General features: G+C 38.4%; 4 protein-coding genes and 1 long non-coding RNA gene across 14 annotated transcripts; 3 read left to right on the top strand and 2 right to left on the bottom strand.

Annotated features, from left to right (window-relative positions):
- Positions 1-80,092: 80,092 nt before the first annotated feature.
- On the bottom strand, positions 80,093-83,072 carry LOC117596904 (uncharacterized). 3 transcript variants are annotated; one of them, XR_008301427.1, is made up of 3 exons: positions 82,935-83,072; positions 81,685-82,565; positions 80,093-81,378 (listed from the first exon to the last, which is right to left on the bottom strand). It is a non-coding gene; the product is annotated as an uncharacterized LOC117596904 (long non-coding RNA). The 3 variants fall into 3 exon arrangements; XR_008301428.1 differs by having other exon boundaries at positions 80,093-81,874; positions 82,321-82,565; XR_008301429.1 differs by having other exon boundaries at positions 80,093-81,874; positions 82,427-82,565.
- htt (huntingtin) lies at positions 82,837-133,141 on the top strand. 6 transcript variants are annotated; one of them, XM_053232558.1, is made up of 67 exons: positions 82,837-83,261; positions 89,182-89,265; positions 90,746-90,866; positions 91,040-91,099; positions 91,552-91,631; positions 91,911-92,049; positions 94,119-94,260; positions 94,399-94,577; positions 94,744-94,948; positions 96,232-96,276; positions 96,733-96,810; positions 97,540-98,033; positions 98,680-98,803; positions 99,069-99,187; positions 99,615-99,726; positions 99,899-100,036; positions 100,613-100,771; positions 101,468-101,565; positions 101,691-101,830; positions 102,008-102,071; positions 102,342-102,442; positions 103,273-103,419; positions 103,604-103,724; positions 103,867-104,012; positions 104,472-104,629; positions 105,403-105,605; positions 105,799-105,925; positions 106,532-106,656; positions 106,800-106,910; positions 108,320-108,397; positions 108,501-108,724; positions 108,820-108,898; positions 110,114-110,275; positions 111,087-111,142; positions 111,397-111,545; positions 111,694-111,830; positions 111,962-112,078; positions 112,180-112,302; positions 113,168-113,418; positions 113,512-113,654; positions 113,783-113,993; positions 114,172-114,313; positions 115,368-115,547; positions 115,758-115,934; positions 116,961-117,037; positions 117,184-117,322; positions 118,009-118,131; positions 118,329-118,545; positions 119,195-119,340; positions 120,261-120,438; positions 120,541-120,636; positions 120,820-121,004; positions 121,574-121,700; positions 121,803-121,906; positions 122,005-122,159; positions 123,222-123,361; positions 123,452-123,534; positions 123,633-123,763; positions 124,488-124,620; positions 125,425-125,580; positions 125,880-126,070; positions 126,650-126,764; positions 127,982-128,195; positions 128,557-128,662; positions 128,809-128,971; positions 129,436-129,596; positions 130,685-133,141. In XM_053232558.1, the coding sequence occupies exons 1-67, from the start codon at positions 83,161-83,163 to the stop codon at positions 130,896-130,898; spliced, it is 9,504 nt and encodes a 3,167-aa protein (XP_053088533.1). In that variant the 5' UTR covers positions 82,837-83,160; the 3' UTR covers positions 130,899-133,141. The 6 variants fall into 6 exon arrangements, with proteins under 6 accessions (XP_053088533.1, XP_053088532.1, XP_053088534.1 ...); XM_053232557.1 differs by having other exon boundaries at positions 127,982-128,213; XM_026933693.3 differs by having other exon boundaries at positions 82,840-83,261; positions 97,540-97,907.
- Positions 133,142-136,228: 3,087 nt separating this feature from the next.
- On the top strand, positions 136,229-211,863 carry rgs12b (regulator of G protein signaling 12b). Of its 2 annotated transcripts, XM_053232844.1 has the most exons (18): positions 136,240-136,478; positions 137,499-138,704; positions 139,212-140,078; positions 152,746-152,856; positions 188,223-188,244; positions 197,606-197,775; positions 198,165-198,257; positions 198,522-198,665; positions 200,620-200,799; positions 202,510-202,654; positions 202,822-202,916; positions 204,099-204,293; positions 204,631-204,704; positions 204,915-205,041; positions 206,767-206,866; positions 207,693-207,760; positions 208,908-209,004; positions 209,278-211,863. In XM_053232844.1, exons 2-18 carry the CDS (start codon positions 137,655-137,657, stop codon positions 209,829-209,831), a joined length of 4,092 nt encoding a protein of 1,363 aa, XP_053088819.1. In that variant the 5' UTR covers positions 136,240-136,478; positions 137,499-137,654; the 3' UTR covers positions 209,832-211,863. The 2 variants fall into 2 exon arrangements, with proteins under 2 accessions (XP_026800795.1, XP_053088819.1); XM_026944994.3 differs by lacking the exon at positions 208,908-209,004 and having other exon boundaries at positions 136,229-136,478; positions 209,278-209,485.
- Positions 211,864-229,659: 17,796 nt separating this feature from the next.
- On the top strand, positions 229,660-269,654 carry dok7b (docking protein 7b). 2 transcript variants are annotated; one of them, XM_026945007.3, is made up of 13 exons: positions 229,664-229,886; positions 229,991-230,036; positions 234,603-234,824; positions 238,682-238,882; positions 252,165-252,284; positions 260,921-261,028; positions 261,898-262,703; positions 264,612-264,663; positions 264,757-264,833; positions 265,531-265,600; positions 265,690-265,758; positions 267,514-267,681; positions 269,051-269,654. In XM_026945007.3, the coding sequence occupies exons 1-13, from the start codon at positions 229,833-229,835 to the stop codon at positions 269,185-269,187; spliced, it is 2,130 nt and encodes a 709-aa protein (XP_026800808.3). In that variant the 5' UTR covers positions 229,664-229,832; the 3' UTR covers positions 269,188-269,654. The 2 variants fall into 2 exon arrangements, with proteins under 2 accessions (XP_053088820.1, XP_026800808.3); XM_053232845.1 differs by lacking the exon at positions 234,603-234,824 and having other exon boundaries at positions 229,660-229,886.
- A 2,772-nt stretch (positions 269,655-272,426) lies between these two features.
- On the bottom strand, positions 272,427-283,084 carry lrpap1 (low density lipoprotein receptor-related protein associated protein 1). Its single transcript, XM_026945018.3, has 8 exons — positions 282,788-283,084; positions 280,599-280,743; positions 279,381-279,511; positions 279,131-279,251; positions 276,309-276,464; positions 276,073-276,155; positions 273,198-273,374; positions 272,427-272,931 (listed from the first exon to the last, which is right to left on the bottom strand). Exons 1-8 carry the CDS (start codon positions 282,947-282,949, stop codon positions 272,863-272,865), a joined length of 1,044 nt encoding a protein of 347 aa, XP_026800819.1. The 5' UTR covers positions 282,950-283,084; the 3' UTR covers positions 272,427-272,862.
- Positions 283,085-288,358: the final 5,274 nt, after the last annotated feature.

Raw genomic sequence — 288,358 nt, 5'->3', positions numbered from 1 at the left:
TGAGATATAAAGGTATAAAATACAGGATTGCAGCAGCTGCAGCAGTTTGGTTCATGTCACTTGGATACGCTCTGTTCCAGCTCACCACAAAGGCTTTCCCTGATCCTTTTATCAACTCTCTGTTCATCATAACATTGGCTGTGATTTCATTCTGCTGTGTGTCTGTGTTGCGTGCTCTGAAACACCCAGGGCCAGGAGATGCACATACCAGAAATCAGACAGGTAGAGATGTAGGGAACCAACAGAAGAGAAACGCCTTTAATACTATATTTTCAGCATTGCTTCTAATGCTGTTCTCCTACATTCCTCAGGCATTACTTACCATTTTTACTGGTACTGGAGTAGATATGTTATTGTTTGCATGTAATATTGTTCCTTTTATTAATTCTTTCTATGTTTTTGGTGTGATTATTACACCACTGCTGAAACTGTACAAGGAAAGTCATCAGAAATGTGTAAAGTATCAAAAGTAAATTAAAGTGACTGGATGATCTCTGGGAATCTTCAACTTTCTACAGGTTTGGCTGATCATGCTCGTTACATATATAAAAAAAATCTAAAATACATACATATATATATATATATATATATATATATATATATATATATATATATATATATATATATATATATATTAGATTTTTTTTATTGGAGTTACATTAAAATGAAACATGCTTTTAAAATTAAACATGCATTGTTAAACATACTTAGGACCATTTCTTGCTTCGTTCATTGTGTGATCTTGTGGTTGTGTTATGCTTTTCACCATACAGGGTAACGTTCATGCTACAGTAACATTTTAGTAGCCAACCAAAATAACTGATTCGCTGTAAGTTTTTAACGAAGATACCTACTGTTGTACGCTATCATCCACCATAATATTTCTTTTCTCCACTGATGATGGTTTATTATTAGTCTCATATAGTCTTTACAACATATATTGTGTTTTCTATATGTATTATTATATTATTATTATATTAGTATATTTATGCTCACAATTCAAAATGCTGCATATTTTCATTTACAGCTTTTTTAAATATAAAAACATTTCAATATATAATTGTCCAGAGTTTCAACAGATTGTATTGGTGTATAGGTGTCATTTTTGTCATTAACAAGTGTTTATTTTTCCACTGTATTTTTCAGTTGTATGTAGTGTGAAAAATGGTGGCTTTTGTAATATTTTAAAATTTAATGAGCATGTAATCATGCTGTGGTTTTGCAGATGTTTCTCTTATTCATGAACGTGAACTAGGTCTAGAATGGTATTACCTACATTTTTATAGATTTGCTGATAAAGTGTGTTATATAGGTTTCAAAGATTGAAATAAAAAAGTTGTTACCTTCAGTTTGTTTGCACAGAATGCTTGGTTTTCTCAATTACTTTCATGTCTGATTGTTACAAAGAAGAAGAAGAAGAAGAAGAAGAAGAAGAAGAAGAAGAAGAAGGAGAAGTAGAAGAAGAACTTATTGTCTTGTACTGTGTCCTGACATTTTGCTTCCTCGTTGGTACTCCAGCTAATTCATGGTGTCTCTGGTTCTATTTTTGCATTAAGCAGAAAGTTAAATAAACTTGTGTTTCTTCAGAATCACATTATTATAGAGCTCATCTTCTGCTTAGAATGTGCTGGTGAAATAGTAAATTTGTTTGTTTTTAAAAATAACAAGTACTATTAAGTGATTAATTTTTTTCTGTGTCTGGCCCAGAGTGGAAGGCCTCTGATACAAACCTGCATTTGTATTGAACAATACTTGGCAGTACTTCATCCTGTGACATTCTTGAGATATAAAGGTGTAAAATACAGGATTGCAGCAGCTGCAGCAGTTTGGTTCATGTCACTTGGATACGCTCTGTTCCAGCTCACCACAATGACTTTCCCTGATCCTTTTAACAACTCTCTCCTACATTCCTCAGGCATTACTTATCACTGTTACTGGTTATAATAATTTTAAATAATTTTTAATGTAATATAATATAATATAATAATTATTATATTATTAATAAAAATATAATATAATAATAATAATAATTTTTCAATTTTATATATTGTGAAAACAGAGATGAAAAATTATTGCTTTTGTACTATTTTAAACATATAATGAACAGGTTTATGTTGTGGTTTTGCAATGGTTTCTCTTATTCCTATAGCTGAATTAGGTTAAGAAGGTTTTTGCCATGGTTAATAGATTTAATGATAAAATTTCTAATAAAAAATGACTTAATATTTGGTTTGCTTGCATAAAAGTATCTTTCAGGAACAACAGCTAGAGAGACAAGACTTGATTGTCTTTTTATTTGTCTTTTGATTGTACTTTCAGACAAAAATAGATTGGCTGTGATTCAGTAACATAATATCATTGGTTAATATAATGAAAATGAAAATATATTCGCTTACATAATGCAAATGGAAAACAACCCAGCAAACGTTCAGAAAATGGTAAAAGTGCTTAAGATAAAAAAAATGATAATAAAAAATAAAAAAGTTTTTAAAAAAGACAGTGTGCATATTCATAATAAAACAATTTTGTATTACCATCACTAGTCACAGTTAAATCATTCAGCCAGTATATTATCTCACAAAGCAAGTCAAAAGCATTGTACATGAAGGATTTGCTACTAAAGGGTTTAGTGTTATCAACTGATTCATTAAAACAGGAAAAACTTTGAAAGGGAATAGGACATAGATTAATGTTCATTATGCACATTTCATTTATACCACTGTACATTCCGTACATACAGTATTTTGCATTTGAACTCCTAATTAATTCCAATGGTTATATAATGTAATTGAACATGTCTGCTACATCTTTTCATTTATAAATGTTAACTTCAATATAATAAACCAAGATTATGGACAATGTGTACACCAGTACATTTTTAACATTTTTCTAAATGTGAATGTAAAAAACTTCCCAACTTAATACCTACTTTAAATGAAATATGCCAGCATAGAATCCAATCAGTCAAATAAAATGAAAAGGGGAATAACTATAAATAAACGTGACTGAACTTGCTTAGTGATTAATTTATTCAATTTCCATTTAAGGTATCTCAAAACACATGTCAAAAACATTTGAATGATTATTAATTCTAATATGTGTTTTAATATGATGGGACAGGGCTGTTCAACAAAAAAGACATGTTTTCATTTGGAAAGATAATTTGAATTGCAAACAAGGTCCAATCTCATTGCTTTACAATCTCGCTGCCTCACAGAAAACTCTTAGAACTCTTACATCAGTCCACAGGTAAAACTTTTTAAAATTTCTTCAACCAGGTAGAAGCGTTCAGTAGGTCATTGATCTCTGTGTAGTAAATGCAAGATGATGAAAATAGCAGGAAGTAAAAAAGTTACCTTACAGACTTTTTTTTATTTTTCTCATTTTTATGTCTTGGTATATTCACTGACTTTTCGAAATCTTCTATCCGGATAAACTGTATAGCAAACAATTACAAAACACATCTGCATTACTTATGCATTTCCTTTCGTATATATTATATGAGCGCCTGATCTCTAATCTTTATTTTGTAAAACTTCTCACGTTCTTTGTTTTCTCTTTGCAGTACAGAATTAATACAGAATGACTAATACACCTGAGGAGTTCATCAATTCCACTCTAATTCTTCCAACTCCATTTAGTTTTACTGTGTGTCTAAAAGGAATTCATTCTGGATTTATTTTCACATGCTGTGTCATGACATTTTGCTTTCTCCTTGGTACTCCTGCGAATTCATGGTGTCTCTGGTTCTACTTTTGCATTGAGCGGAAAGTCAAGCAAACCCATGTGTTTCTCCTGAATCACATTATTATAGAACTCATCTTATGCTTACATTGTGCTGCTGAAATGCTAGATTTTTTTATTTTAAGAAATGACACATTCTTTATAGTGATTTATTTTGTTCTGTGTCTGTCCTGGAGTGGAAGGCCTCTGATACAAACCTGCATTTGTATTGAACAATACTTGGCAGTACTTCATCCTGTGACATTCTTGAGATATAAAGGTATAAAATACAGGATTGCAGCAGCTGCAGCAGTTTGGTTCATGTCACTTGGATACGCTCTGTTCCAGCTCACCACAAAGGCTTTCCCTGATCCTTTTAGCAACTCTCTGTTCATCATAACATTGGCTGTGATTTCATTCTGCTGTGTGTCTGTGTTGCGTGCTCTGAAACACCCAGGGCCAGGAGATGCACATACCAGAAATCAGACAGGTAGAGATGTAGGGAACCAACAGAAGAGAAACGCCTTTAATACTATATTTTCAGCATTGCTTCTAATGCTGTTCTCCTACATTCCTCAGGCATTACTTACCATTTTTACTGGTACTGGAGTAGATATGTTATTGTTTGCATGTAATATTGTTCCTTTTATTAATTCTTTCTATGTTTTTGGTGTGATTATTACACCACTGCTGAAACTGTACAGGAAAGTCATCAGAAATGTGTAAAGTATCAAAAGTAAATTAAAGTGACTGGATGATCTCTGGGAATCTTCAACTTTCTACAGGTTTGGCTGATCATGCTCGTTACATATATAAAAAAAATCTAAAATACATATATATATATATATATATATATATTAGATTTTTTTTATTGGAGTTACATTAAAATGAAACATGCTTTTAAAATTAAACATGCATTGTTAAACATACTTAGGACCATTTCTTGCTTCGTTCATTGTGTGATCTTGTGGTTGTGTTATGCTTTTCACCATACAGGGTAACGTTCATGCTACAGTAACATTTTAGTAGCCAACCAAAATAACTGATTCGCTGTAAGTTTTTAACGAAGATACCTACTGTTGTACGCTATCATCCACCATAATATTTCTTTTCTCCACTGATGATGGTTTATTATTAGTCTCATATAGTCTTTACAACATATATTGTGTTTTCTATATGTATTATTATATTATTATTATATTAGTATATTTATGCTCACAATTCAAAATGCTGCATATTTTCATTTACAGCTTTTTTAAATATAAAAACATTTCAATATATAATTGTCCAGAGTTTCAACAGATTGTATTGGTGTATAGGTGTCATTTTTGTCATTAACAAGTGTTTATTTTTCCACTGTATTTTTCAGTTGTATGTAGTGTGAAAAATGGTGGCTTTTGTAATATTTTAAAATTTAATGAGCATGTAATCATGCTGTGGTTTTGCAGATGTTTCTCTTATTCATGAACGTGAACTAGGTCTAGAATGTTATTACCTATATCTTTATAGATTTGCTGATAAAGTGTGTTATATAGGTTTCAAAGATTGAAATAAAAAAGTTGTTACCTTCAGTTTGTTTGCACAGAATACTTGGTTTTCTCAATTACTTTCATGTCTGATTGTTACAAAGAAGAAGAAGAAGAAGAAGAAGAAGGAGAAGTAGAAGAAGAACTTATTGTCTTGTACTGTGTCCTGACATTTTGCTTCCTTGTTGGTACTCCAGTTAATTCATGGTGTCTCTGGTTCTATTTTTGCATTAAGCAGAAAGTTAAATAAACTTGTGTTTCTTATGAATCACATTATTATAGAGCTCATCTTCTGCTTAGAATGTGCTGGTGAAATAGTAAATTTGTTTGTTTTTAAAAATAACAAGTACTATTAAGTGATTAATTTTTTTCTGTGTCTGGCCCAGAGTGGAAGGCCTCTGCTACAAACCTGCATTTGTATTGAACAATACTTGGCAGTACTTCATCCTGTGACATTCTTGAGATATAAAGGTATAAAATACAGGATTGCTGCAGTTGTAGCAGTTTGGTTCATGTCACTTGGATACCCTATGTATCATATCAACACAATGACTTTCCCTGATCCTTTTAGCAACTCTCTCCTACATTCCTCAGGCATTACTTATCATTGTTATGGTTATAATAATTTTAAATAATTTTTAATATAATATAATATAATATAATATAATATAATATAATATAATATAATATAATATAATAATTATTATATTATTAATAAAAAATATAATATAATAATAATAATAATTTTTTATATGTTCTGAAAACAAAGATGAAAAATTATTGCTTTTGTACTATTTTAAACATATAATCAACAGGTTTATGTTGTGGTTTTGCAATGGTTTCTCTTATTCCTATAGCTGAATTAGGTTAAGAAGGTTTTTGCCATGGTTAATAGATTTAATGATAAAATTTCTAATAAAAAATAACTTAATATTTGGTTTGCTTGCATAAAAGTATCTTTCAGGAACAACAGCTAGAGAGACAAGACTTGATTGTCTTTTTATTTGTCTTTTGATTGTACTTTCAGACAAAAATAGATTGGCTGTGATTCAGTAACATAATATCATTGGTTAATATAATGAAAATGAAAATATATTCGCTTACATAATGCAAATGGCAAACAACCCAGCAAACGTTCAGAAAATGGCAAAAGTCCTTAAGATGAAAAAAATCATAATAAAAAATAAAAAAGTTTTTAAAAAAGACAGTGTGCATATTCATAATAAAACAATTTTGTATTACCATCACTAGTGACAGTTAAATCATTCAGCCAGTATATTATCTCACAAAGCAAGTCTTTTAATAGCTACAGAAAAGCATTGTACATGAAGGATTTGCTACTAAAGTGTTATCAACTGATTCATTAAAACAGGAAATACTTTGAAAGGGAATAGGACATAGATTGATGTTCATTATGCACATTTCATTTATACTACTGTACATTCCGTACATACAGTATTTCTACGCTATCCTATTTTGCATTTGAACTCCTAATTAATTCCAATGGTTATATAATGTAATTGAACATCTTTACATCTTTTCATTATAAATGTTAACTTCAATATAATAAACCAAGATTATGGACAATGTGTACACCAGTACATTTTTAACATTTTTCTAAATGTGAATGTAAAAAACTTCCCAACTTAATACCTACTTTAAATGAAATATGCCAGCATAGAATCCAATCAGTCAAATAAAATGAAAAGGGGAATAACTATAAATAAACATGACTAAACTTGCTTAGTGATTAATTTATTCAATTTCCATTTAAGGTATCTCAAAACACATGTCAAAAACATTTGAATGATTATTAATTCTAATATGTGTTTTAATATGATGGGACAGGGCTGTTCAACACAAAAGACATGTTTTCATTTGGAAAGATAATTTGAATTTCAAACAAGGTCCAATCTCATTGCTTTACAGTCTCGCTGCCTCACAGAAAACTCTTAGAACTCTTACATCAGTCCACAGGTAAAACTTTTTAAAACTTCTTCAACCAGGTAGAAGCGTTCAGTAGGTCATTGATCTCTGTGTAGTAAATGCAAGATGATGAAAATAGCAGGAAGTAAAAAAGTAACCTTACAGACTCTTTTTTATTTTTCTCATTTTTACATCTTGGTATGTTCACTCACTTTTAGAAATCTTCTATCCGGATAAACTGTATAGCAAACAAATACAAAACACATCTGCATTACTTATGCATTTCCTTTTGTATATAGTATGAGAGCCTGATCTCTAATCTTTATTTTGTAAAACTTCTCACATTCTTTTGTTTTCTCTTTGCAGTACAGAATTAATACAGAATGACTAATACACCTGAGGAGTTCATCAATTCCACTCTAATTCTTTCAACTCCATTTAGTTTTACTGTGTGTCTAAAAGGAATTCATTCTGGATTTATTTTCTCCTACTGTGTCATGACATTTTGCTTTCTCCTTGGTACTCCAGCCAATTCATGGTGTCTCTGGTTCTATTTTTGCATTGAGCGGAAAGTCAAACAAACCCATGTGTTTCTCCTGAATCACATTATAATAGAACTCATCTTATGCTTACATTGTGCTGCTGAAATGCTAAATTTTTTTATTTTAAGAAATGACACATTCTTTATAGTGATTTATTTTGTTCTGTGTCTGTCCTGGAGTGGAAGGCCTCTGATACAAACCTGCATTTGTATTGAACAATACTTGGCAGTACTTCATCCTGTGACATTCTTGAGATATAAAGGTATGAAATACAGTATTGCATGCAGCTGTAGCAGTTTGGTTCATGTCACTTGGATACGCTCTGTTCCAGCTCACCACAAAGGCTTTCCCTGATCCTTTTATCAACTCTCTGTTCATCTTAACATTGGCTGTGATTTCATTCTGCTGTGTGTCTGTGTTGCGTGCTCTGAAACACCCAGGGCCAGGAGATGCACATACCAGAAATCAGACAGGTAGAGATGTAGGGAACCAACAGAAGAAAAACGCCTTTAATACTATATTTTCAGCATTGCTTCTAATCCTGTTCTCCTACATTCCTCAGGGATTACTTATCGTTTTTATTAGTTATAATAAAGATTAGACATTGCTTGTATGTAATATTGCTCCTTTTATAGCTTCTTTTAATGTCTTTGGTGTGATGGTTACACCATTCCTGAAAATGTATAAGGAGGGTCACTTAAAATGTGTAAAGTATCAGAAGGAAATGAAAGAGAATTCTTGAGTGGAATCTGTGGGATTCACAATCATTTTACAGAACGTTTTGGAAAAATCAGTAGTAATACAAATGATGCACCAGCACAAGATATAACAAGGCTACCACAAGGAAAGAGACCTCATGTATGGAATCTGTCTAAAACATTTCTTAATGATGATGCAGTACTAAATTTATATTTTTATGCTCACAATACATTTGCATTTGAGTTTTTGAACTAATTTCATTTGATATATTTTGGTTTGAAATCGAATAACACCAACATAAAGTATGTTATAAATATATCTACATGTACGGGCATAACTTGTATAGCAAGTGGTCATTTTTCCTTTATGTTTTTCAATTGTATATGCTGTGAAAACACATGAAAAATTGTTGCGTTTGTAGTATTTTAAATATATAATGAACAGGTTTATTCTGTGGTTTTGCTATTGTTTCTCTTATTCCTGTCCTGGAACTAGGTTAAGTAAGTTTTTCCCATGTTTAATAGATTTACTAATGAAATTTCAAATAAAAAATGTCTAATGCTTGGTTTGCTTGCATGAAAGTCTCTTTTAGGATCCAGAGCTAGAGACACAAGACTTAATTGTCTTTTTATTTGTCTTTTGATGAAAATGAAAACATATTCGCTTACATAATGCAAATTGCAAACAACCCAGCAAATATTCAGAAAATGGTAGAAGTGCTTAAGATTAAAAAGAAAAAAAGACAGTGTGCATATTCATAATGAAACAATTTTGTATTACCATCACTGGTGACAGTTAAATCATTCAGCCAGTATTTTATTTCACAAAGCAAGTCTTTTAATAGCTACAGAAAAGCATTGTACATGAAGGATTTGCTACTAAATAGCTTAGTGTTATCAACTGATTTATTAAACAGGAAATATTCTGAAAGGGAATAGGACATAGATTAATGTTCATTATGCACATTTCATTTATACCACTGTACACTCCATATATACAGTATATCAATATTTATTTCATATATGTGGTGATTAATTTTCCATAACAGCAGTTATGACAGTAGTACCAACTATAATTCAAATCACAGCTTTATATAAATGCACTTTTTAAAATACATAATTGTTTCTGTACTAACAATGAAATAAGCTAACATAGAATCCAATCAGTCGAATAAAATGAAAAGGGGAATAACTTTAAATAAACATGACTGAACTTGCATAGTGATTAATTTATTCAATGTCCATTTAAGATATTTCAAAACACGTCAAAAACATTTGAATGATTATTAATTCTAATATGTGTTTTAATATGATGGGTCAGGGCTGTTCAACAAAAGTCATGTTTTCATTTGGAAAGATAATTTGAATTGCAAACAAGGTCCAATGTCATTGCTTTGCAATCTCGCTGTTGCACAGAAAACTCTTAGAACTCTTACATCAGCCCACAGGTAAAATTTTTTAAAACTTCTTCAACCAGGTAGAAGCGTTCAGTATGTCAATGATCTCTGTGTAGTAGATGCAAGATGATGAAAATAGCAGGAAGTAAAAAAGTAACCTTACAGACTCTTTTTTATTTTTCTCATTTTTACATCTTGCTATATTCAATGACTTTTAGGAATCTTCTCTGAAACACCCAGGGACAGCAGTTACACATACCAGAAATCAGACAGGTAGAGATGTAGGGAACAAATAGAAGAGAAACGCTTTTAATACTATATTTTCAGCATTGCTTCTAATCCTGTTCTCCTACATTCCTCAGGCATTATTTAACATTGTTTGAATGTAATATTGCTCCCTTTATGACTTCTTTTAATGTCTTTGGTCTGATGGTTATGCCATTCTGAAAATGTATAAGGAGGGTTATTTAAAATTTCTAAAGCATCAGAAGGAAATGAAAGAGAATTCTTGAGTGGAATCTGTGAGATTTACAATCATTTTACACAACCTTTTGGAAAAATCAGGAGTCATACAAATGATGCACCAGCACAAGAGCAAACAAGGCTACATTTAATAGATTTATTGATAAAATTAAAAAATGGTGTAATGCTTAGTTTACTTGCATAAAAGTAAAAGTCACTTTTAGGAACAACAGCTACAGAGACCAGTGCCTGAAACACAGCTGGAGAGACAAGATTTGATTATCTTTTTATTTTTCATTTGATAGTATAATGAAAATGAAAATGTATTCAATTACATAATGCAAATTGCAAAATTGTGGAATGTATGATATCAATGCAATTGAGCTGCATTCATTTGAAGTTAATGAGACCTATTAAGTGGAATGTCTGGGATTCATTAACAAAGTCTGTTGTAAAATCCACTAGTAAAGCAAATGACAGACAGGCACAAGAAACATCAGAGCCACAAAAAAAGTTGAATATTTGGAAATGACAATGTTGATTTGTTTTTATGATTACTCAACTACTATGGAGCAGTTCTATCATTGATCTGTAGTTAGTAAATGCAAGATTATCAAAATAGCAGGAAGTAAAAAGTAACCTTACAGACTCATTTTTAAGCAACTATCATCATATCATAAGCCCTAATCTTTATTTTGTTGGACTTCACACCTTCTTCTGTTTTCTCTTTACAGAATGACTAATTTATCTGAAGAATTGATCATTTCCACTATAATTCCACCACCTTTTTCCCCCTCATTTTACTTCATTTTATTTCCCTCACTATACTCACTGACACTTAATAATCTTCTATACTCATAAACTGTATAGCAAACAAATTCAAAACACATTTGCATTACTTATGCATATCTTTTTATGAGATCCTGATCCCTAATCTTTATTTTGTAAAACTTCACACATTCTTTTGTTTTCTCTTTGCAGTACAGGATTAATACAGAATGACTAATACACCTGAGGAGTTCATCAATTCCACTCTAATTCCTCTAACTCCATTTAGTTTTACTGTGTGTCTAAAAGGAATTCATTCTGGATTTATTTTCTCATGCTGTGTCATGACATTTTGCTTTCTCCTTGGTACTCCAGCCAATTCATGGTGTCTCTGGTTCTATTTTTGCATTGAGCGGAAAGTCAAACAAACCCATGTGTTTCTTCTGAATCACATTATTATAGAACTCATCTTATGCTTAAATTGTGCTGCTGAAATGCTAAATGTATTTATTTTAAGAAATAGCACATTCTTCATAGTGATTTATTTTGTTCTGTGTCTGTCCTGGAGTGGAAGGCCTCTGATACAAACCTGCATTTGTATTGAACAATACTTGGCAGTACTTCATCCTGTGACATTCTTGAGATATAAAGGTATAAAATACAGGATTGCAGCAGCTGCAGCAGTTTGGTTCATGTCACTTGGATACGCTCTGTTCCAGCTCACCACAATGACTTTCCCTGATCCTTTTATCAACTCTCTGTTCATCATAACATTGGCTGTGATTTCATTCTGCTGTGTGTCTGTGTTGCGTGCTCTGAAACACCCAGGGCCAGGAGATGCACATACCAGAAATCAGACAGGTAGAGATGTAGGGAACCAACAGAAGAGAAACGCCTTTAATACTATATTTTCAGCATTGCTTCTAATGCTGTTCTCCTACATTCCTCAGGCATTACTTACCATTTTTACTGGTACTGGAGTAGATATGTTATTGTTTGCATGTAATATTGTTCCTTTTATGTCTTCTTTCAATATTTTTGGTGTGATTATTACACCACTGCTGAAACTGTACAAGGAAAGTTATCAGAAATGTGTAAAGTATCAAAAGTAAATTAAAGTGACTGCATGATCTCTGAGAATCTTCAACTTTCTACAGGTTTGGCTGATCATGCTGGTTATACTTTTTTAGATTTTTTTATTCCAGTCACATTAAAATGAAACTTGCTTTTAAAATTAAACATGCATTGTTAAACATACTTAGGACCATTTCTTGCTTCGTTCATTGTGTGATCTTGTGGTTGTGTTATGCTTTTCACCATACAGGGTAACTTTCATGCTCCAGTAACATTTTAGTAGCCAAGCAAAATAACTGATTCACTGTTAAGTTGTTAACGAAGATACTTACTGTTGTACGCTATCATTCACCATAATATTTCTTTTCTCCACTGATGATGGTTTATTATTAGTCTCATATAGTCTTTACAACATATATTGTGTTTTTTATATATGTATTATTATATTATTATTATATTAGTATATTTATGCTCACAATTCAAAATGCTGCATATTTTCATTTACAGCTTTTTTAAATATAAAAACATTTCAATATATAATTGTCCAGAGTTTCAACAGATTGTATTGGTGTATAGGTGTCATTTTTGTCATTAACAAGTGTTTATTTTTCCACTGTATTTTTCAGTTGTATGTAGTGTGAAAAATGGTGGCTTTTGTAATATTTTAAAATTTAATGAGCATGTAATCATGCTGTGGTTTTGCAGATGTTTCTCTTATTCATGAACGTGAACTAGGTCTAGAATGGTATTACCTACATTTTTATAGATTTGCTGATAAAGTGTGTTATATAGGTTTCAAAGATTGAAATAAAAAAGTTGTTACCTTCAGTTTGTTTGCACAGAATGCTTGGTTTTCTCAATTACTTTCATGTCTGATTGTTACAAAGAAGAAGAAGAAGAAGAAGAAGAAGAAGAAGAAGGAGAAGTAGAAGAAGAACTTATTGTCTTGTACTGTGTCCTGACATTTTGCTTCCTCGTTGGTACTCCAGCTAATTCATGGTGTCTCTGGTTCTATTTTTGCATTAAGCAGAAAGTTAAATAAACTTGTGTTTCTTATGAATCACATTATTATAGAGCTCATCTTCTGCTTAGAATGTGCTGGTGAAATAGTAAATTTGTTTGTTTTTAAAAATAACAAGTACTATTAAGTGATTAATTTTTTTCTGTGTCTGGCCCAGAGTGGAAGGCCTCTGATACAAACCTGCATTTGTATTGAACAATACTTGGCAGTACTTCATCCTGTGACATTCTTGAGATATAAAGGTGTAAAATACAGGATTGCAGCAGCTGCAGCAGTTTGGTTCATGTCACTTGGATACGCTCTGTTCCAGCTCACCACAATGACTTTCCCTGATCCTTTTAACAACTCTCTCCTACATTCCTCAGGCATTACTTATCACTGTTACTGGTTATAATAATTTTAAATAATTTTTAATGTAATATAATATAATATAATAATTATTATATTATTAATAAAAATATAATATAATAATAATAATAATTTTTCAATTTTATATATTGTGAAAACAGAGATGAAAAATTATTGCTTTTCTACTATTTTAAACATATAATGAACAGGTTTATGTTGTGGTTTTGCAATGGTTTCTCTTATTCCTATAGCTGAATTAGGTTAAGAAGGTTTTTGCCATGGTTAATAGATTTAATGATAAAATTTCTAATAAAAAATGACTTAATATTTGGTTTGCTTGCATAAAAGTATCTTTCAGGAACAACAGCTAGAGAGACAAGACTTGATTGTCTTTTTATTTGTCTTTTGATTGTACTTTCAGACAAAAATAGATTGGCTGTGATTCAGTAACATAATATCATTGGTTAATATAATGAAAATGAAAATATATTCGCTTACATAATGCAAATGGAAAACAACCCAGCAAACGTTCAGAAAATGGTAAAAGTGCTTAAGATAAAAAAAATGATAATAAAAAATAAAAAAGTTTTTAAAAAAGACAGTGTGCATATTCATAATAAAACAATTTTGTATTACCATCACTAGTCACAGTTAAATCATTCAGCCAGTATATTATCTCACAAAGCAAGTCAAAAGCATTGTACATGAAGGATTTGCTACTAAAGGGTTTAGTGTTATCAACTGATTCATTAAAACAGGAAATACTTTGAAAGGGAATAGGACATAGATTAATGTTCATTATGCACATTTCATTTATACCACTGTACATTCCGTACATACAGTATTTTGCATTTGAACTCCTAATTAATTCCAATGGTTATATAATGTAATTGAACATGTCTGCTACATCTTTTCATTTATAAATGTTAACTTCAATATAATAAACCAAGATTATGGACAATGTGTACACCAGTACATTTTTAACATTTTTCTAAATGTGAATGTAAAAAACTTCCCAACTTAATACCTACTTTAAATGAAATATGCCAGCATAGAATCCAATCAGTCAAATAAAATGAAAAGGGGAATAACTATAAATAAACGTGACTGAACTTGCTTAGTGATTAATTTATTCAATTTCCATTTAAGGTATCTCAAAACACATGTCAAAAACATTTGAATGATTATTAATTCTAATATGTGTTTTAATATGATGGGACAGGGCTGTTCAACACAAAAGACATGTTTTCATTTGGAAAGATAATTTGAATTGCAAACAAGGTCCAATCTCATTGCTTTACAATCTCGCTGCCTCACAGAAAACTCTTAGAACTCTTACATCAGTCCACAGGTAAAACTTTTTAAAATTTCTTCAACCAGGTAGAAGCGTTCAGTAGGTCATTGATCTCTGTGTAGTAAATGCAAGATGATGAAAATAGCAGGAAGTAAAAAAGTTACCTTACAGACTTTTTTTTATTTTTCTCATTTTTATGTCTTGGTATATTCACTGACTTTTCGAAATCTTCTATCCGGATAAACTGTATAGCAAACAATTACAAAACACATCTGCATTACTTATGCATTTCCTTTCGTATATATTATATGAGCGCCTGATCTCTAATCTTTATTTTGTAAAACTTCTCACGTTCTTTGTTTTCTCTTTGCAGTACAGAATTAATACAGAATGACTAATACACCTGAGGAGTTCATCAATTCCACTCTAATTCTTCCAACTCCATTTAGTTTTACTGTGTGTCTAAACGGAATTCATTCTGGATTTATTTTCACATGCTGTGTCATGACATTTTGCTTTCTCCTTGGTACTCCTGCGAATTCATGGTGTCTCTGGTTCTACTTTTGCATTGAGCGGAAAGTCAAGCAAACCCATGTGTTTCTCCTGAATCACATTATAATAGAACTCATCTTATGCTTACATTGTGCTGCTGAAATGCTAGATTTTTTTATTTTAAGAAATGACACATTCTTCATAGTGATTTATTTTGTTCTGTGTCTGTCCTGGAGTGGAAGGCCTCTGATACAAACCTGCATTTGTATTGAACAATACTTGGCAGTACTTCATCCTGTGACATTCTTGAGATATAAAGGTATAAAATACAGGATTGCAGCAGCTGCAGCAGTTTGGTTCATGTCACTTGGATACGCTCTGTTCCAGCTCACCACAAAGGCTTTCCCTGATCCTTTTAGCAACTCTCTGTTCATCATAACATTGGCTGTGATTTCATTCTGCTGTGTGTCTGTGTTGCGTGCTCTGAAACACCCAGGGCCAGGAGATGCAGGTACCAGAAATCAGACAGGTAGAGATGTAGGGAACCAACAGAAGAGAAACGCCTTTAATACTATATTTTCAGCATTGCTTCTAATGCTGTTCTCCTACTTTCCTCAGGCATTACTTACCATTTTTACTGGTACTGGAGTAGATATGTTATTGTTTGCATGTAATATTGTTCCTTTTATGAATTCTTTCTATGTTTTTGGTGTGATTATTACACCACTGCTGAAACTGTACAAGGAAAGTCATCAGAAATGTGTAAAGTATCAAAAGTAAATTAAAGTGACTGGATGATCTCTGACAATCTTCAACTTTCTACAGGTTTGGCTGATCATGCTCGTTATATATATATAAAAAAAATCTAAAATACATATATATATATATATATATATGTATATATTAGATTTTTTTTATTGGAGTTACATTAAAATGAAACATGCTTTTAAAATTAAACATGCATTGTTAAACATACTTAGGACCATTTCTTGCTTCGTTCATTGTGTGATCTTGTGGTTGTGTTATGCTTTTCACCATACAGGGTAACTTTCATGCTCCAGTAACATTTTGGTAGCCAAGCAAAATAACTGATTCACTGTTAAGTTGTTAACGAAGATACTTACTGTTGTACGCTATCATTCACCATAATATTTCTTTTCTCCACTGATGATGGTTTATTATTAGTCTCATATAGTCTTTACAACATATATTGTGTTTTTTATATATGTATTATTATATTATTATTATATTAGTATATTTATGCTCACAATTCAAAATGCTGCATATTTTCATTTACAGCTTTTTTAAATCTAAAAACATTTCAATATATAATTGTCCAGAGTTTCAACAGATTGTATTGGTGTATAGGTGTCATTTTTGTCATTAACAAGTGTTTATTTTTCCACTGTATTTTTCAGTTGTATGTAGTGTGAAAAATGGTGGCTTTTGTAATATTTTAAAATTTAATGAGCATTTTCAAAGATTGAAATAAAAAAGTTGTTACCTTCAGTTTGTTTGCACAGAATGCTTGGTTTTCTCAATTACTTTCATGTCTGATTGTTACAAAGAAGAAGAAGAAGAAGAAGAAGAAGAAGGAGGAGAAGCAGAAGAATAACTTATTTTCTCGTACTGTGTCCTGACATTTTGCCTCCTCGTTGGTACTCCAGTTAATTCATGGTGTCTCTGGTTCTATTTTTGCATTAAGCAGAAAGTTAAATAAACTTGTGTTTCTTATGAATCACATTATTATAGAGCTCATCTTCTGCTTAGAATGTGCTGGTGAAATAGTAAATTTGTTTGTTTTTAAAAATAACAAGTACTATTAAGTGATTAATTTTTTTCTGTGTCTGGCCCAGAGTGGAAGGCCTCTGATACAAACCTGCATTTGTATTGAACAATACTTGGCAGTACTTCATCCTGTGACATTCTTGAGATATAAAGGTATAAAATACAGGATTGCTGCAGTTGTAGCAGTTTGGTTCATGTCGCTTGGATACCCTATGTATCATATCAACACAATGACTTTCCCTGATCCTTTTAGCAACTCTCTCCTACATTCCTCAGGCATTACTTATCATTGTTATGGTTATAATAATTTTAAATAATTTTTAATATAATATAATATAATATAATATAATATAATATAATATAATATAATATAATATAATAATTATTATATTATTAATAAAAAATATAATATAATAATAATAATAATTTTTTATATGTTCTGAAAACAAAGATGAAAAATTATTGCTTTTGTACTATTTTAAACATATAATCAACAGGTTTATGTTGTGGTTTTGCAATGGTTTCTCTTATTCCTATAGCTGAATTAGGTTAAGAAGGTTTTTGCCATGGTTAATAGATTTAATGATAAAATTTCTAATAAAAAATAACTTAATATTTGGTTTGCTTGCATAAAAGTATCTTTCAGGAACAACAGCTAGAGAGACAAGACTTGATTGTCTTTTTATTTGTCTTTTGATTGTACTTTCAGACAAAAATAGATTGGCTGTGATTCAGTAACATAATATCATTGGTTAATATAATGAAAATGAAAATATATTCGCTTACATAATGCAAATGGAAAACAACCCAGCAAACGTTCAGAAAATGGTAAAAGTGCTTAAGATAAAAAAAATGATAATAAAAAATAAAAAAGTTTTTAAAAAAGACAGTGTGCATATTCATAATAAAACAATTTTGTATTACCATCACTAGTGACAGTTAAATCATTCAGCCAGTATTTTATCTCACAAAGCAAGTCTTTTAATAGCTACAGAAAAGCATTGTACATGAAGGATTTGCTACTAAAGGGTTTAGTGTTATCAACTGATTCATTAAAACAGGAAATACTTTGAAAGGGAATAGGACATAGATTAATGTTCATTATGCACATTTCATTTATACCACTGTACATTCCGTACATACAGTATTTCTACGCTATCCTATTTTGCATTTGAACTCCTAATTAATTCCAATGGTTGTATAATGTAATGGAACATCTTTACATCTTTTCATTATAAATGCTAACTTCAATATAATAAACCAAGATTATGGACAATGTGTACATCAGTACATTTTTAACATTTTTCTAAATGTGAATGTAAAAAACTTCCCAACTTAATACCTACTTTAAATGAAATAAGAGCATAGGATAACAGCATAGAATCCAATCAGTGAAATAAAATGAAAAGGGGAATAACTTTAAATAAACATGACTGAACTTGCTTAGTGATTAATTTATTCAATTTCCATTTAAGGTATCTCAAAACACATGTCAAAAACATTTGAATGATTATTAATTCTAATATGTGTTTTAATATGATGGGACAGGGCTGTTCAACACAAAAGACATGTTTTCATTTGGAAAGATAATTTGAATTTCAAACAAGGTCCAATCTCATTGCTTTACAGTCTTGCTGTTGCACAGAAAACTCTTAGAACTCTTACATCAGTCCACAGGTAAAACTTTTTAAAACTTCTTCAACCAGGTAGAAGCGTTCAGTATGTCATTGATCTCTGTGTAGTAAATGCAAGATGATGAAAATAGCAGGAAGTAAAAAAGTAACCTTACAGACTCTTTTTTATTTTTCTCATTTTTACATCTTGGTATGTTCACTCACTTTTAGAAATCTTCTATCCGGATAAACTGTATAGCAAACAAATACAAAACACATCTGCATTACTTATGCATTTCCTTTCGTATATAGTATGAGAGCCTGATCTCTAATCTTTATTTTGTAAAACTTCTCACGTTCTTTGTTTTCTCTTTGCAGTACAGAATTAATACAGAATGACTAATACACATGGAGAGTGCATCAATTCCACTCTAATTCCTCCAACTCCATTCAGTTTTACTGTGTGTCTAAACGGAATTCATTCTGGATTTATTTTCTTTTGCTGTGTCATGACATTTTGCTTTTTCCTTGGTACTCCTGCCAATTCATGGTGTCTCTGGTTCTATTTTTGCATTGAGCGGAAAGTCAAACAAACCCATGTGTTTCTCCTGAATCACATTATAATAGAACTCATCTTATGCTTACATTGTGCTGCTGAAATGCTAAATTTTTTTATTTTAAGAAGTAACACATTCTTTATAGTGATTTATTTTTTTCGGTGTCTTGCCTGGAGTGGAAGGCCTCTGATACAAACCTGCATTTGTATTGAACAATACTTGGCAGTACTTCATCCTGTGACATTCTTGAGATATAAAGGTGTAAAATACAGGATTGCAGCAGCTGCAGCAGTTTGGTTCATGTCACTTGGATACGCTCTGTTCCAGCTCACCACAATGACTTTCCCTGATCCTTTTAACAACTCTCTGTTCATCATAACATTGGCTGTGATTTCATTCTGCTGTGTGTCTGTGTTGCGTGCTCTGAAACACCCAGGGCCAGGAGATGCAGGTACCAGAAATCAGACAGGTAGAGATGTAGGGAACCAACAGAAGAGAAACGCCTTTAATACTATATTTTCATCATTGCTTCTAATGCTGTTCTCCTACATTCCTCATGCATTACTTATCATTTTTACTGGTACTGGAGTAGATATGTTATTGTTTGCATGTAATATTGTTCCTTTTATGAATTCTTTCAATGTTTTTGGTGTGATTATTACACCACTGCTGAAACTGTACAAGGAAAGTCATCAGAAATGTATAAAGTATCAAAAGTAAATTAAAGTGACTGGATGATCTCTGACAATCTTCAACTTTCTACAGGTTTGGCTGATCATGCTGATTACAATTTTTTTTTTTTTTATAGATTTTTTTTTATTGCAGGTACAGTAAAGTCAAACATGCTTTTAAAATTAACCATGCTTTGTTAAACATGCATAAGACCATTTTTTGCTTCGTTCATGAGCAGCACAACATGTTTCCAAAACTATCAAAGATGTTACTGGATGTTTAATTTTTTTTTTATAGACTATATATGATTAATAATGTTCTTTTTCTTTCTTTTTTCTTACTTTGTGTTAGCTAGTTAGAGCAGTATGCCATGTGTTATCTTGTGTGATCTTATATGTACTGTGAAAAATTTATTTAAAAAAATAACATGAATAAATAAATAAATAAAATTATATATATAATTATTTATATATATATATATATATATATATATATATATATATATATATATATATATATATATATTTATTTTTTTTTTTTCCCCCTAAACATTTAATAATGATGTAATCATGCTGTGGTTTTGCAGATGTTTCTCTTATTCATGAACCTGAACTAGGTCTACAATGGTATTACCTACATTTGTATAGATTTGCTGATAAAGTGTGTTATATAGGTTTCAAAGATTGAAATAAAAAAGTTGCTACCTTCACTTTGCTTGCACAGATTTCTTGGTTGTCTCAATTACTTTCATGTCTGATTGTTACAAAGAAGAAGAAGAAGAAGAAGGAGAAGAAGAAGAAATTATTGTCTCATACTGTTAAAAGTGCTTAAGATAAAAAAAAAATGTACACATTCATAATAAAACAATTTTGTATTACCATCACTAGTGACAGTTAAATCATTCAGCCAGTATTTTATCTCAGCAAGCAAGTCTTTCAATAGCTACAGAAAAGCATTGTACGTGAAGGATTTGCTACTAAATAGCTTAGTGTTATCAACTGATTTATTAAAACAGGAAATATTTTGAAAGGGAATAGGACATAGATTAATGTTTATTATGCACATTTCATTTATACCACATTCCATATATACAGTATATCAATATTTATTCCATATATATAAGTGTTGAATTATTTTCTATAACAGCAGTTATGATAGTAGTACCAGCTATAATTCAAATCACAGCTTTATATCAATGCACTTTTTTCATACATAACTGTTTCTATAGTAACAGCTCAAACACAGGGACTTATATGGGGGATGTTCCACATAATCTAAGACTAAAAATAAATGGAATAACATGGGTTGTTATTTAAGAAAGAAAAATCTTTAATCATTTGTATGGTGTAGCTTTCTCTAAGGAGACATTAATTTAATATTTATAGTATCAGTAGCAAGTTTCAGCACTTTCTAACAGGCAGCATGTTTTCTGTCATGGGAAAGTCTTCAGGTCAGAGTAGTTTTCTGCCAGACCTTTGCTGCAAGTCAGCATACATTTATGTGATGCCCTTGGATGTGGCATGTATGAGATCAATCCAATTGAGCTGCATTCAATTGAAATTAAAGAGACCCATTTAGTGGAATGTCTGGGACTCATTTAACAAAATTTGTTGTAAAATGCACTAGTAAAGCAAATTATAGACAGGTATAAGAAACATCAGGGCCACAAAAAAGATGAATATTTTGGGGATGACATTGTTAAATTTGTTTTTATGATTACTCCACTACTGTAGACCAATTCTATGCTATCCTATTTTGTATTTGAACTCCTAATTAATTCCAATGGTTATATAATGTAATTGAACATCTTTACATCTTTTCATTTATAAATGTTAACTTCAATATAATAAACCAAGATTATGGACAATGTGTACACCAGTACATTTTTAACATTTTTCTAAATGTGAATGTAAAAAACTTCCCAACTTAATACCTACTTTAAATGAAATATGCCAGCATAGAATCCAATCAGTCAAATAAAATGAAAAGGGGAATAACTATAAATAAACATGATTGAAATCAACACAAAAGTCATTTTTTCATTTGGAAAGATAATTTGAATTGCAAATAAGGTCCAATCTCATTGCTTTACAATCTCCCTGTTGCACAGAAAACTCTTAGAACTCTTACATCAGTCCACAGGTAAAACTTTTTAAAACTTCTTCAACCAGGTATAAGTGTTCAGTATGTCGTTGATTTCTGTGAAGTAGATGCAAGATGATCAAAATAGCAGGAAGTAAAAAAAGTAACCTTACAGACTCTTTTTTACGTTTCTGTCATCATCTCATTAGCCCTTATCTTTATTTTGTAAGACTTCACACCTTCTTTTGTTTTCTCTTTACAGAATGACTAATACACCTGAGGAGTTCATCAATTCCACTCTAATTCCTCCAACTCCATTCAGTTTTACTGAGTGTCTAAAAGGAATTCATTCTGGATTTATTTTCTCCTACTGTGTCATGACATTTTGCTTTCTCCTTGGTATTCCGGCCAATTCATGGTGTCTCTGGTTCTACTTTTGCATTAAGCGGAAAGTCAAACAAACCCATGTGTTTCTTCTGAATCACATTATAATAGAACTCATCTTATGCTTAGAGTGTGCTGCTGAAATGCTAAATTTATTCATTTTAAAAAATAACACATTCTTCATAGTGATTTATTTTGTTCTGTGTCTGTCCTGGAGTGGAAGGCCTCTGATACAAACCTGCATTTGTATTGAACAATACTTGGCAGTACTTCATCCTGTGACATTCTTGAGATATAAAGGTATAAAATACAGGATTGCAGCAACTGTAGCAGTTTGGTTCATGTCACTTGGATACACTCTGTTCCAGCTCACTGCAATGACTTTCCCTGATCCTTTTATCAACTCTCTGTTCATCATGACATTGGCTGTGATTTCATTCTGCTGTGTGTCTGTGTTGCGTGCTCTGAAACACCCAGGGCCAGGAGATGCACATACCAGACATCAGACAGGCAGAGATGTAGGGAACCAACAGAAGAGAAACGCCTTTAATACTATATTTTCATCATTGCTTCTAATCCTGTTCTCCTACATTCCTCAGGCATTATTTAACATTTATACTTGTTTTAAATTAGATCAGATATTGTTTGAATGTAATATTGCTCCCTTTATGACTTCTTTTAATGTCTTTGGTGTGATGGTTACGCCATTCCTGAAAATGTATAAGGAGGGTTATTTAAAATTTCTAAAGTATCAGAAGGAAATGAAAGAGAATTCTTGAGTGGAATATGTGAGATTCACAATCATTTTACACAACTTTTTGGAAAAATCGGGAGTCATACAAATGATGCACCAGCACAAGAGCAAACGAGGCTACATTTAATAGATTTAGAGATAAAATTTCAAATAAAAAATGGTGTAATGCTTAGTTTACTTGCATAAAAGTAAAAAATCTCTTTTAAGAACCACAGCTAGAGACAAGACTTAATTGTCTTTTTATTTTTTTATTTTTTTATTTATTTTTTATTTTTTTGTACTTTCATACAAAAATAGATTGGCTATGATTCACTAACATAATATCACTTGATCATATAATGAAAATGAAAACATATTCACTTAAATAATGCAAATTGCAAACAACCTTGGATGTGGCCTGTATGAGACCAATGCAATTGAGCTGCATTAAATTGAAATCAAAGACACCTATTTAGTGGAATGTCTGGGACTTATTTAACAAAACTTGTTGTAAAATGCACTAGTAAAGCAAATGACAGACAGGTACAAGAAACATCAGGGCCACAAAAAAAAGATGAATATTTTGGTTATGACAATGTTGATTTTGTTTTTATGATTACTCAACTACTGTAGACCAATTCTATGCTATCCTATTTTGTATTTGAACTCCTAATTAATTCCAATGGTTATGTAATGTAATTGAACATGTCTGCTACATCTTTTCAATGTAAATGTTAACTTCAATATAATAAACCAAGATTATGGACAATGTGTACTCCAGTACATTTTTAAGATCTAAATGTGAATGTAAAAAACTTCCCAACTTAATACCTACTTTAAATGAAATAAGAGCATAGGATAACAGCATAGAATCCAATCAGTGAAATAAAATGAAAAGGGGAATAACTTTAAATAAAAGTGATTGAACTTGCTTAGTGATTAATTTAGTCAATTTCCATTTAAGGTATGTCAAAACACATGTCAAAAACATTTGAATAGATTATTAATTCTACTATGTGTTTTAATGTGACAGGTCAGGGCTGTTCAACACAAAAGTCATGTTTCATTTGGGAAGATAATTTGAATTTCAAACAAGGTCCAATCTTATTGCTTTGCAATCTCGCTGTTGCACAGAAAACTCTTAGAACTCTTACATCAGCCCACAGGTAAAACTTTTTAAAACTTCTTCAACCAGGTATCAGTGTTCAGTATGTCATTGATCTCTAGGTATTACATGCAAGATGATCAAAATAGCAGGAAGTAAAAAGTAACCTTACAGACTCTTTTTTACGCTTCTGTCATCATCTCATTAGCCCTAATGTTTATTTTGCAAGACTTCACACCTTCTTTTGTTTTCTCTTTACAGAATGTCTAATTTATCTGAAGAGTTCGTCAATTCCACTCTAATTCCTCCAACTCCACTTAGTTTTAATGAGTGTCTAAACGGAATTCATTCTGGATTTATTTTCTTCTGCTGTGTCATGACATTTTGCTTCCTCCTTGGTACTCCAGCCAATTCATGGTGTCTCTGGTTCTATTTTTGCATTGAGCAGAAAGTCAAACAAACCCATGTGTTTCTTCTGAACCACATTATAATAGAACTCATCTTATGCTTAGTGTGTGCTGCACAAATACTAAATTTATTTATTTTAAGAAATAGCACATTCTTCATAGTGATTTATTTTGTTCTGTCTCTGTCCTGGAGTGGAAGGCCTCTGATACAAACCTGCATTTGTATTGAACAATACTTGGCAGTACTTCATCCTGTGACATTCTTGAGATATAAAGGTATAAAATACAGGATTGCAGCAGTTGTAGCAGTTTGGTTCATGTCACTTGGATACACTTTGTTCCAGCTCACCACAATGGCTTTCCCTGATCCTTTTATCAACTCTCTGTTCATCATAACATTGGCTGTGATTTCATTCTGCTGTGTGTCTGTGTTGTGTGCTCTGAAACACCCAGGGCCAGGAGATGCACGTACCAGAAATCAGACAGGTAGAGATGTAGGGAACCAACAGAAGAGAAACGCCTTTAATACTATATTTTCAGCATTGATTCTAATCCTGTTCTCCTACATTCCTCAGGCATTACTTACCATTTTTACTGGTACAGGAGTAGATATGTTATTGTTTGCATGTAATATTGTTCCTTTTATGACTTCTTTCAATTTTTTTGGTGTGATTATTACACCACTGCTGAAACTGTACAAAGAAAGTAATCAGAAATGTGTAAAGTATCAAAAGAAAATTAAAGTGACTGGATGATCTCTGAGAATCTTCAACTTTCTACAGGTTTGGCTGATCATGCTGATTATTTATTTATTTATTTATTTTTTTTTTAGATTTTTTTATTGCAGTTACATTAAAATGAAACATGCTTTTAAAATTAAACATGCATTGTTAAACATGCTTAAGACCATTTCTTGCTTCATTCATGAGCAGTACAACATGTTTCCAAAAGATGTTACTGGATGTTTAATTTTTTTTATAGATTACATATGATTAATAATGTTCTTTCTTTCTTTTTTCTTACTTTGTGTTAACTAGGTAGAGCAGGATGCCATGTGTTATCTTGTGTGATCTTGTGGTTGTGTTATGCTTTTCACCATACAGCGTAACTTTCATGCTACAATAGCATTTTGGTAGCCAAGCAAAATAACTGATTCGCTGTTAAGTTGTTATAAAGATACCTACTGTTGTATGTTATCATCCACCATAACATTTCTTTTCTCAACTGATGATGGTTTAGTATTACTCTCATATAGTCTTTACAACATATATTCTATTTTTTTTATGTATTATTATATAGTATATTTACGCTAGCAAATCAAAATTCTGGATATTTTCATTTACAGCTTTTTTGTACCATGAATCTAAAAACATTTCAATATATAGTTATCCAGAGTTTCAACAAGATCATATGGAGGGATGGGTGTCATTTTTGTCATTAACAAGTGTTTATTTTTTTCCACTGTATTTTTCAGTTGTATGTACCATGAAAAATTTATTTAAAAATAAATAAATAAATAAATAAATAAGTAAATAATAAAAAATCTATATTTTAAATATTTAATAAGCATGAATTCATGCTGTGGTTTTGCAGATGTTTCTCTTAATCATGAACCTGAACTAGGTCTAGAATGGTATTAAGTACATTTTTTATAGATTTGCTGGTAAAGTGTGCTATGTAGGTTTCAAAGATTCACATAAAAAAGGTGTTATCTTCAGTTTGCTTGCATAGATTTTTTGGTCGTCTCAATTACTTTCATGTCTGATGGTTACATAAAAAGAAGAAAAAGAAGAAGAAGAAGAAGAAGAAGAAGAAGAAGAAGAACTTATTGTCTCATATTGTTAAAAGATTAAAAAAATGTACACATTCATAATAAAACAATTTTGTATTACCATCACTAGTGACAGTAAAATCATTCAGCCAGTATTTTATCTCAGCAAGCAAGTCTTTTATTAGCTACAGAAAAGCATTGTGAAGGAATTGCTACTAAAGGGCTTAGTGTTATCAACTGATTTATTAAAACAAGAAATACTTTGAAAGGGAATAGGGCATAGATTAATGTTCATTATGCACATTTCATTTATACCACATTCCATATATGCAGTATATCAATATTTACTCCATATATACATTTATGAGCATGAACCACAGGAGAGAAAGGTAAGGTGCACAAATGACTTTGCAGGAAGGGTACGTGGGGTAAATGGGGTGCCGGGTAGTAGCGCAGGAAAGGTTGCAGTGCAGCGGCGGGACACAAGGGGCTTTGCGGATGCCAGGCACACAGGTTGGAACTGCTGAGGGTGCTGGGAGAGTCATTCTGCTTGTTGTCTGCAAGATGCAGAGAGAAGAGCATAAGTAGCCCTCATTGGTTGCCAGCCATGCCTGATTACTCTGCCCCCGGCAGCCACTCGCTCCCGTACTCTCCACAACATGGGTGGTGCTGAAGTGGCCCTGTCCTTTCAGCACCACAGCGGCAGTAGAGTGAGAAGCGCTTGCTGGTTTATGTGCGCGGGCTGCCGGCCCATCGTCACAGTACCCCTCCTCAGCTCAGAGCCTCCTGCCAGTGCATGTCAACCCCAGAGTGCATACCGGCGAGACAGACCGTCAGCATTCCCATGCTGAGCTCCCACCCAATGTTGCACCTTGAAGTCAAAGTCCTCTAGAGAGAGGAACCACTGTGTCAACCAGGCATTGGAATCCTTAGCCCTGGCCATCGACTGCAGGGGGGCATGGTCAGTGACAAGGGTGAAGGGTCGGCCAGGCAGGTAGTACTGTACCCACTTGATGGCCAGGGCCTATCTCTCTACATCGGCATACTTTCTTTCAGCGGGGGTCAGCTTCCGACTGACATAGAGGACTGGGTACTCCTCCCTTTTGAAGGTCTGTGATAGCACAGCCCTGTCTCGAACGCGTCTGTGTGCACGGTGAAGGGAAGGTTGAAGTCAGGGTTTTAAAGGATGGGAGAGCAGGTCAGCGCCTGCTTCAGGGTCTCGAAGACCTCTTCAGCTTCCCGACTCCAGTGCACCTGGACCTGCTGGTCTTTCTTTGTGAGGTCTGAGAGGGGAGAGACAATCAAGGAGAAATTGGGCACAAAACGTCTGCAATACCCGGCCAACTCCAAGTAGGCACATACCTGTTTCTGCCTGCTCAGTCGCTGGTAGTCTCTGATGGCTTCCACCTTCTTCTCTTGTGGCATCATGAGCTGATGTGATATCCCAGGTACTGTGCCTCTGTGAGCCCCAGGTGATTTTTTTTGGGTTTGGCAGTCAGCCTGGAGTCCCAGAGCTCTCCTAGGACCTCCCTAAGATGGTGGTCGGACCACATGGATGGATTATGACATCATTGATGTAAGCGATGGCATACAAGCAATGGGGCCGCAGGACGATGTCCATAAGTCACTGGAATGTCACGGGGGCCCTGTGCAGGCCAAAGGTGAGGACCTGGTACTGCCAGTGGCTGCCAGAGGTGGAGAACACGGTCTTTGGCTTGGCCCCTGCCAGTACCCTTTTGTGAGGTCCAATATGGAGGTGAACCAGGCCCTCCCCAGCTGCTCCAACAGGTCGTCGACCCTAGGGAGGGGGTAGCTGTCAAAGTCCGAAACCTGGTAGAGACACCGGAAGTTGTTGCACAGCCGGATGCTTCCATCAGGCTTGGGTACCACGATGATGGGGCTGGACCAGGGGCTGTTGAACTCTTCAATGAAGCTATCATGATTTTGACTTCCTCCTCCAAACTCTAGCCGGCCGGCTCTCCTGTCCATCCTGCTCTCCAATCTCTGCTCCCTTGACAATAAATTGGATTACATTCGACTCCAGCAAATTATGCGGCGTGAGTTTAGAGACTGATGCATCTTTGTTTTCATGAAGACGTGGCTCAGCAACAGAGTTCCGAATGCCGCCATTCAGCTAGAGGGGCTAGCCTAGTTTCGTGCCGACAGAAACACAGCTCTGTGCGGTAAGGCTCACGGCAGCGCCTTGTGTGTTTACATCAACACGGAATGGTGCAAGAACTCGGTGCTAGTTTCTAGTTACTGCTCACTGCTGGTGGAGTTTGTGACTGTTAGATGCAGACCATTTTATTTACCACGGGAATTCACCACTGTCTTTATAATCGGTGTGTGCATTCCTCCCAGTGCTAATGCTAAAGACGTGCTCTGTGAATTGTATGGGGCTATTAGAGAGCTGCAGAATTCACACCCTGATGGACTGTTTATTGTTGCTGGAGATTTCAACCATGCAAACCTCAAGTCAGTGCTCCCTAAATTCCATCAGCAGTTGTGGACTTTGTGGACGCGACATCACCACAACACTGAGCACTGGGGCCCCACAGTCGAGTCCCCACAGACGAGTCAGCATACAGAGAGGAGGTACAGTGGCTAACGGACTGGTGCAGAGCCAACAACCTGTCTCTAAATGTGAACAAAACTAAAGAGATGGTTGTTGACTTCAGAAGAGTACAGAATGACCACTCTCCGCTGAACATCGGAGGCTCCTCATCTTCAGGAGCACCAAATTTCTTGGTGTTCACCTGGCGGAGAACCTCTCCTGGTCGCTCAACACCAGTTCCATAACTAAGAAAGCCCAGCAGCGCCTGTACTTTCTGAGAAGACTGAGGAAAGCACATCTCCCAGCCCCCATCCTCACCATGTTCTACAGAGGGACTATCGAGAGCATCCTGTGCAGCTGCATCAGTGCCTGGTTTGGGAATTGCACCGTCTCGGATTGCAAGACCCTTCAGCGGATAGTGAGGACAGCTGAGAAGATCATCGGGGTCTCTCTTCCCTCCGTCACAGACATTTACACCTCACGCTGCATCTGCAAAGCCACCAGCATTGTGGATGACCTCACACACCCCTCTCACACACTCTTCACCCTCCTGTCATCTGGTAAATGGTACCGAAGCACTCGAGCCCTCACGGCCAGACTGTGCAATAGTTTCTTCCCCCATGCCATCAGACTCCTCAATACTCAAAAACTGGACTGAAGGAACACACACACATACATATATACACACTCAACTGAGCATCCTCCATCCTCTTTGCAATATTTTTGCAAGTTGTTGCACATTACATTATGCTGCTACAATACTTATTATACTGTACATAGGTTGCTACTCTTATGTTTACACTATTTCAGCTACTTGTATTGTATTCTTGTACTCTTTGCACTATTGTCACTAGGTTCACTTTTAAACAGAACTGTGTACTGGTCGGCACTGCACTGGGACTTACTGTGCCCACTGTCTGTCCCAGTAGTCATTGTACTGTCTTGTGCTGTCTGCATATGTTTGCACTTGTGCACTTTATGTATAAATTATGTAGTCCCTTGTAGTTCTGTGTTGTTCTGTGTTTGTCTTATGTAGCACCTTGGAAAAATGTTGTTTCGTTTCACTATGTACTAACTGGCTATATATGGTTTAAATGACAATAAACTCCACTTGACTTGACCTGACTTGCTCCTGCATTTATTGCACATAGTCGATTAGGGAGTGGTGAGTGGAGGGCTGCTCTTCCGAGACCTCCCGGGCCACGTCCAGCAGTCCCCTAAGTCGCCGTCCCAAGAGGAGCTCAAAGGGGGTGAAGCCAGTGGACACCTGAGGAGTCTCCTGGATGGCGAAGAGGACGTCGGGGAGGAGAAGGTCCCAGTTCCTCCCCTCTTCATCTACCACCCTCTGAAGCACCATTTTCAAGATTTGGTTGAAATGCTCCACCAGCTCATCTGTCTGAGGGTGGTAGACAGACGTCCTCAGGTGCATCACCTGCAACAGCTGACACAGATCCCCCATCCGTGAGGATGTCCTTGGGGATTCCAACCCAGCTGAAGAGGAGGAGGAGCTCTTGGGCGATTTTCCAAGAGGTGGCCTTCCGAAGTGGCACTGCCTCAGGGTATCAGGTGGCGTAGTCCATTATGACCAGGATGTACTTGTGCCCCTGGGCAGACTTCAGCAGCGGCCCCACGAGATCCATGCCTATCCACTTGAATGGGACACCTCTAATGGGGAGAGGGATTAAAGGAGCAGGAGCAGACTGATGCGGGCCATTCTGTTGGGACTGGGGTCACTGCTGGCAGAACAACTCTAATTCTGCATCTATTCCCAGCCAGTGGAAATGGTCCCGCAGCTTTTCCAAAGTGTTGCGGACCCCAGGTGACCGCCCAGAGGATGGGTGTCTCCCTTGCTCTGGGCCAGGCAGGCCCGCTGGACCCTCAGCCGCATGGTCTTCGGTCTTCTCTACTGCCGCCCTTTGGAAGTTTGGGTGGCGGGGAAGCCCAGCCAGTCTTGCCCGAGGAGCAGGGGTACTGGGAGTTCTGGGATGAGACCCATGAGGAGGGGCCATGCCCCAGCCTGGATCTGCATGTGGACCCTAGCAGCTGGTACCTCCTGGACACCCCCTTGCATGCTCATGACCACCAGGGTCCCCGTTTCTGTCGGTGGGGTGGTGAGAAGCAAAGGGCGGGCGAGGGCGATCGTGCTTCTGGAGTCCAATAGGGCAGAGACTGGCTGGCCGTTGACCCTGATCTGCATCATGGGCAAGTGGGGTGTGGGCGCATTATGAAGGGTGCAGCAGACCAGCCAAGGCTTGTCCAATCTGGAGGTGGTGACGGCGGGGTCTGGCTCGGTAGGCATGGACTCATCAGGGGGGTGTCCCATAACTGGGGAGGTTGATGGGCCTCCTCTCCCCGCTGCCTGGTGGGTCTGGGAGCCGGGGAAACGGTGGCCTCGGGATGTCGGCCGTTCACCACTAGGGCACATACCAGAGCCTCCAGCATCTCTCAGGGGTTGTAAGTGTGAATTTAAAAAAACTTCCCAACTTAATACATACTTTAAATGAAATATGCCAGCATAGAATCCAGTCAGTCAAATAAAATGAAAAGGGGAATAACTTTAAATAAACATGATTGAACTTGCTTAGTGATTAATTTATTCAATTTCCATTTAAGGTATGTCAAAACACAAGTCAAAAACATTTGAATAGATTATTAATTCTACTATGTGTTTTAATGTGACAGGTCAGGGCTGTTCAACACAAAAGTCATGTTTTCATTTGGGAAGATAATTTGAATTTCAAACAAGGTCCAATCTCATTGCTTTGCAATCTCGCTGTTGCACAGAAAACTCTTAGAACTCTTACATCAACCCACAGGTAAAACTTTTTAAAAAATTTTAAACAAGGTATCAGTGTTCAGTATGTCATTGATCTCTAGGTATTACATGCAAGATGATCAAAATGGCAGGAAGTAAAAAGTAACCTTACAGACTCTTTTTTAAGTTTCTGTCATCATCTTATTAGCCCTAATGTTTCTTTTGTAAGACTTTTTTTTTGTAACACCTTCTTTTGTTTTCTCTTTACAGAATGATGAATTTATGTGAAGAGTTCATCAATTCCACTCTAATTCCTCCAACTCCATTTAGTTTTACTGTGTGACTAAAAGGAATTCATTCTGGATTTATTTTCTTCTGCTGGGCATTACATTTTACTTCCTCCTTGGTACTCCAGCCAATTCATGGTGTCTGTGGTTCTACTTTTGCATTGATGATCAAAATGGCAGGAAGTAAAAAGTAACCTTACGGACTCTTTTTTACGTTTCTGTCATCATCTCATTAGCCCTAATGTTTATTTTGTAAGACTTCACACCTTCTTTTGTTTTCTCTTAACAGAATGATTAATTTATCTGAAGAGTTCGTCAATTCCACTCTAATTCCTCCAACTCCACTTAGTTTTAATGAGTGTCTAAACGGAATTCATTCTGGATTTATTTTCTCATGCTGTTTCATGACATTTTGCTTCCTCCTTGGTATTCCAGCCAATTCATGGTGTCTCTGGTTCTACTTTTGCATTGAGCGGAAAGTCAAACAAACCCACGTGTTTCTTCTGAACCACATTATAATAGAACTCATCTTATGCTTAGTGTGTGCTGCACAAATACTAAATTTATTTATTTTAAGAAATAACACATTTTCTACAGTGATTTATTTTGTTCTGTCTCTGTCCTGGAGTGGAAGGCCTCTGATACAAACCTGCATTTGTATTGAACAATACTTGGCAGTACTTCATCCTGTGACATTCTTGAGATATAAAGGTATAAAATACAGGATTGCAGCAGTTGTAGCAGTTTGGTTCATGTCACTTGGATACACTCTGTTCCAGCTCACTGCAATGACCTTCCCTGATCCTTTTATCAACTCTCTGTTCATCATAACATTGGCTGTGATTTCATTCTGCTGTGTGTCTGTGTTGCATGCTCTGAAACACCCAGGGCCAGGAGATGCACATACCAGACATCAGACAGGTAGAGATGTAGGAAACCAACAGAAGAGAAACGCTTTTAATACTATATTTTCAGCATTGCTTCTAATCCTGTTCTCCTACATTCCTCAGGGATTACTTACCATTTTTACTGGTACAGGAGTAGATATGTTATTGTTTGCATGTAATATTGTTCCTTTTATGACTTCTTTCAATGTTTTTGGTGTGATTATTACACCACTGCTGAAACTGTACAAGGAAAGTCATCAGAAATGTATAAATTATCAAAAGTAAATTAAAGTAAAGCATGAACTCTGAGAATCTTCAACTTTCTACAGGTTTGGCTGATCATGCTTTTTTTTAGATTTTTTTATTCCAGTTACATTAAAAATAAACATGCTTTTAAAATTAAAGATGCATTGTTAAATATGCTTATGACCAATCCTTGCTTCGTTCATGAGTAACACAGCATGTTTCTAAAACTATCAAAACTATTTAAAAGATTACACCTGATTAATAATGTTCATCTTCTTTTTTTTCTTACTTTGTGTTAACTAGGTAGAGCAGGATGCCATGTGTTATCTTGTGTCATCTTGTGGTTGTGTTATGCTTTCAACCATACAGGGTAACTTTCATGTTACAGTAACATTTTGGTAGCCAAGCAACATAACTGATTCGCTGTTAAGTTGTTAACAAAGATACCTACTGTTGTAAGCTATCATCCACCATAATATTTATTTTCTCAATAGATGATGTTTTAATATTAGTCTCATATAGTCTTTACCATATATATTGTATTTTTATACAGTATGTATTATTATATAGTATATTTATGCTCACAATACAAAATGTTGCATATTTGCATTCACGGCTTTTTTGTACCATGAATCTAAAAACATTTCAATATATAATTGTCCAGAGTTTCAACAGATTGTATGGGTGTCCTTTTTAACATATGTTTATTTTTCCGTTGTATTTTTCACTTGTATGTGCTGTGAAAAAAATGATGGCTTTTGTACTATTTTAACCATTTAATGAGCATGAATTCATGCTGTGGTTTTGCAAATGTCTCTCGTATTCATGAACCTGAACTAGGTCTAGAATGGTATTACCTACATTTTTATAGATTTGCTGATAAAGTGTGTTATATAGGTTTCAAAGATTTAAATAAAAAAGGTGGTACTTTCAGTTTGCTTGCATAGAATGCTTGGTTGTTTCAATTACTTTCAAGTTTGATGGTTATAAAAGAAGAAGAAGAAGAAGAACTTTGATTGGCTGCTATTGAAACCTAATGGAAATGGCAAACAACCTTGCAATTTCCAGAAAATGGTAAAGGTGCTTAAGGGAACAAACAATGTGCATCTTCCTAATCAAAGAATTTTGAGCCATCATCACTATGGACAGTGAATTGAAGCATTTTTCTCAAAATCTTTTGATAACCAGAAAAAAAAACTTTAAGTACTTTTTCTACTTGAAGTACTTGTTACTATAGATATTAGTGTTATCAACAGATTCTGAAAAAAAAAATGAAATATGTTGAAAAGGAATAGGAAGTAGCTTAATGTTCATGATGCCTATTCCATTTACACCACTGTAGATTTCATATACTATACAGCATATTGATGTTCATTCCTATATATATATATACATATATATATATATATATATATATATATATATATACACTGATCAGCCATAACATTATGACCACTGACAGGTGAAGTGAATAATATTGATTATCTTGTTACAATAGCACCTGTCAAGGGTTGAGATATATTAGGCAGCAAGTGACCAGTCAGTTCTCGAAATTGATGTGTTGAAAACATGAAAAATGGGCAAGCGTACAGATTAGAGAGACTTTGACAACGGCCAAATTGTGATGGCTACATGACTGGGTCAGAGTATCTTTAAAATGGCAGGTCTTGTGGGATGTTCCCGGTATGCAGTGGATAGTACCTACCAAAAGTGGTCCAAGGAAGGACAACCGGTGAACTAGCGACAGGGTCATGGGCGCCCAAGGCTCACTGATGCATGTGGGGAGTGAAGGCTAGTCCGTCTGGTCTGATCCCACAGAAGAGCTATTGTAGCACAAATTTGCTGAAAAGTTAAAGCTGGCTGTGATAGAAAGGTGTCAGAACACACAGTGTATCGCAGCTTGCTGCGTATGGGGCTGTGTAGCCACAGACCTGTCAGAGTGCCCATGCTGACCTCTGTCCACTGCCAAAAGTGCCTACAATGGACAGGTGAGCATCAGAACTGGACCACAGAGCAATGGAAGAAGGTGGCCTGGTCTGATAAATCACATTTTCTTTTACATCATATGGAAGGCCGGGTGCGTGTGCATTGTTTACCTGGGGAATAGATGGCACCAGCATGCACTATGGGAAGAACGCAAGCTGTCAGAGGCAGTGTGATGCTCTGGGCAATGTTCTGCTGGGAAACTTTCGGTCCTAGCATTCATGTGAATGCTATATTGACACATACCACCTACCTAAACATTGTTGCAGACCAGGTACACCCCTTCATGGCAACGGTATACCCTAATGGAAGTGACCTCTTTCGGCAGGATAATGCACCCTGCCACACTGTAAAAATTGTTCAGGAATGGTTCGAGGAACATGACAAAGAGTTCAAGGTGTTGACTTGGCCTCCAAATTCCCCAGATCTCAATCCAGTCAAACATCTGTGGGGTGTGCTGGCCATCAAGTCCAATCCATGAAGGCCCCACCTCACAACTTACAGGACTTAAAGGATCTGCTGTTAATGTCTTTGTGCCAGATACCACAGCACACCTTCAGGGATCTAGTGGAGTCCATGCCTTGACAGATCAGGGCTGTTTTGGCAGCAAAAGGGGGACCAACACAATATTAGGCAGGTGGTCATAATGTTATGGCTGATCGGTGTATATGTACACATATACATATATACACACACACAGGTGTTGTTTAATTTTCTATAACAGAGCAGAACACAGACACAGGAAGCAGATTAAACAGGTTGAAGAGGTGGGATAGTATGGGAATGGACCATTTGTGTCAGTCAAGGTCAGGATTTGAACTCTGGTCAGCAGTATGAGAGGCAAATGCTCAGTTGAAGCACCATGGGGAAGGGGAAATACGCAGGAGCTCTGGCCCGGACCATGACAGTACTCCACTCTCAACGGGAGCCTCCACGGGACCTACCAGGCTTGTCCGGATTAGCCCATTGGAACTCACAGATGAAAGATGGGTCCAGGATAAAGGATCGGGGTACCCAGGTCCGCTCCTCCAGTCCGTACACTCCCAGTCCACCAGATATTGCATCCCCCGTCCCCTACTGCGCACATCCAGCAGCCTCCTGACGGTGTAGTCTGGGTGATAGTCCACAACCTGGGTGGGTGGAGGGGGGTCAGAAGGAGGGCTCAGCGGGCTGACATGGACAGGTTTTAGTTGGGAGACATGGAGGGACGGGTGGATATATAAGGATCTGGGGAGCTTGAGCTTGATGACAGAGGGATTGATAATGCTCTCAATGGTGAATGAGCCTAAGTACTGGGTGGAGAGTTTCTTGGTATCCGTCCTAAGTGGGATGTCCTTGGCTGAAAGCCACATCCTTTGACCTGGCTGATAGTTAGGTGCTGCAACCCAATGACGGTCAGCCAGGTAACGGTTGCAATCAGTGGAGCGGAGCAGGGTGGAACGGGCCTCTCTCCATACCTTGCGTCAACGGCAAAGGTGGGCTTTCACAGATTACTTACCATTTTTACTGGTACTGGAGTAGATATGTTATTGTTTGAATGCAATATTTTCCTCTTTATCACTTCTTAACAAATGTTTTTGGTGAGATTATTACACCATTGCAGAAAATAGACAAGGAAGGTAATTTTAAGTGTCGAAACTATTAAAATGGAAATTAAAGTGACTGCATGAGTGGAATCTGCCGGAGATATTAATGTGCTGTTGTTGTTGTTGTTATTGTTGTTGTTGTTTATTTGCATTTGTAGCTTTTTCATTACGAATCTAAAATTTTTGATATATTCATTCATTCTTTTGTTTATCTTCATTAAGTGATTTATCCTGGTCAGAGTGGTTATGGATCCGGAGGCCATCTCAGGAACACTGGAAATGCACCCTGTAAAAATTGCAAAAATAGCTTGTATGTTAGCATTCAAATTATCATTTAGTGCATGGGTTATTAATTTTATCTTTTCATTGTGATGAATTATGCCCACAATTCAGGAGGGAATTAGCGAATATATTCACTTTGAAATATTTGAATAGGTGATATATAGAAAATGCACCTGTTCAACACAAATGCACCTGTTCAACACTATTTAAATAGCACACATGAGCTGATTTCATTGCATGAAGTCTTGCTGTTCTTGCGGCAGTCCACAGGTAAAACATTTTAAAAACTTCTTTACTAATTTTAAGTATATGGGCTATAAATTGTGAATAGGTAGTGTTAGAGAAATACTTCATGCATTTAATTTAATCTGTCACTGATAGCTGTGTAATGTATGCAACATCACCATACACATAAATGTAGGAAGATGATTCACTTTTCAAAGATTGTTTCCTTTTATACTTTCTGATATCTGCTGATTTTAGGAAAAATTTCTGCATACACAGTATATTGCACAAAACATTTTTGAATGTAGCATTTTACTGCATGTTCCTTGGCTGCAGTCTCTTTCAGCTCACCAGAATCACTTTCCCTGACCGTGAGGTCTGTGTTCATATCATAACATTGGCTGTGATTTCATTCTGCTGTGCAACACCCAGGGCCAGGAAGTTACAGTCACCTCATGGAAGAAATCTGTCTGTGAAGAAATCTATATATTTTGGGTTGATCATGTTAATTTTGCTGTTTGTTTGTTTGTTTGTTTGTTTTTAAAACAATTAAATTAAGAGGTAAACATAGAACCTATAAGACAGCACATTTTACTTGTTCATGGATAGTTCATGAACAACGGAGCATGTTTCAAAATCTGTATCAGTGGCATTGTTACTGAATTTTCACACTGTTTTTAAAAGATTACACATGATTAATAAAACTCTTCATTGTTCATCTTTGTGCTAGCAAGAAGCTCAATGCCATGTGTTATCTTGTGTTATGTGTTCTCATCCATACATACTGGCAAAAATATAACACCAGGGTAACTTTCATGGTACAGTAGCATTTTAGAAGCCAAGGGAATAATTGTTTTACTGTTAATAATTTAGCAAATATGAAGATACATACTGTTATTTGCTATAATGCTCCAGAAGATACTTTTCTCAATTGATGATACAGTATTAAAATTTATACTTTTGTAATTTTTGCTCGCATCACAAAATATTGCATTTTATTTTTGATACATCTGCAGTTGAGTCATTTTGTATAATGAATCTAAATACATTTGCTTTACTATATCTTAGTAAGAAATTCTGATGAACTGGAATAACATCAACATAAACAATATTAAATATGTATGTGTGTAATATATATATATATATATATATATATTTTTATATATATATATATATATATTTTTATATATATATATATATATATATATATATATATATATATATATATATAGCAAGTGGTCACTTTTCCATTATATTTTTTAATTATATACTGTATACTATGAACACATATTTTGCTTTTGTACTATTTTAAACATTTAATGAGCTGGTTTATGCTGTGGTTTTTCAGATGTTCCTCTTAGAATGATTTTTGCTGCTTTCTTTTGTCTTATTAACTTCAAGAGAGAGAGAAAAAAGAAGATGCTGATGAGGGAATGACTGTTTATAGCTCCTATAACATAAGTGATATCAGGAACTAACTTGTGAATGGATGTTCTACATCACTAAATGTAACTATAATCTGCGGTATAAGAGGAATAAAGCACTTTGTTATTCGATTAAATTAGAAAATAATAAACTTTGAGGTGGTAACTGCCATCCCATTGTGTATTCCTGCCAAACAGGAAGTAAAGTTTGAACAGTTTCTATACAGACAGACAACCAATTAAAGGAAAAACAGGTGGCTCTGTTATGCTGTAGGAACATGTATTGTACTGGCATGATTTGTCCCCTTAGAGCACATGTGTCAAACTCAAAACCTGCAGGCCAAACACATCCCGCTGTCTTGTTTCATTCAGCCTGCTCATGCAAAAAATAGTAGTATCCTGTACTAAACTTTTTCTCACTATCCACAGCAGACCTGTAGTGTGTACAGCATGTACAATGTGTTTGGGCTTACATCTCACTGTGCTGACACCCCGGTCAAAATGGACACCTACTGTATCTGCTGTGCTTGATGCAAGTCTGACCTGGATCTAAAAAAAAAAAAAAAAAAAAAAAAAAGGATTCAGAAATGTGTTGTGTGTTGGCCTTTAGTCTGACTCAATGATTAAATTCAAATCCTAAAATGTATCACCTAGTGTACAGACCTTCAAATACAGTTGTATGCAAAAGTTTGGGCATCTCTGGCCAAATTACATATTTTGTTGATTTTTGAAGTGAAAAGAAGTACACAACCTCTGCAACAAGCACTTAAAAAATTCTGGAAATGTTACTGCACAGTTACTTTATATTTGATGAATTTAAAAAAATAGAAAAAAAAGGAATTGTGGAATCTGCAAAAGTTTGGACACCCTACAAAGTCAGTATTTAGGAACATCCCCTTTGGTAGATATCACAAATTGCAAATGCTTTTTGTAGCCAGCCAAGAGACTTTCTTATTTGCTTAATTATATTTTTTCTCACTATTCTTTGCAAAATGCTTGTAGAACAGGGCACAGTAGAACAGGACACTACCATTCCTTTGTCAGCTAAACCTTCTTGCATATGGGGGTTTTGTTTTGCCTTGCTGACAGCATATGAACAGTTTTATCTGAGAGTTTTCTTGTTCTTCCAAACTTTGCCTTGATTTCCCCTCGAACTGTCATTTTAATGGGAGGTTTCTGACAGTGGAAATTGTGCGCTGGAAGCACTTTGATATCTTTTTTATAGACTTCCTATGTTTTGTAGGCATCAATTAGGTTCATTTTCAGAGCCTCAGTCAGCTGCTTAGAGGAGCTCATGGTTGAGTGTTAGCACAAGGTTTGAAGAGTCAGAGAATTTATTACACTCTAGATTTGTTATATCCTAACAAGTTAATTAATTTCTAAGACTTTACAAGTGGAAACCTGTCCAAACTTTTGCACATGCCACAATTACTATTTTTTTCTATTTTTTAAATGCATCAAATATAAAGTAATTGTGCATTAATATTTGCATAAAATTATGTTTATTAGTTGTTTTTTTTAAGCAGCTGTGTTTCCTACTTTTGAATTTAAAAATCTAAAAAATATGTCATTTGGCAAGGGGCGCGAGTTTGCATACAGCTGTTTGTCAGAAAAAGAACATTTAATGGAATGTAATACATAAGAAAATTAATAGTGTTTCATTATGGCCCTTCAAAGGCTCACAAAATTCTGTGACCCTGGCAGAGTTTGAGTTTGATACCCCTGTCTTAGAGAAGCAACACTGCAAATCAAACTTTTCCTGACTGTTCATTCTTATCCTATAATGAAACATTTCTATCCTGATGGGAGTGTTCTCTTACAGGATGACTCCACCCCAACCATAGTGCATGACAGCTCACTGAATGGTTTGATGAGAATGAAAAATGATGCAAGCCATGACAGTCATATGACAGAATTGACAGTCACCAGATCTCAACCCAATTTAGCAGCATATGCTTAAGAATATAAGGAGCTTCTTGCATGGAGAAGTGGACCACGATTTGCTATGAGAATTTTCCAACATTATGTGACATATGAAGTGTGCCTTTTCAACACAAAAGTAGTCTTTAAATAGGGCTTTAAAAGAGCACTATTTGAATGGCAAATGTGATCTGATTTAATTTCTTTGAAATCTTGCTATTTTGCAGGACGTTTTGCATCAGTCCACAGGTAAAACTTTTTTAAAATTTCTTTTAAGCATACATGTTGCAAAATGTGAATAACTAGGGTTATAAAAATACATTGTGTGTTTTTTTATTCTGCACTAATAGATATGTATAATGTACATGAAATAACATATACAGATGTAGGAAGCTGGTTTTATTTCTTTTCTTTCTGTATCTGCTGACCTTTTGGAACCACTGATACAAATATATGACACAGAAAACATTTTTATACCTTTTGGGTTCCTGTTATTTTGTGTTATTTAGGTTCTTATTTGTATTTTGCATATGAATGCTTAATTTTAGTTTCTGTAAGAAAAACCTTATCCCAAAGCCTTTTCATGTACTAATTTTGTAAGTTTTCACACATTTCCTTGTTTTCCCTTTGCAGAACAGAGTTAATACAGAATGGCTAACACATCTGAAGAGTTTGTAAATTCCACTCTAGATTTTTTATCTTCAGAGACATTTGAGGACTGTTTAAAGGGAAACCATTTTGGATTCATTTTCTACTACTTGATCATGGCACTTTGCTTCTTACTTGGTACTCCAGCCCATTTATGGTGTCTCTGGTTCAATTTTTGTACTGAACAGAAAATCAAAGAAACTCAGGTATTTCTTCTGAATCACACAATTATGGAGCTCATCTACTGTCTGGAGTGTGGTATAGAAACACTGAACATGTTTATTTTCAAAAATGACATATTGTGGTATGTGATATATTTCTTATTTGGCCTGTCCTGGACTGGAAGACCACTGTTACAAACCTGCATTTGTATTGAACAATACTTGGCCGTCCTTCATCCAGTAACATTCTTGAGATATAAGGGTATAAAGTACAGACTTGCAGCAGCTATAGCAGCTTGGCTGATGGCCTTTGCATATGGTGTATATGAGATCAAAGCAATGACTTTCCCTGACTGTATTTATACTTTTGTGTTCATCATAGCACTGGCTGTGATTTCATTCTGCTGTGTGTCTGTGTTGTGTGCTCTGAAACACCCAGGGCCAGGAGATACACATATCACGAAGCAGACTGGTAGAGATGTAGGGAACCAACAGAAGAGAAATGCCTTTAATACTATATTTTCAGCATTGCTTCTAATTCTGTTCACCTACCTTCCTCAGGCATTACTTATCATTTTTACTGGTACTAGAGTAGATCAGTTATTGTTTGAATGTAATATTGTTCCTTTTCTTGCTTCTTTAAATGTTTTTGGTGTGATTATTCCACCATTGCTGAAACTGTACAAGGAAGGTCATTTTAAAATGTCTAAACTATTAAATAGACATTAAAAACTGCATGAGTGGAATCTGCTAGAGAACTGAACATTCTGCAAAGAGATGTGTTTGGGGTGATCAGCTTGGTTTTTATTGTTTGATTATCCAATTAATTTTGACCAGTTCAGATGCTAAAAAAAAAGTAAATAAATTGTTTAATTAAATTATAATAAGATATACAAATGCAGTTAGGACCAGTAACACATCACAAAGGAGCATCCGAATACCTGAAACTGTCAAGAGAAAATGGAATGATATTAATGTGCTGCTGCTGCTGTTGTTGTTATTGTTGTTTTCTAATCTAGGAGATGTAGGGACCCAAAAGAAAAGCAATGTCTTTATCATGATCTTTTCAGCATTGCTTGTAATCCTGTTACTCTACCTTCCTCAGGCATTACCGTTTAAAAATAATTTTTACTGTGATAAAAAATGGGTCATTTCTGCAGTGCAATATTGTTCCCTTTATGACCACTTTATGAATGTAATGTTTATCACTGAAATTATACAGGTAGGATAATCTAAAATGCTAAAATAATTAATAGAAAACTTAAATGGTTGTATAGTGGTGTTAGAGCAGCCAGTTAAACTGTTACGTCTTTTAACTGTATATATTTAATGCATTACCTGCAAACCTATGTATATTTTTCCAAAAATTATAGTTAATTATACAGACAGAAAGTATCTATATAAGCAGAAAAACATCAACATATGCTAAAACAAAATCTGTCGAATATTTTTCAGTTTTCAAAATAAAGCATTTTCTTTATTGACTTGTACTACAGTGTGTAGTTAATCTGGAATTATCATTTACGATCATTACAAACTTTCAAGACACCTCAGCATGCCCAGAATTACATTCCTCACTCTACAAAGAACTACTCTGAGTGGCTCTGGAGGACCCGAAAGTTCAGAAAAAAAAAAGAAAATTTAAAAAAAGATAAGGTCACATAGGATGAAAGTAGCTAAGTAATAAAAGAGGAGCAGTGGTAAATAAAAGTAGCCACTGGACATATGAATATGCACATAATAAGCCACCTGCAGAATCATGAAGATTTATACGTACGTGATAAGAGGTTGTGTTGGGCTAACCTTAATTAGTCATGTTTGAAAGTATTTCTTTTTCCCTTTTCTTTTCTTTGTTTGTTATTTGCTATCATCAACCATAATGTTGCTTTTCTCAACTGATTGTCATACTAATCTCATACAGTCTTTCCAAAATATAATTTTTTCATGCTTACAGTACATAATACTGCATGTATTTGCGGTTTTGAAAACAAACAAACAAAAAAACTATATAATGTTCATGTAGGTTTGAGTTCATAATATCACTTATTGCATGGGTTATTCATTTTATCTACTCATTGTGATGAAAGGTGCCAACAGTTCAGGAGGAAATTAGTGAATATATATTTGAATAGGTGATATATAGAAGGTGCACCTGTTCAACACAAAAGCAGTCTGTAGAACAACATGATTTGAATAGCACACATAAGCTGATTTCATTGCATGAAGTCTTGCTGTCATGCAGCAACTACTGGAAGTCTTCATATGTTCACAGGTAAAATGTTTTAAAACTTCTTTACTAATTTTAAGTATATGTTCTGTAAAATGTGAATAGGTAGTGTTAGAGAAATACTTCATGCATTTCATTTAACCTGTCACTGATAGCTGTGTAATGTATGCAACATCACCATACACATAGATGTAGGAAGATGATTCACTTTTCAAAGATTGTTTCCTTTTATACTTTCTGATATCTGCTGATGAAAATGTTCTACACATACACTATATTGCACAAAAACTTTTTTTTTTTTTTAAATTCATTTTAGGTTCTTACCGTAATTGTATTTTACATATGCATATTTTATTTTCATTTCTGTTAGAAAACCTTTTCACGTACTAATTTTGTAAGTTTTCAGACATTTTCCCTATACTGCACACAGTTAATACAGAATGGCTAACACATCTGAACAGTTCATAAATTCCACTCTACATTTTTTTTTTTAAATCTCAACGAACGTTTGGGAACTGTTTAAATGGAAATCATTTTCGATTTATTTTTGGCTGCTTGATCATGGCACTACTCCAGCCCAAGTACTGTGGTGTCTCTGGTTCTATTTTTGAATTAAATGGAAAATCAAACAAGTTGCAGTTGTTTTGTACATGTACAAGTAAAGTGATCAGAAATGTCTACAGTATCAAAACAGTATCAAAATTATTTCCAGTTCCAGTTGAATGTGAGACTTGAATGTTCTGCAAAGAGATTTGAGGGTGATCTCATTGGTTTAAAAGTTTGATTATCCAATTAACCTTAACCAGTCTTGTTGGAAAATATTAAGTGTTACACATACTGAGGTAGGACCAATAACAAAGCATTCAATTACCTACACCTATCAGGAGGAAATGGAGAGGTATGTTTTGCTGTTGAAAAATTAATTTAATGATTCAGTTTGTGTTGTGCTCTAGAATGTTTTTTCTGCGTTTCTTGTGTCTTATTAACTTCAAGAAAGAGAAAAAAGAAGAGGCTGATGAGGGAATGACTGTTTATAGCACCTGTATCATAAATGATATGGGGAATTATGTTCTATATCACTAAATGTAACTATAAACTGATTTTTAAAAAGTATGAATATTGCTGTGGTATAAGAGGAATAAAACACCTTGTGACACAATGTTATTAGAAAATAATCAACTTTGAGGTGGTAACTGCCACTCCATTGTAATATTGGAACAGTTTCTGTATAGACAGATGACCAATTAAAGGAAAAGCAGGTGGCTCTGTTATGCTGTAAGAATTTCTATTTTACTGGCATGGTTTAGGTCCACTTGTCCCCTTAGAGCACTCAAGACCTGCAGGCCAAACACAGCCTGCTGTCTCATTTCATTCAGCCTGCTGAGACATGCAAAAATAATGCTGACTCAGCTGGTAGCATCCTACAATATACATTTTCTCATTATCCACAGCAGACCTGTAGTGTGTACAATGTGTACGGGCTTACACCTTACTGTGCTGACGCTCTGGTTAAAATGGACACCTACTGTATTTGCTGTGTTTGATGTAAGTCTGACCTGGGTGTAAAAAAAAATTCAGAAATGAGTTGGGTATTGGCCTTTAGTCTGACTCAGTGATTACATCCAAATCCTACAACGTATCATCCCATTTACAGACCTTCAAATACAGTTGTGTGCGAAAAACAGGGCATCTCTGGCCAAATTACATTTTTGTCAGGACCAGAGTGGGATTTGAACCCAGGATCTCTGGGTACAGGTCAAATGCTCTACTGATGGAGCTAAAGACAGATGAGAGGGCCCAAAACCAGAGGCTAGTATAGGAGTAGGTTGAATGGTTTAATAGGGGAAGAGCAAAAATGACAAGGAATGTCAGCAGGGTGACTAGTAGCAAAAGGCAAAAATCCAAAAGGAAAAAAAGGGAAAAAACAGGCAAGCAAAAACTCAAACAATGCAACACTCAGAAGACATCAAAAAATAAAACACAAAAGCTAGGGCAAAAATTCCAACAAAATACAAAAACAGGGCAAAGATCCAAGGCAGGATTTTATCAGTCACAGTCCATAAAAAAACTAGCAAGGTAGTCAAACATGACAAAAAGCAGAAGAGCAGGGCAGAGACTTACACAAGGCTAAAACCAAGGCAAAGACTCTAACAGGAAAATGACACACAGCTGAAACACATTAACTAGTCTGGAGCTCTAATAGAAAGTCCTCAGGATCGCCATCAGGTGGCCAAAAGGCAGAATACAATTTGTTGATTTTTGAAGTGAGAAGGAGTACACAACCTCTGCAGCAAACAATTAAAAAATTCTGGAAATTTTACTGCACAGTTTTGATCAATTTTTTTTTTTTTTAAAATAGAAAAAAATAGTAATTGCAGTATCTGCAAACCTTTGGACACCCTACTAAGTCGGTATTAAGTTTTGGTAGATATCACAGCTTGTAAATGCTTTTTGTAGCCAGACTTTCTTTTTTTGTTTAATTATTTTTTCTCTCACTATTCTTTACAAAATGCTTGTAGAATAGGGCATAGTAAAACAGTACACTAACACTCTGTCAGCTAAGCCTTCCTGAGGGTTTTGATTTGCCTTTCTGACTGTCACAGCAGATAAGCCGAAGCGGTTGCAATTGCCAGGAGAGTATTTTATTAAACAGTTCACAGATAAGCAAATCCAAATTGACAGGCAGAATCATAGCCAATAAATAGGGAAAGGATCAGGTGATGTGCAAAAAGTACAATAAGGGCAAAACCAAAGGATAGAAACGTGAATGAAAACAAGATCAAAAAACAGAACAGCAATATACAAGAAATGTACAGGTGTGTGTGATTAGAAGTCAGGTGAGTATGAAAGTGCCAAAGTTCCTGTGTGTTGGGAAGTGTAGCCTTTGTCGGCCATATTAGTAGGGTGAGGTGTGTCCTGCAAAACTGAGTTCTCTATGGATCCAGCAGTGTTCTTCTGGACCAAACGCTTCTCATTCAAGGAGATACTCAAGTTTACCTCTTCTACAGTGGGAATTGAGTATGGATTTTACCCGGTAAGCTTGTTGACCTTCAATCTCAAGCAGTCCTGGGAGGGTTGTTGAGGGAATGTTGGTAGCCAGAGGTCCTTACACGATTGGTTTCAGACGCGAAACACGGAAGGAAGGGGCAATGTGGCAATGTTGGGGTAAGTTAAAGTTTATGGGTGACTTCATTGACTTGTTCCAAAATCTTGTAGGGTCCAATGTATCTGGAAACTGAGCACACACTGAAATGGTGTTAATTGTGTATCTGTGTGTCTTAGAGAGTTCTGTGCATATTCTGCCCATGCAAGGAATTGGGCCCAATCTCCTTGATTTTCTGCACAGAATGTTCAAAGAAAGTGACCTATTTCCTGGTTAGTCCTCTCCACTTGTCCGTTGCTCTCTGGATGATAACTGACGTCAGGCTTACGGTTACCCCCAACTTTTCCATTACTTTTCCATTACTTGTGATTTGAATTGCATGCCTCTATCACTGTCCTCCAGGATACCAAAGTATAGAAACAATTTAATTCAATTAAATTTTATTTGTATAGCACTTTTAACAATAGACATTATCACAAAGCAGCTTTAGAGAAATAAATACATTCAAATTCAATCAAAATAAATTGTAAATGTGTGAATTTATCCCTAATAAGCAAGCCAGAGGCAATGGTGGCAAGGAAAAACTCCCTGATAGGATATGAGGAAGAAACCTTGAGAGGAACCAGACTCAAAAGGGAACCAATCCTCATCTGGGTGCAATGGATAGTGCAATTATAAATAAATCCCTTCTATAACTGTGTACTACATGGACAAATAGTGCAATTTTGCAACCAGTAAATTCATCAGTTTTCACGTGAAGTCTGGTTTTTTGAACCTATCCAGTGTCCACTGATGGAGACCTGAGTGCAAATCTGCTCGTGGTAGCCTCAGCCCCAAAGCCACCACAACACATCTCCCCATATGAGATCCCCAAGCCATCTCCTTGGCCCCCAAGCAACACAATCCCCTGCAATCCCAATGATCTTCAGGCTGTCCACGTGGGGCCACCCCCAGCAGCAGCGAGCGATCTCCAACTGATGAGAACTCATACCAGAAGTAGGGCATCAGGATGGATCAGGCAGGTCTGGAGAGCAGAAGGGGTCAGGATCACTGGTATCTCAGGAGTAGCATGTGTAGTTTGACAGAAAGAGAGAGAGAGAGAGAGATTGTTAGGTAAGCTTTTGTTCCGTAATGGTTAAGGACAAGTTACTTTGCATGCAGATTGCAAGCAGGGACTCCGGCAAGACTAGCTGTGACAGCATAACTAAAAGGGAGAGCCAGAAGGTAACACAGACATGAGGGACATACAGCAGCCAGCAACTCCACCATCAACAAACTTGAGTGAACACGTGAGAGTGGGGTGGTGACAGCATCCAAACATCCCAGTTCACCACAACACTCTATGCCTGTGAACCCTCCAGATCTGCTCCTTTACCTAAGAAAAAACAAAGGGCTTGACTAAAAAAGTATGTTTTCAGCCCAGACTTAAACAGTGAGACTGTGTCTGAGCCCCAAACACTAATTGGAAGGCTGTTCCATAACTGTGGGGCTTTGAAAGAGAAAGCTCTACCCCTGCTGTATTCGAGGTACCAACAAATAGCCTGCACCATTTGATCAAAGTAGGCATGGTGGACAGTAAAAAAAACAAAAGTTTGCTCAGGTACTGAGGCGTGAGACCATTCAGTAATTTTTAGGTCAATAGTTGTATTTTATAATCAATACGAAATTTGATTGGGAGCCAATGCAGTGTCAATAAGATGGGGTGATGTGATCATATCTTCTGGTTCTAGAAAGGACTCTCACTGCTGCATTCTGGACTAACTGGAGCTTGTTTATGCACCTACTGGAACATCCAGACAGCAATGCTTTACAATACTCCAACCTAGAGGTAAAAAAGCATGAACAAATTTTTCTGCATTGTGTATGACATTATATTTTTTATTTTAGCAATATTTCTGAGACGAAAGAAGGCTATCCTAGTAATATTATCTACATGAGCTTCAAATGAAAGATTGGAGTCAATAATCACACCAAAGTCTTTTACTTCTGCACATGATTATTTTTTTAAGTGGCTGTGGGTGCATGTTTTGAATTTAAAAAACCAATAAAACATGTAGTTTGCTAAAGATTTTGCATACAACCGTATGTAAAAAAAAAAAAAAAAAAAAAAAACGAACATTTAATGGAGTGTAATGTAAAAATACATTAAAAAATGAATAGTGTTTCATTATGGCCCTTCAAAGGCTCACAAAATTCTGTGACCCTGGCAGAGTTTGGGTTTGATACCCCTGTCTTAGAGAAGCATCACTGCAAATCAAACTTTTCCTGACTGTTCATTCTTATCCTATAATGAAACATTTCTATCCTGATGGGAGTGTTCTCTTACAGGATGACTCCACCCCATCCATAGGGCATGACAGCTCACTGAATGGTTTGATGAGAATGAAAAATGATGCAAGCCATGACAGTCATATGACAGAATTGAAAGTCACCAGATCTCGACCCAATTTAGCAGCATATGCTTAAGAATATAAGGAGCTTAAAATCTTGGCATGGAGAAGTGGACCACGATTTGCTATGAGAATTTTCCAACATTATGTGACATATGAAGTGTGCCTTTTCAACACAAAAGTAGTCTTTAAATAGGGCTTTAAAAGAGCACTATTTGAATGGCAAATGTGATCTGATTTAATTTCTTTGAAATCTTGCTATTTTGCAGGACGTTTTGCATCAGTCCACAGGTAAAACTTTTTTAAAATTTCTTTTAAGTATACATGTTTCAAAATGTGAATAACTAGGGTTATAAAAATACATTGTGTGTTTTTTTATTCTGCACTAATAGATATGTATAATGTACATGAAATAACATATACAGATGTAGGAAGCTGGTTTTATTTCTTTTCTTTCTGTATCTGCTGACCTTTTGGAACCACTGATACAAATATATGACACAGAAAACATTTTTATACCTTTTGGGTTCCTGTTATTTTGTGTTGTTTAGGTTCTTATTTGTATTTTGCATATGAATGCTTAATTTTAGTTTCTGTAAGAAAAACCTTATCCCAAAGCCTTTTCATGTACTAATTTTGTAAGTTTTCACACATTTCCTTGTTTTCCCTTTGCAGAACAGAGTTAATACAGAATGGCTAACACATCTGAAGAGTTTGTAAATTCCACTCTAGATTTTTTATCTTCAGAGACATTTGAGGACTGTTTAAAGGGAAACCATTTTGGATTCATTTTCTGCTACTTGATCATGGCACTTTGCTTCTTACTTGGTACTCCAGCCCATTTATGGTGTCTCTGGTTCAATTTTTGTACTGAACAGAAAATCAAAGAAACTCAGGTATTTCTTCTGAATCACACAATTATGGAGCTCATCTACTGTCTGGAGTGTGGTATAGAAACACTGAACATGTTTATTTTCAAAAATGACATATTGTGGTATGTGTTGTATTTCTTATTTGGCCTGTCCTGGACTGGAAGACCACTGTTACAAACCTGCATTTGTATTGAACAATACTTGGCAGTGCTTCATCCAGTAACATTCTTGAGATATAAGGGTATAAAGTACAGACTTGCAGCAGCTGTAGCAGCTTGGCTGATGGCCTTTGCATATGGTGTATATGAGATCAAAGCAATGATTTTCCCTGACTGTATTTATACTTTTGTATTCATCATAGCACTTGCTGTGATTTCATTCTGCTGTGTGTCTGTGTTGTGTGCTCTGAAACACCCAGGGCCAGGAGATACACATATCACGAAGCAGACTGGTAGAGATGTAGGGAACCAACAGAAGAGAAATGCCTTTAATACTATATTTTCAGCATTGCTTCTAATTCTGTTCACCTACCTTCCTCAGGCATTACTTATCATTTTTAGTGGTACTGGAGTAGATGTGCTATTGTTTGAATGTAATATTGTTCCTTTTATTACTTCTTTAAATATTTTTGGTGTGATTATTACACCATTGCTGAAACTGTACAAGGAAGGTCGTCAGAAGTGTCTAAAGGAAATTAAAGTAACACCATGAGTGGAATTGTGAGATCCACTTGAATGTGAGGCTTGAATGTTCTACAGAGAGATGTAGGTTTGAATGTTCTACAAAGAGATGTAGGTTTGAGGGAGATCATGTTGGTTTCAATGTTTGATTATCTAATTAACATCGACCAGTCCTGTTGGAAAACATGCTAAAGTGTTAAACATACTCAGTTACGTCCAATAAAGCAGCAGAACAGAGCATTCAAATACCTACACCTGTCTCAGGGGGAAATGGAGAGATTCCAATGTGTTGTTGTTGTTGTTGTTGTTGTTGTTGTTGTTGTTTTCTTTCCTTATCTTGCAAAACTACCTGGGCTATTGCTTCGATGTAATATTGTTTACTTCATAATCTCCTTAACAGTTTATATCCTTAACAGTTGAAATAATCAAAAGGAAATTCAACACCTCTCACAATCAGAATCAGAAGTGGAACTTGAAATATAAATTGTAGCATCCTGTTCTGTTTTAAGTGAGCTATATAATACGTGGTTGTACACTGCTGTTAGAGCAGCCTGTTAACTGCTTACAAATGTTTAATGCAATACCTGAAAACCTGTATGTTCCAAAAAAAGTGTAGATAATTATCAGAATTATATAATTAATAATTCAGAAAGTTTCTCTATTTTTAGTAAAACATCAATATGTGCAAAAATAAAATCAGAATAAAACATTTTGTTTACTGACTGTGTACTACAGTGTGTTTATCTGGAATAGACATTTATTGTATGATCCTTTTAAACTCCTAAGGCCCTTTGGCATGTCCATACTCAAATTCCTCCCTCTAAAACTATACATCTTTCCTGTTAGTTTTATTGTGGCTACTTCATAAAAGTCTAGTAATTACTAGTAATTACAATATAATAATATCTGAATAATAAGAGGACATTGGTGGAGACAGCATACACTGCAATAACAGACACATTAATTTAAAAACCACCAGCTGCCACTGTTGTGTATGTATGACAAAGCATACAGTTTGAAGCCTTTGCTAGTATTCTTACATATCCTATGAACCTCACTGATATCATATTTCCAGGAGTTCTTGCAGATACTGACTGTAAAAGATTGCTCTTGTGAGTGTAGTGAAAGATTGTGAAATATAGTAGTCATACTAAGAAGAATGCAGAAGTATTTGTGCACACAGGCTTCCAGTAGCAGTTGTTGCAGTTCCCATTTTTAACCACTAGGTGGAACAACAACTCTATGGAAGCTAAGTGGGGCAGTGTGCGCTCTGCCCCACGATTGTGCAAAAATCTAGAAAGGTGAGAAAGTCAATGGATCATTGGTATATTTCTGTCAAATAGCAACAATTTTTTAAAAAAAACTTACAAGAGTTAATTACTTTTCCAACCTGCCCATTTGAATGAGATACAACTGTGTCGATTTATGTATCTACCATCTAAGGCCTTGTAAAATGTTTGCCCATACCTCACAGGAGTATTGACTCCTGTTTCATGTTCATGCCCTTGTCAATTCCTCCATTAATCTTTAGTAAGCACTTTATCCTGGAACACTAGGGAGAATTCATCCTGGATTGGACGCCAGTCCATTGCAGGGTACTAGCACACACATATTCATATGCTTGTTCATACCTAGTGGCAAATTATCATCGCCAAATCCACCTATCGGCATGTTTTTGGGAAGTGAAGGGAGACCTGGAGAATATGGCGGGATGAAATTCGAACACAGGGAGAACATGTGAAACTGAGAGTAACCAGAGCTCAGGAACGAACTGGGGACCCTGGAGCTGTGAGGCGGCAACACTACCCCATGCATAAATCCTTAATGGTTTGAATCATGTGTTTGCAAAGCTTTGCATGTTGATGGTTATTGAGTCTACTGGTTATTTCTGGTGATCTTATTTTCACTATGTTCTGTATCTAGTGATTTATGTTTTGATTTATTATAAAAACAATGTTGTACAATTTTTATCTTTTTTCATGCCCAAGTACCTTTTAACAAAAGCTAATAGGTTGTTGAAACACTATAGGCTTTGCATAATGATGATTTCACTGATGGTTAGGGACATATTGTTTTTGTTAACTGTTGGGTTAGACACGTGTAATGGTCTGCCATCACCAAATAATAATTTGCTTTTGAGCCTTTCATGTGCTCAGTATGAGGAGCATCAAGTTCACAATAAAAACATTGAACAACATTATTTGTTAAGCAAATGTGATCCACCTTTATTGCTTCCAAATTATCCGTATTTTACAGAAACACTCAGATCTCTGCAGCACATAAATATTGCCACAGGTAAGACAGCATTCTTTTAAAAATACGTTTATTATACCACAGCATTGTTGAATTCTTGACTATGATTGGTCAGAAGGTGTGGATTCATTTTCTTTAACAGCAGATCTAACGGTAGTGCTGACTGACAGAGTAATTACAGGTTTATATTAATGCACTTGGTTATTTCTACAGTAACACAGGGGCCTGTACAGTGGAAGGTCAGTATAAACAGATTTTAAAAACGTGTAACTGTTCTGCACAGATCTGGTGAAGTATCTGTGAGGAGACATTTATTTAGCATTTTTGAAAGGAGTCTCCAGTGTCAGTGCTTTGTAACAGTCACAGGTAAAAGCTGTAACTTTAAGCTGTCTGAAATGGAAAAGCCTTCAGGTAGTAAGACAAGCCATATTCTTTGGCTTATTAACCTCAGAAAAGATAGAAAAAGATGGAGGAACAATTGTTTATAGCTGTTATGAAATATTGATAACTGGAACTAATTTGTTTCATGAACGTTATATGTAACTATAAATGGATCAACCATATGACTTGTCATTTTTTTAATATCTTAAAAAATTGTTAGCAAATTGCTGTGGAATAATATGAATAAAATTGATTGTAAAGTATGCGAACATAGCAATATACACTCACTGTCCACTTTATTAGGAACACCAGTACACCTGCTCCTTTATCCAAACAACCAATTATTTAGCAGTCGCATGATGCATAAAATCATACAGGTCAAGAGCTTCAGCTAATGGGGAAAAACTTTGATGTAAGTGACTTTGACTTTGACCTTTGTGATGTGGTACAATGGGAGATACACAGCAGTAATGTGCAGCTGACAAATCCGCAGCAGTTATGTGCTGCGATCATGTCAACATGAACCAAAAGCTAAAAGGAATGTAAAGGCATATATTGTTTTTTTTGTTGTTTTTTTTAAAGGAGAGAGCCTTTAAAATTTTTTTCTTGTATGACTTACTTTCTGCTTTGTTGTCTCTGCAGGGGAGGAATGATACAGGACGGCCAACACATCTGAAGAAATCATAAATTCCACTTTGGTGACTCCATTTGGATTTAATGCATGTTGAACCAGATTATGGACTTATTTCCTCCTACTTTATCATGTCAGTTTGTATCCTTGTGGGAACACCAGCTCATTTGTGTTGTCTCTGGTTGTATCTTAGTTTTGATGGCAAAAGCAAACAAACTCAAGTTTTCCTTCTGAATCACACTATAATGGAGCTTCTTTCCTGCACAGAATGTGCTACTGAAATACTGAATGAGTTTATATTCAAAAATAACAATTTGTTACTAGTGACCGGCTTCATTTTTGGTCTGTCCTGGACTGGAAGGCCGCTGATACAAACCTGCATTTGTATTGAACAATACTTTGCAGTGCTTCATCCAGTAACATTCTTGAAATATAAAGGCATAAATTATAGAATTGCAGCAGTTGCTGCAGCTTGGTTAATGGCTTTAGGATACGGTCTGTATGAGGTCTATTTCCTGACATTCACTCATCCTATTTTCAACTATTCATCGTGGCATTGGCTGTGATTTCATTCTGCTGTGTGTCTTTGTTGTGTGCTCTGAAACACCCAGGGCCAGGAGGTACACATATCACAACATGGACAGGTAGAGATGTCAGGAACCTACAGAAGAAGAATGCCTTTAATATGATCTTTTCAGTTTTGCTTATAAACCTGGCAACCTATGTTCCTCAGGGATTCCTTAGCATTTTTACTGTGGTACAAATACACTGGGTGTTACTTTATCGTAATGTGGCACCCTTCGTGACTTCCTTCAGCATGCTTAGTTTGATTATTACACCACTGCTGAAAATGTACAAGGAGGGCTATCTGGAAAAAAAAAACTAAAAAAGGGAAATTAAGAAAAAAAACGAATAGACCACATGAGGGAAAACTGTAGGATTCATAAACTATTCAGTGATGGGGTGAATTGACTATACTGGCTAGACCAACAAAACAGTCTGCAAGATTGTAACAAGAACTGATCATCTTTTTTTCTAATTAAACAGAGTAATTAGGCAAGTTCCAAAAAAGACAAAAAAAAATAAGAATGGAAAAATATATAACTCTAACTATAATAATAACACTAAAAAAACTAAGTAATTAACTAAGCAACTAACAAAACAGTAAAACTGCAGGGCTGTAAGAAGATGCAATTAAAACCGCAGGGCTGTAAGAAGATGCAAAAAAACTATTCACAAAGGGCTTGACTAAAAAAGTTTTCAGCCCAGACTTAAACAGTGAGACTGTGTCTGAGCCCCAAACACTAATTGGAAGGCTGTTCCATAACTGTGGCGCTTTGTAAGAGAAAGCTCTACCCCCAGCTGTATTCGAGGTACCAACAAATAGCCTGCACCATTTGATCAAAGTAGGCATGGTGGACAGTAAAAAAAAACAAAAGTTCGCTCAGGTACTGAGGCGTGAGACCATTCAGTAATTTTTAGGTCAATAGTAGTATTTTATAATCAATATGAAATTTGATTGGGAGCCAATGCAGTGTCAATAAGATGGGGTGATGTGATCATATCTTCTGGTTCTAGAAAGGACTCTCACTGCTGCATTCTGGACTAACTGGAGCTTGTTTATGCACCTACTGGAACATCCAGACAGCAATGCTTTACAATACTCCAACCTAGAGGTAAAAAAGCATGAACAAATTTTTCTGCATTGTGTATGACATTATATTTTTTATCTTAACAATATTTCTGAGATGAAAGAAGGCTATCCTAGTAATATTATCTACATGAGCTTCAAATGAAAGACTGGAGTCAATAATCACACCAAAGTCTTTTACTTCTGCACATGATCAAACAAAAAGGTCATCCAGAGTTATTATGTAATCAGAAAGCTTACTTCTAGCTGCATATAGTCCTAGTACAAGTACTTCTGTCTTTTCAGAATTAAGTAAAAGAAAGTTAATAAGCTTCCAGTGTCTAACGTCCTCTACACATTCCTCAACTTTATTAAGCTGGTGTCTGTCACCTGGCTTTGATGAAACAAACAACTGTGTGTCATCAGCATAACAGTGGATGCTAATACCATGCTTATGAATAATTTTGCCCAGAGGTAGCATATATAAAGAAAAGAGTAGTGGGCCTAAAACAGAACCTTGCAGAACACCAAACTTTACCTTAGTATGCATTAGAGAAGTCACCGTTTACATCTACAAACTGATAACAATCAGTCAACTAAGACCTGAGCCAGGAGAAGGCCGTTCCATTAATGCCTACTACATTTTCTAGTCTATCAAGGAGAATAGCATGATCAATGTATCAAAAGCTGCACTAAGGTCAATCAACACAAGCAAGGAGACACAACCCTGATCAGAAGCTAGTAGTAGGTCAGTTACCACTTTAACCAGCAATGTCACTGTGCTATGATGAGGCCTATATTGTAACGCGGCAGGTGCCTTCTCAGGCAGATCCGCGGCCACCTTCACGGGCTTTTATAGCGCGGCGATCTCAACAAGGTAATCAGCGTAAACGTGCAGCACCTGGCCGCGCCTCTATATAAGCCCTCTGATTGTCTCACTCTGCGTGCGGACATAGATCTGTGCCAGGTAACAGAGCAGCGCCACGCTACTCTGATTGGTGATTTTGACATGTAAAAAGAAAAAGAAGTGAGAAGAGAAATAAAATTTAAAAATATTTATGTTTAGAAAGAAAAGGAAAGGGAGAGAAATTTATTGAGGGAAAGAAAGAAAAGGGAGCTCAGGATTAAAGAGGAAGTAGCACAAAACTAACGAGGAGGACAGACTGAGAGTCCTCACTCCCAGATAGAGGTTCTGCCATCTTAAGTTAGAGATTTTGTCTCATTTGGTGCCTTTAAGTTCGGCCAGAAGGAGGGCCAGTTTTAACTTGTGTTTTTCCGCCGCGCTGCGGCGCTTTGAGTTCAGCCGTTAGGTTTGAGCTTCCCGATCCAGTATCACAAGCACTGCAACACTCATACATTCCATTCAATAAAATCAGCTCAGTAGGTAACATCACTGCTTGCGGTTCACAACCTCTCCGGTTCGTATCCCGCCTTAGGCAGCTGCATTTTAGGCGGAGTCTTTTGATCCGTCTCCGCACTTGGCTCCTCTCAAACCATATATATTGTCCTCTCGGGCAAGCAGGGCCTGCGTGACATTTATTGAACAGCTTAAGAACAGCTAAAAGAATTACATTTCCCTGCATCTCCTGCATAGGGCTGGGGAGCGGGCTTATTGCCTAGCCCCATAACAGTATGTCCGCACCAACACCGGAACCAGCGGATTTAGGACGGATAGCGGAGATTGTGGCCGGTCAGGCCACAGCTCTGGGGAAGCATGAGCAAGCTCTGGCGGCAATGTTTTCAGAGATTCGGGGTGTGTCTGAGCGGGTTGCACAGATTCAGTCCATGTTGCAGCCCCAACCCACTTCCCCAGTGGATACAGATCAAGGATCGACCCGTGGGTTGACCGCCCTAATCCCAGCCCATGACTCAGTCTCCCTCTACCCCTGCTGAGACAAGGTTGCCCGCTCCCCAGCCCTATGCAGGAGATGCAGGGAAATGTAATTCTTTTATAATGCAGTGCTCACTGGTGTTCGAAATGCAGCCCTCCCAGTTCCCATCTGAAAGGGCGAAGATCGCCTTTATGATTTCTCTCTTAACTGGAAGAGTGCTAGCATGGGCCACAGCAGTATGGCAGAATAGATTAGCTGACCACCCCACTCTGGATTCATTTGTGTCAGCACTAAGGAGCACCTTTGACCATCCACTCACGGGGGGAGGCATGACATCATCCCTTCTGCGGCTCCGTCAAGGTAGCTGCTCAGTGGCTGATTATGCCGTGGAGTTCAGGACTCTCGCGGCGAGCTCAGGTTGGAATACCCAAGCTCTCCTAGCGGTATATGTGCAAGGCCTCTCTGAGGAGTTAAAGGATGAACTGGCTACTCGTGACCCTCCTAATGATCTAGAAGCATTATATGAATTGTCAATCAGAATCGATAACCGCCTGCGTGAACGACGCAGGGAACGCCGTTCAGCCACAGGGAACATGCTGGCTAACGAGTATAGACAGGCTTCCATAGGCCTCTCCCGTGGGCCCGAGTCTGACGACTCTTCGGTAGAGCCTATGCAATTGGGCGCCACTGGCTTGCCTCCTCACGAGAGGGAGGCTCGTAGAAGTGAGAATAGGTGTTTGTATTGTGGGCAGATGGGTCACTGGCGTTCACGTTGTCCCCGTCTGATGCCAAAAGGCCAGGGCCATCCCAGGAAGAGGGACCTGTGATGGCCCCAGACACTGTTCCTCACCCGTCTGGCCTCTTCATTCCCGTCGTCATTGATTGGGGAGAAGGCAAAGAAACCAGTCTGCAGGCCTTCGTTGACTCGGGGGCGGCTGGCAATTTCATGGACGAGACTCTAGTCAAGAGACTAGGGCTCCCAGTAGACCCACTTCCCCATCCCATACCCGTCTTCGCACTTGACGGGCGGCCATTAGGCTCGGGACCCATAACCACCCAAACGCCACTGGTCACTCTACAGTTAGGCCACCACACAGAACGACTGACCTTCTATGTGACTCAGGTACCTGAGTTGCTCCTAGTGCTCGGGTTCCCTTGGCTTCAAGCACATAACCCCCGCATTGACTGGTCTACCAGGTCCATTTCTCTTTGGGGCTCTAGGTGTTCCCAGAGCTGCCTCAAAGGAGCACACACTCTACCTCCAACTATTGTGGAACCAGTCGATTTATCCCACGTGCCCCAAGATTATTGGGACCTCCAGGAGGTCTTCTCCAAACAAAAGGCCCAGACACTGCCGCCCCATAGGTCCTTTGATTGTGCGATCAACCTACTCCCAGGAGCTGCTCCACCTAGGGGCAGGTTATTCTCCTTGTCACCCCCAGAACACCAAGCCATGGAGGACTATATTAAAGAAGCCCTGTCCTTGGGGTTTATCCGCCCATCCACCTCCCCAGCGGGGGGCGGGATTCTTTTTTGTCAAGAAAAAAGAAGGGGATCTGCGGCCTTGCATTGATTACCGCGGCCTTAATGCCGTGACGCAGAAGGATAGGTACCCACTGCCTTTGATGAATTCTGCATTTGAGCGCCTGCAGAAGGCGAAAATTTTCTCAAAATTGGATCTACGAAGCGCCTACAATCTGATCCGCATCAGGGCAGGGGATGAGTGGAAGACCGCGTTCATCACGCCGTCTGGGCACTATGAGTATTTGGTGATGCCCTTTGGCCTGATGAACGCCCCCGCGGTCTTCCAGCGGTTCATTAATGCACGGCGCTCTGTCAGGAGCCGGAGCCGGGTGGAGGTCCCCCAGGAAAACTGTATGTACCCTTGACCATACGGCCTCAGGCCCTGTCTTGGGGTCATACATCTCCCTTTGCAGGGCACCCTGGGGTCACCAGAACCCTGGAGTTTTTGCGCCGACGCTTCTGGTGGCCAATATGGAGAAGGACGTCCGGGCCTATGTGGCTGCCTGTCAGGTCTGTGCGCAGAACAAGGAGCCACATACTCGCCCATCTGCTTTGCTTCATCCCCTCCCCATACCCTCTCGCCCATGGTCCCACCTTTCACTGGACTTCATTACAGGTCTGCCATTGTCCCAGGGGATGGCAGTTATACTGGTCATCATGGATCGGTTCTCAAAGGCCTGTAAATTCATTCCCTTACCCAGAGTCCCTTCAGCCAAGGAGACGGCCAAGCTCCTACTGCAACACGTGGTCCGGGTCCATGGCTTTCCGACTGACTTGGTCTCCGACCGGGGACCACAGTTTACCAGCCGATTCTGGAAAGCCTTCTGCCGTCTCTTGGGGGCTACAGTTAGTTTATCCTCAGGTTTCCATCCTGAGTCCAATGGCCAAACCGAGAGAGTCAACCAAGATTTGGAGCGCTCCCTCAGGTGCCTGGCCTCCTCCAATCCTTCATCCTGGGCGGAGCACCTCGTGTGGGTGGAGTATGCCCACAACACTCTCTGGCACTCCTCACTAGGTATGTCACCGTTTGAGTGCCAGTTTGGCTATCCACCACCCTTGTTTGCAGAGCAGGAACAGGAGGTGGGGGTTCCCGCAGCGGAACACATGGTGCGCCAGTGCCGCAGAATCTGGCAGAAAGCCAAATTATCCCTGCAAGTTGCTGCCCAGAGAAGTACCCATGCTGCCAATCGGAAAAGGCGTCTGGGCCCAACCTTTCGTCCAGGACAGCGGGTGTGGCTGGCGACCAAAGACCTTCCATTGCGGCTAGAGTCCAAGAAATTGGCCCCACGGTATATTGGGCCTTTTAAGGTCCTTAGGAGAATCAATCCGGTGGCATACCGCCTAGCACTCCCCCGCACTATGAGAATCAACCCTACCTTCCATGTCTCACGTCTAAAACCGTTCCTGTGCAGCCCCCTGGTGACTTCCACCCACCCATCCCCAACTCCTCCTCGTATTATTGATGGGGCTCCAGCCTTTACTGTGAGGCGTATCCTGGACTCACGCCGCCATCGGGGGGGCACTCAGTACTTGGTGGACTGGGAGGGTTACGGTCCAGAGGAACGCTCCTGGGTCCCAGCTCGGCACATCCTGGACCCGGCGCTCATCAGGGAATTCCGCAGGAACCAGGCAGCTGGTATGGGAACGTCAGGAGCCGTTCCTAGAGGGGGGGGGTAATGTAACGCGGCAGGTGCCTTCTCAGGCAGATCCGCGGCCACCTTCACAGGCTTTTATAGCGCGGCGATCTCAACAAGGTAATCAGCGTAAACGTGCAGCACCTGGCCGCGCCTCTATATAAGCCCTCTGATTGTCTCACTCTGCGTGCGGACATAGATCTGTGCCAGGTAACAGAGCAGCGCCACGCTACTCTGATTGGTGATTTTGACATGTAAAAAGAAAAAGAAGTGAAGAAGAGAAATAAAATTAAAAAATATTTATGTTTAGAAAGAAAAGGAAAGGGAGAGAAATTTATTGAGGGAAAGAAAGAAAAGGGAGCTCAGGATTAAAGAGGAAGTAGCACAAAACTAACGAGGAGGACAGACTGAGAGTCCTCACTCCCAGATAGAGATTCTGCCATCTTAAGTTAGAGATTTTGTCTCATTTGGTGCCTTTAAGTTCGGCCAGAAGGAGGGCCAGTTTTAAGTTGTGTTTTTCCGCCGCGCTGCGGCGCTTTAAGTTCAGCCGTTAGGTTTGAGCTTCCCGATCCAGTATCACAAGCACTGCAACACTCATCTATTCCATTCAATAAAATCAGCTCAGTGGGTAACATCACTGCTTGCGGTTCACAACCTCTCCGGTTTGTATCCCGCCTTAGGCAGCTGCATTTTAGGCGGAGTCTTTTGATCCGTCTCCGCACTTGGCTCCTCTCAAGCCATATATATTGTCCTCTCGGGCAAGCAGGACCTGCGCGACATTTGAACAGCTTATCGCCTAGCCCCATAACATATATCCTGACTGATACATTTCATAAATATTACACCCATGTAGGTATGAGCATAACTGCTGTGCTACAACCTTTTCTAGGATCTTGGAGATAAGAACTGGAAGGTTTGATATTGGCCTATAGTTGGACAATTGACAGGTGTTGAGGTCAGGTTTTTTAATCAGGGATTTGATAACTGCTAGTTTAAAAGATTTAGGTACATAGCCAGTGCTAAGTGAAGAATTGATTATTTTTAGAAGAGGTTCAATTGCTTCTGGAATTAAATCTGAAGGCAGAATGACCCACAAACAAGCAGCAACTGAAGATGGCTGCAGTAAAGACCTGGCAAATCATCTCAAGGGAGGAAACTCAGCATTTGGTGATGTCCATGGGGTCCAGACTTCAGGTAGTCATTGACTGCAAAGGATTTACCTCCAAGTAATAAAAATGATCCTAATATTTATGATTATATTAGTTTGTCCCATTGATTTGAGCCTGTGAAAATGGAGGAACTCTGTAAAAAATGGCTGTAATTCCTAAACGGTTAATGCAATATTTTTGTTAAACCCCTTGAATTAAAGCTGAAAGTCTACGCTTCAGTCACATCTTGACTGCTTCATTTCAAATCCACTGTGGTGGTGTACAGAGGCAAAATTACCAAAACTGTGTCACTATCCCAATATTTATGGACCTGACTGTATAAGACACAGAAAACATTTTTATACCTTTTGGGTTCCTGTTGTTTTGTGTTGTTTAGGTTCTTATTTGTATTTTGCATATAAATTCTTAATTTTAGCTTCTGTAAGAAAACCTTATCCCAAAGCCTTTTCATGTACTAATTTTGTAAGTTTTCACACATTTCCTTGTTTTCCCTTTGCAGAACAGAGTTAATACAGAATGGCTAACACATCTGAAGAGTTTGTAAATTCCACTCTAGATTTTTTATCTTCAGAGACATTTGAGGACTGTTTAAAGGGAAATCATTTTGGATTCATTTTCTGCTACTTGATCATGGCACTTTGCTTCTTACTTGGTACTCCAGCCCATTTATGGTGTCTCTGGTTCAATTTTTGTACTGAACAGAAAATCAAAGAAACTCAGGTGTTTCTTCTGAATCACACAATTATGGAGCTCATCTACTGTCTGGAGTGTGGTATAGAAACACTGAACATGTTTATTTTCAAAAATGACATATTGTGGTATGTGATGTATTTCTTATTTGGCCTGTCCTGGACTGGAAGACCACTGTTACAAACCTGCATTTGTATTGAACAATACTTGGCCGTCCTTCATCCAGTAACATTCTTGAGATATAAGGGTATAAATTACAGACTTGCAGCAGCTGTAGCAGCTTGGCTGATGGCCTTTGCATATGGTGTATATGAGATCAAAGCAATGACTTTCCCTGACTGTATTTATACTTTTGTATTCAGCATAGCACTTGCTGTGATTTCATTCTGCTGTGTGTCTGTGTTGTGTGCTCTGAAACACCCAGGGCGAGGAGATACACATATCACGAAGCAGACTGGTAGAGATGTAGGGAACCAACAGAAGAGAAATGCCTTTAATACTATATTTTCAGCATTGCTTCTAATTCTGTTCACCTACCTTCCTCAGGCATTACTTATCATTTTTAGTGGTACTGGAGTAGATATGCTATTGTTTGAATGTAATATTGTTCCTTTTATTACTTCTTTAAATATTTTTGGTGTGATTATTACACCATTGCTGAAACTGTACAAGGAAGGTCGTCAGAAGTGTCTAAAGGAAATTAAAGTAACACCATGAGTGGAATTGTGAGATCCACTTGAATGTGAGGCTTGAATGTTCTACAAAGAGATGTAGGTTTGAGGGAGATCATGTTGGTTTCAATGTTTGATTATCTAATTAACATCGACCAGTCCTGTTGGAAAACATGCTAAAGTGTTAAACATACTCAGTTACGACCAATAAAGCAGCAGAACAGAGCATTCAAATACCTACACCTGTCTCAGGGGGAAATGGAGAGGTTCCAATGTGTTGTTGTTGTTGTTGTTGTTGTTTTCTTTCCTTATCTTGCAAAAATACCTGGGCTATTGCTTCGATGTAATATTGTTTACTTCATAATCTCCTTAACAGTTTATATCCTTAACAGTTGAAATAATCAAAAGGAAATTCAACACCTCTCACAATCAGAATCAGGAGTGGAATCTGTTAACTTGAAATATAAATTGTAGCATCCTGTTCTGTTTTAAGTGAGCTATATAATATGTGGTTGTACACTGGTGTTAGAGCAGCCTGTTAACTGCTTACAAATGTTTAATGCAATACCTGAAAACCTGTATGTTCCAAAAAAGTGTAGATAATTATCAGAATTATATAATTAATAATTCAGAAAGTTTCTCTATTTTTAGTAAAACATCAATATGTGCAAAAATAAAATCAGAATAAAACATTTTGTTTACTGACTGTGTACTACAGTGTGTTTATCTGGAATAGACATTTATTGTATGATCCTTTTAAACTCCTAAGACCCTTTGGCATGTCCATACTCAAATTCCTCCCTCTAAAACTATACATCTTTCCTGTTAGTTTTATTGTGGCTACTTCATAAAAGTCTAGTAATTACTAGTAATTACAATATAATAATATCTGAATAATAAGAGGACATTGGTGGAGACAGCATACACTGCAATAACAGACACATTAATTTAAAAACCACCAGCTGCCACTGTTGTGTATGTATGACAAAGCATACAGTTTGAAGCCTTTGCTAGTATTCTTACATATCCTATGAACCTCACTGATATCATATTTCCAGGAGTTCTTGCAGATACTGACTGTAAAAGATCGCTCTTGTGAGTGTAGTGAAAGATTGTGAAATATAGTAGTCATACTAAGAAGAATGCAGAAGTATTTGTGCACACGGGCTTCCAGTAGCAGTTGTTGCAGTTCCCATTTTTAACCACTAGGTGGAATAACAACTCTATGGAAGCTAAGTGGGGCAGTGTGCGCTCTGCCCCACGATTGTGCAAAAATCTAGAAAGGTGAGAAAGTCAATGGATCATTGGTATATTTCTGTCAAATAGCAACAATTTTTTTAAAAAAACTTACAAGAGTTAATTACTTTTCCAACCTGCCCATTTGAATGAGATACAACTGTGTCGATTTATGTATCTACCATCTAAGGCCTTGTAAAATGTTTGCCCATACCTCACAGGAGTATTGACTCCTGTTTCATGTTCATGCCCTTGTCAATTCCTCCATTAATCTTTAGTAAGCGCTTTATCCTGGAACACTAGGGAGAATTCATCCTGGATTGGACGCCAGTCCATTGCAGGGTACTAGCACACACATATTCATATGCTTGTTCATACCTAGTGGCAAATTATCATTGCCAAATCCACCTATCGGCATGTTTTTGGGAAGTGAAGGGAGACCTGGAGAATATGGCGGGATGAAATTCGAACACAGGGAGAACATGTGAAACCGAGAGTAACCAGAGCTCAGGAACGAACTGGGGACCCTGGAGCTGTGAGGCGGCAACACTACCCCATGCATAAATCCTTAATGGTTTGAATCATGTGTTTGCAAAGCTTTGCATGTTGATGGTTATTGAGTTTATTGGTTATTTCTGGTGATCTTATTTTCACTATGTTCTGTATCTAGTGATTTATGTTTTGTTTTATTATAAAAACAATGTTGCACAATTTTTATCTTTTTTCATGCCCAAGTACCTTTTAACAAAAGCTAATAGGTTGTTGAAACACTATAGGCTTTGCATAATGATGATTTCACTGATGGTTAGGGACATATTGTTTTTGTTAACTGTTGGGTTAGACACGTGTAATGGTCTGCCATCACCAAATAATAATTTGCTTTTGAGCCTTTCATGTGCTCAGTATGTTCACAATAAAAACATTGAACAACATTATTTGTTAAGCAAATGTGATCCACCTTTATTGCTTCCAAATTATCCGTATTTTACAGAAACACTCAGATCTCTGCAGCACATAAATATTGCCACAGGTAAGACAGCATTCTTTTAAAAATACGTTTATTATACCACAGCATTGTTGAATTCTTGACTATGATTGGTCAGAAGGTGTGGATTCATTTTCTTTAACAGCAGCTCTAACGGTAGTGCTGACTGACAGAGTAATTACAGGTTTATATTAATGCACTTGGTTATTTCTACAGTAACACAGGGGCCTGTACAGTGGAAGGTCAGTATAAACAGATTTTAAAAACGTGTAACTGTTCTGCACAGATCTGGTGAAGTATCTGTGAGGAGACATTTATTTAGCATTTTTGAATGGAGTCTTCAGTGCTTTGTAACAGTCACAGGTAAAAGCCTTAACTTTAAGCTGTCTGAAATGGAAAAGTCTTCAGGTAGTAAGACAAGCCATATTCTTTGGCTTATTAACCTCAGAAAAGATAGAAAAAGATGGAGGAACAATTGTTTATAGCTGTTATGAAATATTGATAACTGGAACTAACTTGTTTCATGAACGTTATATGTAACTATAAATGGATCAACCGTATGACTTGTCATTTTTTTAATATCTTAAAAAATTGTTAGCAAATTGCTGTGGAATAATATGAATAAAATTGATTTGTAAAGTATGCAAACATAGCAATATACACTCACTGTCCACTTTATTAGGAACACCAGTACACCTGCTCCTTTATCCAAACAACCAATTATTTAGCAGTCGCATGATGCATAAAATCATACAGGTCAAGAGCTTCAGCTAATGGGGAAAAACTTTGATGTAAGTGACTTTGACTTTGACCTTTGTGATGTGGTACAATGGGAGATACACAGCAGTAATGTGCAGCTGACAAATCCGCAGCAGTTATGTGCTGCGATCATGTCAACATGAACCAAAAGCTAAAAGGAATGTAAAGGCATATATTGTTTTTTTTTGTTTTTTTTTTTAAAGGAGAGAGCCTTTAAAATTTTTTTCTTGTATGACTTACTTTCTGCTTTGTTGTCTCTGCAGGGGAGGAATGATACAGGACGGCCAACACATCTGAAGAAATCATAAATTCCACTTTGGTGACTCCATTTGGATTTAATGCATGTTGAACCAGATTATGGACTTATTTCCTCCTACTTTATCATGTCAGTTTGTATCCTTGTGGGAACACCAGCTCATTTGTGTTGTCTCTGGTTGTATCTTAGTTTTGATGGCAAAAGCAAACAAACTCAAGTTTTCCTTCTGAATCACACTATAATGGAGCTTCTTTCCTGCACAGAATGTGCTACTGAAATACTGAATGAGTTTATATTCAAAAATAACAATTTGTTACTAGTGACCGGCTTCATTTTTGGTCTGTCCTGGACTGGAAGGCCGCTGATACAAACCTGCATTTGTATTGAACAATACTTTGCAGTGCTTCATCCAGTAACATTCTTGAAATATAAAGGCATAAATTATAGAATTGCAGCAGTTGCTGCAGCTTGGTTAATGGCTTTAGGATACGGTCTGTATGAGGTCTATTTCCTGACATTCACTCATCCTATTTTCAACTATTCATCGTGGCATTGGCTGTGATTTCATTCTGCTGTGCATCTGTGTTGTGTGCTCTGAAACATTCAGGAGGTACACATATCACAACATGGACAGGTAGAGATGTCAGGAACCTACAGAAGAAGAATGCCTTTAATATGATCTTTTCAGTTTTGCTTATAAACCTGGCAACCTATGTTCCTCAGGGATTCCTTAGCATTTTTACTGTGGTACAAATACACTGGGTGTTACTTTATCGTAATGTGGCTCCCTTCATGACTTCCTTCAGCATGCTTAGTTTGATTATTACACCACTGCTGAAAATGTACAAGGAGGGCTATCTGGAAAAAAAACCTAAACCTGGGAAATTAAGAAAAAAATGAATAGACCACATGAGGGAAAACGAATTCATAAACTATTCATTGATGGGGTGAATTGACTATACTGGCTAGATCAACAAAACAGTCTGCAAGATTGTAACAAGAACTGATCATCTTTTTTTCTAATTAAACAGAGTAATTAGGCAAGTTCCAAAAAAGACAAAAAAAAAATAAGAATGGAAAAATATATAACTCTAACTGTAATAATAACACTAAAAAACTACGTAATTAACTAAGCAACTAACAAAACAGTAAAACCGCAGGGCTGTAAGAAGATGCAATTAAAACCGCAGGGCTGTAAGAAGATGCAAAAAAACTATTCACAAAGGGCTTGACTAAAAAAGTTTTCAGCCCAGACTTAAACAGTGAGACTGTGTCTGAGCCCCAAACACTAATTGGAAGGCTGTTCCATAACTGTGGCGCTTTGTAAGAGAAAGCTCTACCCCCAGCTGTATTCGAGGTACCAACAAATAGCCTGCACCATTTGATCAAAGTAGGCATGGTGGACAGTAAAAAAACAAAAGTTCACTCAGGTACTGAGGCGTGAGACCATTCAGTAATTTTTAGGTCAATAGTAGTATTTTATAATCAATATGAAATTTGATTGGGAGCCAATGCAGTGTCAATAAGATGGGGTGATGTGATCATATCTTCTGGTTCTAGAAAGGACTCTCACTGCTGCATTCTGGACTAACTGGAGCTTGTTTATGCACCTACTGGAACATCCAGACAGCAATGCTTTACAATACTCCAACCTAGAGGTAAAAAAGCATGAACAAATTTTTCTGCATTGTGTATGACATTATATTTTTTATCTTAACAATATTTCTGAGATGAAAGAAGGCTATCCTAGTAATATTATCTACATGAGCTTCAAATGAAAGACTGGAGTCAATAATCACACCAAAGTCTTTTACTTCTGCACATGATGAAACAGAAAGGTCATCCAGAGTTATTATGTAATCAGAAAGCTTACTTCTAGCTGCATATAGTCCTAGTACAAGTACTTCTGTCTTTTCAGAATTAAGTAAAAGAAAGTTAATAAGCTTCCAGTGTCTAACGTCCTCTACACTTTCCTCAACTTTATTAAGCTGGTGTCTGTCACCTGGCTTTGAAGAAACATACAACCGTGTGTCATCAGCATAACAGTGGATGCTAATACCATGCTTATGAATAATTTTGCCCAGAGGTAGCATATATAAAGAAAAGAGTAGTGGGCCTAAAATAGAACCTTGCAGAACACCAAACTTTACCTTAGTATGCATAGAGAAGTCACCGTTTACATCTACAAACTGATAACAATCAGTCAACTAAGACCTGAGCCAGGAGAAGGCCGTTACATTAATGCCAACTACATTTTCTAGTCTATCAAGGAGAATAGCATGATTAATGTATCAAAAGCTGCACTAAGGTCAAGCAACACAAGCAAGGAGACATAACCCTGATCAGAAGCTAGTAGTAGGTCAATTACCACTTTAACCAGCAATGTCACTGTGCTATGATGAGGCCTAAATCCTGACTGATACATTTCATAAATATTACACCCATGTAGGTATGAGCATAACTGCTGTGCTACAACCTTTTCTAGGATCTTGGAGATAAGACCTGGAAGGTTTGATATTGGCCTATAGTTGGACAATTGACAGGTGTTGAGGTCAGGTTTTTTAATCAGGGATTTGATAACTGCTAGTTTAAAAGATTTAGGTACATAGCCAGTGCTAAGTGAAGAATTGATTATTTTTAGAAGAGGTTCAATTGCTTCTGGAATTATCTGCTTGAAGAAACAGGTAGGTAAAGGATCTAGTATTCAAGTTGAAGATTTTGATGAGGAAATTAGTGAAATTAGTTTCTCAAAGGGGAGTAAAACATTCTAATCGTTGATCTGATATCATTACATTATTATATACATGGTTAGTTATAAAACTATCTGGTTTTAATTTAATAGTCTGATTTTTTTGGCTGATATTTTCAATTTTACCATTAAAAAAAATTCATGAAGTCATCACTGCTATATAATGATTGTGTGCAGGTTTCTATTGTGGTCTTATTCCTAATTAATTTTGCTACAGTATTAAATAAGCATCTAGGACTATTTTTGTTATCTTCAATTAGGGTGGAGAGATACATTGATCTAGCAGCACTAAGAGATTTTCTATGGCTCAGAAGGCTCTCCTTCCACGCTGTTTGAAATACCACCAATTTAGTTTGATGCAATTTACGTTCTAATTTTCGAGTGATCTGTTTTAAGGTGTGTGTGTGTTATTAACTTGTACCAGAATGATGGGAAGAGAAAAGTATGGAGAAGGAAAGGAAGGGCTCATGATCCAAAGCATACCACATCATCCTTCAAACATGTGGAGGCAGTGTTATGGCATGGGCATGTTTGGCTGCCAATGGAACTGGGTCACTGGGGTTTATTGATAATGTGACTGTTGATAGAAGTAGCAGGATGAATTCTGAAGTGTACAGAGCTATACTTTCTGCTCAGATTCAGTCAAATGCTGAAAAACTGATAGGACAGCGCTTCACAGTACAGATGGATAACAACCCGAAACACACTGTGAAAGCAGCCCAAGAGCTTGGAAATTAAATGTTCTTAAATGGCCAAGTCAGTCACCTGACCTCAACCCAACTGAGCTGCTTTTCACTTACTGAAGACAAATCTGAAGGCAGAATGACCCACAAACAAGCAGCAACTGAAGATGGCTGCAGTAAAGACCTGGCAAATCATCTCAAGGGAGGAAACTCAGCATTTGGTGATGTCCATGGGGTCCAGACTTCAGGTAGTCATTGACTGCAAAGGATTTACCTCCAAGTAATAAAAATGATCCTAATATTTATGATTATATTAGTTTGTCCCATTGATTTGAGCCTGTGAAAATGGAGGAACTCTGTAAAAAATGGCTGTAATTCCTAAACGGTTAATGCAATATTTTTGTTAAACCCCTTGAATTAAAGCTGAAAGTCTACGCTTCAGTCACATCTTGACTGCTTCATTTCAAATCCACTGTGGTGGTGTACAGAGGCAAAATTACCAAAACTGTGTCACTATCCCAATATTTATGGACCTGACTGTATAAGACACAGAAAACATTTTTATACCTTTTGGGTTCCTGTTGTTTTGTGTTGTTTAGGTTCTTATTTGTATTTTGCATATGAATTCTTAATTTTAGCTTCTGTAAGAAAACCTTATCCCAAAGCCTTTTCATGTACTAATTTTGTAAGTTTTCACACATTTCCTTGTTTTCCCTTTGCAGAACAGAGTTAATACAGAATGGCTAACACATCTGAAGAGTTTGTAAATTCCACTCTAGATTTTTTATCTTCAGAGACATTTGAGGACTGTTTAAAGGGAAATCATTTTGGATTCATTTTCTGCTACTTGATCATGGCACTTTGCTTCTTACTTGGTACTCCAGCCCATTTATGGTGTCTCTGGTTCAATTTTTGTACTGAACAGAAAATCAAAGAAACTCAGGTGTTTCTTCTGAATCACACAATTATGGAGCTCATCTACTGTCTGGAGTGTGGTATAGAAACACTGAACATGTTTATTTTCAAAAATGACATATTGTGGTATGTGATGTATTTCTTATTTGGCCTGTCCTGGACTGGAAGACCACTGTTACAAACCTGCATTTGTATTGAACAATACTTGGCCGTCCTTCATCCAGTAACATTCTTGAGATATAAGGGTATAAATTACAGACTTGCAGCAGCTGTAGCAGCTTGGCTGATGGCCTTTGCATATGGTGTATATGAGATCAAAGCAATGACTTTCCCTGACTGTATTTATACTTTTGTATTCAGCATAGCACTTGCTGTGATTTCATTCTGCTGTGTGTCTGTGTTGTGTGCTCTGAAACACCCAGGGCGAGGAGATACACATATCACGAAGCAGACTGGTAGAGATGTAGGGAACCAACAGAAGAGAAATGCCTTTAATACTATATTTTCAGCATTGCTTCTAATTCTGTTCACCTACCTTCCTCAGGCATTACTTATCATTTTTAGTGGTACTGGAGTAGATATGCTATTGTTTGAATGTAATATTGTTCCTTTTATTACTTCTTTAAATATTTTTGGTGTGATTATTACACCATTGCTGAAACTGTACAAGGAAGGTCGTCAGAAGTGTCTAAAGGAAATTAAAGTAACACCATGAGTGGAATTGTGAGATCCACTTGAATGTGAGGCTTGAATGTTCTACAAAGAGATGTAGGTTTGAGGGAGATCATGTTGGTTTCAATGTTTGATTATCTAATTAACATCGACCAGTCCTGTTGGAAAACATGCTAAAGTGTTAAACATACTCAGTTACGTCCAATAAAGCAGCAGAACAGAGCATTCAAATACCTACACCTGTCTCAGGGGGAAATGGAGAGGTTCCAATGTGTTGTTGTTGTTGTTGTTGTTGTTTTCTTTCCTTATCTTGCAAAAATACCTGGGCTATTGCTTCGATGTAATATTGTTTACTTCATAATCTCCTTAACAGTTTATATCCTTAACAGTTGAAATAATCAAAAGGAAATTCAACACCTCTCACAATCAGAATCAGAAGTGGAATCTGTTAACTTGAAATATAAATTGCAGCATCCTGTTCTGTTTTAAGTGAGCTATATAATACGTGGTTGTACACTGGTGTTAGAGCAGCCTGTTAACTGCTTACAAATGTTTAATGCAATACCTGAAAACCTGTATGTTCCAAAAAAGTGTAGATAATTATCAGAATTATATAATTAATAATTCAGAAAGTTTCTCTATTTTTAGTGAAACATCAATATGTGCAAAAATAAAATCAGAATAAAACATTTTGTTTACTGACTGTGTACTACAGTGTGTTTATCTGGAATAGACATTTATTGTATGATCCTTTTAAACTCCTAAGACCCTTTGGCATGTCCATACTCAAATTCCTCCCTCTAAAACTATACATCTTTCCTGTTAGTTTTATTGTGGCTACTTCATAAAAGTCTAGTAATTACTAGTAATTACAATATAATAATATCTGAATAATAAGAGGACATTGGTGGAGACAGCAATAACAGACACATTAATTTAAAAACCACCAGCTGCCACTCAGGAGTATTCACTCCTGTTTCATGTTCATGCCCTTGTCAATTCCTCCATTAATCTTTAGTAAGCACTTTATCCTGGAACACTAGGGAGAATTCATCCTGGATTGGACGCCAGTCCTTTGCAGGGTAATAGCACACACATATTCATATGCTTGTTCATACCTAGTGGCAATTTATCATTGCCAAATCCACCTATCGGCATGTTTTTGGGAAGTGAAGGGAGACCTGGAGAATATGGCGGGATGAAATTCGAACACAGGGAGAACATGTGAAACTGAGAGTAACCAGAGCTCAGGAACGAACTGGGGACCCTGGAGCTGTGAGGCGGCAACACTACCCCATGCTCCAGTTGTTAAGCCATGCATAAATCCTTAATGGTTTGAATCATGTGTTTGCAAAGCTTTGCATGTTGATGGTTATTGAGTTTATTGGTTATTTCTGGTGATCTTATTTTCACTATGTTCTGTATCTAGTGATTTATGTTTTGTTTTATTATAAAAACAATGTTGCACAATTTTTATCTTTTTTCATGCCCAAGTACCTTTTAACAAAAGCTAATAGGTTGTTGAAACACTATAGGCTTTGCATCATGATGATTTCACTGATGGTTAGGGACATATTGTTTTTGTTAACTGTTGGGTTAGACACGTGTAATGTTCTGCCATCACCAAATAATAATTTGCTTTTGAGCCTTTCATGTGCTCAGTATGTTCACAATAAAAACAATGAACAACATTATTTGTTAAGCAAATGTGATCCACCTTTATTGCTTCCAAATTATCCGTATTTTACAGAAACACTCAGATCTCTGCAGCACATAAATATTGCCTCAGGTAAGACAGCATTCTTTTAAAAATACGTTTATTATACCACAGCATTGTTGAATTCTTGACTATGATTGGTCAGAAGGTGTGGATTCATTTTCTTTAACAGCAGCTCTAACGGTAGTGCTGACTGACAGAGTAATTACAGGTTTATATTAATGCACTTGGTTATTTCTACAGTAACACAGGGGCCTGTACAGTGGAAGGTCAGTATAAACAGATTTTAAAAACGTATAACTGTTCTGCACAGATCTGTTGAAGTATCTGTGAGGAGACATTTATTTAGCATTTTTGAAAGGAGTCTCCAGTGTCAGTGCTTTGTAGCAGTCACAGGTAAAAGCTGTAACTTTAAGCTGTCTGAAATGGAAAAGCCTTCAGGTAGTAAGACAAGCCATATTCTTTGGCTTATTAACCTCAGAAAAGATAGAAAAAGATGGAGGAACAATTGTTTATAGCTGTTATGAAATATTGATAACTGGAACTAATTTGTTTCATGAACGTTATATGTAACTATAAATGGATCAACCATATGACTTGTCATTTTTTTAATATCTTAAAAAATTGTTATCTTAAAAAATTGCTGTGGAATAATATGAATAAAATTGATTGTAAAGTATGCAAACATAGCAATATACACTCACTGTCCACTTTATTAGAAACACCAGTACACCTGCTCCTTTATCCAAACAACCAATTATTTAGCAGTCGCATGATGCATAAAATCATACAGGTCAAGAGCTTCAGCTAATGGGGAAAAACTTTGATGTAAGTGACTTTGACTTTGACCTTTGTGATGTGGTACAATGGGAGATACACAGCAGTAATGTGCAGCTGACAAATCCGCAGCAGTTATGTGCTGCGATCATGTCAACATGAACCAAAAGCTAAAAGGAATGTAAAGGCATATATTGTTTTTTTTTTGTTGTTTTTTTTTAAAGGAGAGAGCCTTTAAAATTTTTTTCTTGTATGACTTACTTTCTGCTTTGTTGTCTCTGCAGGGGAGGAATGATACAGGACGGCCAACACATCTGAAGAAATCATAAATTCCACTTTGGTGACTCCATTTGGATTTAATGCATGTTGAACCAGATTATGGACTTATTTCCTCCTACTTTATCATGTCAGTTTGTATCCTTGTGGGAACACCAGCTCATTTGTGTTGTCTCTGGTTGTATCTTAGTTTTGATGGCAAAAGCAAACAAACTCAAGTTTTCCTTCTGAATCACACTATAATGGAGCTTCTTTCCTGCACAGAATGTGCTACTGAAATACTGAATGAGTTTATATTCAAAAATAACAATTTGTTACTAGTGACCGGCTTCATTTTTGGTCTGTCCTGGACTGGAAGGCCGCTGATACAAACCTGCATTTGTATTGAACAATACTTTGCAGTGCTTCATCCAGTAACATTCTTGAAATATAAAGGCATAAATTATAGAATTGCAGCAGTTGCTGCAGCTTGGTTAATGGCTTTAGGATACGGTCTGTATGAGGTCTATTTCCTGACATTCACTCATCCTATTTTCAACTATTCATCGTGGCATTGGCTGTGATTTCATTCTGCTGTGTGTCTGTGTTGTGTGCTCTGAAACACCCAGGGCCAGGAGGTACACATATCACAACATGGACAGGTAGAGATGTCAGGAACCTACAGAAGAAGAATGCCTTTAATATGACCTGGCGACCTATGTTCCTCAGGGATTCCTTAGCATTTTTACTGTGGTACAAATACACTGGGTGTTACTTTATTGTAATGTGGCTCCCTTCATGACTTCCTTCAGCATGCTTAGTTTGATTATTACACCACTGCTGAAAATGTACAAGGAGGGCTATCTGGAAAAAAAAACCTAAACCAGGGAAATTAAGAAAAAACTGAATAGACCACATGAGGGAAAACTGTAGGATTCATAAACTATTCAGTGATGGGGTGAATTGACTATACTGGCTAGACCAACAAAACAGTCTGCAAGATTGTAACAAGAACTGATCATCTTTTTTTCTAATTAAACAGAATAATTAGGCAATTTCCAAAAAAGACAAAAAAAAATAAATAAATAAGAATGGACATAATATATAACTCTAACTATAATAATAACACTAAAAAAAACTAAGTCATTAACTAAGCAACTAACAAAACAGTAAAACCGCAGGGCTGTAAGAAGATGCAATTTTGAAGATGCATTTGTAGTGGTAGTCTTTACTCTTTTGATTATTTAATTAAATGTAGAGCATTTTTGAAGACTATTCCTATTATATTTTAGGCTCAGCAGTCTAGGATCTCCAATGAGAGACAAAAATGAGTGCATGGGGTGTGTGCTTAATTGAGGAAGCAGCCCGTTCAAGGGGCTGGGTTTGCCTGTTCATGGGTGTGTGCTCATTTAAAAGGCAGGCTGTTTAATCAAGCAAGGACTCTGGCTTCATGCCAGGGGTGCATGCTTAATTAGGAGGCAGCTCGCTGAAGGACGCAGCCCATTTAAGGGAGCCGGGGAGTCACAGCAGGTAGGGTCGCTGCCTCACAGCTCCATGGTCCTGATTCGGTCCTAATCTTGGATTACTGTCTGTGCTGAGGTTCAGTGCATGTTCTCCCCTTGTGTGTTTGGGTTTTCCTCTAGGTTCCTCTGACCTCCCAAAAACATGCCAGGTGTATTGGCTGTGATAAATGTGTGTGTGCATGGTGTCCTGCAACGGGTTGTGTATTTGAAAGAAATCTGTAAGACTCATAAACATTATTCAAAACCACTGATGAATAGAATGGATTACACAGAATAGTCCAGATGAACAATTTGCAAAGTGTAATGAGGGCTGATTATCTTACAATTCAAACAACTCGAAACAGAAGATAAAGATGTCGAAGTGGAGAATGACAATAATAATGCAAATTAACAAAAGGCTACAATAAGATGTGATTTTGCCATTTCTTTAGTCTTTTGATTATTAAACTAGTAAGACAGCAAAAAAGATAAGACAATCTCTATTATGTTTTAGGAAGCAAATTGGCTCAGCAGATTGTTTTCTCCCATGGGTTGCACTGGCTTTAACTAGTAGAATTTATATAATTCATATAAATGGTCATATAATAGAAATAAATGCCTACTGACCTGTTAATCTGGAGAGATTGTCTTTTAAGAGCTCTTTAAGCGTATTAGACTACTTCCTGCTCATTCCAATTGTAAATTCACTGCAATGCTGACAAATCTCCTGAATGTGTGTTGGACAAAATTTTGTTAATTGTTTTTAAATATTTAAATGTAAAAGTCATGAAAGTAACTTTAAAATATTTAAGAAGAAATGCTATGATTTTGTAAGGGTTTATCAGCATAAACCATACTGGCCATAATGTCAAATCATAATCTCAGACTCCACCATCATTTTCCTTATTTATTAATGTAATCTTTGGCATATCTGTATGATCAAACTCACGTCTGGTCAGCTGCTTCGTATTCTGGTAATGCCTTTATCTTAGTAGAATAAGTGTTTGCTGTTAAACAGGATTGTTTGGTTGTGCATGCCAGTATAATGTTATACCAGCAGGCTATTCGATGTTAGTTTATGTTGACCATCGGCATGAGTCCAGTGGGTTTTGTTCCGTTTTCTGGCTAACCAACAAGCATTTTATTTGTTATTTAAGCGTGTTTCAAACAGTCTTATAAAAGAAATTCTTAAACTGTCTATATGTGTATTCCAAATGTATTTCATTTATACAATGTTCTTAATCAATAAAATGTTCTTAACATTTTATTCCATTCTTCATTTATTGTCTTATTGCCTTCATTGCATTTTGTATCTTGTGTTAGTTAGCTGTGTAAACGTTTCCTGTAGTTAAGATGATCATTTTTTTGGTTGTAGCTATGTTACTGCAATTGTGTGCATGTAAAATGTAACCACCGAGTAAACTTGAGGAAAAATAAACTTCACCAGAGTTTACAATAAAGTTCTATTCTGTTATTTTCTATTGTTAAATTGAGACCAATATGTAATCTTACCCATGAACATATATTTTTATAAGTATCTATTTTAGATAAAATGTGCAAAATATATACAGGCATAACTCTAACTAAAAAAATCCCAATACTTAAGTTTAATTTGTGTGTGCATGGTGCCCTGCAGTGGACTGGCATCCCACCTGTATTCCCTCCTTGTGCCCTGTATTCCTGGGACACGGTCTGGATCTACTACGACCCTGAACAGGATGCAGTGGTTACTGTAGATGATTGAATGAAAGAGTCAATCATCTACAGTACCAAAACACACAAATAAAAACAGCAACTCAACATTAAAAAAGAACCCAAAATGACATAACTAAAAACTAGGAAAAAACATAAAGTAAAGATTTTACAAAATGAGGAGTTGGATTAAACCAAAGAGTAAGAAACCAAACAGAGTACAGGGCACAAGAACTTTACACTCACTTCTGAAGATAACTTAACAGCAACTAAACAAGATAACATTACCAGAATGATATGGCTAAACAACATGTACTAAACCTAATAACACTGTCTCTTTTGCACCTCACACTTAATGCTACTTGAAGTTTTGCTGCATTTCATTGACTTTGTACTTGTACTTTGTTCAGTGACAATAAAGTTGAAACTAATCAAATCGAATCTAATAACATTGAGAATAAGAATGACATTAACAAGGAAGAAACATAAATGAAGACATTTGTCAATTTAATTTAATCATGGGCATTACATTAACAAGACACTGACAAGTTATAAACAATTCCAAGAGCTTTTCTGGTTATTCCTTATGACAAGCTTTAGTTTGAAGCATACTGCATGAATGGTAAAGGGAGTGCACAAAAGGGAAGCTTACCCCCTATCAAACCAAGTCGATACTCTGGCATTGCTCGATGAGAACTGTTTATTCGGTGCAATGCATTTAACATCTGGATTTTACAATATTAAAGAGGATAGCTACAAATACACTGCCTGTACCAAGCCACTAGGCCTCTTGAATGTAACCTGGTGAATCAAAGGCTCTAGTCCAACCACATTTTGAAGAATATTTATGTCCATATTTGGGGAACAAAACTACATCTTCTGTTTGCAAGGAGTAATATAAAACTTGCCCCCAAGAAATGCCACTTTCCCAAGCATACTGCAAAATTCCTGGACATGTCTCATGTAGGCATCTAGACAACAATAAGTAGAATGGAAATCTCTGATCTAATGAGGAGGTTAGGAAGACATATGAAGTAAAGAACACACAGTCATTTCTCAGGATGGTGAATTATTTTTTGTATTTCAAGCAGGACAAAAGCACAAACAGGGGACAAAAACTAAAGGATTTAGTTTGTGTAGTTCCTCAAACTTGTGAAAGAGGACTGGAGACAGTTTTTAATTCATTGGGTTTGATACAGGTCAGTAATCAACAATAAACAATGCAATAACAAAAAATTACAACGAAGTGTCCATTAATACTGAATCAGTGTGTGCAAATTTAGCAGATTATTTGAAAATGTTGCAATTGTACAAATGGACTGAAACCAGTAGCAGCAGGAGTGATTGCTGTAGATGTGTAGCATTAGTGACTATGCATCAATACCATCAGAAGTAAGAAGTCTTTGCAAACATTAAGGCAGTCCAGATGGAAGTAACCAGGGCTTTGCAGCACTCTCTGCAAGCATCTATGCGTTGAGTTTTCTGATGACAGAAAACTTAGTTTCGAGACTCTGTATCTTTTGCCAGAAAAAGGGGCAGAAATATGAGCTGTGCTGGGTGGGAAGGGTCAGAGGACATTTTTAAAGATCTTTTTTGATGTAAATCTCGATTGTTAATTGTTAAGTGGTGTTAAGTGGTGTTGGCAGACCCTGATTTCAGAGATTACCTGAGGCACTGAGAAGATATGTAGTATAAAAAAAGAATCTTTTACAATCTGTGGTACACTTTCACTTAAGGCAGATGCAATGCCACACACAAGCAGGTTAAGGAGTACATTGTGGTGTTGGTACAGTAAATGCCATCAGCAAAACACCACAGCAAAATAGATATGTAGATATCTGTATTTGGGCTCAAATTAGGCAAAAAATTATGCTCTAGAGTTTTTTTTTTTTGTTGTTTTTTTTTTTGCTTCTATTCTGAATCCACTTACACTATAAGCCCATTTCAGTTAGGATCAACCTAACCTGGATTGCTGAAATTTAATCAGCTGTTAGACTTGACATGTCATGTTGAGTTTATTCATTCATGCATTGATTCATTCATTCATCTTCAGTAGCTACTTTTTCCTGGTCAAGGTGAGGTGGGGTGATATGGCAACGCTATCCTCTGTACCCACACTTCAATCAAGTGAAGTTCATTAATTCATGAGAAATACAGTATGTCCTGTTTTATTTCCTTGTTAAGAAATGTATAACTATACATAATGTTTACTGTACTGAAGGTATTATGCATATTGTCGCACAGATTAGGATGCCACCTATTGGACAAACACAGTAGCATGCCTACAACACATCATTCAAATAAGAAAAATAAATCATCAAATACGCTGTTTTTTTTTTTTTTTTTCAAATTTGAACCTGTGCTCAGTTTGTGGAACATGAATTATTCCTATTCACAACAAAAACAGTGGTCATGTTCAAACAACAGTTTTTGAATAGCAAATGTGCTTCATATTTATAACTTTGACTGCTCGATATTGCACACAATCTTTCAGAAGTCTGGCAGAACTCATACATTGTTCCACAGGTAAAGATGCATTTTAAATTCTGAAAAATATTAATTACATATTATTCTTTATGCTACTGTTTAATGAATAATATACCGTAGTTAACCTAAAATAAATATAAAATGTTTTTAAAAAATGAGTAATCTTGAACATTACACTTATCCCTTGTGGAAAAACTATGCATATGCTTTTACACAATACTACAGTGCCTTGGAGAATTATTGGCACCTTTCATGAAAATGAGCCAAAATTAATATATAAATGAATGCAATGAGTGATATTTTGAACTTAAACAAAACATGCAAAACATGATTTTGTATACCATTAATTATTTCTATTTTTGGATGAATAATGCTTGGACAGTGTATTGTGCATGTGTACTGCGTTCTTGTTCCCGATGGTGTCAAATTTGGCTTAGATGTGCCAAGGCTATTTGTAAATCATCCATCTCCTTATGTATAGATTCGAGTATGTCTAGTTTGCTGTTGATGGACTGAGGCAAACTCAGATCAAGGTGCAAAAAGATCATCCATATATCTGTCTGTCTGTAGCAGAATCTTCTTCCTGTTTTTGGGGTGATTAGTTCCATTTTCTAGATCGCAATTTTTGCATTTGTTGGCCATTATATCTTTCACAAATCAGTTTTATCCACAAAATTCTCAGGTTCCTCCACTTTAAAACCTCTTCTCAGAGATTCATCCTTTTTCTTTAGTCAAATGTTTTAGCAGCAGAATTCGGGCATGTTAAGTCCTTTCAATTATTGTGGTGTTTAAGAACTCATGTTGCATAACAAAAAGAAATGTTTATTTTATGCAATATTTTATGAAGTTTGCCTTAAAAAAATGAAAAATTCATATTTTTAAAGACTTTGAGCCATTTCCTGTCTCATTATTCACACTGACTCTGCATATGCAAACATTAGCTGTGCGGATATATTTGCTTTTTCCATGTCCTCATACATTCCCTTACTGTCTCTCTCTGCAGAACAGAAATAACACAGGATGGAAAACACATCTGAAGAGTTCATCAATTTCACTTCAGCTTTGTCTCCACTGGGTACAAGTGATTGTTTAAATGACAATATGTTTGAAATTATATTGTGCTACTCTGTTATGCTACTCTGCTTCATTGTGGGAACACCAGCCCATTTGTGGTGTCTCTGGTCCTATCATCACTTTGACTGGAAAAGCAAACAAAGTGTAATTTTCCTTCTGAATCACACAATAATGGAGCTTCTCTTCTGCATGGAATGTGCTCTTGAAATACTGTATGTGTTTTGCTTCAAGAATGACAAATTGTTAGTTGCAGTCACTTTTATTTTTGGCCTGTGCTGGACTGGAAGACCGCTGATACAAACCTGCATTTGTATTGAACAATACTTGGCAGTGCTTCATCCAGTAACATTCTTGAGATATAAGGATATAAAGTACCGGATTGCAGCAGTTGTACCAGCTTGGTTGGCAGCCTTTGGATATGGCCTGCATGAAACCATGGAACTGATATTCCCAGAGCCTGTTATAAATGTTGTCCTCTTTACAGCATTGGCTGTGATTTCATTCTGCTGTGTGTCTGTGTTGTGTGCTCTGAAACACCCAGGGCCAGGAGATATGCGTATGACCAAGCAGAGAGGTAGAGATTTAGGCAACCTACAAAAGAAGAATGCCTTCAATATGATCGCTTCAGCCTTGCTTATAGTCTTGTTGACTTACCTCCCTTACCTAATAGTTAGTATATGTGCTGCAGCACAAATAGATAAAAAAATGCTTTATTGTAATATCCTTCCCTTTCTGAGCTCTTTTACTGTTTATGGTGTGATGATTTCACCTGTGCTGAAAATGTACAAGGAAGGCCATTTAAAATGCTTTAAATTAAGGGCAATCAAAGATACCTCATGAGGTGGAGTTAATAAAGCAATAAGCATTAAAATAATAGCTGATTTTGATTGATTTTACTTTGAACACAGAGATGAGTGGAAGGGTTGTACGTCAGGCAGTGTAGAGCTCACAGCTCTAGGGTCCCTGGTTTGATCCTGAGCTGGCGTTGCTGTCTGAGTGAAATTTCTTTGCAGGTCCTCTCTGTGTTTGCATGGCTTTCCTCTGGTTTCTGTAGTTCCTCCGGGTTCTCTGGATAGACTCTGTGACCCTGCCCAGGACAAAAGCGGTTACTGAAGATTGAGGAATGAATAATAATGTCTATTTATGTACTAAATTAAAATTTGTACAGCAAAGTAAAAAGTACTTTACATACAAATAGCATTAACTACTGTGTAAGCTATGCTGTGCTGTAACCCATTACACACATGCTTTCTCTCTCTCTCTCTCTCTCTCTCTCTCTCTCAGGCTCTGTATTGATTTTTGGTTGCTGTTGTGCATGTTGCGGTTTTAAGGCTGCTCTTGAATGTTTACTCTTGTTTTATTTTACCGAAAGATACACTATATGGCCAAAAGTTTGTGCATACCTGAACATCACACCCACATGTAGGCCTTCCTTAAACTGTTGCCATAAAGTTAGAATCACACAGTTATATAGAATGTCTTTGTATGCTGTTGCATTAAAATTTCCCTTCACTGGAATAAAGAGACCCAAACCTGTTCCAGCATAACAACGCCCCTGTGCACAAAGGGAGGTCCATGAAAACATGGATTGCCAAGGTTGGAGTGGAAGAACTCGAGTGTCCTGCATGCAGCCCCTGACCTGAACACTTTTAGGATGATCTGGAACACCGACTGCACTCCAGACCTCCGCGACCAACATCAGTGCAGACCTCACTGATGCTCCTGCGGCTGAATGAACACAAGTCCCCACAGCCATGCTCCAAAATCTAGTGGAAAGCCTTCACAGAAGAGTGGAGATTATTATAACAATAAATTATAATAAATGTGGAATGAGATGTTCAAAAAGCACATACGAGTGTTACAACATTTAGTCATTTAGTTAATTATACGTTCATGGAAATTATTATAAATCATGAAAAGTAAATGTAATATTTATTTATTCAGCTTTCCACTAGCTTGCTTTATAATAAAAGCCTCTTTGTTTTGTTCCTGCATTTATTTACTTTTTTTTTTTTTTTTTTTTTGACCTGTCCGCCTGGGGACTTTTATTTTGATGAGTGTTTAGTAACCCGGAAGTTGCTGCTACATTGTTTCTCGCCTGATACTGGTTCAAAAATGGCAGATGTCAGAACCCGATGGAGTATCACCTGCGTCCCGTTCATTTTCTCCGGATTTTTGGTGATTTCCTGAAGTGCGTGGAGTTTAAATCGGAAAGTCACGTTAACCTTTGTCGTGTTATCCCTTATTATTTGCGGTATTTCACATTGGCCGCGCGCGACTTGTTGCTAAGCAAACTGGCTAATCCGAAATTTGTAAACATTGGCTAGCTAGCGATTCATTCCCCGGGCTAGCTAAGCTAACGGTTTAAAAAAAATGGCCACTATGGAAAAATTAATGAAAGCCTTCGAGTCACTCAAATCATTCCAGCAACAACAGCAAGGCCCGCTGTCTGCAGAGGAGCTTGTCCAGAAACAGTAAGTAAAGATGTGACATTTTCACCAAGCATAATGTTTGTATTGGTAGCTAGGTAGCTAAAGTTAAGTGCTGACAGCGCTAGCTTATCTTAGCCGTTAACGTTTTCACGTGACCTATTTCTGGTCGAGCGGTTTCTAATCCTGATCCTGAGCTAATGTTAACATGAACATTCCACCTGCACTGATCTCACACACACACACACACACACACACACACACACACACACACACACACGAGCGGTTAACCTGATGAAGCGCTTATTTAACACCGTTATGTGATATAAAGTGTACTTAAAGGTGCAATAGTCAATATTTTTCATTTCGTACTAATATAAATAATGTGGAAAATAATGTATAAAAGATAAATAATAATAGTTTAAGCTATTGTCTCAGGACAAGTGTATTACGTGGATGAAAAAACCCCAGTTTGGAAACCTGACTTCCGGTCCGGAATTGTTTGTTTGTTTTTGGAATGGCCTCCTGTCAGTCATTTTAAAGACACGCCCCCAACACCCCGTCACATCCTCATACATCATTCTAAACATGCAGCTTCTCCTCATAGAGTTGTAACTTTGGCTTTAAAGCATTTTGTTTTTATTGCAGAACAAGAACACTCACACACACACACATACATACAGAGGATTTACAAAACAAACGTACCCGCTGTTCCAATCCTAATAATGCCAAAAAAAATACAAAAATGAACCAAATATCATTTAATGTATTAATAACTTATAAAGAGGAAAGATTTCAAGTATTCTATACAATTGTTTTGCTTTTTGATTTCTTACATCTTTTAGAGTCTCAGTATCTTGCATCAGTTCAGATTTATATTGCAGGATGTTAAGATTTAAAGCACTTGAATGTCCGAGGGCACTGGAAAGCGGTGTCATAACAGTTCTTGATAAGGGTAACTAGCATGCTAACTTTAGTTTAGCCACAAACCATAAGTTTTGGGGGGGGTGGAGCTTTGTGGAAATAGGAGCAAGCTCAATGAGGTAAAAAAAAAAAATTAAAATCTTATTCAACTCCACCCATTTAACTGAGACTGATTTTTCACAAATCTTACCTAATGCACCTTTAATTAAGGTACTGTAAATGCTTAAGCTCAATCCAGTTTTATTTGTTCAGCATTTTAACAGTAAACATTGTTCTAAAGCAACTCTACTGAAATCCGGATGGACAGTACTGTGCAAAAGTCGACGAAGAAATGCTGTAAATATGTGAATATGTGAATGCTGTATGTATCGGCTGCTCCTGTTACGGGTCGCCACAGCGGGTCATTGGTCCGTATATTTGATTTGGCACAGTTTTTATGCTGAATGCCCTTCCTGATGCAACCCTCCCTAATTTTTATCCGGGCTTGGGACCAGCACTGAGAGTGCACTGTCATGTTCAACCCCAGTGGCTGGGGTCGGTTCCCTGGCTGGGAATCGAACCCAGACCGCGCCAAGACCTAACCACTAATCCTCCAGGAATATGAACTCTAAAGACGCCTTCAGAAATAATGAAATTAAACATTTCTACATAGAACAATACTCTAAAGAAAAAAAGAAAAAAAGCAGTAATAAAGTAAACAAAGTTCATATTTGGTGTGACATAGTAGCCTCAGGTACAATCTGTGAAGTTTTATAAAGAAATTCGCTGTACGTTTTGCTGAGCATCGTGTAGAATCTGCCACAGTTCTTCTGGAGGTTTTGACTGTCACACTTGCAGGTAAAACCCAACAGACTTCATTGTGTTTCGTTTTCTGAAAAGTGGTCTGTTATGAAATATGTTACTTTCTTTACTGACATACCAACATGTTCCTGCAACATTTAATTTTTAGTTGGAAAAGTAATGTTCAGAAATATAAAAAGTTGTTGTTCTGACTCAATAATACAGAAATTATACAATAAACTGTAGCTGTGGATCCCTAATGAGCAAGTCGGAGGTGACGGTGGCGAGGAAACACTCTTTGAGAGGAACATTTAGAGAAACTCCAGACTCAGAAGGGAGAACTGTTCTGGGTGACGCCGGAAAATGGGATTATTAATCAATGTCGTTGTAATTAGTGGTGTTACAGTGTGAAATTTTTATGTTTGTTAACCTAATCTAAAAATATCACAGTTTCACATTATTGCAGTATTAATCGACTATTTAGAAACACAGTGCAAATGATCTTGAGTACTTTGTCCAAATATTTCTTTGCACATCCTTGCATATATAACAAAAAGCAAAATGATTGCTCAAATCCCCTAATTTATCCTTATTTCTTAAAGATATTTTTTGAGAATGATTTTTCCACGTAATCTCTTATCAGCATTTGTCATGTTATAATCTGAAAGGGAGAGTGTCTGAAAGACGAGGTGACTCGCTGAGCCAAAAACAAAACATAAAAATCTAACTAGCCTAGCAGTGTTCAGCGCTCCTTAGTCAAAAATAGTTTATTTTGTGTAGTCGTGGTCAGCAGTGCTGTGTTTTTCTGAGCATTTTCTAGCTGTCGTATATGATAAGGTGCTGAACATGCTAGGAGTGACAGCAGAACAGCAATATCTCGTACAGTGTTGCTTTCTGACTGCATACAGTGTTTACAATGTTTACAGTTTATTATTCTTCTTATTTGCTTAGAGTACATTAATAATTTAGAGTACTGTATGTGCAGTATCTCATACTATGTCACTTTCTGACTGCATACAGTGTTTACAGTTTATTATTATTTTCACTTGCGTAGATCACATTAATAATTTTGCATGGTCTTTTGTCTGTGCTCAGTGTTTACAGGTTGCTACTTTTGTATTACCGTTATCATTTTGAGCTGTGTCTGGGTAGGAGTGTGCTGTAGCACAAGAATTTCACTGTATATAGATGCAGAAAGCACTCTTTATGCGCATAACAGTAAACCTGAAACTTGAACCAGTAGCGGATGAAATGGTTAAAAAAAATTTGGCAGAGAATTGGAGGTTGCTGTTGTACGATTTAGGGCGAGGAGTCCAGAAGGAGGGGGCTGTGAAAATTTTGTAGAATCTCAGCCAGACACAAAGTGGATGAGAACCGCTGGAGTAAGGAGTTTGATTGTGTGTGATGAACAGGTAAAGGGCAATAGACGGAAATGTAAGTAAAATTTATTGATATAGCGCTATTCTAGACAGTAGTCACATAGTACTTCGCAATATATATGAGAGTAAATGTATTTTAATCATCATTGGTGAGGTAACTGGCTGATAATACACTCTGTCTTACTGAGAAACCGTGACACTATAACAACCCTAGTTTTCATGTACAGAACAGTATGTTTAGTACAGTGTGTATATTATAGTACAGTATAGTTAATGCTCCAGCTTGCATCTGCACTACTAAATAGCCAGATGTTGTAGGTAAAATTTCCTGTGCAGGAACTAATGCTGCATTCGACTTACCTCGGAAATGGGAAGTCAGAGTCGGAGTTCGGAATAACGTCATTTTTGAGCTATAAAGTGAGAAGAGAAACAGGGAAGACTCCATGTCTTTTGTTATCAACAATCTACCCTGCTAACTATGATGAGTGTTGTATATTTTCCTCCTCAAACAGTGATCTGTGTAGTCAGTGTTATAGATTTAACAAGTGAATATCTGTGTGTTGATTGATCTAAAGCAAATACTTGTATATAGACTATAACTCATTTAAAGGGAAGAAGAGCTGCTTTGTTTACTGTTCATGCTGTGAGAAGCCACGTCACTTGCTGAACTCGGGGTTGAGGAGACCATCCCGTGTAGGAAGTCCTACCTTTCCTAATCGGAGGTCAGAAATTACAAGTCGAATGCAACATAATAGCTCTACCTGGTCACTTCAGCCACAGAGTTTTACAAATAATACAGCTTGACCTTGAACTTATTAGTAGTACATTGTAAATTCCAAAAACATACATTATATGTATGGAATTCACTGTTTTGAAGGAGTGTTGCAAACGATTTTCATTGTCACAGTATTGACACTTGTAACTCAAGGTGCGCTGATCTGATATTCGGGCTGAAATACTGGACTGGCTTCAGATTTGATTTATTTGCTGATTATCATGTGAGCACTGGTGATGTCTACTGGCACGCCACTTGTCTTAAAGCCTGTCGCAGCATGACCTGTTAGATTTTGCATTACTCTGCGTAAAAAGTTTGCAGAACGCCAACATGGAAAGGCGGGAGAGGTGTATCCTCAGAGGAATGGATCTGGAGCATCAAAAACAAAAAAATTAAACATAAAGTCTTAGTAACTGTCACTTTGATTAGATCTCTGAGTCTGTTTTTTTTTTTTTTTTTTTTTTTTTTAAACATGACATGCACGTCTTAGACTTATGTGATGTGTGAATCTTTGCTCAAGGAAGTACATGTGCATGATTTCTGTTTTCTTATAGCAAGCTTTACGATGATTTCAGCTTGTGATAAGGAGTGTTTACTGAGGTACTATTTTGGCACCCTGGACTGATTTTTTTTTTTTAACTGATGAACTGTAATCAGTGAGCAGTCTCTGTTGTTTCAGAGTATGTCTATGTAGCAATTTACTGATAAATGCACATTTGCTAGTACATGTCTGTAGACCTTACATACGTAATAAACGCTTAATAGTGTATTAGGCGATATCACAAAAATAATTTACATGTAAGGAATGTAACACATGACTGATCGTGCTGCTATGTGAAACTAATCCATGTGCAAGTGTGGTAAGTGTGTGTATAACAGCATGGTCTGAAGTGTGTGACTCTGCTTATACCACAGTGATTTGTCAAAGATTACAATGTTTAAATATGTGTGTTGCATTTTAACGGTTTATAGTTAGATTAATGTTGTCAGGTGTCTGAGAGACATCTTAAGAAGTTGTTACAAGTTAATTCCTGTTCTCACTTATCTTATAGCTGTGATAAACAGTCATTTCTTCACCACTCTCTATCTCTCTCTCTCTCTCTTTCCTTCCTTTAAAAAAAAAATGCAGCTTGTCATTTTACTGAAAAACTGGAAAGCATAAACCCCTCTGTCCTGAAAACTTTCCTGAGAAACTCTGATTTTTACAAAGAGCTTACAACCGAGAGTCCTTCCATAAATGTTAAATAAATGTCTCCTAAAAAATATCACCACATCAGAGATTTGTTAAACAGCACATTTTTTCCCCCTGTTTGTTACTAGTCTATAGTCTTAAACTATAAAAACTATAACATATTAGACCAAACACATTAATATAAACCTGAAGTTCTAATCAGCTGAATCTACTGTTCGTGCTGTTATACAAAAATAATGCACACCTTCTGACCAATCAGATTCAAGAAATCACCCTCACTGTGGTATAAGACCAAGTAAGAAGAACAAGTATACATCAACACATCAAGAAACCTCATAAGCCCTATCTGGATAGGATCAGTGTCTCTAATAACATTTTCACACATCTCCTCTATCATCTTCTTAAATTAACACAAGACAAATGTCTTTCTGCAGAGTTATTTTCCCTTCGAACCTGGATGTTTGCAAAGCATCACACTTCATGTATAGTTTTTACAGCATTATCAGTTTGAATAAAGAGAACATTTGATCATTTTCAATGTTTTGTCTACCTTTGGATTATTAAGAAACTGAGGTTGATATGACTGCTCATTATTTTATTAATATAAACTACATGATATTGAGAAGTACATGAATATAAAGTGGTTTTATATCTGTAACTATCATTATAGTAGGATCTTTAATTAGCTCGCTTTATCAGGCTTTTCAACAGACTGTTAAGTCTAATGTGCAGAGTTACAAACGTCAGTCAGACATTATAGTGCGCCTCAAATCTTCACTGACTTTAAGGGCCATTGAATAGTAATGTGTAACTTATATAATGTATAAAATGATGTACAGGCTATTTTCTCATTTTTTTTTTCAAATTGTTGATTTTATACAGTACTGTATAAAAGCTTTTCATTTTTCTCTCCAGGAAAAAAGATCTCGCGACAACCAAAAAGGACCGAGTGACTCATTGTTTGACGATATGTGAGAACATTGTAGCACAGTCTCTGAGGTAGGAGGCAATCTCACAGCCAATTCATTTTAGTTTTTATAAGATTTGGTCAGGTTTCATGAGTCATCCTCAAAAAAAAAAAAAAAAATCATGTCCTATTCATGAGTACTCAACAAATATACATGTACACAAGTACCCAAATGTAACTGCTGCACAAAATGCCATTCTGCCATCCTGAGTATCCCAACAAGACTGAATAATCTTAACCCATAGATTAGTTCATTACTGAGGACGTGTTTATGCTGTGTACAGTGAGGAGAACTGAACAGAGCATGTTAGTCCTCGTGTCATTAATACTCAAGGAGGAAAGAACCTCGTCAGTCACCTGATTGGAAATGAACATTTTAGGATATTAATACATGAACGACTGATTTATACCGGGTCTCAGATTAACACGGATCAAAATGCCACGCTGGTTAAAGGGCAGCTCAGCAGACATTAATATCCTCAGGATGATGACAGACGGTCAGGTGCTGTGTGAAGATTCAGAAGCGTACCAATTCACAACACGCTTAGCAGCTCCGGCTGTGCTTTGGTTACTAAGGAAACCACTTTTTCCACTTTATACTTGAAAACAAACCTTGGGAGGGTTTTAAGGTGTAGATTTGTGGGTTTCTTTCCTTATTGTTCCAATGTGCTAGTTACAGTACGTTACAGTAATCATGTCACCTGGACTGTGCTCGTTTCTGTATAGAAGTCAACAGTCTTGTTCTATCATCCTGATTCTTTTACAATATGATTTAGATTATTCAACCAGCTGCATGCATTTAAAAACAAAAACAAAAAAAAAAAAAAACACTTCAAATGTAAAATGACAGACAGGCAACATGGTGGTGTAGCAGAGGCCAGGGTTCAACCTTAAGCACCGGTTACTGACTGCATGGAGTTTTGCATGTACTTCCTGTGGCCATGTGGCTTTCCTTTGGGTTCTCTGGTTTCCTCCCACCTCTCAGAAACATGCTACTGGTGATTGGCTACTCTGAATTGCCCCAGGTGTGAATGAATGTGAGTGTGTACAGCATTGTGCTCTGTGTTCCAGGAAAGGTGCAGTGACACACACACACACACACACACCACGACCCCGAACAAGATAGTTAATGTAGAGAAATAAATAAACTGAATGAATTAGCGGCATTGGCTGAAAAATAATTAAACCTTGAGGACAGCATTTTTTTCCAACAAGAATGTCATTTAAAACTTAACAATTTAAAGCTCTGAATCCAGATTGTTACATTGTAAAAGCAACTCACCCTTTTTATATGTTCAATAATAAAGTCATTAATTAATGATTGTTATCTTTTTGGGGAATGTTGTGTGGAATGAGTGTACTTATTGTTGTTATTATTATCTTTTTTTTTTTTGTCCAATGTACAAGACCAAGTCAAATTCCTGTATGTACATCATACTGGCTATTAAAGAGATTCTGATTTTGATCTGATTCTGATAATGTCTCTTTCATGCACTACGGCTCTGGCACCAGGACGTCCCCAGAGTTCCAGAAACTTCTAGGAATTGCCATGGAAATGTTCCTGCTGTGCAGCGATGACAAAGAGTCCGACGTCAGGATGGTTGCAGACGAGTGCCTGAACAAAATCATTAAAGTGAGTTCTTCCATGCTTCTTATTCCTGAAGTCTGTGCTTGGTTATCTTTTTTCTTTAAAGGAGAAGTCTTGAAATGTATTTAATTATTGGATTTTTTTTTTTTTTTGAAAACCTGTTGACGTGAAATAATGCAGAATGAAATTTTATTTGTTTCTCTCCGTTCTCTCTCTAGGCGTTGATGGATTCCAACTTGCCTCGATTGCAGCTTGAGCTTTATAAGGAGATTAAAAAGGTGCAGTAGACGTGTTTAGTTTTTCCTCAGTAAAACGCATTCCATGTTCAACGTTCATCATAGTCATGAAAAATGTGCGTGTACAACATTGTTATAATGAGATGGTATACATTTGGTATGGTTTGTTTTGTTCGCTGATTATATTTTAAAAGAAGTATTTGTAGAACCTTTGGCTGCCTGTCAGGTGACTTGAACATGAACATGACCCAGTTCCTCCTACGAAGCTGCTTATGCTTTGTGGTTTGCATTTAAAGGCTCAGCACAGTCATTTCCAGGGAGAACGAAAACAGCTGTCAAATGAAGAAACCGAGCAGATCCAATGCATATTAATATTTTGAATTCTAAGCTATCTTTAACGTTGTTTGATGATTGTAGGTCTGGAAATACATTTAAATGTTCCAAACTGCACCTTTAAATAACTCGAGTGTTCTCTATACATCTTATTTTTTCAGAATGGTGCCTCTCGGAGCCTGCGGGCAGCGCTGTGGAGGTTTGCTGAGCTCGCTCATCTCGTGCGTCCGCAGAAATGCAGGTACGATAAGCAGGCTGCACTCACATTTTAAGCACCTACATTAAATTGGCCACAGCTTGCTGTAATAATTGTATGTCTCCCAGATGTAACTGTCTCGTTACATATTCAGAATTGCTAATTCATAGTCACATTCTTTTTTTTTTTCAGAATTACATTTGTTTGTGTATAAAAGTTTTAGCATGAATTTAATCCCAGTAGTAGAGTTTGTAATTTGATTTATATGACATTAAACAACAGTTTATTTGTACATAACTGGCGCTTTCTCCCCACGTGTCTCAGGCCGTACCTCGTGAACCTGCTGCCCTGCCTGACACGGATCACTAAGCGACAGGAGGAGACGGTGCAGGAGACTCTGGCTTCCTCCATCCCCAAAATAATGGCAGCCCTTGGGAACTTTGCCAACGACACTGAAATCAAGGTACAATAAGAAACTCCAGTGAAGAACAAAATGATTTATATTAATGTTATTGTTATTCATTTCAGAGCTTTGCTTTGCATAGTGAATGAAACAAGGACAGTATGCGCTTTCATCCTGAAACCTACCTTCACAGCTCAGGAATCGGGAGTTTTCATTTATAGTATCATACAGTATTGCATTCAATATTCTTTCTTTTTTAAAAGGAAATCTGAAGCTCTTTGATTTTTTTTTTTTTTTCTAATTTCCTGAGCAAGTCCAGTCTCACAGTGGAGCTTCAGATTAATTGCTGAAATGATCATCAGACCTTTTAGCATGCACTGAAGTGTGGAATAGACATGTGACCTTGTTTATGTCATGTGACTGTAATACAGGGGATCAGCTGGGGATCTAACATGTTTTTCTGCTTCAGTGTTGTTGGTGTCTTTCCTGCTCAGATTCCAGGCATGAGAGCATGAGGATGACCTCATATTCTAAATGTGGAGAGTGACTCATTCAGATTGGCTTCAATTATCCATGATCTCTCTCTCCCTCCCTCCCTCCTACCACCCTCCTCCCACTGACTCTCACTTGCTCTGTCTTACTCATTCACCCACTTTCCCTTACATTTTCCCTCTGGAGTGAAATGGAGGTTGTTTTTTCTTTAAACTGGCATTATTTTCAGTGTCTTTGTTCAGATGTTCAGTGTCTTTGTGGTTAATGAGATTGTCACACTGAAAACATAGTAGTCTTCTCACCTTTTAATTGAAATAAAAATATTTTAAAAAACAATATCTTATCTTATCTTATCTTACAATCTTATAAAATTAGTCACATTTATTGAAATCCGCCAAAATGTAAATGAAGCAGAGTTTCAATTGTATCTAATTGTTTAAGAGCTCATAAGTGGTCATTCATGACTTTATGTTACACTATGAGGTGGCATGGAGGCTTATTCCCTTAGTTAATCATCAACGTGGGAAAGATTAGAGAAATGAAAAGAGACAAAGGTGTATTGGTCTTCATAAATCAGGCAGTGGCTGTAAAATTAGTGGCCTGAAAATGCTCATAATCACTGTCAGGAAAATAAATTAAGAAGTTTAAAACATCTGGAGCTTGTATGAACCTGCCTGGGGGAGGACGCAAGTGCGTTTAGCCTCCACACACAGTATGAGCCGTTTCTTTGATTTAAACACTAGCATAAGCTCCTGGAGTTTTCCTGGTGGTGGAGGTGGAGGATCTATGAGGTTGTGCTGGTGTTTTTCCTCCTTGTTAGGATGTATAACATCATGGTCTCGATTAGCTGCCAAAAAACTACAGCTGGGACATGGTTGGATCTTCTAGCAGTGATCCAAATGATATGTCCAAATCCACATAAATAAAATTCACTGACCACAGAATCAAGCTGTTGACGTTGATGTTCTACTGACTGAAACCCCAGTGAAAACCTGTAGGTGAGCTAAAGAGGAGTCCACAAGAGAGAACCCAGGACCATGGAGGCCCTCTTTCTTGCTCTGTATTCTCCAGTCTGATCAAGCATTATTAAGCATACTCTGTACTATTACACTGGCAAAGGGAGGAGGCACAAAGTACTAAATGCACTGCTACCAGTAATTGTGAATATCTAATTTTGGTTTTTATTTTCTTAGAATAAATTTCCATCAATTAAAGGATAGGTTTCTCTCATATTTTTGGTGAGACTAAGCTAACTAACCACAATGACGCTTTTCCACCCACAATCTTTTTTTTTTTTTTTTTTTTTTCTTTCCCCCAAACCTCTGTTTACCAATGATTAGCTGATGGTTTATATATATATATATATATATATATATATGTGTGTGTGTGTGTGTGTACATATGTACATTGAATATCTCGTGTGTGTGTATATATGAGATATTCAATGTCTTTTACTTATATTATAGACACTGATTTAAACAGCAGGATGTATGCTTGCTTGGTTTGCAGTTAGTGAGGAAATGAGGCAAAAATGTTTTTTTTTTTTTGAAGAATACTTAGTAAGTGGTGCAGGCCATTTCTTTTGGAGATTGAACAATTGTGTTTTTGTGTGTGTTTGTGTGTGTTTGTGTGTGTAGGTGCTTCTAAAAGCCTTTGTGGCAAATCTGAAGTCCAGCTCTCCCACTATTCGGCGCACAGCAGCCAGTTCAGCTGTCAGCGTTTGTCAGCACTCGCGCAGAACCAACTACTTCTACACTTGGCTCCTTAACGTGCTGCTAGGTGTGAAGCACACGCACACACGCACACACACACACACACTACTCCAACACTCATGCATACATCTCAGGGCTTTCATTTTCTCTTTTCTCTTTCTCTCTTTACACATTCTCTCCACATATGTTTTCTGTTCTTTCCTAGGTCTGGTGGTGCCGGTGGATGAGGAACACTCAAGCCACCTGATTCTGGGTGTGTTATTAACCCTGCGCTACCTGATGCCCCTGCTGCAGCAGCAGGATGCGAGCACCAGTCTGAAAGGCAGCTTCGGTGTCATGCGGAAAGAAGCGGACGTGTCCCCCACACCTGAACAGCTCATCCAGGTGCGATCGCTTTGTAGAATGTGTCTTTGTGTGTGTGTGTGTGTGTGTGTGTGTGTGTGTGTGTTAATCTTTTAGAGAATGTATATCGACAGGCTGTGATTTTTGTTTTTTTTTGATGTACGAATCCTCAGTCTTTATATTAATCAAGGTGTGTGTCTCCAATCAGGTGTATGAGCTGACACTACACTACACACAGCACCGTGATCATAACGTGGTAACTGCATCTCTGGAGCTTCTGCAGCAGCTGTTTCGTACTCCATCTCCTGAGCTCCTGAACACACTCATAATTCCTGGCAAAATCACACACACCCGTGTCTTCAGAGAGGAGATGGAGAGCCGTGCCCGCAGTGGGAGCATTGTTGAGTTCATTGGTACTTTGTTGTGTTATTTATGCAATTTATGTGTGCCTTTGTGATATAGCATCTTTAAATAGGATCTTTATTACATTATGAGCTTTCAGTTTTTAAATAACATTAAGGACAGGCATCATAAGATCTATTTAATCTTATCCTTATTCAGTGAATTAGCTTAAGCTATGTGATAAGTAACATTTTACCAGTCCGGGCCCTAAAGCAGCAGTCTGAAAAGAGTAATCACATTTGATATCAGGATTTTGCCTAGGTCTGTTTAATTCAACTTTGACCCTGCATGGACTTGGGTTGTGTTTGTGTAACCAGTAGGGAACGAGACTCCACTTCTGAGTCTTTAATTTCATAAAACTATTCGAAGGAAACTTACTAAAAATAGCAGCAAAACACAATGAAGTTGATTGCTTTCCTATAACATCATGTCCTGAAATGTTTTATTCCTCTTATACCACAGCAGTTTGCCAATTTTTTATTTATGAAAGACACACATTGTACTTTTATTCTGTTAATTTTTGCATACAATATTGTCTAGCATGCGCAAAATAAGTATGTTCCTGTATAGCAGTTATAAACAGTCATTCCCTTTTTTTTTCTTTCTCTTGAAGTGAGTAAGACAGAAAGAATGCAGCTTGTCATGTTACTGAAAAAGCCGAAAAAGCCCCCATCTTGAAGACTTTACTATGTCGGAAAGGTTAATGTTACAGATTTACCACAGACACTGGAGACTCCTTCCATAGTTGCTCACACAAAATATCAAAAATCACACGTTTTAAAATCTGTTGTTTAAATATGAGTCCCTGTGTAAGTTGTTACTCTGGAAATAATAATGCATTAGAATGAACCCATTTGAGCAGACACTATTGTCAGAGCTGTCATTATAGACAATTAATCCACAGCTTCTGACTAATCAGACTTGAGAACTCAGCAGCACTGTGGCATAAATGGAATTGCAAAAATTTCACAAACAAATCCCACAAAGTGAAACTCTGTTGTGAGACCTGTTTAACACAAAGCTCTTAACATCTCTAACAGTGTTTCTTTACTTTCATATACTGTATGTACCTCATAACTTGCATGTGACTGTTGAATAAGTATTTCTATTATTCCACTTAATGTCCTACTGGAAAACTCATCATGAAATCATTCTGTGAAATAATCACTCATCTGATTTCAGTTACTTCTCCTCTGCTTTGTCTGTTGACCTAATCTCTAACTATCTAAACTCCATTTCCCTTGGTTTCTGGGGCTTTTTGCTGCTCTCGCTACTTCCTGTTGCATGCGTGCAGCTGGTGGATCTACATCCAGTCCACTCGTCCTCAGGAAGCAGAAAGGTGATGTCCTGCCTGACCTTTTAACCTTTCTATCACTCATCCTTTTGATTCCATCACCATATTAAGAGAAACATGCAGAAATAGAGCTGCAGGATTTATTTATTTATTTATTCATTCATTCATCATGCTGCATTATTGCTTGTAGTGCAAAAATGAATATTGGCATATTGATTTACCTTTGTAAAAAATGTGTGTCAGTCTAAAGTTATAACTTTTTGCATTGTTGTGTACCAAAGTAGTTACAGCTGATAGTTGACTAGCTACGGCATGTTATATTTAGTGAAGTAGGTGCTATTTTTTGACCTTGCTTCAGCAGCTTATCAGACATTGAGGGACATTTTTATGTTGGAACATGTCATTCTGTTGTAATCATTTAGGTCATTTAAAACTGCATAATGTGCACTACAGTTCATACCTTTATGAGGTCATTTCACCAACATGCTGTAACTGTTTCAGGTAAACTCCTGTCAGGGGAAGAGGAGGGTCTGGAGGATGATCCTGAGAAGGCAGAGGTCACGACAGGCTCCTTTACAGGTAGGACTTAAGACCTTGAAGTTCATTATGTCCATTCAATAAATAACATAAGGAATAAAACACTTGGGGCATGCTGTTATAGGAAAATAATCAATGAAGGGGTGATGTGATTATTTGTTTTCCTATAACACCACATCCTGAAGTGTTTTACTCCTCTTAAACTAAAGCAATTGACCAACAATGAAGACATGTCATGCTTTTAACCATTTATGGTTCCAATTAATGTTGTGGAACAGCCACAAAACAAGCTAGTTCCTGTTATCACTTACGTTATAGGAGCTATAAACAGTTGTCCCCTCACTTGCCTCTCTTTTTTTTTCTCTCTTAAGTTAATGAGACAAAAAACACAGCATTTCATGTAACTAAGAAACTGCAAAGTGCAAAGTCCTTTGTCCTATAGACTTCCCCATATTGCACAACTTGCTGACAGAGTGTTACCAACCCCTGACACTGGAGACTCCCTCTGTACATGTTAATGTCTGTTTATTATTAGGTGTGGATTGTCTGTGATACAAGTTCCTGTGAATGAGTTGTTGCTATAGAAACGATAACTGGTGCATTAGTATAAACCTGTGATTTGAATAACAGCTGTAATAGAAAATTGTTCAAAATGTTCATTCATCAATTATTATTTTTAATAATATTAAAAATAGTAAAAATTGTAATAATAAAATTTTCATTTTATTATTAAAATCGCATTATTTTTATTTATATGTTGAACTCCTGCAGCCTCAGTGGGAGGGGAAAGCTCCAGCGATGCCCCCTCCTCATCAGGTGTGTCATCCCTCAGCCAGGCCGACATAATTACAGAGCAGCCGCGCTCTTCCCAGCATGCCCTGCAGCCAGGCGACTCTGTAGACCTGAGCGCATCATCAGAACAAGGGGGCGGACCTGATACACCCGACGAGGAAGACGAAGACATGCTGAGTCGCAGCTCGAGCAGTGCTGCCAGGGCCGTGGGCGCCACCACTGACTTGCTCTCCGAGACCAATCCTTCTTCAGTGGGGGCGGGGTCATCGTCACCTCCTAGCGACAGCTCCCAGACGACCACAGAGGGGCCGGATTCGGCCGTGACACCTTCGGACTGCGCTGAGCTCGTAAGATACACTTCCTTCCACTCCGACAGCGAGGCCTCTTCATCCTACACAGCCTCCTCTTCCATATCTTCTTCTTCTTCCTCTTCTTCCTCTTCTGCCGTCTCCTTCGCTAGCAGTAGTGACAAGGTCAGCAGGTGGCAGAATGAGGGTTATGTTTTAATCTTCCCATCCTCCTGTTTGAGCTCATCTGCGTTTTTTTTTTTAATAAAGCTTTCTTCCCCATGCACGCACATATTGCACAGAAAGCACAGAAAATCAGTCAAGTGCATTTTATTCTTTTAATGAGTTTTCACTTTCTCCCAAAAGAAGGGTTCATAAATAACCCTCTATACTTTTAATTCTGATATTCAGTAAGAAGCATGATGGTGAGATCTCCTTTGGATATTTGGATTCTAGCATCAGGAATGCATGTTTGTGCATTTTTGAGGTTCATCTGTTTGACTTAGCACTAACTGCAATTACATCTCTGCAACTATTTTTCCCAATAAAAAACAGAGGATATACATTGATTTTGTTTACAAAGTGTACAGTTTTTGGCTGAATATCTACATTGAATCCATTAGTGCTTTGGTCTTTCATAGCAACTTGTGAAGTGGACTATCCTGATCTTGTGCTTATGTAAGAAACAGTAATGCATGTCTGTCTGTTTTTGTGTTATTTTTTTTTATGCCTGTGTTTGTGGCCATGTCTGTCTGTGAATGTTGATGTGTTCTTAGTTCTTCACGATCTTTATCGGTTTGCTGGGTGTGTGTGTGTGTGTGTGTGTATGTAGGTATTGGATGGTAGTGAGAGTCAGTACTCAGGGATGCAGATAGGCACTCTACAGGATGAGGAAGAGGAGGGAGTGGCTCCTGCACCTGATGAAGCTCCAGAGTCTTTTGCTCACTCTGTGCTGGGTACGGCCCGCATTCAGGCAATACACACACGCAGAGACGCCAAGAATCATGGACACATTGTTGCATTTCTGAACCTTCCTATGGCCCGTTAGCACCACTATACATGACCTTACAAACGATTTTTAATACAGTTTTTATCTAGCAAAATCTTTATCTACTACCCACCATGTAGTGAATTCACTGCAAAACTTCACTACAAGCTACATACACTGTCTTGCTCTCTTTTAAATAGTTAAATGTGTGGTTGTCCATATTTGTTTGCCAGCACTGAGTAAGCCTCACCTACTGGAGGGTAAAGGCCACAACAGACAAGCTTCTGATAGCAGCGTGGATCGCTTTATACCAAAGGATGAGGTTCTGGAGCCAGTGGACCTCGATAACAAGGTTAAAACACACACACAGTGCAATGTTAGATTATAAATACAAACACACATAATATTTAGCCTGTTCAAAAAGTAACGAGTGACCGCAAGAATGCTTTAATTATGTGAGGTGTCTCCCTAAACATCACCTAAACAGGCTTTCAGTGCATGCAGGGCTTGTTTATTTGTGGTATGAAAGAGTTTAGTAATCCATGTCACTGCCCACTTACTATACTTCAGGAATGAAATAGTTGAAAGCTTCATGTGCTTTAAAAAAAAAATACAGACTTTTGTCTCTTCCCATATGTCCTTCATTTAAAATTTTACTCTCTAGTGAACTTTTTTTTTTTTTTTATCTACACTGCTACCTTTTCTTTATTTTCACAAAAGAACACACTAATGCTGAAAATGCATTTTAAATTTTTATGTATTTTGCCTGTGTGTCGTAGCTGTCTAGGATTAAAGGGGACATCGGACACTACACTGATCCGGCAGAGGCGCCTCTGGTGCACTGTGTGCGGCTGCTGTCAGCCTCCTTCCTGCTCACTGGCCAAAGAAATGGTAAGAACTGGAAGAACATCACTCATTCATTGTGCCTAGAAAGTGCTGTGAAACATGAAAAGAAATTCAGGGTTAAATATGTGCAAATTAAATTTTGGTCAGCAAGTGTATAGCGGTTTTAGAAATGAGCCTGTGACATTTTATTTTGACAGTTTGTGCATGTGATTCGCAGGGCTGGTTCCTGATAAAGAGGTCCGTGTGAGCGTGAAGGCTTTAGCTGTCAGTTGCGTAGGAGCTGCAGCAGCTCTTCTCCCTGAAACGTTTTTTAACAGACTCTACCTGGAGCCCCTGGATGGACAGCAGACAGATGGTAAGACGCTGGAATATGTTTGGAATAAAATTATATTAAAAAGAAAATGCTGAAAAATTAATATGCTGTTTATTGTCGTATATTGCAACTGGAATTACATACCAGTGTCCATTGTTCTACATATGATACTTCTACATGTAGATTACATTTACGTTACGTGTTATGTAACATAGCGTAGCTTTTTACCGGTTATTTTGATTGTAACTGAGTGCTTTGTTGGAGCTCTGCACTCACAAATTTCATTCTCATTTTATTTCTTGTGTAGTCTGACATGACAGTAAACCCAAATGAATGATTTTTAACACATTGATATAGCGAAATCTGTAGTCTAACCATATGGACTTCACTACCCCGTAATGCAGATTGTCACATTGTTAAAATGCTGCACAATCTGGGCCTACAATAACAATTAGCCTACAAAGGTTTCTTTCTTTTCCCTGCCAGGAGCACGTAGCTCCACAACAGATTGACTCACTGTTCAGTTGTCTTGAATGATTTTCAGCATGTCAAGCTAAATTTGCTCTCATTGTGGTGACAAAATGAACTCTAATGTGTGCTGGGGTGTTTGTTTAACAGAGCAGCAGTACATCAGTGACATCCTGCGGTACATTGAGCACGGGGATCCTCAGATTAGGGGAGCTACAGCCATACTGTGTGGAGCTTTGATCCAAGCCATCCTGCTCAAGACTCGCTTCAGCACGGAGTCGTGGCTCGCACGCCTCCACAGCACCACTGGTGAGAATCACAGAAAAACTATGTGCAAAGCTTCAAAAAGATAAAAAATAGAAAAGAAATTCCGTACTAGTTAGGAGAAGCTACACAGGTTAAAGGAAAACTCCACCCTGAAACACATTGAATGTGTTTATGCTGAAATATTTGTAGTGTGTTTAGTGTTAATTTGTTGGTTGGTATTGTATTTTCGTTGTTCTTGTGAGATGACGACGTCAACTTTTGCATCAATTGTTTTTAACAATTGCAAACCAAGGGATAATGGTCATGTTTCGTTGTTAGTGCCTAAAAAAAGAGCAAGAGCTTCATTTTGTTTACTCATTTTTTTCAGCAAAGTCATGGACACAATTAACGATCACATGTTAATTATGAAGATTAATATGCAAGTTGCTCAGGGTGGGTTTTTCCCATTTCCTTTTGTGTGAGATTTATTAAATATAAAGTGTGAACAGCCTTTGTTGTTCAATGCAGAGTAGTGCAGCGGTGTTGCTTCTAAATGATTGAGTTAAGAACTTAATTTTATACAGAGTTTAAACTAGTGATTTTCAGTTAATGTTCTTGGCCCTGATGTATTAATTACAAAATATTTACAACTTTTTTTTTTTATTGTATTCTCTGTTTTGGCTCAAACAATTAAGTACAACTTTAGTCATCACTTTATCTCTGACTCTCATGCATTCTTTTTTTTTCTCTGTGTCTCAGGAAACAAAGTGTCTCTGGAAGACATTGTACCGTTACTACAGCGCAGTCTGAAGGATGAGTCCTCAGTGACGTGTAAGATGGCCTGTTCGGCTGTGAGGGTGAGAACATGTATTACATGTACATGCCATGCCAGTGTAGCCAATCAGCTACACGTGGGTATAAAAATACTAAATAGTTTTCTCTAGACTCAGGTGTGTGTATGAATGTGTGTTTCTCGTTTCAGCACTGTATCATGGCTCTGTGCAGCAGCTGTCTCAGTGAGCTGGGTCTGCAGCTCCTCATTGACCTCTTAACCCTGAGGGATTGCTCTTATTGGCTGGTCCGTAATGAGCTGCTAGAAACCCTGGCAGAAGTGGACTTTCGGTAAGACGAGTCTGAGGGTAACTCGGCTTTCAGACTCAGATTTGTCGTACTGCACTTAATACTGATATTAAAATACTGTTAGGTTTTTATTCTTTTATAAATGTGTTGCTTTAACATTACATCACTACAATGTTAAAGCAGTGCTAAAGACTCTAACATGGCTACTCTCGATTGCAGGTTAGTGTGCTTCCTAGAGAGGAAAACTGAGAAGTTGCACAGAGGAGAGCATCACTACACTGGGGTAAGGCTACACAGACCTCACTCTTACTGGTAATGGTACATTTTTTTCATGACCTTGCCCAATCAGGTAAACAAGTCTGTCTAATGCAGCAGTGTCAGTCTCATGCTGTACTGTCACTCCCCATGCTGTACGATCACTCAGACTGCATTGCTACTTTTTTTGAAATTTTCTAGTACACTGTTGTAAACGTGCAGTAAGCAAATTATTTGATTTCTCTTTTGCACAGAGTCCCAGTTTAATATATGTTTCTGTGTGTTCTCTATCTGTCAGTTGTTGCGTCTGCAGGACAGAGTATTAAAGGATGTTGTGCTTTACCTTCTTGGTGATGATGATCCACGTGTACGACATGTTGCGGCTTCTATTGTTAGCAGGTAAACAGCCATAACGCTATGTTCACGCAAACAAACAATAAAGGGACAGGGACAGGGCAGTGACCATTCATATGATAAGTACATTCACAACACAGAGCTGCGATTTTAGTGTCACGGCAAGCTATAGGCAACAACTGAATTGATTGCTTCTTAATTCTGTGCAAATTAGGTGTAGCAATACGTAACAAATCCGAACCAGTGGCTCGAATGATTCCTCTGAGCAATCATAAGGCATGTGTAGTTTTTTTTTTCCCCTTCAGTTTCCTACTGACAAACCTCGTTCCAGTCTGTAAATAGTTCCTATTTACTGTTTGACATGCAAAAAATGAAAAAAAAAATTAAAACCGTGCTTTTGTCTTATTCTGTCATGTACGAGCTCTCCTGAGTTAGTTTCTTAGTGCCTCTGGTGAAGATATATAACTAGTACAGTTAACTTACTTTTCTAATCTGCCGGCGAAGTGACAACAGTGGCAGTTGGTACACGCCCACAAAAGACAAACTACAGGTGACACAGGCGACTTGTCACTTGCTTGGGTGAATGTGCTTGCTTACTGAAAGTACCAGGCATTTACCGACAAGGAACTCCTTTCTGAGGTGGTGTTGACTTTAACGGCGCACAGTATTTATGATCCTGGTACATGACAAAAAGAAGCCAAGCCGTTGTTTGCTGTCTCTGGCTGGCTGTGCTACCTGATTTCACACAGAGGGAGAATGCAGTCTTTTATCAGTGGAATGCCAACAGTCTTTGTACTCTGTGAACATCTTTATTCTTTTCTCACTTTACAGTTTATGCCTGTTGAAATTAAAACCCTGTGTGTGCCTCTTTCCAGGCTGGTGTCTAGGTTGTTCTACGATTGTGACCAGGCTCAGGCAGATCCAGTGGTGGCCATTGCACGTGATCAGAGCAGTGTCTACTTGCAGCTTCTAATGCATGAGACCCAGCCACCATCTCAGTTTACTGTCAGCACCATCACACGGTAAAAACACTATTGACGCTATGACATATGACATCACTGTATAACATCTCAAGGTAATATATTACGAGATACACTGTAACATTGCATACAGTGTAATGATCAATTGCATAATAAGTTAAACCTGATAGTATTTCTGGTATTTTTTCCTCCAAATGACTAGTGCAACACATGTGTTTTCTAATAGGACATATCGAGGATACAGTCTGTCACCGGGTGTGTCTGATGTTACAGTGGAGAACAACCTTTCTCGAGTCATCACTGCCATCTCTCACGCGCTTACCTCCTCCACCTCTAGAGCTCTGACTGTAAGTTTGAGAAGGCTGAGATTTGAGTGCAGTTTTCTCTGTAGCAATACAAATTGAGTCCATTGATGATTTCTTCAAATATACATGAAACTCAGGGCATAAATTTATCCTAATTACGTTTTCTATTCTCTGTTCTCTTCAGTTTGGCTGCTGTGAGGCACTATGTCTGCTATCCTTCAATTTCCCAGTGTGCACCTGGAGCACAGGATGGCACTGCGGCTTTGTCAACTCCCCTGTGTTCCACTATGGGCGTTCCAGCCAGTACCGCAGCCAAGCACGCTCCTACAGGTGAGCACAGAGTATTTCCTAGACAGTAAGTCGCTCCACAGTATAAGATGCATCACGCATAAATTCCACAGTATAAGATGCATCACTCATAAATCACTCTTAGAGGGGAAAAAAAATGTAATATACTTGCTCTAACAATATCATTGTCATGACAGCGTCTGTAGGACTTAAGAGAGATGCATAACAAGTAAACATTTATATAAAAATTTAACACTATATAACTATACTAAACATATATAAATGTTAATGTTACAGTTTTACTGTGAATGTTTCAGTAAAGATTGTTGTGGAAAGCATTTTAACTAATGTAGTACAACTTAATGTTGCAGTGCCTGCTAGATGGCAAAACAGTGCCTAAAAGTCTGGGAAACAAATGCACATCATGCTTATTTTACACTGTATCTTGTTAACCCTTATTAGTCAAAGTCTTAAGCTGTATAATCTGTGCTCTCTCTCTAGTCTGTCTCAGAGCCAGGGCGGCAGCAGTGAAGACAGCCGCAGGTCGCTGATTGTCGGTGTGGCCAGCATGGTACTGTCCCTGCTCTCCTCCGCCTGGTTCCCTCTGGACCTCTCTGCTCATCAGGATGCCTTGATGCTGGCTGGAAACCTGCTTGCTGGTACACACCTGCCTTACACTGTCACAATCATGAAATTTTGGTTTGACCGAAAATAATCAATTGCCATTTCTGTTAATTTAATGCTGCCATTTTAGCATGAGCACAAAAATACACTTTTAGCACTTTTAGAAATTTTAGCAATGTGATTAGGGCCCTGTAAGAGGAACTGAGAGAACAAATTATTTTCTAGATTGGCAGAGCATACAAAAGGATCCCTCATTTTACAATGTATTTTATATATATATTTAAAGATACAGTGTAGAATGTGCTTCATTTATTTTAAAAATAAAATAAATTACATTATCGTGTCAAGAGGTCCTGAGCTTGTGAGTCATCCTGACAGTTCTATTATTTTAATGTGTTAGGGGTGTCAGGTAGGAATTGGCAGGGAATTTGTACACCTACTTCATACACCAGCTCAGATATGCCAACCACCCTCATGCCTCAAGTTTAGGCATGAAAGAAATCCAGCTACACAGTGACAGGCCCACAGCCAATCAGGGCAGAGAGTGAGAGAATGGAAGTGTAAGCAAAGAGGAGTGAGAGATTGAAAGAGTCTGGTGTTATACTATAAGAGGACAAAAAGCATACAGGACTGATGGAAATTGTAAAATCTTACATCCTGTTGTTTAAATTTGAATCAGTTGGTACCTAAAAGGACCAGATAAGGTACCATAAAGGACATAAGTACCATATTCTTCAAGGTTTGTTCTTGTGGGTTTGATATTTGTTGCCTTACCTGTCTGTGTCCTGCTTCCATTCTGAAACTCAAGCTGCTGCACCAAAGTGCATGAAAAGCCCATGGGGTGGTGAGGAAGAGTCCAGCTCTGCGCCCTCCAAACAAGAAGAGGCGTGGCCTGCTCTGAGTGACCGTTCCCTAGTTGCTATGGCAGAGCAGTTGTTTTCACACTTGCTAAAGGTCCTCAACATCTGTGCACATGTGCTAGATGACACTTCCCCAGGCCCAGCTGTGAAGGTAATACAATATTAAGATGCTTCTGAGCAGAACAACACTGCAGTGGTTTTAAAAACAAGAAATGCTTTGTATATATGTATGTATTTGTATTTGTGATGATATTTTGGCATGTTATAAATCACTGTATGAAACTATTTGTGCTTTGAGATCTTCAGTAAACCATTAATTTTTATTTATTTATCTTTTTAAACAGGCTACGTTGCCATCACTGACCAACACTCCATCTCTGAGTCCAATCAGGCGAAAGGGCAAAGAGAAGGACACGACTGAGCCCAGCACCACTCCCATGAGCCCAAAGAAAGGAGGAGAGACCAATGCAGGTAAGATGAGACGACACATGACACTTCTCATTTCTAAACAAGTATTTACGTCAGTCCGGATGCATTTTCATTGCTAGTTGTGGTCGGCAGTTCCTTTAAGTAGTTGTCAAAAGTTGAATATGAAAGCCCCCTTAAGTGACCACCTTTCTCCACTGCAATTTTATGCCATTGACTTTTAAGCTTGAATTAACTGCCAAAGTTCAACAAATTAACTTCTTAGCCTAAAGGAAGAGGGCTTGGCATCTTATAGTCCATGACTGAGAAATTTTCTTATTAGTCATAAACTTGATAAGGGTGAATAACAAGAGTAAGAGTAAGATATTCCTTTATTTGTCCCGCAGTGGGGAAATTGCATACAGCATGTATGCAGTCCAAACAGCATGTTCACTGAGCCTCTTTCAGTGGTACAGTTCTTGAATATGTTGACTTGAACTTGTTGGTCTGTTTAAAAAAAAAAAAAAAAAAAAGCTGTCTGCTTAATTACCAATATTCCTAAGTCCCAAGTAATTAAAAAAAAAAGTAAAATATCAAAGATGTTAGGAGAGGCCTGTTTTGCATTTTACTGTTGAGATCTTAATTCTTGGAACATTCTCTGTTTTTAAACAGGCAGACCAGCGGACAGCACAGGCACAGCCCCTGCAAGCAAATCCACCTCTGTGGGCAGCTTTTATCACCTGCCTCCTTATCTGAAGCTTTACGACGTGCTCAAGGCCACTCATGCCAACTACAAAGTGAGACAGCTTAGTGTCTGACGTCTGGTTATTTCATCTGAAGGTTGTATGACCTCAGAAGGACGTCTGTGCATTATAAACAAATAAATGAAAAATCTTGTAATGGGTAGTTTGTCATGTCTGACTTTGTGGGTGTTTTCAAGGTAACACTCGACCTCCACAGCACCAGTGAGAAATTTGGCAGCTTCCTGCGGTCTGCGCTCGATGTTCTGTCCCAGCTGTTGGAGCTGGCCACACTGCACGACATTGGCAAAGTATGACTGAATGTGTGACGTTTATGTAATTACTTTGCTTGTTGGAATATGCCAGCACTTTTCAAAATAATCTCTAACCTCAACCTCATCTGCGTCTGCAGACAAGAATTTTGACGCATTTCCCTGTAAAGGGAAAAGAACGTAAAATTAATTTGCTCAAAACTCACTTAAATAATGAAAGTCTGGGGTAGTTGTTGATCTCTGTCAATAACTGTTTAAATTACAATGAAGGATGAAACAGATGAGAGAAACTTTCTTACTAAAGCTGTTCATGAGTTTATTCAGCTTGTTGTTACTATAACAATACAGTGAAATATAATTCAGGGTACTTATGCCTTCCCTAAGCTTCTGTGCAAATTATCCGAAAACTGGTGTACATGGTGCCAGATAACTACAAAGCCCTTCCTCAAAAAGTCAGAAAGGACTAATTTTACAAACACCTAAACTGGTGTTTCACATAAATGATTATTTACTTCCCCAACAATTGCCCTTAGACTTCCATTCTTTATTCAGTCTAGGAAACTGCACATATATTACAGATGTGACAGATGGAGATTAGGCTGAAGAGAAGAACTGCTGGAATATTCTTTTAGCACTGGTTATTATTTAATACTGGAATCTGATTAGCCAAAAGGTGATGATTAATTTATAAATCATAACAGCAGCTCTGACAATAGTACCAGTTGCAAGGCAAATCACAGTTTTATATTAATATGCTCATTCTAATAAGTTATTGTTTCTATAGTAACTACTAATTCACAGAGATGTGTATGTTGGACATACCATGTAGTCTAATTCTAATAACAAACATTAAAACTTGTTATTTAATGAAGAAAACATAATTATTGATATATTGAAGCTTTCTAAGAGGAGATTTCCTTTTCTCTATGAGGAGATTTTTATTTAAACATAAACGGAAGGAGTCTCCATTGTCAGTGCTTTGTACGCCATAGATAATGCTGTTCCTTTAAGTTTTTTGGAAAGTCTGGACCGAGGGATATTGCGTTTTGCAGGTTCTCGATAACATGACCAGCCACATCTATCTGTCTTATTAATTTCTAGAGAGCGCCTGTATATAGCTGTTATTACATACTACGAGCTAACTTGTTTCATGGGCGTTCCAAAACATTAAATGTAACTATAAATAGATAAAATGTGTCATGTCATTCTATAATAAATGTAAGTTGTAATTGTTTGCAAATTGCTGTGGTAAAAGAGGAATAGAACACTTTATGACGTGCTGATATTTAAGGGTGGTACCAGAAACTCTGGTTCATACCAACCTGTCGTTGATTATTTTCTTGTAACATCACGTCACGTGTTTTATTCCTTATTTGTTTCTGTGTATATTGTAATGTGTTTATATGGATAAAGAGAATGAGAGTCCATCCTCTGTGTTTTGCATTCAGTGCGTGGAGGAAATCCTGGGTTATCTAAAGTCCTGTTTCTCACGGGAACCCACTCTAGCCACAGTGTGTGTCCAACAGGTGTGTCACATGCTCACACCTTCACACTCACACATGCACATCTCTAACTGTAACATGAGAAAGCACTGCAATATTCTACTGAGCCTTACTGTTTCTCTCTCAGCTGCTTAAGACCCTGTTTGGGACTAACCTAGCCTCTCAGTACGACGGGACCTCCTCGCACCCGTGCCGCTCCCAGGGGAAGGCCCTCCGTCTGGGCTCGTCCAGCCTGCGACCAGGCCTCTATCATTATTGCTTCATGGCACCGTATACACACTTCACCCAGGCTCTTGCAGACGCCAGTTTAAGGAACATGGTGCAGGCTGAACATGAGCAAGATGCATCAGGGTGAGTAAAGGCACCTGAGTAAAGACACATGTAAGGATTCCCATGCTTTCGTAGAACTTTATGTAAGAGATAGTGTTGTATGTGCACTCCTGCAGGTGGTTTGATGTAATGCAGAAAGTGTCCAATCAGCTGAGGTCAAGCATCACTAATGTGACACGTCATCGAGGAGACAAGGTAAAGAAGCTCAGAGATTGTAAGATTTTCTTATTTCTCAGCCTCCTGTGCTCAAGGCTGTTTAATTTTATGAGATTTTTTAGTTAGTCCATGAGATGATCTCATAGGTAATAATGATAAGTGTTTAGATTAACACAATAATCTCAAATTTTGTAACATATATAACAGCTTTTTTAAAATTGGAATTAAAATGCATCTTTATAGTGACTTTATACATCTTTAGACAATACAAATTATATTACTGACAACAACTTTAGAAATATTTACATTAGGGCTGCACAATATATTGAAATTAATGTAAATGTAAATATGCATATCGCAAGAGCTTGATGATTGAATGATTTTAATACTTCAAAAAGTTACGAAAAGTCAGAGTTTTAGAGCGATGCAGATAGCAGAGAATGCTCTCTTTTCTGCAGAAGAGCATGAAAAATGTATGCTGGTTATGTCATAAATGTAATATTTATCATGCCTCATATCGCATTATTTCGTGCCTCATAGTTATTGCATATTGCATTTTTCTTCAATATCCTGCAGCCCTAATTTACATGAATTTCTTAGTTTTTGGTATTTCCCCTTCTTGCTTTAATAACAGTGTGCCCTCAAGCTGGCATGGGCCTCCATGTGTTTGCGATCCATTTTTAGATCAAATCCATGGGAGAATCATCTGAAAGTATGCTTTAATAGAAGAGATTAGGCATGAGGAAAATCTGACCTTCTGTACAAAGCAGTTAACATGGTCAATATCACAAATATGCTAGCATTTACATGGGGACCTAGAAATGGTACAGAATCTTGAATATTAAATATTCAAAGTTTTTTAAACTGGCACTAAGATTGCCTAGTGAAAATTAGAACGTTTTGGTGAAATACATTTTTAGTTTTTAAAGTCAAGGTGTCAGAAAATGTTGTAGGCAGGAAGAAACAGTTTTGTTCAAAACCAGTAGGCTTCAGCCACAGCGACATCCAAGGGGTTTTCCCTAACCATACCCCAAAACACACACACACACACACACACACACACACACACACACACACAAAGTTAAATTCTACATTATAATTGCCTTTTATAGTCTACTGGTGCTCATATTTGTATTTGTTTGATTAACTGGGTTTATTTGATTAATGGATTGGGCTGTTAGATGTCAGTATATATTTCTATCCATAAAATGTTTTGATGCATGGCTGACTTATTGCATCATGTGTGTGTTTCAGAATGCTATCCACAACCACATCCGTCTGTTTGAGCCTCTGGTGATCAAAGCGCTGAAGCAGTACACCACCAGCACCTGTGTGGCCCTGCAGAGGCAAGTGCTGGACCTGCTCGCTCAGCTAGTACAGCTCCGAGTCAACTACTGCCTGCTCGATTCTGACCAGGTAAGTCACACAGCTTCATCCAAAGTACTGAAACGTATTAAAAGTACTTAACCCTGAATCAGATCAAAGGTCCAGGTCCACTAGTGCCTGCTAATAAAATTGTTAGGCACATTTTTCCACTTATCCCAAATATATTTGATCAAAGTAAGTAACTTATAAATTTGACAGTGTAACCTACATTTGAAACTAAATTATGTGTAATGTAATGTAAAGTTTTATGTAGACATGCAATTTATACATTGCCCAAATTGGTATCTATATGCTTACTTTAGGACTTTCTAGAGCAGTACAAAAAAACAGAACAAAACAAATGTCAGGTACCAAACATGTCTTGGCTGATCAAGATGAAAATTGTGCAAATGATTGTGAAATGTTTTATTGATAAAACATTAGGATCTTTCTTAGTTGTTCTGAGTAACAGTAAGAGACAAAACAGCTGCGTTTATGATTTGAGTTTGTATTGCTTTTCAGCAATCCCTGCCTTGCAGACCATGTTTTTGTGCTGTGTGGCTCCAATGAGGCTGAGCTTTAGCCAAATAATAACATTAGTCTCCAGTGCAGCACTAAAAAAAAAAGCAAACATCAAGTGCCAAACATAAGGGCAATTGGGGTAAGAAGGAAATTGTGCAAGTTTTTATTTTTGGCTGAACTGTTTCGTCAAATCCAGGCTTGTGCAACAGACAGCCTGTAACTACTGAATCTGAGAGTGTAAATTAATTAAAATCATCCCCATTTGTAACAACAAAGCTATGATGCTTAAAAGTAGATTTCGCCCAAATTTTGTTAACATGTACTGCATTGTGTGTTTCAGGTGTTCATTGGTTTTGTGCTGAAGCAGTTTGAATACATTGAGGTGGGGCAGTTCAGGTAAGCTGTAGTGGCTGAATAAATGCACACCTACATTTAGGAATATTAACAGTGCTATGTACTTCTTATACCTATGTAAGCTTCAACTAAAACAAGGTTACTGCTTTTTTTTTTTTTTTTTGGAAATATTTCCCTGGTGTACAAGCACCCTGTTGATGAAGATGGTTGTATCTTCTTACTTACCAAGATCCTCTGGTCTATTATTAATGCGTGCCTCATTACCTTGTCTCTTCATTTCTCTCTCACTGTCACAGGGATTCCGAGGCAATCATTCCCAATATTTTCTTCTTTCTGGTGCTGCTGTCCTATGAGCGTTATCACTCCAAACAGATTATCAGCATTCCAAAGATTATTCAGCTGTGTGATGGCATCATGGCTAGCGGCAGAAAAGCGGTCACCCACGGTGCGTGATACCTCCCCTGGAACAAACCACTTGCCAAAATGTCTTATTGTATCATTGATGAAATGAATGCAGAATGTTTTATTGATAAAACCTTGAAAGAGTTGCTGTGAGTTGTTTTGAACTTTACTGTGTTTGCATTGCTTCTCAGCAATCCCGGCCCTGCAGCCCATAGTGCATGATCTTTTTGTGCTGCGAGGCTCCAATAAGGCTGATGCAGGCAAAGAGCTGGAGACTCAGAAAGAGGTGGTGGTGTCCATGCTGCTACGCCTTATACAGCATCACCAGGTAGCACTGCACTCTAGAGTGTCTGCATTATTCACTGCTGTGATGCGCTGAACTGTGTTTTAATGAAGGCATTGTGTGTGTGTGTGTGTGTGTGTGTGTGTGTGTGTGTGTGTGTGTGTGTGTGTGTGTAGGTGTTAGAGATGTTTATCCTGGTCCTGCAGCAGTGTCATAAGGAGAATGAAGATAAATGGAAGAGGCTGTCACGGCAGATTGCTGACATAATCCTGCCCATGATTGGTAAACAGCAGGTAAGACATTGTTGCTTAGCAGTATAACTGTCCATTAATGATTTATTAGTGACACATCTGTAAAGAGTATATGTGTGCATGTGTTTATGTGCATATTACAGATGCACCTGGATTCTCCTGAAGCTTTGGGAGTGCTGAACACACTCTTTGAGACGGTGGCACCATCTTCATTGAGACCAGTAGACATGCTGCTGAAGAGCATGTTCGTCACACCTTCTACAATGGTCAGAGTGCTCAGTTACACATAACCACGTTAACCAACAGCCTGTCATCACTTTTCATCATCGTGACTGTTTTCATTTTCGTATTTATGTTACCCACTTTTATTTAATTTCACTTGCAAATAGATAGATAAATAATCGTGTTGTGTGCAGAGAGATAGATACATACATACATATATACCTATGTACATAAATATGCATGCAGACATAAACAGAAACATAGACAGACGGAAGGATAGATAGACAGACTGACAGACACACAGACTGACTGAATGTTTTACACATAGACGCTAACAAACAAAAGTGCATATATACAGAATATGTGATTTAAGCTAATTTAATTAATTAATTAGCAAATAATTGAGAAATCAGGTAGTTATAATGAAATAGAATTTTATAATTTGTGTAAACGTGTAAACCAAGCAAAAAATGCTGTATCAATGAAATTTAAAAGGATTACATTGTTTTCTATACACCTTAATGCCGAATTTGTGACACATAATTAGAATTCTAATATTTATATCTATTAGAATACTATTTTATTGAAATAAATACATACAAATTCTGTAGCTTTAGCTCTATTGTTTGTGTTGTTATCATTTGTATATCTACTGCTTTGCTAATCATCTGCTTTATTGTCCAATTACGTCTTCTGTACAAATATATAATTTGTCCCAAATTAAATCATTTGTCAGGCATCAAGTGTTCTATCAAATATCTATTGTATATCATATCTTTATATGTTACGTCTATCGTATGTCATCTGTAGATTTTATGCCTGAATTCATTGTTATGTTTTGGCATTTCTTGCTTGTCATTACCTGAGTTCTGTCTGTATCCATGATGTTCTTTTGTTCTTTTGCTGTAGGTGTCAGTTGGCACGGTGCAGTTGTGGGTGTCTGGGATTCTGGCCATCTTGCGCGTGTTGATCTCCCAGTCAACAGAGGACATCATTCTGTGTCGCATTCAGGAGCTGTCTCTGTCTCCGTACCTTCTGTCATGTTCCGCCATCTGCCATCTTCACAACAACGATTCTTCTTCTCCAACTGCCCCGCCCACCTCTGATGTAGAGACCAGTGGAGAGCCACAGCGCTTTCTGCCTGAAGAGACATTCGCCAGGTGAGACTGCTTTTTTTAAGAAAACTTTTTTTGGAGAATGTTTGGAAAAACTCCTCTGATTTTCCTTCATCTCTCCCCGCCTCGCTCTCTCAGATTTCTTCTGCAGTTGGTAGGTGTGTTGTTGGATGAAATCTCCAGGAAGCAGGTGAAAGTGGATATGACTGAGCAGCAACACACATTCTACTGCCAGCAGTTGGGCACGCTCCTCATGTGTCTCATCCACATCTTCAAATCGGGTATATAACGAGCTCGTATCTTATTCACATTTTTCAGTTTCCTGTTTCATATTTGATTTATTCTGTATTGCAAGGCAAGATTTGTCCTGCAATCTTCGCTTGCATCACGTTGTACATGCTGTGTTCAGGAATGTTCCGGCGCATCACGGCTGCAGGCAGCCGGCTGCTCAAGGTGGAGGGGGCTGAGGCGGGAAATTTCTACACCCTGGAAGGGCTTAATGGCCTGGTGGTGCAGCTCATCACCACACACCCCTCCCTGGTGCTTCTCTGGTGCCAGGTGCTTCTCATCATCAACTACACTAACTACACCTGGTGGTCCGAAGTGCACCAAACCCCCAGGTATGCTGATCTTTCAAATACGGTTTAAATACAGATTAATTGGGTTATAGGTTTTTTCTAATATTAAGATCCAAATGATGCTACAAAAATTGAGCAAATCTATCTGTGTAATCATGTCATAAGTCCTTGAGTTTTTCTAAATCTAAATTTCAATTTCTAAATCCTTTTTTGTCTCTAGGAGACACAGTTTATCCAGCACTAAGTTGCTGAGCCCTCACTCGTCTGGAGAGGATGAGGAGCAGCGGCCTGAGGGAAAACAGGCCATGTGTAACAGAGAAATTGTTCGCCGAGGAGCGCTTATTCTCTTCTGTGACTATGTGGTGAGCCTTATTTGACTGAGTTTTACAGCTTGAGGCAGTTTAAGGGTCCTTCCTCATCAAGTTAGTGCTTTGTTGTGTCCGAAATCAAAAATGTAGGGCTGGAAACATACTCATAAAATTAATTCATTCACTGATCAGAAATACGGTAGCACAAAAGCTAAATAAAACCTAAATAAAACATCACCCAAGCACAGGGGACACGGAGCTGGTACTAAATAAATAGTAATAATTAGTTTATAGCATTTGTCATCCAGTGTTTATTTTCTCTTTTTGTCTGTTGTTCCAAATATCCATAACAGATCACATTACTGGGGTCCCCCGGGTCTGTTGTTTGGCTCAGTGTAGCAGCTCACGTCTACAAAAAAAAAAATGTTACAGAGTGTTACAGAGTGCGATTGCTGTTTTCTCACCTGTATAAACAAACCGCACAGATGGAGAAAACACACCAGGGTTCAATACAAATGGACAAAGAACTGAATATGCCTAAAAACCCTAAAGTTACCCAAAATTTATTTTGGAGGTTTTAAGAAAAAAAAAGCATAGAAGCGTCTACCAGTCTGAAGCTTCCCCAAACTTGCATTCCCATCTTCCTTTCCTCTCATAAACTGGTGTAATTTTTAACTGTCATATAATCTGCATTATTTTCTATGACACAATAACGCTTATTAGTTGTCTTTGTATGTTATATTACTTAAATTTAGTTTTTTAAATGAGTTTTCCAGCTTTTTTTTCTTTTTTTCTGTTTCTTAAAAGAATTCTGCAAAAATCACTGTAATGACAATTTTAACACATTGACCAGTCCGCACACTAAAAATCATTTAAGGGAAACTCATTTTATCATAACCAACATGGGTTAATTCAGACAAAGTAGTATCTAGCAGCTTGAGTTGTACAGTTTCTAACTTTAAAATATAGTGTAATGTAACTTTCTCTCTTCTTCAGTCTTTCTCCGAGGTTTTCTTTCACACTCAATTCCTCTACATTCTTATTGCTAATCGTCTCACTTACACTCTACTGCTCTTACTCATAAATTCTCTCTCCCGGTGTATCCCAGTGTCAGAACCTGCATGATTCGGAACATCTGACATGGCTGACGGTGAACCATGTGAGGGATTTGATCAGTCTGTCGCATGAACCGCCCGTGCAGGACTTCATCAGTGCAGTGCATCGCAATTCTGCAGCCAGCGGCCTCTTCATTCAGGCCATCCAGTCCCGCTGTGACAATCTCTCTACTGTACGTCACACAAACACACACCCCACAGCCAGTGACTTCTTTATTTAGGTTGTCCAATCTTTATCCATTAAGTGTTGCAGTGAGACATCAGTGTGGTAGTGAGACTTTCCAGTGTTTTTTGCTGTGCTCAAAACACATCCAGTAATGAGCTCTCTCTCTCTCTCTCTCTCTCTCGTGCACTCTTTATCTACTTCCTCTGTTTCTGTATAGCCGGTGATGCTGAAGAAGACTCTGCAGTGTCTGGAGGGAATTCACCTCAGCCAGTCCGGAGCTCTGCTCATGCTATATGTGGACAAGTTGTTGAACACACCCTTCCGTGTGCTGGCCCGCATGGTGGACACACTTGCCTGCAGACGTGTGGAAATGCTGCTTGCTGAGACTTTACAGGTTACATACACAAACACACACACACACACACACACACACACCTGACATTATATACAGCAGTTTAAATGATACTTTTATACTCTGGAACATGGAAGCAAATGCCATGGGAGAAAGTTCATAAATATTTGATAGTGTATATTTTTCTAAATGTGTGTTTATGTTGAGCTGTACAGCAAAAAGCAAAGAACTTGATTTATTTTGTCTATAATATTTATATATTGTCTATAGGCTATATTCTTGAAGGCAAAAGAAGTCCAAATCTGATTTATCCTCATATGTGATGCAGGTTTATCTTTTTCTCTGAGTGTGAACAGCAAAATTCACATTGAATCTGACATTTTTAAAATTTGGGCTACTTTCATATGTGATACTGAAATCCAGTACAGATCAGGTATGTGGCAAGACAACCTCAATCTGAACAGGCTTTGTCCTAATTTTGGCTAAAGCGTTTTGTCAAATCACACAGTATTTATGTCCGTTGACTTGAGTCATTGCTCCATTGTTACCATAGCAATGAGCTACACACTCTGACTAGATTTTACAGACTGCTTTTCAGTACAGTAGACTTGTTTCAGATATTAAATTCTCAGATGATGTGATCTCCTGTCAAGAACTATTACTGCACTGTTACCCTCTACTTAAAGACAGTGATGCAGCAGCGCTTTAATCCTTTAGTATGTTCAACTCTCTCACCGCCTCATCTCTATACTCTGCCTCAAACAAAGTGAAGTTTTTCTTAATGCCACTGTTTAACATAATTCTGTTGTGTGGATCGGCAATGTTAACAATAATTACATGAATTACAGATAAAAGAAACAAGCTGATATTGATCTCTTCTCGGAATTGAGCATGTAGACTTGCAGTCTGACCGAAGCTATAGAAAATGCTGTTATATTTCCTGTACTAAATGGAAAAATGCCACTTATCAATGGGAATAATGGGATTATAAGCTCTTACAGAAGAACCATGACTTACGTTTGTTTGTATGAAAACCTTCTCTCTGCCTTCTCTCTTTTTCCTCTGTAGAATAGCATAGCTCAGTTGCCAGTGGAGGAGCTGGACAGGATCCAGCAGTACCTCCAGACCAGCGGCCTTGCTCAGAGGTAATTCTACGTTTTGTGATTTCCTGTGGTGTTTGCTCATGTCCCCATGCACTTAATTATTCATTTACTGTAGTGTGAGACTCATGTAGATGGAAGTGAAGACTCTGCTGTTGATTAAAAACTGTTTTTTGCTTTCCTCTTCACAGGCATCAGAGGTTCTATTCCCTGTTGGACAGGTTTAGAGCCACCGTTGCAGAGGAAACCACAAGCCCCTCCCCTCCCATTACATCACACCCGCTGGACGGGAATCCACCCCCTGCCCCAGAGAGTGTCACGGCCAGTAAGGTGAGATTCATCACAGGGTTCATAACATTGACCTGGTTGTTTTATTGTCTTTTTGTGTATTTTTATACCACAGCACTGTTGAATTCTCAAATCTGATTGGTCAGAAGGTGTTTATTCATTTTCTATAACAGCAGCTCAGACAGGCCATAATTCAAATTACAGGTTTATGATAATGCACTCGTTCTAATACATTATCGTTTCTGTAGCAACAACATGGTCACAGGGACTTGTATGTTGGACACTCTACGTAAACTAAAAATAAATGGATCTAACAAAAATGTGTTAGTTAACAAAGACGTATAATTGTTAACATGGTGAAGCTTTCTCTTCACGTTTATTTAACATTCATGGAAGGAGTTTGCAGTATCAGAGCTGTAACAGTCAGTAGGTTTCCACCATGAGAGAGTCTTCAGGACAGAGGACTTTGTGTGTTCCAATTTCTCCATAAGAGCAGTTTATATCTGTTATAACGTAAGTGAAAACAGGAACAAATTTCCCTCATGGATGTTCCACATCATTAGATATAACATTGAACGATATGGGATGAGCGTGTGTGTTTTTATATTCACATTTATGCTGGTCCCAAGTGTTTTATTCCTTGCATAACACATACAGTACATAATTTTGTGTGTGTGTGTGTGTGTGTGTGTGTGTGTGTGTGTGCTTGTATGGCTTGTGTGTTACAGGATTGGTATGTTGCTCTGGTGAAATCCCAGTGCTGTGTGAGAGGTGAAGGATCTCTATATGAGACAACTGACCTGCTAACCAAACTACCCCAGTCTGACTTAACCGCCATCATGTCCTGCAAGGTACTCATCATAAACCTGTATAAGGAATACGTTGACGCTCATGTTTGACGTTTCCTGTACAGAAACATGCAAAAAGCAACTTAGCAGCTTTTGTATTGCCTTCTTTGTTAGCAGTACATTTCAGGGTACTATCGTATCTCTGGTACTAATTTGGTACCTCACTCTCTTCAGCCCTTCTGTTTGTGTCTCTGTCTCAGGATTTTAATCTGTGCCTGCTGGCTCCATGTTTGAGTGTTGGCCTGCAGAGGCTGTGCAGAGATCAGGGAGCGGTTCTTTTTGAGACCACACTCCAGGTGATTTTTGAGCAGTTGGCAAGCATCACAGCACTGCTCCCCTCCCCTCATCAGCCATTCCTCCTCTCTTCACAACCCAACACGGACTCTTCTTACTGGAACGCACTTAGCGGTGTATATGGTGAGTGATCCAGCTTGTAAATGGCCCTGTTTATACGCGGTGTTAACAGACGAGATTTATAGATGCTCAGACCTGGTATTTTCATGGGTTTAAAATGTGTCTCCACTGACTACTTGTGATCTGGTTTTTTGACTAGGTGCCAGTTCTATGGCCCACGATCTTCAGTTTAGCTGTAGCATTTATGATTTTTAACCTCTTCCTACGGTGATACAGGAGACACCTGAAACCTACGCTTTTCTGCTTTCTCAGCTAAAGCAGCGGTCATGCCAAATGCAGATAAAATTTGCTCGGTGGAAAATCCAGTTCATTGAAGGTCACATATGGGCCCTGAAAGAGGCGTGCGCTTCTCACACGTGTTTTTCATATTGTGACGACTTTAGCTAGGTGAACTTTGACTAATGAATTTATGAGCCATGAACCTATTGCTGCTTTGTCTTTCAATTTATTTATCCATATATGGATAAATAATTTGAGATAAGATTTTTTTGTGGTAAAATTGTGTTTTTAATCTGCGTGTGCTAGGATTTTCTTGTCAGCCTCTGTTGCCAGAAGAAGAGTAGTGTTTATTATTTATTATTTACAAAATATTTAATTATTTTGTTACATTTTATTTCTATTAAAAATGTATGTCTATGCCTATACATTGCAGGTGAGGTGGGCTTTTACCAGAAAGTGATGAGTGTGTGTAGTGCACTGAGTCGGTACCTTCTGTCTCTGCCCAAACTACCCTCGGCTCTACAGATCCCTCCAGCCACCGAGCACCTGATCACTTCCTTCACCACCCTGGTCATAGAGGTATATACACACACACACACACACACACACACACACACACTCACACACACAATTTGCATTAGAGTGTCCAATGAATGGCCTGCTACAATTATTAATTATATATCAAATTAAATCAATGTTGGCCCACACTGAAAGTTAAAAGCAAGTTGTTTCTGGTTTAATCAGTGCATGTCACTAAAGCATAAATCACAATCTAAAAACAGATCACCTAGAGCTAGGCAATATAACAATATAGTATCGATATCATCATAAATTATGTGACAAGACACTATTCTGTGATCTTGCTGGTATCGTGATTTCTTGACATTTTAAAACTATAACAATTAAACACTATAAAAGCATCTGATTTAGATGTTAATATTTTCTTAATATATATTAATGAATTGAATTGTTAAAAATTATCATTTTTTAAATTCCTCCCTCCTTTTCATTGTTGATTTATTTTTGTAGACACAGTTTTTTAAAGGTTTATGTTTTTTAATTGCAGCACTACAATTTTCCTGGCTACAGTTTGTATTGTATTGTAGAAATGTCTTGTGACATTTTTGACATATTGCCCACCTCCGCATCAACTCTTGATCACCTCTTTACCCTCTTCACTCTATTAATGATGTTAATTTTGTAGGTGCAGTAATGTTAGCATTAAAAACTGCACCTATCTTTGGATGTAGACTTACATTCCTCACTCTTTTAACTACATGCATTTGTTTTCTAGTAGATACTCAGTTCTTCATAGTAGTTATTATGTTCTAAGGTTGATAACCAAATAAAAAGAAAGTCTAATGGTGATAATTATTTGCCTACAATTATGTATTTTTTGTTATTACTCGTAGTCTGTGGTTGGTGATCCATTCTTTTTCTCTACCTGACCCCCAGTAAGAAAATCTGGAGATCCTGACACTCTCTCTTTCTGTCTGTAGCTGGTGACATGGCGTTTGCTACAGGACCAGTTACCTCTCAGTGTAGATGTGCAGATGAGTGTGTCCTGCCTGTGTTTGGCCCTGCAGCAACCGTCAGTGTGGACAGACTTTGCCTCTCGAACCTACCTCACTCACACCTGCTCCATTATCCACTGCATCCACCTGATAATCTACGCAGGTATGTGTGAGTAGAAGGGTGGCAAACTTCAAACATGTACATAACTAGTTATATAGGATGTATGAAGCTGAAGGGTTTGCTTTGGGTGTGTATTTCATGCAGTCACAGTTGGTCCAGGTGATCAACTGGTAAGGCCTGAGAGAAAGACACACGCTGACCGAGACTCTGAGGAGGACCAGGTGGATTCAGCAAAAGGCAGTGAGTTTTACATATACACACACGCACACGCACACACATGCTAACAGAGCTCACTTTGTAGCAGGCACTAGGGATGGGCCCAAGTAATTACAAGTGAATAATCATAGCTTACATGTTTATTTATTTACTTTTTTGTGCATATATTGAGACCAAATCATTATTGTATTATAATCATTATTTCAGACCTCTGTGAGCAGCAGTGTTGCGAGATCATGGCTGAGCTAGTAGAAAGCCTGCAGAGTGTTTTGGCTCTTGGCCACCACAGAAACAGCAATATCCCAGCATTCCTTACTCCTACCCTTAGGAATGTCATCATCAGTCTGGCCAGGCTGCCTCTTGTCAACAGCTACACACGCATCCCACCACTGGTGAGTGAAATACAGTATAGCATATAGTATAAATATAGTATAGCATATAGCCACATTTTTATATCACTTTATCACTATCGTTGTATCAATATCGTTCCAAATTTTCTTTCAAATATCTTTCAAAGATTTGTTTTCAAAAATGCAAACTATTTTGTAAACCTGGAACTGAAATGGGATTATGTATCATGAATCTACACAAAACAGATGATACATTTGGAGTGGGGGGAAAATCAATAGTTACAAATAAAAAAATCATAGAAAAAAAATCAAGGTTGTAATTCCAGAAATTACTGACACTCATTGATGTGTAACCCCTAAAATGGGTGCCATCAGAAGCCACCTACTTCATAAAGCCAAAGATGCTATCAGAACAAATCTGTGTATTCTCAGGGTGATGAGCAGTTTTGGGTTTCTGACAATCATCAAAATATAAGCCAGCCTTAAAGGGCCTGGGTTGCCTACTTTCCTGTCTCGCATTCTTGTTTCTCCTTTATGCATACTGAATATATCTCCCACCACTTATGTGTAGTATGTTAGTAATCAGATGTGAGCCTTTGTGTGTGTCATAGGTCTGGAAGCTGGGCTGGTCCCCCAGACGTGGTGGGGAGTTTGGCACAGCACTGCCTGAGATTCCTGTCGAGTTCCTGCAAGAGAAAGACGTCTTCAGAGAATTCCTCTACCGCATTAATGTTCTCGGTACAAAAGAGACAGATATGTTTGTGGTCTGATTACATGCTTATGATATCAAAAGCTTGTTTCATGTGATGATCGGTGTGTTTTGGTGTGTGTCTGATACAGGCTGGAGCAGTAGGACCCAGTTTGAGGAGACTTGGGCCACTCTGTTAGGGGTGCTGGTCACCCAACCAATCACGATCGATCAAGAGGAGGAGACTCAGCAAGAGGTGACAGCATCGAGCGTACACTGAACTATTTGCTATTTCACTTGATTCCATCGTGATCCAGCTGACCCTAATACTGAAAAATGTATTATGTGTATTAGGAGGATTTGGAGCGGACGCAGATAAATGTGTTGGCAGTGCAGGCCATCACCTCCCTGGTGCTGAGCGCCATGACTCTGCCTACAGCCGGGAACCCTGCAGTCAGCTGCCTGGAACAGCAGCCGCGCAACAAGAGCCTCAAAGCATTAGACACCAGGTGCATTTCCTTTTACAATAGGGCCTTTCGCACCACGGGAACCTTTTCATAGTACCTGAACTAATTGTGGAACTATCCACTTTTTGGCGTTTTCGCATCTCCAGAACTGCGTGCGATTTTAGTACCGGACTGTCTTTTTCGAGAACCAAATTAGCAACTGGTACTATCCGTGACATAAGTAGACGTTGATTGGCCAAACGCGTACGAAAACGCCCTCACCTGCCATGATTTAAAACGCCGTGTAAAAATAGTGCAAAATCGCCCAGTACTTTAGTACTGTAAATTTAGTTCTGGAACTAAAGCGGTGCGAAAGGCCCTAATGATTGAGGTTAAACTTCTAAACTAGTGAACAGAAGATCAGATCCCAGGACTGCAAGAGTGAAATTGTTAGGGCTTTATCATTGCTCTTAAGACTTACTTATTCAGTTATTCACTTGTGTTATGTGCTGGCTTTACTGTAAATGACTTTTGAAACCCAGAAACCTAACTGACTAGGCTAAAGAGTTGTAGCTAATTAAGTAGTTAGCTAGTTAAGTGCATTAATATGGACTAAAGGAAACAGACCTAAAAGATGTTATTCAAGTCTGCCTTGCCTGTTTGTTTAAGTGATAGATAACTGTGCAAGCAGAAGCCTTACATGACAGTTTTGCCACATACCTGTGTGTTACTTATTCAGAAAAGGATCCATACACACTGTTTAATCCATCTAATAAAAACAATGCCTCAGCTGATTTGTGTAGTGCAGTAGGTGGTGGGGTTTGGAAATGTGCTCTGGAGTTACAGCCACTGGGGAGCACTTTTAAATTTAAACATAGGATTTAAAAATAATAATAATAATAATAATAATAAAAAACTAAAAGCCCAGACACAAAAGCTGCTTACCCCTGTGCTGGTGATTCATCCATCTCTCACATTAAAAGAAGACAAGGGCAATTTCTGTGGAAAAGGGAACAGTAATTAGAAAATTTAATTAGCAGTAATTAGATAAAACTTCAACGATGTCATCAGAGGCCTGAAGTCACCAGTAAATGAGCTGTGAGATTTTTTTTTTTTTTTCCTCAGGTTTGGGCGTAAGCTGAGTGCAATCAGAGGAGTAGTGGAGAGAGAGATTCAGGCCATGGTGTCCAAGAGAGACAATATTGCCACACACTTCCCTTACCAAGCCTGGGACCCTGTGCCATCATTGTCATCTTCATCAGCAGGTAGAACTGAAGCAGTCCTATACGTCCAGGTGATGAAATCCTTTTCTGAACCCGTTTCCAAACTTTACTCTGTTTATTCTGTTTTTGCAGGCACTTTAATCAGTCATGAGAAACTCCTCCTGCAGATTAACACAGAAAGAGAAATGGGCAACATGGATTATAAACTAGGCCAGGTTAGAGAATGCAAAACAAACTAGCAACAATGCAATAAATCTTGTCCATCTGTTAAAGGCGATCTGATAATGAGTGGCTTGTATGCTGCTTGCTGTAGGTGTCAATTCACTCTGTGTGGCTGGGGAATAATATCACACCTCTGAGGGAGGAAGAGTGGGGAGATGATGAGGAAGATGAAACTGATGCCCCTGCAACTGCCTCACCTCCGACATCTCCTATTAACTCCAGGTGAAGTCACACACAAACACGCGCACACACAGAGCTACAGTCAGTTTACATATGTTGTATATGTTTTCTAAACCTCGCTTCACACAAGCAAGCAACAAAGTGTCACGTTCATTTTCTAAGTCTATGCGCTATATGAGTCAACGATTTCAGCTATAGCAGCAAGCAATATTGCATCAAGCAATGCAAATTAGGCATATACCTAATTATCCAAGTTTATTATGAAGCAGTAAAGTGACAAATACAAACGACTGGCTAGGCTGATTCCTCGGACCAATCCAGTGGCAAGTGTGGTTTTTTAGTTCCCCACTCATTATTCCTGTTTGCAGTTAGCACAAAAATGGTGTAATGTCCTTTCATGTACTGCAACATTAAATGTGTACAGAGGCATTATGAAGAAAAATAAAGCTTAGACGGAAGTAGCAGATATCATTGGTGCCTCTGGGGAGTGTATGTGGCTAGTACAGCTAGCTTATTTTATACGTTTTGGCTACTCGGAACTAAAACAAACACTGGACAATGGACGCCCAGGAGTAACAATTATAGCGGTCGCTATACACTTACAACAGACAAACTACATGTGACACTAGCGACTTGTCACCTGTTATTGTGAGCCTAGGGTAAAGCAGGTCCTGGCATAGTATATTATTCATCAGCTATACTCATCAGCTGTGCGTGGAATTTCTCTAGACTGACACTGGTGCTGCCTGTCCTCTCCCCCATTCAGAAAGCACCGAGCTGGGGTTGATATCCACTCTTGCTCCCAGTTCCTCCTGGAGCTCTATAGCCAGTGGATCCTCCCTGGCAGCCCCAGCAGCAGAAAAACTCCAGTGGTGCTTATAAGTGAGGTGGTGAGATCGGTGAGTGTGTGTTTACTTTGATTGTATGAGGGGGAAGCTAGTTCTTGTCCTTCTCTCTCATTTTCTGTCTTTTATTCCTGTTCTCCATTCTTGTACATTAGGGCTTCATGATGATGCAATAAAATTGTTTTTACTTTATTTTGATTAACATAAATGTCATAATTACTTATAACAATAATTCAGCCAGTTTAGTTGCGTTACAAGTTATTTGCTCTTTAATCACCTTGATTGAGTTAAATGCTAATTTTAAACACAATTAGACTCTAAATAAATAAATAAATACATGTATATCCAGTTGTGGGCATTATAAGACTAGCTTTCATTGCCTGGTGATCTTTAGTTTTGCCTGTGTAGCCTAATAAAAGTGCAATTGTTGACCATCTTTCTCTGATAAGAAACATTATACCACATAGCTTTGAATTCTTGAGTCTGATTGGTCAGAAAGTGTTGATTCATTTGCAAGCCAAATCACGGGTTTATATTAATGTGCTTGTTCTAATACGTTATCATTTCTGTAGTAACAACTTACACAGGTACATGTATGGTGGACGCTCCACGTAAATGATTTTTGAAAAAAGGGGATGGGGATCATGTAAAGCTTTTTGTGAGAAGACATTTAGTGTTTTCTGGAAGGAATCAGAGCTTTTTAACAGTCAAAGGCAAATTGTAACCTTAGGTCTTCCCCAGTATCTTAATCGATAATGTTTAATTCACAGATAAGGCAAAAAATCATGATTGTGATTAAATTACAAATAGCTGTACATTCCTAATGTCCATTTTATCTTTCTTGCTGTTTGTCTCAAGCTGTTGGCAGTGTCTGATCTGTTCACGGAAAGGAATCAGTTTGATATGATGTTTTCCACTCTGATGGAGCTGCAAAAGGTTCACCCTCCAGAGGATGAGATCCTCAATCAATATCTTGTCCCTGCTATCTGCAAAGCAGCTGCTGTGCTGGGCATGGTGAGTGTGTGTGTGAGAGAGAGAGAGAGAGAGAGAGAGAGAGAGTGTGTGTGTGTGTGTGTGTGTGAGAGAGAGAGAGAGTGTGTGTGAGAGAAAAAGAGTCTGTGTGTGTGTGTGAGTCTGTGTGTGTGTGAGTCTGTGTGTGTGTGAGTCTGTGTGTGTGTGAGTCTGTGTGTGAGAGTGAATGTGTGTGTGTAGCAGCAGGGGTGTGATGTAGGATTGACTCGGTAAAGGCATTGTGTTTGCTTAATCGTGGTGTAATGTGTGTGTGTGTGTGTGTGTGTTTGTGTGTGTGTCAGGATAAGATGACAGCAGAGCCTGTGTGTCGGCTGTTGGAGTCGGCACTGAGGAGCACTCATCTACCCAGTCGAATTGGAGCACTGCATGGAGTACTGTATGTGCTGGAGTGTGATCTACTGGATGACACGGCGCGCCAACTGATACCTACCGTCAGCGAATATGTACTGTCCAATCTCCGGGCCATTGCCCAGTGAGTGACTACACACACACACACACACACACACACACACACACACACATACTTCTGGTAAATACATACTGTCAGAACTTAGAGCTAGTTCTCGGTGACTAATAACATATGAATAACGTGCCCAGTTGTAAGTTCCCCATGCAGCACACTGAAATAAATACGATCCATCCTGATGTGACAGTGAGTAACGACATTCACAGTCTTTCTGACCTCACAGCGATCAGATTGGAACGCACACTTGCAGTCGCTCAGCTTGATGATAAATCATTACAGCCAGTGTATACACATTTGTCTCATATAAGGGAATACGAGATGAGAAGGAAACAGTCAGCAGCTCGTTCCCACTCGAGATAAAAGACCTCACGCTGACCGTGGTTCTCTTGAATCTTGGCCGCCTGGAGTTACAGCTAATGGCAGAGCCTGTGTACCACTGTGTACCGTGCTGAGAGCCTAAAGCAGAGATATACACAGTGCATGGCTATTAGCTCCTTATTAGCTGTACTGTTGTGTCTTATTGACACTTTAGATTTTAAATTCGTTGATGGCAACTTAATTAATTTGTGTGTGTGTGTGTTTCAGCTGTGTGAACCTGCATAATCAGCAGCATGTGTTAGTAATGTGTGCTGTGGCATTCTACATGATGGAAAACTACCCACTGGATGTCGGGCCAGAATTTAATGCAGGAGTCGTCCAGGTAAGGACATACACACATTGAGAAATACACCATATGGCCAAAATTATGTGGACACCTGGCCATCACACACACGTGATTCTTCCCCAAACTGTTGCCACAATTATATAGGATGTCTTTGTATGCTGTAGCATTACAATTTCCAACATGACAATGTCACTGTGCACAAAGCAAGTTCCATGAAGACATAGTTTGCCAAGGTTGGAGTGGAAGAAATCGAGTGGCCTGCACAGAGCCCTGACCTTAACCTCTTTGGAGTGAAGTGGAATGCTGACTGCTCCCCAGGCTTTCTCGTCTGACATCAGTTCCCTACCTCACTGATGATCTTGTGGCTGAATGAGAATGAGTCCCCACAGCCACATTCCAAAATCTAGTGGAAAGCCTTCCCAGAAGAATGGAAGTCAGTATAACAGTAAAGGGGGGACTAATGGGATGTTCAACATATGGGTGTACTGGTGTCACACACTTTTGGCCGTATAGTGTAGATTTTATTAAATTTTATTGTAACATTCATTTACTGATAGATGAATGTATATATGAATGAACAAAATGGCTCTTCTGATTCCTTTGTGCTGTTAAGAAGGCAGACACTGGCCAAACTGAGAATTTACACAGTAGAGATGAAGGAGAGAGGAATGGATGTATTCTATTGGATGGATCAATGCTGATAGACATGTCTTGTTGATGAGAGAGTTCAGAAGAGAACGGCCATACTGGTTCAAGCTGACAGGAAGGCTACGTAACTCAAATAACCACTCAACAAGCATGTTGAACAGAAAAGCATCTCAGCATCAAGAAGAAAACCACCTTGGGTTCCACTCCTGCCAGCCAAGAACAGGAAACTGAGGCTACAGTTTTCACAGGCTCACTATAACCGAACAGCTGATGAATAAAAAAAAATTACCTGGTCTTTTTCCTGGTCTTCTGGACTGCTCAGCTTTATCCTATGATTAATCATCACTATCCTGATGAGATTGGACTCTTCCAGGATGTCTGCACCCCCATTCACAGGCCATGAGGGCTCACTGAATGGTTTGACTAGGATGAAAACGATGTCTATATATGGAGTGATTGAGAAAGAAGACCTCTCAGTAGCAGCATCGGAAAACATGGCATACACAATAACTCTGCAATACGTTGCTGTGCCTAATACATTCAAAATAATGACTAGATGTTGTGCTTATATAAACAGATGGATTTGTTGCTTTCTCCCTCTCTAGGTGTGTGGCATAATGCTCTCAGCCAGTGAGGAGGCTACTCCATCTGTAATCTACCACTGTGCACTGCGAGGCCTGGAGCGATTGCTTCTGTCCGAGCAGCTGTCGCGCATGGACGCAGAGACGCTGGTGAAGCTGAGCGTGGATCGCGTGAACATGCCGAGCCCGCACCGCGCCATGGCCGCCCTGGGTCTCATGCTCACCTGCATGTACACAGGTGTGCCTGGAGAGGAAGGCAGGACACATTTCAGCTCACTTTTACCCCCCCACTGACCCACCTACTAACAAACATCCTGCAACCGAACAGAACAGCCCCCACCCTCATACTAACACACCTGACTAACACACAACACACCTACACACTCCCTTCACGTAGTCTTTTATTTTGATTGACAAGTGAGATCAATTAAGTGTTGGACATTTTTGTTGTATGTAATGAATTTACATATGAAATATGATTTCTGTGTTGAAAAGAATAAGTACAATAGTTCAGAATAGTTCAAAGAGGAATTGTGCACTATTAATAAGAGATGACGTTTGCTTAAGCTGATTGGCAAGCTTTTTGTTTCCCTCCACAGGGAAGGAGAGAGGGAGTCCTGGTCGGCCGGCCGACGCAGACCCCACTGCTCCCGACAGCGAGTCTGTTATTGTTGCCATGGAGCGTGTCTCAGTTCTTTTTGACAGGTATGACTGACACATTTATGATCAAGATATATGTATATACTGTATGCAAATACAACTCATGCATATTAATGTTCCAGTAGAATGTTTATTTTAGTTTCACTGAACTGCCTCATGTATTGTGTGATGACTCCTATATCCGAATTCAGGATCCGTAAAGGTTTTCCATGTGAAGCACGTGTGGTGGCACGGATACTGCCACAGTTCCTGGATGACTTTTTTCCACCGCAGGATGTCATGAACAAAGTCATTGGAGAGTTTCTGTCCAATCAGCAACCTTACCCACAGTTTATGGCCACAGTGGTTTATAAGGTGGGTTTTTTATTGCATTTAAATTTAAGCTGACTTCCTCTGTTATTTATAATACAATAACTCTGCTTTGAGCTAATAAGTAAATTATGTGCTTGGTTCTCTACACTTGTGTGATCAGCATCCTAAATATGGCAGGAAGCCCAAAATCTGACTTATTTTATTATTTTTTAATACATTTAACACAAATCTGATATTTTCATTCTTTCTTTTTTTTTTTTTTTCCAGAAAATGTAACATTGATTTTGACAATGTGCTCAGGTCATTTCAGGGCCTAGATCTTTTCACAGAATATGAGTCTCTCACAAATACAAATGTAGACTATCAAGGCAGAATGATTAAATTTAACCAAAAAAAACCCATCAAGCTTATAATGTGACTTTAGTTTTCCATGACAGCAAGCGATTATAACATTAACAGCAATATCAGTGTAGCCCGGTTATTATAATTTGTGCTCCTTGTTCCAGGTGTTTCAGACACTCCACGCCACTGGTCAGTCCTCCATGGTGCGAGACTGGGTGCTGCTCTCGCTTTCCAACTTCACACAGAGAACACCTGTTGCCATGGCAATGTGGAGCCTTTCCTGTTTTTTTGTCAGCGCCTCCACCAGCCAGTGGATATCTGCCCTGTATCCTTAAACACGGTTTCACATAAGTACTCACACACTTCCTCCTGGTTATTATTCTCTTCTTGTAGAGAAGCTGTGTGGCTGCGTGGTCCTCCTACAAAGTTGAGTGTTCAAGTGCTAGACGGTGTATTGGTATAAAAAAAAAAGCATTGAGGGGGATGCTGTCCTTACAAACTCATTGTGCACTTATGATTTAAAGGTCAATTCTTAAGTTCAGAGTCATTTAATCAGTCCTTTTACCAAAATAAATCTTCAAAATCACACAGACAAATGTGAATGACGTACCATAGTGAAAAAAACTACTTTTAGTCTACAGTAGCTTCATGTAAAATGATGTAGGTTGTGAGGTTGTGCTCAGTTTTATTTAGCTGTGTGATCCCATTGTAATCCCCATAAATTACAATCCCATTGCAGTCCCATAACAACTATTTATTTTTTCTCCATTGTTGTATCTGCAATGCTGCTTTTTACCATCACAGTAAACCCTGACTGGACTTGTCTGAAATAACAAGAGGTTTTGGGTAAGAGGCCGCTGTTGACGCAGCTGCATTTATGCAGGCTAGTCTCAGGGGTCCAAACATTTTTTAACTTATTAAATAAGAAATGGAGCACTCCAGGACCTTGCAGACCTTGAAGACACTTGCATATGAGGCCTTTAAGTGCAACCAGAAAATAGGCATACATAAACAGATACATTCCTCAAAGTGAGCTTGAGGTAATAAGGATCATGTTTTTCTGTCCATTAGCATGTTTAGTTTCTGTTCGGCCATGTTCACTACAGCATTCGGAGCTGCCCTAATTATTTGTAGGATCCTTTGTCATCCTCCTATTGGTCACACTTTAAGATTTAAATACAAAATTTCTGTCACTGCCAGAACTTTGTCGTAGACTCTCTTTGGTCGCAGTGGCACTAAATCAGCGGCTGGTGAGCACATCATATAAAACTGTAGATCTTAACAGCAAAATCAGGCCAAAATCCTGTACAGACCATTGAACAACAAAACTGTGATCAGCATGTCAGCATGTCAATTTTAAAAACCTGTTCTTCTTCGTCAACAGTTTTTATCTTTAACTCCTCTTGCCTCCAGCCTTCCTCACGTGATCAGTCGCATGGGTAAGGCAGACACAGTGGACGTTAGCCTGTTCTGTCTGGTAGCCATGGACTTCTATCGACACCAGATTGACGAGGAGCTGGACCGCAGATCCTTCCAGTCTGTTTTTGAGATGGTGGCATCCCCCGGTAGTCCTTACCACCAGCTGCTGTGCTGTCTGCAGAGCATTCACCAGGACACGTCACTATGAGGCATACACCTCAAGCCATTAGACTGGCTGTGATGCACTGCTCATCGTGCAGGACATAGTAATCTAGTGGACGTAGACAGTTTACTTTTACATTAACCATAGGACCAAACCACAGAGGCAACATAGTACACGTTAATTACCAGCTTTACAAAGAGCAACCATGGCATGTCCCCTAACGTATGAACTCTGCAATACAGAGTTGCCTGCCAGTCTTGTTAATTGTGAAACATGTCTGGAACAAATCAGTAATCGAATTAGATGTAATGTCTGAAGGCAAATGTGGGGATAAGAGCAAAATATACATTTTTAAACACTCCTTACTGCTAGCTGGTATATTTGCAATGAACAGATCATGGTACAAATCATTTTTCCAAGTTTAAGATCTCATTTTTCCAGCCTCGCAGCTTCGCATCTCTTAGCGTCCAAAACTATCCAAGAACCGCAAAGTTAAGTACTCACTCAAACATAATATCTGCATGAAAGAGTCAACATTTTTAGCAGAAGACTTTTCTTCTTGAAGTCATTCCTTTGTACAAAAGTTTGCCTGATTTGACCTTTAGCACTTGGGGAAAGTAGAGAGAGTGGAACTGTAAACTGACTTGATGATCCTCCCTCGTCTGAGGAAACTTGCGTAAGCCATGTTGAAACAAAAAGATGACGTTATTTCCATGTATTTAAAATGTAAAATGTGCTTGATTATATATTTTTAGGGCTGTGAGATGGTAAAATCGACTGGCACAAAGTTTACTAACCGTTATCTAACAACACCAGTTCTCTCTCTTTTTTTTTTTTTAGTTTTTATGTTTAAATATTTTTTAAAAATTTAAATTTGACACTTGATCTTCAGTCGTGAAGAAGCGAAGCCTGATGCAGAAAGGCTTGAAACAGCTGTAGCGCTCGGTGTTTTTAGATCGTGGAGTCGTAGCAGATAAGAATACAAAGTGAGCTTGTTAAACTGGTGTACGCACGTACAGTGATTTGATGTAATCTGGTTCCACCTTCTGAACTGGTTTTTGAATATTGATTTGTTTTAATGCTCAGGATGTAATGTGATTCTTGATCTAGTGTCACAACCGGAAGTCTATTTTTTATGTTGTGTCGAAAATCATGTAAAATGTATGTAAGAGAAGAAATATTTGTGTTATACTACTAAAACTCTGCTGCATGAGAATAGCCATCAGACGACAGATGGCATAAAGAGACTACATTTACTGAATGTTTGCAAACCACTTCCCTAGACGTAAACAGTGTGTGTAATGATGAACTGACAACTTTCACTCCCCGAAGGCTTGGAGCGAACAATCAGATTGGAAGTGTTTAGACAGCTGAGGCGTCCCTTCACTGTAAATAGAAGCCTGGCAGCATCTTGTATATTTAGCCTGCAGCATGCCGTTGTCTGCTTTTAATATTGAGTCTTCATGTGATGTTAAAACTACAGTGGAGGAGGATGCAACACCTGAAGTATGGTGACCAACTTGGAATAAATTTGACTCTCTGTCATATCACGGCCGTGAGGTTTCTTGCATTACCGTCATCTTGAATGCTGCATTGTTTTATCGGTATAGAGAGTCTAATATTCATCTTTTCACATTTTCCAAGTTGAAGTGTACACTTTTATAGACAAGCTCAGTCAGTGTTTCTTCATGTACACAGATTTCAGCTTCAGCACTGCTCTAAAGTCTAAAGTATTTCCTCGATAAACTTCTGAAAACAACTTCTACACCCAAGCCTGTAAAACGCAAATGGGATGAATTGAATGTGAAGAAGAAAAAAACAAGACACTGATTAGAATTAACAGTAGGTTGGCTGGTTTGATTTTTAGCACTTGTATTTTCTGTTTCCTTTATTCAAATCTCCTCACGCATCCGTCAGCACAACCTGCATCCTTTCCCCTAGTTTGCTTATACCAGAACACTTCAGTGCTGATTTCCATTTAACTCATTATACTTGAGGCACAGATCAATCAGTGTGTGGAAGCTGACAGTAGATGAGTGAGTAAAGACGGCGTGGATTATGAGACCGTTTGTGTCTACTCACTCATCTACTGTCCTGTTCAGTAAGGAAGGCTGTGATAGTCATGCACTGGAGCTTCCTGAAAACCTGCATTGGTGTGTTAAATATTCCACACTCATGTCTGCAAGCTGGTGGAATGAAGACGAAGTCGTTGTATTTACTGTAATGGCATATTTTAATATAAAACTACTGGAAAGATTATAATGTAGTAATAAAATGTTTAAAATGTGGGTTTTTTTGTTGATTTGCATTTCTTTTCTACCCTCCACATATTTGTCCTCATTATTTTCTAAACTATTTTCAGTTTCTTATTTTACTTTTCAAGCTCATCATAGACAGCATTTAATGTCAGCCCCTTCATGTCAAAGTGTTTACTAATTGCTTTAGACAGCTGGTTTGGACCGTGTGTAGTGATAATCCTCTCAAGCACGTAGCACTCTGTTCAGCAGGGCAGGGGATTAAATGAAATCTCTGGCTGGACAAGAAGGAGGCGAGATCTATTAGCATGGGAAATGAGATAACTTACAGACTCAATAGGTTGTGTGTCCATGTGACAAATTGTCCATGGGTGCAAATTAAAGGGGGAGAAAAAAAAACTGGGGACTGTGTTATGCTGTAGGGGCTATTTGTCCCTTAGAGTTAAGAATCAGTGCAAATCAAGACACCGCTTTTCACATCACTTCATAACGACCAGTCACTGATCACCATTGTTCCCAACGACCAGTCACTGATCACCGTTGTTCATAACGACCAGTCACTGATCACCGTTGTTCCTAATGACCAGTCACTGATCACCGTTGTTCCCAACGACCAGTCCCTGATCACCGTTGTTCCCAACGACCAGTCACTGATCACCGTTGTTCATAACGACCAGCCACTGATCACCGTTGTTCCCAACGACCAGTCACTGATCACCGTTGTTCCCAATGACCCAGTCACTGATCACCGTTGTTCATAACGACCAGTCACTGATCACCGTTGTTCCTAACGACCAGTCACTGATCACCGTTGTTCCCAACGACCAGTCCCTGATCACCGTTGTTCCCAACGACCAGTCACTGATCACCGTTGTTCCCAATGACCCAGTCACTGATCACCGTTGTTCATAACGACCAGTCACTGATCACCGTTGTTCATAACGACCAGTCACTGATCACCGTTGTTCATAACGACCAGTCACTGATCACTGTTGTTCCCAACGACCAGTCACTGATCACCGCTTTTCACATCACTTCAGCTCACATCATAGCTGCTGGTTATACGAGTTGAGAGAGGAGGTATGGCCGACTCACCACCTGTGTGTAATGCCTGACTGTGTTATGAATGTACGAGTCCATGTTCACAATGACCAGTCACTGATCATCGTTGTTCATAACGACCAGTCACTGATCACCGTTGTTCATAACGACCAGTCACTGATCACCGTTGTTCATAACGACCAGTCACTGATCACTGTTGTTCATAACTACCAATCACTGATCACTGTTGTTCATAACTACCAGTCACTGATCACTGTTGTTCATAACTACCAGTCACTGATCACCGCTTTTCACAACGACCAGTCACTGATCACCGTTGTTCCCAATGACCAGTCACTGATCACTCTTGTTCACAATGACCAGTCACTGATCACCGCTTTTCACAATGACCAGTCACTGATCACCGTTGTTCCCAACGACCAGTCACTGATCACTCTTGTTCACAATGACCAAAAACCGATTACTGTTGTTTGTCTCACATACTCACTTCTTTGTTCTACATTTTAAACTCTCTTCTTGGCTATGTTTACAAGTACTAAATTAAAAAAGTAAGTTATGGATAAAAATCCATAACTATTACCATTATGCCTATGTCAAAACAACTTAGTACCACCGCTTCCTTTTGGTTTAGTGTATTGCACATGTAGTTTTGTACTGCACACATGCTAAATACTGCAGTTGTAAATTGTCAGAAATATCAGTAAATTAAAAAAGCAGCATAAAGAGGCAGAATGTAATCCACATGTCTTTTGAAGTTAATGAAACAAAACACGTAGCTTATCACCTTAACAAGAAACTGGAAAGCACTAAGTCCTCTATCCTGAAGACTACTGTAGTGGAAAACATAACTATCCTGTAAATATATGTTACAAAATATTGACACCTGTCATGTGCACCCCCAGTGGCTGGGGTCAGTTCCCTGGCTGGGAATCGAACCGAGGCTCCAGCGGTGAGGGCACCAAGGCCTAACCACTAGCCCTAAAGAGACCCTACTAACCTAAATGTTAAGTAATACAGAAAAACGTCATTGGTTATACATTTTTCATTGTTGCTCAATAACGTTTTTTAATCTCTTTATTACAAGACTTACGTGGAGCGTCCAACATGCAAGTCCCTGTGAATGAGCTGTTACTATAGAAATGATAACGTATTACAATTAGTGCATTAATATGAACCTATGATTTTAATTAGAGCCGGAACTACTGTCAGAGCTGCTGTTACAGAAAATCAACACCTGGCCAATCAGATTCGAGAATTCAACAGCGCTGTGGTATAAATGTATCATTTTCTACATTTTCTATTCTCATAAAACTATGCTATTCTGTTTTATTCTACATGTCTTCAGAAAAAAAATTAGATTAGATTCAACTTTATTGTCATTGTGCAGAGTACGAGTACAGAGCCAATGAACTGCAGTTAGCATCTAACCACCAATGTCTATATATATATTGGTGTGTATATATATATATATATATATATATATATATATATATATATATATATATATATACATATATATATACATATATATATACATATATATATATATATATATATATATATATATATATATATATATATATACACGCACACATACACTTACTCATGTAACACCTTTTAATAAGCAAATTATAATCACCATGCATTTGAAACTTAATTTATGACATCATTTGGTGACTTTTAGCTACCTTCCCCTGAAAAGAGATGGCAACACTGGTATGAGGGCTCACTGTGAAAATGATCACTGGAGTGAATATCATTTGGAAGAACAGTGTTCATCCCTTTCAGTACAGTTCCTGAGACCTGTACAGTCTGTGTCATGGAGCACTGTTCTGGTGGGCCAAAAAAAAATAAAAAATCTTGATTTTTTTTTTGAAATCCTGAAGTTTTTGTCTTTAATTTGTCAAATTTAACTTGTTACTCGAAATCATATGAGACTATGATAAGAGACTATGATTACACTGCTCTGTGTGTGTGTGTATGTGTGTGTGTGTGTGTGTGTTACTGTGTTTGCACGTGCACTCTTCCCAGCTTGTGGAAGTACAGCTTTCCCCCTTCCTCCAGAATCCTGAGGTCACGTGACCCAGAAGGTCCACACAGCAGTGGTCCGCTCCTTGTTAAAAAAAAAAAAAAAAACAGAGAGAAAAGAAAAGAAAAGAAACCCCACTTCTACTCCACTCTCAGCTCCTGTTCAGCTCCAGCAGCTGGCTCACGTCCTTTTGTTTTAGGAAAACAGAGTAATATTATCATCCACTTTGTCTTGTGTAGCAGGACCGAATCCTGACTAAGGAGATAACTAGAGGAAGTGGTGAGTTAACCTTTATAACAGCTTTGTAGCTTTTTCGTGCTTGTGCTTGCTGTTTAGTGCTTTAGTGTTACTTTTGTGTACACAGTGTGTCAGGGACTCGTCTTTCTTGTTATTAAGTAATTAATATTTGATCAGTTCGGACAGGAGACACTGCCTCAGAATTCAACACCGTTATGTTGCTCTCACTAAGCAGCTGTTCCTTACTAAACTTCACCACCTCATTACAGCTCAAGCAAAGGACAACAAATTATTATTAATGTCATGGAATGAGATTGAAAACGCAACACAACATACTGTAGTATTCTTATATTATTTCGTTTGTTTTATTATTATTATTATTATTTTTCTATAAATGCTACCTCGAAGTTTTCGACACCTGTGGAATAGTTTGGATTTAGCTAGTCTCAAGCAAACTGGCTCTCCAAATTGGGCTCAGTTCTCAAGATGATTGACAAGGCTGCTGGCCAATAGGCGTTGAGAACTGGACTGTTGCTGTTTCAGTCGTCATGGCTACACACGGCGACGTGGTACTATTATCCAATGGGAGCGCGCAGGTGGGCGAGGGCCAGATAGCAAGAGTGAATGAGTGTTCATCGCAAAGGCGAAGAACAATAACGGAAAGTTAATGCTAGGTATAAAGTATGTGAGTTAGCTCATATGGACCGGGTTTACGTTTTAATGCTAAGGAAAATATTGTAAAAGTCTTCCAGTGGCCCTAAAGATGTTTTTCACGAATGTATTTTTAGGGTTTTGGGATTTCTTGCATGTCGAAAGTCATAATGTAGATAGTAGAAATACATTACATTCACAAATACATTACATTTAGAAGTTGTTGTTGTTGTTGTTCTTCTTGGTACTAGTAGTACTTGTAGTAGTAGTATGTTGCTCAGAAAAAAAAAAACTATAGGGTTTGTGGATGTTCCTAATAATTTTTCCTACATGTAGCAGAAGACTTTATTAGTTTATTTTATTTGACTTATCTGTCATCTGTAAGATTAATGTATCCCTCACACTTTGCAGGAGGTGTTCCAGGAGCCAGGTTTGCATCAGGATGTTCCCTTCCTGAAAGCGACTATAACAGACAGGATGATCTCACCTGAGTGTTACATTTAGCCCGCCTGCTCTGCATTTGTGAAGCCCTCGACAGCTGCGTGCGAAAGAAGGCACAAACCAACAATGTTCAGATCATCTGAGGCAAGCAGACGGCGTGCTAATGGCCAGGCCCTGGGCCGCGTCAGAGGGGTGGAGGTGGCTCGAGGAAGGACAGGTTACGGTTTCACTCTCTCAGGCCACTCGCCCTGTGTGCTCAGCTGCGTCCTGAAAGGCAGTCCGGCTGACTACGTTGGCCTACGTGCCGGAGACCAGATCCTCGCTGTGAATGACATCAACGTGGCGAAGGCATCCCATGAGGATGTGGTCAAGCTGATTGGACGCTGCTCGGGCGTGCTACACCTGCTCATCGCTGAGAGCGGACAGCTGGACTCGTGCTCCAGTGACGAAGAGCTCGGATTCCATGAGCACAAAAGCCACTGGCTCCGACCAAAGATGGACTCCAAGACTTTGGGAATAAACCGTGCTGAGCGCGTGGTGGCTGAAATGCAGTCTGGAGGGATCTTCAACATGATCTTTGAGAACTCCTCCAGCCACTCCTCCAGCAGCTCGGAGAAAGCCGCTGCAAAACGGAGACCTATCTCTGAGCTGGACTTCCTGTGTGGAGAGGTCGAGGCCCACAGGAGTGATGTGAACCTTCTCTCAGAACAGGAAATGGCCAGAGTGCTGCGAGACGACTCCGTGTTTGTGGATGTGTTTGAACCTGAGCGGCAGGAAGCTGACTCAGCAGGCATCCTCAATGTCGGCATGATTGTGGGCTACTTGGGCTCCATTGAGCTGGCGTCGAGTGGTGCCAACCTGGAGAGCGACAGCGTGCAGGCAATACGTGGCTGCATGCGCCGCCTGCGAGCCGAGCACAAGGTGCACTCACTGGTGCTGCTCGAGGTGCTTCACGACCGTGTACTCCTACGCAATGAGCGCAGAGCCGTCTTGGCTGCCTACCCAGCCGAGAAGCTGGCATTCAGCGCCGTGTGCCCAGATGACCGCCGCTTCTTTGGCCTGGTCACTATGCAGGCTGCTGAGGATCACGGCATGAGTGCAATTGCAGATGAAGACCAGGGCTCGAGAACCTCCTGCCATGTCTTCCTCGTTGATCCTGAGCTCTGTCATCACAAGGTCTTAAAATGCATCTTTTTTATTTTATTTATTTTTATTTTTTTTTTTGCAATTGAAGGTGCAGTTTGTTATGCTTAAAAGTGTGTCTTTGATATAATGACATCATTTTGAAGATACCTTAGAAAAACTAATTTGCATTATTGCCTGGTTTTTCCTTTAAGGCTTCTGTTTACATTATTCTGGCCCTGAAATGAGCTCCACCCCCAGCTTGAACAGTCTGAGCACGCAAGACATATGTATTTTGAACAGATGAAGTTGATTCTGTTGGCAAATAAGAGCGTTAGTCAGTGTTTTTATTGCAATGTCAAATTGCCTTGCTAAAAGTAGGAGGCTATAAAAACAACAAACTGCTCCTTTAATGCTCAAATACATTTGGTAACAGATATACCTGTTTAATGTTTCGTTTGTTTCTGCAAGCTGTAAGCACTTCGAGCTGTCTAAAATGTGTAAAATAATTCTTAAATCGTTTTATATTTGTAAAGTTGTTGTTTTATTGTTATTATTAAGGTACATCAAGGGATCTCTCGGCGTTTCGGTTTTAACTGCACTCCAGATCCGGACACGGGTGGCTGTTTGGAATTCCCCCCAACGTCTCAGCCGCTGCTGCAGTTTGTCTCAGTGCTCTACCGTGACATGGGCGAGTCCATCGAAGGCGTGCGAGCTCGAGCGTTCCTCGACGGTGACCTGGACGCCCAGCAGAACAACAGCACCAGCAGCAACAGCGACAGTGGAATCGGCAACTTCCTGCCAGAAGAAAAAAACAACCGCGTCCTCTTGGTTGACCTCGGTGCCAATCCTGCCCGCCATGTGCCCACAGGATTATGGGAAAGTGCACCGGGCTGTAGGAACCCTAGCGCTCAGGCTGGTCTCCTTCCTCCTCCTCCTCCTCCTCCCTCTATAACTCATCGTAACGGCTACAGGCACGAGTTCTCCGAGCCACACCCACAATCCCACACAGACCCGCCCCCTCTGTCCAGCAGACACCTGAGCTCCTCCTCTCGGCTGGACGTATCCGGACTTCCCGCCCGCCACCATTTCCCCGCCCACTCTAAGAAGGGTGCAGGGGGCCAGCGCTGGCTCCCTGTTCATGTCCTGAGAGAGTGGCATCAGGGCCGCAGCAGCGATCAGGAGTCCTACAGCGAGTCCACGGACGGCTGGTCCAGCGCTAACTGCAGCACGCTGCCGCCTCCCATGAGTAAGATCCCGGCTGATCGGTACCGCGCGGCGCGAGACATCGCCTCCCAGCCCCATCGGCTCCATGCCCACAAGGACGAGTGGGCCAACAAGCTGTTTGGGACGGAGAAACACTTTTGCGAGCACCAACAGCTTCCACAGCAGCACAATGGCAAGAGGGCAAAAGACTCAGAGAAGAAGGTAGGATGTGTTTTATTTTCAAAACCTGCATTTACCTTTATTCTGTTTCTTCATAAATCACACTTCTTTACTAACGCAAGAGCAGAGAGACTTACATGAAGTGACTGATGGGCAGAATTTATTAGCTGTTATTACAGGACTGTCTATCGTCTTTTTATTGTGATTTGCTTTCTCAAATAATGAAACATAATTGACTGCAGAACTGATTTAATGTTAGAGAACAGTTAATACTGACTCTGCTGCATTAAATTAGCCTGTCTGCCTGTCTGCCTGTCTGTCTGTCTAATTTTGATTATATTCAGCATTTAAAAGTTTCTCCATCTCTGTCTCTGTATCTGTCTAAAATGTAGCAAAAGAAAAGCTTTCTTATTAAGTAGATAGACCGATAGATAGATAGATAGATAGATAGATAGATAGATAGAGACACAATAGACAGATGTAAGTAAACAAATATATTTAAGCAATTAAATAAATAAATTATGCAAATAAATAAATACATAAATGTATGCAAATAAATAAACACAAATAAATTTTATGAAATTTATTTGAAGAAAATAAATACATTTAAATAATAAATTAAAAATCTAAAAGAAAGAAAATAAATCAATAAATTGAAACAAATCAATAAATAATAGATAAATACATTGAAGCAAGTAAATAAATAAACTCAAGCAAGTAAATAAATTAATAAATTTATAGAAATAAATTGAAGCAAGTAAATAAATAAATAAATGTAAGCAAACAAATACATCTATGCAAATAACTAAATAAATACCTAAATGTAAGCAAATATGTAAATCTATGCATATAACTAAAGAACTACTTATATTTCTCTAAGCAAGTAAATAAAAATACATAAATTTAAACAGATAAAAAAATACATTTAAGCAAGTAAATAAATAAGTACATTTAACTAAATAAATAAATCAGTCTAAGCATCACAGTAATTAATTAATTGCAGAGTGCAATAAAAAAAAAACTTTTTCCCAAATAACTGATTACTGTATTAATACTGAGTAAAATAATCATGATTATTATTTTAGCCATCATCATTGAGCTCTGTGTTATTATGATTGTGCTGTGAGAACCGTTGATTTATCGCATGCGTTTGCTCTCTCCTGGTCGCTTGCTCTTCTGGAATTGCTGGTGTGCAGAAAGTCAGCCTGATCCTTTTTATATAGATTATATATAAAAATGCGTAAATGTTAATAATAATGTTATTAAACTGTGCAGAGCCTTTGAGTACAGAGTTCACTATGAAGAAGTGCTTGTATTTAATAATGCGCAATAGTTTTAGCGTAGTGTGCGAGTGTGCTGGGTGTTTGTGCAGTGTCTCTCTCTGCACTTGGAGGCTGTGTGTTAAAGCTGACCATGAGACGAGAAGACACAGACGGAGCTCAGACCTCTGATCATCAGCCAGCAGTTTGAAATGACTCTGTGTTCCTCTAATCCTTCTATTCTGACACCTTGTAGATAAATCACTAGTTACTGTGTACAGTGCTGCGAATGCTAAACTGTAGACTGCTGAAAATGAGACACACACACACACACACACACACACACATACACACACGCTGTGTATCAGTAGTTGGGGATTGTCTGGTGATTTAAGATGATAATCTAGCCTCAGGTTTCATAATATTAGCCAGCATCAGCTTTTTCCTCTCTTCAAAAGAGGGGTGAGATCGATGTAGAAATCGACATTTATATTCTTCTAATTTAAAAAAAAAAAAAAAAGCGCCCTGGAAGTGATGAGCTGAAGCGTTGTTTGTGAGGAACTTTCCAAACCAAGAGCTGGACCCTGAAGTAGTCCCTGAAGTGTGTGTACTGTATACACGTAGACAGCTGTGTACACATAGAAACACTGGTAAGGTTGCAGATTTTATTTCTTCCTTCTACAAATAACCTGGAAAATAAGCAGAACATGCTAAAAAAAAAAGTGTTTAAGCGATAGCCATGGCTGTGAAAACCCATCTGGAAAACTGTGTTTTGGACCAGAGTGCTTGTTTGTGTCTGCATTATTATTATTTTTTTTACACTTAAAGCACCAGGGAAGGCAATGTTTTGGATGAACCACCTTTTTAGAAATGTATATAATTCTAGATAACGCCTGTGCAGCCATCGAAGCTAACACCAGAACTTAAAAGCTCATAAGAACTCATTTCAAAGAAAAACAGCTCAGCACAAGCACTCTTGACAACATCATTAATCTGTATGAGCTGATGGTTATAGAGTTATAACTTCGCTTTCAAGCAGCCGAATGTCTGAGTGCGCTTAAAAGTGATGTTCTTACTAACGTGAACTCGAGTTGACCTCTACGAGCCACCATAGATTCTGGGGCGGAGCTTTGTGTACAATGAAAAATGTACAAAAAAAATCCTTCAAAACTCCACCTACTTAACTGCTAGAGAACTAGTCTTGACTCATTTTGGCTAATCTTACCTAATGCACCTTTAACTGTGTCGTTCCTAAAGCAAGCCAACATCTTTTACTGCTTAACACAAATCTGGAGAGACTTCCAGTCGTAGACGAGTTTACATCATCGTGTCACAGCTTCATTCTTTATTCAGAATGTGAGGAAGTGAAGAGAATTGTTTTGGAAATTAAATTTAAAATGGGGGGACATGGTGATATTTGTGTTAAGCATCACAGCTCCAGGGTCCCAGGTGCAATCCTGAGCTCGGGTTACTGTCAGCGTGGACTTTCAAAGGTTCTCCCTGTGTCTGTGTGGCTTTCCTCCACGTTCTCTGCTTTCCTTCCATCTCCCAAAAACATGCAGGTAGAGAGTTTTGACACTCGTAATTGCTCCTAGGTGTGATTGAGAGTGTCCATGCTACTTTGTTTGGTGTATTCCTGCATCCAGTGTTCCTGGAGCAGGCTCCGGATCCACTCTGACCAGGATAAAGCAGTTGCTAAAGGTGAATGAATGAAGTTATATTTAAAAGAAAAAAGTCAGGAAAGAGAAAATCTCATGCTGCAGAGAATATTCTTATAGACCTTTCTCGCAACGACTGTGTCATCATATCCGATAACGAACAGTAGTGCTCCGGTTGCGACTTTAAACATCGTTTAGCTACTGAAATGCATGAGCGACAAAAAAATCCGAAAATTCCAGATTAAAGTAAGCAGTAAATAGCTAGCTATATTTTTCACATCTGACTAGCTAGCTATTTCGTTTTAAATCAAGTGCCTGGCACAGTTGTTATGAACACACGCACCAATAAACAAGGTAGATAAGTTTTCTGAGTTGTCAAAATCATTTCACCGGACATTTTGACCTGTCTAATTAAATCGACAGGGAATCTTTCAGAACATAAAGACAGTTTAGCAGAAATATCACTTATTGCACTTATCTCTTTAACGGTGACACAGACAGCATATAAGCTGTTAACCTTATATTCACCTACTGTCTTTCTTTAACCCTCACAAGTATCATGATGTCATGACATCAACACCAGATAACATCAGAACAGAGCGAGATAATTCCAGTGGTTTCGGCGTTAATGTTGTGTGATGCTATTTGATGCACGGCCCTGTTATTACTCAAAGATCCAACCTGAGACCTAAACCTTCGCAAGCACAGAAACTCACTGTCTCACTGAGGCCGGGAACATATAACACACTCGTCATACTCACGCACAAGCCGTGTTTTATAGGCTGCAGGAAGATGTCACGGCAGTATGAGTTTTAGTAGTTCACAGTTAATGTGCACGCAGCAGCTCATAATTAGATTTCATTTCAGTGATGAATCAGACGGGCTTTGAAATGCGTAAGTGACGTGCTGTTGCGAAAACGGTCTCTGTCCAGGTGATGTGTGGGCAAAACTTTTAGTTTGTCTGTCATGTATGACTCGTAGTCACCACCTGGTGGCAGCGTTTCATTATTTCATTACGATCTTGAGCTCTGGAAGAGAAAAGTGCAGATGTTTTCCTCTTTGCTCAGGTTTTTTTTTTAACAGTTGTTTTGCTGACCTGAGGTTTAGTGCTTGTGCTTTTTATTTTAGATTTGCTGTTTTGGAGAATAAGGTTAAGCTAAATACATGTTAAGGAAAGACGCTACAGGTGATTGCCAGTTACTTGCTGACATTCTTATATATATATAAGATATATATATATATATATATATATATATATATATATATAAAATGTGTATATATATGTAATGCACTGTAATACAAAATATACTATTTAAAGTTCTTAGTAAAATCTTTTTAATTAATGTTAGGACTGAACATGTAAAATTTCATGAATGCAGGTCAACTAAAAACTGAAATCTTGGGTTATGAAAATATAGAAAAAAACTTTGAGGGGAAGAATATGATTTCATTAAAGTGTCTTTTTTTTACGGTTTATAAAGAAACTTGACATGTATATCATAATGACACATAAATTGACACACACACACTTTTTAGTATGAACTTTGTTATAGATTTTTATTTTATGACATCGAGTCAGTACAAAAACACACAGACACACACACACACACAGTATATAAGGAACAAGCTTTTCAGGGATATATGACATGGCTCGATTGTTCAGATTGGGCGGAGCATAAGTGGGCAAAAACAGTGAAGTAAACATATTTTTGAACGTTTTATTGCTACGGTTTGTGCTCCAGTTTAGAGAAAATATGTTACATTATTTATCCAAAAATCTACCTGTAGTGTGTTGCTTTAAACATAAGAATACAAAGAATTGCTATACTCTCAATGTAAATATGTGTGTGTCTGTATGTAGAGTTGAATTCCTAAGAGGATTGTGTTTTGGCTAGAACAGAGTTCGGGGTCTGGAGCAGACAAAGACTGTTGTGTCTTTCCAAAAAACTTGCAAGTAGAAAGTGTATTAATGCTTTCAGAATTGCAGTAAGGCTTGGAAAGTTGCATGTAATGTCACTTTTCCATCAAACAAAAAAAATCTGAAACCAGAACGATCTGTAATCTGGTCCAGTTCCAACACGTAATGGAGTTCTGTGGAGGTTGTGGGGTGTTTACATCGCTCCCACATGACACTAGCTTTACCATTCTAGCTGGCTAGACTATGTCCCAAACCACATACTAAATTCTACACATATATGTGAAGCAACTCTGAAATGAAATATGTACAGTTGTGCTATATATTTAGTATAACAGTGGTTGATTTGGGAAGCAGTGATAAAGTTGTCACACATGTACATGTCTTACAAGACAGCGGTTCGAACCTGAAAATGCCTTTGAGTAAATGTAAATGGTTGGAGACTGTTCACTGGCAGCTTATACTACAGCGCAGCTGTAGAATCTGATTGGTCAGAAGGTGTGCATTAGTTTTGTATAACAGCACGGCTCGGAGAGTAGTTTCGGCTGTAACATGTAAATATTAATGTGCTCATACTAATAATAATATTGTTTCTATAGTAACAGCTCATACACAGGGACTTGTACTGTGGACGCTTCATATAATCTAAGACTAATAATAAACAGATTTTTAAAAAGTGTTGTTTGACAAAGTTAAATGTATAATTGTTGATGTAGTGATTTTCTGTAAGACATTTATTTAACATTTATGGAGAGAGAGAGAGAGAGAGAGAGGTGGGGGCTGGTGAGGGAATGACTGTTTATCACAGCTACAACGTAGGTGAGAACTGGAACTAACTTGTCTCCCGGACAACATTAAATCCACAACATTAGATCTAACTATAAACAGTTCAAATGTGTGAGGTGTCATTCAATAATAAATTAATGTAATGTAATATTAATAAATTAATGTAATCAAATCTCTGTGGTATAAGAGGAATAACACACTCCAGACAGACTGTGCTGTCACTGGTCTGTCAGAATGTATTTTTGATAGACTTCAAAGCACTATTGTAAGTCGCTCTGGATAAGGGCGTCTGCCGAATGCCGTAAATGTAAATGTAAATGTTATTCTTTACATACATAATGACGTAGACTAACAGTCGCTAAACCAGAAAGTGTGTTAGGTTAGATTAAGTAAAGTACCACTGAGGAAAATGAAGGTTCTGTGAATGCACCAGCCAGTAAAAAATCTTACATAGCAACAATTAAAAATAACTCACTTGTCCACAAACTGCACTCTCGCTGATGTTTTCAGCCTCCACTGATGAGCCCAAGCTGATGCAAGGGGTTTTGGGATATGATGGCCATGCTGCTTTCAGAAATAGGCCAGATTAAAGGATTGCAAAAGACAAATATTTGATTCGGACATGACATGCTGCCTTCCAGCCTCTGACGCATAATAATTACTTGTTATAATTCTGTGACGATTCTGAGTGTTTGATTGATCAAAGATACTTCTGTATTCTACTAGAAGATACTTCAGTACTTCTGGTTCCATACATATGTCCATGTTTGGTATTCCCGGTACCCTGAGAAGAAGGTTAACCAAATTCAGCATGGGTACTCAGTTATGATAATGAGTTAGGAGTCATGTGGCAATGGAAGTGATGGCAAAATGTGTCCTTCTGTATTATAACTCACTGTGGAAATTTAAAATAACAAGATATTAAGTGGAAATAACAACATAGTGTCTTGAAATAAGTTAAAATAGCATAGAAATAATGGCACAGAACTTTAACTTTCACAGTTAGGATAATTTGCTATATGAAAACAGATCGATGTGTGTGCAATGTTTATTATTATTTTTTCACCACAAATTTTCTGGGCATCATGAAGACAGAAGGAAATGTCCACACTAACAAACTGGTGCTCTCTAATTAGCTCAGTATCTCTAGTTTTACTTGGAAGCAACTGCTGGAACTGAAATGCAGCGAAGCTCGAAAATCGACTAGGAAGTACATCCCGTCGGCAGAACAGCCCGATTCTTCTGCTTAATTACAGCATTGCCTTACTTACAGACACCTTCAACTGGCTCTGCTGTGTGCTGGACAATTAACTGGCCATGCCAAGCGTCTAACATGTTGACACTGAGCAGTGTTCATTTTGATTAACCTCCTGGGGTGAGGACGGCGGGGTTGTGGGGGTTGTGGGGGCTGAAAAGAGGAGCTGCAGTTCCACAGGGAGCGTCACGGCCATGTCGTGTGTGGAGTGACATGTTTTGGTGGAGTTTGTAGTCGGCCTCTCTGGAATGGAGTAAACAGGAAAGATGGCTCTTCAGAGACCCAAATAGACATGATAAGCCTGTGAGCAGAGAGCGAGAGAGAGAGAGAGACTTTATTGTTTGCTTTAATAGTGTTTTTGTTATTGTTTTATTAATAGTGTGACTCCAAGTCAGTGGTAACTGCTTTGGCAACGCTGCATTCAAAACAGCTATGGCAGTAAAGCACATTAAACTGTGAATCTGTGTGGGAGAGAGAGAAAGAGAGCAAGAGAGAGAGAGAGAGACTTTAAAAAAGAGTCACCTTCCGGCTGCGCGATGTTATTTACCCCAAGAACTGAATCTGACACCAGTAGATGACGTGGGAATGGGAATAAAGGGGAACACGTAGAAAAATGCAGTTACTGGACGAGGCAGAAGAGAGCAGAATGAGGGAGCTAAGCACTTGTGTGTGTGTGTGTGTGTGTGTGTGTGTTCTCTGACAAAGTATACTAGCTCTGGCTGCAACAATGACCTTTTCCCTATACGATCGAGATTCCGTAATTGATTAACTGATGCCCGTTAAGTAATTATTCTCCGATTAGTCAACATAATTGATTATGTTGATCATGAAAAATAATTGATATGGATTTTTATTTTCGATGTGTTTGGATGTTTTCAGGCCCAACACCGTTAAGGCAAGTTTAAAGAACGCAAAAAAACAGAAGGACTGATTTCACTTGCTTCTAGAATTCAATCAGAGATAGGAAGACCAATTGCGGAAAAAAGTTGTATGTCGTTTCATGGTGAGTTTGTGTGAACTTATGCAAGAATCCATTCCCCTTTAAAAGCACGACCATATGAAAATACGACGGCAAGACTTCGTTCTATCTTCTTTCAAGCACACTTTCTACACCACAAAAATCGCATATCACAGACAGAACTTTGAATGATTGTGACAATGAAAGCGCAAAAGAGTACTACCTAAATCACTGATAGCTTCAGTCAAAAAAAGAAAAGCATGCTACAGTACAGACTGCGTAAACAGCAGCACCTCGATGATGCATGAACATTAAAAAAGGAAGTCACCCAAAAGCTCCTGGTTGGTGAGTCAAATATACTAAATGGGGTTGACACATAAAAATGGTAAATAAACGGTAAATATAATGGTATATAGGTATAATTGTTGATGTGGAGGCGTTTTTTTTTGTTAGGAGGTATTTATTTAACATTTATGGAAGGAATCTCGGTTGTAAGTGCTTTGTAACAGTCATGATGCTTCGCAAAGTTTATCAGCATGGGAGAGTCTTCAGGACAGAGGAATACGCTCTTTTCTTCTCGGTAGAATGACAAGCTACATTTTATTGAGAGAGAAAAAGAGAAAAAAAAGAGGCTGGTGAGGGAATGAGTGTTTATTGCAGCTAGAAAGTAGATAAGAACAGGATCTAACTTGTCTCTCGGCTGTTTCACAACATTAAATCTAACTATAAACCTTTAAAATGTGCGACAGTTCTTACATTAATAAATGAAACCTTGTGATCATTGGTAAATCACTCTGGTATAAGCGGAAGAACACACTCCAGACTGTGCTGTTATACGAAAATCATGCACTTTGGAGCGGTATATTTTGAGATAATATGACATTTAAATAAAAAAAATGTAAATTAAAAAAAAAAATTGAAATTTAATTTTAAAAATATATGCGCAGCAATTTCATAGTTTAATGAGGTCAGTTAAGCTTAATTTTAAATTTTTAGCCTGTTTAATTTTGGCATGTTAAGAATAATGACAACATACAGTTAGTACAGTTTAGATAGAAATAGAGAGAAAGATCCTTTTAAATCCACACATTTCATGTTTCTTTTGTTGTTGTTTTTTAAAACTTTCCTTATTACATTTCTTATTTGAAATGTAAGTTGGTTGTTATTTTATCATGGAATAATCATTAGATTAGCTCTACACATGAAAGTCATTAGGGAAAGAAGTGTTAAGTAAATGTTAAGTTGTTCCTCACAATCCGTTTTACACTTTATTGTAAAACAAACAAACAAACAAAAATGCCAAGTGATATTTGTTACAGCCGTTCTCATATAAGCCAATTAATTCATTATTGGTCAGTTTATTCGCAAGAATAATCAACTGTTCAAATATTTGTTTTTTTGAAGTCTTAATTTGCATAATATGAATTGTTCCTGCAGTATTGGCTTTTAATTATTGATTTCTCAGAACATGGCCTCTGTTTTATTTGTGCTTTCTAAGCATTTCAGTGATCTCAGGGCATTTTCTGTGGGTGTTTCGATTAATTGTGGCGTTAATTGTTATGCAAATAAAAGCAAACATTAATGGTCAAATTAATGCAAGACAGGCTTCAACCAGTTTGTTTTTTAATAGATTGCAATACTGCAATAAAATATCATTTTTTAATATATTCACAATCACAGTGTGTAGCAACATAATCACAACATGCTGTTGCTACGCGTTGCGACGACTCGAAGAGGAAGTCTGTGATCAGGGTGCTGATTTCTTTCAGCATCAGAGGATTAAACGTGTGTGATTCTTCACTTGAGGCAAGGATCATCTGAAAGCAATCATATGAGCCGATGTGTTTACACTCTCTCTCTCTCTCTCTCTCTCACACACAGACACACTGTAATCTCACTTTTGTCTTGTCTTTCTTTTAATGAGCAGCCATTGAGCAGTGGTGGCTGTTTAACAATGTGCTGCTGGAGAACATGACAGTGTGTCTTCTGTCCCTCTTTAGATTTAATGGCCTGCACTGTTTCCTTTTATGGCGCGTATCCGTGGACGGGTTGGCTGTTTGGTTTGTGTGTGCGGGCACACGGCTGCATTTTGTAGGCATGGAGTGGAATTGACGCAGACGTTTCTACACTAAATGATATACCAGCGGAAACTATTAGTGATTCTAAATAACCTTATCAAGCTGATATTGGATATGACTCAACACAGATCTTTCACATGAACATAGGACACAGATTGGCTTAAATCTCCCATCTTCAAATCTTCAAAACCAGTGTCCATTTCCTGATTCATTGGGAATTCGTCCATGGTTTTGACTGAGGGATGCACTGGAGCAGTGAGCAGTGAACTGGAACACAAACACGTTCCAAAAATGTGAGAAGGTTAACAAGGTTGTACTTAGTCTTAGTAAGAGAATAGAATAAAACAGAATGATATGTTTATAGTGCTCTTTGCAAATGCAGTGGCAAGGAAAAAAACCCCAAATATGGGGAAAAACCATGATTCAGCAGGGGAACCATGAATGCAATGCAACTGTACTTTCAGTCCATCAAACCTTCATGTACAATTCAGCCTCAGCTTCAAGACACAAAGTCTCTTCTGTGCATCAACATGTCTCCTATACGTAGGGGTAATACTAGGGATGTACATCAGCCTGATAACATGCTCATTTACTCGTACTTGTAAAAAAAATGCTCAGATACAATCATCCAATATCATGTGACACTGTGTGGCATAAGCCTAGTGTGCTATTTCACAATTAACAATCAAAGCAATCAAAGCAAAGCAGACTGTAAACTGCGCTCTGTGAAAAATATCAAAAGGAGATATTACAGCGTCTTCCTACAATACAAGTAACTTGATAAAACATCTTATGGGCTTTAAACAGTATTTTAGTAGAGTGTGTGAGATTGACCAACCTGAGTATGAGCGAACATGGTCATTAAAAATGAGCGCAAGGTGCTGGAAGTTTTACGTACACAGAGGCATTTGTGTAAGTGAGAGCACTTCAGTTCAGCGAGCACTGAGCACTGAGTCACGCACACTTCCGTTTTTCCGGGGTTTCCTCTTTGCTTATGGTGCAAATCACAGCATCTGGTGTTGTGCACTCAGGTCTGGCACTCTTACACTCTCTATTAAAGATACTGTTTAAATGTTAGCATGAGGAGTTCATTGCTAGCAGCACACAGCAGCAACCAATATAAACACAGCATTACCAGTATGGCTATTAATAACAAGTTTACTCATACATTTACTCATACTTACACTCAATCTGTGAAAAATGTTATTGATGTACCAACAGTTGCATTTAAAGATTCAGGTCCTAAATTGGACATTGGTTTCGTTATCATTGACTTACACACTTTATAAACTAGAAGTCCTAGAAAATGTAATCTAAAAATAACTCATGAGTCACAGTGCGATGGGTTCCCCTGCTTCGTTTTGGATTCTCCTAACGGTTCTACCTCCATCTTTGGGAGATTTTCCTCGCCACTGTTACCCTTGGCTAGCTGACAGGGTGATCTGCAATGCATACAAAATTATACAATCCTATTTTCTTTTACCAAAGTGGTGAAATAAACTCTTCCAGCTGTCTGAACAGTTGTCTTCAAACCCAGAATAAGGATGAATGAACACTGAACACTATTTGTGCAGTTATAAAATGTATTTCTTTTTGACTTATGTATTTACACATATATTGACTCATTAGATTGTTTGTATCTGTACACTCTAACGTCTGCACCAGCAGAAGGATTTATTGTTGAAGTAGATAATCAAGCACTCTGTAAACCGAACCATCGTGCCAAATGCCGTAGATGTGCACTTGAGGCTAGATTATAGGCAGCACACTTAAACCCTTCAGTGTGTGTTTGCTTCTCTGTGTCTTCACTGTGCGTGTGTGTGTGTGTGTGTGTGTGTGTGTGTGTTTGAGGCTCAGGGACAGGGTATGAAGACAGGCAGTTGAGAGCTCTCTGCGTATCCAGGCAACACAGGAGAGCGTTTGATTATACACTCCTCAAATCAGACTCGCCACACTCGCACCTGGAGATCTACTCTCATGTCTGTGTGTCTGTCCTGCTGGCAGGCTCCTCATTGTCCTGTTGTTTTCTTTGTCGAGACACATAGTATCATGTTAAATCAGTGGTTCTCCAACTTTTTTTAGTCTCTTCTCTCTGAGGATAGTTATGCTGCGTTCAACTGAAACTCATAACTCAGAATTTCCCACCTCGAACCACGAAGAAGGAAAGAAACGTGGAATTCCTACTCAGAGTTCTACCAGGAGAGGTTTCCTCAACCCAGAGTTCAGCATGTGATGGCAAAGCAGCATGGCTGCTCACAGCATAAACATAATATACATAAATATACAATGAATGAATTTAAAATGAATCAGAAGGTAGAAACATTTGCTGCTAGATCACTGTGGTATAAGGGGAATAAAACACTTCAGGATGTGCCGGTATAGGAAAATAACCAACTTCAGGGAAAGAACAGTAACTTGGCTGTGGATTATTTTCCTATAACAGCACACCCTGTCATGTTTTATTCCTTACATAAAATAATAATGTCTACTATTTTTAAATGTGCCACTTTTTACAAATTTGGCCAAAGCAGATTTAATCAATTGACAAAATTATAAATTAGTAGAAATACACCTCTGCATATTTTAATGTTTTTGAGAACTGCCGAGTTAAGCAACGCTTTTTGTGTTTTTTTTATATTTGTCTTATATATTCATAAGTTTGTGTATAAGTATGCTGTTAACTGCAAAAATATAAGTGTTTGTGTGTGTTTCAGTAAGCATCGAAAAGCCTGCGCATATATGTATATGTGTGTCTTAAGACTTTTATTTGTTGTTTGTTTTTTTTTTGTGTGTGTGTCAGGGCGGAAGGTTCCGGGGCGTCACTATGGGATTTCCCCAACGCTCATCTGGGAGGAGATCATTCGGCCGCTCCAAACGCCTCAGCTTGTCTCACTCACTGGACGACCTGGAGGTAACACACACCAAAATCACACACCACATAGACATCCACTAAAGAAAATACACACCGCAAAGACATGTTGCACAAAACCAATTAGAAAAAAAAATCACACACCCAAAAGTAGATCCACAAAATATATCCCAGAAATATATACCACAACAACACAACACCCTAAAAGCAAACCCACAAAAATACACACTACGGCAGAACACTGCATAAACTCGCCACAACAACATGCCACCAAAACACACACACACACACACACACGCACACACACCGCAAACACACTTCAAAGTACAGGCACCCTGATTCCAGGTGCCCTCGTCTTGGCTTTTTCTGTCTGTTTTCCTTCTGGTTCTCCCTATATACAGTGTCTATCTGTTCATCTGTCCATCCTTTTTCCTAAAGTCTGGAGGAGATGTGATACTATCTGGCATGGATGGGAGTGATTATATAAAGCATGAACTCCAGAGAGCGAGTCTGTTTCCTCTCAGAGCGATCCAGCACACAGTAACTCTCTCCCACCGTCAGCTTCTTATATTCCACACGTGTCCTTAAATATCTGCAGAAATAAGACCTCATGCTGTTTTCTACTCTTTTTAGAGGACCCCATCCCCCATTCACCTCACATATTCACACACAGACACACGTGAGTTTAAATTTAGACCTCAGCAGTCAGGCGTATTGCTGTGTGTGTCTGTGTGTGTGTGTGTGTGTGTGTGCGCATCGTGACGTGTACACGTGTGATTCCAGAAGAAGCGCATGAGCGTGGTGATGGCAGGTCGCCATGGCGACCGAGGAGGCGGGAAGGAGCAGGAAGCTTGGAGATGTTCGTATGATGCATTTAGCCAGTGATGGCAGCGCGTTCCCTCCATTTCTCCATGCATTCTGAGCGAAAACGGACATGTAGCGATCAGTGTAGGAGTATGTCCATTTATTCTTTGGCAAGCACTTTTATCCAGGATGGTTCAAGTGAGGCACTGAGCTGTTAAAATATGTGACATAAACACACACTTACACTTGTTCACACTTCAGCAGGACACGGTTCCAAGCAGGAACTGGCTTCAAATGAGTAAAGCTCGGAATATCAGTAAGGTTCAGCAACTGGCACAAGTTATGGAAACTCTACATAGGCTAATGTTGCATCTCTCTCTCTCTCTCTCTCTCTCTTTCTTTCTCTCTCTCTCACCTACTCACATAACTCCAGAGACTTTCACCTACTCATAAGGAGGCAGGGGTTGTCAATCTTTTTGTAGCCACGCATACATAAAAGCTAATGTTGCCATGCTAATGATCAATTGTTACAAAGGCTAACAAGTGAAAATGACTCGGTTTGGAAAAGGCTTTCTATACAAACAGCAGCAGCTCATGACTGTAGATTTTGGTAGGGTGGGACAGCATTAATACTTACACTATAGGCTACTATCTAGTGAATTTTTAGAATAACGCACATAATAGGCAGTAGAGAGTAGACAACATAGTCATCCAGGGTACAGTTTAGCAGCTCACTTTTAGCGTGTTAGACGTATCTTGTATCGATGAACACAATAGAGCTAATGTCATTAACCAGGGTTGCCAGGGTTCAGCAAACTTTCCAACTTTCCAAAGGGAGACACATTTTCTTTTTTTTCACAGTCTGCGGGGAAAACATGGTCACCGTAATGCAAAAGCATTTCTGATGTACGGACTTTATCCACCCCATAATCCCCTTTTCCCTCTCCCAATCTTTGCAGTATAGAAATTAGAAATAGTAGTAAAGTAGAAAGAAGAAAAGTAGAAATAGTTCTGTACATCATAGATACACTGTCTGAACTGTCAGATTTAAGTCCGATTATTTGCTATAAAACAACGTCCAGAAGGTCGCGGAGTATTTTTAAACGACCTCAATCTGGCAATCCTATCACTGAACGTCCTTTCTGCTGCTCCTCCTCCACTTCACAGAATGAGCAAGGGGCAGCGTGATACCTGCCCCAGTGAGCCTGTATTAACACTTGTTGTAGTTTTTCTTTCTTTCTTTCTTTCTGTAAGAATTTTATTCTTAGTAGTGTTAGCAACTGTGACAAATATGTCCTTTCTTTGTTTACACATTTCTTTTAAACTAAAAAACAAAAAATCTGAGTGAGACTGTGGATTTCCTCTGAGCTTTCCTTAGTCCTGTTTTCCCAGATTATCTCTGCAATAGCTGAAACCCTATTTGTTCATTAAGGCTAGAGCAGTAACGAATTAACCCAATTAACAATCACACAAGTCTGTCATGTTGCAGTGACAGGGCTGTGATTGCATCAAGGTTTCTGCTCACATGCATGTGAGGGACAAACCTATGAGATATCGTCCATTAATCATAATCACTTAAAAATTGTGCATACACATTGCACAGTTTCTGACTCTTGTAAGTGTGTGTGAGTGTGAGTGACTTTGCTGCCCGATAAGATCAAACTCTAGATGGTTTCCGCTGCTGGGCGTTTGCCACAAACACAGGCCTGCACGGAGATAGATTGTTCTGGAAAGGGCCAGGATGGGACTGAGGAACTCACTGAGCATTGAACCGTGAGAGCTTAAGAGTGGAAACAGCTCTCGGCTTCTCTCAAGCTCATAGCATGCCATCACAAAGATGTCTTTACAGCGTCCATCATTGTCTTGTCTAACTTTTTTCATACCGCTAATAAACACTGTGGTTCTGTTTAATGGAGAATAGAAGATCTGGTCGTCTCAGGTTTGGGAATCAGTGTCTGGTCACAAGGTCAGTTCGACCTTGGCCACAGATCTTCAGTTCAGTGCATTGCTACTTTGGTTTGATGCTGTCTAAAGACTTGACATGTGGTTTAATATTGATCACCCTGTGGACAAAAGAGACAAAGACCCCCACATAGACAACCACGTACCTATAGCAGGAAGAGACATGGTCATTATTTTCAGTTTCTCACCTCTGCAGACACTCTGTGATTCTCTGAACATAATGGCTTTATTGCACTTGAACTTCCAGCTATAAGCCAATAAAAGAAATTGGCTTTAACTTAAATCTGTGAAAGTTGCTTGGACTGATGATACTGATTCACCATGCTTTATATACCATACACAGAGATTTTCCTACAAAGGATTGATAAAAGAGGCCCAGTAATTAAAAAAAAAGGTGGAATGTAAAGTCTGTGAACTGCATTTAAAGTTGAATACTGTGTGATAGCAACTTGTGTGCAACAAAATTGTAAGTGTGAGATGAGAGATCATGCTAAGTTGTAGCTATTAACCTTAACTACTTTGATGATTTGGGTGGAGAAGAGATTAGTCAACTTTGAGTGTTTTGTTTTTTTCACACTTGAGTTAATTCTGGGCTCATTTAGAGGAGGATGACATCATGGCAGGTTTGTTTCCACACAGATGCATTCCCCCGAGCCAGTTCAGCAGCTCGGATCTACAAAAACCCCCAAAATACACGTGTAATACATGTGTAACAATTCTGAAATTCTGATTATTAAGAGTTGAGATGAGATGCAACTTGCAAGATGCAACCTAAACTGGTGGTGCTTTAAAGTCTCTCTTTCTATCTTCATCTTTCTCTGTCTGTCTCTTGGATAATTTAGAGCAACAGGTTTGTTTGCCATAGCTTTCCAGCTAGCATTAAAATATGGCGTACGTGTAAAATTGATGTATGCAGTTCAAATATTCTTTCTGACTTGTTCTCGCACTCTCTGTTCTGTACCTTCCGACCTTCCGGTTGCCTGATCACTTTCTCTCAGTGCGCCACATGCAGGATGATGACACTGACGTGTGAACAGAGCCTGCTTTGTGTAAAAGGAGCACAGTAATTATTGTGTGTGTGTGTGTGTGTGTGTATGTGTGTGTCTGTGCACACTCCTAATGAGCATTGAGCAGCATTTCGTTCATTCTCGTTAGCGAAGGACTCCTTGTCCACACACACACATACACAGATACAGACATACAAACACTAATGACTGCCCTGTGGCGAAACACCCTCGTGCTGTCTCTCTCTCTCTCTCTCTCTCTCTCTCTCTCACACACACACAAGTTGACACACACACACACACACACACATAATTACTGTCTCTTAGAAAGTACATGGTCATATACACTGCACTGTGAAATGTGAAAGCACATAGACACAAATTAAATGTTAATAAAACACAGTGCTTAAATTCTGACACACTAACAGCATTGAGGCAAGCACTAATCACTGATTCTCCAACACACACACACACACACACACACACACACCTCAGGGTTTCTCAGGGTAACCAAACAGACAGCCAATCTGACTGCTAGGCCATGATGTGGGCGAGTGTTTACTCAGTGAGAGAGGGCATCCCAGTGCCCACGCGTCAGGCTCCTGCTCCTGCTCTCTGTCGCTCGCTGTAATGACTCTGTCTCCTGTCTCAAACACACTGTCAGCCTACAAAGCTCAGGCTTCATTCCTCTGCTTGCATACTTTTGCACTAGCAAGTGACAAAATGACAAGCAGCCATTCATTACCTGGGTAAGCTGGCGACATCCAACAGCGACAAGTGACAGGATGATAAGTGACAATCGAATTGAAATTTCCTTAATATTTATGCAAATTACATGTGATGCAATAATATTTGGCTCAGTAAAGTCTTCCAGAAAATTTGTTCGATGGGCCTTGTTTATTAAACTGGTTATAAATGTAATTGTAAATTGTTTGCGAGAGCATTTTAAAAAAAGAATGTGGTATTCATGAAAAATCCAGCTGGTTCAGAAAAACGTTCGTATCCTAAAAAAGCTCCTGAGTTTACGTATGAGGAGACTCACTAATGTGAACCCCAACTGATAGGCTTCAAATCGTGTAGCATCGAGTCATACTGCAATTTGATACAGAGAATACGACGTGCAGCAGTGGATGAGCTGCATAACTGGAAGATTTAGTGTTCATCGTGGTCAGGAGGCACTCTTTCACCGTTTAGTCATCATTTTGTCGTTGTGAGCTTTACCTTTTATGGAGTTTTGTGGGCGTCACTAAATATAAAATAGCTGTGCTGTGAATATAGTCATTTATAAGTAACTGTCACCTATCATCATACACACATGCATGAAGAAAATCAGCCTTTTGTAAACTTTTATAAATCTTTCAGGAGTTAGTAAGGTTTGGTCTACGAAAACATTTACACAACTTTACTTAAAGATTGATAAGTGAGGTGTAATGTTTCCAGAATTCTCTAAGTTTACTGCACAAAAAGAGAACAACAAAAAAGATCTATATTGTACAGTGTCAATAGTTTGTGCACCTGAATGAATGTAACTTGTTATAAAAGTGGAAGGTCAGTTCATTGTCCAGATTCTGAACATCACTTTTGTCCAAGCAGAACACAAGTCAAGTCAAGAGGCTTTATTGTCATTTCAACCATATACAGCTAGTACAGTACACAGTGAAACAAAACAACATTCCTCCAGGACCACGGTACTACATACAACAACACAGAGACTACACATTACTACGTAATAATACAACAGTGACACACCACATTCCAGGATGACACTGTATGCGGCGTAGAGCAAACAGTGTGTGTTATTTGTTCAGAGGGCATAACGGTACAACTGGGACAGTCCTCATAATCACAGGATCTCAGTCTCATAGAAAACATGTGGGATTATTTACAACAGCAGATGAAACACCAAAATAGGCCAGAAACTCTAGCTGAACTGCAGCCCGTCAGTGGAATCTACTCAACATCTGTAGCACTGATATGGCATTCCTTCATTATCTATACCCAGTCATCTCAAATCATTTATATTAATATTACTCACCATTGCTAAAAAGACAGAAACCAGCTTTCTGTAAAACACTGACTTATTCTGCTGGTACATTGCTCTAACGTGGAAAGACTCACATCAAATAAAAAAAAACAAAAAACTAATATCTAATATATATTGGGTTTAATACAACCTGACTTCTGGAAATGTTGGGACGTTTTTTTAAATTTGAATAAAATGAAAACTAAAAGACTTTCAAATCACATGAGCCAATATTTTATTCACAATAGAACATAGATAACATAACAAATGTTTAAACAGAGAAATTTTACACTTTTATCCACTAAATGAGCTCATTTCAAATTTGATGCCTGCTACAGGTCTCAAAAAAGTTGGCACGGGGGCAACAAAGGGCTGAAAAAGCAAGAAATTTTGAAAGATTCAGCTGGGAGAACATCTAGCAACTAATTAAAATTGCTTAAATTTTGTACAGCACTTTGGCCAACAGCTGTTGTTTTTAAATGTGCTTTATAAATAAATATGACTGACTGACTGACTGACTGAATTAAGTTAATTAACATCAGGTCTATAACATGATTAGCTATAAAAGGATGTCTTAGAGAAGCAGAGTCTCTCAGAAGTAAAGATGGCCAGAGGCTCTCCAATCTGTGAAAGAGCGCATAAAAAGATTGTGGAATACTTTAAAAACTACGTTCCTCAACGTCAAATTGCAAAGGCTTTGCAAATCTCATCATCTACAGTGCATAACATCATCAAAAGATTCAGAGAAACTGGGGAAATCTCTGTGCGTAAGGGACAAGGCTGAAGACCTTTGTTGGATGCTCGTGGTCTTCGAGTCCTCAGACGACACTGCATCACTCATTGGCATGATTCTGTCATTGACATTACTAAATGGGCCCAGGAATACTTCCAGAAAGCACTGACGGTAAACACAATCCGCCGTGCCATCTGCAGATGCCAACTAAAGCTCTATCATGCAAAAAGGAAGCCATATGTGAACATGGTCCAGAAGCGCCGTCGTGTCCTGTGGGCCAAGGCTCATTTAAAATGGACTTTTTCAAAGTGGAAAAGTGTTCTATGGTCAGACGAGACCGAATTTGACATTCTTGTTGGAAATCACGGACGCCGTGTCCTCCGGGCTAAAGAGGAGGGGACCTTCCAGCGTATTATCAGCGTTCAGTTCAAAAGCCAGCATCTCTGATGGTATGGGGGTGCATAAGTGCATACGGTAAGGGCAGCTTGCATGTTTTGGAAGGTACTATGAATGCTGAAAGGTAAATAAAGGTTTCAGAGCAACATATGCTCCCCTCCAGATGACGTGTATTTCAGCAGGACAATGCAAAACCACATACTGCAGCTATTACAACAGCATGGCTTCATAGTGGAAGAGTCCGGGTGCTGAATTGGCCTGCCTGCAGTCCAGATCTTTCACCTATAGAGAACATTTGGCGCATCATTAAATGAAAAATACGTCAAAGACGACCATGAACTCTTCAGCAGCTGGAAACCTATATCAGGCAAGTATGGGACCAAATTCCGACACCAAAACTCCAGAAACTCATAACCTCGATGCCCAGACGTCTTCAAACTGGAAAAGAAGAGGAGATGCTACACCATGGAAAACATGGTAAACAATTTGAAATGAGCTCATTTTGTGCATAAAATTGTAAAATTTCTCAGTTTAAACATTTATGTTATCTATGTTCTATTGTGAACAAAATATTGGCTCATGTGATTTGAAATTCTTTTAGTTTTCATTTTATTCAAATTTAAAAAACGTCCCAACATTTCCAGAATTCGGGTTGTATAAAGTAACATAAAAGACTATATTGTACCTTTTATTATATATTATGTAATATATTATGTAATATACTGTATAATAGATTATCAGGTATAACGGCTACCAGAAATTTTTAATTGGAGCTTAAAAACAGCTGGACAGGCCACACCCACAAGAGATAGTGACAGCGACTTGTCGCTTGCTAATGTGAGTGCAAAATCTAATAACACTAAATTAAATGTCAGCAACAAGACATGCAGTTAACTTTACAATAAACATGTCCTTATGACAGGTTTTCTCTAATGCACTGAACAGAATGATGATATACATGATACACAAGTTTATCCAAAATGAAGTACTTTGGAAGACAGCTGTCTTATGCTTTTTTCGCTGCCCAAAATCTCCCTAAATCCCCAGAGGTGACATCAATCAACTCCTAAAATACTCTTTACTGTTTCAAGCAGGAGATGGAAAGAAAAGTTGAGCACAGAGGGGTGCAGAGAGGAAGAAGAGAGGAAATGAGCTAGAGGGTTGAAGAGAGGCGTGTGTGTGTGTGTGTGTGTGTGTGCGCGTGCGTGTGTGTGTGTGTGTGTGTGTGTGTGCGTGCGTGCGTGCATGAATTTTACTGTGCGGTCTCAGTCAGGTGACTGGATTCTCCTGCATGTTGCAGCAGATACAGAGCCATGAAGGTTGTCGTTATTTCACGCTCGTACACATTAGGGCATTTGCATTCAAATGTGAATTATTTATTCACACTGTAGCATTAAACATTCTTATTTTTATTAACATGATTATATATTATTGAAATACTTTATTAGGAACACCTGCTCATTCATGGAATTATCTAATCAGCCAATCACGTAGCAGTAGAGAGTGCTGTATGAAAACATACAGATACAGTAAGTGATGGGCTGCTATCAGTTTCACTTTCAGGGTTGAGTGCCTTATAATTGCTTAATTTTTTGTGATTGCTATGGTGATTGTTGGCATTCTGAATTTTTGGAGCTTCTTTGTAAACGTTATAATAATTCATAAAGTTAATCAGGCAAACGCCATCAGCTACTAAACAAAATGACCGATCTGCGGTCTGGCGCTGTCTTTTTTTTTTCTTTTTTTTTTTCTCTTAGTCAGTTTATCACCATCAGCGTAATAAACAGAGAGCTGTGCTATCCTGGAGATTTTCTCTGCTTAGACACAAAGACGATCGACTTTAGGCAGCTTGCTATGCGAAGGCATTCAGTGTAAGTTTGTTATGCAGTCTCCTCCGAAAGTATCGGACCAGTAAGGCCAATTCTATTGTTTCTGCTATACACTGAAGACATTTGGGTTTGAGATCAAAAGATGAATATGAGAGTAAAGATCAGAATTTCAGCTTTCATTTCCTGATATTTACATCCAGAGGTCTTCAGTGTATAGCAAAACCGAAAGAATTAGCCTTGCCATTCCAATACTTTTGGAGGGGACTGTATATATATTTTTATTCATGTTCATGGTGTTTGTGTTGTAAATACAGTGCTAAGGTACGTGTTAAGAAACACGTCTGCTGTCGGTGTTTGCTGTCGGTTTGTTTTGTATTTATAATGCAGGTTATTATGAGGAGGTGTGCAGCTCTTTAGGACAGTTTTGCTCATATGATAATAAAAGTAACTTGATTTTTAAAAACATTTCCTTTACTGATTTTTTGGTGTCTCAGTGATATAAAGTGGCATTTGTATTAAAGCTTACATTCATTTACAAACTAATCCCTTCTGTCAAAAAAAAAAAGAAAAGTGATCTCTTTGACTTTGACTGTGGCATGGTTGTTGGTGCCAGATGGGCTGATCTGAGTATTTTGAGAAACTGCGGATCTCCTGGGATTTGCAGACACAACAAACTTTACACAAAGTTTACACAGAATGGTCGAAAACCAAAAAACATCCAGTGAGCCGCTCTGCAACCCGTTACAGCCCTGGTGAGCAGAAATGCACCCATTTCTTTCTTTCTTTCTTTCTTTCTTTTTAAAATCTGTGATATCTGGGTATAATATGCAGAGTTTCTAGAACAATGTCAGCAGAGAAATTAATGGCACCCTCTTTATTTTGAGCTGAGAGGCACACTGTGATACAGTTGAGGTCAAAGGTTTACATCCCCCTTTCAGAATCTGCAAAATGTTATTTTACCAAAATAAGAAGGATCATACAAAATGCATGTTATTGTTTATTTAGTGCTGACCTGAATAAGATATTTCACATAAAAGATGTTTACATATATTCCACAAGAGAAAATAATAGTTGAATTTATAAAAATGACCCCGTTCAAAAGTTTACATCCCCTTGATTCTTAATACTGCGTTGTTACCTGAATGATCCACAGCTGTGTTTTTTTGTTTACTGATAGTTGTTCAAGAGTCCCTTGTTTGTCCTGAACAGTTAAACTGCCTGCTGTTCTTCAGAAAAATCCTTCAGGTCCCACAAATTCTTTGGTTTTCCAGCATTTTTGTGTATTTGAACCCTTTCCAACAATGACTATATGATTTTGAGATCCATCTTTTAACACTGAGGACAACTGAGGGACTCATATGCAACTATTACAGAAGGTTCAAACGCTCACTGATGCTCCAGAAGGAAAAACTTTTGAACAGAATGGAGATGTGTACATTTTGCCTAAATATCATATTTTTTCATTTAGTACTGCCCTTCAGAGGCTACAGAACATAGTTACATGTTTCCCAGAAGACAAAATAAGTTAAATTTTCCCTGATCTTCAAATTCAAAAAGGACAAACAAGGGACTCATGAACAGCTATCACTAAACAAAAAAAACACAGCTGTGGATCATACAGGAAACAACACAGTATTATATATGTATATAAAGTATTATAAAACATTTAGTGTTTGAAAAACTGAAACAATTATTTAAAATCAGGAGGATCCCTGAGCATAGCAAGAGCTTTTGGGCATCTGTTTCTATCACTATTGGTTACATTATTTACTTATTTTAAAATAAATGTTACAGTTATATTTCATTTCTGTGCCTCAAGTTCTCAGCATATTATGTATATTGGAGTCAAACACCTTTATCATATAAAACACAAAATTATTACACAAATTGTCTTAAAGCTGTAGTCAGCAATTATACTGAATTAACTGAACCAAGTTGTTTTCAATATAATAAAGTTCAAAGCCATGCCCCTAAATTGTTAGCATGCTGCCCAGGCTACAACGCCTGAATGCTTGAGCAAGAGGCAGAGCTTTTTGAACATACAGGCGATTAGACACGCTTTGTGCTGATTTGGTTGGATGATTTTGTCACCGCTTACGGCCTGAGGCATAACAGGGACCAGATTTTCTCCTCTCAGCAGATCATTTATTGCTGATCAGATCCTGAATTATACGAAAACTTAAAGAAAAGTGTTGTATCTTTTTTTTTTTTTTTTTGCATTCAGATATGTACATATTAGTGAAATGATTGTATTCAAACTGCAAAATTCTTTCTGACAGCCATAGAACACACACACACATTACTCCAGGTCTCCATGTGCTGCTCAGTGGGGAGGAGAACACAATGCTGGGACTTGCTGAAGAATGTAGAGCTTCATAATTCCTCACACACGTCCAACACACGTCTGACACACACACACACACACACAGAGGCTTATAGAAAAAGCAACATGCATGTAGGTGAAATCCGAATGTACATTCTATGCAACAACTTGTACAAAAATTTCACATTTTAAGCTTTGAAATTAGGAATTGGAATTTGCACCTTTCATGAAAATAAGAAAAAATAATATCTAAAATATAGTAAGTAATATTTTAACCATATGGAAATGCTGGTAGTTGGTGTTATTGCTTGCTCACTGCATCCTTTCTCTGGCAAGTCTTCAACTGTTCAGTTTTTTGAACTCCTTATGTATTTTTTATATCCATTACCTAACTTGTGCGGTTCAACAACCATCTGACGTGTTTCAGCAACACCAGTGAAATGATTATAAACAAATAATAACACTTTATTAGCACTTTATTTCACCTTCATGCAATTATCCAATCAGCCAATCATGTGGCAGAAGTGCAGTGCATAAAATCATGCAGGTACGGGCCAGCAGCTTCAGCTACTGTTCACATCAACCATCAGAATGGGGAATGTGATCTCAGTGATTTTGACTGTGGCATGATTGTTGGTGCCAGACGGCTGGTTTGAGTATTTCTATAACTCCTGGGATTTTCACACACAACAGTCTCTAGAGTTTACTCAGAATGGTGCAATAAAGAAAAAACATAGTGCGCACAGTTCTGCGGATGGAAATGCCTTGTTGATGAGAGAGGTCAACGGAGAATGGGCAGAATGCTTTGAGCTGGCAGAAAGGCTACAGTAACTCAGATAACCACTCTGTACAATTGTGGTGAGCAGAAAAGCATCTCAGAACGCACAACACATTGAACCTTGAGGGGCTACGTCAGGTTTCACTTCTGTCAGCCAAGGACAGAAAGCTGAGGCTGCAGTGGGCACAGGCTCATCAAACCTGGACAGCTGAAGACTGGAAAAACGTAGCCTGGTCTGATGAATCTCAATTTCTGCTGAGGCACACAGATGGTAGGGTCAGAATTTGTTGCCAGCAGCATGAATCCATGGACCCAACCTGCCTTGTGTCAACAGTTCAGGCTAGTGGAGGTGGTGTAATGGTGTGGGGAAGGTTTTCTTGGCATGCTTTGGGCCTGTTAATACCAAACAATCATCGCTTGAATGCCACAGCCTATTTGAGTTTTGTTGCTGATCATGTGCATCCCTTCATGACCACAATTTACCCATTTTCTAATGGCTACTTCCAGCATGATAATGCACCATGTCACAAAGCAAAAGTCATCTCAAACTGGTTTCATGAACATGACAATGAGGTCAGTGTTCTTCAGTGGCCTTCCCAGTGATCAGATCTGAGTCCAACAGATCACCTGAAAAATCTGTAGGAATTGCGTGTTGCAATCATGTCAACATGGACCAGAATATCAAAGCAATGTTTCCAACATCTTGTGCGATCCATGCCATGAAGGATTGAGGCTGTTTTGAGAGCAACAGGGGGCCCTACCCAGTATTAGTGTAGTGTTCCTAATAAAGTGTTCAATGAGTGTATATATAAATAAAATGTGACAAAATCTTAAAATTTTATGACTTATTTGTTCACGAGTCTAGACAAAAGTGGCACACTTTCGTCTGCACATCTCACTAAAAAGTGTTGATTTGACATTAAGCTTAAGTCATGTGCTGTCACATATCAATGAGCTATGATCATGAACATGGCTTACACACACTTGCATGTGTGCAAATAACTGGAGAGAGAAATAAATCACACTTTCGTCCTTTCAGCCAAATAGAGTCAGCTCAAAGAAAGACAGGATTAAGTACAATCTACAGCCATGAGAACTCAAACATAATTATTGTAGGCCTGCAACTAATGATAGATTGATTGATTATCAAAATAATCAACGATTTCTTTCCCCTGATTATCATGTGCTTATGTCATCCAAATGAGACCCCCAAACTAATGTAAGGTGACAACATTCTGTACATTTTGTTACAGGTTCTGCACAAACATTTTTTGGAACTATATGTCTTATCTACATTTCAAGCCCTGATTTGTTTAATTGTTCTCTGCTCCTAGTTTTCAATGCCTAGAATCAGTGAGTCGATTTTGTATTGACTCCGATATGAACAGAATGCAAGATGGACATTTCATGACTTGACACCCAGCATTTATTTAAAATTATATATTGTGTATGCTAAGAAACGCTATGCGACTGCCTAACAGTAATGCACACAAGGTTTTTTTTTTTTTTTTTTTTTGTGAAGTGGAGTAATCATCTCAAGACCATGTTCAGTCATTTTCAAACCATTGAGTCATCATAAAAACCCCCAACATTCTGGCTGAAGTAGCACAAGATAATGTTTTCTGATAGAAAACCAGGAAAAGCTAGATAAATATGACCAAAAATGTGAGATGCGGTTAGAAAACCAGTGAAGACAGGGCAACTCAAAAGAATACACGGTGGTTATTAACCATGATTCAACCAGAAACACCACACTTCCACTGTTTCTCGCATTCCCACGAATGATTAATGACAAATCAAAATATTACTCACATGAAAACACAAGTTATGTCATGAGGCCATAGTGTAATGTAAAAAGTTCCCATAGTTTAGAGGAGTTTTCTCTCTTGTAAGGTGCTAGGCCACTTCCACTTCATTTTTTGTGTAAATTAAGTCACGTAGTGCGATACAGTGTACTTGATAACACAGTCCAACTAACTGAAAATGAAATTCAGTGCTAACTATTTACTTTCTCTGCTGTCAATCACAGCAACACAAGCCAATCACGGGCATCTATGAGATCATGTAAATGAGATAATTGTAAGTCACTCTGGATAAGGTCGTCTGCCAAATGCCATAAATGTAAATGTATGCGGATGAGGGCAGATAGCACTTTCCTCAGAGTGTGTTATGCTGTCCTGTGACGCTGCATGAGCAGTCATTAGAAAAGATGTAATTGGCTGGCGTCATATGTCTTGGAGGAAGCACGTTTGCCTTCACCCTCCCTGGTTGGTAGCTGTTGTATGGTATGGGAGAGGGCTGGTGGGTGGGAACTGGCAGGTGACCAAGTTGGAGAGAAGATGGGGGGTTGTCTTGGAGAGAATCCATGACGATGAAACAAATAGCATGAGCATAAAAATTAGTGTCACTGCACTCAGGGAATTCCACATTCCCTTTTAGGGGGGTTTCCCATGAGAAATAGTTCCAAGCTTCAGAACCCTCCTTGAAGAGCCCTTTTTCTAAGAGTGTATAATGTTTATTTTCTACATATTAATTTTGTTCCCATGAAGGGTGTCGGTACATCTAGAGCTGACAGTACACACAGAAGATGGAACACACATGAATACGTGGATTCTGGGGTTGAGGCCCCATACACCCCTTTCTCTTTCTCTTTCTCTTTCTCACACACAAGTTTGTCTTACTATACTTATGAGGACCTACTAGTCTATTAATGTCTATTAATTAATGCTATACACTTAAACTGAACTCTAACCTTGACCTCAATGATCAAAAGGAAAACTTTTCATTTTACTTTTTTGAATAAAAAATGCTGTTTTCGTATAAATCAATAAATAAAGCAGTTGTCCATGTGGGGACCTGCTAAATGTCCCCACAAGGTCAAAATCGTCAGGTATTCATATCCATGCAAGGACAGTTGGTCCCCACCAAAGTATAAAAGCCTGCCCACACACACACACTTTAACTCACGTACCCTCTCTTTCACATACTCGCCCCTTTTCTTTAAGCAGATGCTGTGCTTTAGGCATACCAAGTAGGCGACACAACACGTTGTGTAAAAAACAGCGGCACAGGATCGCGGGGGCCGCCCCATCATCAAGCACTTTCTGTGTGGGAATATAATCTGTGTGGAGCTCGTTGAGCAGCAAGTGTGTCATTTTTTTTCCCCCTCAGACATCTTATGGAGGGCTGAACAAACACACACACATACACCTTGTGTTGCGAGCGTGTCTCTGCATCTTTGTGTGCGAGCCCTGGGCTCTGTGGGCGGAATAGGAATTACAGGGTGGGAGGAAAGAAGGAGAGGGAGGAGGGAGAGAGAACGAGAGAGAGATTGAGTCAGAGGAAGAAGCGCAGAGATCACGACGGTGACTGAGAAGGATTGTGGACACGGACTCTATCACTGACACACGCACACTCACACACACACACACACGCTGGATGGATGGTTTTACAGAGCGCAGAGTGGCGTGACGTCCGGCTGTAGCGTTGAGACTCATACTGCTGTAGATGGAGCAAACTTTGAGCATCAACCCTGATAGAGTGAGTACCTGTAGAGCATACACACACACACACTTTTTTTCATATTTTACCAAATCTATTTAACCAAGCTGTTGTCATCAGAGTACTTCTTCTCATTCATCTTCTGTACATTCATATAGTGAGCGTTTCAAGGTGCTTCTCTGTCAAAGCAGTGGTTTTATGTGTGTGTGTATGTATATATATATATATATATATATATATATATATATATATATATATATATATATATATATATATATATATATATATATATATATATGTAATATAAAATCAGAGTAGATATGTGTGTGTATGTGTGATATATATCTATATGTGTTGTTAATGTGTGTCAGTAAGTGCTCATGCTTTTTTCACACCGCTCTCACAAGTGCCTGTGCAGTCATGCTATGGAATGCGCTGATCTTCTGCAGCAGAATTGCCTCTCTGATTTAAACACTAGCTGCCATTTCCAAATCTCTTTAAATCTAGTGTGCATTTTGTGTCGAGATTCAGATTTGAACAGAATTCACTGCTCGGCTTCAAACCTCGCCTCTTTCACAATCGATCTTTTTGAGCACTATGAAATATTTCACAATTTTATGCCTCAATCAAACCTAGTTTTGCTAAAATGCATCATCTCAAAAAAATCCTGACAGCTGAGTTCTCAAACTTTATGACTAACAGGTGATTAAATCTCCTCTCGATAATATGATGTGGCTACAGGAAGTTTTGTGCAGTTTCTGTGTTTATCGTGACGCTAAATGACGCCTAACACCAGCTTGATCCATTCAGACAGATGGAAACGTCTCTCTGTTTGGTTCTTCCTGCTCACAGAGAGCAAACATAATTGTAGAACATGAAATCAATTAAATCCACTGATTGAACAGCAGATGAATAATAAATGGCACCCCGGTGGCATGCGCTCACCTTTTCCATCTCTCATCAAATGCAAACAGTTCATTACCGCACACAAAATGTCACTTTCATTACCGAAGCATTGCAAGCTCTTGAACTTTCTTTCATTTTTCATGAAATGCATTTAAATAGTTCTGTAGGAATGTGTGAGAAGGCGTCTCACACAGAGCAGCTTAAGTTTAGTCTTATCAAAGAAAGACTTATTATCAAATGTGCTAGTCATGAGAATGTCATTTTTCCCCAGACAGAAAAAAAATAAAATATAAGAGTATTTTTGTCTTTCTTTCTGATTTATTTATTTATTTATTGATTTATTTATTTATTTGCAGACATGTTAAGTAATATGTAAAAGAATAACAATGCAATTTGGACTTCTCAAATTTATCCATCTATTTATTTATCTATCTGTCTGTCTGTTTATCTATTTACTTATTTACTTATTTGAAGACATTAAAGTAACATGTAAAAGAATTACAACACCACTTTCACTTTTTAAAACCTATCTGTCTGTCTGTCTGTCTTGGTTTAAGCATTTGTAAAACCTTTTTGCTTCTTTTGCATTGTTTTTGGCTTATTAATTAATTTATTAGTTAGTTAGTTGTAGGCATGCAAAAAAATTGAAAAGACAATTTTGACTTTTTTACAAATATGTTAAACACAGACAATTTATGTTTTGTAAAATTAATACTGATTTTTTGAAAAATTCCACTAAAATAGCAGGTCCTAACTTCAACCACAACCTTAAGCATAAAAACAAAACATAAACACATGGTCAGGTTACTGTGTGAATTATAAATGGGAATTTTTAACAAAATCACAAAAAAAAATCTGTATTTCATTTCACAAGGTGAGTATTCTGGCTGTATTTGTTTCCCTGAGTGAAAAGAGGTATGATGTTGGGCTCGATCATGAGGATCAAACTTAAAGGCACACATGTTGTATATGATGAATGATGAATGTAAATGATGAAAAAAATGATTGAACATTTATTATTGAAATGACAGTTAGTATAAATGTAGAAGAACATTTTTGCCTTCTTAGTTTATATAGTCTTTATACACTAATATACTTACAGATTTCTACCATTTCTTCCTGGATAGATGTTCCCACTGATTTTAATTTGTCTTTGTCATGAATATTCAGCATAGTCTTCTGCTCTGAGCTCTTTATTTGGATTTAGAGAGTTACGAGTGTCCTCGCATAGAATAAAAGTGTGTGTGTGTGTGTGTGTGATATATAAGAGATAGATTCCACAGCAGAGGGCAGTATTGAGGAAGGTTAAGGTGCTTAGGAGAGTTTATTTGCTCATCACAAAATAGAAAAAAAGGTGCAAGGGATTTCCACTCATAAAAGATGTAACATATAATCACTTGACTCCTAAAAAAAAAAAAATTCAATGCCTCTGTTTGTTCTTCAGTGATCCCTGCATGCAGAATTCAGGTTAACGTGGTAGTCAGGTGGCACGCTAGTACAGCAGATAGCATTGCTGTCTCAGAGCTCCAGGGTCCCCAGGTCGATCCTGAGCTCCGGTAACTGTCTGTGTGGTGTTCTCCCCATGTCCATGTGGGTTTCCTCCGGGTTACTCCTAAAACATGCGTGTGTGTATGTGTGCGCATGGTGTCCTGCAATGGACTGGCGTCTCATCCAGGGGGTATTCCTATCTCACATCCCGTATTTCTGGGATTGGCTCCAGATCCACTGTGACCTTGACCAGGATAAAGCTCTTACTCGTTTATTCGTTTAGATGAATAAACGAATGTGGTAGTTTTGGTGATGATGATGATGATGATATTAACTTCTTGTTCAAGGTGATTTTACTACAAGAAAAGAAAGCTTCTAGTGGAAAGAATGGAAAGAATCCTTGCAATGGACTGAATTAGAATTAGAGTGAGAGCTAGTTAAAATTAGAATCAGAATTGGAGTTAGTTAACATTAGAGTTAACATTAGTTAGAATTACAAGTAAAATTGGAGTTAGACTGACAATTAGATTTTGAGTTAGAATTGGAATTATCATTAGAATTATAATTCGAGTTAGAGTTAGAATAAGAATCGGAATTGGAGTTAGAATTAGTTATTTCAAGTTAGAATTAGAGTTTGAATAGGTTAGAATTAGAGTTAGCATTAAAAAGTTAGTTAGAATTAGACTTATAGTTAGATTCAGAATTAGAGTTAGAATTAGAGTTAGTTTGCATTAGCGTTAGAATTAGAGATAGAATTAGAATTATAGTTCGAATTCGAGTTAGTTAGAATTAAAGTTAGTTAGAATTAGACTTACAGTTAGATTCAGAATTAGAGTTAGAATTAGTTAGAGTTAGAATTAGTTATGGTTATAATTAGAGTTAGAATTAGTGTTAGTTTGAATTAGAGTTAGAATTAGTGTTAGTTTGAATTAGACTTAGAATTAGAGTTAGAATTAGAATTATTTAGAATTAGAGATAGAGTTAAAGTCAGAATTAGAGATATTAATAAGGATCTTTGATGTCTATGACCTGGCCCAGTAATGACACTCGAACCTCCAATCAGTTGCGTGTATGTTCAAAATGGATACAGCGTTATGTTAATCAAATGAAATAAGTAATGCGTAAAACATGTGGGTGTGCTGTTACAGGAAAATAATCAACTGTGGGATGAGGTGATAACAACTCGATGCAAAATGAAGTTACTGTTACCACCACAAACCTGGTTATTTTCCTATCACAGCACATCCTGAGCGGTTTTATTTCTCTTATTCTACTGCACTTTACCAATGACTACAATAATTATTTATTAAAGAAGAAACACATCATACTTTTTATTTGTTTATAGTTACATTTAATGCTGTGAAATAACACAATCTTGTCATGAGTTGTTACTTTAGCATTAATATAAATCTTTATTATAATAATTTATAAAAAATCGTTGGGGTTAGAGCTGGAACGACTGTCAGAGCTGCTGTTATAGAAAATTCTTTCAGATATGAGAATCCTACAGTGCTGTGGTTTAAAATTCCAATATGCAATGTCCATATCTAGTATTTTTAGTTCCCGGCCTGAATTATACCCTGGATGGTGGTTCAACTATTTAACAGCAGTAGTCATTACTGGGGTTAAAATATTCTGACATTTACTGCATGTCTGCTGTGTCTCGACAAGATAAACCACACGTCATTCCCCCTCAAACCAAAAGTGTCCTCAGATTTATTTATTTATTGCTCAGTAATTGCAGCGTATCAAGTCTCCCGGCTGGAAAATCTGTGTCTCTGCTTGACTCTAACATGTGGAAGTTGATATGTAGTTTATTAGGGTTGTGATGTAGTTGGCAATAGCAAGACAGTGTGATTACTGAGGTGTGGAAGGATTACAAGTCTAGGAGATCGTGTGTGTAATGTAAGAAGAATCAAAACCATCTTTCAGAGCTCCCCGTCTCCAGCTTGGAATGAGACAGCTGAATGTTTTTAAAGGCTTTTTTCCCCCCCACCTCTGGGACAGGAAATAGCTCATCATAGCATGCACAGGTTTCAGCCTCGGCCCATGCCCATGTGGTACCTATCAAACGCTGCCTTTGTGTCTGAACGTCTCGTGCTCCGCTCTGATGCTGCAGAACCCCCTGGCTCTCATTAAACCAGCGCACCTTTTAGCCACCAGTCCTACGTCACGTCCAGACTCGTTTCTCCACCCCTTGAGTCTGCTCCGGTAGTAAGTGAAACTCCAAACCCAGACGTCGCCAGTCTCTTCTACAAGCTCTTCACACATCCCCGTGCGTCTCTCTGCTGAGCCGACAACCTTTTTTGGCCTTTGTACGCATATGATTGAGTTCCAGCACAGCGATCAGAGATGTTTTCCATTTGGAACTGAAGACAGATGTTTATTTAAAGTGTGTGAGTGAGGCACTGCGATGGTAGTCGAGGGGCTTTCTGGGCTTGGGATGCTGGATTTATTTAGGTTGAGACCAAGCCAGAGATGGAGAACAGTTGAGCAAGCATTCCTGTCATCCCCCGGAGAGAGAGAAAGAGCGACGGCTAATCTGTGCTGATTTCATTTTATGACGTGTTCTGTTAGACAGAAGGAGAGACAGGAAAGAATTCCAGTTTCCTCCACCGGATTCCTCGCTAACGAAACTCAAACCCATAACCCGCTTCCCGCCTCCTGCTGCGAGCTTGGGTTGTCATAGTGACGGCGCCGAATGGAACTTCCTCATGAGTAAGAGATGGCAGCTCTCTGACTGGGTGTGTGTGTGTGCGCAGGGGTGTGAGGCGAGCGTGTTGGCTCTTGCTGTGGAGGAATGAGTGGCGCAGACATGTGTGTGCCCGCGGCATGGCTCGTGCATTAGCGGCTCCGGGTCCGTGTGTGTTAGTAGCTCGGCCGTATGAGGGACACACATCTCCGTAAGCGCACTATGAGTCTGAAGAAGAGGCTTTCTTTCAAACGAGTCTCCAACTTTACAGCGGTGAGTATGTGCGAGTTTACACTTCAGCACTTCATAAAGCCGTCTTTCACCTCTTCATCTTCCCTCCCTTTCTGTCTCGCTTTTTACACTGCTTAGATTTTGTTTCAGTCAGAGCTGCTCTGTGTTTTTTTTTTTTTTTTTTTTTTTTTTTTTAAACCAGGCTGAAATTTTATAATAATTTTTGAGATTTTATGATATAACTCTAGTAAGTTTCTCAGATTTGCCAGTAGAGGATGGACACACCTGGACTTGAACAGCTGGTGCCAGTATGCCTTACGAAATGTGTGTGTGTGTGTGTGTCAGTGTGTGTAAGCATGTGTTTATATTTTGGTGGGGACCTTTTGCTGGACCTAAAAAAAAAAAAATTTTTTTGAAGAGTCAGTGTTTCGTTTTGGTCACTAAGGTTAATATTAGAATTTGATTTTGGTGTAGCGTAGAATTAATTAGCTGCATTATTAATTAAGTCATTGGAAGGTCCTCACAAAGATAGTAAGACAAGCTTGTGTGTGTGTGTGTGTGAGGGTCATGTGTAATATGCATCCCATATGATGCAATATTTAATCAAATTAATAAAATGTCTGTGAGCTCTTGCCTGATTTGGATTGTCAGAGCCAAAACAAACTTTGAAATATCTGTCTGTCTGTCGCTCTCTCTCTCTTCCTCGCACTCTCCTAGCTGAGTGAACTGTCCCTCAAATGCAGGTACTATTCATACTTGAAATTCAAAAGTAAACAAGGGAATGGGTTTGTGCACAGACGCTTGGCTCCGAACGCTCTGGTCTTTCCTCTAGGTGCAGTGTGTGATGTGTTTTGTTTGGAAATATCTCAGTGTTGCTCTGTGTGCACTTTCCCTTTAGTCCACATTTATACATGTGCTGCTGAAACAGAGCTTTCTCTTTGTGTTCTCTCTCCCTGCCACACTCCAGGCCTTTTCTGTTGATTCATGTTTTGTTTAGTCCAATACTGAGGTGTTCTGTGCAGAACTGAGTGTGTTAGTACAGCCCTAGTATTAGCCAGTACAGCCCTAGTATTAGCCAGTACTGCGCTTGTATTAGTCAGTACAGCACTGAGTGTGTTAATACGGCACTAGTATTAGTCAGTACAGTACTGAGTGTGTTAATACGGCACTAGTATTAGTCAGTACAGCACTGAGTGTGTTAATACGGCAGTAGTATTAGTCAGTACAGTACTGAGTGTGTTAATACGGCACTATTACTAGTCAGTACAGCACTGAGTGTGTTAATACGGCACTAGTATTAGTCAGTACAGTACTGAGTGTGTTAATACGGCAGTAGTATTAGTCAGTACAGTACTGAGTGTGTTAATACGGCAGTAGTATTAGTCAGTACAGTACTGAGTGTGTTAATACGGCAGTAGTATTAGTCAGTACAGCACTGAGTGTGTTAATACGGCACTAGTATTAGTCAGTACAGCACTGAGTGTGTTAATACGGCACTAGTATTAGTCAGTACAGCACTGAGTGTGTTAATACGGCACTAGTATTAGTCAGTACAGTACTGAGTGTGTTAATACGGCACTAGTATTAGTCAGTACAGTACTGAGTGTGTTAATACGGCACTAGTATTAGTCAGTACAGCACTGAGTGTGTTAATACGGCACTAGTATTAGTCAGTACAGCACTGAGTGTGTTAATACGGCACTAGTATTAGTCAGTACAGCACTGAGTGTGTTAATACGGCACTATTACTAGTTAGTACAGCACTGAATGTGTTAATACGGCACTATTATTAGTCAGTAGAGTACTGAGTGTGTTAATAAGGCACTAGTATTAGTCAGTACAGCACTGAGTGTGTTAATATGGCACTAGTATTAGTCAGTACAGCACTGAGTGTGTTAGTACGGCACTAGTATTAGTCAGTACAGCACTGAGTGTGTTAATACGGCACTAGTATTAGTCAGTACAGTACTGAGTGTGTTAATACGGCACTAGTATTAGTCAGTACAGTACTGAGTGTGTTAGTACGGCACTAGTATTAGTCAGTACAGCACTGAGTGTGTTAGTACGGCACTAGTATTAGTCAGTACAGCACTGAGTGTGTTAATACGGCACTAGTATTAGTCAGTACAGTACTGAGTGTGTTAATACGGCACTAGTATTAGTCAGTACAGTACTGAGTGTGTTAATACGGCACTAGTATTAGTCAGTACAGCACTGAGTGTGTTAATACGGCACTATTACTAGTTAGTACAGCACTGAGTGTGTTAATACGGCACTAGTATTAGCCAGTACAGCACTGAGTGTGTTAATACGGCACTAGTATTAGTCAGTACAGTACTGAGTGTGTTAATACGGCACTAGTATTAGTCAGTACAGCACTGAGTGTGTTAGTACGGCACTAGTATTAGTCAGTACAGCACTGAGTGTGTTAGTACGGCACTAGTATTAGTCAGTACAGTACTGAGTGTGTTAATACGGCACTAGTATTAGTCAGTACAGCACTGAGTGTGTTAGTACGGCACTAGTATTAGTCAGTACAGCACTGAGTGTGTTAATATGGCACTAGTATTAGTCAGTACAGCACTGAGTGTGTTAATATGGCACTATTATTAGTTAGTACAGCACGAGTGTGTTAGTACAGTGCTATTATTAGTTAGTACAGCACAGAGTGCATTAATACAGTACTAGTACTAGTTAGTACAGCACTGAGTGTATTAATACAGCTCTAGTACTAGTTAGTACAGCACTGACTGTTAGTACAGCACTAGTACTAGTTAATAAAGCACTGAGTGTGGTAGCACAGCACTAGTACTAGTTAATAAAGCGCTGAGTGTGGTAGTACAGCACTAGTACTAGTTAATAAAGCACTGAGTGTGGTAGTACAGCACTAGTACTAGATAATAAAGCACTGAGTGTGGTAGTACAGCACTAGTACTAGTTAATAAAGCACTGAGTGTGGTAGTACAGCACTAGTACTAGTTAATAAGGCACTGAGTGTGGTAGTACAGCACTAGTACTAGTTAATAAAGCACTGAGTGTGGTAGTACAGCACTAGTACTAGATAATAAAGCACTGAATGTGGTAGTACAGCACTAGTACTAGTTAATAAGGCACTGAGTGTGGTAGTACAGCACTAGTACTAGTTAATAAAGCACTGAGTGTGGTAGTACAGCACTAGTACTAGATAATAAGGCACTGAATGTGGTAGTACAGCACTAGTACTAGTTAATAAGGCACTGAGTGTGGTAGTACAGCACTAGTACTAGTTAATAAGGCACTGAGTGTGGTAGTACAGCACTAGTACTAGATAATAAAGCACTGAATGTGGTAGTACAGCACTAGTACTAGTTAATAAGGCACTGAGTGTGGTAGTACAGCACTAGTACTAGTTAATAAAGCACTGAGTGTGGTAGTACAGCACTAGTACTAGATAATAAAGCACTGAATGTGGTAGTACAGCACTAGTACTAGTTAATAAGGCACTGAGTGTGGTAGTACAGCACTAGTACTAGATAATAAAGCACTGAGTGTGGTAGTACAGCACTAGTACTAGTTAATAAAGCACTGAGTGTGGTAGTACAGCACTAGTACTAGTTAATAAAGCACTGAGTGTGGTAGTACAGCACTAGTACTAGATAATAAAGCACTGAGTGTGGTAGTACAGCACTAGTACTAGTTAATAAAGCACTGAGTGTGGTAGTACAGCACTAGTACTAGTTAATAAAGCACTGAGTGTGGTAGTACAGCACTAGTACTAGTTAATAAAGCACTGAGTGTGGTAGTACAGCACTAGTACTAGTTAATAAAGCACTGAGTGTGGTAGTACAGCACTAGTACTAGTTAGTACAGAAGGTGTGGTGAAAAACTCTTTATACATCTGCTGTAAATGTTCTCTGTTAATTCCCTTGACATTTATATAATTTTCAATGCTTTTCACACATTCTCTCTGTCCTTTACCTATCTTTCTCTACTTTGTCTTCCTTTCATTCTCGCTTTATATCCGTCTCTTTGTCTTACTCTTTATTTCCATCTTTCTATGTTTCTCTGTCTCTATTTCTATATCTGTCTCTCTCACTCTTGGTTCTTGCATTCTATCTTTCATTCTCCCTATCTCCTTGTTCTTTCTCTTCCTCTCACTCTTCTCTCAGGTTTTCTTTCTCTTTCCTTCTCTCTCTCTCTCTCTCTTTCAGTCCCTTGTCCCTCTTTCCATCTTTCTCCTTCAGCCTGTGTTTTGTCTCACCCTTCCACTCATTTAACTCGTTATTTTCCTTTTTTTCAGTCATTTTATTTTCTCTTCTTTACTTTATTCTTCTAACAAAACTGAAGTATAATGTAGGGCCAGTTTTCTCTCCTCCCCCCTTCCACTCTTTCTTCCTTTCTATTTCCCACTGTTTTCCCTCTTTTCTCTTTTCCCTATCCTCTTTTCCCTATCCTATCCTCTTATCCCCCTCCCTTAACATCTGTTTTTCCTTTTTTCTTCCTTTCCCACTGTTCAATTTCCTCCTCTCCTCCTTCCCTTTCGAATTCTTTCTTCTTTTTTCCACTCTTCCCTGACTTTCTATTGCTCACTCCTCTTTTTATTACCTGTTCCTTCTCTCATTCTTTTCCCCTTTATCTCCACTTATTTTCCCTCCTCTTTTCTATTTCCCACTCTGTCAACCACTCACTCATTTTCTTTCTATTCCTTTTAGTTCAATCCTCTACGTTTCTTTCTTCACTTCTTTTCTCCACTAAACCCATTTTCCCTCTCCTATATCTTTAATTTTCATTGGTTTTCTCCACTCCTTCATTTGCCTTCCTTTTTCTTTTTCCTGTTGCTTCCCCTTCTTGTTCACTTCCCTATTTCCTTTTCCTCCCCTCTCCTCTTTTTCTCTTTTCTACTGCTTTCTATTTTTCTCTTTCTCCTGCTTACATCTTTTCCCTCTATTCCACTTATTCTCTCTATTTTTTTTCTCTTTCACCCACTCCTCTCTCCCCATTTCTCCCTCTTCCGTACTCCTTCCGTTCTCTTTTCTTCCTTGCTCTATCCCAGGACTCGCTTCGTATCTCTTTTCCTCCCTCTCTCCCTCTCTCATTGTGTCAGTGTGAGTGGAGGAGAGGATTAGAGTCGAGCAGTTCTCACTCTGAATGTTCGCTCGCTCTCGCTCTGAACAAGAGCGCCTTTATGGCAGCGTGTAGCGTGTGTTAGTGTGTAAAAAAAGCATAGCTTTGTGTGACTCTGCACAGTCTGTCACTCACTCATTCACATCTCGCTCTGAGCTCTCAGGACACACACACACACACACACACAATTCGCTGACCTTTTCAGTTCATGCAGAAGGTTTTTAAGGCCATTGTTGGAGGTGTTCATGTCCATGTTCTTCAAATTGTTGTTAATTTGGAGTGGGATAACAATGCGTTTGGAAGCATGCACTTGTGGGATTGTGCCAGCATGGATGTGTGTGTGTGTGTGTGTGTGTGAGAGAGAGAGAGAGAGAGAGAGAATCTCTGCTCCTTAAATGGTAGTGATGGAGCTGAGTGAGTTTTCATTACACAGCTCAGACTTGACTAAACACCCGCACTGTGTGTTTCATCCACCGTGATCAGCGTGGGTTTATGGGGGTGTAGTTTATGTAGGAGAATATGATGGGGCATGGTTTTTGTGTGTGTGTGTGTGTGTGTGTGTGTGTGTGTGTGTGTGTGTGTGTGTGTGTGTGGTATGAGTGCTTCTGTACCAACTCGGGGAGCCCTTTAGTCACCATGACAGCAGAAACAAATGCAAGCACCTGCTCATGACTCCTCCATACAGAGGGATCCTTCAAACTTATAACTGTGTGTGTCTAAAAAACACACTACACACTGTACAGCTGTCAGACTACTTTTTAAAAATTCATTCCAGATGTAGATTTAAATTCTAATACATGATTGTTTAAGTGCTTGATGTGGGCTTGCATGATATATGAGGATATAATATTGATATTGTGAAATTGTTGTAATACACATTTCTGAGATATTGCTGGTATTGTGAGCTCTTTTTATTACATTTTTATACATCTTTATATAAGTGAATGTATCTGGAGGCTGATTTGATGGTCATCTTTTTACAGAATCTTAATCTTATTTATAATTATCTGCCCCCATTTTCAATGATAAATCATTCATTTTTGAATTTTTACACAGTTTTTTTTTCCTTTAATGTGCCAGTTCTCACCCTTCACCCAGCTCTCCCCTATCATACAGCAGCTACCATTCGGGGAAGGTGAAGGCTAACATATGCTTCCTCCAAGACACGTGAAGCCACCCAACCTCATTTCGAACATAGTCGAAGGTTATCTGCCCTCTTCTGCATACATGAGCTCACAGGCACCTGCGATTGGTTAGTGTCACTGTGATTGACAGAAGAGAGAGAGTATCTCATCACTGGCAATAACTGCGACTTCTGAGGGTTAAACCCACTTCAACATTATTGAACTAAACCATAGTTACTTTCTATGCTCACTGCATAGTGTATAACATATAAAGTGTACTATAGGCCCGACTGTACCAGTTGGAAATTAATTAATTAATTTCTATGCAATATTATTTTAGGACCTATGCAGTGTTCATTTTCTGTCTGTTTAATTAGAAATGTTTTGAGGCACCGTTTAAAAAAATGTGATGATTATATAAATGACCTGCATTCACTCCTTTTCCTACATCAAGCGACACAAGATTTAGGAAACTTGCTGATAGATGTCCTTTAGGTGACTAAAAGTGCAGTGGGATATTAAACATTCAAATGATTGGCTGAATTTGAATATGTAAATGTTATGAAAATCTGAATGTACTTGTGTATTTTGTATTTTACTGAGTGTAATTCATTCTGATGTCTCTAAAACAAATGTCCCCATGAGGAAAAAATCCTTTTTTTTTCAGATTTAATTTAAAAAAAAAAAAAAAAAACCTAAACATAAGGCAAAGGTTTTATTTTAGTTACTGAGGTAAAGGATAGTGCTAGGTTTAGGTGTAGTGAAGCATTAATTAGCTGCATTATGTCAATGAAAGGTCCTCACAAGGACACAGGTGTGTGTGTGTGTGTGTTGCCTTGCATTGCAGACTTGGCGTTATGATGCATTTTAAGAATGTGCCTCATCTGGAGCAGGAACTCTGCTATTTTCACATAACAGGCCACATCATACATCTGTGTTTGAGCTGAGACTGCATATATACTCTGAGGTATTTTAGGATCATCTACACAGTCTGGTCTGTATTAACTGTGTTTCATAGAACACTGATTAGGAGCTCCAGGCTTGTTGGTCAGCTCGGTAACACTGTACGTTAGGAGGAGGAGAAAGAAAGAGTGTGCACAGACAAAGAGTGAGCGATAGATCTATAGGGACAAGCAGCTTCAGAGACGAAGAGACTGGAAAATCCCACTAATGTTTCAGTATGTGGCCACATGTGCTTGTGCTGCCAGAAGAACGGAGGCAAGCCACTGGAATGAAGAAGGGGGAAGGGGGAAGAAGAAGAGCCACAGCACGAATAAAGAGGCCCAAAGATGCTCAGAAAAACACACTGAAACGGAAAAAATGCTGACAAAGAAATTCCCATAACTAGTTCCCTCTAAAGGAGCAAACACTACAGTGGTCTCATACTTTCCCCTCTTTTCCTCCTTCTTTACTGAATTTGAGTGCACAGACTTTCAGAGTTCTCACTAGCAGCGTGCTGCATGCCTTCTTCATCTGCTGGTCTGCATCAGTTTTATTTACGTGCTTGCATTTCTTCTGACCAAAATCAAAATGCCTTCAACACTTCTGCTTTTATTTTTTCTCTTTTTTTTCCATCCTGCTAACCAATGATCAAATTCACACTCTCACAGAAGAGGGGAAACTCTTCTATGAGGGTGTTTATCTGAGCATTGGTTAGTAAGGAATTAAAACCCTTAGAGGCATGCTGTTATAGGAAATTAAGCAACGACAGGGTGGTGTGATGCAGCCAGATGTGAAGAAGAGTTACAGTTACCATGGCAAAGTTGATTGTTTGATTCATAAAATCTGACGTTAACTAGAAAAAAATATGCAGCTTGTCAGATACCAGAGACACTGCAAAGCACAAACCCTCTGTCCTGAAGACTTCTCTGTAAAGGAAAACTTTACGTCTGCCATCAGTTACCATCGTTACTATCATTACTATAGACAGGATAACATATTAGAGCGAGTGCATTAATATAAACCTGTGATTTATCTTGCAGCCAAAACTACTGTCAGAGCTGCTGCTATAGAAAACTAATCAACACCTTCTGAGCAGTTGGATTTGAGAATTTAACAGCACTGTGGTATAAAATTATTGATTGTATTATTCTTTGTGCAGTAGAAATGCAGGTAACTATTCTACACAGACCTCGAAACAGAACTGCCAAAAGAAACCTGAAAACATGTTACATTTTTTATGTTGTAGGTGACACATCCTCTGGAAAACGAAATTAGAAGCACTGTAAAGTTCCCCTGAGGTCATTTTATTTTGCTGTGTGATTGTTTTGCATGCATTTTCCAAGCACTGAGAAATGGCTTCATACACACTGATCCAGCATTTATAATGGACCAAAGAGAGGAACAACAGACCAACCCCGCGTCCATTACTGATTTTAAACACACTTCTGCCATTGATTTCGCATCATGTAGTGCACATCACTTATGTCACATGACTAGCACAGGGGCTGGATGCACTATGGGGGATTTGTACAGCTGGCGCAGTTTTCTTGCTAATTTTGTAGAATATATTACCTTAAGACTTGGTTTATGTTATAGTTATTGTGCTAATTAGGTGATTATCTTTTAACGTTGTACCTTTCCAATTAGGCAGATCTGAAAAGCACCTCCACAAAGCAGAAATCTGCGGCGAATGGCCAGTAGTGATGTGTGAAGGATGATGGGAATTGGAAAAGAAAGTTATGTGCTGACGTGAAGAGATTGACTACGTTTGAGTATTGGTTGTCAGAGGAAACGTCACATGTACACTCACCTATACGATTTCTCATTCCATAACTCCAAAGACGATGGAAAGCATGCAATTCTGAGAAGGAGACTGAGGAAACCATGGGATTCCACTGATTTTGTTTAAACAGACAGAAAAACACATGCTTTGAGCTGTCACTACTTCCTGTTCATTACCCTGTGCTCTTTCTTTAATGGAAAGCTTGTAGATGACTCAGATTCTCATTCTGTTCTGAAAAAAAAAACAAAAAAAACATGAATCTTTAACGCATTCAGAAGCTTGTTTGGTGTGGTTCCCAAAAACATTTTTTTTCATGAAGCATGAATCACCCTTAAGTAGCTATTAAAGCAACTTGAGCTAATGAAATATGAGAACAGGTGAAATGGAAATGGAAAAGGGAGGACTATGAGACTGAGGAACATGACTCCTTTGTCCTATAATTGTGGAGGAAAGCCAAAAATTACACAGACAGACAAAATTATACAGCGTAAAAGAGTTGTTTGGTCATGAGTTAAGATCAGCGGTCTTATATTGCATAATAGTGCTTTTGTGACCAAAGACAGTTGACGACAGCGTTCTGGCAGTGTCAGAAATGTTTTATTAAAATCTCAGAGTCTGAGCACTGCTATGACACTCGTCTTAAAGCCACAGTAGGAGGTTTTTAGGCTTACGCGAAACTCACGGTACAGCTACATATACACTAGTGGCAATGGCAAAACAAACAAAACATGGGATTTGATGGAAGAGCGGGTTGTTGAGTTATGGCAGCAGAGAGAACGTCTCGTGAATATCTTATCACAGATCTGTCATGACAGAAAAAAGGGACGCGACACAGAAAGAAATAGTGGATGAATTACAACTTCCTGTGTCCTTATTCTAAAACACACTCAGAGGAACTGGTATTCTTGGTGTTTCAGCCGTGAATGACTCCAAACTCCTTTTCTTCACCTTTGAAAACGTGTTTTCTCTTACAGAAATTATGCCAAGAGCTTGTTTCTGTTTACACGACTCCATTTTGTGTTCTGTTTACACGAGCCCAGATTGCGCTGATCGAAGCGCAATGTAACGATGAAAGAAGGATGTAGTAATTTTCTTTAATCACAAGTCTATCATTTGAGGATCTTCGTGTACTCTGATCTGGAGAACACGTTATAGCACATTGTTCTGTTCGAACATTATTTGTGTAGCCTGTAGGTCTATACATTTGCAGGAATCCTAAGCTCACTGTCCCTGACTGTTGATTAACTATGTTCTAAGATTGCGTGTTCAAGTAGCGTTTGTTATCCGGACACTGTTGTGTATATCTGGTTTATTTTGCATTGTAAATGACCTTGTATTTGCCTGTTCGCATGCTCCAAGGCTAATGAGTGACGGATATCCTGTGCTGTTCAGCCACCGCGGCTGTGATGTCATGAGTGTGGGATAGCAGGGAGTGGGTTGTACATGATTAACATGGGTCATGCCACTGCAAGCAAAGAGAACTGAATTCAGAGATGGTTTTTCTGTGAGTGTGTGTGTTCTATTTCCTCTCAAATTGTGTAATATGTGAAGCGGTTGCTGCAGATATTGGGCACTTTACTACTGCTCAAAGTACCAGAAATTTTAGCACCAAAAAAACTGGCTTCTCCACTGGCTACCAGTAACTAAGTACCTGCTCAAGATTGACATCTAATAGCATTTGGAGGAGGGGCTAGCAGACTGGTTTTGTATACAACATACACTTATTTATTTATAAAAGGGTTCTTTGAGGGGTTTGGGGGTTTAGCTTTGTATTTTATGAAAGTGAAACATTCTGTTATAGGGCTCTACATGGAGGTTTTAAAGAGTGGGGGCGTAACCTGTTGTCATGCCAACCACATATAAAGCTCCATGTTATTTATTTTCCAGTAGAAGCTATATAAAGATGTGTATTTTGGTCATTTTCACATCTCAGATAATCAACAGGCAAAATGAGGGAGTCCTTTATTTCCCAGGGTTTAATCTCGGCTTTATAGAGCCTGGTGTGTTTGCAGCCGGGACAAAACGTAATGAAGGAGAAATGAACTTGACAGTGAAATAAAACCCCTTAACAGCCATAAAGAGTTTGGAATCCACAGCCGCATGTGCAGCAGCTTTGCATAACGTTACGTATTAAGACAATACATCTATTGCCTTTATAGGTTTTCACTTTACCCTGTTTGATTTTAAAATCAAACCTCTCAGTAAACCTCTCAGCACTCCCCGTGCTGTAAATCTCATTTGTGACGGCTGATTTTCAGTGATCTCTGACTAGTGTCAGGTAGATGAGTGTGTTTGTGCCTGATAGACCAACACGAATATGTGTTTTGATAGGAGGGGGATGAAATAAGCCCCGCCCTCAGCACCAGGTGACATCACAGAGTGTCACATGTGTATAAAGCCAACTCTTAATCTTATTTTAAGATTTTAATTAGTAATTAGAGATGACACGATAGCACTTTTTCTTTTCTGATAGCGATACTAAAACTTTGAGCATCAGCTGATACCGAAACCCATATGAGATTGTTTTCTTTAAAAACTTGTATGCATTAAAATATTTAATTTTTAACTGAAGCACTTTACAGGTAAACTCTTTTCACACATAAATCACTTACATTATAAATATAATAAAGTATAATGTATAAACATAATAAAATCAATAATAACACCAGAAAATCCAAAAATAAATTTCTTTTCCAAAAGCAATTCCAATCTTTGACATTTGTTACAGGATCCGATATTCAGTATGTTTTATCCGATTTTTGCTGATATCAGCCCGATACTGATACTGAGTATCGGCTCAGTGCCATCTCTACTAATAATGGAATATTACTATTGTTTAAGGTCAGAAAGAATTCAAATATGAGATAATATAATTTATTTAATTTTATAATACATGCTTTTACTGTGTATACACAGTCTATATGAGCTTTTGATTCAAATAACCTTTCAGACATATGGACGTCTTTAATCCAAGATCTTTGAATATAATAATGATGTTGCCACGTGCCATCATGATGATGAAAGTCTTTTTTTATTGTTGTTGGTAGGAAATTAACTCCTAATATAAACCCAGTCCTGTTTTTGAACAGCCATTGTGTTGATGTTAACCAGGACCTGCTGTAGTTACTGGTCAGTGAGAGACTCTCACATGTGTGATATGAAAAGGCTGTACATGTACACGCTTTTCATGTACACTCCTCATGGGTTCTTTAAATGATTAATAATTCAAGCATTCTGAAAATTTAGTTTTGTTTTTTTTTTTTTTTTTAAATAAGTGGCTGGATAATGTCTTTTTGCTCTAGATTATGGGAATTTGCATGGGAATGTGTGTCTCCAGTCTAATTTTGTCACACTCATTTACTCTGGAAAGAGATGAAAAGTTTCTGACTCATTGAAGAATCTGAAAGGGCTTTAATATGCAGCATATTTGTCTACTTATCACCCTCTATCTCCTCCATCTCACTCACTCTGTTCCTTCAGACCATCTGTCTGCCCACCGGGGCTTTGTGGTCAGACACAAACCCTTTTTTTTTTTCTCCCCTACTTTTTTTTTCCTTCTGTCTCACTCCTGTTTCTCTTTATGACCTAATCACTTCTTTGTGTTTGGTGTTGGAGTGCTGTGTAGCCGGTGTGGGTGGACGTCTTGTTCGCCTGCTGGAAATTCACACTACATGTCTGAACAGAGATACAGTTTTAAGCACAACAGTGATGATTATGATCCTGCTGATGTGTGTGTGTGTATGTTTGTGGGTGGGTGGATGAATGAGGGTGTGTAATAGTCAGAATTGTCTCGAGTGTAAATGCATAACTGTTTAAATCTATACATGATAGATGTGTGGTTACTATTTGTGTCAAGGTCATGTGTTATCTAGTGCTTTGTCTCCACCCTACACAGTTCTGTCACTGTCTGACTGCAGTGCCTACATCTAAAGGAAGTGACTCATTGAGTTTCAGGCCTACACAGACTTACACTCACACACACAAACACATGCAGATAAATCTTACACATTAAACTCATGATATCTGACTTTCTTCCTGTTAGGGGGTTTGATCTTATAGCAGTACGGCGTCTGAAATAATTACATTGTTAACGTTATATGAATAATGATATTGCAAAAGATTATTTCCAGTAGATTTCCAGAGTCACTTGTTTTTTCAGTTGTCTAATGAATGTGTTTTTGGGAGCTCCTCGTCACCTGGTTTATTATTCAATATAGACAAAATGGCTTTGGATGCCTCTTGCTGCAAGTTATAAAACAGGAGCTCTTTTTATAGAACCTGGCACAAATCTGCAAAACAAATCTCCTTACTTGTAATAATCTGATAAACTCCAAGGCTAAGAGCAAATGACCCGAAATGAAAATTAAAATAAAGGACTAGTGTATTTGTATCACTGCTTTATTCTAATATGCCATTTTAATAGCGCCTTCTTTGGTGTTGCAGGAGGATACTGTAATACACCAAAATCCAAAAATAGATTTCATGTGATACATTTTGTTTTACTCCTCAATATGGAATAACACATGACGGGGAATGCTGTTACGGAGAAACAATCAACAAAGGGGTAGTGTGATATTTTCCTATAATGAGAAGAAAAAAATAACCCTTTCGTACCTTAACATTTTGCCAACAATTAAAATGTTTTATCTGCTAATAAATGAAACAAAGCAGTTTTTTCTGTTTATGGTTATGTTTAATGTTGGGGAATGTTTCGCAGAATAAGTTCCTTTTATAGCAGCTATAAACATTCATTCATTTACACTTTCTCTTGAAATGAATAAGACGCAAGTAGCTAGAGAGAAACCGCAAACTGCAGCGTCCTCCTCCCTAAACACTTTCCCATGATGGACAACGTAAAGGAACAGCTTTACCTCTGTCTGTTCCACAGCTCTGACACTGGAGACTCCTTCCAAAAATGCAAAAATGTTAAATAAATAAATGTCTCCTTACAGAAAGCTGCACCACTTTTGTTGTTGTTGTTGATTTTAAAGAACGACACATTTTTAATCCATTTTTTATTATTAGTTAGATTATGTGGAGGGTTCCCCAAACAAGTCTCCACAAATTAGTTGTTACTATAGAAACGATAAGATATTAGAACGAGCGCATTAATATAATTAATATAAACAGCAGCTCCAACATGTTATTGAAAATTAATCAAAACCTTCTGAGAAATCAGAATCACGGCTGTGATTATATATCATTCTGTATATTAAGACTGTCTGTGGTTCAAGATTTGTAACAACTTTTTTAAGGGGGGCATACCATGTAAAACACACACACACACACACACACACACACACAAATTTTATCACTGTGTGTGTTTTCATACCATAAGATACAGAAAACAGTGATATTGAATTGTATTGTCATTATACCATGAATTTTTCCAGTCTTGTGCTCTTATAAAGCTTCTGACACACTATTGCAGCGTGGGAATTTGTTTTGCCATCTCGTCCTCGCTTGATCGACTGACGTGTCCGGGCAAATATGGGCAGGGCAAATGTGGGCAGGGCAAATGTGGATCTGTGGGTGTGGCTAGGAACACTGAAAGCATGCTTCACTCTATTTGCATTCAGAGCGCTAGCAGGTGGAAGGCTCTACCAGTAGAACAGGAAGAGAGTGACTGAGTCTGAGTGTGTGAGCGTGAGGGTGTGTGTGTGGGGGGGGGCATGCGTGGGTGCCATCAGTACACCCTGCCCAGGTCTAGAGTGTTTGCTGTGAGTGTGAGTGTGTGTGTTGGTGAGGACAGTCACTCACACATGTCTCTCTGTGTTCTCTTGCAGTCGGCAGCTGTCTCTGATGGCGGTGAGTAACCATCAATTTATTATTCTCACATCTCCTCTCATGTCACATGTTTGTCCTTCTCTCTCTCTCTCTCTCTCTCTCTCTCTCTCTCTCAGCATGATTTATGCAGCTTGATTTATCCATCTTTTTATCTTTTTTTATTTTTCTCATAATTTTTTCATCATAATTGTTGTAATGAATGTCCTGATTTCTACACTGATATTCTGTTCAGGATGATACATGTATTTATTTATTTTTTTTGGCTGGTCATTTTACAGAAAATTATTTATATAATTAAACATTCTGATATAATAATAATAGTAAAAAAAATTAAGGGAGAAATTACTATTAAATAGATTAAATGTCAGCATTATACTTCTAACATCAAATGTTTGATTAAAAAATAGCAAATTATAAAATATTTTGGTTTTAAAATCCATTATAAAATACTTGATACATGCTCACCTATGACTGTGTCACAGTAATTGAATTCTGTATTGAATGCTTGTTTTTTTTTTTAAACCATATTATAGAAGTCGTGTTGTGCCTAATCCCTCTGTATCAATGATAACTGTAACGCACACCCTCGAGTGGCTTAATACTTTAATTAATCACAGTTTTCGTCTACTCTCTCTCATCCAAAAGCTTTCATATGACCTTGGAATCAAAATGAAATACATTTACTTATTTTACATATTTCTCATTTCACTTGTGCTCTCTGATCCATTTCTGACATTCCCTGACTTCTCACTGCTCTCAGCTCGCTGTTCCATTCTTTTGTTTATGAATAACCTTGCACTCTTTCCTCAGACCCGAACACTTTTCAGCCTTTTACAGAGCGCTTTTGTCTCATGTCCTCTCTGTGTTCTCAGTCTCTGTTTCTCCGGTGGAAAGAGAGTGTGATAGAGATGAGCTGATAAGCAGAGAGTGAGATTCCTGACTGGTTAAAAAGGAACTCATCGCTGGCTGTATTCAAATGGTTGATAACGCTTGATTAGATACTGTTTGCTTGGCTTTGTCATTTAAAAGCCATTTAAGTCAAAAGATGTTGATTCACGTTCAGTATATCCAATCCAGCAGTCATTACATGTCAAACTTGCTCACTCAACTCATCTTCAGGCTGTGTTGGTCTGGTGTCGTCTTTAACAACTAACATTGTTCCAGAGCTCTACTTTAGGTATTTGGTGAGTGTTAGTGGCAAGTCATGTAACACATAAAAACACGTTGTTTGCTCTTACCCGAGTTCCTCCTGAGACTGATTAAGAGGAGTTACTGGCCACTAGAGAGGCTCCTGCGTGCTCTCTCTTCTGCTCTCCCACCACCCAATTAGCATGTGTGAACGCTGTGTCAACATCGGCGTGATCATCGTTACCGTGCGTTAGAGCCCCAGCCTGGCGCATAACAAAGGCATTGGGGGAGCCGTCCAGGATCCGCCATGATCCCGAGACAAAACAACATGTAGGCAAACGGTGAAGAGCAAACTGTTATCAGAACCTTATACAACAGCGTTTAATTCTCCCATCTGATTGGTCAAAAGCTTTCTGTAACTGCAGCTCGGACTGTAGTCCCGACTGTAATTCAAGTCACAGATAATAAACACATGTTGTTCTTTAACAAAGAAAAACATATAATCGTTGATATGGTGAAGTGGAGATATTTATATAACATTTATGGAAGGAGTCTCCAGTGTCAGCACATTATAACAGTCAGTAGGTTTTCCACCGTGGGAGAGTCCTCAGGACGTCCAGTTTAGCTGGAACATGACATTGTCTTATTAACTTCAAGGGAGAAAAAGAGAGGCCAGTATAGTTGCTATAATGTAAGGGATAACAGAAACTAACTTGTTTTGCAGACGTCCCATTATATTAAAAGTAACTCTAAATGTTAAAATGTTAAAAGTATTTTTTGACATTAATTGATGTTAAAATTTCTATTTGGCAAATTGTGATGTACGAGGAGTAAAACTCTTGATGGCATGCTGCTGTAGGAAAATTATGAGCTTCAGGGTTGAGCATCACTCCACCCCTACACTGATTATTTTCCTATAACAACACACCCCCAAGTGTTATATTTCTTACTAATTATATGCAGCCGTGTGTGTGTGTCTCAGTCATAACAGACCTCTTTATTTCTGTGTAGGTGAAGATTCCATCACATTGTAAATCATTCTCACTCTTCTTACTATCAAAGGATCACTATTTAGAATCTTTGTTGCTAATTCAGTGCCATGTTTCGAACCTGACCAGCCTTCAGTGCTGTAATTATGCATATCAAAGGGTTTTTTACTGCAGTGGCAGACAGATTGGGTTCAGAAAAGGTAACGTCTTATCTCATTACTCATCAAAAGCCAAGCTGTGGTTGTGTTTCTGTCTGTTCTCAGATCAGTAGGTGTACTGAAGTGGTTTCGGGTTGTGTTTATACTGTATTAGAACTGAGGGTGGGCGATATGACTTAATATCATATCACAATATATGAAGACATTTCTATGACACAAGATATTCATCACAAGATATAGTTTGTTAACAAACTGCCAGCAAAACTGTAGTGTTGCATTTAAAAAAATAGAACTTTACAAATGAGTTTGATGAACACTTAACACTCAAAAGGAAAAGGAGGGGGAAAATAGTCTATTTTTTAACATATTACAATTTTAAAGATTTTTGGTTATATAGAATATATGTAATATTTGTTGTTTAAAAAAAATAAAACACACACACACACACACACACACATACATACAGGGTGTCCCAAAAGCCTCCATACATAAGAGAAAAAACACTTTTTAGCAAAATGTCTTCCATACATATAAAACATACACACACACATACATATATATATATATATATATATATATATATATATATATATATATATATAATATACATATAAAACGTTCAACCGCAACTTTGTTAAATAGCACTGTGCTTTGCCAACAATTACAGTGTTTAATTTATTAATGAACGATACATTGTACATTTTAGCGGTTTACAGTTAGATTAAATGCTGTAGAGGGTCCGAGAGACAAGTTCTATCCTGTTCTTACTTGCTTCAATAAACAGTGATTCCCTCACACGCCCCCCCCTCTCTCTCTCTCTCTCTCTCTCTCGTTCGCTTGCTCTCAAAAAATGCAGCCTGTAATTTTGCCGAGAAACTGGAAAGCGTAAACTCCTCAGTCCTGAAAACTTTCTCATGCTGGGAGACTTTGCAAAGCACCATGACGTTGCAAAACTCTGACACTCGCGACTCTTTTCATAAATATTAATATAATATCTCCTAATGAAAAACATCACCACAGCAACTGTTATACATTTTTCTTTGTTAACCAATCTGTTTATTATTAGTCTTAAATTATGTGGAGCACAAGTCCCTGTATATGAGCTTTTACTGTAGAAACAATAATGTATTAGAACAAGTACATTAATATAAACCTATCGTTCATTTCACAACCAGAACTATGGTCCGAGCTGCGTGTTATACAAAAATAATGCACACCTTCTGTGTGCTTTGGAGCACATCCTCATGCTCTGATGAGTGGTGGTTAGATTAGTTTTGGGATTTGGCAGTGATGGAGGTTAGAAATTAGCTAGCTAGAAACTAGAGAAGTTTTTCCACTTTAGTCACACTGTTTAGAGATCAAAAAGGAGACCTTACATAGGAGGGTCATGTTTCTGATCCTGTTATATTGGTTAGAAATGAGTTGTTGTTTGTGGGTTCATGTTGCGGTCACACTGATATGTATATGAAGGCCTGGATCTTTCCTTCTAGGGAAGAATCTGAGTTACTGTTACCACCTCAAAGTTGATTATTTTTCAATAACAGCATGACCCAAAGTGTTTTATTTCTCTTACACCACCTGTTTATAATTATATTTAATGCTGTGAAACATCCATGAAGCAAGTTTCTGTTATCGCTTATAGCAGCTACCAGCTGTTCTCACGTTTTCTTGAGGTTAATAAGACAAAAATGTAGCTTGTTACTGAGAAACGACAAAAAACAACCTCCTCTGTCATGAAGACTTTCCCCTGGTGGAAGCAACAGATTTACCTCTGCTGTTACACGGTGCTGACACTGGAGACTCCTTCTGTAAATGTTAAATACACATCTGCTGAAGCTTATACGAATCCTCAAGCTTTGATGATTGGTGTTAGGAAAGTTTTGGAGTCAGAGGTAAAGGAAGAAAGTGTAAAAGTGTCAGACTGAAGCTTTTCCGTTTTCTCTGTTTTGGTTGGAGCAGTCCTGTTTTTACTTCTGATCATGTTTCTGATTCAGTCCTATTAGTTAAGAAGAATCATGAAAAACATTTCAGGAAATATTTTTTAAGTTCCAAATGCTTTTTCATGGGTGGTAAATACAACACACATACAGATCATAAAAATCCATCATTACCATTCCTCCATATTTAACCAGCCCAGACGTCAAACGAAAAGGCTCATTAGTGTGTTTGTTACATTTTTATTGGCTACCAGGTGCTAGGCTGAGAAGCAGGGTTAACCAATAAGAATCATGTATTTTCCTCTTTTCTTTTTGAAAGCTACTGCAGGAGGACAAAAAGTAGGGTCTGTTTTTTTTTTTTTTTTTTTTTTTTTTTTTTTTTTTTTTAAAAGATAAAACGTTAATTTCCTCCTATTACTAGCATGTTATTGAAATCATTTTCAGTGGAACTGGATATTATTATTATGACAACATTGACGGATTGTAAACAATTAAATGACAAATTAAATGACAAATTCTGAATATCAGCACCACTTCTACCAAAATAGACGAACGTGTTGCATTGTTCTATATAATTGTACAGACCACACAGGGATTTTATTTAGCATCATTCCTCACTCATTCCTTGAAATTACTCCCTGGGTATGCCACTGATTTTAGCCTCTTAATATAACTTTGCTAATGATGATGTAACCCTGGAGAGGTCAGTGTATGATTGCGGTCCTAACTTAATCACATTGTAATTGCTCGTTAGTACTTCTAAATATGTCTAATTACTTTGTGGTGTTTTGTGTGTGTGTGTGAGAGTGTGTGTGTGTGTGTGTGGTTAGGATGCTGTTAGACCGCTACATTAGCCTCCTCATTAACATTGCAGGCTCATGTTGCCTCCGTCATCAATGTTTCCCTCTTCTACCTGCATTCAATTATTCATCCCTCGACTCGCAGGGCTTTGTGCTGGACTTACTGTATTTCGTGCAGGTTTGCGTGTGTTTATCTCGGCCGTGGCTGCGCGTTCAGGTTTATGTTGTGTAATGCGGAATAGATGTGTGAATGGTTAACAGGGGTTTGATGGCCAATAGTCCTGCGCTCCATGGAAACGTGTGTGTGATGGTAGGGAGGCATGGATGTAAAGGCCTGGCGTCCTGCTGGGATGAAGTACCTGGTTAGGTGGCACCATACAGGCTCATACCAGCTCTACCCAGGTAAGAGACAGAGTTCCAACAACAGAGCATTTCAGAGAAAGAGAAGATCTCGATGGACAACTGGTGTAAAACTTATTCTTCTGAGAATATTACAGGTATCGGCCGTACTTCTATAACACTCACCAGCTCTAGTATTGCTCATAGTAACAGGTAGCTGACTGGATGTTAAAATCGATGTTTTGTAATATTGTTAATGTTTTCATATTGTTGCTACTGTCCTGCTGTGTCAGTGTGTTAGCAAACCACAGTGATAAATATCACAGCACACATCATGTATAATGGAAACATACTGAAAAAAAAACACTCAGCTTATCTTGTTTATAGTCATATTGTGCATGATTCATATGCATGAGTTACTCAAAATGCAAAAGTCTTGTTCTTATCATAATCTTTCATGAAATTGTTATGTCTGGCTTGAAGTGTCTTCTGATATTTTATCACACAGCGATGCATATGTGGGCGGGGAAAAATAATATTAACCAATAATATCGTGTCAGGTTTCAGCTTTCCTTACGTTTCACTTGGAAATGTCATGTTACAACAAAAAATAGCATCATTTCTGTCTCATGTTGAGTATTGTGATGTTAGATTTGTTATGATGTTTTAAAGCTTTTACATTCTGTTTTGGCTCTAAAAGTAGGAGCGTCGTGTCATGGCAGCGTTCAGTTTGCATGGTCCAGAAATCAGAGTCTTCTACCTTTCTATACTCATCAATTATCAGGAACTTGATAGATGTTTATTATTCCAGTATACCAATCCAACCTTTGCTGTCTGAAAAAACCCTCACATGCAACATTTACTTAGTCATTAATGCTTTAATATAGGATCGACATGTTACCTCAAGTAAGAGTTAAAAATAGCAGACTTTCATAAGTAGTGTATAATGGAACCCGAGGCTTTAAAATGGCAGTTTGCAGACGCTTCAGTTCGCCAAGTAAAAGAATCATTCCCATCTGGGTATATAAAAAAAAGACGTTTTTGATTTAACTACTTACCATAAAATGACAAGTAATCACTTCAAATCATTACCAGCAGGCTTGCAACCCCAGCTAACCAATAGTGTGAAAGTGCTAGTTGCATAGACGTGTGTGTGTGTGTGTGTGTGTGGGGCAGCTGGAGGTAATCTCTAGTCAGTCAGTCTCAGCTCTGAGTAAAAAGTTATATATATTGTTGTTTTGGCTCTGTTGCTTGTTTTTGGCATTGTATATAATTGAAGAAAGTCCAAAAGGAGAGACTTGGTGATTAGTTCATGTGCTTCTGGGTGCTGCTATAAATACATTTTGCTCCCTGAATGGTTCTTTATGATTGTTGGCAGTGTAAAACCCAGTAACAGCACTAGAATGATGACATTGAGCAAATGTGGTGCGATCTGTGGTAGAGATAGATTAACTTGTCTCACAAATATAACCCACTCCAAACAAATATCTCTGCTCTGCTATTTCCTTACTCATTTTAAACGCCCATGACGCTAAAAGATATCCGAGGCTCTTGGGTTAGAGATTAGATGTTTAGAGGTTTGTTGGCACGGATGCAAAAAGAGCAGAAGCTAGAAGGCTCAGATGTACACACTGCTCGTTTTCCTCAAATCACTTTGCAATGCCAGGGTTTTGAACAGGACGATGAGGACCTGCTATGCAGTTAATGAGAAACAGAACGCTAATGACTGGCTTGTGAAATTCTCTCCATGTCAATGTTCAGCACACCACCTGGTACAAACTTTCTGTTACAAAGCATTTAGATGAGCTTTGGATATGTGGAGTTATTGAGTGGCTTTTTAAAGCAAAAATCTTACTGAGAGTTGTATACAGGTTCATCAGGTTCCAGCGAGAGCTGTAGTGCGTCCTAGTCGTCGTTTTGGATCAGCTCTGCATTGATGGTTACACACAGATTCACGCAGACTATCAGCGACAGTCACACAGAGTGAAACAGATTTGATCTCCATTTGGGCTGATATTTTACAGGCCACTCCACTGACACATCCGTAACACGTCATCAGTAGTGATTGAGAAGGCGTATGCGAGATAGATACGCAAGTGTAACGAACATGTACGAGGTGGATTATTTACTCTATCAAACAATTTCCCCCAGATCCCTTTAAAGAAGAAATTAAAAGCAGATAGACTGAGCACACATTGTCCAATCAAAATACAAATTACGCAAAAGGACAGATGAAAGAAATGTACGTTTCGTGCTTTTTGGTTTTAACAAAACATTTCTGTTTAGCATGTTTGGTATTTGGAGGAAACAGAGCATGATACCAGTAGAGTGTTCTGGATTTTTGCCTGCGTGCGTGCGTGTGTGCGTGCGTATGTGCGTGCGTGCGTGTGTGTGTGCGTGCGTATGTGTGTGTGTGTGTGTGTGTGTGTGTGTGTGTGTGTGTGTGTGTGTGAGAGAGAGAGATAGTTGCTCAATCGTAATAGTTTAATTAGCCCTATTCGGATGGGATAAAATTTACACGGGGGGGATTTCTTATTTTACAGGTGCTACTGTGTGATTTTATTTCAGTCTGGATCAGCCATGTCAATGTTTTTCTCCACCCTCCTCTCAGAAATTACAGGCCGGAATACTTCCTGTTTTTCTTCAAACTCAGCAGGCATCTGATAATTTGATAATCTGATAATTTCATGATCTTCTATGCAGTCTCGTAGCACGCGTATTAGTGACCCTCCAGATAATAAACACTTTCTGAATCATGAAACGAAAAATACATGATTTAGAAGAGGCGCTCAACCATACACTTCGTCTGGGTGGTAAAACCTTGACTACACACACTGTCTGGGAAAGCATTTTCAGGAGGAGAAATAAAATAAAATCATAAAATCAACGCTTGGACAAACATCCGGGTTCGTAGAGAATCCAGCCCACTAGACATGCGTTCCTCCTGTGGTCATTTTATTGCTGTCTGGATATGAGAGTTTTATCACTGAGTAGACATGTAAAAAAACTTGCTCCAGACGTTCCCTAACCTAATCCAATCCAAGTTGAGTTTTTGATCGATTTTAGCATTTCGTCAGTCGTCACTGGTTACACACCTGCTGTAACACCCACTGAGCCAAAATATTGCTATGCTAATGGATTTTAAATGTGTTAAGTGTGATAGAGCAGCAAAACCCTATAATATGCTGTTCAGAGGGACTGCAGGAGGAGGACTGACAAATACTGCCATAATAATAATGACAGATCAATGTCTCAGTCTAGACTCTCTTTTCATAAAGAAGAAGGAAAATGGACAGGACTTAATGTAGACAAGTATTACTGTGTTTACTCCCACTAATTATAATTATAAAAACAATAACAATATTGGACTGAATATTACTGATTTTGAGGCTCTCTGTGCCTGATGGATTATTATATATGAGGTAAAAGCTATACATTATCTGGATTATTACAGCAGTGAATATAATGTGTCAGGAATGGGTTTTCAGTGTGAGGATGTCGCAGGCTTGGGTGTGTTAGGTTAGTTAATTTAACATGGGTCTTACTATAGAAAATGTCCTTAGACAATGGCAAGAGGCAAATCTCATCCTGAAATCCAGATTTTATGTATATACAAATGACCTTCTACCTGCCTCTGGTAAACTGATGTCGCAACAAGCTGATGGATTATTATATAAGAGGATTATTCTCCTGTAATTTGCATATTGGGACATGACTGGCTCTTATATTTTGTGACATACCGATACTAATCTTTGAACTTTGAGCTCTCAGCTCACTCAAAGTAACTAACAAAGAATTTATTCTTAAAAACATTTATAAAGTTCATTGCTACTTTGACTTCACTGGTTCTTGGAAGCATCTGTGATAGGTTTCCATTTATAGCTTTCTGAGAAGTACTACACATAAACATTTTTTTAGGAGTGGATGCTTAAGATTCAGCTGTTGTTGTTGTAATTGTTGTTGATGTGCAGCAGTGACAGTAACTGTGTGTGTGTGTGTGTGTGTGTGTGTGTGTGTGTGTGTGCGCGCAGAGCTGAACAGTGCAGATCTGAAGGGCTGTGGCAGTGACAACAGCCTGAACAGCAATGCCAGTCTACCCAGCGTGCAGTGCCACAGACGGCACCCGGAGCGGCGCGTCGCAGCATGGGCCGTCTGCTTCGAGCGTCTGCTGCAGGACCCCGTCGGCATCCGTTACTTCTCAGTACGTCGCAGTTTAAATAAAAATCAAACCCATCTTTTATCCTTCGAAACCCTCTCAATCTGAAATTACAGTCTTGAAGATTCTTCAACATCAGTGAGCGGACGCCGGGTTTCTAATTTAAAATGTAATCATGTTCTATTTATAGGGAGTAAAATAACAAAAATACGCAATTCAAGTAGCTTCAAAAGAAATTCAAGTAATAAACTAGTATTGAGAATGCAGCTCTGAGAGTCAAAAGTCATGCCAGATAATTGGGGAATTTTTGTTTAAATATAACTCCCCCTGCTCTAAACATGCCATTAGTGCTTCCCTAAAGAAGAACGCAGCTGGCCTAATGTCTCCCTGCTGGTTGCATGATTAAAGGGAGTGTTGTTTTTCTGACTCTGCAGGAGTTTCTGAAGAAGGAGTTCAGTGAGGAGAATATCCTGTTCTGGCAAGCATGTGAATTTTTCAGCCATGTTCCAGAAACGGACAAGAAGCAGGTACGCGGCTTTCCAGTTTCCCTTCACCTGAAGCAAAGCTAAACACTTCTGTCCTTCATTCCGCTGCTGTAAAACTCCCACACAAAGCACTCAACTGAGCCGTTATTCATGTACAGTACAGTCTGGAAATAACAAGCTCCTGCTCTATTCATGTATCGCAATGTTGTTTTTCTCTCTTTAGCATGCAAGTGTTACTAAAGCTAAATAGATCCTCCCTGCAAATGATTATAAGCTTTTGACCACTTCATGACCTTTGAACTTTAGTTATCCCAGAAGGCGAGAGAGATCTACAACAGCTTCCTGTCCAGTAAGGCCACCACGCCAGTCAATATCGACAGTCAGGCACAGCTGGCCGACGACATCCTCAATGCTCCACGGCCCGACATGTTCAAGGAGCAGCAGCTACAAGTACGTAAGAGTCCACACATAGCGCACTGTTTACGCTGATAAATCCCTGGACCAGGGAGAAGTGCAGAACAGAGAGCTCTCAGTATAAATGAGACGTAATTAGAGGTCATTAAATCTTGATTTAGGCTGCAATTGTGTCAGCTTTAGTCCAAAAATTTCCACAACAAGGTTTTGTAAATTCATTTTGTTGAATGCTATAAATACCACAGCGGTGCTGAATTCTCAAATCTGATTGGTCAGAAAGTGTTTATTGTCTATGACAAAAGACAATGTTTTTGTCCGTAATTCAGATCAAAGGTTTATATTAATGCACTTGTTTTACTACTCTCGAAAATATAAAGCTCATGTGCATATAAAGCTCATGTTAATGTTCTCATAAAACTGTCATAAATGCTGCTTTCTATATTGTTTATTATAGTCCAGTGACTTTGTAAGGAATAAAACATGACTAGAGTGTGCTGTTAAAGGAAACTAATCAACGGCAGGGTGGTGTGATGCAGCCTGATGCAAAATGGAGCTGTTACAGCCTGGGAGTTGAGTATATTTTCCTATAACAGCACATAAGTGTTTTATTCCTCTTACACCACAGCAATTTTACAATTTTACTTATTAAAAAAAATCCACATCATTCTTTTTAACTATTTAATAATGTAGGATGTCGGCAAAACAAATAAGTTCCTGTTATCACTAACATTATAGCAGCTGTAACAGTGGAGTGTCATTCCATCACTAGCCTTTAAAAAAATAAAAAAATAAAAAAAATAATTATCTTGAAATTAATCACACAAAAAAAATGCAGCTACTGAGAAACTGCAGAGCCCTCTGTCCTGTGGTGGCAAATGTAAACTCTGACTCCTTCAAAAATGCTAAATAACCATCCCCTTACAGAAAACGTCACCATATCATCAATTGCACATTATTTTTTTATATGTTACTGTGGCGCGTCTGCCATACAAGTCCCTGTGTGAGTGGTTGCTATGGAAATGATAGCATATTAAAATGAGCGCATTAATATAATCCGTGACTTGCCTTGCAGTCGGCACTACTGTGTGAATCGTGCTGTTATAGATAAACACTTTTTGAACGATCAGATTTGAGAATTCGACAGCACTGTAAAAGATTTAAATATGAACATAATGCACACATCCTTATTTTTAGTGTTTTAGCAGGTGTGTAGAGTTTTAGCTGGGGCTGCCCCTGCATTGGTGTGAAATCCCTGACTGTGGTTTCAGCCTCTTAGTGGGGTAGTGGGTCCAGACATAACTACACAATCCTCTTATAACTCCATAGCTTGCCTATTAGTTTGTAGTTGCTGAATAATAAATAAATATAAATAAAATAAATAAGGGAATAATAAGCTGGACATAGTGTGTAAGGGATTAAAGGGAGCAGTGGTGTTGTTGACAGCAAGCTTGTGTAAGAGATGAGTGTTAGCATTAAGAAAGCTACTTATGGAGATACAGTCTTCTGTTTTTCTTCTTGTGGTTAGAGGAAGACATTCCCTCTGACCCTGCTATCACGAGGTTGTGTAAATAGCCTCCCATGTGCCAGACCCCTGTAGCCTACACACACAGAGCACATGACGGAACGGAGAAAGGCTTCTGGAAGCCCAGGGGCGAGACCCCTGGCATGCGGCACTGCAGACTTAACCACGATTCACTGCTGTCATCGCCTCACTGAGCTTTTGCTCTGAATGTGAGATCTGTTCTGTCCGAAAAGGAGCCTCTTATCACTGCAGAATAAGTGCATTCAGGGACGGGGTGTCGGCCATCACCATCTCTGTGCAGAAGGCTCATATACAGATCAGAACGTGGTTTTAGTGATTAGAAAAAGACTAAAATAGTTCAATAAAACAGCAAGTTAAAGTTGCTCCAGCTGTTACAGTTTCACTGCGTTCAGTACGTTTCTTTTCCCCATTCTGACTGTTTCTATCTTTCTGTTTTCCCATCTGCAGATCTTTAACTTGATGAAGTTTGACAGTTACACACGCTTCCTGAAGTCCTTCCTGTATCAGGAGTGTATGTTGGCTGAGGTGGAGGGCCGTCCTCTACCAGACCCACACCACATCCCCAGCAGCCCCACGTCAAAACATAGCACCAGCTCAGAACGCTCCAACCTCTCCACACCCAAGAAGGTATACACACACACACACACACACACACACACACACACACACAGCCTTACTAGCCTTGTGAGGACCATAATTATCAATGCAGCTAATTAATGCTATGTCACACCTAACCCTAACTTTAGTAGCCAAAAAGAAACATTTAGGCTTTTTAGTTATTGCTTTTAAATAAAAACTTGTGTTTTGTAAAATTATTTTCCTCACAGGAACCAGCCACATGTCCTTACAAGATTAAAAGTGTCAGATTTTTCCTATCTTTGTGGGGACCCTGCTAAGATATAAAAACATGACCACACACACTCACAGAATGTCCTCTTTTGATCATGTATGATTTTCTTTAGAACTACAGGGTTTTAATCAAGATCCATATCTAAGGCACTTTCTCGCCTGTTAGTCAGCTTCATTTGAATCAAACTGAAATAAGTACTTTTGGTTTGCTTGTTTTTTTTTTTTTTTTTTTTTTTTTTTGCTCTTTTCAGTTTCATACTGCACAAATTTAAGTATGTTTGTATTCACAAACATGTTTACGCTGCTGGTCACGTCCTGCAGTTGGGTCCAGTCCATATCCTGTGTATTGCTTAATTGTGTATTCAAGAAGATCAAACAACACTAGAGTTCACTTAGCAGAACAAGACCATCTCTCTCAAGTCCAGTGTGTTCACACCTGCCCAAATGAACCACACCACAGGGAGGAAACACCTGGCGTCTTTTAATGGAGTCTTAATATACCCACGCTATATCTCAGTTAAACTGTCTTAAGACAGTACAGTAGACGTGGTGAGGTTAACTATCTTATCTTAACGTAATGATGAATCAGACTAGATTAGTCATTTTATATTAATTTATGCCACAGCATTTAAACTCTCAAATTTGATTGGTCAGAATGTGTGGATTCATTTTCCATAACAGCTGCTCTTACAGTAGCACCAGCTGCAAGGCAAATCACTGGTTTGTATTAATGCGCTCGCTCCAATACCTTAGCGTTTCCATAGTAACAACTTACACAGGGACTTGTATGGCTGCATGTTATTTAACAAAGGAAAACCTATAATCATTGACATGGTGAAGCTTTTCTTTAAAGAGATGTTTATTTAACACTTATGAAAGGAGTCTTGGGTTTCAACACTTAGCACCAGACAGGTAAAGCGTTTTTTTTTTTTTTTTAATTTTTTTAACCGCCACAGGAAGGTCTTTAGGATGGAAGGCTTTTTGTGGTTTCTCAGTAACAGGCTGCGGTTTTTGTCTTATCAACTTCATGAGAAAGTGAGAGAATGAAAGTTGTTTTGCAAATCACAACAATAAAAACACAAACGAGACCCCAAATAACCACAGAATGTAAAATACACAACCTTTACAGAGGTCTTCATTCCCAGTGCCATATCTCATGTACTCCACATTTGTTTGCTCCCTACAATAACTTATTGGAAACAGTGGATATTGGAAATGACCTGATGAGCTGAGTCAGGTGTACTGAGAGCATAAATAAGTTCATGGGATTGAGAGCCTCTGTTATCAGTTTGATCAAGTCAGGAACCGGTGTAGAGTGTTGGCCTGAGAAGACTTTCTCCATCTCTGCCTTACATCTCATCATTTCAGAGCTGACAGCTTGTTTATAGAAAAGCTTCTCTGTGTCTGGGAAGTGATTCTCACCCAGTTATCACATGCTCTGTTTTGTGAATGTGATTAAAAAAATGAAATGATGAACGGTGTTTGCAGGAGGAGAAGAAGAGCAAATCAGTGAAGGCGCTCAATGAGGAGTGTAAAGATGAACATGGTGATAAAAAGAAAGGAAGTTTATTTCCCTGGCCCAGGAACCGAAGCTTTGGGAAAGGACACAAAAAGAAAGACCTTGGAGAGTACAGTGAGTTTAAACTGATGGACATTGTATTTACATCTTTATAGAATGTTCTTTTTATTATAGAATGTTGACTTTTTTACAGAATGTTGACTTACTCTATAAGAGTTAGTAGAAGTGGATATGAATGAGTGTGTGCGTGTGTGATTAGTGTGTGTTTGCTGTTGCTTTAGGCTTTTCGGGCAATGATGGGCGCAGAGAGTCCCAGGGTTCTTTATCTTCTGGTGCGAGTCTGGAGCTCGGCACTTCAGCTTCAGGCAAGAACGAGGTGAGGAACCATTAGCTGAAATTCTGACCACGCACACCATCTACCTTCAAATAAACCACATTACCCTTTTGTGTTGTATGCTTTACAGTTACGGACTCCTTTTACTGTAAAGGAGCTTCACGGAACCACTCAATGCAGATTTGTTTACAATGTATTTAAATTCATTTAAAATTATTTAAATGCGTACAAAAATAGTTTGGCTATTTTTATTGGAGTTTTATTTCTGTTATACCTCCTTTTTAGTTTAATTTGTTACCATGTGGTTATTTCTACCTCCAGACTTGCTCTGACTGGCTGGTAGCCAGAAACGAAATATAATCAGAAGCTGGATTTGCACATAAGAGATGTAAAAATGCAGTGAAACTATCAATAATATGGAATATCAAGAAATCAATAAGAAATTCATACAAATTCTAAATATCCCCCAGCTTTAGAATGCTTTTTTACTGAAGCAAATATGATTATATCTCATGCTTGCATTTAGATATTCCCGAATACAGATGGGTGACATATAAAGGAAAAATCAAAATACAATGTTATACAAGGTGTTTGGACACCACGAGCCACCAGAACAGCTTCAATGCACCTTGGCATCGATTCTACAACTCTCTGGAAGTGTACTGGAGAGATCATCACCATTTTTCCAAATAATATTTTGTCAGTTGATGTTTTGATGATGATGGTGGAGAGCAATGTCACATCACTCCAAAACCTCCCATAGATGTTCAACTGGGATGAGATCTTGTGACTGTAAAGGTCATAGTATATGATTTGCAACATTTTCATCCTCATCAAAACATTCGCTGAAAGCTCTTGCCCTGTGGATGGGGCGGAGTCATTCTGGAAGAGATCACATCCATCAGGATAGAAATGAATTCATCATGGAATATAAGTGATCAGTCAGAAGAAGTTTGTATTGATTTGCAGTGACTCATCTCTCTGAGGGGACTCAAACTATACCAGCAAAATAAATAAATGCCCCCACAGAAGAACGGAGCTATCATTTTTTCCCTTAATTTGTCTTTATGTCCTTTCGGTTCCAGCTTCGAGGCAGGCTGCTGTTGTAGTATTTAGAAATCCACTGGCAGCTTAAAGATTTTTTGTAACATTTGTAAACCTCTATTGTTCTTCTTTATTTCTATTTCTCTCCCTCCTTGCTATCTGTCTCTCTTTGTCTCCTAGGGAGAGGTGTCGCGTAACTCCATGTCGTTATCGGAGCGTGCTGTGCGTTACTGTAACATTAACCTGCCGGATGGGTCGTGTTGCTCAGTACCCATAAGGCCCGGCGTGTCCATCCGTGAGGTTCTGCTAGGCCTGTGTGAGAAACTCTGCATCAACCTGGCAGCTGTAGACCTTTTCCTGGTGGGAGGAGAGAAGGTAACACCGAATACACTGAATACAGGCTCTTCTATTCACTGTTGTTTTTGTATGTTAGCTAAAATGTTTAGTGCTTACTGCACTGCTGGTGGACAGACAGCTAAAAGTTTGTCTAATTAATAGAGAAAACGTTGTCAGCTTTTAAACAAAGTTACCCAGATGAACATATTCACTTCTGCAAATTCATATTTATTTATTCTGTACTAAACTGTAGTGGTTCAGGCTCATGTATGTGTAGATGTTGTGAGTGTGTGGGTGTGTGTACATGATTCTGAGTGATATCCAATCCTCTGCTGTTGTGTTATGTAATAATAGTGTGTATTGTCTGTGTGTAAAGCCTTTAGTATTAGACCAGGACTGCATGACGCTGTGTTCCCGAGACCTGCGTCTAGAAAAACGTACATTATTCAGGTACAAACAGCACACCTGCTTCAATCTACTCAACCATTTAGCCATACATTCAGCTAGATATTTATGTTATTAGCTTTCAGAGATGATTATTCATTCATTTATTAGTTTTGCTAAGTAAGAATGCAAGGTTTAATGTTGTGAAGTTTGGTCTGTGGCATATTTGGTTAATCATGCTTAGTAAATAATCAGGGTATTTCCCTGCTCTCTCAGGCTGGATCTGGTGCCTATAAACCGTTCTGTAGGGCTGAAAGCTAAACCCACCAAGCCTGTGACTGAGGTGCTGAGGCCAGTCGTGGCTAAATACGGCCTGCACTTAGGAGACCTGGTAGCCAGGATTGTGAGTATCACATTCACTGATCTGCTTTGAGCACAGTTACAAAACTCCCCTTGGGTTATTCAGCATGTTTATTCTTATTTGTTTAATATAATCATGACACATGAATAACATCAGGTGATGTCAGTGGCTGGTGATTTTCTTTAGTGTGCATGGCAAATGTTTTTATAACAAAGTCCAGTTTAGTCAAACCACACTCCTCCAATTGGACATTTAAGAACCTCTTTGCATCAGCATAGCAAACCAGTAAAACCTGAGAAATATCAGAGCTGCATTAATTTTCTCCTCACTCATGGGAATAGAATCGGCTGTGCTGTCTGGGTGGGGTGGGAGGGCTGTCATACGCTCTCTCCTGTCAATCACAGTGACACTAGCCAGTCATGGGCATCTGTGAGCTCATGTATGTGGAAGACAGCAGATGACACTTTCCTCTGAGTGTATTACGCTGTCCTCTGATGTAGTAGGAGAAGTAGTTTGAAAAGATGCAGTTGGCTGGCTTCACGTGTCACAGAGGAAACACGTGTAAGCCTTCACCCTCCACAGTTAGTAGCTGTTGTTATATAGGGGAGAGCTGGCTGGTGAGTGGGAAATGGCAGGTGACCAAATTGGGGATTTTTTAGCTAGATATCCATCTCCATTCTCCACAATCTGGTTTTTCAGCTGTCCAGTCATTGGACCCCTATTGATTAAGATCTACTGGCCAAAATTAGTGCAAGAGAGAAAATGCACTCCAGAAAAATGATACCTTAGCAAGTGAAGATATCTCGATTATATAGTCAATTTCATCTAGTATTAGAGTATTATCTATTTCTAGACACTTTACTAATGTAAGCTTGAACTAGTTTTGTCCTTTTGGCAGATCATTTATCCACTTTTAAACATTTATTTCTAGAAGAAATAAAAATTATCTTCCAATATAATAAGAAATTTTAAAGCTTGAAATGCGTAAAAGTATCTAAAAACAGGCTGAATAATATTCTATTAGATTTATAATAATCCCATAATAAGAAATGTAATGTAAATTTGCCCATATTAAAGATATTTTCAATTGCTAAGATATCATTTTTTGCAGGAGAGGGGATCTGTCAAAACAATGTTGTAGCAAAGCTTGGTAGTGAAAACGCCTCATGTAGGCTCAACCTCTCCAATATCTTTACTGGGTTTTGCATACACTTGTTTAAAATGGATTTTATGAATTGAACGGGTTTGAAAAAAATGACTAAATATTGCAGATGTTTTTTTTTTTTTTTCGGACTCAGCTGAGATGGCAGAGATGCCACATTGATAAAGAGATGTGATGAAGTGTGATGGAAACAGAATAAATTAAATCAATAAATGATGACATGGAGAGAGTATGTTGAAGTTTACCACTGATTGCTGGTGCCTTCCAGAATATTCACATAACAGTAGCATTTACTGGACTTTTGGGAGTTTATTCTACCTTCTATCCAGTTAACACTGTGGTGAGTCAGGCTTCTATTCAGAAGTGTCACTTTGTCCTCTTACACACTCATTGTACCTGCTTCCAACGTCATCACTTTTCTCAGATGTGTTGTTGAACATTACCATGTGGTGATTAATCCAGACAGGAGGTGAACATTCTGCCAGGGAACATTTCAAAGTTTGAATGACATCCTTGGGTGAAAACACAATGTCCTGGCATTTTTGTGTTGAGTCAGTGTGATGCTGGTTAGTAAGCTGTGTGTGTGTGTGTGTGTGCATGTACAGAGTGGGGAGAAGGAGCCGCTGGATCTGGGGCTGCCTATTTCCAACCTGGACGGACTCAGAGTGGTGCTAGAGGCGGCTGAACATGGTAGCGCTGCAAAAGGCAAGACACATCAACCAAGGAAACTTTAGCACTTCCAAGACCTATTCTGAATTTCTAAATTTCACTAAACATGGAACGTGACCAATAATGATCATTTTCAATATGAAAAAATGGAGTATGTATGTAGTCAATATATCAAATAATCAGCAATGGGGTGGTGTGATGTGGCCCGACCCAAAGAGTTACTGTTACCACCCCGAAGTTGTTTACCATAGAAGTTCCTGTGAATTAGTTTTTACTAGAGAAATGATAATGTATTAGAGTAAGCACATGAATATAAACCTGTGATTTCAACTATTGTCACAGCTGCAGTTACAGAAAATTAATCAACACCTTCTGACCAGTCAGATTTAAGAATTCAGCAGCGCTCTGGTATAAGTATACATAGAGATAGAGTATAACAGTGAAATGACTGGTGTTCATTAAAGATATTATTATTATTATTATTGTTATTATTATTATTATTATTATTATTTGTATCATTGTCTCTGTCTCTTATTTACACCTCCACCTGCATTAAGGAGAATAAATAAATATACTGGGGTATTTTAAAATATATGTTTTGTTATAAAATTGAGATATGTCATTGCTAATTAGTGAACAGGAAATGACAATAAATTAATTTTTTTATGGACTGCTTTTATAATGTCTAAGCCTGGGTACAGGATTCTTTGTAAATCATTTGTTTAGTCAGGAAGGGCTAAAAATTTAGACAGCTTATCATGGTTGATTCCTTTCTAAATTCGTTGGCTTATCTATTTCAGCTATGTAAACACTGTGCACAGTATCTGATCTCATTCTTCCTTGTTCTGCTCCTCCCCTACAGACAAACAGAAACTGACCTTGACAAAAAGCCATGGCCCGCCACTGTCCACACGAAGCCAGTCTGCTACAGTAAGCACATGCTCTATGTCTCTAAATTCACTGTGTATAAAAACACACTTTTCTGTCGCTCTGTCTCCTTGTCTGTCTCTTTGGCCTGTGTGGTGGAGGAATCTGTGCATGGCCAGCTCCTCCACCTCTTCTCTGTCTTCCTGAGGCTGTGTGTATCTCAAGGCCCTCCTGGATCTGTGGATGATCTAACCACACTCTTCCTCGAGCAGTCCTAAAGCTCATTCCTGCTCTCTGCCCACACTTGAGTGAACAAGGCTAATTTAAGGCTAATCTCCAGGCTCTAGTGGGAGATTGTGATGTGACGGGAATTGGGGGAAGATAGAACAGAGCGGCTGTCTCTGGATTTGGTGTGTTACACTGGTGGTGGTGTTGGCTGTTGAGCTGTGCTTTGGTGGAGCAGAGCTGAATATTTGTAGTGTCTCTAGCGACAGTAGTGTTTCTGTGTGTATGTGGATGCAAGCTCAGGAAATAGTTCACTGCCCCCTTATGAATTAGGTCTCCCCCATTCTCAATGAAGAATCCCCACGGGGCATTTTTCCACTGCTCACTCAAAAACAAGGACTGTTCCAAACAAAAACCAGTGATACTTGGGTTCTAGTTCATTTTTCAGCCACTAGAGAGACAGCGTAATGATCCCAGTGATAACACTGAAAGTGGCTGCTTCATCATTACAGTGATGCCACTGATAAGTTCAACATGGAAGAAGTTATTGATTAACCTGTGTTTGGTCAACCAGTTTACACTGGCTGCAACAAAATTACTGACGAAGTCTCACAAAGTATTACATTTGTGCATGCATTTGTGCCATAAATGTTTCATTCTTAGACAGTTTTTTGGGAAAATTGGGGCAGTTTACAAATTACAACAGCACAGTGTTAGCATAAAGAAAACCAGGCTAGAGTCTTTCTGGGCAACAGACAGTTATAGGGGCCCCACCCCAGGTAGCATTAGATCCCATTAGGTACCTGGTCAAACCGGTACCAAAACCATGCAACTTGGGCACTGAATCGTGGTGAATGAACAAAGAAAATGGCACAGTTCCAGTTTTCTGGTGCCAAAAATATTGTGCAGTGGAAAAAGACCCTAAGCAAATTCAGCCCTCATGCACCCATCCCTAACGTGCCCCGTTCTCGTTGTGACCACCCAGGCGGAGGACAGATCATCAGGGAAGGCTACGACTGTCAAAACCAGGGCCCAGATGGAAAAGCGAAAACAGAAAAAGCTTAATATAGATGAAGCTGAAGGTAAAGAATCTTGCCCTCTGTCTAACCTTCTTTCCTTCTCTTTATACCAAATGGTCATTTAAATTAACTTTAAGTTGCTTGGCTACATCTCTTGCTTAACCATCTGAGTTGGCTGATCCAGCTAATGCTAGCACACCACAGCAAACCTGATACTAATGTTCTTTCACAGAAGAATGCTCTCTCTCCTCCTCTTGAACATTGCTCTTCTCAAAATGTATTGGTGTCATTTGTTTTCTGGATGGTGGTTTGAATTGTTGTGTGTTTTCTAACCAGAATTCTTCGAGCTCATATCCAAAGCACAGAGCAACCGAGCTGACGACCAGCGGGGTCTGCTGAACAAATCTGACCTTGTGTTGCCTGACTTCCTGCGCCTTGACCATGACACGAGTCCCGGAGATGTCCCCATCAGCTCCACCCCTGATCCCCGCAAGCCCCGTCCACGCTCTAAAGAGAACGGCTCTGCCCTCAGCGCCAGCCACCAGACACAGAGCTTGGATTCGGGTGTGGAAGGGCCAGGTGGCCGGAGAGCCTTCATGCCACTCCATAGGAACCCCGCTCCCCGTAAGCAGGCGACGTTTGGCCCTACCCTCTCACCTATCTCACACAGTCATGGCGAATGGAAACGAGAGAGCGGGGCCCAGGCACTGGAGGAGGAGGAGCATGGTACGGACCTGACGCTGGTGGGTGAAGGTGATATCGCTATCCCTAACAGCCTGCTCCTCCCTCCATCCCCTTTGCCCCTCCCTCGTTCCCCAGATCGGCCCCGCCTCCTAAGAGAGGACGCTTACCAGGACAGCTGGGCCCAGCCAGGTACCTCTCCTGTGTGACCTGTGCTTTCCTTCTCGTGCACGCCTCTCATGTTCTTCCTGAAGATCTGCGTGTGTATTTTATCGAGTGCTGTGGACTTGCTGTTGTTCTTCTCTTTGCCAAACCTCGTCAAAACCGCAACTCTCCCTTGTACATACGTCACCCTCTAAGAGCACTTTACTGAACTATTGGAAAAGAGACATAGAGATATATACAAATGCTAACTAACAAGCTTTTATTGCCTTTGTTAGAAAGGTTTTGTATGTCCAGTCACATTTCATGACACACAGACATAACAGTTGTTTGTCGTTAAGCTTCACTATTATAGGAGGCTCAGTAGAAATGATTGTAGACAGTGTGATTGTCAGCGAGTGATTAACTACAACCATCATGCTCTCTCTGGGAATGCACACGCCCTCTCAAAACCACAGGAATTATAATGAGCATAAATTCGTAAATATGAAGTGGTGAGAAAAGCAACAACCATTGCACCACCTCCTGACTTTAACTATTATGAGTTTACAGTCATGAGACCTAAGACCATACTGGCTCTCTGATGTCTTACGCGAAATTCATACAACAACAACACGCAAGATTGATTTCACATGAATGAAGTTAGATGTTAGCCCTGGCTCTTACCCTAACCCCTCAAAATCTCAGCTTATTATTTAGTTCTTACTATCTTAAAGCATATTCTCCAATAACTACAGTGAAACTAACAGGACATGTATGCAGGTATGAGATCATGTAATGTAAGACTGGACCCAACAACAAATCTTGGGAGTGTAAGGGGTTAACCATTGGGAACTTTATATATAAGCTGGATTGGAAAAAACATATGAAGTGACACCCATGATACCATGCTGGCTTCCTGCCTAATGTCGTGACAGGCCTAAACAGGTGCAGAACCAGACCGGTGGCAAAGGCTGTCTTCATGAGTTACTTACTAGTTGCTAGCTGCTTTAGAGTTATAATAACAAGAGGGAGCCTCAGAAACAAGTTTAGTCACCAAATTTCTGACTTAATGACTTTTACTGTTTCACCATAACAGAAGAAAGGACCGTTTTAGAGGTTAATTTTCTAAATATTGTCTAGTTTTACTAGCCACATTTTAGGCAACAGATACTGTATTTACATCTTTTCCCAGTGGTGTTACAATGCATTAGGGGGAAAGTTTACAAAGATACCAAAATAGATCAGGGCTGAGGTTCCCAAAAGCACTGCAGATTCAAGTCATTAAATGGTTGACCGAGCATCACAAAAACACTGCCTAAACATTAAATATGAGCATCAAGGTACAGTGTAGTAGCTTTTTTCTCCACTTTGCCTCACTGATGATCACACGGCTGACTACAATGACAGAACAAGAAGAAACTTGTTAACGTCACTGCCATTACTCAGCCTGCAGACTGCCTTACTCAGCTTACTCAGCTTACAGCTCACTGTAAAACATTCCCAAATATCTTCTATCATTAGGAAACATTCATTTCATGTGAAAAATCGTTTGCACCTTTCTGAGGTGAGATGTGACCAAATGCATTTCCTAGATTTTATCGGAACATATTCATCATAAACACACACACACACACACACACACACACACACACAGGCCACATCTTACCTCTCTGTGGTGAGCAGTCCCATGAATTCAGTTCTGAAAGCTTACAGGATCTCAGATTCCCAAAGTGTGCCATTCTTTACACCCATCCAGAAATCTTCAGTCTGTTTCTTTCAAGCAATTCAACAATGTTTACTCAGTTAACGTCCACTCTCTCATCTTGCATATAGTATTATGTAATATAATCCTGACAACCTTAATTTATCCAATTTGTGTGCAAAGTATGTTTTACTAAACGACAAAGAAATACTAACTGTGTACAGGTTCTTGCTTGTATCCAAGATACCAGCGTTGTTGAATTGCCTGCTACTTTGCTGTAGACGCTGAGATCCAATCGCGTTTCCTGTAGCAGTTTTGTTGAGATGACGATCCACTCCGGTCTGTGCCATATCTCTTCATTTCTGTATATACAGTTAAATAAATGTTAGAACGGACATCTTTTGCTCTAATTGACTGTGTCCTTTTTTCTGGCCTTGTCTTCTTTCTATGTATGTTTTTTCTTTTTACAGATTTCTTATGGACACAGTATTCACATACAGTATAGGCAGTAAATAGGTGCTAATATTAAGAAAGGAATAAAACATGACATGGCGTACTGTTATAGGAAAATAATAACAAGGTGGTTTGCTATGGCTCACCGCAAAGTGGAGTTACTGTTACCACACACAAGTTGATTATTTTCCAATGGCAGCATATCCCGAAGTGTTTTGTTCCTCTTTCATAAAGTTAATAAGACCAAAAAAAGCAGCCTGTCATGTTACCAAGACACAGCAAAGCCCTTCGTCCCGAAGACCCATGTTGTAAAACTTAAAGAAGTAACTCTCTTACATCTGGTGGAGCGTCCACCAGACAAGTCCCTGTAAATCAGTTGTTACTAATAAAAACAGTGACATAATATACAGCTCATTTAATATAAACCTGTGATTTGTCTTGCAGCCAAAACTACTGTGGGAGCTGCTGTTATAGAATATTAATCAACACTGTGTGACCAAGAAATCAACAGCGCTCTGAAATAAATGTTTATATCACAATACTTGTGTAAAACATTTGAACTGAATAGGAACCTTCTTCTAGCTTACCATGAATGTGATATTTACTTTTGCTTATAATTAACTAATTTCTCAGCCGAGATAAAAACACAAATAAATGTTTCTTCTAGTCTTCTCATAGCCAATTGCATGGTACAACTAAAATGAACCTGACTACAAACACATCTGACTAATGGAATCAGTAAAATAATTGTTAGCTACAAGTCTGGAGGTTAATTTGAATCTCTGCCATGTTTGTCAATCTTTCATAGAATTCTTATCTGGTGGCTGCATTATGCTACTTTCCAAATGGAATGAAAAAATAGTGACGTGAAAATGTCCATGAAAATATTGTGCATATTTTTGGTAATTTGCAAGTTGTATAGCTATCTTATACCAACTATAATGTATTTGGGAATTATTATTATATGATAAATTACTATACTTATTTTGTTTAGTGTATTTTGACTAAAAGTACTGTGGAATAGCCACTCATAATTTCCATTAGATGTAAGCTGTTTCAAATATAAAAACATATGTACTATATTATTTTTTTAAGTAAATATAACAGTATATTGTGTTCACACTGAGGAATGCAAACAAATTTAGTACAGTAAAAGAAGCCGGACTGAACGTATTTGTTGACCTAATAAAGTTTGGAGTGATGGACACTTTTTGCAGAAAATGTACATTAAAATGTAAAATATACATAGAACAGTGAACACTGTTGGTTAAACCAACTATCCAACTGAGAAACCTATCTTCTAATAACTTAGGTATTGATGTTCTTCATAGTACATCTACATAGAGTAAAAATCATAGTATGCTCTAAATCCATCAATCATTTTGTTCTCCTGCTAGCCCTCCCTCCCTCTCTCTCTCTCTCTCTCTCTCTCTCTCTCCCTCCCTCCTCTCTGACAGTTTCTCTCTCTCACTGCATTAGCTATGCATGGAGGCCCAGTTGAAGTGAATGGCTGCTTAGACAGGCTTTGTTTTATTAGGATGCTGGAACTGGGCTAAAACAAAACCGGCCTGTTTTCTTCCTCACTATCACTCTCATCCTCTACACTGTATCTCCCTCTTTCTCTATTCATGGTACAAAAGCAAAGGAAATCCTCTAAAGGCAGAAATCTCTGGGCTCTGTCGTAATAAACCAGATGATGACATGGCTGCTGGATCCTTCTCCTGCTCTCAATCTCTTCATTTATGGTGTCATCTCTCTCTCTCTCTCTCTCTCTCTCTCTCTCTCTCTCTCTCTCTCATTACTCTCTACAAGGCCTGTTTGTTCTGGGCTGTTGTGCTGAATGGAAGAGGCAGAGTAACGCTAGGCAAACTCCGAGCCTGAATTTTGAATGAAGTGGTTCTAGTGCGAGTACAGATACTATTCAGGGAGGAATTTGAGCTTGTCTCGGTGACCTTGCCTATTTCAGCTGGTTTCACATGTTGCCTTTGTTCAAACAGTCCGTATTTCATTTTTGATACATAGATCAATTGTCAGGGCTAACACAAGTCTAAAGTGAATTAAATAATAATTAGCCACTGATAAAGCTGCTAACTTTAAAGCTTAATTAATTCCTGTTTAATTATTAAATGCTGTTCAGGCAGATTTAAGCCTTAATTTGGATTAACTGCACTATCAAATGGTAATTCTTGTACTAGCTTCTCCATAAGTATTACCAATCTTTTTGCAGGAAATTATTTATTGTCAGGTGAGCTCCTTTTTAGTGTCGAACACTGTAAATACATGTTGGCATTCTCAGCTGAACAGAGTCCTAATGCCACATCTTGTGATAGACCCAGAGAAGATCTTGAATGTTTGCTCTTGTTCATACAATGTGTATTTTTAGTCCAGAGCTGTCACAAGGCTTCTTTTTGCTTATAAAGACTCTTTAAGATGCCCTTTATGACATTTTAAATACTGGAGTTGTCAGAAACATCACATATGTTTGAATCAAAGCTCTTATAACAATAATTATATTTATGTAAACTATATACATGTAATTATGTCTCCCTAAATTACAAAACTTTTTGCAGCTGCATGTTTGAAGGTGCTGTTTGTAATTTTGAAAAGTGTTTCAAGGCATATAATAATCAAAATTTTCAACCTTTTGAACTTTTTAATTCACAAAGTTTTGTGAGCTACATTTCTCTTATTTCTGGACCAGAAATGAGCTCTGCCCCGATTAAAACAGACTTATTCAGCCCTGCTCCTTTTCCTCTTTCCTTCCTCATCAGGGTCATTTACTTTCATTTTTATTGCAGTTCACCTCACAGGCTCTAAAATGACAAACTGCTCTTTTAAGAAATAGAAAGGAGCTGATTTCATTGGAAACCTGAGTTAGGATTAAACATGTGATGGGCATATGTTAGAATGATTATCAGGGGAAGAGGGTTGGGTATGTAGGATTGAAGGTGTTTCAGTTAGCATTTTTATATTTTGTTGCAGCAGCACGGTGGTGCAGTAGGTAGTGTTAGTACATCATAGCTCCAGAATCCCCATTTCCATCATGAGCTTGGGTTACTGTTACTGTGGAGTTTCACATGTTCTCCCTGTATGTGCGGGTTTCCTCTGGGTTCTCCGGTGATCTCATACCACCCCAAACCATGCCAGGTGGATTGATGACTCTAAATTGACCCTAGGTGTGAATGTGTGTGTATGGTGCTTATTCAGGGTGTATTCTCTCCTCACTCTCAGAGTTCACAGGATAGGCTCCAGATCCACCACAACCCTCACCAGGATAAAGCGCTTACTGAACATAAGGATGTGGATTTCTTGATGATAGTAAAAATATAGACGATTCTATGCCTCTTTCTGCTCAATTTATCTGATGAATTTATTCTAAAGATTAAAAAGTCATATAATCCATAAAACCAGCATAATAACACTCAGCACATGCAGATGTCTCAGTCCTAGCAGCACAGATCAAACATCACCATTTAATTTCACTCAAACCGGTGCTGTGATTTTACTCGACAGTTTGCTTTCTCACCAAGGCATCAGTGATTTAATTGTGGAGCCTCTCTTATAAATAGAGGCTGATCTGGCAACAACAGACACATGCTACAGTGTGAGAGGTAGGCGCTTAGCAGAGACATGGCTCCACCTAATGGACATGGCAGGAAGTGTGGACTGATTAACTGCTTCACATCAGTTGACTGGCAGGAAAATGTTTCTGTATTAAAAGCCATGCACAATGTTACATTCTTCAGTCCAGCTGCATCATGTCTGGACTTCAGTATGTTTTTCTGTTCTGAATTTTTTTTCCTCCTGTGTTCTTCACATTTACTCAGACGCTACTTTCCGAGGACTAAGAGTGAAATTTCCCCTCGAGATTTCTCAAATGCTCGTGTATAAAAGATACACACCACAAGGGGGCAGTGTGACTAAATCTAAATCATATTACATTTCACTGCAAATGAATATGTATGCACTTTCAGATTTCTTTTTCTTTTTTTTTTTTCTTTTTTTTGTAATACATGAGCCCTCCTGAATGAACACAGCCTTTGCCTCAGACCGACACACTAAACACACACTATTCCACAGTGGCCCTACAAGTATAACATTTCATTCCATTGTAAGTGTACAGTATATACAGTATATCGATCAGATGCCCAAAAAAAGAAGTTGGCGCCATCTTTACCACCAGTGATTTAAAACGACTGGTCTCATGACTGGGAGAGTGATGGTTCTGTAATTGGACCAGCACAGTCATCAATCAGTGCCGGAGTCCATTCAGTGGCACGCTGCAGTAGATTCAAATGAAATGTCCGTCTTCACTGAAATGGATTGCTGCATCAGAGTGCTTTCTGTTCTTTCTGTCCTTTCCCATTTTTCCTTCAGTTTTTGTCAGCCTTTATGGCGCATCATATTTCGGAGTGTGTTTATGTTCCTGTCTGAGTGAATGCGTTCATCCCTACGTGTCTGGTTTTCTGTGTGAGGTGAGTGTGTTATTATTTCCCATAGAAACTTTGATTATACACACACTGCGGGCAAAAACTTTGGAAACATGTAGTGGTTTTTAAAATGTAATTTTTTTTATTGTAAATTATTGTAACATTAAGTCTACTGTCAAAAAAAAATCAGCTATAATTAGATTTACACGAATATCCACGAAGACCTTCAGCCAAGACATTGGTGTCTGATGTTTACTTCAGTTTTGCTCTTGAGTTACGAGTCTAATGTAGCCTACAAAGTAAAGGGCGTGTAATATCCACAATCTTTTCCATAATTACATGCCCTAATGTTCATTTATTTGCTTAAAATGACTTTAATCATTTTAAATTTTGTAAAATATCAGTGATAGCCTGTATTTAATAAGTCCTGAAAGTGAAATGTATTATCATTTGCATAGCACATACTCTAGCTTAGTCATGTGGTGTGATTTAAACTCTTTGCTCTATGTTAATGAGCATCTCTCCTGAAAAATAAAATTTTCATAGAAATTTCATATTAAGTTGTTACAAAGTTCATGTTGCTTTCAGATGTTTGCCCTGTAGTGTGACCCTGCATTCAGTCAGAAGGATCTAGCTTGCTTTTCTATCACACATTAGATCATTAAGACCTAAAGATGTGCTGCTAGATTGTATGTGCTGTATTCCTCTGTACATCTCTCAAAGAAAGGGTACTGAACTGTACTTTTCTTTGTCACTTGGGTGGTATGCTTAAAGGTACACCTTTTGTACCTTTAATGTGTATCTGTCATCTGCAGATGTGTATACAGTATAGCTTTAAAATTGATTTAAGTTACAGAGAGTAAACTAATTTCCCCACCCCAGTGACGAGGAAAGGTTCAGTTTAGTACCCTTTTTTCTGAGCGCATAGTATTTCCTCTCCACTAACAGCCTGTATATGTTCTATGTCTACTCATGATTGCTTTCTTCAGGAAGAGAACGAAGAAGGCAGAAGGACAAAAGCAGCGTTTTCAAACTGTCCCAGAAGAGAACGCCCTCTGCTCCTCCTCTTGCTCCTCCCCCTGCCCCTAAACCTGCTCCTCCTCCTCCTTCTGCTCCTCCTCCTCCACCTCCACCTCCACGAGTCAGAGACGGGCCTAAACGCACTCCTCTCCCCAGTCGACAGGTGCTGGATGTGGATGGTGTGTGTGTAGAGGACACCAGGACTCGGGATGGAGAGATAAACTCTGGTGTACAGAAGCAGACGGGGGATGTGAAGAATCGCAGGGTGAGAATCAGAAGAGGAGTGCGGCAGACGTCAGGACACCTCCCTAACAAACCCCTGCCTGTTAAAGCCACTGAACCGGCCAACACTCCATCCTCATCAGAGAGCAAGCACAAAGCTACCTTCGTCTGATCACACACACACACAGGGCGTGTTTGGGACCAGCACATGACCCATAGTCATGTGTTATACCTTTTCCTTTTTCTGATGGAAAGGAATTTTGACTTAACTGGTTTAAAGTAAAGATAACATTTTGCTTACAAAAGATCTTAAAAATACATCCAGCATTTTTTAAAAAAGGGTAATAGTTTATTCCTATTTATTATTTTTCTCAGTTATTCTAACCACTCATTTGTTTTGAAGACCATATTTGAATACAAATTTTCCACAAAAAAAAAAACAAACAAAAAAAACTTCACAGGCAACAGATAGGCAACGGAGACTACACTTTCACTGTCATTAATAAATCCAGATTGAATGAATATGCAAATTGGAGACGTCTTTATCATTTCACGTCCTTCCCCTTTCCCCAAGTCATCAGTTCCCGAGTGACTTGCATTTGCATACTGACACGTTTGGCTTTTTAATTTATGTAAGGAATAAAGCTTGTCATGTTAACAAAAACCAGAAACAGCAAAGTCCTCTATCCTGAAAACTCTCCCATAAAGGAAACATAAATGTATTTTTAAAAACATGTGTAATCACTGATATGGTCATTTTTTCTGTGACGAGACATTTATTTGGAGGGTGTCTTCCAAATATGTACTCAAAGTACTCAAAATGTAATTTTAAAATGGTTATGTCCTGGCTCATTCCAATTATATAGAATTGGCTGTGGGCCAAATTTTATAACATAATTGTAAATTAATATTTTTCCACTCAAAGACAGGCTTTCTCAGTACCTCTGTGAAAAATAAAACCCTGAATCACAGAGTATAAATAATGAGCTCAGTAATGTCACTTACCGTGTCCTCAATTAGGGGGAGGTTTTTCTACAGAAATCATGTGCTAACTTATCTAACCTAGCCAAAAGTATGTGGAAACCTGACCATGACACCACCAGCTGTTATAATAACCTCCCCTCTTCTAGGAAGGCTTTTCCACTAGATTTTGGAGCTTGGTTGTGGGGATTTGTGTTATATAAACATCTTACAGAAAGCTTCACTATATTAATTATATGTTTTTCTTTGTTAAATAACACCACTTACTAATCTGTTTATTATTCGGCTTAAATTATGCCCTAAATTAGCCTTAAAGTCCCCATGAATGAGTTACTACAAAAATTATATACGTATTAGAACGACCACAATAATGCAATACTACAATAACGACCACACTTGTGATTTAAATTATTGACAGAGCTGTGGTTATAGAACATTGATCATCACTTTCTGACCGATCAAAATTAAGAATTCCAATTTGCGCTTATTCAGCCACAAGAGCATTAGTGAGGTCAGGCAGTGATGTCGGGCGAGGAGGTCTGGCACAGAGTCACCGTTCTAATTCATCCTAAAGGTGTTCAGCGGGGTTGAAGTCGGGGTTCTGCGCAGAACGCTCGAGTTCTTCCACTCCAAACTTGGCACACCATGTCTTCATGGACCTCGCTTTGTGCACAGGGGCACTGTCATGCTGGAACAGGTTTAGGTCCTTTAGTTCCAGTGATGGGAAATTGTGTGTGCCAAGTCTGTAGTGGAAGTTTGCGATTGGTCCACATACTTTTGGCCATATAGTGTAGTTTATTACCATTTAATTAGCCAGCATTTGGGATGACACTAGGACCTGAGGGCATTTGAAATCCCATATTTCATGCATATTCATAGATTAATTTTCTCCTTAATTTAGTCCTGGCCAATTCTCACCCACTAGTCAGCTTTCCCCTATCACACAACAGCTACCAACTGGGGAAAGTGAAGCCGAACAAATGCTTCCTCTGAGACACATAAAGCCAGCCAACCGCATCTTTTCGTACTGCTGCTCATGCTGCGGCACAGGGAGGAAAGCGCTATCTACCCTCTTCTGCATACATGAGCTAAAATCAATCAATCACAATTTATTTATATAGCACATTTAAAAGCAACAGGAGCTGGAACAGAGAAGGCATGATCTCCATTAGATTTCAAGCATGACTTTGGGACCCTTAAAAGAAAACTGTGTGGATCTTAAAAGTCTAGGTGTTTGATATAGCTGTAGAAGATCAGTAATATATTCTGATGCAAATCCATGTATACCCTTAAAAACCCTTAAAAGTCCTTTATATTGAACCCTATATTTAACTGGGAGAAATGCTAGCGTACTTCCTAGTGCCAGTCAGGAGTCTAGCTGCTGCACTAACTGTAGACGTGATGATAAATTGTTTGACAGCCCCAAATATAAAGAATTACAATAATCTAGTCTAGAAGAAATAAAAGCATGAATAACAGTTTCCATATTCTTAAAAGACAGGAAATTTTTCATTTTAGCAATTGCCCTGAGTTGAAAAAAAGCTACCTTTTACCACAGCATTAATCTGTTTGTCAAATTTTAAATCTGAATCAGAGATTACACCAAGATTCCTCACATGAGTATTTAATTAGTGGATAGAGGACCAAGATGTTTAATTAATTGTTTGGCTAAATCACTTCAGATTTTGATTCATTAAGCTGCAGGAAGTTCACCGCCATCCATCTTTTGATATAATTCAAGCAATCATGCAAAGAAGACAGTTTGGAATTATCATTTTACTTTAGAGGTAGATACAACTGGAGATCATCTGCATAACAATGGTATGCAACATTGTGTTTCTGACAAATCAAACCCAATGGAAGCAGATATAAAGAAAACAAAAAAGGACCAAGAATAGAACCTCGAGGAACCCCAGAGGAGATGGCGACAGAGGCGGAAATAAAATTCCCTAACTCAACAGCAAATGTTCTCTCCTTCAAGTACGGAGAGAACCACTTTAATGCGTGCCCCCGAATCCCCACCCATTGACTTAAGCGGCCTAAGAGAATCCCATGATCTCGTATCAAAGGCTGCGCTCAGATCAAGAAGCACTAAAGTAGCACAATTCCCTGAGTCTACCGACATCAGCAAATCGTTAGACACTTTGAGAAGTGCGGATTCTGTGCTATGTTTTGAACTAAAACCTGACTAAAATTTATCAAAAATCCTATTTTAATTTAAAAATGAAGAAAGTTGATTGTAAACAACCTATAAAAGACACACAATTGGCTCTTAGTGCTGTGACTGACAGGGGAGAGACAGTATGCATCCCTCCCACCCAGAGAATACAGGCAATTCTACTCTACTGGACACATATGACTGTGGCATTGTCAGGATTCAAACCCGAGATGGACGATATCGTGAACGCTTTTTTGTTGCGCCACAATTCTTGCAATTTTAATGAGGGTAGAGATGTAAAAATATTCTTAACCCAATTGGGTATTCAAATATTAGACAATTTATTAATCTATACTGATCATTTTTAATGATTTTAAACGACAGGTTCTGGGGTGAGGCCAAATTGCTGCTGTGACAATTCACACTCTGACCACTCTAGATATTCACTTGTGAGGGACTTGAACAAACAAACGAAGTTCAATCAAATTTCAAGTATTCAAGTTTCACTGTTAATTTTATTCAGTTAAAATGATTAAAAGTGTAATTGTTTATTTGAATAGCATGTAACTGCATGGACCAGAACTGGGTGGTGAAGTTTAATTATGCATGCACAAACACACAGTTTAAAAATGCAGTATGAACAGTAATCATTACTGTATGATATTATCATATCAGTATGTTAATGTTGCATTCAGCCTGGTGTCATGTTAATAATTTATATATGGATAAGAATTCAATGCTACAACCTGATAATGCCAAGTGTCTGTGCTGCTCTCGCTCTCTCTTCCCGCTGCAGGGACTCTGGCCTCTGTCAGAGGTCACTCCTCTGCCACCTGGGCTTTTTATATTCACCCCCTTTATTCACACGTTGCATTCTAACTGCCACTGTTGCGCATCAGTCACATCTCATTGGGCACAGGATGAGAAGGACATGCACCCTGCCAAGACTTAGAACAGAAGTAACTAAGAGAACAGAGAGGGATGGCGAGTAAAATGATGGAGGCATGCAGATGGATTGATATGTACAAATGAGATAAAAGGATACGAGGGAGAAAAATGGCAGTAATAAGTCTTATATGAGAGAGAGGGGGCGATAAAGAAATGTACTGGGTAGAGAGGGAGAGGAAGTGCAGATGAGATAAGATAATGGAGAAAAATGCTGATGGAGGTTTTTAGTGTTCCCTGTGTGTAAGTGTTATCACTTTCACTCTGTCAAAACAGCAGAATCTGGGGGTCTGTCTGTGTATCTGCCTTTCAGGACCTACTCAGTCATTGCACCAACATTAACGACAGCCCACAATGAATGAAGATGGATTCCTTAAACTGTCACAAAATTCTATTTTGTGTGCCGGGTTTGCTAATAATCTTTATACTGCAGCACTGTGGAATTCTCAATTCTGATTGGTCAGAAAGTGCTGATGAATTTTCTATAACTGCAGCTCTGACAATAATTAAAATCACAAGTTTATATTAATGCGGTTGGTCTAATACGTATATAATTTCTGTAGTAATTCATGGGGCTTTTAAGGCTAATTTAGGGCATAATTTAAGCCTAATAATAAACAGATTAAAATTAGGTGTTATTTAACAAAGAAAAATGTATAATTGTTAATATCTTTCTGTAAGATGTTTATATAACATTTATGGAAGGAGTCTCAGGAAAGTCTTCAGGACAGAGGTATGTTCAGGTTTGAATAAAAGACATCACAAAAGAGAGGCTAGTGAAGGAACAACTGACTAAATAGCTGCTATAATATCTTGTTTCACAGATTTTAAAAGTAAATAAATGAATAAAAATAAAAACGTATGACATCATTTATTAATATATTATAAATTGTAATCATTTGCAAATTGCTGTGGTACAAAGAGGGATAAAACTTTGGGACGTGCTGTTATTGGAAAATAATCAACTTCTGCATGATAACAGGAACTTCGCTTTCCATCGGTCTGCATCACACCACTCTGTCTTTGATTATTTTCCTATAACAGCATGTTCTGTTGTGTTTTATTCCTTACCTGAACTGGTCTGCAGAAGTGATATATTGTCTGCCATACATGAGACAAATTACACATGGAGAAAAATGGCTTCTGAATTTGAACACAGCTTGGAAGAGTAAATAAAACTGCTTTGTATGCATGTACACATTTTACACCTCAGTGATGTCGCAATGATGTTGTTTTCTAATTCAGAAGATAATTTTTTTTTTTTATATAAACCATCTGTAACCTTCAGCCACCCTTGAATATAATATGTGATTTAAATCAGTCAGTGTTTTAATACAGTGCCCCCGTATGGTGAAGATTTATTTATTCCCCACATTTTTGGCATGTAATTATCAGATTCAGTTCATGTTCTTTTCACACAACTTTCCTCTCATTAGTGATCAACATAACCTTTTTTTTTTTTTTTTTTTTTTTAGCTTGAAACAGACAACCGTCTACAGTCAGAAACTGAATATTCCAAATTATCTAAAGCTAAAAAAGCAGAATATTAAAAAGGAAAAAACAAACAGGGATCCAAAACAATGCTGTGGAGACGTCTTTCCAATTAACAAATGAACTGCATGTGATTTCACTGAGACGTAATTTGCACACGTTGTGCTGACGTGTGCTAGATGTGTGTGTGCTATCTGGGACATTGCTGCACTTGCAAAATGGTGGCATGTCTATATCATACATACAGATCAGCATTACAGCAAGTCAGCAGGAATGTAGGGAAGTACATAATTGGCATTATTATCAGTTATATAATCGTGGTTATATGTTCTGTGCTTACTGCAGAGAAACACGGCTGACTGAACACATTTGTCAGAATGCCCTCGATGTATGCACTGTGAAAAAAATCACAGTATAATAACCTAAAAAGTGGACAATATGTAATATCATCAAGCTGTGCCAGTGGTGCGAGTGTTGAATTATTCAGTGTGGGAAATTACTGGAATATTTTTTTTAAATGGTCTCATCCAGGGGATCTCTCTCTCAGACACTGGTAGTTTATCAAAAATAGTGAAGAAATACAGTTTATTTTGATTTTATGGAAGTTTTTGTGATTATACGAAAGTCTAATTTTAACAGTAAGTGTATGAGGACGTATTAATATACTGCCACTTGCCAAAGAATCACAGAAAATTCATTTTCTAATATTCATTCACATTATCCACATTATTCATTAAAGGAATTGGCGAAAAATAGAATGTACACAATTTTCCCCAAATGTAGTTGAATATAAACCATATTTAGTGACTGATTTCTTCTTTACTTATGCACTGGAGCTGCAAGACTAGTGGAGCTTAGTAGAAGTTTGTCTCAAACCTCACCCAGTTCTTCAATAATGTCACACAGACTTGCTGATCTGGTTATGGCTTTAGTGTGACGTACTGACTTACTAGAAACAAGAGCAGAAATATCAGTGTAATATTGTCTTCTGACATCCCAAAGCTTTTATCCTCAGTAACCGCTTTATCCTGGGCAAGGGTGCTGTGACTCTATCCTGTATCAGGGGTGCTGGAGCCTATCCCGGAAAGACAGGAATACACCCTGGATGGGACACCAGTCCATCACAGGGCATCATACCTACAGGGGCTATTTAAAATAGCCAATCCACTTACCGCCGTTTTTTTCGGAGGAGGGAGGAAACCCACACAGACACTAGGAGAATATGTAAAACTCCACACAGACAGTAACCTGAGCGCAGGCTCAAACCACAGACCCTGGAGCTGTGAGCAGTGCCATAACTAGGATTAAAGTTTTTTCTGAGCTCCACATTGCTGTGTCATAGTTAAAATATCACAATGCTGAATGTATACTACATCAATTGCTAATTTCTAATCTCTGTTATGCTATCCTTCCTTTCTTCCATAAACTGCTCTGACACCAGTTACACCATTTATTTTTACTGAGTTACATATTTTGGTTTACAAGACAGCCTGAGTCACCTGTTGATTTCTGAATTACATGATACTGTCATTAATACAATAGCTAATAATGCACTTTATCATACTTGTAGTATGTTATTAATGAATGATGTTAAACAATTAATTTATCTGACATTAAGTGTTTATTTATATCCAACTATGGCGCTTGTTCCTAACCTGATCAGCTAACGTTACTGCAACTAGCAAGATGTTGTGGCTAGCAATTTTATGAGTAAAACTAGGCACTTTAATGCAATTATCCAATCATTCAATCATTGCATAAAATCATGCAGCTGCAGGTCAAGAGCTGCAGTTCCTGTTCACATCAAACATGAAACTATGATCATTGGCATGGGTGTTAGTTCCATGTGGGCTGGTTTGCATATTTCAGAAAAATCTTCTGGGATTTTCATGTACAACAGTTTCTCACAGAATAGTGCAAAAAAAAAAAAAAACATCCAGTGAGTGGCAGAAACACCTTGTTTATGGGAGAGCTCAGAGGAGAATGGCCAGACTGGTTCGAGTTGAGGAATGCTATGGTAACTCAGATAACGACTCTGTACAACCATGCTGAGCAGAAAAGCATCTCAGAATGCACAACATGTTGAATCTTGAGGTAGATGGGCTACAACAACAGCAGAGATCCACTCCTGTCAGTCAAGAACAGGAATCTGAGGCTGCAGTGGGCACAGGCTCACTGAAACTGGGCAGGTGAATGTTAGAAAAAGATGAGGGAATGTTTCTATGAATTAAATATAATTCCAAAATATGTATAATTATAAACACACACCCACACAGACTCCTAAGCTTCATCAGGTTAATTGAACTGTGTTCTTTCCAACTTATGGTTACTGTGTCCTTGAATACAGGTCTTAACCCCAATTTCCTCCAGGGGAATGCTTCCTGCAGGAAGTTAATTTAAGTTACTTTGGGCAAAAGCATCAAATACATGTACTTTTTAAAGTCTGTAATAGGGTGAAATTTTGTGGGACCCATTGCTCACTGATGCCTGCAGGACTAAAGAGTGAAAATCAGGGAAAGGAACTCATTTGGTCAGCAAGAGCCTGTGAAATAAAGTGGTCCTGAGGTGACATGGCGGACGAGAAGTGCTCCTGGGGAAATTTATTCCATAAAACTCAGCCATCCGCTTACATATCGCAATATAAATGTCTTGGTCCTCTTACAATCTCAGGTCACCTGGAACGGGGAAGGAGACAGATGAGTGGAGCCGTTACAAAAGAAGGAGTACAAAAACAACCAATTTTCAGAAGTTTCAGCCATGCTGGTGCTGATCCGGTTATGTAACATCTGGTCACTTTTCCAGTTCAACTATATCAGCAAGTGTTTAGGTTAAAAGCCAAGGATATGAGTCTGGCACCTGTTGTAGATTTTAATTTCTCCATTTTGTAACAGAACAGATATAGATATCACACATACTGTAGTTGTGTGTGGGCTGTTGTATTGATTTCAGACCCCATTGTCTGGGACTTTGAGGAATGTCTACACTAATGGGCTGCTGACTGAGGGGTTAAGTGACTTCAATTCAATTTGAAACCTCTAACTAGACACCCTAACCCAAGGGAACAACTGTGAAAACTTCTGTCCCGTCGCCTAGCTGTCTGTTTTAGTGTGAAGATATTTGGGCCCCACTGTGGGAGGAGGGGTGTGTGTGTGGGGTCCAAATTTTCACAATGATATGAATACATGAAAGTTTTGATGATATGGAGACTTCTTGCTCTGATTTCACAGGACACTCATGATAAAGAAAATCTGAAAGAGTTATAATGTAAACATGGTATGCTATCATAAATGTCCTTGGGGTCAGGTATTACATTACTATTCAAGTTAATTTACACAATTTTCCCCCTTTTTTTAACCTCAGATATAATCAATCAGCCATGATGTGTTTGTTGCTGGATTTTCAATTCTTTATTTTTGCAGTTGAGCTGAGAAGCAAAGGTAATATAGGTAACCAGTAAAGGAAATCTGAAACCTTTTTCTGTATCAGTTCTTCAGGACTTCGTCAGTGTTTGGACACAATGTGACATGTTGTAGTCTATAAAAAACTTGTGTAAAAACATTTGTTTTTTTTCGTGAATACTTAACTGATTAATTGCTTAATTAGTTGTTAAAAATGGAGTGGCGCTGTGGCACGATGAATAGCGTCGCTGCTTAACAGCTCAAGGATCCCTGGTTCAATCCTGAACTCAGGTTACTGTTTGTGTAAAGTTTCACATGTTCTCTTTGTGTCTGTGTAGGTTTCCTCTGACCTCACAAGAACATGCCGGTGGATGGACTGGCTACACTAAATTCCCCTAGGAGTGAATAATTGTGTGTGAGAGAGAGATGCCCTGTGGTGGACCAGCATACCATCCAGGGTTGTATTATCGCCTCAGGTTCTGTGTCCAGTGAGGGAGTGGAAATGAATTAATTATTATTAGTATCTCTACTATTTTGAATCATTTTGCTCCCTTAAAATCTAGACAGGTCCCATCCTCGTACACTTCTCCTTGGTTCAACACTGAGCTTAGGGCAATGAAAACCAAGGGCCACCAGCTAGAAAGGCTTTATAAGCAAACTGGCATGATTGTTCACTCCTTGGGATATACTGAACACATTAAGCAGTACAGGAACGCTCTTAAAGAAACACGTTCATCTTATTTCTCTACTCTCATTACTAAGTCCAAAAACAGGCCTAGAACATTATTTACTACAATTAATAAGTTAACTCAGCCCCCCTCACAGTCTCTAGAGGGTTCTGATCAACTGTGTGATGCTTTCCTGAATTTTTTTCAGAGTAAAACACCTCATACCTGTCAACACCCTACCTCTGTTCCCACTAATGAACTTCTCTCATTATGCCATGCTCATAGCTTCTCTAGTTTTGACTCTATTGTCCCCACAGTGGTTGATGAGATAATCAGACTAATTCTTCTTCTAGTCTTCTTGATCCTGCACCTACCTCTTTACTGAAGAACTGCTTGCCTCTTTGTCACTACCCATCACTCATTTCATTAATACGTCAATGTCATCTGGAACTGTACCATCTAAGCTTAAGATTGCTGCCGTCACCCCGGTTCTTAAAAAGCATGGTCTCGATCCTTCTTCCCTAAGTAGCTATAGGCTCATTTCAAACCTATCTTTTATCTCTAAGATATTAGAAAAAGTTTTTGCCTCCCAGTTACAGGCTTTCTTAACAGCACACAACCTCTACGAGCCCTTTCAGTCTGGCTTTCGTCCATTACACAGTACTGAAACAGCCTTGGTTATGGTTCTTAACGATCTTCTCTTAGCCACAGACTATGGTGCTCTTAGCACTCTCTTTCTGTTAGATCTCAGCTCAGCTTTTGACACTGTTTGTCATGAGATACTCCTCTCACGGCTTTCAGAAATTGGTATTACTGGCACAGCCTTTGAATTGTTTTCCTCCTATTTGACAGGGAGGCAACAATTTGTCATATACCTGAAACACAAATCATCCACCAAATCCATCAGTTCTGGTGTACCTCAGGGTTCTGTTTTGGGCCCTCTCCTTTTCACTATTTATATGCTACAATTGGACAAATAATCAAACGCTATGGGTTTAACTTCCACTGTTATGCAGATGATATTCAGATTTATTTTAGAGTACCTTCCACCTCAGTGTTTCATCTGCCTACATTAACAACTTGCATCAAGGAACTCAAGCTTTGGCTGGAGGCAAATTACTTTAAATTTAACTGTGATAAAACTGAGGTAATTCTAATTGGCTCTAAAGCTGTTTGTATCTAAATTTTCTGGTCAATGGATCTGGATGGTGATCTGATTATGCCCTCCACAACAGTTTGCAATCTTGGTGTTCTCATTGATTCCACTCTTTCATTTAATGATCACATTGGTAAAGTGGTAAAGACAGCTTTTTTTCCACCTACGTAATATCTCTCGTATTCAATCCTCTCTCAGACAGCAGGATGCTGAAACTGTTATAAATGCCTTCATCACATCTCATCTAGATTATTGTAATTCACTTCTTTATGGCCTGTCAGCTAAAAATATCAAACGATTACAATATGTTCAAAACTCTGCAGCTCGCTTGATCACCCACACGAGAAAGAATGATCACATTACCCCAATCCTCTATCACCTTCATTGGCTTCCGGTTTCCTTGGGCATAAACTACAAGATACTAATCCTCAATTATAAAGCTCTCCATAACCTTGGTCCTGCATATTTATCCGACTTACTTCTGCCTTATATTCCTGCCCGTTCCTTACGATCTTCTAGTGAGGGATTGTTAGTCACTCCTAAGTTTCGTCTAGTGACTATGGGAGCTAGATCTTTCAGTGTTGTGGCTCTTCCCCAAGACATCCGTCAAGCATCCTCCCTTCTCTCCTTCAAAAACCTCTTAAAAACACATTTTTATCACTGAATATTACTCCTCAGTTCTCAGTCTGTAAATTGTACCCTGTTATGGACGTGCATATAAATTCTCTCTGTATCTCTAAGCTAATTTTGTAAGTGGGCTCTGTATAGGTATGTGTTATGTGTTGGTATGTGCATCTCTAATCTTCCTTTGTAAGCGACCTCTGTATATTACTTTCAGCTCTTGACATGTGTTCTGTCCTTTGATATTGATGTTTATCTGTATTCCTTAAATCTGACCTGTAAAGCGACCTTGGGTGTTGGAAAGGTGCTATATAAATAAAAGTTATTATTATTATTATTATTATTTTTATTTTTATTTTTATTATTATTATTATTATTATTATTATTATTCTGTCAGGCAGATTTGCTGTAGTCTAGAAGAAGACTCATTTTCAGAGACATCTGCTTTTCCCCCCCTCAATCAATCAATCAGTCAAACAAACAAACAAAATAACAATTTGTAAATTGTTATTGGAGCCACAGCATTATTTAGCTGCAGTAATTCACAAGTTAGTGGAAATAACCCATAATACTACAGCTCGCGTGCTCGTTGGTCGTCATGGAAACATTCATACTTCTCTACTTCCGTACTCAATAGAATATCAGCCATACTGTCCTGTCAGATTAGATGTGTGCGCTGTAAGCACTACTGTACTAAGTTTGTAAAAAGCCACAGGGGGAGTGCAGGAGAGGGAGAGCAGTGTACACCATGTGCACACAGCCATTAAAGTTATTTTGAACTGAACACACACACACACAGCTGTCGGGAACCATGACACAAGATGACCGATACAGTGGTCGTCGAGGGACAAGTGAGACTCCGAGAAGGAAAAAAGGTTTCTCTAAACTACTTATCACGTCTTTTTGGAGAGGGATTAGTTGCTGTTGTGTGAGTGTACCTGGCCCAGGTGAGACTTTCACTGTCTTTCTGTCTCTACAGTGGAAGAGTAGATGGGTGGTCCTGCGAAAGCCCTCTCCGGTAGCAGGTAGGCTAACGGCACGCGTTAAAAAAAAAAAAAACACAGCGCGCGCGTGTTTGCGTGTGTGTGTATGTATATGTGTGTGTGTGTGTGTGTGTGTGTTAACAAATAAACACGTGTTTCTTAAAAAAATTTTGAAATGAAAAAACTCAAGGACTTGAAAGCAAAGATTGTGTAACTCCTCGGTGGTGAATGTATTTATACTCCGGTTTCTCCTGCCTGGTATTTCACCTGGAATCCTAGTGACGTCAGACCGCCGCTGTGGCCGCACGTGCGAATGAGAGCACGCGCAAGACTGTGACAAATCGAGGCGCGCGCGACGGCCCGAGCTTTAACTGCGCGTCATTAGTGGGTAAAAGTAATATTATATGATGTAATATTAGTGTAGGGTTTGGACTGGGTTGCTTTATAATATTAGATTATCAACAATCCGTGGAGTTCAGCGTCACAGACTGGATCTTTCCCCTCTCTGCTGATCATTATCTCTGTATAAACCACTGGTTCTCAGCCTTTTTTCAGTGGGCCGCACTATGTCCAAGTTCAAGTCTCACGGGCCGCATATCATTTACGCATGACGTCACCAATGCAAACTAACCAGATATCTAAGGTTTCTAAATGCTTACAATTAGATTTATTATTATTATTATTAGAGAGTATAATTCTACTTACCATTAATGGGACACCTGATGTTTGCATGTGTTGTTTCATTAGTATTTTCCTCACATCTTTTTTTCTCCTCTAATAACAAATTTGTCCATTTTGATCGTTAATTGATTACTGTTTTAAATCTTTTGTAATTTAGTTTTAAACTGTTTTAAATTCATTGTAATTGTGTGCTTGTAATTCATTGTAATTGTGTGCGTTAATTGTGTAGTTGCGTCAGTTCATAGTTGCATCAGTACTGCGCATGTCTGAAAACAATACATGATCACCAAAATTATTTTATATGACATAAAAATGATTGTTCAATCTTTTATTTGTTTAATACATTAAAAAAAATATGAATTGTAAAACTATAATTAATTAATTATAATTAATTCATTCATTCATTCATTAAATTCTTTTTTCATTTGCATTTGTGAGTTGAGAATCACTGGTATAAACACTGTCTCTGGATCTATTCTTTAGCCCTGTTTGGACTGGATTAGTGTTACATGAGGAGCTGTATTACTGGTGCATCTCTGGGATTTTATTTAATTGTACTGTAATTTTTTACAGACTGTGCATTATTGCATGGGGAAAAGCCAGTAGATAAGCAATCACACATGATGGACAGTCCAGGTGGATTATTTTTCTATTACAGCATGGACCAAAGTGTGTTATTCCTCTTAGACCCCCGCAATGATTACAGTTTATTAATGAATGCCAGGTCACACTTTTTCACCAACATTTAATGTTATGCAGTGTTGCAATGTTACACCAACTATAAACAGTTGTTCTCTCGCCAGCCTCTTTTTTATTCTCTCACTTGATGTTAATTAGACCAAAAAAAAAATGCATGTTGTCTTGTTACAGAGAAACTGGAAAATGCAAAGCACTCTGTCCTGAACACTTTCCCATGATGGAGAACTTACTGACTGTTACAAAGCGCTGACACTGGAGACTCCTTCCATAAATGTTATATAAACGTCTCCTAACAGAAAACTTCACCATATCAGCAATTATACGGTTTTCTTTGTTTAAATAAGAGCACATTTTCATCAGTTTTTATTAGCCTTAGAATATGTGGCACAGCTGCTACATACAGCTCTCTGTATATAAGCTGTCACAATAGGAATAAAAACATATTAGAACAAGTGCATTAATATAACACTCACATTTACAGAACTGCTGCTGTTGTATAGAACATTTCTCCACCCTTTAGCTTTGAGAATTGAACAGAGCTGTGGTGTTACCCCAGGTAATATATATCCTGTACAAATCGACATCCTGATAAAGATTCATCTCAATTCCCCTCTAAAATATTCTGTTTTAGAGTTAACTTTGAGTTAACATTGCATAACATTAAATGTAACAGTAAATTATGAAATATTCTATTTTAGAGACACTTCAGTAAGCGATCTTTTCTATCGTCTCCTGCAAAAACTAAATCAAAGCCAAGTATTGGCTGAATTTAAAACATAGAAGAACAGATGTATATAATAAAAGTCAAAACAGATTGTATTAAAATGAGATGTATGTAGTGTGCATGGAACTTTTAGTGACAACCGTATGTACATTGTGAAGATACTCCCATCTCTGTGATTTATACAGCGATCGCTTATCTAGTGTTTATCGATAATACACAGATGTCCTCTGCCAACATGAATTATCAAACATACAGTAGGTATGGAAATCTTATCCTCTCTGAATAGTACATTTCTCTGTCAATTTGTATGTCTGAAGTTAATAATGCACTATTGTGGGAGATCTGGCAAAGTGGAGCACAGGGAATAATATGTAGTGTACTTATGACAGCACACACCATGTTCAAAACTGCACCTTATCCCATTTCAATAGTGCTCTACTTAATAGCCATTTCAAAAAGCATAGTGGAGAATCTCCACCAGTGAAACCCTACAATGGGCCCAATATGAAGCCTTTGTTATTTGTTACTGATTTAGCTTCATAGTTGCTGAAACGATTTGCACAAAATATCTACAATGATGATGAACCACATTAAATATATTCATAGTGAAATATTTGTAATGTCTTTAACAATTCTAGTTCTAATTTATCGCTTGATGATGTATTTTCATTATTCCTGTGAGAACTTAGCAGATGTGTGGTGCACTGATATCACTGAGAGACATTTCTAGGGCAGTTACAATGATGTTTAAAAGGGGGGAAAAATCAATAATCTCAAAAATAAGACCGGGCCGGTTTTGCTGTTAGCTCCTAAAAAAGGGCAAGAGCTTCTTTTCTCACTCACCATTATCCAGCAGCATTCAATATCATATTAATGAGAAATCCAACAGGGAGTGGAGACAGCAACTACTTGAGGATGCAATGCAGCTATATGAGACAGTTGAGCTGAGTTATGGCAGAGACACGGCTCTGCTAGTTAGTGATATACAAGATGACAAGCATAATGGAGTTGACGGTGGTATTAGCATGAAAGTTGAAGCTTTGGAAGCTGATCTGTATGAGAAGAGTGTACAAGAGGAGGTATGAGACCTGGACAGAGTAAAAGACTAAAGCGCAACTACATCACTTTCTTTAGGTAGAGATGAAGCAAGGGCTAAAGCTTATCACCGCTATCAGCAGGTAGTCAAACAGAATTGTGGGTAATGTAGAAAATTGTTAATCATTACTTCCTGTTGGTACTAGTCTCAGCTTCAGCACTACCCCAATGGCCCATGAGGTGTCTGATATGTATTGTACACTTACCTTGTAACAATCTTCAAAATCCTCACCTCTGATTGGCTCCCTCGTCCATGGATGACCACGAAATGGCACCATTTTGCAACGGGAAAACAAACTTTTGAACATCATGACAACAAAGCTTTTCAGAGCAAGAAATAGTCAATGGATTGGTACAAACACCACGTATTTAAAAGCGCTTCCAGATTTCTGTTTGAAGAAAACGAGATACTCGAACGTATTTGCTGATGGGCCATGGAAGAAGTCTGTAGTTGGTTTATAGTGTCAGTCATATGGGCTTTTCCTGTACAAGTAGGCGGTTCTTAGCCATTTTTAGTGACAGAATGTACCAGACTCTCTAGCTATAGCTAGAAATCTACAAAAGTTTTGGGATTTTGTCAGGGGCTGACATGTAATGAGTCAGTCAGTCTCCAGCTGTTACAATAAATCACTCTCTCTCTCTCTCTCTGAAGTGCTTCATATGGCAGCTGCTTGTATGTCTATTCATGCTGAACTACAACTGCAAACACGTACAGTAAATATAGACCATCAGCACAACGTTACAGTGATGTCTCACTGGATTCACTTTAATTGCATGCTGGTCTGCACAAGACATTTGTGTAGGAGTGGATAATTATAGACTAACACTACAGGTGCTAACAAGCTCTCATTACTGTACCAACAAGTCCTGGCAGAGCATTCTGAGTGCATCATATGATTTTTTTTTTTGGGCAATTTTTTAAATCTTGCATTTTATAGTTTTATGGATTTATGGATTCGAGTATAGGAGGATGGGTTTCTTGTTTTTTTAAGATTCTTTCTTAATGTTCTCAATATTATTTTGCAGAAATTTGCATCTAGAGCTCTAATGAGCAAGCCAAAGATGACAGTAACAAGAAAAAAAAGTTTTTTCTTGTTGCTCTCATGTTCGGTTTGCTCATTAGAAGTCTAGATGCAAAAGAAAAAGAAGGTACTAAACTGTACCCTAGTACAAAAGAAGTCTAGACAGAGATAGCGATGACGTTAAAATCTCTTTATAAATAAGGTGCAAATGAAATTGAAATTGAAATGACAGTCTGTCTGTATCTCCATGTTATTAGCATTTCACTACATCAGTATGGAAATAGTTTGTTACAGCAGTAAACCATTTCAGTAGGACTTGCATATTTTACATTATATTGCCTATTGTTTAATTATGTGTGTATGTGTGTGTGTGTGTGTGTGTGTCAGACTGCCTGTGTGTGCTGGTGTATAAGGAGCGCAGTAAAGGGCAGCGGGAGAAGAGTCAGCTCACTCTGGGTGATATCTGTGGCCTGGAGCTCCTGCAGGGTTTTGAAGGAGTGAACTATGCTCTTACCCTGCTCTGCCTGACACAGTCTCTTACACTCGGCTTCGACAGCAGGGAAAACCTCCTGGCCTGGGACGCGCGCATCCGCTACAGCCTCGGAGAGGGTGAGAAACCTCTGCTCCGATAGACTGTATATATTAAATATTAATTCAAAAGCACTCTCCTTATACAGATACACCACAGTATTTCAAAATAATCTTTATACAAGCTATGCCTAGAAGGAATACATTTTTTTCAGTTTTTTGCTAATTACAGGTAACAATTCTGTTCTGTGATCTCAAAGTTGTACATTGCATGAGAAGCATGCTAAAAGGAAGTGGGTTTGGTGGCAAGCTATCATAAGACAAGCTTCTGACCCTGCACCTTCATGTACACTCCTTTCCAAAAGAACACACACACAAAGATGGAGCACATAGCAAACATCATTTGTGGTTGAGAGGTCTATATTAAGTCACTCCCCTGAATGCCGGTCAGGTTGTGTGTGACACGAATGGACTCTTGAAGTTTAAATATGGTCTGCTGAGGTGCCAGCAATCCTGTAAATTTCTCCAGAACTTTCCTTCACCTAACTCCTCTCATACATTCAGAAGCTAAAGGGAAGCTTCTTTCATCATCCAGGATCCTGTTTCTACACTCAGCTCTGTATGCTTAGATTTTCCTCGGTAGGATTACCATCAACAAACATAGTTTTTAATATTGGCAATCAAAATTTATATCTTTAAAAGGCACAATGTTGCTATTACTGACACTACAAAATATTATTCTTCGTTTGGTATGCAGCTGCGTAGGTTTGTTAGCATGTTGGAATAATATTTGTGTGCTTTAGAGATACACTATTTGGCCAAAAGTATGTGGATAACTGAGTACTGAAGTATTGAGTATGCCATTAAAAACCATGGGCATTAATATTGACTTATACTCCTTTGCTGTTATAATAACTTCCACTTTTCTGGGAAGGCGTTCCACTAGCTTTTGGAGCGTGGCTGTGGGGATTTGTGTTCCTTCAGCCACACAAGGTTGGGCTCTGATGTTGGGCTAGAAGGCCTGGTGCGAAGTTGGAGTGCCAGTTCACCCCAAAGGTGATCAGTGGGCTTGAGGTCAGGGATCTGTGCAGGACACTCAAGTTCTTCCACTCCAGCCTTGGCAAACCATGTCTTCATGGAGCTTGCTTTGTGCACAAGGGCATTTTAATGCTGGAACATGTTTGGATCTCTTCATTCCAGTGATGGGAAATCTTAATGCTACAGCATACAAAAACTATACAATTATATACAATTGTGTGCTTCCAACTTTGTGGCCACAGTTTGGGGAAGAATCACATTTGGCTGTAATGGTCAGATGTCCACATATTTCTGGCCATGTAGTGTAGAGTGCCTTATTTAAGAGGCCATGTAGAAACAGCCATCTTGTAAATAGCATTATATACAGAATAAAACACTTGGGGCATGATGTTATAGGAAACTAATCAGTGACAGGGTGGTGTGATGCCAATGGTTAGATTTTTATCAATTACAGAATGCCACGTCATACTTTTTGTCCGTTTTTAGCTACACTTAATGTTGTGGAACATCCATGAGAACATTATCACCTGTTCCAACTTACATTATATAAATAGTAGTTCTCTTACCAGCCTTGCAAAGAAACTGAAAGCACAAACCTCTGTCCTGAAGACTTTCCTGTAAAATTTCCTTATATCAAATTATAGAAACTTTTCTTTATTAAATAATAACACATACTTTATCTGTTTATTATTAGGCCTAGATTATATGGAGCTGCCCCTTACCATAGAAACGATAACCGAGAGCTGCTGTTATAGAAAATTAATCGACACCTTCCAACCAATCAGAATTGAGAATTCAGCAGCGCTGTGGTATAAGCAGCAGTATGACACAAATTCTTCTCAGTGAAGACAGACTCATAACTCTCACAGTGATCATCCATTTTGCAGCTGAAAATCATGATAATATCGTAAGCTGTGATAAATGATTATGCAACATAACATCGGCACGTTCCAAAGGCACATCACAGATAACGATCGTTTCTATCCTGATCTGTTGCATCCTCAAGTTCCACGTCCTTCCCTTTGTTTATTTGTTTGTGTGTGTGCCGTGCTGACAGAGCGATAATAGATCGTGTTCAGTGAAGCGTGGTGAATATTTCCCATGATGCTCGAATGCTCTCATCAGTCTCCTTCGCTCCACTGTGCTCCCTCACTATATGACGGCTCGCTAACTCGCCTTACATTGAGCCTGATTGATGAGTCAGTCAGCATAGGAGACTGTTTATCCCTCTCTCTCTCTCTCTCTCTCTCTCTCTCTCTGTGTGGGATGGCAGACAACAAAATCCTTATCAGAAAATAAGCTTCTTCATCGACTCCTGATAATGACCCTTTAAAACATCAAAGTTATTGATTATACTTTTTTGAGTAATCCTAATTGTGATGAACACGTCACATCCTAGAGCTCTGTTCACTGCTCACTTGCTTACTTATCATTTCCATAAATGCTTTATTATTCCTTTTTTAAAAGGAACTCATTAAGCTTTCAGGCCTCTAGCTAGAGCAGCACATTACTTTATCAATCTGTTTACTTTAGTAGATTTAAATGAATATCACAGCAGCATTTATGCAAATGCGTTAAATGTTGGCAGTGTGGGTTGAATAAACATCGCCCCAGCACACAGTTCCCATTTGTGCAGAGGGCTTTTTTGATGAGATTAGCTATTAGCATAGTTCAAATGCAACAGTTAAGAAATTCGTTTCTGTAAACATGAAATAGTGTTGTATTTTATAGACTTCTGCAGCATATTAAAATGTCGTCTCTCCCGCATACTTTTAAAGCCGTAAAATCGAGGATTTCTCCTGGAAATTTAATCTTCTTTGTCTATGATTGTTACAGAGCTGGTACTGTAAGATAACCGTACTGTACGTTTGGAATGAGATGATCCTCAGTTCTACAATATTGTCATTGGGGACGCATTGAAAGATTGTCACTTCCCTTGTGTTTCATTTGGGAAGAAGCTGCCTAGTAAGATGGACAGCATTCTTGTGATAAAATCTGACCAATTCAGAAGGCCGAATAGGGGAAGCTGCCTTTTAACTTTCCCCCTTTTGTGGAAAAACTTGGAAGGAGTGTCACAACCCCTTAAATCTGTTCTCCAGTTTCCATAAATACAGGCGTTTGTCCATCAAAATGCATGAATCGTGTTTGTTTAATGGCAAAATACAATGCATCTCAGTGTTCTTGAAAAAGGCAAGTGGAAAACAGTAGTTCTAGGAGTCCTTTTACTAGGAGTAGTGAGTAGCAGTTTTAATGTCAAAAAGTCAGAGAAAAGAGAAAAGTCCAGTGCAAAGATACATCTTTAGGATTACCATTTAACTATTCCTTGCGTTGTGTGGTTCTTCACAATGTTTTCTTTGTAGTCTATGTTTTGTGCTTCACGGGATAATGTTGCCACTTCACAGCTCCAGGATTTCCAGTTCAGTCCACTAGAGTAACCAAATTGGGTTACTCTCTGTGTGGAGTTTTACATGTTTTTTTTTTTTTTTCTTGGTTCTCCGGTTTCCTCCCACCTCCTAAAAACATGCCAGTAGGTGAACTGACTACACTAAATCGCCCCTACATGTGAATGAGTGTGATGGACTGGCATCCAGTCCAAACTATATTCCCACCTCATGCCCAGCGTTCCCGGGATGGGCTCCGGATCCACCACGACCCTGACCAGGATAAAGCGCTTACTGAAGATGAGTGAAAGAATGAACAAGCTCTTTATGCTTTGCCACAAACATGCTAATCCTGTCAGCAGTCATATTTAAATGAAGATATTAATTCTATCATAAAATGCCATGAAAGGTAAGCAAATAACCTAAATGCAATATCAGCACATGTCTATTAAAAGGGAAACTATTTCTCTTTCTCGGATAACTCTTAAATGCTAAACTGAAAAGTTGCTTCTTTTTCAGTCCACAGGTTCAATGTAAATGTCCAACCGGGCACTAAGCTGGAGAGCGGCGCAGCAGCACTGCATCTGTGTAATAACCTGCTCGTTATAGCCCGAGACATCCCTCCAGCAGTTATTGCGCACTGGAGACTGACTGACCTGAGACGTTATGGAGCAGTGCCTAATGGATTTATCTTTGAGGGAGGGACACGCTGTGGCTATTGTGAGTCTCTTTTTGTGTTTTATGTATAAATGCCAGTGCTGTTGTACTGCTACTGCTCGTGCTGCTTACAGCACAGGTTCCCAACCCTGGTCCTGGAGTATATATGTTTTCAGATAGCCTTTAAGAACGCCTTTGCCAAAAGAATAATGTTTTGAAATCATTCTCATGGCTGGAACGGGAAGCTGTTGCAAGGTTGCGATGGACATGTGATTACAAAGTAATGGTGATCATGTAGAGGAGGTTTTGTAAATAACGTTACATTTTGCAAAAAGTATTAACTTCCCCTATGTATGGAGACTTTTGGGACACCCTGTGGACACCCTGTACTCCTGATCTTTAGACTCTTGAATTCACTTTGAGCTTTGGGAATATTGGGAAATCCTCTTTTCTGATGAATATCCTAACCCTAGGACTTCGGAGATAGATATTTGTGGGCGAAGGTGGATAGTTGTGGGTGAATATTAATGCTAGCTGCTTCCCTAGCTAATGCCAAGCAATGACTCTGGAGACTGGTACAGAAACCTGGTACAGAATGCTACCACTAGGAAGCAGAATATTTTATTGAAAATGTAGGCTGAAATTTGATAACTGTATTTAGACTAGTGTTACAGTAGAGAGCATGTATTACTCCAAGAATAGAATTGACTTGTCAGATGAGACACTGTTTGATTGACAGAGTGGAATTGAGCTTGTTCTGAAGCTCTTGGCTCTGTTTTTTCTTTAGGAAATGTTATTACTGCTTTCAGGTCTCTTGCATCTTGATATTTGTCACACCTGGCATGCTTCAAATGACTGCTTTGCTATAAAACCATAAAGCCTCCTACTCTGTGATTGGCTAGGAGTTGCTATACCAGAAATATCTGGTTATTGTATTGTATGATGTATTTGTTCAGTGCAAAAAAAAAAAACCTTGATGGATGCAAAATGCTGAAAGGCAAAGCTACATTAAAGAATAATACATAAGGAATAAAATACATGGGGGCTCGTTATAAGAAAATAATCAAGTTGATTATGTATAACATAATCATGTCCCAAAGTGTTTTATTCCTCTTACACCACAGCTATTTGCCAACACTGAACTACACGTCATACTTACAGTTGCATTTAATGTTGTGGAACGTTCTCAAGAAACAATTTCTTTCTTTTATCACTTCCATTATAGTAGCTTTAAAGCCTCTTTTTCTCTCTCTTGTAGTTAATAAAACAAATAAATGCAGCTTGTCATGTTACCGAGGAACCAGAACATGCAAACTTCTCTGTCCTGAGGACTCTCCTGTAGCAGAAAACTTACTATTGCAAAGCCCTGACACTGGAGACTCCTTCCATAAATGTTAAATAACCTCATCACCCTATCATTGATTAGATATTTTTCTTAGGTTTACTATTTAGCTTAGGTTGTTACTATAGAAATGATAATGTATCAGAATTAAGGGGTACTTTAATATAAACCTATTAATAATTACAGCCAGAATTATTGTCAGGGCTGCTGTTATAGAAAATTCTTCTTTGTGACCAATCAGATTGGAGAATTCAACAGTGCTGTAAGATGTTTAACGTTCTTCGTAAAAGGGTTAAGTCTTTCCAAGGCTCTCCACTCCTTTCTCTCATTTTCACGCAGTATTAGTGACATTCCATGAAGTGCCAAGAGTCCAGTGCGAAAATTAGATACACTCTAAGTTTTTCCCATCTCCTCCTCCTTCTCTCTCTCTCTCTCTCCCTCTCTCAGTATCTCCCTCGCACACCCTCATGCTCACACGGCGGTGGGTATTGTGCGATCTGGTCCATTCTGAACTCATTGCATTAGCACTATATAACCACCAGCTGTCTTTTTGGCGGAATGAAATGCAGCTGTTCGTGAAGCTCTATTAGACCTAAAAACCTGACTTGTCTACAAGCCAGACCCTGTAATAAAGAAAAACAGATTTTCCTACTGATGTATCTTTTTAATTAATTTGTCGCTGGTGATGGAGGGGGTATGTGGTGCATTTAGGGAATGCTCAGCTGTTGCAGTTGACTGTGTAACAGACTCGGGCCAGTTTTATAGGTTTGGCATGTTATAGAGTGTGTTAACAGTCTTCTACCAACTGCAGATGCTCAAATATAGAGGGACATAGAGCTGTGATTCTCAAAGTGGGGTCCGTGAAGCATAGCCAGGGGGGTCTGTGATTTCTCTGTCTGACTGACTGACTGACTGCCTGATCCCCATTGTTGAAAGGCGCATGCATGAGGAGTCTAGCTAGCTGAATTTCATTCTAGCTACCCTTAGCTAGCAAGCAGTGAGCGATATGTGGGATATTCTGTGATATACATGCATCTGCTGCATATGCTCGCAAACTAGCCCACCTCTGCATCGTTTTGGGATAGTTGGAGTTTCGATAACATTAGCTAGCAAGCAGTGAATGATTCGTATGTATCTGCTGAGTTTGTTCGCAAGTAACCATATTATTTACTGATAGTCACTGAGAGTAATGGTAGGTTCACTACAGCTGAGTCGTTTCATAAGGGTCTGTGTCCATGCTTTTGATGTGTGAGGATGTACTGTAGCATGAAAGCATTTGTAGCTACATACTGGTCTAAAACTCTAAATCTTATATCCTTTATATATCTTTTACACCCTGCATAAATGACTGCATCCCCGTTGTTAAAATGCTGTTGACACTTGTGTAACAAATGCTATGCAGCCGATGGCAGTCTGGCAAAACTAGGCTTGCCTAGTCTTGTTTATTTTTTCACGTGGTTTATAATCACAAGTTGTCATGTGGTAACACTTTATTTGACACTCTGTAAGCCATCTATAGACTGTCATGAATCAGATTATTCACTGATTCTCAACAACATATCAAATGATGTTTAACTACAGTTATACCACCTCGCTGTTGAATTCTTGAATCCAGCCAGTCAGAAGGCATTGATTAATTTTCCATAACAACAGCTTTGACAGTAGTTCTGTCTGCAAGGCAAATCACAGGATAATATCAATGTACTTGTTTACATACGCTGGATATAAATAGTTTACACACCCCTGTTAAAATTGCTAAGAAAAAAAAAAAACGAAAGAAAAAAAAAACTGACTTTGATGGAAAAAAAAAAATTTAAACCAAGATAAATCATGTCAGATCTTTTTCCACCTTTTATTGTGATATAGCAACCATAAAAATTCAAATAATAAATATTAACAAATAATAACAAATAGAAATGTTTTAAGGGGGAAAAAAAGAAAAAGAACAAACCTACAATATCCTTGTCACTTCCTGGTTGAAGACAACATCCAAGTGTTTTCCACCATGGGAAGGTCTTCACGACTGAGGTTGTTGAATTTTCTTTTTAATCTACTGCATTGTTCATATTTAGGGGGCAAAGTGCCTATTGTTATTCTTCTTCTTCTATATGTTTTCTTCTTCTTCTTCTGGCTAGGGTGCCTATGTCAGCCCATAGGACCATCTGGTAAAAAGTTCTAAAATTTGGCACACTGATTGGAGAGGGTCTAACGCTTTAGTTGCCAACGCTTTAGTGCCACCATCGGGTCAAATTTGGAAGTACATTTATGGTCATAACTTTTGAACCATGTGTCCAAAATTAAAAGATGATTTTCCGTCATCTTGGATTATGTTTTTTTTGCTACTCCTCCTACAAATTTTGTCCAGTCATCATCAAATATAACTCATCTTCAGAGTCAGCCTCACAAAAGTTATCAAAAGACTTTTGAATAGTCCAAAGGGTTGCCCATAATGGGCCAACGAATCTGTTGGCGAAGCCGTCAAACAGGAAGTGAGGCTGTATCTCAGCAACGACTTGCACTGACACAAAACTTGGTAGGCATCTTCAGGACCATGACCTGAGGCTATGCAACAAATTTCGTGGTATCACCACATACTGGTCAAAAGTTACAATAACATGCCAAAAATGCTGACATCTAACTGACATTTTTGCTACTCCTCCTCCACATTTTGTCCAATCTTCACCACATTTGGCTCACATCATCTTGAGACCTGTCTAAACAATGCTGCAGCAATGCCACCCTGCTGCCCATTTGTTCATCTAGACCTTTCCTCCTACAGTCAGAGAATTCCACCCCTTTCTGTGGTCACAACATACACATCATGAGTGAAACAACAAATCACTCTTGAATCCCCTTGCCTAAAGTTAAGGCTCTGCTTTCCTGTGATTGCTTAGGTAACAATTGTAGTGTGTCTGTGAATGTGTGGCTCACCGAGTCTGGGTGCTTGGCCCCTGAAAATGCTGCTTGCAGCTTTAATATTAATGTATTATTATTATTATTAACAAGAGAAACTGCTAGAACAACTGCTTTTTTATGTAAGCGATAAAGAGATTTGTTTCACAGATGTTCCACAACATTAAATAGTTAAAAAAAAGTAACCATAAATGGATAAAAATATGACAGGTTTTTCTTTAGTAAACAAATAATTGGCCAATTTGTGTGGTATAAAAGGAATTAAATGATTCAGGATGTCCTGTTATAGTAATTTTTTGGCTGATTATTTTCCTATAACAGCACATCTGGGCTGTATTCTCAGGCCATCCCCAGCTTCCCAAAAGTGGGATCAAAACTCAGTGGCATTTCTTCAATACACAACCTAACACAATAGCATAATCTAAGAAACTGCCAGCAAGACTGCAGTAACTGTAAAAAAAAAAAAAAAAAAAAAGACAGCCTGAGCAGCTATGAACTTCCCAATCACCACAGTGATTTCTTGAACTCAGAATAAGTGAGGAAAGGCTGCCTGAATACACCAGAGATATGTGTATGTGTGTGTGTGAGTGTGTGTGAGTGTGTGTGTGTGTTTTTTCAATTGACTGAAACAGAAGGGTGATATCGGTGCAGATGCATGGACATGTTTGTGCTGTCAGCGTCATATCTTACCAGGAAGCCATAGGTATCCAGATCTTAAATTTCCCACTTCCTGCTAGCGGTGTGATTAGGAGGTACATATTTTTTTAACCCCTGTAGCCTGTCCAGATACAAGACAAAAAGGAAGCTACTTTTTCACAGGAGCGAGTGTGAGCTTGATTAAGTTCTAATGTTTAATTCACCTAGAAAAGTTTGCAGTAGTCTTTTTTTTCCCTCTATCACTTTGATAAAGGTTATTTTCCCCACCTTTACCAAAAAATCTTGTTCGTTTTTATACTTCTCTGCTTACATATTGGCCTTTCTGACTTTGGTGCTAATGGGAGGTTTGAATCTTACACTGATTACCGCTCTCTCACCTCACAAACCCTTCGGAGAATGGTGAAGCATGATACTTTGACCCCTTGCACACTGTGGGAGATTTGTACGCCTGTTTCTGGGGACCTTTCTTCACAGCACTAATTATATGCTACAGTTGTTGTGGTCTTGTTCAGATGACCTGGGCATTGCAAATTGCTTACACCTCCAGTAGTTTTGTACTTTTTTCACAATATTTCACACAGTGGGGTTTGTGAAGTTTTCAGTTTTCTTCTTGGCTCAGAAGGCAAACTGCAATGACTGCAACCGGTCATGAACATCCAAAGCTCTTTTATGTGGGAACAATTAAAAGAACATGGAAAAAAAAACACCATCCAGTTGTTCTAATTTTTATGCTCAGCTTAAATCTTCTGGTCAAATCACTACAAATTGTAGCATAGTTCATGTATGAAAAAATATTACTACAAAATTTTATTTTTACAAAAAGTCATAAACACCTCATTACTGATGTCTTACCCCCCTGTATTTTTTCACCACAATATTTAGCTTCTCCAAATGCAGATTAATATTAAAAAAGTGCTTTAGGAAAGATTCTATTTTGTTAAAATTCATAGCCCTGCAGAGATAATTCAATATCTCAAAAAAATAAGTTGCTGTCTTGCTACGCTAGTATAGAGCATTTGTATGGTCAGATTAGTCAAGGCAGGATTGAAGGCCGTGTCTCCTTTAATTCATTAAAACACAGTGAGTGAATACTCTGGATGGAGGACGGTGTATTAAAATGCAAATGTAACTGTGTTTCTAATCCACTGAGGAAACAAAAGCACACTGTTGCAGCTCAAAGCACCGTCAAAGCACCATACGGCTCACATCATAAGTGAGTGTGTCTGCTGTCACGTTTCATTTGTGTCAAGTAAAGCATACGTGCCGTTTGTTTGGCTGTTTATGAGCAGTCACTAGGCTGAGAATTTCCAGGTGCTTCTTTTCTGCTAGTGAAGACAACTGCATGGAAGTAATATGATGGAAGTGAAAACATGATTGCAGTATTGAATTAGACATGTGCAAAATGATGATTCTTCAAAATGTCAGCAGTAGAGCTGATGTGACTTTGTATGTTTATACTGGATTTTTTTTCCATTCTGGCAGGACCTGCTCTGATGGGCCATTGAAAATGTTCAAATTCTTTTTTAATCTTTTTATGGAGTTCTCAGTCCAACTACTTACATTTTAAATTACAGTACATTGAAGTACTAATACTGTTTGTAGATGTTGTGCAATCGTGGGGCAGCACCTTTAGCTCGCATAGAGTTATTATTGTACCTGGTGATCAAAATTGGGAACTCGCACTATGAACATTTTCAAGTGGATGAGGAGCAGTGGACAGGCCAGGTAATGACAGGGTTGCCAGGTTGGACTAATTTAAAATATTCCACAGCTGCCAAGATCTTATTTTATAGTAAATAATCTGAATTAAATCTAATACATTTCCCCAAAAAAAGTAAAAAAAAAAAAGTTTTAATTCTTCAATTTTCACCCCTGGCTTGTGTCATTTTAAACGGTTGATTAATACCGTGATACTGCGATATCTTACTTCTGGATATTGATCTCACACCAGAGGCACTGCCTCGCTGATGTTACATTCTTGCAGGCAACCAGACACCAATTGCAAGTCAACTTGAGATCAAATGTCAGATTTCTAATTGCCCAGCAAAAATTAAAGAGGCTGTGTAGTCGTGAGATTCTGCTATATCCAAAGTGCCTTTCGTCACGTACACAGGCACACACACGCACATAGAATGTGACATGGTGGGATTGTGCAAGAGATAAGGTAGCAGGCATGCTTGGTGTTTTTGCCAACTTAGAGTAGGATTCCTGATCCCTTTCCAAATTTCAGCCTCCACAGGCTACCTTTCTGACCTTTTAATGCCCATAGCTCAGCAAAGCTGCTGTCCACCAGTCATTCAGGACATCCACACTGCTCAGAACCACGTAGCATTCTGCTCCTGTGCTGAAATCTTCGCTGGGTGTTTTGTTCAAGACCCGCTATTGTCTTTACATAGGACAAGGTGTGAAATTGTGTACTATAGTGGATTTTTATTCTCTTTATACCACATATGTACACAAGTAGGGATGCGTCAATATTTATACTGAGATCAGATATCGCTCAAATGCCAGGCTCATGTACTCGTACTCATAACAAAATGCTCCGATAACAACATATGATACCAGGTGATATTATGTGAAGTAAGTGTCATGAATTGTGTGTACACATAGGTATTGGTGAGTGTGGAACTGTGAAACAACAAATTTTCACGTGTGAGCACTTCAGTTCAGCGAGCACTGAGCACTGAGCCACACTCGCTTCCAGAGTCTACACTTTGTTTACGAGCCAAGGTGCAATTCACAGCACCTTGTGCTCATTTTCAGTGATCACGCTTGCTGATACTGTTCTGTGCACTTTGATCATCTGCTCTCACACTCTTTATTAAAGATGCTATTCAAACATCTTAAAAATAAAGCTCAGCACGAGGAGTTCATTGCCAGCAGCACATAGCAGCAACTATCATAAACACCTAATAAAGTGTCCCATGGCACCCTGATTGCTTAGTACTAAGTAGGTATTCATACTCATTCAACCCTAGTTACAATACAGAGGTTTTCCACAAAAATGGAAACACATGACATCACTTTTTCACCTCTCCTATTGCTTGTATTTTTATTTTCCAAAGGGCATCCATCGTCATGGCCCTGTCATCATATATCTCCATACCTGACATCATCTTGATCATCAGCATCATATATCTCTCCACCTGACATCACCATGACCTCTCAAAACAACACTGGAGGCTAGATTGCACTGACACCATATGGACACATCATTGGGTCTTTAATCATATAAGTCTCTGCGTGACATCAGCGTGATGAAAGATAACGTCTTTAAACCACAGCTGAAGCCAGATTGCACTGACCCAGTATGGAGACAAGAGAATGGGACATGCTGGCAAGAAGGGGTCGCTTGTATTTATAGACTGTTGATGGATTATGAAACCGGCCGCTCAGGGCGTTATTTTCGTAAAGGCCTCTCGCTCCTATAGCCGAGGCCATGTAGTCTCCATGGTGACGTTAAGGGATCTGGCACAGCTATATTTACTACATGTGAGAGTGCTGCAGCCCGGAGCTTCATTAGGCTTTGGGAGGGGAGCGCAGAGTCATAATTGCACCGAGAATCTGCTGATTGACACAATGCAAGTAAACCATGTTCTCTCCCTGTGAAGTTTTTCTCATCACAGCTGGAAAGTGCTTTCCAGATCATAGGTCCCACTCATTGGAGCTCCAGTGTTATGACTTATGTGTTATGGTTTTTATTAATTATGCTATGGTTTTTATTAATTATACAGTATCATATACATGGCTGTATACTTAGCGTGTACTTTGTAGTCTAGCATGCTACCGATAATATTTTTCTTAATCAATATTCGTGCCACAGATGAAATGCACATGAATGGCAATTCACTAGCAAAAAATATTAAGCCAATGTCCACTAAAGACCTAAATCATTGTGTTTAAACACTTATTATCTGGCAACATCAGATCAGGTGCAGATAGAGGATAAAATAGTTAAGGCTATATACGTGTAGATTTATACCACAGGGCTGTTGAATGCTCAATTCTGATTGGTCAGAAGGTCTTGTTTTAATTTAAAACAATTTAATTTAACTTAATTTTCTATGACAGCAGCTCTGACAGAAGTCTCAGCCACAACGTTTATATTAATGTGCTCATTCTAATACTTAAATGTTTCAGAAGTAACTTACACAAGGCTTATATGATGGACTCCAGTGTCAGCGCTTTGTAACAGTCAGAGCTGAAGTTGTAACTTTAATTTTTCCAAAACAGGAAAATCTTCAGGACAGACGGATTTGTGTTTTGTGGTTTCTCAGTAACGCAAAGAGCTGCATTTTTTTGTCTTATTAATGTCACAACAGAGAAAAAAGAGAGATTGATAAGGGAACGACTGTTTACAGCTGCTATGAGGCAGTCATTACAAGAACTAACATGAAATGTAACAATATGTATGACATGTTGTTTACTCCATTTAGGGTCAGGCCACATCACACCACCCCATTGTTGATTCCTTTACCATAACAGCATGCCTCATCATGTTTTATTCCTTACATATACAATACAAGTAGCAACTATATAACAAAATCTAGGCTTTGAATGAGATCTAGATCTTTCAGGTAATTTCAAGTAATTGCAATCAGTCTGGTCACTATGCGTTCTATGGAAACGTCCCCCATTTTAGTCACTGAGGCTTTACACAATATCAGTGAGAACTTTATCTTTAGTCCTTCCTTAACCTGTCTGCTGCCTCTGACACTATAAATCATCAGATCCTCTTCTCCACTCTTGCCAACTTGGAGACTGGAAGCCATGCTCTAACCTGGTCCTTATCATACGTACAGGATCAATCCTACCATATAGCATGGAGAAGTTCCGCTTCATCATCTGCAGATGTCGTCTTCATAACATCAGAAGAATACAGCCTTTCCAGACTATGCTCAACTATGCTACATTTGCTCAACTTCTTATACAAGCTTTGTGTTATTTAGTCCTAACTACTGAAACTCTGTTCTTTCTGGTCTCCATATCTCTTTCGCCGCAATATCTCCTTTACCGAGCATTCAGAATGCTGCCTCTGTCTCGGTTCATAACCTACCAAAGTACTCTTTTGTCACCCCTACTGAGGTCAGTCCTCTGGCTTCCACAGGTGTCAAAGGGCTCTGTACCACATCCTCCATGTACCCTGGTTCAAAAATACACACTGGCATACCAACTCAGGTCTTCAACCTCAGGATGTCTGGCATGTTCTTCTCTTAGGTATAGACATGCTCGTAATGTCTGATCCCACTGCTTCAGTGTTCTGGCTCTTCAATGATCAGAGATCGAGCCGTCACATCTACTCAGGATGGTTCTGTGCCTCTATTACTTTACCAAAGCTCTAAAACCTTCGTCTTTAAGCAGTATCTAGGAAAACACTTTAACGTTCTCTACATTTACTTTGCATCGATCCTGTATTGTGTTACAGCTTGGTTTGTAATTTATTTGTATTATTAATGCACCCTGGTATTGCTACGGATTTTTTTGTAATGATTATGTACTTAGGATGAAATTGTCTTTGTGTAATCATCTAAAGCACTTTTACACCACTCGAGCACTTTTACAACAACTAGCATTCGATTCTTTCAGGTTATGAATCACTGAAGATGTGCTTTCTATCACTGCGCTTTCAACTGTTTGCATGTTTTCTGTGTCCCTCTAGATAAATGACTAAATGCAATGTAAATGATGACCATTACACCACTGTAATCACAGAGACAGTTCTGCCCTAACTGGTGTCTGAATGGGACTTATGACTGAGGGCAAATGTTTGGAAGACTAGACATGTGTATATAAGGAGTGACGCATTAATTATTCATACAGAAGAGAGCGAAGCATAAAACATATGACTGGTTGCAGATTAACATAAATCCTCCTTTTTCCATATATGGTCTTATTTTCTACTTACACATGTTACTCTTCATCACCATAGTCTTTATCAACAGCCCTTAATATGTTGTCTTCCAAACAGATATCGAGTACTGAAACCCATTAGAAGGGCAGACAGTCAGTTCACTCACTCGCGCACACACACACACACACACACACACATTTCTCAGTGAAGTTCTACTTGCTAAACATGTGTACAAATCTAATGATAGAAATTTGAACAGATATAGTTCACTTAATAGTAAAATAATAAAATAAGATGCCATAAGAGTTAAACTGAAACTCAAGTATAATGCTGATTAAAGGCAGTGAGACATGTCAGAAAACTTGATATGATGTGAAAGTAAAGGAAAAGTAAGTAGAGATGAGCAGGTATTTTGCCAATAACCTTTTTCAAAGGCTCAGTTTAAGTGCTGTTGGCATGTGATGTGTAATATATGAATCCAACTTTACTGTTATACTAATAATTTATTACTTTGGGAAATTTCTGAATGTTATGAGACTCTGAGGCATCAATGAGTAAAAATGTATGTATAAAGTAATACAACCAAAGAGCAGGTATTAAATGTGCATGTAATCACTTTTTATGATGCAGGAATTCAGGATGATAAGCATAAAAGCACCCAATCATTGGAACCTTAAGGTAAAAATGCCCCAAATTGCTTATTCATTAAAGCAGACATGGAAGATAAACAACACATGCTATTCCAAGATCAAAAGTCAAAGATTTAGTAAATGAGCTTGCACATTTTTTTCTGGGTGTTATCAAGGTTACTCATGCAAAATAAAATCAGGACCTAAATGTCTAAACATTGCTATGAATTAAAACTCTTTATCTACTTAATTTTGTTCTAAGGGTATGCAAATGTTTGCACTGAACTGTATCTGAAAAATCCTTCCTGTATAGGCATCCTGCTAGGAAAGTTGTGTTGTATGCTGCCACATGGTCCTGAAGGGACGATATTTCATTCAATTGTAAACACATTAGTGGATTGAAGGACAATGAAAATGACTTGACCTGTAGGTGTTTAACTGGATTTGGAAAGATAAATCATGTATGGTTAAGATGCAAAAAAACAAACAAACAAACAAAAAAACAACTGAGCCAGAAGGTAATATAATATTCAACCAATTTGTCTTTGTCCAGTTTGTCTTTTCAAAGCATGCAGGCACTCAGCATTGCAGATTGTGTTAATGCCCTTGGATCGACAACACGATTATCCTGACCATGTGACTGTACACTATGGCAGCACAGCGTGTCTTGACTGATAAGTATGTTGAAGAGGGTGACCTCCAGTGGCCCATTTCCACATATATGGGAATGTGGCCAATGCCTTGGACAGTGGAATAGAGGTGCACAGCGTAACTGGGATTTGATCCAATCCATAGTCCACACCTCTATATTCCAAACATGACAAACTGCTTAAATAGCTCTTTGTTTCATTGAAATGTATACGGAATACAGATGTATTACTTGAAATGAACAGTTAATGTCTTCTAAAGAGATACGAATAGGAGGCGCACTATTGTTTTCAGAAAGCTTGCCAGAAAAGTTCACGGGGCATCTGCTTGAGACTAGAGATATGCATCGAGACTGGGATGCAGCAAAAAAGTCACACAAGTGATGTGTTCATTCATTCATCCTTATTAACTGCATGATCGTGATCACAGTGGTTTAAATGAAGCAAGTTTGTTTGTATTTTGGGAGAATAGAAACAACTAAATTTCAGGGTTTTTTTTTTTTTTCCCAACACTGGTCCAGTGTTTTTTGATGCATAATGGTACGGTTCATATTTAATTTAAAAAAAAAAAAAAAAAAAAAAAAGAACAACAACAACAAAAAAAAAAACCCTTTCAGTTTAGGCCACACCCACTTTGTTTTTAAATACATCAAATCCGAGTACAGATATGGATATTTGGAGCACTAAGTAGATACAGATACAAATAAAGAAAGTGTCATTTTTGACATTGTTGTTTTTTTTTCTTTGTGGCATCATTGCTCCTTGGCGCAACATTTTTACGAGAAAATGCATGATAGTGTAGTCTACAGTTTACATACAGCTCTTTACGCTGGTTTCTAGTCATTTTCTGCGACTTCATAACTGTTCAGTTCTTGTTCAGCCATGCCATATATTGTTCCGGTGTCCTATCTAGTTAGTGTGCACTGGTCTGTGTATCTGTTGTCCTGAATATTTATTCTGAGTAATTATAGTTCTGAGTACACTGCTGTATATTGCCGTCCTGTGTATCAGGTTGCTGTAGTGTTATGTGTTGTACCGTGGTCCTGAAAAAACAAAACTTCATTCCAAGTTATAGGGAGGGCTGACAATAAAACCCATTTGTGTTGAATGATGAAAAATGACTTTCGTGCATAGTTGATAATGATTTGAATAGAATTACTGATTTACATTAATCTCCTGTTGAAAGCTGGGGTGAGTTAATGTCATTCACTGTAGTTGTAATCCTTATTGAATGTTATGTTTTAGAAGAGAAAGTGAATTAAAGGATTGATTTGTCTCTGTCTCTGTCTCTCTCCACTTCCTCAAGGGACCGGGGTCTTCTTTCTGGCCTGTACAGAGGGGGAACAGATCAGCTTTCTGTTTGACTGTATTGCTCGAGGCACCTCTCCAAGCAGAACACCGTTTGGATTACGCCCCTCCCTACCAGGTTCATACAGCATGTGTGTGTGTGTGTGTTGGGTTATATTCATTCTTCATTCTCACTCTCAGCTCTCTCTCTCTCTCTCTCTCTCTCTGGTTACTGATTAATGAATTCATTATTTAAAACTGAGCAAAGCTACTTTATGTAAGGAATAAAACTCTTGGGGGCGTGCTGTTGTAGGCAGATAATTAAAGATTGGGTGGCATGATGCAGCCCAACACAAAGCAGAGTTACTGTTACCAACTTATACTGGATTATTTTCCAATATCCCAAAGTGTTTTATTCTTCTTACACCACAGCAATTTTCCAACACTAACAATTTCTTATTAATTAAAGAGGGACACATCATACTTTTGATCCATTTAAGTTACATTTAATATCGAAATGAAATGTCCACAAAACAAGTTAGTTCCTCTTATCACCTACGTTATAACAGCTATAAACAGTCATTCTGTCACCGACATGCAGCTGTTAAAGCCCTCTGTCCTGAAGATGTGTGTTGTCGTGTTGGAAAAGTTAAAGTTACAGCTTTACCTCTGACTGCGCTGACACTGGAGACTTCTGAAAAGGCTAAATAAATGTCTCCTCACAGAAAACACCATATCAACAATTAACAATTTTAATCTTTTACTGTGGACCGTCCACCACACAAGCCCCTGTGAAGGAGCTATTCATATAGAAACAACAACATTAGAATGAGTGCATTAATGTAACCTGAGATTTGCTTTGCAAATGAAACTTCTGTTATAGAAAATTAATCAACACTTTCTGAACAAGTCAGAATTGAGCATTCAACAGCACAGGTATGAAAGCACACATAAGAAAGAAGTCTAGAAATGGCACAGCATGGTTGTACGTATGAGTGTAATTAAACATCTCTAAAGAGTTCTCTAAAAAGTTCAGTGATTGTGGTCATTAACAGTGAGACAAGGTGCGATTCATGGCATCTTGCACTCATCTTTAATGACCACAGATACTGCTCAGCACACTCAGGTTGGGCGCGCTTGCACTCTCTACTAAAGATGTTTAAACACCATAGCATAACACTAACAGCAACTGACATAAACAAAGCTCAATCAAATGTTCCATGAAGCGACTGATTGTTTAGTACTGTGTTAGCTATTTATTTCATTATTGGTATTGATATTGAACAGAAAAAAACCCAAATGTACTGATACTCAGTCTGGAACTAATGGTATTGATGCAGCTCAGACAAAGTTCCACAAAGTTCTTCATGTTCTTATAAAATCACACTTTAATTAACTTTCATTGATTCTTTCATCGATACATTATTTTGCACAGCAGATTAAAATCAATGGTCATAATGTCGTAATTATAAAATGTCAAACAAAAAACTAGTTTCACGCTCCTTGAGTTCTGGAAAGTACAGAGAAATTGAGAATTAGGTTTGTTCACGTATTAAAATCCACCAACCATTTGTCACTATTCAGCTCTTGGTATATTTCACAGTATTACCTGCCAAAGAAAAATATTTTTGCCTTGGAATTATCGCATATGTCTCAGAATTATTATTATTATTGTTTTTTAATACTGCTCAAGTAGTGAAAAACTCTCAGCCGCTGCAGTAGCAGTGTGGAGAGAGATGTGGAGGAGCAGCTTGACAAGTTAATCGAGTCAGGATGAAAGGCAATATGCGGCAGAATAAAACTTTTTTGTGAGCGTTGTTTCTTTGTCTTGCCTTGTGTGGAGGAGTGGAATGATATAAACCATTCACAGTATAACAGCTCACTCTTATGGTTTTTGTATCAGTACATCACAATATCTGCTTTATAACCTCACATTTTCAAAGTGGATGAAATTAAATGACATTTAATACTGTACAGCAGTCTAAGTGCACAATTTCACTAGGACAGCAAGCGCTAATGGAAGCCAATTACGTCTGCTTAAAAAGTTTAACTTTCTAACATTTATAGAGGTATAATTCCACTCTGATGTAATTATGCATCAACCAGTAGACTGTCCTGGAAGGAGTTTTAATCATTCACCTTGATGCATAGCAAATTGTGGTTGTTAACGAGCATCCAGAGCTGTACTAGTCAACCGTATGAGCACAGAAATACGTACATTTTAGCTTAAGGAGGTGGGTTTCAAGGCTAGTCTAAGCAGCGCTAGCTAGTCATGATGAAATGCTAAAAATTGTCTAAAATGTAGCACTGTAGGATATTATATTTGGACAGTGAAATTAACAAATATTGTGTCATACTCAGACTGCATTCTTGGTTAAATGATGTAATTTTGCTTTTGCTGGAAAATGTTTCTAAATGTTTAAAAATGTTGCATCCACTTTAAAAAAAATTAATCTTATCTGGCTATTGTTGCAGAAGGTATTTTTTTTTAAACCAAAAAATAGAAATGTCTAGATGATAAACCGGTATGCACACTTACACATCACTTCTTTTTCTGACAGATGCCAAAAATGTCCTCATGAAAGCAGCCTAAAATAATACCACAGTTTCTGGAGGAAAAGGGAAAATATACATAGACTTTTCAACTTAATCTTCCTGTCATGGAGGCAGACAGATGGATGCTGGTTTATGGTTTTTTCATTAAAACCACTGAAGCAAACAGAAAAAGGGCTAGGCTATACCTAAGTAATGCTGAGTGTCCATATAAAGGGAGTTTGTATAAAGGGAGTAGTGTGATTGTGACCAGGTGATTCTGTTTAGTGATCGGGAGATTGTGAACGGATATAGGTGTTTGCTTGGTCTTGTGAATAGATTGCAAGGTGAGGGATCATGAAAGTTGTAGTTTGCAGCTTCAGGACTTGGAGATAGGTGACTACAAAGGATAAAGATTCTAAAAAGAAGCTATAAGTGAAATGCTGGGCTGCATGGTGGTGGTAGCATTGCCTTCTCACAGCACCAGGTTCCTAGTTTGATCCTGTGTGCTGTTTTATGTATTCTCCACATGTCCATGTTGGTTTCATCCAGGTTCTCCAGTTTCATCCCAGCTCCCAAAAACATGCTGGTCAGTAGACTGACTACTCTAAATTGCCAGTAGGTGTGCATAGGATTCCATGCAGGGTGTATTCCCAACACATTCCCAGCGTTCCACCATGACCCTGACAAAGATAAAGTGGTTACTTGGAGATAAATGAATAATAGAAGTGGAATGTGGGTGTACCCTGGGATTAGACAACATTCCAAAACATAAGGGAAAATCAATAAAAAGTGCTTGGAAAGAAAAGAACCAAAGGCAAAGAACATGATTTATTCATTCATCTTCAGTAAGCACTTTGTCCTGGTCGGATCATGGTGGAGCCGGAGCGGCATTCCGGGAAAACTGGGAATGAGCTGGGAATACACCCAGAACCATCACAGGGCACTTTAATTTGGAAGAAATTAAATAGCTTGGTCATTGCAATGCGCGCTTTTGCGCTCATACAGTATATATTTCCAATTTCCTTATCAACCTACTCAAGTTTGTGTTTGGGCTATATTGCGCCTTTTTTTCAAACATAAGACAAGAAAAGCATTCTTACCACTCAAAATCAGAGTTTCTCAGTCGTGCCACTGGGGGGAAATACCAGCATCAGCCTTGTTTTTTTTTTTTTTTTTTTAATACCAGCAGTTAATAGGTTGTGCAATTGCAGTTTTAATTAGAGTTTGCCTGTGGCGGGGTTTCACGCAGCTGCAGTGGCTTTCGTTACTATACACTGTTACATCACATTAATTATCACTGAGTGGTAATGAATGGTAATTAAATGATTTATAAAGGCTTCCTCAGGCTTCATCTGACTTGACAATATGTCTGTATTATTCTTTTGGTCTCCTCAGCACATATCAGATAAATGGAACACTTTATTTCCTCTCAAATTCAAATTCTGACATGGTCCTGATATTGTAGTAAAAATTAATGAACTGTTTGCATTTTTAAACCATCTCACATCAGAGATCTTTAATGGAGGATCACTTGGTGGTGGGAGACCTGCTAATACTGAGAGTAATTAATTAGTAGCATAATTTAAAGCTGTGCTGTTTTTTATGGCTGTGGCTGCATGACATTTTAAAACTGAGACATTCACAGCGTTTTTTTTTTTTTTTTTAACAGCTAAAAGTAGCACTATCACTGACACTGACTCCTCAGCTAGGGCAGAGGGGAACACGTATGCTGGCTCGGGGGTGTGTTTGTACTCTTCTCACAGGTCGTCTCGTATTCTATTTGTCAGATTAGCACACCGCCAGCTTTACGTATTAATATATGATGTGATGAAGGAAATTTGCCAGGCAGAACCTTCTCTTGATACTTCGCATAGCTCAGTGTGCTCTAACAGGATCAGGTGTCGAGTGTCACAAGCAGAATCAAAGCCACGAGAGCCGCTGGATAAAGCTGATCATTGATGTTTGCGTTGGAGAGAAATTCTAGAAATATCTATTTACAGTTACTTGTATCCGCTTACTGTTACGTGTGAGTCATAACACCCACAGATCAGTAGAGTGGCACCACACACTCATTTGTATTGTGCAAAGTTGGACAGGAGGCAGAGTCAAATTTTGACATTTAGTTATAAGCAGGGTGGTCCTCCTCAGGTGTGTGTGTGTGTGTGTGTGTGAGAGAGAGAGACTTCATGTTAGCAAGAATAAAAAAAGTAAGACAAAAATCACAACTAGTTTCAAACTGTAAACTGCAGCATCATAACAAATAATAGGATTTGGTAAGGTAATAGGATTTTAATTATAGCACAGCGCTGTTGAATTCCCAAATCTGATCCGAAGATGTCGATCATTTTCTATGACAGCAGAAATGATGTCTGATAGGTTTACCTTAATGCGCTAGATTTAGTACAGTATTGTTTGTAGTAACAACTCAATCACAGGGTTTTGTATGGCAGACATTCTGCTTAATCTACATTTATTTACATTTACATTTATGGCATTTGGCAGACGCCCTTATCGAGGGCGACTTACAATAGTGCTTTGAAGTCTATCAAAAATACATTCTGATATTGGCTCACTAGGTCACAAACTAGCAATACCATCAGTCCAAAACTCTGTTGGGGAGGGGTTTTTTTTTGTGAAAGTGCTAACTTAAATACTTTATGAAGAGGTAAGTCTTTAGACATCGTTTGAAGACTGCCAGGGGAAGTTCATTCCACCACCTTGGTGCCAGAACAGAGAAGAGTCTCGATGCATGCCTTCCTTGTACTCTGAGAGATGGAGGGACCAGTCGAGCAGTGCTGGAGGATCGGAGGGAGTGTGGTGTCACGCGAGGTGTGATAAGTGCTTTGAGATAAGTGGGTGCTGGTCCGTTTTTGGCTTTGTAGGCAAGCATCAGTGTTTTAAATCTAATGCAGGCAGCTACAGGAAGCCAGCGGAGGGAGCGTAGCAATGGGGTTGTATGGGAAAATTTAGGAAGGTTGAAAACCAATCGTGCAGCTGCATTCTGGATCAGTTGCAGAGGACGAATGGCGCTCAGAGGCAGACCTGCCAGGAGTGAGTTGCAGTAGTCCAGTCTTGAAATGACAAGGGACTGAACAAGCACCTGTGTGGCCTGTGTGGAAAGAAATGGATGAATTCTTCTGATGTTATAAAGGAGAAATCGACATGAGCGTGTCAGATTAGCAATGTGAGAGGAGAAGGACAGTTGATTGTCCATGGTTACCCCAAGGTTGAGTGCGGTAACCGAAGGCAAGATCAGAGAATTGTCTAGGGAGATTGCAAGATCCTGAGATGGGGATGAATCACCTGGGATGAACAGCAGTTCAGTTTTGGTGGGATTACATTTCAGTTGATGAGCTGTCATCCATGATGAGATGTCTGCCAAACATGCTGATATCCGAGCAGAAACATGAGTGTCTGAAGGAGGGAAGGAGAGGATGAGTTGAGTGTCATCTGCATAGCAGTGGTATGAAAACCCATGTGAGGATATTTATACATGACATATTTGACAGTTTTTAATCCATTTGAAGGCCAGTTTTTTAATTATTATATATTATAGGCATTTAATTGCTCTAGGTCAGTTGATTCTTTTATTGTTGGCAGTAATTGGGATCAGTATAGCTGAACAGTCAACAATATACAATACACTGAACAAAGTACAAGGCAAGACAAGAAGACATGCTTAAAATGTGCATTAATGTTGAGTCAGTGCAAATTTAGCCAGAGAGTAAATGTGAAAACAGTTGCAGTAGTATAGACTGAAACCATGTGCAGTGGTAGTGATACATTAATACCAAGAGAATTAGGAGTGCAGATATAACACAGTGATATACAGAGTCTGGGCAAGAAAAAAAAACATTATGGCAGTACAGATTGAGAGAACTGAGAGTTTTCAACAGCGTCTGAAGAGAGGTTATGAGTTATGAGTTCTGTAATGATTGAATTTCAGTGGTGTAGCTAATCACAGTTCCACTGATGGCCAACTCTGGCACAGTACACACAGCTCACACGGCTGCAGTGCCACCAGGCACCATCACTCCAAATGCCATGCCAAGGATCCACAAAGCTGCACAAACACCACATAAAGCGAGCATAGGCACAGTGCAGCACAGAGGGCTGAGAAGCTCTGAGACCCAAACTATGGCATCAACCCATCTGATACACTCAATTTATTATTTTTTTTTTTCAAAAAAAATGAAAAAAGAAAGGAAAAAGCTAAGAGAAGCGGCAGCACAAACATACAGTGTAGTCTCACCCTGCATCAGCATGCCTCATTGTCTTTTATTCCTTACATCAGGCATACGTAAAGTGAAATCGAGCCTCTGCAATAAAATGAAACCAAAAATAAGCATCTTAAATAAAAGAAAATCAAACCTGCAGTCATAAAATCTGAATCAATGGCCTATAAAACACTCCAAGAAGATTCAACTAAACATATACATAAATTAAAAAGTTATTTATATATGTAAAATTAAAACCTGCAGCCTTTATACACGAGCCTGGGTGTGAGAAAGGTGCCATGACGTTGATCTAGTGTTCTAGATTTAATTCTGCTGAGGAGCAAAATAAGAAATGATCATGTATATGAAGAAAAAAATGATTTCTAATGAGGCAGAAGAATCCAATCCAAGGAATATCTTGACCTTATGGAGACTTTGGCTGGTCCCCATGAGGAAAAAACTGCAGCTTTAAAAAAAAATAAATAGAATAAAAGAGACAAAATGTTCTTTTGGTTACTGAGGCCTAGCATAGGATTAATTAGCTGCATTAATAATTATGTCAGTGGAAGATCCTTATAAAGAAAGACAAACATGTTTGTGTGTGTGTTCTCCCACGTGATTACCTGTTGACACTAAACCTGTGTTCTTCACACTTGTTCACTTACTTACTTATTTGTATTAATGTGCACTACTTATTCTGTTTCATGAACGTATCATGTATAGTTTGATCGACTGCTTTGTGACAAGTGTGTGTGGGCCTGAGAGCTCTGTTGGATTAAATTTTGCCTTACCTGTAAGTTGAGTAAGATGAAAGCAGCTGCCAAATAAATGAATTGAAATATTCATGCGTGATGATGGAACTATGGCACCTATTCTCAGAGGCATACCTGTGGACGCTTTAGCTCACAAAATGTCTGGTCAAACTACAGATCATTTTTAGAAAAAGAAGAAGCACCAGCCACCTTTATTTGTCAAATATACATTACAGCACAGTGAAATTGTTTTCTTTGCATATCCCCACTTGTTAGGGTCACCCATGATGCAGCAACCCTGGATCAGAGAAGATTAAGGGCCCTGCTTAAGGGCCCAACAATGGCAGCTTCTGATCAGTATTCCAGAGCCTTAACCATTGAGCCACCACAACAGGAAGTGCTGAAAATTGTATATTTTCTATTCATTCCTAGTCTGTCAGGTTTCTATGAGTTTACATCATTCAGCTTGTTCAGACCAAACAATATGGACCAAACAAAAGATTTTGGAAAGAAAAATAAAATTGGCCCTCTTCTGCATACATGAGCTCACAGATGCTCAAGATTGGCTAGTGTTGCTGTGATTGACGGGGAGAAGAGTATGCTATCCCTCCTACCCTGTGAGCATGGCCAGTTTTGCTCTGTAGGGAAATGTAGGGAAAAAACTGCTTTGCCAAATTTATGCAACATACTGTATGTTTTCATGAATGAAGATGTTTTCTTCGTCTCCTGGTTTAATCTTTAGTTATTGATCTTAATGTACATCTGGGCCCAAGGATGCAAATTCATGGGATTTAAAGGTTAATGGAAAAAAATGAAGGAAAAAAAAAAAAAACATTGACTCAAACATTGACTAACTTCTCATGATCGATCGTAGCGGTCACTGTTGAGTACTCGAGTACTTAAGCCTATCCTTAGTCATGAAAGGCTTTAATAATACTATGAAGAATTCATTATCCCAGGACAGTCATCTCCATCAGGTTACTGCCACTTGTGCACCAAGCACTCACAGGCAGTTTACTGAGGGGTGTGTGTGTGTATGTGTGTGTGTGTGTGTGTGTGCTGGCTCCAGTGATTCTCTGAACAGAACAAAAGCTAAAATAACAAATTGATATATTACCTACAAATATCCAAACTTCACTCCGCCAAATGTGTGTGTGTGTATGTGTGTGTGTGTGTGTGAGAGAGAGAGAGAGAGAGAGAGAGAGAGAAAACAAGAGAGAAACACATTTGTTTTTTGGGCTGATGGTAATTGAATCTGTTTGATTTTTTAGACCTCAGTGCTCATGCGTCCTCTGTGGAGGAGAGGATTACGCAGGAAGCCAGTGAGCTGGAGAAACGCCTCAGCATGCTGTCAGTGTGCAGCCGCCAGAGCAGCATAGGTAACACACACACACACACACACAAAGCATATTATTTAGTAACCCCAGTGAAACCTGTAGGAAAATCATATAGTTGGCCTAGACCCTCTGATGCAGCATGGGAATATAAAGTAGTTGTCAAAGTGGGATCCATGAACCATATACTGGAAATTTGTGTGTGTGTGTGTGTGTGTGTTTTTTAATATCTACAATGGTGGAAATCACAATCAAACATTATTAACAAAGTTGTATTTATTATTGGCTTTTTATAGTTATTAGACTGTTTGACCAGTCACTTGAATTGAATCTGATTAATTTAAACCTCAAGAACTCAGAAACCTTTACACTTATAAATAATGTTAAATTGTTAAAATAATGTGTTCTGTCCATGGATAGTTAAGGAATAGAAGCACTATTGTTCTAGTAAATAACCAAAATATTTCATCTAAATGTAATATTTGAATAGTTGGGTTGTGTTCAAAAATCTGTACTGAGAGAGTGTGTGAATTTTTTACAGTTGAAGGGGTCCTTAGCTGTAATAAGTTTCCCTGATATAAGGGAATAAATATGTAATATTATTTTCACTGTTTAACAAAAAGTCCACAGATCTTGTACCGTTGCCTTTTCTAAAGGTTAATCTATATAACACTGCACCATTAAACACTCCACTGCATTGCCATTTCTAATCAGGTTGCCAGATCATGTCTTAATCACTGGGTCTAAGGTAATTTAGTGTAGCATAAATTGGAAAGAGTTTGAGAGGTTACACTTCAGTTGGCAGTAAGCTTGATACGGAAACAGTCAATCTGGCAACCCTGATACCCATTTTCTTCACAGGTGCACGTGAGTTTTTAATACTATGTTATTTGTTCTCTCTTCTAATTGGTCAGCCTCCCACTCCAGCTCCACAGGAGATGCCCGCAGCATCTCAAGCTCCTCCTCCGAGACCAGCCACTCAGATGCTAGCTTGAGCAGTCGCCTAGCAACATGGGCTGACCCAGTTCGATACCCCACTCCTACAGAGCCCTCAGTGTGTGTGTCAGGAGCGACAGGGTCAAGGCCATCCAGTGAGGAGCATCATGAAGGACTACTCCGCCCACCAACTAAACCGCCCCGCCCCAGAGGACTTCAGGAGGCAGGGCGACAGAGCTCGACGGACAGCGGTATCGCCACAGGAAGCCACTCGTCCTATTCCGGAAGCTTCTCATCCTACACAGGCAGCTTAGATACCACGCAGGGAGAGACTGAGGAGTTCGGCTCAGTGATGAGCCTCACACTGAACACAAATTCCAGTACAAACCCCAACACTCCAACTTCCACTTCTAACACAATCCCCAGACTTCCTCCACAGTTCCAAACATCCAGCATATTAGCAAGCCCCGCTGCCTTGCCACCAGGGCACAGACCATGTGTTTGCCCCGTCACTGGGGTATCTGAAGCACAAGAGTCAGAGTACCAGGTGCCTGTTCAGCTCTTGCAGCACTACGACACCCCTCGAAGACTCATTCAGCCCCACCCCTCCACCTCTTCCTCGACCCAGAAGCCCGAATGTGGCCTATTAGTGCCACAGGGAAGCCCTGCTTCTCCCAAACTGACTGCACCCGTGAGGCCGTATGTGAGTGGTGATGGAGTACTACCCCCTGGAGGCTTGACCATGCAGCGACACATTCTCTGTCCTGTATGTGGAGGAGTGAAGGTAGTGTTTTTTCTCACTTTTCTCCATCCTGTTTGTCTTTCTGTGTGCACATTAAGTACAACTTTAACTCAAAGTCATCATAACATCATGAGAATTAAGAAACTATTGATCAGGGTTGCCAGGTCTGGATGCAGCCCAATTGATCAAAACCATACCAGCGCCATACCAATACTTCACATTTAAAACTCTGTTTTACACGCAAAATCATGACTACGTAATATTTACAAAGTGAAATTACAAAATACATTTTAACAATGGTTTTAAAATGATGCACTTTCCTTAAGTACTTCTTTCCCCAGAAGTGGTCTTGTGACACAAATATTCATAAAAAAAGAATAGCTGTGAACATGAGTCAGTACATAATAGACCAAGCACTGACTGTTTGTAGCAATAAAATTTCACCTTACTTATTTTGTTCACTAAAGATTAATATACTTAATCATAAAATTATTGCAAAATGCCCAGCCCTCAACTCACAGACAGAAAAGTACAAATAATATTGCTATTATGCAGGAAAAACATGGATCTGGCAACACTTCATCGACTTTAAAGATAACCTTGTAATTTTTACAATATTTTACAAACACAAAATAATAGAAGAAGATGGTTTATTAATTTATGATCTGTCTATATTATAATCAAAAATTGTTCAGTTAAAATGACTCTCTATGTACCGTCTCTATTTAATGAATTCTTTTTAAGCATCATTATACATTGCTTTGTTTTGTTTTTCATGTCAAACTTTTGCCTTTTCTCTTTGCAAATTGCACATTGCAGAGTGAGTGGGAGTGAGAAATGTTTCTCTACACAGACTTTTAAATCTTTACTTGTACACTTTAAACTTCACTTGCATCTTAAAACTTCACACTCCCGTTTCTTCGCACCTGTTTTTACTCTGGTGACGGCCCATCAGGAGGTGTAGAAAAACAAACCTGCTGTGTGAATTTAAACAAGGTTGTCATTTTGTTTTTCTTTGCTGGCTTCAAAATGGTCTGTGCACACATTAATTAGCTTCAGAAACGAACTTGTGTCACAAACACCTCAACTTTTTTTTTTTCCCTAAATCCACTACAGGTGTTACATTATGCTGAGAGAAACGTTTAAAGTCGCTTGCTTGGTTGGAATGAAAATGTGCAGCCACACCAGCCCACTGTGGATAAGACTGGACACCTTGTATTAGCAAAAAGAGACTGAACAATTGATTTTGCGCCTCTTGACACCATTCAAGCTTTATCTTGCTTAGTCTAGATAAGATCGTGGATCTTATTGACATTCGGCTACTATTTAGTTGTCTGGATTTTCTTCCTGCCAGGCTTTTCATTAGTTCTGGCTGACCTTCTATATAATTATACATGTAAGCAGTTGTGTTACGGGACATACTTATCATCAGATACAAAAATACCAGTGCTGCTATAGCCAATGAACTGATGTCAGCAGATACAATTATGGCCCCTTTTACGCCTCCAGTCACTGTTAGGACAGATTGGCATTTTTGCCTGAAGTAAATGACCATTTGGAGACAATGACCATCACAATTACGATATCATTTTACTGACAAGAGCATGCTGACTAGCATAGCTAACTACACAACTTAAAAAGTTATATACACTGTGTGTCAGGTCATTATGCTAAATAACTACAATACCTTTAGACATTAAAATAAGTTCTGGCAAAACATATTACTTAGTGTGTCTTCTTCTTTCAGTCCAATCCGTAAGGAAAAAACACACAACAAGGTGACCTTCTGACCAATCACAATTGATAATTCAACAGTGCAGTGGTCTAATAATTTACACATATAATATGCACATTGAATTTCTTTTCTTGCTCCCACACATGAATGTAAATGTGCTCTCAGATGTCCTCTAATTAGAGACACTTCAAATGCTGTGATGTTACTCTCTGCAGATGGTATTGCCTTCCACACACACACGTTCCTCTCATGTCCCTGCTGGACTGGGTAAGGCTTTTTTTCTTATTTCTGCAGAAATATAATGTCTTTTTACTGGCTATAGGCTGTTATCGGGTATAACTGTCTACATTACTCTCTTAGAAAAAACAAAGCCTGAAATGAGCAGCGCTGCCGTATCTGCAGCTCCTGAGGGCGTGAGTGTGGGCCCCTCCACAGAGGTAAACGGAATATTTTGATCATTCTAGTATTCACTTTTTGGTTGATGGCTCATTGGATGTGCTTACAAGAAAAATTATATTTTTGGAGCTAGGATGAACACAAGTTAATGTTAGGGTTAAAGTAAGGGCTAGAATAAACACTAGGGTTAATCTTTGCATTAGAGCTAGGGTTAACACTCATGCATATGCAGTCTGGTCATGATATTAGATGCGAGGTCTATCTGATGTCTCTCAATACCTAGGCAGTAAAGCTACACACACACACACACACACACACAAAGACAGATGGGCAACTGCATCAAAATATTTCAAGATTTGCATGATTCTACAGTCTGGACTAGAAAGACATCAGCTCCAGCCTCACTTTATCATACCATTCTGTGTATTTTTCTTATGACCATTGGTATTGCTATTACACCAAATGCCGCTCCACAAAAATCCAAAATAATCTGCCTTTAAACTTTTGTTAACAGCAAATAATCTGATGTGGAGGCCAAAAATGAAAATGTACATTGATGTCTTTATTGTGATTGAGGGATTGTGGGTCAAGCAGATCCTTGCTAGAGGCTGGAAAGGGACATGGAGCAGGTTTATTATGGTTATGTTATGATTAGAATTAGGTTTAACCCTAATGTAAGGCATAAAGATTAGTGTTAGAGACTTTATTATTTCTTGAGCATGTGATTTATCTTCACAGGCTGAGCAGTTAAGCAGATACGATCTGATAAGCGGCCAAGTACCGCAGAAGGGCTTTTGGGAGACTGAGGGTGAGTTTGTAGTTCCACAGAGTTTGTAGTGTCTCTTGGTCTTAGATAAGTATGACTGAAATGACAGCCATGTAATTTCCTCTCATCAGGACACTCATCAGCAGTGCCTACATCTCCCATGAGCTCTCTGAGGCTTTTCAGACACTCATCCTTGTCTGGTAAGTCTCACGACTTGCTTAGTAGTTTGAGAACTTCTGTTTGTTAATAGAACAAAAGGTCAGCTTTGACAGATCATTAACTGGAGTGTGAGCTTGCTTAAGAGAGAGTGGATTATTATAAGCGCTCAGACGAGATGTAAATGTCCGACCTTTTTGTATTCTGCCTGTCAGATCCCACAGGCAGTTATGAGTGTGTGGCTTTTCCAATGGAGCCATTCAGAAGAACAGAATTCAGTCTGATATAGCACTGTACTCAATACTTTTATTGAGTGATCAGTGGAGGACTGTGCATTCTGATACATGTATACGCAGGTGTAATTTTGCTTAGGTGTAAGTTATCTCTAAATCTATCTTGTATTACTTAGAGGAAAACTCCACCCTGAAACACATTGAATATGTTTATATTAAAAAAAGCTACAATGGAGTTTAATAGGAGAAAAAATTTTAACAATCTCAAACATAAGGGATAATTGTTTGCTGTTAGCTCTTAAAAACAAAAGTGCAAAAGCTTTTTTCCCCCTCACTCGCCATTTTCTAGCCATGTTCAGTGCCATATTAATGAGAAATCCAATGTAGAAGAAGTGGAGATGTTGCTGCAAACGTTGGACTCAAAGTCCCAGAATGCAATGAGTTGTGGCAGAAACTCTACTCAGCTAGGTAAGATCTAGGAGATGACAATGGTGACGGTGGTATTATCATGTAAATTGAAGGTTTGGAAGCTGATCTGTTTGAGTTGAGTGTACAGATGAGGTGAGAAAGTTGGACAGATTAGAGGATTAGAGCACCACTATCAGCAGGTAGTTGAACAGTGTTGTGGGTAATGTGAAGAGAGACCAACTTGTCGATGAAAGAAGCTGAAACTAAAACAGAACACGCTATATTTAATTATGAATATTAATATGCAAGACATACGGGCTGGATTTTTCCTTTAAAAATCCATATATATATCTCCATATATATATCTCCATATATATATATATATCCATATATACACACAGACACACACACTCACTGTCCACTTTATTAGGAACACCTGTACACCTGCACATTCATGCAGTTATCTAATCAGCCAATCATGTGGCAGCAGCACGATGCAAACATCATGCAGATACAGGTCAATAGCTTCAGTTAATGTTCACATCAAACATCAGAATGGGGAAAATGTGTGATCTCTGTGACTTTGATGGAATGGTTTTTGGTGCCAGATGGGCTGTTTTGAGTATTTCAGAAACTGCTGATCTCCTGCAGTTTTCGCACACAACAGTCTGTAGAGTTTATACAGAATGGTGTGAAAAACAAAAAAACATTGAGTGAGCAACAGTTCTGTGGGTGGAAACACCTTAAGAGAGGTCAGAGGAAAATGGCCAGGAAAATGTCCAGGAAGGATACAGTAACTCATATAATCACTCTTTACAACCATGGTGAGCAGAAAAGCATCTCAGCATGCACAAAACATCGAACCTTGAGGTGGATGGGCTACAGCAGCAGAAGACCACATCAGGATCCACTCCTGTCAGCCAAGGAATCTGAGGCTATCATGGGCACAGGCTCACTGAAACTGGACAGTTGAAGTTTAGGAAAAAAAATCACCTGGTCTTTTTCCAGTCTTCACCTGTCCATTATGTGTTTTAGATTTTATTGTATTACAATGTTTATAGTATTAAATGTATTCTAAGTATTTGTATTGTATTGCCGTATACTGTAAGTGCTTGCTCACTTGACTAAAGCAATGAAGCGTTGTGTGTTTTGTGTCAGGGAGATCATTAGCTCTATCAGGTGAATCAGGTTCTACAGTCACAGACCGGCTTCAGGGGGAATCTGTGAATTACGTCAACATCCCTGTTAGTCCCATGTCTAAACGACAGCTACACTACATGGAGCTGGACCTGCAGGATGTACAGGAGACTGGCCACACTGTCAGAGGTGAGCTACCTTGTCTTATTTTATCATTACTGTGGCTGGATGATATGACAATATATCAATATTGTGATAAATTATGTCACAAGCATTGTCAGTATTTCAGTAGTGATTGGAAGCATCTAAATAGATGTTAAAATGTTGTATTGAATCTTTACAATTTTGTACAGAATTTTAAATTTTCCTTCCTTTTTTATGCAAACCTGCTTTGCTGGCAATTTGCTGCCTACATATAGCAACACATTGTCTTTTGGAGAAATGTCGTCTAAGGTTCATCATATGATCACCAACCTCTTATCATTACCATCCATCCATCCATTAGGGTGTCCATCACTCCAACTTCCTGAACTGTGCCATATTACAGTGACTGCAGGATGACTCTTCTTGCTGTTGAGTTTATGCAGTGCTTTGCAAAAATATCAAGATCCAGACATGCAAAGTATAGAGACCTATCACAGAAGGCTTATAGCTATATTTGCAGCCTTGGTTCTACCAAGTATTGACCCAGGGTTTGAATACTTATGCAACCAACGAATGTCTACTTTCTATTTGTGTCACAATTCTTTGGTTTTGCATCTTTAAATATTGGACATTGTGTAAATTAAATGGTAAAAATCCCAGTTAAGTCTATCTCAGTTCCAGGCTGTAACACAACAAAAAGTGGAAAAGTTCAAGAGGGTGAATACTTATGTAAGGCACTATATATCTGCCAATTAAAGCTGGAACAGTATGAAAAGTTCAAAGTATTTTAATCAACCAGCTCAATAATGTAATATCACTGCTTACATTTTAAAAGATGGAAAAATTAAAAGCCATCTATTATATTTGGTTTGGGAACCTGTCTTTGGGTTTGGGTTTGAATATTTTAAATATAGACTTGTAACATGGACTGGTTTTACCCTTCAGTAGCTTATTAAAATATTGTTAAATATATTTTTCCTGACATTTGCTTAGCACAGTTGGTCTTTTAAAAGAAGAAATGAAACGGGCCTGTGTACCCTCTTGCTACAGAGGACAGTCGTAAAATCTAGTGATATTCAAGAAAATCGTCAATTTTCTGTCTAGTTACACCTCTTGTTTAAAAATGGAATCATTTTTAAACAAGAGGTGTAACTAGACAGAAAATTGACAATTTTCTTGAATATCACTAGATTTTAAGACTAGTTTTTCAAAGGAATCTTTGTCATACTTTTTTTGAATCACTCCATAAATTCTGGTGCTGCTGTCCTGCATTTTAGCACCATAATCTGTGAATTGAGTTTCTCCAGTCAGCATTTCCTCAGTGATGAGAAGATATTCAATGTAATCATTTTACTTGCTGTTTGAAAGTGCTGTTGATTAGAATTGAATAAGACCATTGTTTGTGTGTATACAGGGGCGTCCAACACTAAATACGCACAGATTGACCATGCTGCGACAGAGACGGCTCAGAGGGTTGGAGCCCAGCATGCACAGGGCAGAGAGGACAGACTACACGAACTTGAGCAAAGGAGACGAGGAACGCTGAACTAAACACACACTCAACAAACATTATCCATAAGCAAAGTACCAGCATCTCTCATAACATTCATCACCACACAGAATATTACCTTTTGCTTTCTAAACCTCTGATTTTTATTACAAAATGCAATATAACTAAAGTAATAAAGTTTTGGATATTCTGGCAGCAACTCTATTAAATGCACATGAAAACATTTTAAAGGGGGCAAATTCATATGATTTTGTGGTTTTATATATTTTATTGTATTATTATTACTTATTATTGAAGTATGCTAAGAATATAAAATGAGTCCATATACATTACTATTAGTTATGGTTTTGATGTAAGTACTCTTGATAACTTGTAAATAGTCTACTTTTTTCTTCAAATGACCAACTTTGTACATTTACACATTTAAATCCCAAATGTACATCACATGAGAAATAGATCCTGTATTTTTTTATTTATTCATTTGACATTTTTATCTTTAGTGCAATAAACAACCAATTCAGTAACTCTGATATTCATTATTCAGAAAGTGAACATTTACTCTGTTGGTACAACCCAGATTTGTTAATTGATAAGTCTTCATTAAAAGAACCAAGGTGGAAAGAAAAAAAAAAAAAACCATAGCAACAGCAGGTCCAAACAACACTGCAAGGCCCCAGGCAAAGCAAGTAACATTTCTGCAGGCTCACACTCACTAGAGGACAATAGATTGATTCACAAAGTTAACTGATATGATCTTGGGCAGAATACCTGGATTCAGCCACAAGGTCACTCCAGATTCATCTGGCCACCACGCATGCAAGACAAGCTTATCGCCAGAGCTTATCGCCTGCCTGCTTGTAAGAAGGCTGTTTGCAAAGACACCCACTTCAAGTCAATTTTTCACACAAGCTCTTAAGGGGGATCTTTAAGGAACAAAAGAGGGTGATCCCACACAGGACTCTTAGGGGACTATGGCCAATAAAGGTGCTTCACCACATTGGGAAAGGCAGTAATAAGCATATAGCCTTAGAGAGATAATCTACAGTACTGTGGCATGTTTCAATGGCTGTTGCAGGTAGATGAGAACTTGCTTTTTACACAAATTTCAAGGAATCCAATAATGCACTGGGTCCAGCCAAGGTGAACACCATCCTCAGGGACTCTTGCATTGAGAAGTGTTTACTGGACTGTTACATGACAGTTCTCAGGCAATTCAGTTTTAGGGACCAGACCCACAGATGCAGGCAAATCTTGCCATCCATTTGGGATAGCAGATCTGCTCAGGGAAGAAGCAGCCAGGGTGTTCAGACAACCAGTGAACACAGCAGTAGGAACCATCTTGTTAGTCATCTTGGGAGCACAAGTAGGACTCTGTGGCCTATGTGCTGCACAGCATGAGAAGAAAACAAGTGAAAAGGCCAGATGTTCTAGTTCTAGAGGGCTGTCCAGCTCTAAAAATGAGAGCCATAACTGACAATGTGTTTACTTGGCACTGGAAGAGGTCCATCTGTGTGATCTCTCCCAGATCTGGGCTACCATATTTGGGTGCAGATATCACTCCTCTAAACGTATGCACAGTCTTGACAGTGCATCTGCTGCACCAGTGCATCACAATGTTGTCCGAGTCGACAAGCATGTGACAATATCTGAGAACTGGCAAAAAAAAAATTAGGGCCACATTGGACGTTCAAGGGTACTAATATCCACCATATTTTGAGGTTATGGAATGTTTAGCATTCTCAGTGGATGCAGCCTCATGCCAATGAACCATGGGAGACTAGGGAACACTTTTCCAAGTTCATTGTGAGCCTGAGCATTGCAATATGAGTGGAGATAAACAGGAGACAAATATGACAGTATCTTCATGCCAGTGGCCATCAGATGAGACAAGCCCTGTACGCACCTTGAAAACACCATGGTGCTAGGGAGAGACGGAAAGGCAGATCTTTAAACTGGAATCCTTCGATGGGCCTATAATCAACAAGGCTGTGAAGCTACAAAAAGCTGGGGGCAAGAGAGTGATTTGTATCCTGTGATACGATCATCAGGACCCACTGATCTGAAGTAATCGCCATCTTAAAAAAAAAAAAAAAAACACCCCATCACCAGCACACTTCAGGTGTGTGCGCGCTGCGCTATTGTTTAGTTTGGAAGGTGCTATCTAAGGCCCTCCCCCCAGTGTAGATGAGGGGCACTAGTCTGCTTCTTCTGAACCCAACCTAAAGGATGTGTGAGGCAGGTTTAATCCTGTAGGCTTCGGAAGAAAGGACTAGGGTATGGTCTGTTTGGCATGCTGGCTTTGCACCCTCCTGTCTGGGGTTTCTTTTGCAGCAGGTCCAAAGAACGACCCTGGCACAAAAGCCAGGTTGCACAAGGCTCATTTACACACAACAGGCTGTACAGAATGTGGCAACCACACCTGACGATGCCTATAAACCAAGTTGTCAGAAAGTTGCCTAATATATATTGGCTTGGGTGCCCCACTGTCAGGAATGAGGTGTGAAAAAACTAAAATACAGATTGGTGGGACTGCTATACTGCCACACTCATTGCAATAACATATGCCCTAGGGAGTGATCACTTTAGTAGGCATATTTTCAAAATTGACCTGTTCATGAATCATCATATTAGCCAAAGCATGCACCACAATTGCCCGGGATCAGTTGCATCCATCCCTACTCAGCCATCTTCAGGGTGGTTGTCACGGCTTCCTCCGAGTCTGCCATGAGGACATGCGAACTGGCAGGGGCAGAACCAGACACCTCCCCAGATACTACCAAGACTGGCAGAGTTAAAAGTGAAGGCTCATTTGGTAAGCCATCTTTAGCATGGAAGAACCTCCTAGTTTGAAACATATCCTTAATAAGACTGCAGTAGTTCATTCTATCTGAAAGAATTTTTATAGTAAGGATAATAATGATGTACACCATTAGTTGTGGATTCCCCCCTTCCCTATACTTAGTATATGTTTGTTTTTTTGTATAAGTATAGAGAAGGGGGGAATGGAAATATAGATATAGCATGCTCTGACAAAAGTGTGCACCTTATATGAATATGCTGTTTATATTTTGAGAGAACAATGCTAACACTCTTACATGCTTACTGAAAGCCATTGGGCTGATGGCAGACAGATTTTGCAAGTAATCGAGTATGTGCTGGGTCCATGAGTGAAACCCCTAACCCTCAATTTCTCAACTACTTAGATTGATTTTGCCCCATGTGTAAGTCACTTCAGATAAAAACATCTGCCAATCGATTATATAGTCTAGAGTTAATAAACTGGATGAACAATCTTCTTTTATTTACAGAGATTACATTATCAAATAAATGGAATTTCATGAAAACAGAAAAAGATTTCTAAAACTCTGAAGGGTACAGATGCATTCAAAGTTCAACCTGTACTGCTCCTGTGGGAATGACTTCAGCAGCTCGAATACTCAAAAATAATGATTGGACTTAAAATGTAACATACTGTACATATGTTTTCGTACCTAAACTATCAAATAGGGTTTGCTACTGCCACTTACAGTGGACCAAATAAAAACCATGCAATGTCATTTAAAAAATATCAGTGCTGTAGATTCGCAAATGTTCTGTGAATACTGAAATGATTTAAACAAACCTTTAGCAAATCAATGACTGCACCCACACTATAATCAACACATATGGAAATGAAGGATTTTCAGTGTTGTCATGGTGAGAAGAGGAGGTCATGCTCAGAGTTCATTGTGCTGCAGTCCATTTCGGGAGATTTTGTTGGTTATATCCTGCAAATGTTTTTTCATCTGGAAAACAGACAAGAATGGTACTGTCTTCATATTGCTTTCAATCTTAAAGAAGTAAAGTAGTTAAAATGTAACAGTCCTGAACCAATACAGGTGTAAAGACTGACTGAAAGCAATAGTTATTTAATCATTATAAACTCTACAAAGAAGTGTGCAAAACTTCCCATTTATTAATCAATAACGGTAATAGACTCAAGGCATATTGAAGCTACTTTGTGTGTCTGCATGTGTGTGTTTAACGTTTGTCCCTCAAAACTCAGTCCTACCTTGTATCCGATCTCTCGTGCTTTCTCTGCAAGTGTGTTGTATTTCTCTTTATGTCTCATGATGTGGTCCTTATCACCCATGGCCTCTATGTGCTGCAGTTTCTGGTGTGAATACTCCAGCTGTTCCTGGTAGTGGTGGTGCTTCTCTACCTTTGTCTCGAAATGCTTCAGCTCCTCCTGAACCCAATATAAATCACATTCTTACAAAGACCTAACAGTGCAGCTGCTTTAATATAATAAGACATTCACATGATTTGACAGATAATTCACTATTACATGCATTCAAATGCAATCATGCAAGTTTGTTGGTGATGGAATAGAGAGTAGTCAATGTCTCAGGAACCCTCAGTATCTGTGGATCCAGAAGCTTTTAGCTTTATGATACATTAGTTAGGCACATCTAGACTGTACAACCTCAAGATCTACAAGTTTCTGCCAGTCGTTTATGGGTTTGCCATAGATAGATGTATGAATATCCTGTCTTTTTTCCTACAGTATAATGGGATAACTTTTACACTGCTATACTCATTGATAACCAACTATACGAATAATTCAACACGTTAGAGTCACTGTAGCACTCAGCTGGCCAGTTTGATGCACTCATCTGCCACCTTCATTTTCCATTTTAAAGCAATATTTCCATTCACTGATCACCAAGTCTGGCAACATCACTTGCTAACTCACAGGCATTCACTTTACTTCATGTCAGTGATCAAAATGGCCAATGAATAAACTCTCGTCTCTGCTAATCTGAGAACGTCCAGGAGGTTTATTTAACAAACACCCTCAAATCTGGTCCATTTAACACTTCAAAAACAAATGACCCACATGAACTTTAATAACATTAAATACAGTGGGGTCCAAAAGTCTGAGACCATACTGAAGATTTTTTAAAAAACTGGAAATAAAGAGAAAGTTGTGTCAATTTTGAAAATTGTAAAACAAAAAACAGGAAATATGCAACATCTTGACTACACATTATTCACGATTTACATAATTTCTGGGTCACTATTTAAAATGTAAGCAAGTTTGTGATATTGACCATTGTAACTCCTTTGTACAACTCCTTTGTCTGTCAGTCTTATCCCTTCCATTGAAGCACGTGTTTAGATGACAGGCCGATGGATTTGATCTAACACGGATCATCAGGTTTTGCACAAACCTGTGGAGTTCATGCTAGCTCGAGTGCACACTGTCATTAAAGCAAAAAGGGGACATACCAAATACTAAGAAACTCTGAAATACATGTAAATATTATTAAAATTCTTCTTTTCACTCAAAATGTTAATACTGATAATATCATTTATAATGAAAATCTTTGTGCATTAGTGGTCTCAGACTGTTAGACCCCACTGTATGTACAACGTGTATTGCTCATATGCAGGCAATACAAACGTCATGTAGGCTTAATGCGGTCCCTGGGGTAAAAATTTTTATTTTTATGTGCTATTTTATTTGAGTTATGCACTACTACACACTACAAATGATAACATCCTTCACTGTAAAAACGTGTTTTTCATTTACCAGTCTTAACTGTTGCTATGTAGCACTGTCAGTATGTGTTTTCATGTTGTCACTTGTTCATCAATTAGACTAATATAGCTTTAGTGAAATATCAACATGTCTGTCTCAATGTCAAAACAATGAAAAATTGATATTTTGGCACTTGACCAGCCTTGTGATGTTTACTGGGCAATAAGATCATGCATTTACTGAGAGACTGAAATGAGAAGAGATACAAGTTATCCCAGGGCTCAGTTTGTGCCAGTTTTCTCATTCACACCTATGAATTTAAAGTTGCCAATCCACCTACTGGCAGTAAAGAGATCCCAGATGAATATAATTATCACATTTTGTGACAGTAGCTCAGTGACAGTGCTAATTGTGTGAAAATTCTGCTGATTTGTTGACAGCGGCCAGGTTTTTGACAGCGGACATCATTAAAAATCCACTTACATATTAGCACAGAGACGCAGTACCCCAAATTTTAACTCGATCTGATATATGGTTTCCCGAGAAACAGTTACTTAACTTCGACCCTTATTGATGGCCACACCCCAAACTGTTACAGCTGTTTGAGTAAATTAGGCTCTGACCTGCTAGAATTGATTAGCATTTGGCGGCCATGTTGTTTACAAATGTTCAGAAACTGCTGAGTATTTTGACACCAATTTTGTGAAAAAGTCTAGGACTAGTTTACAAAATCAGGTTTTGCATATTATGCAAAATTAGCTACAATTCCTAATGGGTGGAGTTAAGTGCTTCTTGAATTTTGGTTATGGGATATACGGTTCATGAGACATGAGCCAAAATGTAAAACCTATATAGGATTACCTACTGACAAACTTCAAGGCTCTATGTCTTATGGTTTGGTCTGCACAATTTGTTTTAGGGGAGAAAAAGAATTTTCAAAAACCTGAGCAAAAACAATAGTGTTCCAGCCGCTTCAGTGCTTGGACCCCTAATAACTGATCGCTTACTTGACTGACTGACAGTTTAGTGAATTAATCAGTTCACTGATGCATTTCTCTCTAACTGCTACCTCCAGGGTGTTGGTTTGAATGGAACACACACTGTATTGTAGACTTTGCATTTTATTTTGAATTGAGCATTCTTACTGAACTTGACGTCTGGAACAGTCTAAACCCCTGTGTTGACTTTCTCATAATAATAATAATAATAATAATAATAATAATAATGATAATAATGATAATAATAATTTGTTCACAGATATATTTATATTAATGATTCATACAGTTTACACTCATGATTCATTCTCTGTAGCTCTTCTCTGGAGATTTTCCAGAAGTCTTGGCTCTGAAATGAACCTCACAGTGTGTGAGCGTAAGTGTGTGTGTCTTCAGAAACATGTTACCTTGAGAGAGTCGAGCTCATCCTCACTAAGATTAGATCTTTTGGCCATTTCCCACAACTCTATAACCCTGGGCTCCTTAAACTCTGCAGGAATATAAAAAGAGAGAATAAAATAATGATGTAAGTAAATGTCAAAACAGTAAAACGACATGCAAGTTAATGCATTGGTCCCTGGAGGCAGACAGAGAGGGCGGTTTAATTACACAAAGCAATAATATAATAGGAGCAGAAAAGCACCGTTGTCACTGTCGAAGCCTTCATGTGTGATTTTACGTAGACGCTCAAAGCCCTGGTTCAGGTCCCTCATCCTCTGCTTAAGGTCCGTGTGTTTCTCATGCAGATTGGACATCTTCTCCTCTCCCTCCAGTGGAGAAATCACGTTCTTGTGGATTTCTGACCGATAAAGAGAGAGGAAAAATAAAAGTGATTTTATTATATAACAAATACAACATATGGGGACATGCTGTTACAGGAAAGTAATTAACTACAGGGTGATGTGATGCAGCACAAAGTCTTCCTATAATAGCACATATTGAAGTGTTTTATTTCTCTTATACTATAACTACTTCAACAACCTGCACATTTTATCCATTTATCGTTACATTTAATATTGTGGAACATCTAGGATACAAATTGGTTCATGATATCTATTTGCTACTGAGACAGCAAAGTGCAAACTGCTCCGTCCTGAAGACTTTCCCACAGCGGAAAACTTACAGCTTTACCTCAGACAAAGTGCTGACACTGGAGACTCCTTCCATGAAATGCTTTCACATCACTGAAAACTTCACTATATCAGTTTTTATATATTTTTTAAATCCGTTTATAGAGTATCTTTCATACACATCCCTGTGCAAGTTGTTACTACAGAAACAATAAGATTGGAAATCTTCTTGGAAAACTTCTTAAACCTTTGCTTAAAGTTGTTGTGAAAAATTAAATCAAAACACCTTCTGACCAATCAGAATTCAGAATTCAATAGCACTGTAGTACAACACATTACAGGGTTTAATAGTAATTCAGGAGTAAATTTTGAGACCTGGCAACCCTGCACTTTAGCTTAACACTTGTCCAGAGGGATAAAGTTTAATTAGCCACGTTTAATTTCGTCACATTCTAATGTGCAGCTTTTGTATCATTATATGCTTCTAAGAGTCCGTACGGATCTCACAAACACTGTCATTATTATTAAGTTATTGTACTTTTATAATGTTGAATGTTTTAATCAACTGAAAATGGAAGCCAAAGGCACACATTCAAGCGATGCTTATTTTTGCTGTACTGAAAATGTATCGTATCAAGACCCACTGTATCGCATCGAACTTCAATTTTGCAGATCGTTACACCTCTAATAGAAACATATACATGTAAGGTATCTACCAAGATCTAAAGAGCACACAGAAAAGTGATGGCTAAAATTTACTGATCCAGATGAGTTCATCATTCCTGTATGAACAAAACATATTCCACCACCACCATTTTGTCTTTTAGTTTACTTACTTTTTCAAATAACTGTTTTGATGTAATCCTTTTTTTCCATGTGGAAAAAATGTATTCATCTGTCACATAATATATATATATATATATATATATATATGACATATATATATATATATATATATATCACATCACAGGAGTAAGAATATATGGAGCCAAGTTCAGGTTTGTTTGGTTTTCAGCTTATACTGAATAGTCCTGAAAATAGTATATAAATGTGAAAAATGTGCTCTAGGTACAGAAAGCTTTTTCCTGGAGTTTGTTTCCTGAGTTTGAGTGAGAAAAGAATTCATGAATTTTGAACACTGCGTTTATTCAATGCCTTCTGTGTCAAAGCAACGAAAAATGATTCATAGTTCAGCTCACATAGACCGCTGTTGCGCTGTGTGAAGAGGTTTCAAAAAGTCAACTCAGTATTGATAAATGCATGTAAGTATTTGCTAAAAAAAAAAAAAAAAAAAAACCTGCAAAATGTTACACAGTGCAAGATTATTTTCTATTCTTTTGTAATGAGCTCACTTGTAAGTCACATAATAGCTGCTTAAAGGAGCTCACAGTCAAGAGCATGTTATAAACACGGTTCCTACAGGCTCTTCAGAAGTAATCATTTTTCAACAACTTTTTTTTTTGTTTTCAAAGATTAAACAGCTGTCGTGTGATCACCTAGAGCAGTGAGTGCTGGATTCAAGTGCTAGATCTGTGTGGAAAAATGTGTGTGAAATGATTATTCCAAAACCAGACAATTAATACACTCAAGAACTAATTTGATAATAGCATAACATTTAGGGCATCTTTTAATGCACTGTATCAAAAAGGCAATTTTTCAGGTTTTGAAACTCAAAATGATACAAACGCAGTTCCTCCTTTCAGCGTTCCCTTCAAGGCCATGCCCACAGGCACCCGCGCACACGCACACAGGCACCCGCGCACAGGCACCCGCGCACAGGCACCCGCGCACACAGGCACCCGCGCACACGCACACAGGCACCCGCGCACACAGGCACCCGCGCACACAGGCACCCGCGCACAGGCACCCGCGCACGCGCACACAGGCACACAGTGAGAGACTACAGACGTGAGATGGGGAAGTGTTCAAAACACCTGCACAACTGTCAATCATTCTAAATGCACATCAATGCACTTATCTGCCATTTTTGTATTTTTCAGTCACAACTCGTCGCAGAATACTCCAGCGTAAAAATTCCTACACCAAACACACAAAGGCAGCACTGCTCTTGTCAGTTCCCCGTGTTTACACGCCATCTGTGTCGCCTGCCGCTGGCTGAACTGACATAATCACTGTTATTCATTTACCTCTAGAAGCTTTATAGATGTGTGTGCAGAAGTGATTACTTTCATAGCTCATATACACGGCAGATGAAATGAGTGAATTAATTCCCAGGAGTTGATCACGACTTTATAAAGCTCCGTGTTTTTGCCCTTGACAAAACTGAATCACAGTTTTCCACTTTTGTTTTTGTTCCATTTTTCATGAAACATGCTGCAGTTGCTTTTGAAGCTATTTGTTTCGTTTTCTGCATGTTGTGATGCACTCAGCTCACCCTCAGTCCGGCTCACTGTGTCCATCACGATGTTGTACTCATGGATCTTGTCCTTGTGATGCTCGAACTCTTTGCGCAGGCTGTGCAGCTCCTCCTCAGAGAACTTTCCTGAAGACTTGGCCTAAGAAAATGAACGGATAACATACAAACTGAAAATGTTCCTACAGTTATGATTCATCGGTGAGAGAAATTTGATCTACTTTAAACGAAACCATTATGAGGAAGTAAGCTTTAGGAGATCATGTCTCACTTTGTTCCACAGTTTGTCCAGTCTGGGGTCATCAAACATTTCGCCCAGTTTGGCGTCATGGTCTTTCAGGTTGTTGCTGTCCAAGGCACGGTTGTCCTTCTTACCATCCATTCCGTACTTGGCCAGGATGACTATGAAAGCAAATATGCTTGAATTAATGAATTATGCTGTTATATTTACTTGTGGACACTTCAAAGCATCAGAGTTGCCAACATTTCTAACATGCAAATCCTAGCAGGTAGAAAGATAAAACAGAATTTTAGCACAAAAATCCTGACATAATAACAAATGTCAGTGGACAAGATGGCTTTTTCCAGATTTGTACCAAGCTAGGCTAAGTCCTGTGAAACTGATATTTCGTAATAAGCAGCTCCCCCTGCAGTCCCACCCACTTGTTTCCTATTGGCTCACAAGACAGAGGCTTGCGAATTCAGAGATTTCATAATAAGCAGCTCCCCCTGCAGTCCCACCCACTTGTTTCCTATTGGCTCACAAGACAGAGGCTTGCGAATTCAGAGATTTCATAATAAGCAGCTCCCCCTGCAGTCCCACCCACTTGTTTCCTATTGGCTCACAAGACAGAGGCTTGCGAATTCAGAGATTTCATAATAAGCAGCTCCCCCTGCAGTCCCACCCAGTTGTTTCCTATTGGCTCACAAGACAGAGGCTTGAGAATTCAGAGATTTGAGTTCAGCTAAATAAAGTTGGCACAAAGCTAAAGTAAGCACAACCTGAAGCAAATAAGCATTTTCACATTGTGCGTCCTTTCCCCTTCAGTGAATTGGTTTTCCTGCTGCAAATTTTATTCGTTTGTTCTGCTTATTTACAGACTGTTTCAGATTTATCCGAAAATGCAGAAAAGCATCAAGTTACTTCAAGTAACTCCTCTAAATACTTTGGCTAACCCAGAGATGTTGGAACCTCTGTAGCCCAAGTAATGACTTAATCATTTGTTCTACTATTGCAGAAGCTGGTATTGAGTTACTGATTAAACCTTCTACACCTCACAAATAACTCCACGGAATTCTAACAATCACACTTGGTCATCTCAGAATTTTGGGCTCCCTGACAGGTTCATTCCTTCACCGTCCCCTACTGCGGAGAGTTTACATTCCAGAGGTCTTCTTGAGCCACTGACTATTTCGAGACCTTGTATTGTCTCCACCTACTAAGAGAAAAAAAAGGAAAGACTGAAACACCGGTTTTGTGTGGTCTTACTGTTAAAGTTGCGTCTGAGCTTGGCCTCTCTCTCGCCGTCCTCATCTAGTCCCTCTGCCTTCAACTTCTTCCACTGAAGCTCGTCTTTCTCCTGAATCTTCAAGTCGCTGTGGAGCTCAGACAGCCGCCTTGGGGGGAGCTGCATCTGTAGGAGGAAAAGGAAGACAAGCAAGGTCAATGCGGAGTTTAAAACACCAGATTAGCTCTCAGAGGAAAATACACAGTCTAATAATTATGACAGTAAGACATAAGTGAGAGATTCTTAACTCCAGTCCTGGAGGCTCACTGTCCTGAAACTCCTCAAGTTTTCTCTACTCCAAACAACTGATTCAGCTCATGAGCTAGGTATCAAGTCCTTGATATTTCGAATATGTTATATATGGCAAGTACAAACTCCAGGATGAGCACTTGAATAGGATATATAGTACACTACATAGATCCCTCATTTGGTACTTTATTCCATGGTTGTTAAAGTGTGAAGCATAGCCTGGCGGGGCTGTGCTTTTTCTTAAACAGGAAATCAAAAACCACCACTATCAAAGGTATTATACTTATTATTTAGCTCTTATAGTTATCAGATGGTTTGACTGGTCACTTGAAATTAATGAATTTAATGCAAACCTCAACAACTCAAAAACAAGTAGATGTCAACTCTGGCCTAATGCGTTCTGTTAGTGGAAAGTTCAGGAATAATAATAAAAGCTTTTTATTATTTTTTTGATATTTTGATATTTTAGAATATCACTATATACTGTAAATTTGAATAATGAGCCTAATATATTCAATTCAGTTCAATTTTATTTGTATAGCACTTTTAACAATGGGCAGTTGGGGCAAATATTAAGCTTTTAATGGTCTTAACAACAAGTCATTGGTCAGAAAATTAGCAAGAATGAAACAAATCACTCCTGAGAGCTCCTGTGCCAACATTTGTTCATTTACTTTTGCTGAACTGTTTGGGTAAAAACAAACACTTACATCAGGAAAATTCACTTACATCATCTTCTTGTATGCAAATCATGATAATGATTAAAATGTTTGATGTAAAATTCAAACTAACACATGTCTGGGTATACAAAATTTTCCAAAAATATCTTCTTAAAAGATTTGTCATTATTTGATTATCTGCCACACCTGATGCAGCCCATTAAGAGCCACAAGGTCCAAGTTATTATTATTATTATTATTATTATTATTATTATTATTATTTACAGCCCTACTTGTTTTTGAGTTATTGAGGTTTAGATTAAACTCATTCAACTCATTCAGTGTCCAGTCAAACATGCTAACAATTATAAGACGCCTGTAATAAATACGATAAATTATGTGTGTATGCCTATGAAGATTGTGATTTTTATTAACAGAAAAGTAACTAAATTAAACTCCCATGACCCACACTGATGCTTCCCAGATCTCTATTCAGAGCTCTATTCAGAGCTCATTCAAAGCTCACTCAGACCTCACTCGGATCTCACTCGGACATCACTCAAACCTCATTCAAAGCTCACTCAGAGCTCATTCAGACAACACTCAGATCTCCCTCAGACCTCACTCAAAGCTCACTCAGACCTCACTCAGATCTCAGAGCTCACTCACAGAGCTCATTCAAAGCTCAAACAGAGCTCACTCGGAGCCCATTCAAAGCTCACTCTGACATCCTCACTCAGATCTCGCTCAGACCTCACTCAGACCTCAGAGCTCACTCAGACCTCATTCAGATCTCACTCTGACATCACTCAGACCTCAGAGCTCACTCAGACCTCATTCAGATCTCAGAGCTCACTCAGACCTCATTCAGATCTCAGAGCTCACTCAGACCTCATTCAGATCTCAGAGCTCACTCAGACCTCATTCAGATCTCATTCAGATCTCACTCTGACATCACTCAGACCTCAGAGCTCACTCAGACCTCATTCAGATCTCAGAGCTCACTCAGACCTCATTCAGATCTCAGAGCTCACTCAGACCTCATTCAGATCTCACTCTGACATCACTCAGACCTCAGAGTTCACTCAGACATCAGACCTCAGAGCTCACTCAGACCTCAGAGCTCACTCCAGTGCACTTTATAACTGTATAAGGAGTGCTAAGATGAAACCCTGAGCTAAACGCGGCTTACAGTTTAACGCTACTGTGCAAAATGATAATAATAAACTCTGAAATAATATTTCCTGACACAAGCCACTCACCCTGTTTGCTTTCTCCCAAACCTGGTTCAGTTTCGCGATACGAAATTCCACGCCATTTTTCCCGTCATTCAGCTCTTTCTGCTCATTCACTTCTCGCGAGTATTTCCCCGCCATTACTCCCATACTGAGGCAAAAGCTCACAACCAAACCACACAGCTTCATGCTTCAAACAACTGCAAACAAACAGCTCAGACAAAAAGAACAGGTCAAACAAAAAGCAAAGCTGTGCGCTTTATACACTCAGCTCCCGTTACATCCAGGAAGAGCAACAATCACATGCCTCCCGGCTTCCCGGCCCAAGTGCATTCTGGGAAATGTAGTTTCGAATCTCTTGCCGCTTTATTCTTTTATATTGTGCGGTTGAGCAGGAAAGACTACATTTCCCATAACTCTCGGCACAGTCGTTTCAAAGTAACAGAGATTTGGGCAAATGGGAAAAATCCACGCACTAACGGGAAACTGCTCTTGCACAATGATTATTCATTTATATGAGCAGAAATTTGAATATGAACAGAAATATAAGCGTGTATTAAAGGATTAAAAATGAATTCTGTTGATGGACATTAAACACACTGACTGAGATCATTCCTGTTCAGTTCAGTTTTTTAGGTTGAGGTGTCTTTTTTAAATAAATGAAAAGAAGCAAATAAACAAACAAACTCAATCATTAGTTATTATCAGTAATAATGTAGTAAATATGTTGAAAAGGAGCTGATAGATGAATCTAAGCATTCATATGTACTTAGTCAGCCACTTTGAATAATAACAGCAACGGAATTCCGACAATACACAGATATGACAGCGAGCATTTGGGATAATCCAAGCAGAACCCTCCATTAACATTAAGAAAACTTTCCCAGATGGAGAGACACATTAACTCTGTGTTATATGATGACGGCGATGAAAAGCTGACGTGCTCGGTGATTTCACACACAACAGGGTCAGGGGCTTCGAGGGGCCGCAGGATCCCCAGGACTGAGAGGAGAACCAGGAACCACAAACCGGTCAGTAACTGGGGCAATTAAGTAATTGTACTTTGTTGCTCTACTTACATACAATTTTATCAGTTGATTTAACAGAATCTTTGACTGATCTAATGAGTAACCTCCTAAGGGTAAATTTTCTTGTTAAGTTAATCTTAACAAGATACACATACGATACACATGACCTCCACTGCTACACCACCAATCCCCCAACCACACACAGACACACACACACACACATTTTAGTTAACCTTTAGTCTTATGTTGCATATCTCCTACTACTGATTAACAGCTACTTAATCAGTAAAAAAGGAGTCTGAGGAGCTTTAGTGCTTTTTTCAACCATTTAAATTCAAACACTTGACTTTTATATTTGTAAGGACTATATTACTATATTAAGACTTAGTTCCATAAATGTGTTATGTTCCAGTAAAACATGCTGGATGCTGCTCAGGGCAAGAAAATGCAGAACAAAGTAAAAACAAAGTAAGCTTTGTAACAAATGTACACTTATAAGTGGTAATTCCCTCAGTGGTACTGATTATAATTGCAATCATATTAGTTGTATGTTACAGAATTATAGCAGCACAGCTTAATGTGGCTTGTAATCATTTAAAAATGACTGTAATTACTATAAACACTAGCACCATGCTGGAATTAGTGGCAATAAGCCATCTAGCCTAATGTATGTTTGTATAAATTGAGACATCAGTGTTTTGAGCAAAGTCTTTACCATTTTCTGAGCATTAATACACAAGACATGATGTGCACAGAGCAACAAGAGAGCCACTAAAACATAACATTCATTCTGCTTCATAAAAGTGTTCCACAGCATTCACGTTTCCTGACCTTTAGAACAGGAGCGACCAAATTGCTGTCCACAGGCCATCTGCAGCCCACCAGCACTATTAAAACCACCTGTCAGAGTTTTTGATTTTTACATCACTCTCATCCCTTCATTCTCTTCATTCTCCTCTTTCCTTCTGTGTTAGTAAATCAAAAGGTGGTACAATGAAATAAAAAATAGGTGCCCTATTGAAGAAAACTCCTATTACGTCCTACATTAAGATTCATGATATTTCACAAATTCATAATACAGAAGGAAACCCTATCTTCATTTTGTGTAGTTCAAATCACAGGTTTATGTTAATGCATTAATGTACTCGTTATGCACTAATGTTATTGTTTCTATAGTAATATCTCTCTCACAGTGACTTGTATAGTGGATGGTCCATATAAATGGATAAAAAAAAACATATAACTGTTGATATTCTGTAAGTAGATGTTTATTTAATTTAACATTGTAACAGTCAGAGGTAAAGCTCTTCCTTAAAGTTTTCCAACATGGGAAAGTCTTCAGGATGGAGGACTTTGCACTTTGTGGTTTCTCAGAAACATGACAAGCTGCATTTTTTTATGTGTTTTATTAACTCAAGGAGAGTAAAAAAGAGAGGCTGGTGAGGAAAAGACTGTTTATAGTGATAGCAAGAACTAGCTTTTTTTCTGTGGATGTTTCACAACATTAATTATAAGTCAATAAAACATACAACATGCCTTACTTTTTACTGCTAGCAAATTGTTGTGGTATGTGAAAAAAATTACTTTAGGATGTGCTATTGTTGGAAAATAATCAACTTTGGGGTTGTAACATTAACATAACTCTGTTACAAAGCACTGACACTGGAGACTCCTTTCCTAATTGTTATGTAACTGTCTTCTAAGAGAAAATTTCACCATATCAACAATTATATATTTTATTTTGGTAAATAACAGCACATTTTGTAATTCTGTTGGTTATTAGTCTTAGATTATGTGGAGTGTCCACCATATTAGTTACAATATGTCTCCATTATACTTGGATGTTTATATTTTTTTGTTTATTATAGAAATACACATCATACTTTTTATCGGTTTATAGTTCCATGTGGAAAGTCCACAAAACAAGTTAGATCCTGTCATGTCCATTTCCAGTCTCTTACATTATAAAAGCTATAAAGAGTGGCTGCTTCACTGTCTCTAAAAATGCTACATGAATGTCTTCGCACAGAAAGCTTTTCTTTGTTAAATAATGGCATTTTATAAGATCAGTTTATTATTAGGCTTAAATTATGTGTAGAACACAATATACAAATCATTGTGTAATTTGTTACTATAGAAACCACAGTGTATTAGAACAAGCGCATTGTTATAAACCAGTGGATTTAATTACACCCGAACTACTGTCATAACTGCTGTTATAGAAAATTAATCAACACCTTCTGACCAATCAGAATTGAGAATTCAACAGCAGCGTGGTATAAATAAATGTAATGCTACACTGCTAGTTGTTGCTAGTAAAACAAACCCTTAAACGGAAATTAAGTCCCCATTAGTGTTATCCGAAAGTTAGGGCATTTTATAGGGGACTTTGGCAATTTTGGATGGTTTTGTAATCCTAGTTAAGTTAAGGAGTTAAGATAAAATAAAAACACTTAGGAATTGTTATTTTGTAATAGCTGTTGTCCTAAATAAGATCAAACCTGCAGTTGTCATGGTTACTAACCAGATGAGATAGAATTACAGTAAGGATGTTAATAAAGCTGCCATGGTCCCTCTCATCCTTCCATTATATATTAGGCCACTTTTAGTACAATTCATGTGTTCACACTGAAAAACAGAACACGAAGTAGGTGTTGTCAAGTCCTGGATGATGTATTAGGACCTAAAAGTGAAGTGTGGAAGGTTGCACCCTATCTGCACTTATCCGTGGCAGCCTGCATTGTGTAGTGGAAGTGAAGTGGCCATCAGGGATGAGTGCTTACTGAAAATTACCTTTCAGATCTGTTGTGTGTTATTTATGCTTTTCAATTTAAAAACTGGCAGTTGGTGCACTGAAGGCTGTGAATTCAAATTTCATGATTCATAAATCTGTAATTTGATTTCTGCTTAGTACAAAATGGTAGAGTGTGATTTGTATAGTATGTAGTCAAAATGTGTGATTTGAGACAGGCTTATAAAAAGCATGTACACACGGCCATAAATTAAGACTCTACAGAGGATGTAACTAGGTTTATTTAGGGACAAGTCATGTGAAGGGACCAGAGAGCAGCAGATGAAACACCGCAAACATTATATCTTATTAAGTAAGGAATAATTCACGACAAACCGTGTGTTTATATGAAAATAATCCACGGGGGGTGTGTGAGATGCATGTGTGTGATGTGGTGGGTGTGTGATCCACTGGGGGTGTGTGATGTGGCACAATGCAAAGCGTAGTCGCATCCCCACCACGAAATGGATTATTTTTGTCTAAACCCATGGAATGTGTTATTCTGCTTAGACCACAGTGATTTGATTACAATGCTTAATTTAATTTATTAATTAATGACACACATGCATTTTAATGGTTCATAGATAATAGGGCAGCAAAATATATCAACATTATTGAAATATCGCAAATACAAATATCGCAATATGCATATCACAAATGCTTGCGATAACTGAATGATTTTAATACTTCAAATAAAAAAAAAAAATGTTTTAGGGTGACACAGATAGCAGACAATGCTTTCTTTTCCTCATAAGAACATCAAACATGTATGTTGGTTATGTCATTTTCAGTTTTTAAATATATAAATATATATAGAAATATAATTTAAATTCATTTTACACACTTATAACATTATCGTACCGCATATCACATATCACGTTATTTATCAATTTATCGCATATCACATTTTTCTTCAATATCGTGCAGCCCTAACGTTATGGAACGTCCAAGAGACAAGTTGGGTCCTATTATCAAATACACTAAAAAAAACCTCATTGCATTTACTTAATTCACATGAGTACATTAGTTTCATGTGATTGAATTGAGTTACATTAACAAAAGTTGTTTTCGTACATCCAACATTTGCTTGCCTTGAATAAAATCAAACTCAGCACTCTCACCTGAACTGAGGACCGAAATGAGGTGGTGTTCTGCAACAGCCACATGACCACTGCGCTATTCTAACTCCCTCGCATTAATTGTGTTAATTTGACTCTATAGTTATAGTTCCTGTCAGTGTGAGATTTCATAATGTGATTGGTTTACGTTTATACTACGTGAATTGATCAAGCTCATGCTACATAATTCAATCTAGTAATTAGAAACTTGTTCCAATTACGTTCCAATTAAGCAAATCAGGCTTTGATGAGAAACATATTTTTATGAAAAATCTTGAAAAATGTTAATCTGACTGACCACATATTCTATTTTTTCAGTGTACTTTATAGCCTCTATAAACAGTTGTTCCCTTAGCAGCATCTCTCTCTCTCTCTCTCTCTCTCTCTCTCAAATACCACAGCTTGTCATTTTACAGAGAAACTGAAAAGCGTAAACTCCTCTGTCCTGTAGACTTTCCCGCCCTGGGAAACTTTGCAAAGCGCTGTAACTTGTTAAGAACAACAAAAGTGTGGTTCTTAATTAATTAATAAAAAACTAATCATTGGTGAATTGCTGTAGTATTAGATGAATAAAACATAGTTGTGATATACAATTATTCACCTAAATGAAAATTATTATTTGGTTATCTAAAGCACTTATATTTAATATTATTAAGTAATT

Source organism: Pangasianodon hypophthalmus, chromosome 3, assembly GCF_027358585.1.
Source record: "Pangasianodon hypophthalmus isolate fPanHyp1 chromosome 3, fPanHyp1.pri, whole genome shotgun sequence".
In the NCBI taxonomy this organism is placed as follows: domain Eukaryota; kingdom Metazoa; phylum Chordata; class Actinopteri; order Siluriformes; family Pangasiidae; genus Pangasianodon; species Pangasianodon hypophthalmus.
This window is presented reverse-complemented; position numbering and strand designations above follow the sequence as displayed.

Coding starts and splice junctions, on each gene's coding strand:
- lrpap1 (XM_026945018.3), bottom strand. CDS start 282,949: ATGAAGCTGTGTGGTTTGGTTGTGAGCTTTTGCCTCAGTATGGGAGTA. Junction 276,156..276,308: donor AGGCTTCGACAGTGACAACG/GTGCTTTTCTGC, acceptor ATATTCCTGCAG/AGTTTAAGGAGCCCAGGGTT. Junction 272,932..273,197: donor CACGAGAGATCGGATACAAG/GTAGGACTGAGT, acceptor TCTGTTTTCCAG/ATGAAAAAACATTTGCAGGA.
- dok7b (XM_026945007.3), top strand. CDS start 229,833: ATGACCGATACAGTGGTCGTCGAGGGACAAGTGAGACTCCGAGAAGGA. Junction 230,037..234,602: donor AAAGCCCTCTCCGGTAGCAG/GTAGGCTAACGG, acceptor TGTGTGTGTCAG/ACTGCCTGTGTGTGCTGGTG. Junction 267,682..269,050: donor GACTGGCCACACTGTCAGAG/GTGAGCTACCTT, acceptor GTGTGTATACAG/GGGCGTCCAACACTAAATAC.
- htt (XM_053232557.1), top strand. CDS start 83,161: ATGGCCACTATGGAAAAATTAATGAAAGCCTTCGAGTCACTCAAATCA. Junction 100,037..100,612: donor GGATGGACAGCAGACAGATG/GTAAGACGCTGG, acceptor TTTGTTTAACAG/AGCAGCAGTACATCAGTGAC. Junction 128,663..128,808: donor GTCTCAGTTCTTTTTGACAG/GTATGACTGACA, acceptor ATCCGAATTCAG/GATCCGTAAAGGTTTTCCAT.
- rgs12b (XM_053232844.1), top strand. CDS start 137,655: ATGTTCAGATCATCTGAGGCAAGCAGACGGCGTGCTAATGGCCAGGCC. Junction 198,258..198,521: donor CAGAAACGGACAAGAAGCAG/GTACGCGGCTTT, acceptor TTTGAACTTTAG/TTATCCCAGAAGGCGAGAGA. Junction 207,761..208,907: donor CACGAAGCCAGTCTGCTACA/GTAAGCACATGC, acceptor GTGACCACCCAG/GCGGAGGACAGATCATCAGG.